Source organism: Pseudorasbora parva, chromosome 15 (assembly GCF_024679245.1).
Source record: "Pseudorasbora parva isolate DD20220531a chromosome 15, ASM2467924v1, whole genome shotgun sequence".
NCBI classification, from domain to species: Eukaryota; Metazoa; Chordata; class Actinopteri; order Cypriniformes; family Gobionidae; genus Pseudorasbora; species Pseudorasbora parva.
In genome coordinates, this window is record NC_090186.1 from 27,571,165 (window position 1) to 27,839,253 (window position 268,089).

Consider the following 268,089-nt stretch of genomic DNA (forward strand, 5'->3'; position numbering starts at 1 on the left):
ATTATCAAGTTATCTCTAAACTTTTAGAATTAAAATCTTTATTGTGTTCTGATTTACTTCTGTAGAGATTAGGTATCAGTCGCACTGAGACATCTACAATGATAACAAACACATATAATACTGTATTGTGAGGATTGACATTATAACAGAGATTTTGGGTGTATTTTCAGTGATCTCAGCATGAGAGAGCATAGGAATTGGGGGAGAGGGGGTCAACAGGGAAAGATGTAGATTAGCTGATACTGAAGTGAGACTTGCGTCTCCAATGGTGCGTGAGGGACAGTTCAGATGTTAATTTCCTTTGTTTTCTTGGGGAGTATATTCCTTGCTGTCTTACATTAAAATTAATATAACTACCCTATAAAGGTCATACAGATAAGCTTTAAAATCAATAAATAAAGCTATTTAAAAAAGCAGCTTTCTGAGCTGAAATGTTCAATTCTCTCTATATCAACTAAACTAACTTCATAACTTTTACTTGCATTGCAGTATAAACATTTTTTCTTTGTTGTCCTCTTTCATAGAGAGCTCTTTTCTTCTTGCTGTGTAAATTTGTTTAAATTTTTTATATTTTTCAATCATGTAATAATCTGCAGAAGAGAGAAATGAATCTCACTGTTTCTCTTGTGAGAAGTGAATCTCAGTTCCACTGATCCACAGCATTTGATTGGCTGCTCACTGATGTCACAACTAGACTCCTGAACTCAGGATCAGCCTGAGTTGCCTGAGTTGACAAAAAGCTGATGATCATCATGGGATAGATTGAATAGATGAAATCATTGGATGAATAGATTGGTTTGGTTTTGTCAACTCAAAACTATTCCTGTAACCCTGAGTTTGTTAAACTACTCTCATGGTACAGGGCCAACGTCCCGGGGCTATGTGTTTTCCAGACGGGCTACAAAACCGTAAGCAAGTCAGCAGGCTGGTGAATCTTAAATTGTGAAATAACATTCATTTCTTGATCTCCGTTGTTTGAAGAGCGCGCGTGCATGTGTGTGTGTGGTTCGCGCTTATATCCACCGATCTGACGGGCCAAGTAATAAAAATAAAATAAAGCAATCATAAGCAAGTGATATAAATCATTGTGTTTGTTTAATTAAAACATTGTGAGACTGAGCCCCGTCAGAGAATTATTCCAGCCACTTTCAAAACAATCCCTCCCTCCTGTGAACTGACAGTAAGCAAATCTTCTCCAATCCTAGCCGTGGGCGTTTACTTCTGTCTCCAACACGATCTCATGGTCATGCATATAAATAGTACGAGTTTGCAATCTCGTGGAATGTATACGCCAAAATGAGTTTTGGCGTGCGTATGGTACGCGGTTTTTCGCGTGCATATGATACGCACTTTATGGCGTGCATATGACACGCTCTTGGGTAGGTTTAGGGTGGTGGGGTGGTGGGTTCGTATGTATAATACGCCATAAAGTGCGTATCATATGCACGCGAAAAACCGCGTACCATACGCACGCCATAACTCATTTTGGTGTATACATTCCACGAGATTGCAAACTCTTACTATTTATACGCATTTTCGTGAGATCCGTCTCCTAAATCTTCAGTGTGGCACAGCCATCAAAACCAGCATTCAGGAGAGAGGCAAAACCAGTGTAGAAAATACTTATTAGTTATGATGTTTTTGAATGTAAAAACCACACGAACATCATAAGTTGACCTCAGACAAAAGTATATATATTTTTTTTAAATGCCAGTTCATGAGACCTTTAAACAGTCTGTTTAATGCTTTTTACCAAAACATCAATGGGCCGTAAGTAGACTGAACGTACAAAATGTACAAATTAGAATGTTTGAATTGATACAAATTATTTACCAATTTGCCAAAATTAAAATAGTTACAAACTGCATTGAGATTTTGTTGATTGTGTTGAATTACTGTCATGACAAAGACAATCTAAAGACAATTTCGATAAGCAAGTTAGCCTTTATTCAATATGTTTATATAGCTACACATTTGAAGGGAACTCTATCACCCTCTAAACTAGAGTACTGAGGTAATTGCTATAACAACACAATGGTTTCCAGTGTGTTGACTGAGCAAGTTTCTGTGTAGTGTTGGTTTAATTGTGCAAAACATTGTATTAAAGCATCCCCAATTATGTCATGCCTTATAAAGCCAAGTTCACTGCAACTTTGAAGTGTTATGGTGAAAACTGGCTGCCAGGTTTTACTAATATGTCCCTCGGGGAGGGTAATTTCATGCCTCATTCATAAAGCGTTGCTTCATTTATCTAATTGGATAGTGTTATCGGTATCTCTAACTGAGAAGATAAGAGCTATTACATTTCCTGCACACATGTGATTTGCAAACAATGATCAAACAGCACAGTGGGAAAAAAGCTTTGTCTAATGTGATCTCATCCAAGGTGAAATGGTTTAACGCCCCCCATTTGCACACCCCTTATTAGCTTCTGCAGATGCTGTAACTACAACATGCCATGTAACAAACATCGTTCTCTATAATGTAATTTATTCCTGTGATTGTGTAAAGCCAATACTCAAGCAGTCATGTTGGAACAGGAAGTGGCCTTCCCCAAACGGTTTCCTCAAAGTTGGGAGCATGAAATTGTCCAAAATGTCTTGGTATGTTGAAGCATTAAGAGTTCCTTTCACTAGAACCAAGGGGCCTAAACCCAATCCCTGAAAAATAACTCAACACCATAATCTTCCCTCCACCAAACTTTACACAATGCAGTCAGGCAAGTATACTGTTCTCCTGGCAACCGCCAAACCCAGACTTGTCACGTGATTTGTCACTCTAGAGAAAACATCTCTACTGCTATAGAGTCCAGTGGCGGCGTGCTTTACACCACTGCATCCGATTTTGTATTGCACTTGGTGATGTAAGGCTTGGATCCAGCTGCTTGGCCATGGAAAGTCATTTCATGAAACTCTCTACACACTGCTCTTGAGCTAATCTGAAGGCCACTCGAAGTTTTCCGCAGCTTTCACTTTGAAAACCAATGCTGCCTCTCTTTTTCCACTCAGTGGGCATAACCACATTCACTCGGTCCGATGGTGACAATCATACCCTCTATTTATTGATGCTTTGCTTTGCAATATCAATCAGCTGTTTTTGGAAATTGATTAAATTAAGTAGCATTTTTTTACTGTATTTTATAAATAAATTCAGTCTTGTTGAGCATAAGAAACTTACTTCAAAAACATAAAAAATCGTATACTAACCTCAAACTTTTGAATGCTATTAGGTAAATTAATAATTTAAAGCTGCAGTCCGTAGTTTTTCCTTTTTGTCACCATCTCTGTTCGAAAACTGCAATTGCAGTTTTTTGCGGAATTATCAACTTCGCGTGAGTTGAGCCTCGGCAAGGCACAGCGCGGAGGAATCCAATGTTTTAAGGAGAATATGCAGCTTTCAGTCACTGCACCGTTGTGGATACTATCATCCAGAATCACAGACTCTACATTTTGAAAGTATGACCGACATAAAAATGTCATCTGAACAAGTAGCTAACATCCACTTTTGTTCTAACCAACTAAGGGGGAAAAAGCATTGCACTAAGTTGCGATGATTAATTTAAAGATCGTTTATGATATCATGTCAAACCGTGGAAATGACACGTTTTCCAATTGTTAATGTTAACATCTGCATTGTGTACGTTACTACATTTAATGTGTATTAGGGCTATAGTTCAGTTTCCATTTCTGTGCAATCTATTTCTAAACGTCATATAGGCTAACCTTACCAACTAATGTGAAGAAGAGGTGAATTGCTTCCTCTCAGAGCTAGCACGAAATAATTGATGTTTACCATAATGCACATAGCAAAACAAGAAAAGCACAACAAAGAAAACTCCATATAACTGTATGAATTAAGTGAACAAGTGTGCTGTTACATGCCTAATTCAACCATTGAAATGTCTTACCTGTCCAGCAGAATTTTTTTTCAAGATTTCAAAAAGAGTTCACGCCACATTTAAAAGCCCTTTTTATCCTTGTTTACGCATTGAACCGGTTGGAGTCTCTTTTTTTCTGTAGCCACTCCGAAGTCCGAAGACTTTTATATTTTACAAAGGATGAATTGGAAGCGGAGCAATATACCTGGCTAACCGGGACTCCTTCTTTATGTATAAAGACACAATAACGCAAAGCTTGAATTTCCCGCGGAAATCCACCAGTACCACTGGAATTAAAAACATTATTAAAAGCTTGCCTTTGAAAATCGACCTGCGGTAAGCAGATAGTGAACACTGGCTGGTTATGTACTTGCTCAAAAATGTATTTTTGTGTCATTCATACAGGTGAGAAAACTTTACAGTACAGCGAGTACTACAATAACAAACGTAAACAAACATTTTTGCTCTGTCTTTACATGGTACATGAACGTGCTGATGACTGATGTCTGCGTGAACAGGCTACACAGTGGTACTGTATACTGATGGAAACATATCATTTAATTCAGATTTCATTCATTTTGTGGTCCCATGCCTTCCACAGATGTCCTTCTAAAAAAAATAGCATATTGTGATAAAGTTCATTATTTTCCATAATGTATTGATAAAAATTAAACTTTCATATATTTTAGATTAATTGCACACCAACTGAAATATTTCAGGTCTTTTATTGTTTTAATACTGATGATTTTGGCATACAGCTCATGAAAACCCAAAATTCCTATCTCAAAAAATTAGCATATCATGAAAAGGTTCTCTAAACGAGCTATTAACCTAATCATCTGAATCAACTAATTAACTCTAAACACCTGCAAAAGATTCCTGAGGCTTTTAAAAACTCCCAGCCTGGTTCATTACTCAAAACCGCAATCATGGGTAAGACTGCCGACCTGACTGCTATCCAGAAGGCCATCATTGACACCCTCAAGCGAGAGGGTAAGACACAGAAAGACATTTCTAAACAAATAGGCTGTTCCCAGAGTGCTGTATCAAGGCACCTCAGTGGGAAGTCTTTGGGAAGTGGCAAAAAACGCTGCACAACGAGAAAAGGTGACCGGACCCTGAGGAAGATTGTGGAGAAGGACCAATTCCAGACCTTGGGGAACCTGCGGAAGCAGTGGACTGAGTCTGGAGAAGAAACATCCAGAGCCACCGTGCACAGACATGTGCAGGAAATGGGCTACAGGTGCCGCATTCCCCAGGTCAAGCCACTTTGGGCTACAGAGAAGCAGCACTGGACTGTTGCTCAGTGGTCCAAAGTACTTTTTTCGGATGAAAGCAAATTTTGCATGTCCTTTGGAAATCAAGGTGCCAGAGTCTGGAGGAAGACTGGGGAGAAGGAAATGCCAAAATGCCTGAAGTCCAGTGTCAAGTACCCACAGTCAGTGATGGTCTGGGGTGCCATGTCAGCTGTTGGTCCACTGTGTTTTATCAAGGGCAGGATCAATGCAGCTAGCTATCAGGAGATTTTGGAGCACTTCATGCTTCCATCTGCTGAAAAGCTTTATGAAGATGAAGATTTAGTTTTTCAGCACGACCGGGCACCTGTACTCAATTGACCTGTATTCAATTGGCCTGCCAACTCTCCTGACCTGAAGCCCATAGAGAATCTGTGGGATATTGTGAAGAGAAAGTTGAGAGACGCAAGACCCAACACTGGATGAGCTTAAGGCCACTATCGAAGCATCCTGGGCCTCCATAACACCTCAGCAGCGCCACAGGCTGATCGCCTCCATGCCACGCCGCATTGAAGCAGTCATTTCTGCAAAAGGATTCCCGACCAAGTGTTGAGTGCATAACTGAACATAATTATTTGAAGGTTGACTTTTTTTGTATTAAAAACACTTTTCTTTTATTGGTCGGATGAAATATGCTAATTTTCTGAGATAGGAATTTGGGGTTTTCATGAGCTGTATGCCAAAATCATCAGTATTAAAACTATAAAAGACCTGAAATATTTCAGTTGCTGTGAAATGAATCTTAAATATATGAAAGTTTAATTTGTATCAGTACATTATGGAAATAATGAACTTTTATCACATGCTAATTTTTTGAGAAGGACCTGTTTTTTTACAAAAATACATTTAGAACGCTTTACATAGTGATTGCTATTAGGAAATGAGGAGACTTTCGACCAACATAAAAAAATGTTTCTGTAGAGAATCACCTCTTGCACCTTTAATTCTAGGTAGATTATTTTAATAAGCATGAAAGAAGCTTCTGGTGATTCAGCTGTGAGAAGGTGATTTATTTGTAGATTTTAAGTGTCAAGTGTTTGGTTACGTGCTTTACTCTTCTTCACAGAGGACTGTAATTATTGCCAAGGCTTTTGACCCATTTACTTGAATAGCACTTTTACACTTCAGAAAGATTATCAAGGCAAACATGTACCCGCACTTTCATTTGATAACCTCTGGAAAACACATAAATAGTATAGACTGCAAAATAACATTTCTGTTTCCATAGAGATATGGCTACATTATTTGTTTTAATATTTCTGCCACATATAGGTATTAGCATGATTAGCTAGAGTAAAGCACAATTATTTCATGATTACTCTGCTGGCATGTAGTCTTGTAGATTAATTGCATCAGTGGGTGAGGGTCAGAACAAAGGATCATTCAATCTTGTTTGTCATCATTGTTAAAGTAAAGTTTTGTGGCTTTTAGTCACTAGAATTCTCAGTCTTATCAGAATGCTGTGACACCTGCCCACACACATGAATTTTGCAGCCTTTTCCCCTTCATTAAACACATCTCACTCATCCCTTGTTAATTACAGAATGATTGTGTTTATATGTGTGAAAGTGTGTGTGATATTAGAGGTGGTGCGACAACTCGGTTTTGTAACCGCATTCAAGCATAATGCTGACATCATGTGTGCAATTTCCCTATTGTTATTTACTTCATTTTATTAATTGATCTTCATTTTCATTTTGCTGCTTTGTCAATGAAGATGCCATTATAGTAGCAACAACTGAGGATGTTTCCTGATAGGTTACTGGTGTACTGGTGGATTTTCATTGTTGTAGTTGATTGTCAAGTAAAGGAGCTGAAATGTGGTGTAGTATCTGAACTAGTAAAAAATGAAGAGTGTAGTAGTACTCAAATAAAGAGGCTTTTATTAAACAACAAGAACATGAAATACTACACACATTATTGACATTGATGACGTCATGAACTGTACAAACAGAGAGCTTAAATAGAGAGAGCTAATCAACGAAACAATGAAGTGTGTGTCTAATTGGAAACTACAAAAACGTTATGGTCTATAGGAAAACACCATGGGCACGTTTACAACTATGCACTATAAACAGAAACGTTTTTTTACTTCGCGTTTTTTGCCTACAGCCGACAACATTGTCAAAAACTATCCCCGTTCACATGGATCCCAGAAAAAGATAAAAAACGCTGTGTTATGCTGCCACGCCAGTAGTTGGCGTTATCACTTTGTGAGCAAAAACTATTCGTCTATAGACTGAACACGTAAAGGGGCGGTCACACTGCACTTTTCATTCCACCGACCTCATTCAAACACATGCGAAAGGTGTCAGACCAGAAACGCAAGCTCATGTGAAAAGTTTCGCATTTCGCTGCATTCCAAAGTTCAAGCTTAGTGAACTCTCAGCCGCAAATTCACATCACATGACGACGTGTGACCAGTAGAAGATTGATACACCGGAAACTATGTCAAAACTAAACCGAATATGACAATGAAACCAAACAAGATCATTATTATTATTATTTTTTTAATATTCAAAAATATTCATCCATTTGACCTCTAAACATTTTTTTTAAGTTGTTAGATCCTAAACTGATAGTATTTTATACATCAAGCACTTTTATCTAAAAAAATGGATTCTCATACAAATATTACATGTTTTGTAAAATGAAGAAAGTGAAGCAAGCCAAAAATGAAAATGATGTCATCATTTACTCACCCTCATGCCATCCTAGATGTACATATGACTTTCTTTCTTCAGATGAAGAAAAAACAAAAAAACAAATCTATGAATCCATATAATGCGAGTGGATGGTAACCTAAAAGTTGATGGATGCTAAACAAACACAGTGGTAACCCATATGACCCCAGTTGTATCAATGTCTTCCGAGGCGTGTGTGTGTGTGTGTGTGTGTGTGTGTGTGTGTGTGTGGGCATGTTTTTGTGACATATGAGGACACAAATGTAATGACATGGGTATGACATAGGTATTACAAGGAGAGGGTGACTTATGAGGACATTGGCCATGTCCTCACTTTTCAAAATGCTTATTAATCATACAGGATAAGTTTTTTTTAGAAAGTAAAAATGCAGAATGTTTCCTGTGATGGGTAGGTTTAGGGGCAGGGGCAGTGTAGAGGGATAGAAAATACGGTTTGTACAGTATAAAAACCAATACGCCTATGGAATGTCCCAACATGTCACAAAAACAAATGTGTGTGTGTGTGTGTGTGTGTGTGTGTGTGTGTGTGTGTGTGTGTGTGTGTGTGTGTGTGTGTGAAAAATACTAATATTTTACACTTTTTAAACTATGATCCATCACTTCCAAGTGTCACGTACGAGTTCATAAGAGCAGTGTGAAGTGTTACGTCATCATATTGTGCCAGGGACCCTCACTTCTCCTGCATGATTCATCACAATGTGCTGACATTTACGTCAAGCATGAATTAAAGAACATTCCTATAACAGCTGGCTGGAAGGGATGGTTTAAAAACAGTTTGAAATATAAAGCATTAGTATTAAAATATTCATTTAAAAATGTTATATGTTTGTTGTATTTTTTGTCATTGTGCATCAGACGCCATTATTGATTCATCCACTGGGGTCGGATGGGTTACTGTCGTGTTATCTTTGTGTGGTTTTTGAAGCGTCAACATTTGGGTTACTACATGCTTGTCACTTGCCTTTATTTTTTCTTAAAATGTTTCTGTGCTCATCTGAAGAAAGAAAGTAATAAACATCTGGGATGGAATGAGGGGGTGTAAATAATAAATAATAATGATTATTTTGGGCTATCCCATAAATAGAGACCAGTATAACTCCATCTTTCCATAAAGGGGCGGAGTCCAAACGATGAGGCAAAACCATGGTGGAGAATTCTCTGAGGAGAATGCCCTGCCAGCTCTCACACTTCATTATACAACATGCACAAACACTCACACACACACATACTGAGAGCACAGAAAAGCTCTTTGGGCTTTTGAGAGGATGTATTTTTAGAGTGATGAAATCTCATGACCATACTGAAGCTGCATGTCTCACTAGTTTCTTTGCTCTAGGCACTGTCCTTCCACCAACTCTAACTCGCTCCCTCATAGTTAGGATTCTTTAAGTGTCCTGTTTTGTTTTAAAACTCATCTGTTGGGTATAATGGGAGTTCGTTTTTGATTCATTTAAAGGACCCAGCTACCATTGTTTCATCTATTTTAATGCAGTAGGTAGCAGCACTATTGCCTCACAGCAAGAAGGTCCCTGGTTCAAGTCCCTGTTGTGGTCCTTTCTGTGTGGAGTTTGCTTTTTCTCCATGTGTCTGCATGGGTTTTCTTCGGGTGCTCCCACAATCCAAAAACATGCAGTATAGGTGAATCGGAGACGATACAATTGTTTGTAGGTATGAATGCGTGTGCATTTGTGTGAGTCCTTAGCCATGTAATGAGAACCTGGCAAGCTACCTGGAAAAAAATCATGGAAAGTCTCAAGTGGCACACTTCATGTGCACATTCGGTCTTGTGGACTTAATGTGGTACTGCCCGCGTGTGTCCGTTAAGTCCATGAAAAAGAAGGGTGTCCCATTTGTCAGTTTAGGTCTCAGAAGGGTGCTCTTTGAGGGCAATATGCACCCGCGATGCAAACTTCTGCCGAGCTTACCCTGTTGCGGGTTACACAGTGGACTTCTTTCCGGGAGTCAAAGTGGCATTACATCATGAAAGTGTGGATTTACAGGAAGAACGTGAGGGTTTAGGGTGCCATCTGGGACAGAGCCATAGAGTGGTAATAGATAGATGAGGGCTAGATTAGTTCCAGGTGTGTGTGGTTCGGGGCCAGGAAGGATGATGGGTAATGTAGTCTGTGTAATTGAGTTAGGGTACAGGGTACAACGGGGGTGAAGGCTCCATGGGGTAAAAGGCTCCTGTGATTTTATTTTCCTCTAAACCCCTAGATGGCACAAAAACTTGCCTCAGTACTTTCCAAAACATCCGCTTTTCAAGATGCACGTGGAAATTTGACTGAACTTTGACACGATCACGGGCATCAGCGCAAAGTGGATTTTGCGCTCATTTGAGCTATTTTATTTTTATTTTGTAGATTTAAGTAGCAAATAAGAATCGCTAAAATTATTAAATATGTTTTGAAACAAAGGTCTTGGTAAAGCTGCACTATGTAACTTTTTGTCTGCTAGAAGGTGTCTATTCAAAACAAAGTAGTTTGATGATGCCAAGTTTGAGCTCAGAATCTTGGGACATGTGGTCTTCACCGCACAGCTGGTGGAAAAGATTTGCGATAAGACTCATGAATCGTGTTCATGGATGCGGTTATTAACGTTACTGTAGTATGAAGCAGTGCAGGACCGAGTTTAGTGGAGCGGAGCACGGCCGCTGGAGCGATTGTTACTCAACACACAGCTCGCGAGCAACAGGACTTTTATTATGACGGGACACAGTCGGGGCACCGTTTCCATTTTTCCAGTCATGAGTATGAGGTAACGCTGCTCTGTTTATCATATTAGATACATTTAAGTGTATTTACAAGGATGTTATGATGTTGTGCGTTCGCTCAGCGGCTGCTGGGACACTTGTTGCACACTAAGAGTAAAGTGTTTCTGTCAAATAAAACTGTAAACTGAGGTTAACGCAGATATGACAATTTTTAAAAAGAGCAATTTTCTCACAACTTACAAATAGTTGGAAACATATGGGATATTGTAAACAGTTCTCAACTGAACAAAATATATAACACTGGCCCCACTGCTGTTGGGGCAAAAGGCACCATATTTAACATGATAATAAACAGCTGGCTGACTTTTCCAATTGTTGACATGGCATGTTTAGATTGTAAGTATCATATATTAAGTTGGGCCATATTTATAATGAAACCATATGATTTAAAAATGTTATATTAATCATATAATAAAATATTAATTGTTTTGTTACTACTGTCACGGGTACAGAGACTGCAGGAGACAAAGATGTTAGTTAGCAGAGTTTATTGAGCACCAGAGAGTGTAACTGTAGTGAAGGGCAGGTGGGCAGGTGAATGGTAGTCGTCGTGAGGGTAGAGGGTATCGTTGGTGAGATCGCTGGAGACACACACACACCGGACAGGGAAACACACGGAGATTAGAAGACAAGAGACGTAGAAGATCACAGGGATACTTCGAGGGAGTCCTGAGGTAAAGCAAGAGTGTTAGAATCATGAAAAGCTTACTGGGTAGGATGGGTTCGGTGTGCTCCTCTGAAGTGTACAGGCGTGAGAGAGCATCCGCCTTCACGTTCTTGGGGCCCGAACGGAAGGAGATGGTAAAGTTAAACCGGGTAAAGAAGAGAGCCCAACGGGCTTGCCGTGGGTTCAGTCGCTTGGCGTCTCTCAGAGCCTCTAGATTTTTGTGATCGGTGAGGACCAGGTTGGCGCCCTCCAACCAATGCCTCCACTCCTCTAGGGCGAGCTTGATGGCCAGTAACTCCCAATTTCCGATATCATAGTTGACCTCCGCCAGGCCGAACTTCCGGGAGAAGAAGGCGCATGGATGGAGCTTACTGGGCGTCCTCTGCTGCTGCGACAACACTGCTCCCGCTCCCTTCATCCACTTCCACAATGAAGGGCTTGCTGCGGTCGGGATGGACCAGGAGGGGAGCGGTGGTAAAGGCTTCGTTGAGGGTGTTGAAGGCCTCCGTGGCCGCTGGAGTCCAGGACAGAGACTTGGGCTTACTGCGCAGGAGGTCAGTGAGAGGGCTGGTGATGATGCTGTAGTTCTTGATGAATCGACGGTAGAAGTTAGCGAAACCAAGAAATCACTGGAGCTCCTTCATGGTGGAAGGCATACTCATGTACAGACATATTATTTTGTTTTAATTGATAGAGTTGCTCACCAACCGAAGAATCCCATGCTGGGCTTCCAAACACTTCCTTGAAGTGAGCCGTAAAACTGGAAAGGAATTGAGACTCATTTTCTTGAGCATACAAGGTTTCCGCCCATTGTAGTGCCTTGCTGCTCAGCTGGGAGACGATGAAAGCCACTCGTTATCACTCAGTGGGGAATAGGTGCGGTTGCATCTCCAGGACCAGCGAGCACTGCAGGAGAAAGCCGTTGCAGTCCTCCGCCGATCTAGAGAAGGGCGCTGGTTTGGCCATGGGACTGACGATCAGCGGTGCTGAGGCAGGTGTGCTGGCGGATGCGGAAGCGGGCGCCGGTGGAGGTGAGGGCAGCGAGTGGTGCACCGCATCCACCAGCTCCTAGAAGGGATCCGGGGAACTCATCTGGTGCTCATGGTGTCGGTCCGGTCTTCTGTCACGGGTACAGAGACTGCAGGAGACAAAGATGCTAGTTAGCAGAGTTTATTGAGCACCAGAGAGTGTAACTGTAGTGAAGGGCAGGTGGGCAGGTGAATGGGAGTCGTCGTGAGGGTATCGTTAGAGAGAGAGCGAGAGAGAGAGCGAGAGCGAGAGCGAGAGATCGCTGGAGAATATCAATGAAGATATCGCTGGAGAGTTCGCTGGAGAATTCGCTGGAGACACACACACCGGACAGGGAATCGAGGAGATTCTGACAAGAGACGTAGAAGATCACAGGGATACTTCGAGGGAGACCTGAGGGAAAGCAAGAGCGTTAGTACCTTCTCATAGACGAGACCGGACAGTGACTGATGGGGTGTGTGTGTCTTTGTGCTGTGGTAGATTGGGGTGGTGATGAGGATCAGGTGTGGGTGATTAGAATTCAGGAGAAGGTGTGCGTTGTGAGTGGGTGACGTTGAAGCCTGGCGTGTCTCTGACAACTACTGTAAATCTATGTTAAATTATTATGGGATCTTCTTCAATGCTTTCAAAATCTTTACTTTTTATATATTTTTTCAGATAATATATTTCTATAAAGAATATATAGATATTTTTATATTAAAATATTTAATGACAGCATATTTATTGATCAAAAATATGAATCAAAATAAACAGAAAATAAGTTTTAAACTTTGCTAATGTGATTGTTTTGGACAAGTAACTTAACTTAGACATTATTATAAACATTATTTTAGCAAAAGTATTTGTATCAAGACTGTGTGCCTTTTGCTCCATGCTGGTGAGCCTTTTACCCCCATGTGTGGGGTAAAAGGTCCCCCTCTAAACCCCATACATTTAATATTTTTAAATAAAATAAACCACCTTTATGATTTATTTTCACACAAAATTAGTTGCTCCATAAATATTCAATGCTAACTATTTCTCTGTATACCATACATTAGCTAGATTAAAGCAAACTGTTCTTAAAGGTCCCATTCTTTGCGTGTTTTCGAAGCTTTGATTATGTTTACAGTGTGCAATATAACATGAGTTCTTGTTTCGCGTGTAAAAAAACAGTATTTTTCACACAATTTACTTATCTGTACACCGCTGTTCCCCTGTCCTAAAAACAGCCTGATGATTTCCTTGTTCTATGAAGTCCCTCCTTCAGAAATACGTAACGAGTTCTGATTGGGCCAGCGCTTCCCGTGTTGAGATTGGACAGCAGCTTAGCGCACTTTGCCCAGAAAGGTCCCGCCTCTTACCATAACGGGGAGATGCAAGCGCTGAATGCTGATAAAAACATCATCAAAGCAGTCCATATGTGACATCAGTTACTTAATTAGAATCTCTTAAAGCATCGAAAATACATTTTGGTCCAAAAATAGCAAAAACTACTACTTTATTTTAGGTTTGAAAACAAACGCGGAAGAGTAGACAATGCTGAATAAAGATTCAAGCAGTCATGAACCAGCGGATTAATTCATGATTCGGAGCCCTTTGCGTTGCTAGCGCAATGCTCTACTGTTTGAGCTATAGGAAAGCTGCAGTTTGGCAGTTTGACATGCGATCCAAATCATAAATCATTACCATTTAAATCTTTATTTGAGGTTTGAAAACAAAACGCGGAAGAGAAGACAATGCTGAATAAAGTCGTAGTTTTTGCTATTTTTGGACAAAAATGTATTTTCAATGCTTCATGAGATTCTAACTAACTAACCGATGTCACAGATGAGGTTTTTTTCCCTTTCTGGACATAAACTTAGATACACTCTCAGACTAAATATAAAATATCTTAAAATGTGTTCCGAAGATGAACGGATGTCTTACGGGTGTGGAACAACATTAGGGTGAATCAATAATGACATAAATTTCATTTTTGGGTGAACTAACCCTTTATTTAATATCTAAGGGGAATCCCCTAGACAGGCTGCTGTATGTTTATTTAATGATCGCCAGATGAAAACTTGATTGAATTATGGCCAACATGATGAGTAGTCCCAAATCTATGCCACTTAAAAAATGGAGGAAACGTGCACTGTCTGTTGGAGCATGCACAATGAATATTTCATCACCCTGAGAGCTGAGGCACACTTTGAGGGTGAGTTGTTGACGGACTCCATATGTGGGCTTTCCCTTTCACTCTCTCTTGGACTGAGAGGCCCGTTGGTACTCTGCCAAACTAGAGCACCATGTGCTATCAGGTTCTGGATATAGAGAAGATTTTTTACACTGAATGGAATTGCTGCATATTCATGCTCGTATACCTAACAAAGCGAAGGAATGTTTGACTGTGTGTGTGTCAATGATGTAAATAGAAGGACGAGCAGTGTCTGAGAATGTTTCTTTGCGTATGTGCATGTATTTGTGTGCATCTGACAGGGACATCAGCAAAGTATAAGTCTTGCCTTTGGCTTTTGGCTCAAATGACCGGATGTAGGATGTGATAAAGCATTTGTCTGCTAATGTTATATTTTCTTGTGATCACAGATTGTACTTATATAACACAGTGTAGGCAACAAAAACATTAGCTAGAAGCACCATGGGCAGTCAGTTTCTCTTTAAACAAGAGAATGCCTATACCACCAGAAATGTGGTTTTAACACTGATCCATATTTTGTATTGTTGTAGAAGCTCCCTTAGGATTTGACATTTACAGCTAATTCAAGAAACCATCAAGCTATTCCCTCATTGCATTTGTGTCAGCAAATATACATATACACAAACCCGATTACAAAAAAGTTGAGACAATATACAAATTGTGAATAAAAACAGAATGCAATGATGTGTAAGTTTCAAATTTCAATATTTTATTTAGAATACAGCATAGATGACAGTTCAAATGTTTAAACTGGGAAAATGTTTATTTTAATATTATTTGATTTTAATTTCAAGGCATCAACACATCTCAAAAAAGTTGTGACAAGGCCATGTTTACCACTGTGTGGCATCCCCTCTTTTTATGACAGTCTGCAAACATCTGGGGACTGAGGAGACAAGTTGCTCAAGTTTAGGAATAAGAATGTTGTCCCATTCTTGTCTCATACAGGCTTCTAGTGGCTCAGCTGTCTTAGGTCTTCTTTGTCGCATCTTCCTCTTTATGATGCGGCAAATGTTTTCTATGAGTCAAAGATCTGTACTGTAGGCTGGCCATTTCAGTACCCAGATCCTTCTTCTATGCAGTCATGATGTTGTAATTGATGCAGTAGGCTATGTGGTCTGGCATGGTCATGTTGGAAATGCAAGGCCTTCTCTGAAAGAGACACAGTCTGGATGGGAGCATATGTTGTTCTAGAACTCAGATATACCCTTTAGCATTGATGATGCCATTCAAGATGTGTAAGCTGCCCATGCCATACGCACTCATGCAACACCATACCATCAGAGATGCAGGCTTCTGAACTGAGCGCTGATAACAACTTAGACTATTCTTGTCCTCTTTAGAATGGATGACATGACGAACAGTTTTCCACTTTGCCACAGTCCATTTTAAATGAGCCTTGGCCAAGAGAAAATGCCTGCACTTCTGGATCATGTTTAGATATGGCTTCTTTTTTGACCTAAAGAGTTTTAGCCGGCAACAGTGAATGGCTCGGTGGATTTGATTCACCGACAATGTTTTCTGGAAGTATTCCTGAGCCCATGTTGGGATGTCCATTACAGTAGTATTCCTGTATGTTATACAATGCCATCTAACAGCCGTGCCACTCCGTAAGCGTGAGCAGCGCATATTTTTGCCGCTGCCCATGTTAATTGTTGAGTGCATTCACACCAGGAGCAGCAGCAGTGTGTGAGCGTCAAGCAGGAGCGTTGCGTGAGCAGCAATGAAGCGGGGGTTTCGGCGGCGAGTCTATTTTTGCTGACGCTCAATTAAAGTGTATCATACTTATTTTGTCCATTAAAAGTGTACTTTTACTGTAAACGTACACTTTTAATGGACAAAAAGAGTATGAAACATCTGTAGAAGATTTACACATTTAAACTTTTTTTAATTATTCAGCTTGGGTGAAAGTATGGTTATGATTATAACAAATAAAGTAAACTAGGCAGAAAATATGATAAACTTACTTTTAGTTTAGTATTTAATACTCAGACAGGTATGCTTTAGCATTGTGGGAGCCACTGTACAAACGCTTCCAGTGTGAATACTGTCTTGCGTCTACAGCTGCATTGACAGTGTAGTTACGCTGAAGCGCTGCTAACGCGCTGCTCACGCGCTGCTCACGCTTACGCCGGCTTCACACTGCACGCGTAAGCAGGGCGTAAGCAGCGCGTATTTTTTTCGGCGCCCATGTTAATCAATGAGTGCATTCACACCGGCAGCAGAGGCAGCGCAGCGGCGAGTAGCAGGAGCAGAGCAGAAGCGGCAGTGCCGCGATCGTTTCGGCGCCAGGTCTATTTTTGACGCGCTGCTCACGATGAATTAAAGCCACAGTACATTGTTCTGATCAAAATTAACCTGGTTAACATGAAAAATAACACATTTAACCATGAAATAATTTAGTGAAGTGTTCCGTGTGTTTCTCAGTCACCATGACATCCGGCGCTGTGGAAGAAAAAAAAGTTCTACACAAAAAACGAAGTCACTGCCATAAGTTTTTGCTTGAACAACAAAACTAATTTTAAATAATGTATGCCAGTTTAGCTTAAATTAAATATGAATTAAATTATGTATATATTATAACTATATGCTGGCATAAAAACAGAAACGATAAACAAAAGCAGGTGGTGTCACAGGCAGTGTTCTTCAGAGTGCACTTGGAAAGACATGACACTCGTCTCATCGGGTTGAAAAGCACAGTTCTCTATGATCCACACAATTAGCTTTATAAAGACTTGCAAGTGAATGAAAGCATGGGAGGAAGTTGGTGAGCGTGAGCGGCTCTTGGTGCTGATGGTAAGTCATTTTAAAGTGTTTTTGACAATCTTTCGTTGTCTCACGAATGAACAACTAAATATGGATAGGTAAATAGAATGTACACACATTAATATAGCACACATACAGTATAGACATGTAGATAGACTATTATGTGCGTTATTTTGTCATTTAAAAAAAAAACGTTTTTAGATAATTTGCTCATTTAGCCTACAATATATCATTAAGAAGTTTCCTCTTAGTTATTACAGTCATTTATGAATTATCTTTAATAGGTTTATGATGGGTAATGCATGTAAATTTGATGCCTATCCAATATTTCAAGATAATTTCCTGAAGTTTCTCTTTTTAGCAGTGTCCTTTTCATGGACATATAGTGCGATGGCCTTTCTTCTATCAAAAGCTCGCACTAAACGAAATTAAAAAAAACATCAGAAACAAGTGAAACGATTTTTAAAAATAAAATTAGCTTCATGATAAATCTTTGCTTTATTACCATTTCAAATACATTAAAGAGAAATGCAAACTTATCCATTATAGAGTACTCTGTACACAACTGCGCGTGACAACTGCGCGCGACAAACGCTGCCTGTGTGAAAGGAAAAAGTGTGCGCGCTGCTACTGCTTTACCCACGCGCTGCTTCAGCGCTGCCTACGCCCTGCTTACGCGTGCAGTGTGAAGCCGGCGTTACTGTGTGAAACGGCCGTCTAAGGCCCGATCACAGGCATCCAGTATGGTTTACCTGCCTTGACCCTTACACAGAGATTGTTCCAGATTCTCTGAATCTTTGGATGATATTATGCACTGTAGATGATAAGTTTAAACTCTTTGCAATTTTTCCCTGAGAAACTCCTTTCTGATATTGCTCCACTATTTTCCGACGCAGCATTGGGGGAATCGGTGATCCTCTGCTCATCTTGACTTCTGAGAGACACTGCCATTGTGCGAGGCTCTTTTTATACCCAATCATGTTGCCAATTGACCTCATAAATGGCAAATTGGTCCTCCAGCTGTTCCTTATATGTACATTTAACTTTTCCAGCATCTTATTGCTACATGTCCCAACTTTTTTGGAATGTGTTGCTCTCATAAATCCAAAATGAGCCAATATTTGGCATGACATTTCAAAATGTCTAACTTTCAACATTTGATATGCTTTTGAAATATATATATAAACAGATATATTTTTTACTAGTGGGTGCAGGACACCATAGTTTATTTATGTAAGGGAGGATAGCAAAATAAAGTAAACTGTGACATATTATACCTAAATTGGTATTATCTAAAATGTTAACAGCTGACAGCTGATTGGTTGATTGTAATCCCCCTTTCTATCAATGTTATCTGACATTATCATGAATTAGTCTTGTCATATTTTATTACCATTATCTAAACTAACTGTGAGGATGTGAGAAAACATTAGAGGTGTCTGAATAAATTATGTTTTACGGTACATATATATAGACTTCATATTATGATTGGATTCAACTTGCCAACATCCTTTAACATTACTTTCCTGACATGTCACATTTTTCTGAGGATTTACAGAACCTCATGCAGATGTAAGAAGAACATTCACAGCAGCCATATTTAGCATCAGTGCTAAATACTTTAACAGCTTCTGTAAAGTGATAGATGAAATCTGACGGCCAGCAGCATACTGACAGAGCCAGAAATGAGGGCGATAACTTGTGCCCAAACGTTATACATCAAAGCACCCCAGAAATGATGTGACACCATCTGCCTCCTGTTTTTGGAAGGCCCCAGAAATGTAATGGGGTTATGCTGTTCTATTCAATAACATCAGAAACTGTTAAATCAAGGTTAAAGTCACCGTCGCTCTTTAATATTTAGCCTGTTCATATGAAGCCAAGCTGAAGAAGATATGAGTGTGAGAAGTGAGAGATTTAATGAATTGAGATGGTGCCAGTGGTGAAACTTATGTGGCCAAAAGCTTAGCCTGATCCTAGAAGGCAGCATTGGCAACAGCACTTTAAGAATTCACCCAAAATATTAATATCAAATAAATATAATGAAATAAATATTAGCCCATGATTTAGTCACCCTGAAGCAATCGTATAAGATCCACACCACTGCGAAAGGTGCGAACACTACACTTTTTCCGTAAGTTGAATACGGAAGGCGCTTTTACTTTATAAATGGATATTTTTCTTACACAAATGCACCAATTCACTTTAAAAGGCCTTTATTAATGGATAGATGCACTTTTATGGATTTAAAATATTTAAAACAGTGCAACAGTCAATGCCATTATAAAGCTTGGATTAGCCAGGACATTGTTAATAAAACTCTGATTGTATTTGTCTGAAAGAAGAATGTCGCATACACCTAGCATGACTTGAGGGTGAGTAAATTATGGGGTAATTTTCTGGGTAAACTATCCCCTTAATATATAGGTACGTATAATTTCTTTTGTGTGCTTGAAGTTTTAATAGGCCTATGCCGCAAATAATCTAAAATTCAATTATAGGTTTAATAAGTTTTAATATGCCAAAAATCATGTAAAATTCAATTAAAGGTTTAATAAAAATTATAAAAATTATATATATTATTATTGTTTGTTAAAAAATTACAGAACAAATTATACGGATACCAATGTACTACTTTTTAATTATTTTTTCTTTGGTTATGAATTGCTTATCTACATAACCACAAAACAAATTTGGCTCTGTAAATGTATACATATTATAAATTCAACTCACTACACAATTTGTGATGCGATCAGACAGCTTTGTGAATGCTAACATCAATATAATTAAAGGGTGAAACGAGATAGAGGAAAGCAGAAAGGAAATTTCAGCTGCTGCCTTGATAAAGTGCATGGAGAAAAGGAGGAATGAAAAGATAAATCCCCAGAGATGTGATTCCATCAAAGCCTCTGATTCAGCTGTGTTGGATCACAGGTTCTCAGAGGACATTCATGCACAGGCACATTTAAGACGAAATACCCCACTGAATCTTATTCCACATGCTTCTTCAGAAGGATTTTTCTGATGAGTCTTGTTTTTCTGGAACATGCCTGTTTTTGGATGCTGTAAAACTGGACTGCAGTGAGGGGTTAAGAAAATAGAAATTGTACTCAGCCATGATAACAGATCTGAGTAAGCTTTGTTTCCAGGCAGGTTTTCATGAGACGAGACAACGCCCTGAGACATTTTTCCCTCTTATTCACCGAAAAAGAAACCATTACGTAATAATGCTTGTCTGTGCAGACAGTGTGAGCCGACAGCCTGACTGATCCAGTTTGTGAACATGCATGACAGCAGACGGGCTGAGAGGAGGTGGAGGAAAGATTGGAGAGGGTGTGAGCATTGCAATATGCATTTCACTAAAAGGCTTTATCTTACTGTGTAGTCACTTTGAATCACAAAACATACAGTATGATGTACTACCTTACTCACTGTCAGATTTTCCTGAGCCAAAAGATTGGTTCAACATTTAACATTAAATATAAAAAAATGTTGTCTTTTTATGTAGTTAATGAGAATACCTATCTATACTTTGATATATGAGGTAGAAATATTTAGATAGGCCTATTATAATTCAGACAAAAAACTTGATAGCATTCCATTAACATTAATTCATTTAGCAGACGCTTATACAAAACAACTTACAAATGAGGAATAAGGAATCGAGGTATACAATTAAAATAGCACTAGGTAACTTTTCAACCTTCATAATATATTTTCAAGACTCTTGTGATGATAAATCGACTTACAATAGGTTGAATGACACGTCTGCCATAGCCTGATGGGGTCTGTATCGTTTTTAATCGTACTTTTAAACTTTGGGTTTCGGGTAGTAACCCGAGAACAAAAATAAATACAAAATTCGACTGCTTTACTGCATATACGTCACTTCCACCAACACCCACACTTCCTTACATTCGTGCGAGCCCAACTTTGTTCGTTGGATAATATAGTCATGTCCGAAGCAGCACAGACAAATAAGAAAGAAAAGGTTTTGTTGAAGGAAAGCAATAAGAGGAAACGAAAAAGTGATGGGATTAAAGGCAGGACAAGGATCAACATTGGACCAGCGTTTGCTCGTCGGCGTGAGCTGAAGGAGGCGTGCACGACCGATGCTGTCCTGCTTGTTATGGTGCATGCCTACCACTCAAACATTGAACTGAAGTATCATATAGATTCTGTAAAACGGTAACCAATAGACTACTATAATGACGCTGGCTTGTAAACGTGAGCATCGTGATTATTTGGCGTTTGAAAAAAATGAAACCCATGAAATTATATTCATATGACATGCTGAAACATATGCCACTGACTGTACCTGGGATGAAGACATTTCACACGCGACGCCAGAAGAACACCTGCATGTGAACTCCTCCTGCAGTGTCCAGGGGAACTGTTAGTGATGCACCAACCCGCAGGGCCGCTTTTATGAACATATTTGGCCCGCCCCGCACCACTGTATATATTTTTACAACCGCCCCGCACCCGTGACCATTAAATAGACATACGGGGTCCAGCCGGTTATGAGACGACCCGCGCATTACTAGCTCAGGGCTATCAGGGTTGTCATGTCAACAAATGCACGCGCGATGGCATCACCTGTTGTAGGATGACAGAGCTTACGACAGTAGTTGAGGAGATTATTTTTTCCCAACTGTAGGGGGACCCCGAGAGCAAAAGTTGCCAAGTGCTGCTTTAAGGAGGTAAAAACATGAGGAGTGATAGTAATACAATGTTTCAAACATTGTCTAGAATAGTACAAGCTAGGGATATGAAATAAGTAAAAACATAGAATAATTATTATATAAAATTAGAAATTAGGTGTTCATGGAAGATATTATTTTTGATTTTCTTGAAGGTAATCAAAACAGTGATTTTTTTTTCAGTAGCTGCCAAATAAAAAAGAAAAACTTGAAATTCTCAAATTTACTAATTTTGGGATATGCAAAGTGATTATGATCACAAAGTACTTGGAAGTTATTCAAGAAACATCTTATCAAAAACATTTTTATATGGTTTAAAGATTATTCTATATCACGTATGCTATACCAATCCGGCATAACATTATGACCATTCTTAATATTGTGTTGGTCCCTCTTTTGCTGCCAAAACAGCCCTGACCCATCGAGGCATGGATTCCACTAGACCCCTCTAGGTGTGCCATGGTATCTGGCATCAATATAACCTGTAAGTTACAAGGTGGGGCCTTCATGGTTCCGACTTCTTTGTTCAGCACATCCCAGAGATGCTTGATTGGATTGAGATCAGGGGAATTTTGAGGCCAAGTCAATACCTCAAACTTGTTGTGCTCCTCAAACCATTCTTTAACCATTTTTTCTTTGTGGCATTGTCCTGCTGAAAGAGGCCACTCCCACCAGAGAATACCGTTTCCATTTAAGGGTGTACATGGTCTGCAGCAATGCTTGGGTTGGTGGTACGTGTCTAATTAACATCCACATGGATGGCAGAACCCAAGGTTTCACAGCAGAACATTGGCTGAAGCATCACACTGCCTCGGCTGGCTTGCCTTCTTCTCATCCTGGTGCCATGTGTTCCCCAGGTAAGCAACGCACACACACCCGGCACGTGATGTAAAAGAAAATGTCATCCAGGCCAACTTTTTTCCATTGCTCTGTGGTCCAGTTCTGATGCTCACATGCCCACTGTTGGCGCTTTTGGCGGTGGACAGGGGTCATCCTGACTGGTATGGCTATGCAGCCCCATGTGCAAAAAACTGTGTATTCTGACACCTTTCTATCAGAACCAGCATTAACTTATAGCTCGTCTGTTTGATAACACTTCACAGGCCAGCTTTTGCTCCCCACTTGAATCAATGAGCCTTGGCCGCCCATGACCCTGACGCATGTCGCCGGTTCACCACTGTTACTTCCTTGGACCACTTTTGATAGATACTGACAACTGCAGTCTGGGAACACCCCACAAGAGCTGCAGTTTTGGAGATGCTCTGACCCTGTCGCTAGCCATCACAATCTGGTCCTTGTCAGACTTGCTCAAATCCTTGAGCTTGCTCAAATAACTTTGGGGACAAAATGTTGCTGCGCTTATATAGCCCATCCACTAACAGGTGCCGTGATGAAGAGATAATCGGTGTTATTCACTTCACCTGTCAGTGGTCATAATTTTATGCCTGATCCGTGAATATATAATGCTTTTCTTACTGCCTTTATATTTACTTGATTTTTAATAAAAACAATATTGTTTTACCATTTCCTGTTACACAAATTATCTTGTATTATCGATATTATAAAAATAAAATAAAAAAAATCATATACAATATGTTATTTATTTTAGGGCCATCAAATTATATAAACATGATAATAAACCCATATTTTCTTGAAAGGGTACCTTAAAATGCCTACCTCATTGGTTTCATTTATCTTAGGCTTTTCTAATCAGGGGACACTTTCCCTTTCCCTCTCCTTCCGCTCTTTATGAATGTTTTAGAGCCCTGAGGCAAGAGAGGGTGCAGTGCAGCAATATAAAAACTCAAATGCCCAGCACTCATCATATGCCGACTCTCACACATTCTCCACAGCTCTCAGGCTCCATGTGAGTGTTAGATAAGCCAAGTATAGGATAGATGAGTGCTGAGGAGGCTCAGTTATTGCTCTCTATCACTGTAATATCCCCATATCATTTTAAGCCTTATAGAAGAATATAAAGTAGACTAAGTGGAAGTACGAAGTGGAAGATTAAAAAAGATTGCACAGACGTAATGCTAATGTATTAGCATCTCTGTCACCTATTCCTGTGATTCAATAAAATATGATCTGGTTGAACGATCCAATGAAAGTGAAGTACTTAAACATTGCAACATGGAGTTGAGGAATGCCATGTCATGAATCAGAAAGGCCCCATTCAGTGATAAAAACACCATACACCCATCCAGTCCATGGGGCATAACAAAAGGATGGGATTACAGGGCAAGAGATCATTCCCGGTAAGTGATCTGCAGTTTTTCCTGTTTTAGAGCAGGCCATGTGACCCATTGTGAAGTCAGACCGGAGCCGAGTGTGACCTGGAGCAAAAGGTCCTCTATTTTCAATTGTCCCCATTTTATTCCTTTTGCCAGGAATTCCTTTATTCCAGTTTTGGGCACTTCAATTTAAATTCAAGTTTGAGTACTCATTTTCTTTACTTAAAAGCTTTTATTCTTCAAAATCTTAAGTCAAAAATAATGAATATGGTTCATTGGCATGGACACAAAGTAAGTGGTAATTTTCAACCACTTTGCAGCCATTTTGAGACTTTGTTTGATTTAGGCACTGTACAGTTGCCTACATATTAAACAATGTTAACAATGTATGTCTGTTCTCTGTAAACTAGTACATCATTACTGAGACCATTTATAATGCATGATGATCCAACATCGATTAAATTAATGGACAGCTGGGCATTCTGTGTGGCATTTAAAAATTATGCACATCCTAAACTACCACTTCTTTTATATAAAAGAATATTAGATGCATATGGGTCCATAAACATTCAAATGGTATGCTACTGCAATCATTTAATATATTTCCTAAAGCGTTGATCCTGGTCCATATTTATAGTTATATGTAAATGTGTGTAACGTTACATATTTTTTTGCAAACACCTTATCAAAGCAATGCATTCCATGGGGTGTTGACAGTTAGAACACAAATGTGTCAATAAGAGAACTACACAAACTATTGCAGAGAGCGCTACATGCGAATGTAAAAGTGGATAGAACATAATTTTACAATGTTGTATATCAAACATTTTTATTCGTTTTCCGAATAAACGATCCTACTACCACGCCCGCTGAGTGCAACAAGAATCGGGGGGTCGTATCCATCGTGCTGATGACGTCCTCTCTCACTTGCTCTAATTGGCGTAAACTCCGTGGTCTCAGGCTGAACCTCCTATAGTCCCGCCTTTATTTCAATATGTTATGGACTATTGGTCAATTTATCTTGACCGACGTTAAAATGCAAGCTATATCTAAGACCTGATTGGACTTTCCTTCTAAAAGCCACGCTCCTTTTCATGTTTGGTTGAGGTGAAGGCGAATCTTTTCTCCCAAAGCGGATATAGCTTTCGCGGAGTAGCTGATTGGTACCGTTCTTCAAGGTGGGAAAATGCTCTTACTTTTTTTTGCCTTGTCGTATATTATTACTTACTCCAGTTATATAATGCATTTGGTATTGTTTGATCTTAGCGTTCGCTGCTAGGCGTTATGTTGTAAAATTCGTAAGACAAGAGTGCAGTCGTTAGCTGTCACAAGCTAACCAAATCAATTACACGCGCTCTCAGGTGAACTGGGCTTTACTTAAAGCCAATGCAAATATTTGATATTTATTGATATTATTTATCTTACACGATGCTTAAACCGTCTCACGAGCTGCGGGCAGGTTTGCTGGAAGTGACACGGAATCGTGGCGGTCGTCGTGGTTCATTAGTAGTATGTTAGCCATCGGCTGGTTAATGGGCAGTATTGGAAGAGACAGGCGTGAGTAACTCAAGCAGGAGAATGTATTTAATATTAAACATCTCTCTCTATGCTATTTGCAAAAGAGGTTAATGGGACTGTTAATACAATGACTGTATGCCTCTGAATCTCTTCATGTGGTTTTTAAATTGACAGGTTAAACAAAATGATTCTGTAGCATAACACTTTTTTTCTTAGTTAGGGTAAAAGCGGGGACATATTTTAAAATACGATATTCATAAATCTGAATAAATTGCTATGTACCGTCTGAACATGGTCTGATTTATTAAAACGTTCATAATTTACCCTCAGGTGCTCCTGGATCACTTCACCCTTACTGCTTCGGCCAGCCAGCTTGTCCTTTCCCCTGTACACACTGTTTTTCCTCTCCCTCCCCTCTTTGCTGGACTCGTCATTTCCCGGAGTTTAAACGGCCGCATCGTGCGATTAAATCATGGATAAGACGGAGCTGATTCAGAAAGCCAAGCTGGCGGAGCAGGCGGAGCGCTATGATGACATGGCCGCGTGCATGAAGCAGGTGACTGAGCAGGGAGCCGAACTCACCAACGAGGAGAGGAACCTGCTCTCCGTCGCCTACAAGAACGTCGTCGGGGCCCGGAGGTCGGCATGGAGGGTAATCTCCAGTATTGAACAGAAAACCGAGGGCAACGACAAGAAGCTTCAGATGGTGAAGGAGTACAGGGAGAAGGTGGAGAGCGAATTACGCGATATTTGCAACGAGGTTTTGGTAAGGCTGTACTCTACTCCCCCATATTGACTAGATAAATATCGTCTATAATCTTTACTCGCTATACTGTAGGGACTATACCCGAGCTAAACTACTCAATACTGTGCTGACCCTGTATTGACTAGATATCTATACTGGTTCAATATGTCTGTACCGGCCTCTATATTTGCTAAAATGCTGTAGCCTATACTCAATGCGGACTACTAACTATACAACATTTCAACACTAAATTACACGCTTAAAGTCACCAAGTCAATTCTCACATATGTATGTAATATTGCAGTATTTATTATAAATTATTTATCTGTGCACATCATTATGAAAAAAGAAATCGAAAAAATGTACACTCTTGTAATGACATCTCTTTCCTGATGATGTTTTTCGGTGAGAAGGCTGGACAACCTGTCACTTACATGAGACTGCAGCAAATAGCAAATAACAACAATTCAATCAATTCCCATATAACAATTAAGTCCTGCCCTACATATTTTATATATATATATATATATATATTTGAAAAGCTGTTTCACTCGGAAATCGCAATAAGGAAGAAATCACTATTGTACCTGCTTCCTGCCGATTTACAAGTTTGGTTTATAGCAGGTTTCTGGAAGAAAATGGTTAATGCCCTGCCCTCAGTCATCAGAGAAAAGATGCCATTGCAAGTTATTTTGATTAAAGGTTACAAAATCACGTGAGTTGCAGGGATACAACATGTGTAATAAATTTGGAAATATTAGATGTAAAATAAGAACTGTACATTGTTATTTCATGTTGTCATTTTATATGCTATTATTCATTACTATTTTAAATTATCTTATATTTTTTTATTTAACTTTTTTCCCCTTTGCCCACCTTATGCATCAGTATTACATTATGAACCATCATTATAATATATATGGAGCATTTAAGGTTTAGCGATGGCATAGTTACAGATCCCTGCTGGTGATCTACCAGTTCTGTTAGCAGTATCATTGCTAGCAGTACATGACAGATAAGCATTGAACCCAGTGGTTATGTATCCACCAACCTCATTGAATTAAGAAGAATTGTATTCATCTCAAAAGGAGGGCTGTGTTGAGCCATGGCACATTAAGAGGGGAAAACAGTCGCATACAGTGGTCCAGTGTATAGCTTGCCGTCTCATCATAGTGCTCTTGTTGTAAGAGGCTCTCATGGAACTATTAGAGAATTGATTCCTCCGAGCAGTGGTGCAGAGAGCAAGAACCAAGCCTTTAGCTTCTCACAATCGATATGTATTGCAGGCAGAAGTACAGCATCTTTCTCTTTTCCCACAGGCTGGGACCGTGAGGTTCTGTGTCATCACTATTGGATTCCCACTGTCACTCCCCTGGTAGCCCAGTCATCTTATCAAACTCGCTTAGATTCTGCTGCAGCACAGACAAGACTATTCATGTCCTGTGATGACATTGACAGACCGACAGCGAGATAGAGATAGCTTAAGTGAAAATAATAATTTTATATTCCGATCCTGTGGAGAACATGCACATATTTTTTTTTTAGTACTTACAATAAGGTTCATTAGTTAACATTATTGAACTACATTAGCTAACATGAACTGCACTTATAAATAATTTATTTATCTTTGTTAATGTAAATTTCAACATTTACTAAACTTTATTAAAATCTTGTTAACATTAGTTAAAGTGGTGATGAATTGAGAAATCAACTTTCTCTTGAGCTTTTGGTATATAAAAGGTCATGGTAATATAAGATTATCCTCTTAAGTTTCAGAGCTGAAAATGTCCTTTTTAGTCAAAGAAAAGCTTTTATAGACACCAGGTCCAGAAAATGATGGTGGGCTTCCTTACGTCATCGCACAAACAAACACACTTCTACAGCATTTGTAATTCAGTAGCCCTGCCCACCTACTCATGGAGCTGTTCAGATACTAGCCAGCAGCAATAATAATGTGGAAGAAGATAGCAAGATATTTTGGAAGAACACAGTTGCTTCCTTTGGATCATAATATTAGGAATGTGTGATACTTAATTTATTTTTAATGAAGTTCCAGCTCACGTGGGGAAGAATGTTTTTGTTCGCTTCATTTCACTGCGGAATCGTTTGTAAAAAAAGCAGTGTTGGGAAAACTACTCTGAAACTGTAGCTTTACAAGCTACTTGTAAATTAAAGTAGTTAAGTTACATTCAAGCTACCATTTTGAAAAGGTAGTTAGCTACACTACAAGTTACGATCAAAAAGTAGCTAGCTACATTAAAACTACTTGGGTTGATTTGGGACACTTTTCCCCAGTCATTTCAAAGGCAAAAACTGTCAGAATCATTTGAATAATTGATACAGTAAACACAATAATCTAATATAGCCTATATCTCAAACTGACTGTCAAAGTGCAACATGGCTACACATTTAACATCAGTGCAAGAACAAAATGTATGCAACTTAAATGAAATATTTAGGAGTCAGGATAAGGTTTACCACCATCAAACAAACCAAATGTGGGACAATGTGAGATGTTAGCAACACTAAAACATAACCTGAAACTATTATATAATACCTTAGTTAATAAAAACATTAAAATAATATTTTGTTCTTTAGTCCCAGAAAACACCATTATCATAACATGTCTTTATTCAAGGCAGCAGGCATCATGTAGATTAACTATTTTTGAAAGAGTTCTGACCAAGTCCAACTAAAAATCAACAAAATAAATAATGAACAAATATAAATCAACATTAAATTAGTTAATTGACAGTTTTTTTATATTTATTTATATTATATATTAACAATATAATCAATTTACTGAATTATCCAGTAGTTTTCTGAACACATGCATTTATTAATATGATAATTAAAAACTAACAGACTGATGGAAATGTGGGACATTTTCTCAATATGCGACGTGCGGGACAAGGGGTGAAAATGCTGTAGCCTACGGTACACGCAAAACGGGATGGGTAATCACTCTAAGGATTAGTCTAAAATGCAGGTTAAACTCACAGTACATGCAGTGATGGAGCGCAGCGTTACGGACAGAACCGCTGTGAGTATCATGAGCTGCTCGCGTGAACGGTGCAGACGCTTTGCTTGCTTATTTATTTATTTCGAATGGTTTCGTTTAAAAGTGTACATTTCGAGCTTTCTATAGCCTACATATGATATATCTCATGTCTGTGAGGCAAGTAGCCTGCTGAGTTTTGGTTTATTTACGATGTTGTTTTACCGCTGAGCAGCGCGTCTGCATACAGCGGATTATTGAGCGTCCGTCACACCGCTCAGTTCAGCTCCGCTCGTTCTCGTCGGTCGTCAGATTCAGAACCCAAAACTGAATGTAGCTTTTGGTCGCGCTACTCTGTATAATGTATAATGTAGTTAGCTACTGGAAAAGCTACACTGTTTTAAAAGTAACTGAGCTACTAAAAAATGTAGTTAAGCTAGTAGCGTCGCTACTTGTAGTTCGCTACTGCCCAACACTGAAAAAAAGTCTCAAGTGCTGGATTTGCAGACACAATGTTGTGGCTTCTATATTGGATCCGACAGGAATGGTGCAACAAACTTATGTGAGTAAAACGTCTTTTTTTTAAAATATGTAGACATAATAGTAGTCCCGGGGCTGTCTTTTCTAGACAGGCTACCAAAACGTCGCAGAAATTCTTTCTTGATCTGGACGTGTGTGTGTGTTCGCGCTTACCAATCGTGCGGGCCATCTAATAGAGAAATAATATTCCAATCAATTGAGGGTGGATGAGAAATAAATCGTGTTTGTTTGGTAAAGACATTTACGATATCTGTGGTCGAGAGAATCATTGCAGTTACCGCTTTAATAATCTCTGCCTCATGTGAACTGAACTGTGAACTGACAGTTCACATACTCATATTCATATACCGGTAATTTACACTCTTCTAATGACACTTCTTTTCTGATGATGTTTTTCGTTATTCATCCATGAAATTTATATTTGATAGAATATAGATTCATATTTTTATATTTTCAGATATTGAATATGAATTTTCACTTTCATATTCACATATGACAGCGGAGCTGAAGCCCATTAAATATGCAAATCTTCGCCAATCCTAGCCATGGGTGTTTACTTCCAAGTCTCCAGTGCATCATGCCCATCAAAACCCAGCGTTTAGGAGAGAGCCTCAAAACCACTGTAGAAAATAACCTATTACTTATTAGATATGATGTTTTTGAATGTAAAAACCACAGACGTCATTAGTTGACCTCAGACAACTGTATAAAAAAAGGAAAAAAGCCAGTTCATGACACTGTGAGGACAATGCACTGTGAACTAACATGAACAAGCCATGTTGTATGCTGTAGATGAACAAATACAGTCACAAATGTATTGCTCGTTGTTTGTTAACTAATGAAACCTTATTGTAAAGTTAGCGTTTTTTTCTTTTTAAATGCATTGTTTGCTGAAAGTCGATGTTGTTTCATATCACAATTTTTTTCCACAGAATAAAGCCAGTGTGTGTAGAATCCCCCTTTTGTCAGAGAAAATAATGAAAGAGATTCAGTTTTGTAGTGACAACCCTTTGAAATGCTTTGTCATTTTAAAGGCCCACTGAAGTGCCTTGGAACGCGCTGCATTATTCAATGTGTTGACGTAATTTCCCCTGAAACGGCTCCAGCTGTTAGCAGCTCCTCTCCTTTTTTGAAAAAGCCAATAGCGTTTCAGTTTGACTAGAGTCTTTCTGTTTGGTAAAACTAGTTTCCTCTAACCGTTTATCATCATAATCTCCTCCATATCGCTTTGAAATGCAGCATTCTGTGCAGAATTGGTCTGATGTTTTGTTGTCTGTGATCTGCGCTGCATCTAAATCTGTCTAACTGTTTAGACTAGAGCCGTGTGTGTGTGTGTGTGTGTGTGTGTGCGTGCTGCTGCGGTGCGTAAAACTAATGTGAAATTAGAAAGACTTCGCCTTAGGCATGTGCCGATATATATTTTTCATGTTGCGATTAATTGCTGACGTTTTATCACGATATACGATATTATCACGATATTGAAATAAGTTGCAAAAAAAAGGGTTGCCATAGCATAACTGCTTTAATTAAGGACTATTTTAGTAATAACTGAATGTTTAAATACAATAATGCACCAAAAATAATTTGCTCTGGAATTTTTTTTAAGAGAAATCAATGTTGAGTGGTCTCTTGATTTTTTTCAGACCTGTAAAAGTACAATTTTCAAACAGATTAAAGTGCAAAAGAATTAGGCTATAAAGAACAACAGGTAACAAATTACAAGGTCTCATTATTTAATGCATTAACTAAGATTGAGCAACAGCTACATTTGGTACAGAAAGTATGTGTTTGGTAATGTTAGATAAGAAATACTGATCATTGTTAGTTTTATCTTAGGTCCATTAAAAAATGTTACTTTGATTTTAATGTTATTAAACAGCAAGAAATTAACATTACTTAGAATAATTAATTCTTTTTAAGTATTTTTCATTGTCAGTTTGGTAATAATAAATTAACATGTTAACTAATGAAGTCGTATGTCTCAAAGTTTTACTGAACAATAACAAATAATTAGAACAGTTCTAATTATTAGGGCATGTTGTAGTCCAGATTAAAACATAAAAATGTTTAAGCTTGAAAATAAATAGGCTATTGAGTCTTTAAGTATTAAGTATTAGGTGCTGTGATGAACATTGAGATTACAAAAAACGAATGGCAGTTTTAAAAACTCCTTCACTAGCGCGGATGCTTTTGTTTGCGGGGTTTTTGGGGTAACCGTTGCATTCTGCCGTTCATCAGCGCCCTCTGCTGTCACTGAGAGGCACTTCAGCAGTGCGTCTCCTTCACCTGTTCAGTCATGTGCACGTAGGGCTTGTTTACATCTGAGCGCGTCCATTTGACGCAGAACAGCTGTGTTGAGCATTTATACGGTTGATGGGCAAAGTATTCTTCAGTGCATTATAAAAAAAAATATTAATTGTTAATAAATTATTTACGATATTTTAAAGTGCCCACGATAACAATATCGTGCATATTCATTATCGTGATAAATCACATTATCGAAAATCGGCACGTCTACTTCTCCTCAACTGAAAACATTTTTACACTGAATCGTTTCCTATCACAAATATAGTGTGCTATGTGCCTTTAACCATGTATAAATTAGTAAATGTGTGAACAACTGACCGATTTCAGCTGCAAATTCAGCAGTGTAGGGGGCGGGCTTTAGATTCTAAAGAGCATTTGATTGGACAGAAGAGTCGATGATGTCATCAAAATCTGTAACTAAGTTTTGAATGCGTATATCTCCTAAATACAAATTCTCATTTGTTTTGGAACACACCTGCATATTCATAACTTTAAGGGTAACATAGTCAAACTAAAAGCTTAAACACTTCGATTTTGATTTCAGTGGGCCTTTAAGAGAGAAAATATATCTGGTCTGTTGCATTTCACTACTCTGACGATTCCTGCAATAATTCATGAATTATTGTTCATTAAATCAGGTGACCAGATCACAAGAATGCAAAGTGTTTTCTTTTATATTGCAAGAGAAGAAAAATACAAAAAAGAGCTTGCAGCAGAGCATTTGCTGAGACTTAAAATTGAAATAGAAATAGTTGTTTATTAGAAATAACAAATGTTGGTCTAATTTACTGACAGATAAAAGGGATTGGGGTAGGGCATGGAAAATGTTTAACCCAGGCTGTCATGGTGGATAATGATACTTTAGTTGTGACTTTATAAAGGTTTGTCTTTTAAACCAGCTTGAAAGGAGCAAATAATTTGGCAGCAGTTCAGCTCGCTGATGGGTCTTCATCTTCCATTATCTGCATCTTTCTCAAGTCTAATAAAGACACTTTTAGAGTTGTCACATGCTGCAGATAGAAAATATTTGTGGTTGGAAACTAATTACATCAGCTACTAAAAGTAGTAGTTAAGACTGTTTCCGTTAAGGTGCTTTGCCTTGCATTTGACTGTTTTAGTGTGCATTTTATTTTAATAGCGCGGTTAGTTTCAGGATTGTGTCTTGCTAATCAGTCTGAGTGAAGGGGTATCCTTAACACGAGGGGCCCATTCTGTAATGGGAGTAATTGTGTGTATGCGTACTTTAGGCTACATGCCGCACAATCTGGCAGGAAATGGACATCCACATCATCATGTCAGCCACTGTTTTCTCTGCATCTCTTTATGCTGAAGAGAATGGGAGGAGAGGGCATTTAAAGAGCTGGTTTCCTGTCAGACAAAGAAAAGAGAGTTCATGAAGATTGGAAGGTCAGGGGCCACTGACACACAGGGAGGATATTCATTGGAGTGTAGTGTAAAGGGCATGACTCGATGAAGTCTCATTGTCTAAAGGGTGAATATCGTGGGGTCAAGGTTGTTGTTAGTTAATAACATGGCCCAGTTTGCCCCTGCTGGTAGATTCTGTGACTACAACATGTGACTGCAAATGGGTCTTTGTAGTACATTGATTGATATACAAAGCTACATTTGAATTGCAAACAGTGTTGTGTTAAATTTTTTAAATTATAATTGTATTTAAAAATTATTTTAAATTGAACTAAAGATAAAAATAAACTATTACTTATGTCCCCAGCCAAGTATTACAGTTACTAAAACGGAAATGTAAAAATGAGTTTTATATAGAAAATTAAAAATATAAAAATAATATTCTATATATATTTCTATCGAGGGATATGCAGTGCCATCACTTCCCACCAGAGCCCATCTTCCTCCTGGAGAACAGGGGTAAAACAAATTCTCTTCTGAAATTAAAAGCAGTTGGACTCAAACATGTTCATTTAAACTGATTCTATTAAAGAACTCTTATCATTTTTATTTTTTATTTAAATATCTAAACTTGCTTTGTAAGGTAACTGGATTTGTCTAACATTATCTAACATCCCCTTTGTAGAACACATTTAAAAAAAGATTTGCCACACATTATGTAACTGTAATTTTAAGAACTGAACATTTATAAATGATAGCTATAATCAATTCAAATTATAAGTTTTATAATAGTATACAAATAATACTAAAATAACGCTGAATATAATCTGTCTCGCAAACAACTTAATTTAAAACAGGGGCAAATGTCTATTTCAGTGTGTTTCAATGTGAATGGTGTAGTGTAGCAGCTACAACGCTGAACGCTGCTGCTTCAAGCAACATAACAAGTATAACAAATAACCTTTCACCATTTTGCCCTTGAAGAAGGCACTTAACCTCCGGTTCCTTCGGGGGAAATGACTACCTATTTGTTTTGAGTCATGCTAGTTTCATCATTAGACTTCCACAGATTGCTTTCTCATAAAGACACATCAAAATCCATTTATTTAAAATGTCTCTAACTGTGGCTACACTTTGCAGAAGATTCGGTATCAGTTCCTTTTTTTTTTTCTTCAGCTGGACTTAAGTGTACATGGCTGCATAAATTCATGGCTCTCATAAAATCCTGTTCCAGTTTTTTTTAAGGTGGTTCCAGCTGTATTACTGGTTAGTAAACAGGAATGTGATCCCTAGCTTCATTGACATTAGAGCTGTGCTGATCATCTGTTAGACTGATTAATGTGTAGAGTGGGGTTAAATGTCACGCTTGCTTTATTGACATTTGGCATTTTAATTTTAGTTGCCGTTAACAGCAGGCAGTAAACACTGTTTAAACAATGTTCATTAGGAAATTGAACGTGAAAGTTTTGGTTTTTATCCTTCCTAATATTACACAGTTTTTCGGGGGCCTGTAGGATTGTTCCATTGGTGCCTGATTGTTGGAATGAACTAACTGATGGCATGATATCTGAATGTGGCATAAAACAGACTACTGTTCAAAAGTGTTTAAACTTTTATTCAACAAGGACATTGCAATTTATCAAATTAAGATGATACGATTAATGCTGTTCTTTTGAACTTTGTTCTTCAAAGAATCCTGGAAACAACGCATCACTGTTTCTACAAATCCGAACAACATTGTTTTCAACATTGACAATAATAAGAAATGTTTCTCGAGCAGAAAATCTGCATATTAGAATGATTTCTGAAGGATCATGTGACACTGATGACTGGAGTAATGATGCTGAAAAATCAGCTTTGTCATTAGAGGTATTCATTTATATATTAAAATCTAAGCTTTATCTAATTCAATTTAAAGTAGCTGTTTCTGAGTGTTCAGAAACAGTTACTTTTCATGTCAGATATTTAAATGTTTTATGGCTGGAAAAAGTCCAGAAAGCATAATGATTTCTTCACTAAGATAACTTGTTTCTTTTTTTTTCTTTTTTTTATTGCCCCTGACATCCGGATCTGCGTTGTCATGAGGGGTGTGTTGCAGTGCTCAGGCGTGCTGTTAAATCAGGCATTAGGAAGCACATGTGATGTGGCTTCTGCTCTGGCCCCACATGACCCTGTGGTCGCACAGTCAGAGTACCATGACTGCCCTCTTTAGAATAAATGCACTGATGTCAGTCTTCTACTTTTTCGTTTCTCCATTTGTTCTTTTTCATTATTTTCCTTTGAATTATTTTCTTTTGTTCTTAGTTCCCCCTTTCTTTCACATTAGGGAAATGTACACCATTGGCTCTGCAGATCTAAAATGACAGACTAAGCAGTGAAAGGGCTAGGTTGTCACACAGGAAGTCTGCACCATTCTTTGCTTTTCAGTTGTTTTTATGGTTGTTTGCATGGTTTGCCTACCAGCGCCACTGAGCCACCAACGCCCAGAATGTGGTAAACTGGGGAAGATGCTGAATGTCTGTGTACTTGACTCAAACTGGAGTGAATTACAGTATAAAAGACAACTGACTTTGTGCATACTTTTGTAATGGATATTTCATGTTTAAAAAAATGCTGCCATTTCCATCTTAATTAGTTGATCGCATCAGTTGTAGCGGGTTTGTTTAAAGTAGATAAACATGCTCTCTCTGTGTCTTTCCTTACACTTTCTTTCTTTCCCCACCCTCAGGGACTGCTGGGCAAATATTTGATCGAGAACTCAACAAATCCCGAGAGCAAAGTCTTCTATTTAAAGATGAAGGGTGACTACTTCAGATATCTTGCAGAGGTTGCTTCTGGAGATGACAGGAAGGGTAAGAGTCTAACTTCATTTCTGCTATAAAGGAATAGTGTATATGCCTTTTGTTTTCTCAGTGCATTTAGAACCTGGTGGCGCTGCACAATTCTGGATAAATTCTTTAAAATAAAGATAGGTTTTAAGTCATCACTGGTTTCATTACTGGATGAATTGCCTTTTTTGATCAAATCCCTTTAATTAAGGATTCAATGACATCGATTTTTAAGAGTATTGCACCTACTGGTGCAGATGTAATAGATAATGATGATAGTGTTTCATACCTATACATGATAGCTGCTTTCACTGGGTCTGTGGCAGAGCCAATGCAGATTTGATCACTGTGATTGTACTTGTCAAAGGTTTAATAGACAGCTCTAGGACCTGGAATGCCTCCTATTTAAGCACAAATGTTTCTATCTCAGATGTGAATTAAAAAAATAAAATCTGTATTTGGGAGACCATGTCAATGCTGCATCTTGTGCTTTGCTCTAGGCTAAATTGGGTCTGTGGGCTTCAAATTCTGGATGAATGAGTTTGGGTTCTATGCAGAGTATTTAGCTGCCTTAGGCCATTTTCTGCACCCTCCTTGAGTCAGCTGCTTGTCCTTCTGGGAGACAGTCTTCTGGGGCTTTTTATTCCCCTTCTGGCAGGCTACAGAACGGGAGCAGTCATGGAGAACCAGTTTAGAATATGCCTCCACTAATGTTTCCCAGCATCTTATTCTGGAGAAGTACATTTCACCATCTTGACCTTTTAATCAACTTACGGTCTCTGATTTAAAACGAATGCCTGTTTTTGTATGTTTTGTATTTTAGATGTCTTCAGATTTTACCAGGGTATAATTGATAATGTGTGTTGTTACTTATGCTATCAGTCTGTTAGCTTAAAGGAATAATTCACTCAATTTACATTTTGCCAGTCAATTTTTAAAATAAAATAAATTTAAGCCTAAATTAAATCCGTTCATCATATCAAGCGATTGTGTCTTTTCAGAAGACTAAATCATTCAATTCATATGGGTTGGTTTTATAGATTGTCAATGAAGGGATGGAAATCTCTCAAAGTACATTACAAATGTTATTTGTGTTCTGAATATGAATATTAAAGCAGTGATTCTCAAATAGTGGGCCAAGGAACATTGTGGGGTCTCTGCAATCTTCCAGGGGTGCCCAATAAGTCTTAAAATTATGTTTACAAAAACTAAGATGTACCACATTAAACTGACATATTTTGGAGTTTATTTTATTCTTGCATGGGTCATTATCAAAATGGTCCAGATTCCTAGAGCTTTGTATTTGAGAAGGCTATCACTAATATTTTGTCATAACTTTTTATTTTTTTTACTTTTGTCCCTACAGAGACGATAACCAACTCTCAAGGCGCCTACCAGGATGCGTTTGACATCAGTAAGAAGGAGATGCAGCCCACACACCCCATCCGTCTGGGACTGGCTCTCAACTTCTCTGTCTTCTACTATGAGATCCTTAACTCTCCTGAGCAGGCCTGCGCTCTGGCCAAACAAGTATGTTTATAGATTAAATTGATTTGTTGAATCGGTTTGTGTATTTGTTTATATAAAAATTCTGTAATTTACTCATGTTGTTCCAAACCCCTAAAGGTTAATTTTAAAATTAAGATATTATTAATGGAACCTGAAAAGTTTCTGCCGCATCATTGAAAGTCCAGATAGTCAACATTGTGACACAATTTTATAGAGCCCCCATAAATTGAATCCATTTGGATTGAGGGCATTATTCCAAGTCTTGCAAAGAGATACAATCACTTAATATATTCTTTAAAATAAAGATTACAATTCTAAACAGACTTTAAAAAATATATATTTTTTTAAATTGGTTTGAATGAATGATTCAATGAATCAATCATAAATACTTCACTAGTTTCAATACTGCATAAATCACCTTTTTTTTAAACAAATTTCTTAAATGATTCAATGACGAATAGATTTTTTTAATAGTCACTTTTCGCCACCTACTGGTGTAATGATATAATTGTTGCTCTCCCTGGGTCTGCGGCAGAGCCAATGCAGTCTTGTGAAAAGATACAATCTTTTTTTGATGAAGGATTTAATGTAGTCTTTTAATTACATTTAAACAATGATGGACGCATACATCTGGCTCATCGCATTTGGTAAACACAGAAGCTTAAATGTGAGTGTATGATGTGTTAGAACTAATTGTATGCTTTTGTGTGACGTATGTGTGCTTGTATGTAAATAATATCCTAAATTTAAATCTCTTCATCATATAAAGCGATCATATCTCTTCAAGCGACAGAAGCATCTCAGGCTTCAATAAAAATATTTTGGGTTTTGGAATGACATGAGGGGTGAGTAAATGATGATAAATTATTTATTTGTGGACGAGCACTCCCTTCAATGGTCACCCCCCGACGTATCAGCTTCTATCTGAGTTTGGGGTGGGACTACCTGTAATAGGCTTTTTAGCAGGGAATTTTCCCAAAATGATGCCAGAAGGGATTTTTGACATTCTTTTAGGTGGTGGTAGTTGCTACACCTTTAATTAAACCTTTAACTCAGTGAAGGGGAAATTTCTATAGAAAAGTGACTTGCTTGTCCTTCTGGATTTGAACTTTTCTTTGAACTTCATCAGGCATGCGGTTCACATACCAGGGGTTTGACTGTTTGTTCACATACCTTAACTTAATGTGGCCTTGTGCTTGCAGGCCTTTGATGAAGCCATTGCAGAGCTGGATACACTGAACGAAGACTCGTACAAAGACAGCACACTTATCATGCAGCTGCTCAGAGACAACCTCACAGTAAGCTTCAAATAAAACCTACACAAATTGTCTTCTCTGAGACTCTGGAATGCAGATTTGATTAGTTAAATTACAATCATTTTCATTTATTATTCAAACTATAGATGCTCAGAATTCAATAACACACATTTGTCCTTTTTTGTTATCAGTTATGGACCTCTGACAATGCTGCAGATGAAGGGGAAGGAGGAGAAGGAGGAGAGAACTAAACGCCCACATCTCTCCACAGATTAAAGAAAAAGACAAATTTTTACACTTCTTCATTCCTTATCATTTCACTTATAATTATTCTAGCCATGTTAAAGCCCATGACCATTATCAGTAAGCTGTGAGTGTGGGATTTCCAATCAGTCTGTTTTTGTTTCTTTTTTTCTCTCTCCATTTTTCCACCACCTGGCTCGTGGTTGTAATGAAAGTAAATATTAAGTTAAAGTAACATCTCCATTCCTCAGTTGTGTGTTTGTGTCCTTTGGCCTTCTTTATGTGCAGTGACTGCTGTAGAAAAGTATTAGCCTCACATAAAATCAATTGTCCTTTGTGACAGCAACTAGTGTGTATATTCTGGTAAACTGAAATATTGGAAGTGTTGGTCACAAAATGCAGAGCGTTTTGCCTCAAGCATGGCTAGTTCCTGTCCTGCTATATCACTTTCCATTATACGTCTCTCTAGGGAAATCAACATACACTTGAATGAGATAAATGTATTGTTGACTGTCATAGTGTTGGCTTACAATGGGCCTGTGCTTTAGTATTGATAGCAAGAAGGCTGTTTTCTGATGTACCAAGTCAGCTAGCATTGCTCAGCCAAGTATGCACTTTTCATTGACCATTTGAATCATGTCTTCATCTTGAAGGTCACGAAACACTCCTGTCTGGTTATGGTTTTCACTTGAATGTGTTACCTTGCAATGGCTTGTGATTTGAAAAAAAGAAAGAAAAAAAAATCATGCATGCCCATTTTTCAATATACACTGGAATGGGAACCAATACTGCATACATGTTCCACCATTTGGTTAAGTACTTTTCATTGCAGGTTTATGCACATGTTGAGAGGATGTTTGATTTGTCAAGTGATGTCAATAGTTATTTGGACCACTGTTGTGTTTTTGCTAATCATTGACTGTAGTCCCCCAAAGCCTTGTGAAAATGTACAAGCCCTACATTACAGCTATGTAACCTGAATTAAAATGACCATTTTATAAACCATACAGTTTTGTCTTGAATATTTTGCTTTATCTCAGTTTGTCCTGGTGACTGATAATGTGATGCATTTTAAATGGGTTTCTTTAATAGTGGCTATATAATTTTTACGGAATTCGTGATACTGCTTTAAATATAGTTCCTATTGAAATAGGAAGCTAATGTTTTCCCCTTTGGCCAGTAGTATTTTAAAATAATGATTAAGTGCAGGATGAATTTTTATTTAATTTATTTTTTTATTTTTTGTGCTAAATTTTCCAGAAGCGCAAACGATACATGATGGGGGTTAACTATAAATATTACAGCACAATTCGGCTGTTTTCGCCTTAATTCTTTATACATAGTTTAACACTTTGAAAATAATTAGTACTTATACAAATAGTGAATTCTTTTAGCTTATGATAATAGCTACCTAGTTACAGTTACTTGTATAGTGACCTCCAAATGAGTCTATAGACGCTAGGCTGAATTTCATAGGGTTTGAGGTAAGAATTTAAAAATAGAGTCTGGACGAGACCGCGAGGTTGTTCTCAAAGCCTAGGGAGCTGTCTACATAGACACATGTTCACGCGCCTGTGACGTCCATTAAATGCGGTCTAGATAGACAGCTCACTAGTTTTTGAGCACAGCCCGAGAGTTTATCCCCTTACGTAACTCATACCGCGGATATATCTCTCTAAAAATCATTGAAAATACTCTGCGTAATTTAAAATATAGCGCCCTCCAAAACAGTGTTTTGATAACGCCTTTAACACGATCTGTTGATAAAGTTAATAGTTATTTCCTGGCGGGGTGAATCTGATCCATCCATCCTACATTAAATACTTCCGGGTATTTCACTACACTCAGATGTTGGCATGATTTGGTTTTGAGTGAATCTTTTTTCTTTATATCATCAAGCGACATGGACGAGAGCGTCTTTAAGTGAGCGTGTGTTTGTTCTTCTCTGGTACTTCATTGATACTTTGTGGCTTTGTTTTATCCAGCCAGATGTGACACATTTGTTTGGCCATGTCCAGATGTTGTTCTCGGGCAGATTGGTAATCCATGGGATTAAATGCCGCTGCTGTGTGAAGTACTGTATGCTGCATTAACGTCCTCGCCATGAAACGCATCGTGTTCTTTCTGGCGTCTTTATTCCTGACGGAGTGTTCAAGGAGACCCATTAGGGATGTCCTGGGCGACGAGTACGGTGAGTTCAAATTCGAATAGGAATTATTTGAAAACATTACGGATACATTGGAAATCGAAAGAGTGTGTATCGGTGACGTCATCAGAATAATACTGTGCTTTTTCATATACCTTATGTATTGTCAGATCTCAGGTCTACTTTCTGTCATTGAATTGAATGACTTTCAGCAAACAGTTTGCGAAGAAACTAAACTGCAAAGAATTGTTCTTGCAAGAGCTAGTTTACTTTGGCAACCAGACTTCACCAAATGCCATAGGCTCTCTTTGAGAGGTTTTAAAACCACTTTTAGTGGTTTTAAAAACAAAGTAATAAACAATAATATAAACAATAAGTAAATATCTTATGTATCTTAGGCTATTCTGCATACAAAAACATTCCATTTCATTTGTCTGAATTTAAATGAATGGAAGGGATGGCAATTCAGATTTTTCTGTCATAATTCAGAGAAAAAAGTCAGAATTCAGATGAGGAAAAAAAATAATCATGAGATTTAAACGTCCAATTCTAAGATAATTGTGAGAAATGAAGTCTGTCAGAAATGTGATCTTGAGACACATCCAGAGTCTTAATTGTGAGATGTGAACTTATATTGGTGATATATAAACTCTGAATTGCGAGAAATAAAGAATTGTATGTTATAAATTTGCAATTCTGAGAAAATAAAAATGTGAGAGAAGATCAGATCTAAATTGTGAGAAATAAAAGCAGAATTGTCAGATACATCTGAGGGCTCCACAAACGACTGATGCTTTTAAAACGGGACTAAAAACATTCCTTTTTGAATGTTTAAATTGCTTTGTGTTTACATTTTTGTGTTGATTTTAACTAAATTCTTAATTGCTCTAACTGAACAATTAGAAACCAGTTTTAATTAGAAACTGAAACCAGTTTTTCACGATTACAGAGTTAGAAAAAACACAGATGCCCCAAGACCTACTTTAAAAAACTGTTCCTTGAAACGGTTACTTTCACTTTAAAATGAATTGCTCCTCATTCAGTAATATGTATATAATTGTCCACTGTGACTCTTTCAGACCAGCTCAGCTCATTGCTGTCAGACTTTGACGTTCTACAGCTGTCCAGTTTTCAACAGCATTCGGTTCGCAAGAGAGAGGTCCAGTCACAAACACACGCAGAGAGGCTTCTCGGTTTCACTGCGTTACAGAGGTGAATACTCATCACTCATGTACCATGACACACTGTCACCGCCAAGATTAGAGCTCAGTCATTTAATAAACTCTCCTTTAAAATTTCCCAGGCATTTCAAATTGTACCTGACAACCAACACGGAGCTCTTCACTCATGACTTCAAGGCTGTGGTAGTAGAAGATGGCACTCAAAATATGTACGAGGTCGAGAGAGAAAACTTCTTCACTGGTCATGTCATTGGTAACTGCAAATCTATGTAATGTCTAAAATACTTAAGTTCTAGCTAATTTAATTTGCAGCTCACATTGCCCCCCCCCCCCCCCCCCCCCATTTCTAGGAGAGGAGAATTCCCGTGTGCAAGCGCATATCAGTGACAATGACTTCACTGCTCATATTCTTACTGATGAAGCCGAATACAATATTGAGGTATTATAACACCACAAATCTAATGATTATGCATTTCACCAATGAGAATACATTAATTGTTAACCCGTTCATCTGGTTTCTGCAGCCACTGTGGAGGTTTTTAGAAGACTCTCGTGATAATCGGCTGCTTGTATATCGCTCCGAAGACATCAGGAACGTGAGCCGGTTGGCGGCTCCAAAAGTATGCGGCTATATCAGCGCAAATGCCAACGAGATGCTGCCAGAGAGTGTGAGGGCAGCCAGAGCAGCAGATGAAAGTGAAGAGGAGGAGGATGGTAAGCCTTTGAGTTAATTTGTAGAAGTTTACTATGTCAAAACTGGTTATTAAATCCTGAAAACTCATTTTCTTGCTCTCTGTAACAACACATCTGATTTAAATGAGACTTTTCCTGCTCAACTAGACAGTGTAATGTGAGTTGCCACTTTATATAGTTACTTTGTCACCCATGTTTAATGTCTCTCGCCTTCTCCCCCCTTTGTCTATTTTTGCCATTTTTTTCACTCCATTGCATCTGTTCCACAGGGCACTTGAGAGAGAGAAGGCATGCCCCGGACCACAGTAAAAACACTTGCCCTCTGCTGCTTGTGGCCGACTATCGTTTTTTCAGACACATGGGCCGTAGGGAGGAGAGCACCACCCTCAACTACTTGGTAAAAAACGCTTCAGTTTTAATACTGTCATTTGGCCTTTTCATGAAACATACATATGCATATTTCTGCATAAATTGAGCATAAAATCATTTTGATGCAAATTGTCAAATTCATTTCAATAGAACAGTTCTTATTAGACCAGTGGTTCTCAACCTATAAAATATTGCTGTGTTTGACATATACTGTCATTTAAAAGTTTGGGGGTTATATGATTTTTTTTTTAAAAAGGTGTCATGAACTGGCTTTAAAAAAATTATACTGTTGTCTGAGGTCAACTTATCACGTTTTGCGATGTTTTTCAATGTTTTTTTACATTCAAAAACATCATAATAAATAAGTAATGGACTATTTTCTACCCTGGTTTTGAGGCTCTCTCATGGAACGCTCGGTTTTTATGGTGAGTTGCCACTTTATATGGTTACTTTGTCACCCATGCCATGTTTAATGTCTCTCGCCGAGTCGGTGGGCGGGGTTACAGAATCAGGCATTTTTTCTTCTGTTGAGGCGGTGTTTCACCACACAATGACGTCAAGGGCTGGCATATTCTGAGATTGAGCGTTTGCTGGGCCTGGTGTCAATAAAGGGTTTTCTTTGACTAACAAGGAAGTTTTCAGCTTCGAAATTTACAGGATATTCTTAAATTACCATGACCTTTTATATATCAAAAGTTGATTTCTCAGTTCATGACCCCTTTAAATACTTTTATTCAGCAAGGATGCATTCAATGGATCAAAAGTGACAGTAAAGATGTTACTGCGAATTTTTCTTATTCAAATAAACTGTTCTTTTTAAACTTTCTATTAATCTAAGAGTTTAAGAAGGTTTCCACAAAAATATTAAGTAGTACATCTGTTTTAAACATTGATAATAATAATAATTAATGTTTATTGAGCACCAAATCAGCATATTAGAATGATTTATGAAGGATCATGTGATACTGAAGACTGTAGTAATAGCTAGTGTAAATTCACAGCTTTGCCATTACAGGAATAAATTAAATTTTAATATATATTCAAATAGAAACGGCAATTTTAAATTGTAATAATTGTTCACAATATAACTGTTTTTACTACATACTACTGTTTTTACAAACATCAAATAAATGCAGCCTCGTTGAGACTTCTTTAAAAAACAAAAAACACCACAAACTTTTGAACAGTATTGTAATACATAATTCTTTTTTTGTTTTAATAATTTTGTTGTCCTCTTGGATGTTTGCTGAGGTACCCTGGTTAAGAACCACCTTATATGTCCATTTCAAATTTGTCATCTGAGTAAAAGGCTATGTAAAGTTGTTATCAAATATCTTATACCTTTTTCTTGGATGTGTTTAGATTGAGCTGATTGATCGTGTGGATGACATTTACCGCAATACATCTTGGGATGAGGAGTATAAGGGTTATGGAGTTCAGATTCAGCAGGTAAGCATGGTTCTTTGATTAAAACACGGTGAATAACTCCAATGAAATGCTATTTTGGAGTCGGCAACAAACATTTGTTTCTTTCAGATCATAATTAACAAGACACCCACACCAGTAGTGCTGGGAGGTGCCCATTTCAACATGAAAGGGACTCCTGTGAAGAACAAAGACGTCTGGGACGTCAAGAAGCTCCTGGAGGTGAGCGAGCTGGAACTGTGGGAGCGTCGCAAATGACTGAATTAATGAGAGCGTCCTCTGTGTATTCTGAGCTGTGTATATCCTCGCTTCTACTTGAGAGTAAAGGATATTATTGAGGACTTGTTTCATTACCCATCTCTACCTGTTTGGCAGAGAACCAGCAAAGAGAAAGAACATGCTATGGAAACATTATTAGTGCAGTTCAATTTGTAGTTCTAAAACTACAGAGGAGAATTAGCATCTTCCAGCCATTTTGTGTAATTTTTTGTTTTCTTACTTTTGAGTAGTATTTTTTAATTAAAGGGGTGCTTCAGCTGTGAGAAGATGAATCTGTATTTAAACTGAGTCATTAATGTAGTAGAAATGTGAAATTATTTTTGAATTTGGTGCCTCATAGACTGAGAAAAGACAAAAATGTATTTTTGTCTCATGTCATGGGGATGAAAGACAACAATTCCCAGAATGCTTCGCTGCTCTACGAGGCCACTCCCAAAGCCACCACTACTGAATCACTGTGACTGGATCACTTTCCCCACCACGTTCATTTTCATAAAATCAGTTCAGTTAGAGAACAGACACTACAATTTAAAACTAAACGTGTCTGTTCAATATAATGAGTGAGTCGCCGTGTGAGTGTCACGGTACAATCACAGCAGGAGTCAGATTACATTCACCGTGATAATGAGCTGAATCAGCTTTCGTGATGAGAGCTGAGGTAAACGCGACCGTGCTCGCGGCATATATTCTCAGCACGTGTTCAGTCTGGTGTGTTTTCAGTTCATGCCTTTGGAAGCTTAACTTTCATAGGAATTAATTTGAGAAGTTGAAACACTTACTTTCCTCCGTACAGCTCCGTTTACATGAATGCCTGCAGCTGTGTGCTGAGCTTTGAGTGCGATCCCAAGAAAGGTTGAAAACATGCGGAAATAGCTCCCTTTGCTGGCTGTAGTCTTTAGACTTTGGCCAAAAATGTCTCAGATGACTCATTTGAATATCTCCAGGGTTTCTACTGATACAAAGCCATATGCTAATCGCTGAAGTAACCCTTTAAGTAAAATATCTGTGGTTACAATTAATTAAAGAGACTTTCATGCTTAGTTCTAAAGAGTAAATTAGCCATAGTCATACTGCTAATGTGAATTTTAAAACCGTTGAGTGGTTTTAAAAAATACACTACTGTTCACAAATTTGTGGTTGGTAAGATTTTATGTTTTTGAAAGAAGTCTCTTTTGCTCATCAAGGCTGCTTTTATTTAATCACAAATACAGAAAACAGTGAAATTCTATAATATTATTACAATTTAAAATGACTTTTATGTTTTAATATATAATTTATTTAAATAAAATGTAATTTATTCCTTTAAAGGCAAAGCTGAATTTTTGGCTTTAGTGTCACATGATCCTTCAGAAATCATTCTAATATGCTGATTTGGTGCCTTAGAAACATTTCTTATTATTATCAATAGGGGTGTAACAATATATTGTGTCACAATATATCGTAATACAAAACTTCAACAATATGTATTGTCAATAGTGACATCTGTATAAATGAAAATTACTTTGTGAGAAAGAATTCAAGTTTACAGAGTCTTAGTGTCAGTACTACATTTAATAATGTTGAATATAATGCTATGGGGGAATACTTGTGGGTTCTGATACAAAATGTCTTATTTTACCAGTAAAAAGGGGCTTGCATTATTTTAAATGTATGTAGTCAGTAACCGAGAGCAAGCATATTCGTCTAAAATGATTCTGTGTTTTCAGTTTCAGAATCATTAATATTTTTATTCTGGCATTACCATTGCACTGTGCATTAGGTTATCAGCACCAAGTGCAAGCCTAATCGTTTCCATACCCAATGTAATACGAACTTTAGCATTTTAATCAACAGTACATTTTTTGTCAACCATCCGTGTATGTCTTAAAGTATCACAATAATATTGTATTGTGATATGTATCGAATAGTGACATTAGGGTATTGTGCTGCTTAATATTTTTGTGGAAACCATGATACTTTTTTAGGATGCCTTAATGAATATAAAGTTCAAAAGAAAAAAATATTTATTTAAAACAAAAACATTTTGTTACATTATTAACATCTTTACTGTAACGTTTGATCATTTTAATGTATACTTGCCGATTAAAAGTATTAAAGAATGTAATTTAAAAAGTCATACCAACCCCAAACCTTTGAATGGTAGTGTAAGTTGTTACAGTGATATTCTGTTTCTTCAAGCATGTAAAATCACATCCTTGTAGTCGTAGTCCTTATGTCTTTGAGACATTATTTTGCTTGTAAATAGAAAACCAAGCCAAAGAAACAAACGCTTTAGAAATTCATATGCTATAATTGTAGTAAAATTTTTAATTTTGTCTCTCCCTGCAGCAATTTAGCATTGACATTGCAAATAATGCATCCAAAGTGTGCTTGGCTCATCTGTTCACATATCAGGATTTTGATGAAGGCACGCTCGGCTTGGCTTACGTGGCCCCCTCCAAACCAGGCTTTCCTGGAGGTCTTTGCTCTGAGAGTGAGTGTAAATACCACATTATGGATGAATCAATTCGGTCTTACACATTTTGTTTTATGTTGTTATCTGTCTTTCTTAAGAGTGTCCTTCTTCAGGAAATGACAATCAAGCTATATACCTCAACACTGGACTAACCAGCACCAAAAATTATGGAAAAACCATTCTTACCAAGGCAAGTGGAGTCCAAACAGATGTTCTTGTCGATTTTATTTAGTAAGCTGATTTTCTGACCATATACCAACAGGAAGCGGACTTGGTTACGACCCATGAGCTTGGCCACAACTTTGGTGCTGTTCATGATCCAGACGATGTGTCGTACTGCGCGCCCAGAGAGGATCAGGGGGGCAAATACGTAATGTACCCGATTGCGGTGAGCGGGGACCACTCTAACAATAAAGTACGTCCTTCGTTGATGTGAATTCAGCTTGGTGTCATTGTTTAGAATGTCACATGATCGATAAGTGTTTTGTTTTTGTGCTCCCCTGTAGTTGTTTTCAAATTGCAGTAAGCTCTCCATAGCAAAGAGGCTGAGGGCCAAGGCCTCCACCTGCTTCAGAGAGAGGAACAGCAATGTGTGCGGAAACTCACGGGTGGAGGAAGGTGAGGAGTGCGATCCCGGACTGCTCCACCTCAACAGCGACCGCTGCTGCACGGCTGATTGCAAACTTCGACCCAATGTGCAGTGCAGGTACAGCTCCTCCGTGTGGCCTCGTGAAAAAAATGCTGATGCAGATGTGCTTAACCAAAATGTTTTATAATTTATTCACCTTTATAAATCTTGTTAAATGTTCCTCAATTGTTAGTTCAAAACAGTATCTCCGGTGTATATGTCAGTTTCTGTCTTTAACTTTTCTCTCTTTTTTTTCTTGACACTAGTGACAGAAACAGTGCATGCTGCAAAGACTGCATGTTTGAGAAGAAGGGCAAGGTGTGTCAGGAGCCAATGAATGCCACTTGCAAGGGAAGGTCTTACTGTACAGGTGAGGCACCAATTAACAAGCTCCATGTTTCAACTACTGAATGTACTAATTTGATTATATATGTCCCATCAACATGTTAACGAGTTCAGATTGAGAACCGGTTTAGTATTATTTATATACTTTTAGAATATTTATTAATTCCTATATAGATTTTACATTTTCTTTTATTTTTAGTTTAAGTAATTTTAGTACTTTAGCTAAAACTTGTTTTAGTTCGTTGCCAAGGCAAAAGCCTTATGCTTTTATTTATTCTTTGAAATGTGATTTAAAGGTCCCATGGCATGGATTGTTTTATTATTTTATAATGTTTCCTGGGGTGTACTTATATTGTTAGTATGGTTTTTACATCAAAAAAGTCATAATTTAGAAACAAAAGGCATTTTTTCTATACTGATATTAGCCCTCTGTTTAGAATGCTCTGTTTCAAGAGGCGTGTCTGCTGTGAGTCTTCAGAGAAAACACCAACTGCTGTGATTGGCTGACATCTTTGCATTTGAAATGAGATTACGTGCGGAGGGGGCGTGGTTTAATCAGGCGCGAGCTTGAGCAGCTGCTGCTGCCAGTCGAGAGGGCGATGGAGCTGGGGAAAGATTGCTGAGAAAGTGTTATTGTACCGAGTTTGTGAGAGTTCGAGTTTATTTAGTTTGTATCTGAGAGCTCTGAATAAACACGAGTGGACTTTGCAATATTATTTCTCTCACAAAATGCTTTCACCACAGCTAACAACAAACACGACATCGACATGAATACAGTAAGAGTTTCTGTTGAGCATAATGAGTAGCGTCATTCAAATGGCAGTTTGGGCAAGTGTGAACTGCAGATAAACGTGTGATTGACCGATCCGAACATTATAAAGAGTGTTCTTTGATCGCTCTCTGTAGTTTAATCATTTAAATAACAGATTTGTTTCATGCTGCTAACAGAAATGATGTGAAGTTGATGGTTTTAGTCACTGGCTTGATTCACTGATGCATCAAGAAGGCCAGCGGCCGGGACTGACAGTTTTAAACGATTTAGAAAGAAAGTCTGTGTGAACTTGAATGATTAGCTACACATCAGAACTCACTGATCCCAGATCAGGCATTAATGAACACTGTTACTCACTGTTTGTTGAATCCGTATGGTAAAGCCTGTGCTGACATCGCGACTGATAAACTGAATCCATTCTCTACTAATTCTCTGGGAAAAGGAGAGAAAGGGGAAGTAACCTTTCCTGGTATGACGTCATAACAAGAGAATTCAAGATCAGCTCCTCGGGGCTCTCATTTACTCAAAGGTAGAGAAAGAAAGCCACACTGTAAAAAATAATACCCTATATCTACTCAATAAAATTGTGGCAACAGATTACAAGCAATGTTATTAATTAAATTCAACACACTTAAAAATTGAGTTAGAATTAATCAAATTAGCACATTAAAAATCAACTATTCAAAATGAGTAACTGCAAACATAACACAAAATAATTAAGTAAAATTTAAACAAAAATATTGGTTTCCTTGGACAAAAACCTGACTATGGTAATTAATACTACTTAATGGAATTGATTTGATTTAACACAAAATTAAGTTGGTATTATTATTTTTAATGAGTGGATTAATTAAAATCATTTAATTAAATCTGATTGCAGGTATGAATAACAGACAGACATCAAAGATGAATTACAAACTCATTTTATTGCCAACAAGTCACAAATTTTGTATTCTCAGTGTGAACATTGACTATTCTTTACCATCAGAACTGCAACTTCAAGGCCTGTGAGAACTTCCAAGCATTCGATAACAATTCCAGTGTCATTTGGACTGTCACTTTTAGCTCCTGTCCTGGTCACAATTGCTGCCATCACAAGCTGTTCAATTCCTGACTGTTCTTCATTTTCCTTCAATCATAAACAGCAGTGAGACTCATAACCTAAGAAATATTGATTAAAAGAGAAAATCTAAACTCTGTTTGTATCTTACAATACTGATCAAACAAGTTAAGTCCAGTCAACAATATTATGGTTAAGTAACCAACAATAATTTATTTAAATTCACACATTTGGTATATTGAAATTAAGTTTGCATACGTTGAATTCTTTGATGAGATCTCCTGTACGTTCCCCAAGGAATTCTGTCATGCAGCGGATGTCCACCTCTCGTTATATCAACAGGACAATGTTCATCCTAAAAGACAGAAATTAATTAATGATATCTCCTCTAAGGGCCGTGACATTTACCAAACATGCTCTAAACAGTGCCAATAGCATAGCAACACCCTGGATAAGCAATCAAAATCAACAGCACATTTTAGATAAGTTAAATAAGTGAAAAATAATGCTTTTTCCTTTAAAATTTACTGAAGAAAACCAGATTAAAGGGTTAGTTCACACAAAATAAAATTTCATGTACTCACCCACGTCATCCGAGACCCATTTTTTGATTAAATCTGATCCACACATAGGCAGCAACGACAATGCACCTTTAAGGTCCAATAGGCCCTATATATTAAAAATTACATTCATATTACATCAAGTAGACAACTTGTACAATTTACAACAGCTTTTTCAAATATAAATTACATAATAGTCCTTACCTTTGTCAGAAATGAGTCTGCATCGAGGAACTCCAGTGCATGTGTGCCTCGTGCTGTGAGCTGCATTAAGCATGCGCTTTAACAGGAAATGCTTCTAAATTGAAAACAGCTTATTTGTATCATGTTGGATTAATTCAATATTCTCTCGAGTTGAAATTATTCAAAAATAATAGCTAAATCCTTAACAACCACATTTAGTAGATTTTATTCCAGTAATTTTAAAATAATTTCAATGCAAAAAACTGTCAAAAAAACAAGAAATTAATTTTGTTAAATAAAGTTTACATATTAAATTCAATGAAATCTACAAACCCACAGATTTAATTTTTACAGTGCAGAGCTTGTTTTACACCAATCAAAATTTCTAGCCACTTGGGGACAATATTCAGTCTAGGGGAACTCATATTTATGGAAGCCCGTTTCCGCCATAGTTGAGTAAAAAAAAATATGATTCTTTAAGTCAAAATAATGAGAAACTTTCTCGAAATATTGACTTAGCATCTCGAAATAATGAGAAACTTTCTCGAAATATTGACTTAGCATCTCGAAATAATGAGAAACTTTCTCGAAATATTGACTTAGCATCTTGAAATAATGAGAAACTTTCTCGAAATATTGACTTAGCATCTTGAAATACTGAGAAACTTTCTCGAAATATTGACTTAACATCTCGAAATAATGAGAAACTGTCATTATTGCAAACGAAATAAGGATTTACTAAATCAAAACTATAACATGCTGCTCAATGATCTGCCGCAACCTGAAAAAGGGTGAATTGTAGTATTTTAACTGTGGTTTTAGCTACTAATGATTCAATTATTTCCTTATTATCTTATTATCTGATTTGCATTGAATAGCCTATCTCTGAGCAAAGACGCTCTTGAGAGGATTTTAAACAAGAACGAGCTTTGGTGCAGAAAGAACAGAACAGAGGTGGCTGCGAGGTGGCAACATCCATTGAACAACTTCAAACCTCTGGAGACACACACACACACACACACACACACACACACACACTGTTTTTCGTGTGCATATGATACGCACTTTATGGCGTATTATATGGACGAACCACCCACCCCATCAGCCTAATCCTACCCAAGAGCGCATCATATACACGCCATAAAGTGTGCATTATATGCATGCAAAAAACAGCGTAGGCCTATAGCATATGCACGCCAAAATGAGTTTGGTGTATACATTCCACGACATTGCACACTCGTATTTACGCATTTAGATGTGATCGGGTTGCTAAACGACAGGGACAGGGTTCTGCTGCCGAAAAGTTGCAACAGAAATATGAGGTTGTGATCGGGCAGCAGTTTTCATCCAACAGTAAGCTAATAGAACAAAAATAAATTAATAATATAGCACAGCCTATGCTGCCCGCCTCGCTTGATGGGAGTTGCTGCGCCAAACTGTGCCAATGTGCAAATTGCCCATGCGTTGATTAAGTCATAATTACGAGAAAATATGTCATTATTATGAGAAAGGTTCTCAATATTTCGAGATGATAAGTCCATTTTTCGAGAAAACATCTCGAAATAATGAGAAACTTTCTCGAAATATTGACTTAGCATCTCGAAATAATGAGAAACTTTCTCGAAATATTGACTTACCATCTCGAAATAATGAGAAACTAAGTCAATATTTCGAGAAAGTTTCTCATTATTTTGACTTAAAGAATCATATTTTTTTTTACTCAACTATGGCGGAAACGGGCTTCCATACATATTAATGTTGAAAAACATAAAATAAAAATGTAATGCCATGGGACCTTTAAAGGTGCACTATGTTGTATTTTTGCAGTAAAATATCCAAAAACCACTAGGCCAGTGTTATATATTTTGTTCAGTTGAGTACTTACAATATCCCAAATGTTTCCAACTATTTGTAAATTGTAAGAAAATTGCTATTTTAACTAAGAACTGGGACGTTTCAGCATAGCGTCTGAGGAAGTCGCCTGTCAATTGCATCATATCTGCGCTACCTTCGGTTTCAGGTTTTATTTGGCAGAAGCGCTTTACTCTTAGCAGTGTGAACAAGTGAACGCACAGAGTAACATCATAACATAATTTTCAACACACTTAAATGTATCTAATATGATAAACAGAGCTACGTTACCTCATAATCATAACTGGAATAGCGGATCTGTGCAGGCGCCCGGCGAATGTGTCCCATCCCGTCATGATAAAAGTCCCAGTGCTTGGGAGGCGGGTATCTGTGTAACAATCGCTCCAGCAGCTGTGCTCAGCTCCACAACACTCTGTCCTGCTCTTCTTTACACTACAGTAACGTAATAACCGCATGCATGAACGTAATTTCTGCCCGAGTCCTATTTTCCACCAGCTGTGAGGTGAAAACCACATGTTCCAAGATGCTGCGCTCAAACTTTGCATCATCAAACTACGCATTTGTTTTGGAAAGGCAACCTCTAGTGGACGGAAAGTTGCATAGTGCACCTTTAAAATAGTTTTTTGATTCTGATTTGGCTTTAGTTGACAATAACACTGCTTGATAAGAAGTTTAAAATTATATTATAATAATATTTCTGAGTGAACTTAATTTTATAATATGTCTATTTAATTGTAATATAATAATATTGATAATAATAATAATTGTAGCTTATGTTTTAGTATCATGACTATAATTAACATTATAGGATTGAAAGAAATTGTATTTGATTAAAAAATTATTTGATTTTTATGGTACCGTACTTTTTTATTTATTTTTTATTTTTATGTTAAACTATTTTGCATTGTGGCGTCAATACCCAAATGCAAAAATGTATCAAATTCTCTACTGAAATAGAAAGAAATTATACTGTATTATTTAAATTCTGAAATATTTTTACATTATGGTTGTCATTTGAGATTGTATGATGACATAATGAGAATCACTACTGAGGTAAATTAGAAATTACTAAATTTTTTGGAAGTAAAATAGCCAGATGCCTTATAGTAATAAGAACTTTGGAAGACAGTGTGCTTAAATAGCAAAACAATGATGAAATGCTGAAAATAAATTCAAAATTCCTTACTGATGAGATTAAATTGTGTCTAGCCCTTTGTCCTCACTGAAAATCTCTTCTTCTTTGCTTCTTCCAGGACTCAGCAGTGCGTGCCCTCCTCCAGAGAATGTCCCTAATAAGACCATCTGTGTGGACAACGGGCGGTGTCTGAACGGAGAGTGCATCCCCTTCTGTGAAGCTGTGAAGAACCTGAAGTCGTGTGCTTGCAATGGTAAACTGACCTGCTGATAAAGTTAATGCTGTTTGTATTTGCAATTACAGTTTTTAAAGTCTGTTTTTTTTTTTTTTTTTTTTACTAATCTTGAATGTAATTTCTCAGAGACAAACAACTCTTGTAAGGTGTGCTGCAGGGATAAGGACGCTGTGTGCACTCCTTATATTGATGATGATAAGGGCACCCCCCTCTTTCTGCGGAAAGGCAAACCCTGCACTGTGGGCTTTTGTGATGGAGCGGTGAGTGGCAGTGTTCATAACATACAGTTACTTACTTTTCTACTCATGCAAGACAGATGTTCTTTATTCATAGATCAAGTGCAGTAGTTCACTAGACAATTGCAAATGGTTTGCGTTCAATTATTCAAAAATGCGTTCTCATTCCTTCCAGGGTAAGTGCATGAAACAGGTCCAGGATGTTATTGAGAGGTTGTGGGATTTCATTGAGAAGTTGGACATAAATACTTTTGGTAAGTTATCTGGGAATACAGTGATTTCATTTTACTTGAAATCCATAGAGAAATGAGATCTGTGTATGTGATCTCAGGGAAGTTCCTGGCAGACAACATTGTTGGCTCAGTGGTGGTCTTCTCACTTCTTTTCTGGATCCCACTCAGCATTCTGGTCCATTGTGTGGTGAGTCATCTCCACTAACATCTTACAGTTGGTTGTGGCTCTGAGGAAATGACTGCTACTATAATAGACTGACCTTGAGTTGTATGATGGTCTAAACGACTCTTTACACAGAGAGCAAAACAAAAAGTGAAATGAGTTACAGACAAAAAGTCTTTTAAAGGTGCACTATGTAGTATTTTTGCAGTAAAATATCCAAAAACCACTAGGCCAGTGTTAAATATTTTGTTCAGTTGAGTTCTTACAATATCCCAAATGTGTCCAACTATTTGTAAATTGTGAGCAAATTGCTATTTTAAATAAGGAACCGGGACGTCTGAAGGTGTCGCCTGTCAATTGCGTCATATCTGCGTTACCCTCGGTTTCCGGTTTCATTTCCGTTTCCAGAAACGCTTTACTCTTAGCAGTGTGCAACAACTGTCACAGCAGCCGCTGAGCGAACGCACAGAGTAACGTCATAACATCCTTTTCTACACACTTTAATGTATCTAATTTGATAAAAAGAGCTGCGTTACCTGATATGCGTGACTGGAAAAGCGGAAATGGCGCCTACAGCTGTATTCATAATAAAATTTTGCAACTTTATTCATAATAAAAGTCCCGCTGCTCGCGAGCCGTGTGTTTGTGTAACAATCGCTCCAGCGGCCTTGCTCAGTTTCACAACACTCAGTCCTGCTTTGCTTTACGTGATTAGTAATGTTAATAATCGCATCCATGATCGTGATTTCTGCCCGAGTCTTAACCTGATTCTTTTCCACCGGCTGTGGTGAACACCACATGTCCCAAGATTCTGAACTCACACTTGGCGTCATCAAACTACGCCTTTGTTTTGAATATAGCGGACGGAAAAGTTGCAAATGTAGCTATAACACCAAGAGTAAAATAAAAAATGTAAATTAATTAGAGGAAAGATCTTCCAAAGGACCAAAATGAACAATTAAATAAATCACAATTTATTTACATCAAGAGCAAAACAAAAAAATTAAATGAATCAAATGAAATGCCTATTTAGACAAATATCAAAACAAAAAAATTCAATGAATCACAGATGAAAGGTCTTTTTGGACCAAGAGCAACAAAAAAAAGTTAAATGAATCGCAGACGAAACTTCTTTCCATACTGAGAGAAAAACAAAAAAGTTAAATGAATCAGATGAAATGCCTATTTAGACAAAGAGCAAAAAAAAAAGTTTAAAGTCCTCATGAAAACAAAATTGAATCAATTTACTTTGTTAGCACATATTACAGGTCTTAGGGTGAACAATTAATCCATGTAAGTTAATATACAGAAAAAAATAGTTTGTTGTATTAATCTTTAATCAAAATCTGAAAAGTTACTTCCAAAACGGCATTCCTTCTCAGAGGAGTCTGGAAAAAGCTTAACCATTAACGCTGAAGTAAAAACCTGCCATCTATTCAATGTTTTGTTTCACTTGGAAATACATTACAACACTGAAGAAAACTGTCTTGCTATTTCCGGTTCACTGTAACTTGAATAAAGCGCAGATGAAACGTCTATTTACACCGAGAGCAAAAAGAAAAAATATATAAATTGGACGAAATAACTATTTACACCAAGAGCAAAACAAAAAAGTTTAATGAATCAGATGAAATACCTATTTAGACAGAGCAAACAAAAAAGTTAAATGAGTCTCAGACAAAACATCTATTTACACAAAGAGCTAAACTAATTTTTTTATAAATGGGACTAAACAACTATATGCACTGAGCAAAACAAAAAAGTTAAATGAATCACAGATGAAACGTCTTTCCATACTTGAGAGCAAAACAAATAAGTTAAATGAATCAGATGAAATGCCTATTTAGACAAAAGCAAAACTGAAAAAATAATTACAGGCGAAAGGTGTACTCGCACTTAGATCGAAACTAAACAGTCTTCGAAGACTTACTACGAAGAGGTAATTCAGGTTCTTAGAGGAAAACCGATTTCATGATTCAAAATTCAATAATGACCCCCAAGACAAGAACTGATTTTTGTTTTGTTTTACAAAGTTCCTGTATCTTTTTTGTCTTTAGGATAAGAAACTTGACCAGCAATATGAATTTAACACAAAGTCCCTCTTCTACCCCAGTGTAAGTACAAATCAGAACACAGAATTTTTTTTATTTTTTTTGGTAATAGGAATCTTAACAAATGCCTGATTGTGTTTATGTGCTCTCCCAGAATGCAGAGCTGCTGAGCAGTCTAGAATCAGCCTCGGTGCGAATCTTTAAACCACCATCATCCTCAGGCTCCTCTGCGGTGCCACGCTTTCAGGCATCTGGACCCCTGCAGACCAGCACGCCACCTGTCTCCATCTCCCAGGTGGCTCCAGCCCCAACCTTAACCCCTGGTCCTCACCCCACCATGGAGCCCCAACGCATGGCCACCATCCAAGAAGATCCCAGCTATGATTCCCACCTGGATGAACAAGCCCTGGGAGAGGACTTCCCTACCTCTGGCTCAGTGTCGCGCTCCTTCGATGATCTGACGGAGAACCGAGAGAACGCCATGTCCTTCAGGGTAAAGAGACACGCACAAAATAACAGCAAGGAGACTGAATGTTAAGAGTGGGATTGTATAAAATGTTAAAGAGCCCAAAAAAATGTAAGGGGATGTGATTGGGAATGCTCAAAGCTGAGCAGAACAAGCATTACATACGCACTGAAATGCAACGTTTACTTGCAGCTCAAGTATTTAAAATAACCAGCATGCAGTATGTTTTAGAAGGGATATAATGACAATTCATTTCCTTCCAAACCTGTATGACTTTCTGTAGCTCAGAGGGAGAAAATCTTGAATGTTTTAGTACTGTCAAAATTAGCGCATTATCGCATGCGCTAAATTTTTTTCAGTTTAATGCGTTAAAATATTGAATGCAATTAGCGTAGCATCTGTTTTGGCTAGCGTAACATTTATATGATCAAGCTGTCATTTATGCTAATGCTTTTAAACCATTCAAGCATGACAAAAAAAGAGTGCGCTATCTGTGAATGTCCTGTCTATGTGACACACGCGATGCTTAACTTAAAAAGATTGAATTATGTTCCTCCACAAAGCTATTGTATAACACTTGCAATTAAGCATGCACATTGGGTCGACCACTAATATGCTTTTAAGGTGCAGATCCAGAAGAAAGATAGTCATACATGTTTGGAAAGACATGAGTGTGTCTTTCACAGAATTTTCATTTCTGGGTGAACTATCCCTTTAAGAGCACTGGTCTTTTATAAAGCAGCAGAAGGCACAAATTATTCAGTGTCTAGGCATTACATGGGAATTCAATGTTGTTAATCCTGTTAGGATTATGCATATATATTTACACACACAGGATCTCAACAGAGTTATCTAAACGTGACCAGCTTCACTACCCAATACCACGATGTTTACAGGTCTGTTTTCGTCTAAGGGACTGAGCTGATTCTAACAGATCTTGATAATACATTTTATTATGAATATAGCTGATATATTTTAGTTAGAGGTTTTACGTGTAGTATTCTGACACACCAGCAAATCATGTTTTGTAACCTTTATAGAACACAATCTTGTGACTGTCATCTTGATTTTTATTTTTTGCCAAAGACAATCTGACTTTTTAGAGGCATTTGTTATTTTGAACATTGTTTTTGATTTTTATTGCTTTAATTTGTATTATTTTTGAGTGTAACAAGTTACAATAGTTTAAAAAGGTGTATCAGCAGTCATTATCCCATGGGTTAGCAGACAAGTCTCAGACTAAAATGTTTATTTGAGCTGTTTTAACTAAAAGCAACTTGCACTGACATATCTTAAAATATATATATATATTGTAGGGTAAATACAAACGTTTTTAGCTCATTGGCTTTTTATGAAATAACAAAGTGACTAAATGAAAAGACAGACAATCATTATACTTTTCTGCAACACAATGTTCATGACTGTAACCATATGCAAGAATATGTATCTTGCAGCTGCTCCCATAAGAATGTACTGCTCTGAGATCAGCATCCAAAGTGCCTTTTTTTTATGTCTTGTGAAAAAGTATTTTACTCCATGTTTTGCAATATAATCTACAGGAAACTGAAAAAAAGGGAGTGTGACAATGTCATTTATTGTTGGCTAAACAGTCATCATCTTCTGAATTTTACTCATCGTTGTTACTGTCTATTGGGAATGTATTTGTGTTGATCTTGTAGAATACCAAGCATACTAGTGTCATTTCTAAGTAGTAGGTCTTATAAGGTGACCTAAGCCTGAGAATGTGGTTTATTTGTTATCATTGGGTGTCAAATCCTGTGAAATCTTTTTTCATGTTAAGAAATGCGGCCATAATTCTGACTGCACGGCTCCTCGCAACATTGTGATGGGTCAAGAGAGAAAGTATTGAATGTTAAGGCAGTGTTTTGTATCAGTGTGTTAGATTTGTACAACTTCTTGACTAGGTATGTTTCGCAAGCTTTCATTTTAAAATAAAACATAACCTTTAATGTGAGTTGTGTACTGAAATTCAACCTCGACTTCACTCAAAAACTGCTTTTATTAAATCAACACATTGATCTTAAACAAATCATAGCTTTTCTTGAAAATAAAAATATCAGATGAAAAAGACAGACCTTACTTTAAATGATCACTACACTACCATAATCTATATTTGACTAGTGGAACTGAAGAACAGTGACTACTGACATATGCACATATGTATCAACATCTATTTTTAACTGGCATCCGTTTGATTTTAATAGCAATTCAATCCTTTGAAGTGCTTTGGCCAGTCCAACATCTGGTGTTTTCAGTCTGGTTTAAGTAGTTCAAGTTATTATGGATTGTAATAATAAAAGTTCTTGAGGGAAATGAAGAGCCTGACAGTAGGCAGATGGGATTTGCCGATCTCAGATGACAGGGTTCATGGCTTCATACAGCCTCTGCACAGCGAGCTCCACCATTTCTCTGAGAGAGTCATCTTCAGAATTGGCTTCGTCATACTCCACAGTCTGAACACAAACATAAACCCAGCCATAAGGACAAGAATACTTCCATAAAACTTAGGTATGTACACTTCAGAGGGTGTTATACTTACTCGTGTTTCCAGGTTGATGTAGGCAGTCTTCTCATCTACACTTACAGTGAGACAGTTCTTATCTTTAAAGTCTACACACTCCTCTCCAAACATGTCTCTGCAGATCGTGGCAGAAAAAGAATTTAGTTCATCATAAATAATACTGACGTTTAGTTGTGTGAGGATGAACTTACTGGAACATTTTCAGTAATCTGCTCTGGAAAACATCCACATCCATCTTCTTTTCTTGGGGCTGAACAACTAAAATAAAGAAATTAAGAGGAAATCAAAAATATAAGCATAAATAAGACATGCTTATTAACAATTTTCAAGCAAAAAGTGAGAAAGAGAAAGAATATAAGATGGAAGAAAGAAAAAGAAAGAAAGCAAGTAATAACGAGTAATACATAGAAAAAAGAAAGGGGGAGGGAATAAAGATAATGTGGACAATACTGGAAGCAAGAAAAAAATGAGAAAGGAAACAAGCAAAGAAAGAAAGAACAAGGAATAAAAGAAATAAATAAAGTAAAGACAGCAATAAAGAGAACGAAAGAATAGACAGAAGGAATGAATAAATGGGAAAAAGTAAAATGAAATATATAAAAGGAAGCAAGCAAGAAAGAAAGGAATTGAAAAACAAGAATGAAGAAAGGAATGAGGGAAAGAAAGGAAGAAAGCAAGAAAGGAATTGAAAAACAAGAATTAAGGAAGGAAGGAAGGAAGAAATGAAGGGAAAGGAAGCAAGAAAGAAGAAGGAAGCAAAGTAAAGACAGTAATAAAGAAAGGAAGGATAGACAGAAGGAAAGAATGAAGATAAAAAAAAAGTAAGACATTAAAAAAAGTAAAGAAAAAGTAAAGGAAGAAAGCAAGAAAGAAATTGAGAAATAAAGGACGCAAGCAAGAAAGAAAGAAACTAATTTTATTTATTTATCTGCTTAAGTCATATTCATATGGCTTACTCATATGTTTCATATCTGCTGTTAAAGCCTCTCGCGTTTAAAGATAACTTATGGACTGAACAAAAAAAGATTTTTTTATTCTTTCTCTATTAATGCTGGAGTATGTAATTTATGTAATAAAAAAAAAAAATTAAGCCAAGGGGAGGGGGAATGTGGGAAGAATTGTAATGGTTAAAGGGTTACTTCAGCGATTAGCATATGGCTTTGTATCAGTAGAAACCCTGGAGTATATTCAAATGATCATGCGTGTTTTAACTTCTCAAATTAATTCCTATTAAAAGTTAAGCTTCCAAAGGCATGAACTGAAAACGTGCCAGACTGAACACGCGTTGAGAACTACTGCCGCGAGCACGGTCGCGTTTACCTCAGCTCTCATCACAAGAGCTCTTACCTCAGCTCATTCACGGTGAGTGTAATCTTACTCCTGCTGCGTTTTGACACTCTCTCCACGTCTAAATCCCAATATATTGAACAGCCACGTTCAGTTTTTATTAATTGTAGTGTCTGTTCTCTAACTGGACTGATATTATGAAGATGAACGCGGTGGTGAGAAAGTGATCCAGTGTTTCAGTAGTGGTGGCTTTGGGAGTGGCCTCGTGGGGCAGCGAAGCATTCTGGGAATTCTTGTCTTTCATCCCCAATGAGACAGAAATACAATTTCTGTCTTTTCTCAGTCTAGAAAGCACCAAATTCAAAAATAATTTCACATTTTTACTACATTAATGACCCAGTTTAAATACAGATTCACCCCTACAAACTCAATAAAGAAAATGTAAAAAAAGAAAAAAAAGAAGAAACAGGGAGGGAGGGAGGAAGGAAAAATAAAGAGAAAGAAAGAAAGAAAAATAAAGAAAGAAAAAACGAAAGAAGGAAACAATAAAAGTCAAAAATAAAGTTAAAAAAAGTAAAGACAGAAAAAAAGAAAGAAAGAAAGTCTTTTTGCTGTTGAACTGATGAAAGGCACCTTTCTGAGCTTTAGGGTTTGACTGCACCTCCAGCACCACAGTGGTGACAGCATCAGCGTACATGTCATTCAGAGGGTTGGCGAACCACTGGTGGAAGAAGAACACCACAGACACACAAATAACAGTGAGTCAAGTCTGTTGCCATAGTTACACTAATGCGTCAATGACTGGTGCGCCGCCTCACCTCCAACACGACCAGGTTTTGATCATGAACCACTGTGATACTGTTAAAGACTCTTATTGTACTCTTCTCTGACGTCTCAATCTCCTCCACATCACCTGGAACACACACAAACACAGAATGAGCACCACATTTAAGAACAAAACACATACACACATACACACACACACATACATACAGGTATATACACACCTGTCAGGTGGCGAAGCTGATTCAAAAGCAGGGGAAAAGGGCCAGTGAAGGGAATCGCTTGAGTCTGTTTAACTGTGCTCATGGCCAGCTCAGTGTAATCTGTATCCAGAACAAAGAAGTGTGAGAGGCCAACAAACACACCAAACACCTGAACCGATCACAAACATCAACTCACTGGAGAGGTCAGAGGGGGAGAGGATGTGATAACTGAAGTTCTTTTTCACCAGGATGCCAGAGACCCTCTGACCTTGAGCACACTTCTTATCCGCAAGAGAGCCCATCACCTTAAAATACCACAGATGAAAAAGAAAAAAAAAAAATCAGTAAAAAAATTACAACAAAGGACAGTTTCCATTGAGGATCAGTTACAGAGAATGAAAGAATCATAATAAGACTCAACTGTGCAGTGTTTGTAAAATGATTTATTTTATAACAGAGATAGCTAGACAGACAGACAGATATAGAGAGATAGTCAGACAGATAGATCCAGGCAGACAGGAGAAGAAAGAAAGAAAGAAAAAGAAAGAAAGAAAGAAAGAAAGGTAAACAAAAAGAAAAACGAAGAATATGAAAGACAGAATAACAGAAATAAATAAATCAAGACAATTTTTGGCATGAGATGTTTGAGATGTTCAAATACTGATTCATTAAAGGGGTGATGAATTGAGAAATCAACTTTCTCTTGAGCTTTTGATATATATATATAAGGTCATGGTAATATAAGATTATCCTCTAAGTTTCAGAGCTGAAAACTTCCTTTGTTAGTCAAAGAAAAGCGTTTATAGACACCAGGCTCAGCAAACGATCGCGTTCGCATCATGACGTCATCGACTGACAAAACACGCCTCTGCAGAATAATAAGCATGTGTAATTCAGTAGCCCCGCCCACTGACTCATCGGATCACGCTAACCAGCAGCAATAAACATGCTCAAGAATATAGCAAGATATTGCGCTATTCCTGGTTGTGGAAGAACACAGTCGCTGCATAAGCTTCCTTCTGATCCTAATATTAGGAATGAGTGGTTGAACTTTATTTTTAATGAAGTTCCAGCTCACGTGGGGACAAATCTCACAATGCTATTCTTCAATATTGGATCCGACAGGAGGAATGGTGCAACACACTTATGTGAGTAAAACAGGTTTTTTATTTGTAATAGTATTGCATTGTTATAGATTGTTTTGCTTATGTGTACGTGTCTAACAGAACATACCTTAGCTTTAGCACGCTGGACTCAGACATGTATGGACTCCAGGACTCGCAAAGCTACCAAAATAGGAGCCTGTCCGCAGGCCGATGAATCTGGTAATATTCCTTTCTTTTTCTGCTATTCTCTATCTCTTGACTTGACATTTGACACGTGTTTGTGTGTGCGCACGGTTCGCACTAAAATCGAACGATCGTGCGGGCTATGTAATACAAAAATAATGGTCCAACCAATCGCTGGATGAGAAATAAATCATTGTGTTTGTTTGATAAAGACGTACTTGCATCATTCCGGTTGCTGCTTTCAAAACAACCCCTCCCTCGTGTGAACTGAACTGACAGGGGCATAGATATGACAGAGGAGCTGAAGCTCATTAAATATTAGGGCTGTCCTCGACTAAGGATTTAGACATTCGAATCAGAATTGTCGAATCTCTCTATGGTCGACCGATAGTCGAATGTGTGTGTGAATGGGTTGGGAGGGGCATGACACTAGTCAGCAGAAGGGTAAACATATTTTTATTTTCCTTTACACACAGCAACAACTTTTAATAAAGCGACCAAAACTGCCTGCCAACTGACAGACGAACTGACAATGGCTTTCTTATTTAGGTTTTAATAGCCTAAAAGGTAATGTGGTGGATAAACATTCATAAACCGTTTTCTCATAACATGTTAAAGCCGCGATCGAAATACAGAACATCACACAAATATATAAAAGAACATTTTGATAAATAAACCTAAAAAAAATACCTGCCTAGAGAGGAAAAGAACACTGAGTGCGTTTACATGCACGTTCTTAAGCCGATTGTGCCTAAAGGGGGTAAAGGACGCTCAGCTCAGCTCAGCGCCTCAGGATCTCACTGCCACCTGACGCACATTATATACACGCGAGCTCAACTTTAAATTGACTGACAGATGAGCTGCACGAAAGTGCTCTGTGGTGCGGCAGGATAGAAGCTAGCGCCCTTAAAGGGGTCGCACACTGATGCTCAGCTCAACTCAGTGCCGCGACACGTCTTTAAAATATTGAGCACCCCCATATTGCCAAAATGGTATGATCCTTGTTTCATAACACCCGTGAAGATTCGACAGTGAGATCGGTGGTCGAATCGGGCTCCGCATATCGATGCATCGAATCTTCGACTATTCGGGGTCACCCCTATTAAATATGCAAATCTTATCCAATCCTAGCTGTGGGCGTTCACTTCCAAGTCTCCAGTGCGTCACGCCCATCAAAACCCAGCATTCTGGAGAGAGCCTCAGAACCAGTGTAGAAAATAGCCTACTACTTATTGTCATTAGTTGACCTCAGACAACAGTATACATATTTTTTTAAAGTCAGTTCATGACACCTTTAAATTAAATTATTCTCGTTGTGGTCTGAATGGACCTGATGAAGCACTTTACTTGGCAGAAGAAATATTATTTATTAATTATTTTAATTAATTATTTGAACTATTTATTGACCATTGGTTAGACTGGGTAAACCCAACCTAATCTGCCCGCAATTTGAAACCTGTACATGTTTCTATCCTGCTTCTGTTATACTTTTGCAGAAACCAATCACAGACTGACTTATCTACCTGGCGTGCTATTGGTGGGTTTAACACGATGACAGAAAAAGAAGCGACGAGTCGTTGCCTGTTGATCACGCCTCTTGTGGTCTGATTGGTTGAAGGACTGCCAGATTGCGTACAGAGTCATTTGAATAATGCTTGTTGATCACACCTCTTGAGCAGTAGAAAATACAGAGCAGACTCCCCAGACCAATGTTCAATGTTAAATTGAGCTTGGTCTGGTGATAGCCAGACAAACCATTAGTGAGAAAGTTCATATGAAAGCCTAAAGACAGGCAGCCATTAACCCTGGCAAAACAATTTAGTGTGTCTCTCTCTGACACACCACTACGGTAACTGTATCCAAAAAAGCCTTCAGATAAAGATGGAGAAGCTAATCCTGGAGAGACATAGATGAATGAGAGCTGCAGTCTCACCTTGGCCAGTTTCTCTCCTCTGAAGTTCAGTGTGACGGCCTCAGTGTTACGAGGGTTGTGCACCTCGATGTGAACCTCATCATTGTCCTCATACTCTCTAATCAGGGCGGCTTTCAATCGAGCCATCTCATTCTGCTCTCCATGAACCAGGATCTGAAAACCACAATAATAACATGACACCTGATCTAGAACCTGATGACCATCTCATGACATAATCACTTACCACGTGAGGAGGTTTCAGAGCTCGGATGAACTCGCTGGTCTGCTGGTAGTCCGTGTGAGCAGAGAAGGAGATGTAGTCCACGGACATTTTCAGAGGAAGCTTCTGTCCTGACATGGTGGTGATCTCCTCTGGCTCAGACATGATATGCTGCACGGAAAACAGGGTGAGGAGAGTTCAGTCATGAATTAAAAATCGCCGATCGGTGGTGAAATTGTCGCTGAAGATCAGAGATTCACCTTGGCGAGAGTTCCTTCCACGCAATAACCTGCGATGATGACGCCGTTTCTCTTGTCAGTGCACCAACTCTCGAAAAGCTCTCTGGAAAGACCGCTCTGCATCATACCTGGAGATGCCATCACCACACTAGGGCCGATGTCATCGAAGTGGTCCATGCTCTGGTGGACAAGTTATGCAAATTATGAAACTTAAAAACTTTAACTAAAACTATTGTTTTTGGTAATTTAAATAAATCTGCGAACAAAAGAAAATGAAATACTTTAGTGAACAGTTTGCTTTAGCAAATAACTGGATTTTTTTTTTTTTTAAATTAAGAACATATTAACATATTAACATTACTATTTTTGATGTTTTTGAAAGAAGTTCCATATGCTCATCAAGCCTGCATTTATTTTCTGATATGCAGAAAATAAACAGTAATATTGTGAAATATTATCACAGTTTAAAATAATGGATTTCTATTTTAAAGGGTTAGTTCACCCAAAAATGACAATTCGATGTTTATCTGCTTACCCCCAGCGCATCCAACATATAGATGTGTCTGTTTCTTCAGTAGAACACAAATGAAGATTTTTTTAACTCAAACCGTTGCTGTGTGTCAGTCATATAATGGGGTGAATAGGTAACAAGTCTATGAGAGCAAAACATACAAACAAAAAAAACATGCTCAGGCAAAGTGCACAAAACTCTGCTGCTCCTCACGACACATTGATTTGTTAAGACACGAACCGATCGGTTTCTGTGAGCAACACAACAGTATTTATGTTATTTTTTTTACCTTATATCCCGAAGAGTCTCATCAAGTTTTCCCATCGGCAGTAACTTCCGTTAGGTGAGGTCAAAAACCGGCCCGATCATAGACATACATTATGTAGAGGTCAAAAACCGGCGTGATCAAATATATATTATATATATATATAAAAAAAAATATATATATATTTTATATATATATATTATATATATATATAAATATGATCACACCGGTTTTTGACCTCACCTAACAGAAGTCACAGCCTATGGGAAAACTTGAAGAGACTGTTCGGGATATGACACCTATATCGATGGGAAAACGATAAGACTCATCGGGATATGAGGTAAAAAAATAACATAAATACTGTTGTGTTTCTCACAGAAACCGATCAGTTCGTGTCTTAACAAATCAATGTGTCGTGAGGAGCAGCAGAGTTTTGTGCACTTTGCCTAAGCATGTTTTTTTTGTTTGTATGTTTTGCTCTCATAGACTTGTTACCAATTCACCCCATTATATGACTGGCACACAGCAACGGTTTGGGTTAAAAAATCTTCATTTGTGTTCTACTGAAGAAACAGACACACCTACACGTTGGATGCACTGGGGGTAAGCAGATAAACATCTAATTTTCATTTTTGGGTGAACTTACCCTTTAATATATTTTATTTTTGTGATGCAAAACTGTATTTTCATCATCTTCAGTATTCAGTGTCACATGATCCTTCAGAAATTATTCTAATATGCTGATTTATTATCAATGTTGGATTTTTTTGGGAATCTGTGATACTTTTATCAGTATTTATTAAAAAATAAATAAAAATAAAATAAATACTGAACCAAAACTTTTGAACGGTGGTGTATATTGTCACAAAATATTTCTATTTTGAATAAATGCTCACAGGTATCAAATAATAATATCACGGGTTATAAAAAAATATTAAGCAGCACAACTGTTTCCAACATTGATAATAATTCCAGTTCTGAAGCTCATGCGCGCAGAACTCTGCGTTGGCGCTTTCGGTGTTGGACAGGAGTCAGCATGAGCACCCTGACTGGTCTGCGGCTATGTAGCCCCATAAGCAACAAACTGCGATGCACTGTGTTTTCTGACACCTTTCTATCAGAACCAGCATTAACATCTTGAATAATTTGAGCTACAGTAGCAGCTTGTCTGTTTGATCGGACCACACAGGCCAGCCTTCACTCCCCACATGAATCATTGAGCCTTGGGTGCCCAGGACCGGGTCGCCGGTTCACCACTGTTCCTTCCATAGACCAATTTTGATAGATACTGACCACTGCAGTCTGGGAACACCCCACAAGAGCTGCAGTTTTGGAGATGCTCTAACCCAGTCATCTAGCCTTCACAATTTAGCCCTTGTCAAACTTGCTCCAATCCTTACACTTGCCCATTTTTCCTGGTTCTAACACGTCAACTTTGAGGACAAAATGTTTACTTGCTGCCTAATATATCCCACCCAATAACGTGATAAAAGAGATAATCAGTGTAATTCACTTAACTTGTTATAATGTTATGCCTGGTCAGTATGTGTGTGTGTGTGTGTGTGTGTGTGTGTGTGTCTCTCTCTCTCTCTCTCTCTCTCTCTCTCTCTCTCTCTCTCTATATATATATGTGTGTATATATGTATATATATATATATGTGTATATATGTATATATATATTACACACACACACACACACACACACACACACACACACACACACACACACACACACACACACACACACATATATATATACACACATACACCCACACACACAAAAATTGTCAAAAGCAACAGACATAACTACTGATATATACCACTGTTATACTTCATGTCTGGATGTCTACTCATAGATTTTAAAGATCCTCACCTTGAGATTGCTGATATGTTTGAAGACAAAAGGGTTATTAATGTTGATGGCCTTGCGAATCTTGTCGTTCATGGCGTTCACGTAGGTTTGATACACAGCCATGCACTTCTTAGCCAGGGATGAGGCATAGTATATAGGAATGTCATGGAGTTCAGGGTGATTCTGCCAGTATTCATCTAAAATATAGGACATGCAGAACTTCAGTGAGGCATTGTTGATGGTGCGGCTGAGAGTCTAAACTGCTGAGGTTTACCTAGAATGAGCAGCAGCTCCTGGGCCCGACCCAAAGCAAACACAGGGATGAGACAGCGGCCTTCACGGTTCACTATGTCATGGACTGTGTTACAGAAGCGAGCTTCTCTCTCCTCTCTCTTCTCATGGATGTGTGTGCCATATGTAGACTCCTAGCACAAGAAAGATAGATGTGTAAAAAATGGGAAAATAATTGGTTAGTGCTGTAGACTTTTGTTTGACGATGATATACATCTGTGTATTAAATGCATTGAACATCTATTATTTTAATGTCCAAAAAGTAATGTTATTGTCCAATTTGTGAGAACTATATGGTATAGTCTTGGAAGCAACAGTGAGAATTCATTGAAAATTATTGCTAAACAAAAATGTAACATGTTATGTGAAATGTTACATACCGTATACACACACACACACACACAAACATATATATACATATTTCCTGTAGTACATACTGTGATGAGAATGTCTGGTTTGACGCTGGGAATCTCAGCTGCCATGAGATGTCTGTCTTCTTGACGTGAGAAATCTCCTGTGTACAGTAGCTGAAGAGAATGACTGTGATCACTATCAGAAAGTGTGTGAAGGTAAGTGAGCAGGTTTCAACGAATAAACTACACCTACCTTCACTCCTGCAATCTCAATCATGAACATGGCTGCTCCCAAAACATGACCTGCATGGTAACACCAAAACTTGATGCCAGCCACCTCTTTCACTTCATGGAAGTTGATGGTCTCGATCTTGTCCATGCTTTCTTCTAAATCGGTCTCTGTGTACAGCATGTCATCCGCTGAGATGTTGCTGCACACACACAAGTAAACAAAAGGATGTGTTAGAGAGCTGGCTTTTTATACAACTTTCAGTGTGCAAAGGGCTTTACTGTACCTGACTTTCACATAGTCGGAAAGGAGCCAGCGGTAGATGGCTTTGGTGGCATGAGTCATGAAAGTCCTCCCTTTGAAACTTGTCTTCTGTAAAAACCATGGCAAGGCTCCACAATGATCCAAGTGAAAACTGGCAGAGAAAAAGAGGAGGTCAACAGATTGTTGAACGTCACTGACTACTAGGCCTATGCCTTTCGTTCAAAGAATGGGACTCACTGGCTGATGAGGAGCAGGTCAATCTCAGCTGGGTCTATCAAATCAATATAAGGCAAAGCATCCATGCCCTCCAACCCAGGGTGGATGCCACAGTCCAGCTGCAAAAACACGGCATGTCAGAAAACATCTGTCAAATTCACCAGAATTAGGATAGGTCGCAAAACTGTGCTTACCATGATTTTACGGCCCTTGAACTCTAGGATGATACAAGACCTGCCCACCTCTTGACCAGCTCCTCTGTTTATCACAGCAAGAAAGAATAATAGTTACAGTAATCAGGAAAAGGAGTAAAACATGTGAAAATCAATCTCACATTTTGGTCCTGTAAGGCATGATGTTTGTAATTTGAAAACTGTAACGTTATAGCCAAAGTCACCAAAACACTTGGCGCGGAATGAAACTACAAATAGAATAGTATGAATGAACTGAACTCACAGTGGTCTTATGAGAAGCTGGTCGCTCTCTTCTGCGGGCACTGGTACATCCGCTTTACGTTTTGCAGCCATGTTTGTGATTGTTTTTTTATACGCAACTAAGAAATACTTATTCCATAATCATCGGCAATACAAGACAACTATCATTAGCAGCGCTGAGAACCTGTGGACATGAGACAAGTATTTCCGGTGTAGTCACGAGTCAAAATAAAAGTCTGAAGTGGAAGCTAAAGAAGCATAATAAAGGTTATAAAGAGCAGATAGTTAAATAATTTATCAAATTATACTGATCAGCATACTAAAATTCGATAGCAAAAATTAACACAAAAAAGAAAGAAAAAGAACAATTAGAAGAAATCTTTTCAAATTTTAACACACAAACACATCCACCCCCTATTATTAAAATATAAAGGCAGCTAAATACTTATATTATTTCTTAAATTCAGTTATTCAGTTATATATACTGTCACTGCACTGTAAAAGTACATCTGGAAAAAAATATAAGTTAATTTTTTTTTATATATATATTTTTTAAACTTAATTTAAGTTAAGTTAAAAGCATATCCCCCTCCCACACCCACCCTAACTTGCTCTTTAGGTTACGTCCCTCAACTCTTATTGGACAGCAAAGTTCGGGAGGGTCTCTCTCATTGGCGGATTGGATATGATTGACGGGCGATGTGATTCCGCCTACAAATCATGTAACTTAAACTTCTACTGTACAGGTACGATGGGTGAAATCCAGTAGTGTTGATTTGGTCAGCTGCGCATGTGATGGGGAGGTTTAACTCTCCTGTTCAAAAACAAAAGATCTTTTCATTGTCTCTTTTTCTTTTTAGTCTGTGTGGACTCCATGCGGAACTTTTTAAACTAAGTTAAATACTATAAGGAATGACTGAAAAGGACTTGAATCTGGAGTTTGAATCTGGTTTTGTGCGGTCTTTTAGTAAAGTACAGCTTTAAACAAACTTTATGTTTCTTGTGCTGGACCCATTATTGATTTAAAAGGAATAATCATGCCTGATCAACTGACAGTTCCGGAGTTTATGGACATAACCAATGAGGACTATAAAGCACCAACAACATCAGTGTTCTTTTCACGCATGGCCCACTGTAGGAATACAGTTGCCACTTTGGAAGAGGTAAGACACCTTTACAGTTGTCAATAATGTACCGTACAACCATTATAGACCAACGCGAATTGCACAATACACAATTCAAAACAGTATCTAGAAAGTCTGCGGTCTACCCTCATATTTGGTTTCCTTTAATGTGTACTATAAAATATTCCATTTGTCAAAATGAGCTTGGAAAAGGACTTCCTTGTAGCACTAAAGCTCATCGTATCCCATGTTGGAAATGAACCTCGCCCATGTTCAGCTTTCTCACGGGTTCATGTAGCTTGTTATCGCACTGTTATGAAATAAAGACTTATGTTGACACCAAAGTTGTAGTCTCAAATTAGTATTAAAGTAGTCTCATAATGGTCTTGATATCACACATTTATTTAGCTACCATAACAGTGATGATGTGTTATTAATGAATTCATATGGCAGATTTTATGCACCCATTTAAAAAGGCCTGTGTCTGTCTGAGACAACAAAGCTGATATTTACATAAATTATGTTACAGAAATAAGACAAACATAAAAAGATAATGGAATATTTTATAAGGCTATAATAAACATTTAACACTATTTACAAAATCCCACTAATACAAATGAAAAAACTGTAAAGGCATTGGGTATGGACACATATCCAAAACAGTTCCCTGGAGTACTATGAAAGAACCATGATTACTTTACCATTACTTTACCATGGTACTGCCACAATACACTGTAAAAACAACAACAACAACCTGAAGTTGAGAACACTCCACAACTTAGTTAACTAGGAGCATTTTCATTGTACTACTCACTTAATGGAAAACTTATTGCACCAACTAAACAATTAAAGGTCGTCTGACTGGACTTTTATCAAACATAATACGTTTTAAAAACGTAATATTTTTTTACTTGTGGACCCAAGTTCACTAAGCTTGCATTTTACGTCAAGCTGACCATTCACTTTACAGATAGTAATAGTGATACAACTTTCTTTCTTTGTTTAACTTGTGTATTGGTTTGTTGAGCGAACTGAAGAATTATGCAGAGTTACTTATTCACCAAAACAATGCTTGAAATGGACGGAACTTAACTGAAGAAAATATTAATCACTCAAGTGCAATACAAATAAAATGTATTATTATTATAATTAAACAGTGACCTGAAACAACATACAACAAAATAAAAACAAGACATAAAGCTAAAACTTCTATTAATTCTGAATAACAAACATTTGACTAATCCTTTGACTAAAAACTCTAATAATTCTAATAATCATTGATCAAACTGATCATGCTCCACCATTTAAAAAAAATTTTTTATTGGACCCTCACCACCAAAAACTTGACATTGAAAGTTATTGCTGTTATAAAACATTTTAAGTTGTAAATCGGCTAAAATGGACTTTTAATGTCAACTTTTTCGTCATTTGATAGTTCAGTGTATCTTTTAAATTGATTTGGATTTTTTGTAGTGTGTAAGGGTTGAGCTGCATGAGACAATTCATTTCAGATGTCAGTGCCACCTTGTTGACTATTAGTCCACATGATGGGTATACTGCAAATCATGTTTGGTAACACTTTATTTTACAGTGTCCTTGTTACTTAAGTTACATGTACTGTAAGTTACAGTACTTAAGTTACATAGTAATAACAAGTAAATTATGCATAATTACATGCAACTAAAACCAAATCCTAAATCTAACCCTATAGTAACATTGTTAATTATTATTAATTAGTAATTAAATATATAATTACACTGTATCAATGAAATAAAGTTTAAAAAAAAGTGTAACCTCATATTTTCTATAACTAAAATGTAAAAATAGAAATGTTGAACTTACACTGTAATAATATTATGTCAGATAACCTAATAGTGTGTTTTATGTGGTAACATCAGTAACTGGTTTACATATATTTTAATGTTATCAGGTAGAACTAGAATAATGTGTATTCACCTTTTATAGTACAAGGCTTATTTCTAGGAATAGAAACAACTGTGTTCTGTATTTACTAAAACAGTTCTTGTAAAGTTTTGCATTAGTTTCAAAATTGCAGTGGCTTCCTCAATGGAAATATAAAAGCGCTTAGTTTGTGAGAATCATTCTGAACTCATTCTGAAGTTTTAGTGGTTAAAAAGACCAGGCTGAGCTTTAATGATGTCTTAAGATTGTGCAGTTATTCTAAAGAAGCCCCACAGCTCTTCCTCTTTTATTGAGACTGCATTCTGACTCCAAACTTGAACTTAGGATATTGACCTCTGATGAAGGGGGAAAGTATTAGTCATTACTGATGACCAAGAATCAGCATGCTGATTTTGACCCCTCTTAAATAAATCTCATCAGAAAGGAGATTCTTCGTTTCAAGGTGACTTTTTGAAAGCAGGCTGGAGTAAAATTCACTGCCCAGGGCCCTTAGAGGAACTGGTGCCTTGATGTGACTTTGATACATAGAGGGAGACTCTCTTTATGAGTTGCCCTTTGGCACTACCCCATTTGCGTTTAGCCTCAGTGGAGGAAGTAACTGAGGTAAACAGATGTTTATGGTTTATGGACCTGACTCTTGTAAAATTGTGAAATTTCTTTATGCATAAGTTTACTCATCTATACAAAGCAGCCACCAAATATATGTTGAGACACACAGTGATGTCACATCATGATAGAGTTATATTCAAACCCTTTAAATATTTGGATATGGTTGTCCTGTGTACACTGAAAAAAACAATAAGTAGAATTTACTCAATTTTTATTTCGCAAGTTTTTGCACAAATTTTTTCCAAGTAAATTGAACACCTAAGGAAATTAAGGAAATTTACTTAACTAAGCTGAATAAAATTTACAAAGTGCACAAGTACATATAACTTGGCCTGTTCAATTTTATTGAGTAATTTTTACTTACAAATTGGATGTAGTTCATATAATTAAGTAAATCTATTGACCCTTTTTAATGCATTTTACTTGTTTTATACAGTGCTGGTTATTACTATATTTTATATAAATTTAAATCACTGATCCTTTTAATACAGTTTACTTGTTTTATGCAGTGCTAGTTATTTTAAATTAAATTAAATGTTGCTTTTATAATGTGACAAAATAATACTGTGACAATGTGCAGTTAAGGGTAATTTATTGACTAGAAGTAAAAATAAGCACATACAGAAACATGTAGCTAATGCTTCACTCAGGTTTAAATGTTTAAGATAGCATCTTAATCTCTATCAAAACATTCTGAAAGCATTTCAAACTAAACACTGAAACAAAACATGAAATACAAATGCAGACATGTATAAATGTAAAAACATTTTTTCAAAACATTTTTTAACAATTTTAGATTTAAACCCTCATTATCAACTCAGATGTTGTAATACAACATACGAAATTTGCATGCAACTAATACAAGTGTAAATGTAAAGGTTACACACAACATTATGGATGTCACAGGGTACAGGTTTTCTCAAGGGTACAATTCTCCACAAAAAAACAAAACAAAACAAAACAAGACAGAAAATTGCTTTTGGATGGAAACATGTAAAGTCAGTCAAGTTACTTATTAGTATCAAAACATTAACAGACTAGTGTTACAATTAAAGCCAATAAAGGGAGAGTTCACCCAAAAATATACATTTGATGTTTATCTGCTTTCCCCCAGGGGATCCAAGATATAGGTGACTTTGTTTCTCCAGGAGAACACAAATTAAGATTTTTAACTCCAACTGCTGCAGTTTGTCAGTCGTATAATATGTGTGAATGGAAACAATATCTATAAGAGCAAAAAAACATGCACAGACAAATCCATATTAAACCCTGCGGCTCGTGACGACGCTAAGATGTCCTAAGACACGAAGCACCGCAAGTGATCTCTCACGCATATCTCTACGCTAGATTGTGTACATTGACCTCAAGTGATCGTGCGCTGAAGGCTATTGGACGTCACATTCGACGTAATAAATTATATAAATATTGTTGGGTTTCTCTAGCCTGACAAGCCAGACCCATATCAAGATGTTTGGTCTGGAAACTCACCATAGACAGGGCTCAATCCGAGGGGCGGGATAAACGGTTGTCTTTCAAACTCCCTCTGCACCCGATAGGATAGCGCTACCACAAACCAGAGCAACGAAGGTGAAACAGAGCTTGTTGATAGATTAAACATTCGCCGTATCTGGTCAGCAAAACCCCGAACACATCTTCCCTTTTTAAGAATGACTTCAGTGCCGTTCTTTGTTCTTTTTTCACAGAAAAGCTTAACTCCAAGTCTTCCAGAATCGCAGTCAAAGCTGATTCGAAAGACCGCCGCCGTTCGCCAGTTTCTGTGTTTACTAGAAGCACGCAAACGCAACTCGGCCGTCGTCATTATGGCCCCGCCCGCCGACTCTATACACAATGTGATTGGTCCGGCAAGAGTTAGGGGAATACAGCTCAGAAGCGTATTGAGAGTTCCTAGACCACACTTGCGGGCAGATTAAATTTGCTGCCGCTAGGTTGCGCCTAGATTTCTAGGCTAGGGTTTCTCACACAAACCGATTGTTTTGTGTCTTAGAACATCAATGTGTCGTCACAAGCCGGTTTGATATGGATTTCTCCGTGCATATTTTATTTACTCTTATGGATTTTGTTTCCATTCACATGCATTATATGACTGACAGACTGCAACGGTTGGAGCTAAACATATTATTTTGTGTCCAACTGAAGAAACAAAGTCACCTATATCTTGGATGCCCTAGGGGTATGCAGAAAAACATCACATTTTCATTTTTGGGTGAACTATATGTAACAAAGTTCTTAATGTGAGGAAGGAAGAGGACACGGGGGTCGGCTGGACGGGTTGATGCTCTTTTATTTATCAACTCAATATTCAAAAGCACACTTAGTAGTGTGGAGATTCTTTCCCACTCCAAACACTCGCGATCACTTCCGGGTCGGTACTTCCGGCTTCCGGTTTCTCAGTCTGTGTTTCAACATCAACCGTCCGTCTCTCTCTCTCCCTGGTCTCTGGTTCCGCCGAGGTTTTATACCCTCTCCGCGCTCATTACTGGAACAAGAGACTGTTATTAATCTGCGTCCAACCCACTCACTTACCGCTCGTCCCGCGGCTCTCTCTCCCGCTGCAGACCTCGCTGAACCACGCCCCCCTTGCCACATACCCCCACCGCCCGACTCAGGCCGGGGAGCCGTCCGGCCTGCAGCCCCCCCCCCCCCCATTTCTGGAGAGGAAATCGGCCACAGCCATCTGAGCACCCGGCCTGTGGACCACCTTGAATTTAAACGGCTGAAGAGCTAGATACCAACGGGTGATCCGCGCGTTGGTATCCTTCATGCGGTGGAGCCATTGGAGAGGAGCGTGGTCCGAACAGAGGGTGAACTCTCGCCCCAGGAGGTAGTAGCGGAGGGTGAGAACGGCCCACCTGATGGCCAGACACTCCTTCTCTATGGTGCTGTACTTAGCTTCCCTCTTGGAGAGCTTACGGCTAATGTACAGCACCGGCCGCTCTCCCCCCTCCACCTCCTGGGCCAGGACTGCGCCCAGCCCCCTGTCCGACGCGTCAGTCTGCAACAAGAAAGGGAGAGAAAAGTCAGGGGAGTGTAAGAGCGGCCCGCCACATAGAGCAGCCTTCACTCGGGTAAAAGCCTGTTGACACGGCTCCGTCCACTGGACCGTATCTGGTAGCCCCTTTCTAGTAAGGTCAGTCAAAGGGCTGGTGAGGTCCGAATAATTTGGTATGAACCGTCTATAATATCCCGCCAGCCCCAAGAACTGCCTAACCTCCTTTTTGGTCTTGGGTCTCGGACAGGTTGCAATTGCTGCGGTCTTATCAATTTGGGGACGCACTTGTCCATGACCCAAGTGGAAGCCCAGATACCTTACTTCCACCCGCCCAATCGCACACTTCTTTGGGTTGGCCGTGAGCCCCGCTCCCCTCAGCGACCTCAAGACCGCCCTGACATGCTGCATATGCCGCTGCCAATCGTGACTGTAAATCACGATATCATCCAGATAGGCAGCAGCATATGCGGCATGGGGACGCAAAATCCTGTCCATGAGGCGCTGAAAGGTAGCGGGCGCCCCGAACAACCCGAAAGGAAGCGTGACAAATTGGTGTAATCCAAACGGCGTTGTGAAAGCTGTCTTTTCTTTGGACAATGGAGACAAGGGGATCTGCCAATAGCCCTTTGTTAAGTCCAGCGTCGAATAAAATCGAGCCGTGCCCAACCGATCAAGCAACTCGTCAACCCGCGGCATTGGATACGCGTCGAATTTCGACACAGCATTCACCTTGCGGTAGTCCACACAGAACCTGACCGAGCCGTCTGTTTTGGGGACCAAAACTATCGGGCTCGCCCAGTCACTGTTGGACTCCTCGATTACTCCCATGTCGAGCATTGCGCCTAATTCTTCCTGAACTACCTTTTTCTTGTGTTCAGGCAAGCGATACGGCCGGCTGCGAACTACCACGCCCGGCTCGGTCTCGATATGGTGCTGAATCAAGTCGGTACGTAAATCAGTGAGTTGTAACGGTGAGAGGTGATCTCCCCCAGGGGCCAGCGCGACTGATTGCGCTTTAATGCTCGCCTCTGGCCCGAGATCATCCTCTCCCCCGATCACCGTTGCCAACAACACTGATTCCACCTCATTCCATTTTTTTAGCAGGTTGAGGTGGTATATTTGACGTGCCCCGTTCCTATCGGATCGTATCACTTCATAATCGAGCTCTCCTACCTGTCGTGCGACCTCAAACGGCCCCTGCCACTTTGACATTAATTTTGAGCTCGACGTAGGGAGTAGAACGAGCACTTTCTCTCCCGGTGTGAATTTGCGTAGTTTTGTACCCCTGTTATATGACCGGCTCTGGCGGTCCTGGGCTTGCAACAAATTCTCCCTCGATAGCCGCCCCAAGGTGTGGAGTTTTGTTCGCAAGTCCAGCACATACTGAATTTCGTTCTTGGCCAAAGAAGGCCCCTCCTCCCAAGTTTCTCGTAGGACGTCCAGCACCCCCCGGGGCTGCCGTCCGTAGAGAAGCTCGAAGGGGGAAAACCCCGTGGAGGCTTGCGGGACCTCCCGCACGGCAAATAAGAGGGGTTCTAACCACCGATCCCAATTTTTGGCGTCTTCCTGTACGAATTTACGGATCATGGATTTAAGAGTGCGATTAAATCGTTCGACCAAGCCGTCTGTTTGTGGGTGATAGACGCTTGTTCGAATGGATTTAATGCCCAATAATCCATACAATTCGCTTAACGTGCGTGACATAAACGCCGTGCCTTGATCAGTGAGGATTTCCTTCGGAATCCCCACTCGGGAGATTAAACAAAACAGTGCGTCCGCAACACTCTTCGCAGAGATGTTGCGGAGAGCCACTGCTTCCGGATATCGTGTTGCGTAGTCCACGATAACTAGCGCAAAACGATGTCCGCGTGCGGATCGCTCTAATGGCCCGATGAGGTCCATCGCAATTCTCTCGAAGGGGACCTGCATTAATGGAAGGGGGCGCAATGGCGCTTTTGGGGCGGCCAGTGGATTCACCAACTGACATTCAGGACAAGACGCGCACCACCTGCGCACATTGTCATGAATGCCTGGCCAAAAAAATTGGGTCATTAAACGATTCAGCGTGGCCGCCTGTCCCAGGCAAGGCAGGTTGGAGAGACTGTCCGTCGATCGATCGGACCTGCTGGAAAGCGTTCTTAAGGGTGTCGTCCTGGGACTGCTCCAGAGGAAAGTCATCGCGGTCCGAGAGAATTAGTCTCTCAATCCCGCTCGGTTCCTCTGGAGTTGTCTCCGAGGGTCCCGGTTCAGTCTCCCCAAGCTGTACTCGCACCGCCCCCTTCCTTGCCTTTTTCCCCCAAGCGGCATCCGCACACAACGATCCCAATAAAGCCGTAAAGGCGGGCCAATTCGTCCCCAGAATTAGCGGATGCCGGAGGTGTGGACTAACCGCCACCTCTATACTATGCTTTTGCCCCCGAAATTGTATCGTGACTGGGACAACCGGATATTCCACCACATCCCCGTGCACACACCGCACCTTAACCATGCGGCTTGTATCCAATGCCCCAGGCTGCATCAGGCTTTGATGGATCGAGGTTTGGTTACATCCTGAATCCACCAAGGCCTGATATGTACCCCCCTTGATACTTACAGGAATTTGGTACTCTCCTGCTTGATCGGGGGTGGTCCGCTGGACGTCCGGGATCCGGATCATTGTCCCGATGTCCATCATCGGACATCGGTCCACAAAATGATCCGGATCACCGCACCGCCAGCAGGCCAGCCCAGGCCTACCCGCCGCCCCTGCGGCGGGGAGTGGGTTGGACAATGAGCGCGGGGAGGGCGCGGAACCAGAGCCACTATCACCCCCCATCCCCAGCAGCCCCGCCCCCCTGGGCGGAGCCCGCGAACTCCCGAGCGGTCCAGGGCCCATCCCACCCCGGCCTCTGGGGGGAATCCGAGGAGGGCCCGGAGGGCGGGACCTAGGGAGAGGGATAGGAGGAGAGGGAGACACAGAGGGGGGAGAGAGAGAGCGAGAGGTTAAAAGGGGTGCGCCGACCCCCGGGCACGCCACCAGGTGGTCCTCCGCCAGGTGGATGGCCGTCTCCAGCGACGTGGGCCGGTGGCACTGGACCCACTCGGCAGTTTTCCTTGGGAGCCGAGCGATGAACTGCTCCAGTACCACCAGATTGACGATGTGGTCCACGTCGCTTCCGCCGGCCAGGAGCCATCTGCGGCATGAGTCCCGGAGCTGTTGGGCCATCGCGAAGGGTCGGCCGGCCTCCCCCCACTCCAGGGAGCGGAACCTCTGTCGGTGTTGCTCCGGGGAGCGGCCGACCCGCTGGAGGATGGCCTTCTTTAGGTCATCATAGTCCAGGAGGTTCGCCACCGGTAGCTGTTGTGCAGCCGCCTGGGCCTCGCCTGTCAGCAGTGGTATCAGGCGCACCGGCCACTGTGCCCGGGGCCACCCGCAGGCCTCCGCGGCCTTTTGAAAGAGGTCAATGAACGCCTCTGGGTCATCCTGTGGCCCCATTTTGTGCAGGGGCACGTGGACCGGTGCGCTGGCGAGCCCGGCGGGCTTCGGTGCGAGCCTCCCGGTCGATCCAGCTCCGGAACTTCTCGCGGTCCTCTTGCTGGCCTCGGACAATGGCCTCGAAGCGGCGCTCCTGGTCTGCCCGAAGGTCCAGCATGGCTTGGTGTTGGTCCTGATGGAGGACCGCGAGGGATGTAATAATGTCCGCAAATGGCGAGGCGGAGGGCGTCTGCATGGCGGCGGCGCTGTCCTACTTCCTCCCGGGTTTCGGCACCAATGTAACAAAGTTCTTAATGTGAGGAAGGAAGAGGACACGGGAGTCGGCTGGACGGTTGATGCTCTTTTATTTATCAACTCAATATTCAAAAGCACACTTAGTAGTGTGGAGATTCTTTCCCACTCCAAACACTCGCGATCACTTCCGGGTCGGTACTTCCGGCTTCCGGTTTCTCAGTCTGTGTTTCAACATCAACCGTCCGTCTCTCTCTCTCCCTGGTCTCTGGTTCCGCCGAGGTTTTATACCCTCTCCGCGCTCATTACTGGAACAAGAGACAGGTGTTATTAATCTGCGTCCAACCCACTCACTTACCGCTCGTCCCGCGGCTCTCTCTCCCGCTGCAGACCTCGTTGAACCACGCCCCCCTTGCCACACTATATCTTTAACCAAGCCACCAAATCAACTGTACCACGGAGTAGACTTCAGGACAACCAGCTGGTCTCTCTCTTCTGTCCCTTGCAACCAGTTTACATCACATGCACAAAGGACTGGATGCACATGCTAAATATTCTGAAATTAAGAAAAAAGACACAAATAAACAATAATCAGTAAACAGCAAATATTTTAATATTAATATTTGCATTCACATCATTACTTTCACTAATTTGATGATGAAAAATTATTTTGAAACAGCTGAAACATCACTAACATAAAAACAAGCCCATGAAGAGCGTCTGTGAGTTTTACATTTGTTTGCTGTTTAGTCTGTCGACCAGAATGTCATAACGAAAAGTGTGTTTAAAAAAATGATCAAAAGAACTCGAACGTCAACGAAACGTCATCGTAACTATCTAATGTACCAAATCAGATAAGACACATTAAAACTTCTTGCATTAATGTAATACGAGGTTCTCGTCGCCATTTCCTCACAATAATGCTAGCATGTGATGCACAACATGAGAAATATACCCTGACCACGAATTAAGGATTTGTTCTCTTGGTTTACTCAGTCGTGTCTACATTGTAACTATACTAATTTAATTTGTTCAATTTATCAAAAGCTAACGTTAAACTGCTAACGTTCTAGGAAGTTAGCTCATCATTAAAACACTCAAACTGTTGAAATATACAGAATTAGGTGATGACAGCACAACCATTGCATGAAATTACATTTAAAGGGTCATGAAACCCCCTCTTTCAGCTCAAATCCACCTCGTAATCTTTTTGAAAAATGCTACTTAAATGGGCGTGCATGCCCGTGAAAAGAGGGGAGGGGGTGGGTGTGGCAGAGCGAGGCAGGGGAAGAAAGAGGAGTGGCCCATGCCAAATCTCAACAAAAATATGGGGTTAAACGTAACGAAATGCAGGATTTTTAAAGCTGGCAAAATTAAAGTCCAATAAAATACACTGACAACCGTCTGTTTGACCATTTAAAGTAACCGAATGCCTTGCTACATATATTAGATTAATCGGAATTGTTTAAAATATAGAAATGCATACACAATTATTATTGTCATTTATAAATATAGAATTATGTTTGTATACACAGTATAAATGCATATTTTTTTAAAGAAAAAGAAAAAATGATCGAAAAAAACAACAACCGTTATGTACATATAGCCGAGATCTAACTTACGCGCGTCCCAGAACACCCATAATAAAGATAGACAGCGACAGTGAAGACTACAGTAAAAGCAGTACAGAGGGCTCTGCTGAGGTGGAGGACTTTTCTCCTCCTGAAACCCCAGGGGAAGATGGTTCAGATAGCGGTGCAGTTCCTCAGCCCAATCAAACCGGACTTGGTACAGCATTGCCGGCAAGACGCAAACTGCGTTGCTGAGCAAAACCGAAGTCCACCTGTCTCCAGTTCTCGTAACTTTCATTCGAAAAATGTTTGTTACACACATAAAGCTTTGAGGTGTCGCTAGTTGATGGCCAACCAACCGCCCGCAGCCAGAGACTAGCCCTGGCAGCATCGCGGGGAAAGCCATGCAACACACCCGAATCTTTACACCAGGGAAACAAACACTTACGACCCATCATAAACTCCTCTCATCTACTCCGTGAACACGCAGACTGTCACTTCTGCCATTTGAAAGAACCACGTGCTGTCATGAATAATTAAGAGACGGTGTCTTCTCATAGGATAAGAAAACTCAGTCTCATTAATAATAATGAGACACCGATGCGTCACGTACAAGCGGCAACCTCCCGCGATCTCTCTTGAAGCCAATACGGAAGTAATGTAAACTGCAATTCGTTAACTGGCCACTAGGGACAGGCTCCAGAAGGGAGCAGAATCTCATTGAGCCCCATGTTAAAATTCTCAACTTTAAAGCAGAAAAAAACATGTTTACAGCCTGGTACAAATTGTGGTTTTGGCTTATAAGGCTAATTTTGATCTTCATGACAACTCTGAGGGGGGTGAATTTTTTTATAACTCATTCGTTTACGTAATATAAAGCCTTAAGGTTCTGCATAATTAAGGGCGTGGTTACAAGTGGATAGCCATTTATCTGCCGTCTATAGTTATTGCGTCACCTCAGCTCCGCGCACATCCCGCCTTTTTGCCCATTTTCTGTTATCCGGGAATGACACGCGATGACTCGCTCACAAGATGGCAACGCCCAGCTCGGCCATACTTTAAGCTTCAGAACGGCTTATCGGAATCCTATGGGTGACGTCACGGACACTACGTCCATATTTTTTTACAGTCTATGGTCACGTAGCACTATTAGAGCGATGGTACGTCACAAGCTGTGACGTGGACGCAATGTAGTTTTTAAACCCGGAAGACGAAAATAGGGTGAAAAACATAAAAATTGACCAGATTCCCCTTTTAATTAAATCTAACAGATGCTAACATTATGTTCAATGATGTGCAACACACATACCTCTGTTAAAATCTCAAAAATTTAGCTGTAGGGTTTCATGACCCTTTAAAATAAAAATCGATTTATAATGCTGTTTATTGCTTACCTGTCGAGACCATGGACGAGACTTGCGTGCAGTGCAGATTGGAGAAGCCTTCATCGGTCACGGTTCTTTCCGCGCATGCGCAGCTTCCTTGCTCCAAGACGACGTAAATTTTACTTGATTTTTTTAAAATAGCTTCATGTACTTTATTAATTTGTGTAAATATGCCAGAAAGTCACAAGTGAAATTTACTTGTCTGTTGGATGTCTTATATTTACAAGTAAAAATTGAGTACATGTTTAGATTTTACTTAAAACTCTAGAGTTTTCACTTTTACAAGATTATTCTTAGCAAAATATTCATCATTTTTCCTGTTTTATTTACTTTGCCATTAAATCATTTTTTACAATGTAGCACGAGAGCTGCATACACCCACAGATGTGGTAAAAATGGCAGTTAGTATACTTTTTCTGGTTATTTCCGGTTCTTCCATCTCTGTGCGTGGTGTCCTGCTGAGACTTGCCTTTGATGAAAACCCCAGTGCAGTTAATATCTCTCATCTCTTTCTCGCCCTTTCTGCTCTCTCTTACTTACCCTTCATCTTTTCTCATTCCTTAAGGCTAAGGCTGTCCCACTTCTTGTCCCAGCTTGTCCAGTCTAGTCTTTTTCTCGCACACACGTGTACTCACTGTTTTTCCATATCTTTTTTTTATGTGTATGCAGTCCTGATGGTCGTTCTCTATATTTTGTAAACCGGTGAGCTCAGAGTGCACTTTCTGACATACAAGACCAATTTCTGCAAAGTGTCACACATGAACAACTATCAGAACCTATGTATGTATAGCAGGGGTGTATATTGTATAGAGGGGTGTATAGTATACTATTGTCATTTTTATACTTTATTATTATACTTCAGTATTGTATAGGAGTATTTTGTAGTATTACTGAGTTACTTTCCCAAGAAAAATAAATACGTTTTACTATTTTATGTAACTTTAAAAGTACCAAATGCATTTTTTTTTGCAGGTCATCTTGACAATCTTTTCTATTTCTGGCCATTTTACTGAGCTTACAAGTGGATCAAAATAAAGTCCAGGTTGAACTTGTATAGACAATGATAATTTCTTTAAAAAAATGATATAATTTCATTATATAAAAATAGCCTTCAGTTTTAATTTATTGAATGGGCACCATGATTTTTCCAATGAAGTCATGTTCCTGTATCAACATATTTTGTTGACCCTGGAACATTTCTGCCCGCAAAACATAACATAATCGAACTTATCATATAAATAAAATCAGAGGGAAACACGCACCTAACCCTGGTTATAAGCCTAAACTTGACATAAACTCCATACTTGCCCCTGATTGGTTGATTGGAATGTCGATATGTTGTACTTGGTGAAATCACATTCCCCATATGGTCCCTAACTACAATCATTCTTCTTGTGAAAATCTCCACATTGATAAAAACTTTGGTTAAACAGTTTACTTAATAGGTTGTGTGTGAATGTTAGCTTATTTCTTCAGTCCATTTCTAAAACTAAGAAATTTTACTTTAAAAAAATACTACAATTAAGTTTGGCGTTTGAAAAAAATAAAACCCATGAAATGATATTCATATGACATGCTGAAACATATGGCCCTGTACCTGGGATGAAGACATTTCACACGCGATGCAAGCAGAACTCCTGCATGTGAACAGTGTTCAGGGTAACTGTTAGTGATGCACGAGTCTGCTTTTTTTCCAACCCGCGGGTCCCGCTTTTATGAAATTATTTGGCCCGCCCCACACCACTGTATGTATATTTTTTTTACATCCCACATACGGGGTCCGCGGGTTATGAGACGACCCGCTCATCACTAGTTCAGGGCTATCTGTTTCAGGGCTACATGGTTGTCATGTCAACAAATGCACACGCTCATCCCCTGATATGGAGTTTACGACAGTAGTTGAGGACAATATTTTTTCCCAACTGTAGGGGGATTCCGAGAGCAAAAGTTACCAAGTGCTGCTTTAAAATACCTATTTTCTGTTTTAATATATTATCAAATGTAATTTATTCCTTTGATAGCAAAGCTCAATTTTTTGCATCATTACCCCAGTCTTCAGTGTCACATTACCCTTCAGAAATTATTCTATGCTAATCTGGTGTTTAAGAAAGTTTTCTTCTTATTCTCAACATTAAAAACAGTTGTGCTATTTAATGTTTGTTGAAACCAAATTTTGATGATAATTTCTTTGAAATATAAATCTTTTGTTGTATTATAATTGTCCTTACTGTGATCAATCTGATTAATTTGATGTGTCTTTGCTGAATAAATGTATTAATTTATATTTTAAAAATCTCACTTATCCCAAATTTCTGAATGGTTGTATATGTCATTGATGATGAAATGCTCTTTATGCTCAATTTCAGACTGTGAAATTCAGTAATGTATGATTGTTGTCAGCTTTGGCAGGCACCAGTTTTATCCCTTGTCAAAAGGTTTTGTCTTGTCGTACCAGACATAACTTCAGCATAAACACAGATTTTACGCCATGAGTCTGTCTACTTCCCTCGGCTCTTTTTAAATATGTGTGATTCACCGTGAGTGAAGGGTGGCTAAATTACAGGCTAAGTATGTCTGGACTTGAAACATTGTGTTGTTTGTGTGTGTGTATGTGTGTGTTTGTGTGTATGTGTGTGTGCGTGTGAGTGAGTGAGAGAGGGAAGTATAAACCACGCTATACAAAACCGGGTTACAAATAGTTTTACCTTTGTTATTATAGTTTGACCTACTTTATGCAGAGCAAGCTATTGGTTATGCGTATTAGGTTATAGAATTTGCACCATTTGTTTTAGGGCCTTTAAGTAAAGATGAAACTCCTATTAGTGCAGTTTATGGAAACAAACCAATTTGTCTAACCATTTTATTAAAAAATGATTCCCCACATAATTATCGAGTGTATATATAATGTCCATTCAGCCTGAAAAAAAATCCCTTTTAGAACATGTTTCATGTTGTTTTGCAGGCACTGGATCTGGATCGCAGTGTGCTGCACAAAATGAAGAAGTCAGTCAAAGCCATAAACAACTCCGGTCTGAGTAAGTATTACAAACAAAACCACAGGGTGTTAATGGAGGAGAGGCTTCACTACACTGAATAAACTGCTTTTGTGGGAAAACAGCTTATCATTTAATGAATGACCCATTGGCTAATACTGACTGCACTTAAACATTTTTTTGGGGGGGATTTATCTATTTTTAGAGTTTATACGAAAAAAAGTTTCTGAACAAAATTAAATGACTTAAAGGCTGTAGGCTGTAATGTGAATGGTAATAAACTCACATGTGATCCAGGTTAGCCATTATGCTTTCTCCAATGGTAGATTCACGGACTCTCGCATCTCCTAATAATAAAACCATCTCTGATTTAAAAAAAGACCATTTGCCTCTCAGCTTTAATCAATAACCAATACATTGAACTAATAAGCTCACCAGTTCATTTTTGAAAAAAAGATTTTGAACATATAAATTAGTGGGTGGGCAATTGTTCTGGTAATCCTATACTAAACAATATCATATTGATAGATAACAATAGCTTGGACAAAGCTTTTAGTTTCATATACAGTGTGATTCAAGTCATTGTTATTCTAGTAGTGAGCAGGTTTTGTACTCTATCTCGCACATTCCTCTCATTCTTAACAGAACACCGATACCTGTTCTAGCAGGAACATGCTTATTTCCTCTCTCTCTTTCTTTTATCTTAATCCTGTGTTCCATGTACAAGTTTACAGCCAGATGATCACATAGTGTTTATTTAAACCTACAAATAAATAAATAAATAAATAAATAAAGTATAATAATAATAATAATAATCTCAGAGCTGGTGAGTTATCATAGACATGAACTAATATACATGGTTTGTATACATACTGTGTGAAATAAAAATGGCTCCTATTTACTTTTTTAGCACATTGTAACACTTGTTTTGTTGTGAACAATTAATCTGCACAAGTTAATCTATAACATATTTTTTATTGGTTTGTCATCCTAATATCTTGTCAAATGTGTTTGACATTTCCCTCCAACCATCAGAAAAACTAAAATGATCAAAAATGGCTTTTTGTTCATTTCAAATAAAGCTAAAATAAATAAAAATAAAAATATTGGATGAAAAACTTCAAATTTAAACAATGTCATTTGTTTTTGTACAATGTTTCCTTTTTTCTCATTGTAGATAGTGCAAGTTACGTTTAGCTCACTTACAAAGAAATTAAGGGTATATATTGTTTATGGTAGGTTTATTGACAGATAGAGACAGAATATCATAAAAAACGAATTATTTATACAGTTTATACATTTATTTGGATTTCAGTACATGTAATAAGTATTCGATTCCCTACCATCCAGCAATAATTTTGCCTCCCACAGATTGGTAATGTGCCCATGTGGAACACAGATTAGTCTTGTCAGGTACTCCTAATGTCGGCTCATTATGTGTATAAAAAATAACTGTCCACAGAATCTGTATCTCCCATTCCTACCTCTCCACCACAATGGGCAAGACCAAAGAGCTATCAAAAGACATCAGGGGCAAGACTGTAGAGCTGCACAAGGCTAAGATGGGCTACAAGACCATCAGAAAGAAGCTTGGTGAGAAGGAGACAACTATTGGTGCGATTATTCGAAAATGGAATAAATACAAAGTACACTGAAAAAATAAAACCCTTGGATCAACTTAAAAAAATTGAAGTAATCGATCACACGAAATATTTTACATTGACTCAGGTAAATAATTTAATTTAGTTTAATTTGAAAAGTTTAAATCCATGCAACCACTTTTTAAAGGTTGATCAAACTAATTATTTTAGATTGGAACAAACTAATTATTTTAAATTGGATCAAACTAACAAATCATTATTTTATGTTGGAATAAACTAATTATTTAAATTAAAACAAAGTAATATTTACAGGCCAAAGTAAATTAATTATTTTAGATTGGAACAAACTAATTATTTTAAATTGGATCAAACTAACAAATCATTATTTTATGTTGGGATAAACTAATTATTTAAATTAAAACAAAGTAATATTTATAGGCCAAAGTAAATTAATTATTTTAGGTTGTCTCAAATTAAGATGTCATTATTTAAAATGTATAATCAAAACAAAAAAAAGCTTTTAAAACATTTTGATCAATGACTATCATAACACTTTCCTTTAGAACACATTTATATTTATTGTTCAATGAACATGTTCACATGTATGAAGAAAAGTCTGCTTCACACAAAAATACAAATTTGTTACAAATAATCAAATCACCACTTGATGACATCACATTAGTAGTAATATTAAATTAGGAATGTTTGTCCTGACAACATAGTTCACCATAAAACATCCTAAAATACAATTAAAATATTAAGATACAAATGTATTTCATGTCCATAAATGTATATGATGATGAACAGTCTCTTTCAGCTGAACACCAGAGACAAATCCTGGAACTGCTCCTCAGACAGTGAACAGTGATCACTGCATCAGTTTCTGATACAGAGCTGTAAGCTCTACATTTAAAGGGTTAGTTTACCCAAAAATAAAAATTCTGTCATTAATCACTTATCCTCATGTTGTTCGACACTCGTGAGACCTCTGTTCATCTTCGGAACACAATTGAAGATATTTTAGTTGAAATCCGATGGCTCAGACAGGCCTTTAATGACACCAATGTCATTTCTCTCTCTTAAGACCCATAAAGAGTTCTGATTGGGCCAGCGCTTCCCGTGATGTGATTGGACAGCAGCTTAGCGCACTTTGCCCGGAAAGGTCCCGCCTCTTACCATAACGGGGAGATGCAAGCGCTGAATGCGCGCTCTTCTCCACAGCAACGAGACCACGCCCCCTATTTTGTGTGTTCTTGTGGGCGGAGGGTTAGTCAACAAACGGTTCTAGTAACGTCATTACAGCAGGAAGTGCAGGGGTGTAGTCCAAACCGGCTGTTCGCTGTAGGCTTTGAAAGGGAACTTCTGTTAAATAAAATATCTCGCTTGGCATTGAACTTTGAGCTTTATAATTTTACAGGTATTATTTATGCTCTAACAGCAACATTTCACACTAACTAAAGTTTGAAAGATAGAATTGCGAAGAACGGGACCTTTAATGACAGAATATTCGTTTTTGGGCGAACTAAACCTTTAAATATAACCTATTTGTATGCAATATAGCAAGCAGGTTCCGGACCTCTGATCCTTCAATGACAATTTTAATGTCTTTTGGTGGATGAAGAGGATCCTCTTTCCCAGTGATAAAGATCGCCATGGTTGTTTGCTCCAGTTCTTCAATCTCATTTTCCTGCATAAAAAAGAAAGAGAAAATAAGTACATTATAGTTTCAGAACTCTCCCATTTTCAGCTCTTACACACTCTAAACTGAACTTGAATAGGCGCGTGACGAGTGAGAGCAAAGCGAGGCCGGTAAGTAATTGGATGATCAGTGCCAACTGCACGTCACACTGGTCTCAGAGCTTTCACAGAGGAGTGAAGGGAGAATAAAAGGAGGAGCAACGACAGTGAAGGAAGAGAGAGGACCAGGCATGGATTTTACATAGCATAAAGGTGTTAAGTCATTTGCAAATGGATTCCTTTGGACACACTTATTTTGACAGTGTTCCAGGGAAGACAAGGAAAAAAAAGATGTCTGGGCATGGTCTAAGTGTTCACAGCTCAAAATTCAGCATCAAAGATTTCTCATAAATAGTGTTAAAATCTCATCTTGTGAGCTGAGTTTCTCATCACACCCCTATTTATTAAAAGTGGCTAGGAAAACCTAGACTATGACCATGTTAGTCTGTAGGTGTTATTTGTGTGAGCAAGTGAGAGAGATGCCCTTACCTGGTATTCTTTGAAAAGGTGCGCAAAAGGTTCGCCGAGGTAGATCAGAGATTTGAGGATGCATTCTCTTCTGATGGTGATGTCTGCAGTCTGAGTAAGAACAATAACTATGAATTAAAATTAAACAATTACAAAAACAAAAACAAAAAAAACACTATTCAGCCATGGATCCCACTGATTATCAAATTCATAGATACCTCATCTAAAACCTGCAATGTCCTGGTGGACTCCTCCCTTGCTCCTGATGACCTCCAACAGTTTGGTGGAGTGCTTGTCCAACTGCACCAAGAACTTGTAATCCAACTTGTCACCAAAGGAACTGTTGTAATTCGCATGAACTTAAATTGATCTTAAAAGTAGAGCATACAGAAATAAGTTTAGAAGATGGTGAACACAAAACAGAATCCCCAGCACAACCGTACTAAATTACAACAACAACAACTCATTAGTGAATCAACAGTTAGGTCTAAAAATGTGGAATGCCAGGGTATGGCAAATGCCATACGTAAACGAGTAGTCGTGTGCCCAGTCTATTCTCTGCTATATGCCGACCTAAAACATTCACTTTCATAAAATCATCATCAAAGCAGTCCATATGTGACATCAGTTAGTTAATTCGAATCTCGAAGCATCGAAAATACATTTTGGTCCAAGTATCACAAAAACTATGACTTTCAATCTACGACGTGTTCCTCAAAAAAAGATTAAAATGGTTCATGAATCAGTGAATTAATCAATGATTCGGATCGCCAATGTCACGTGATTTCAGCAGTTCGGATCGCGTGTCGAACTCCCAAACTGCTGAAATCACGTGACATTGGCGATCCGAATCATTGATCAATTCACTGATTCACGAACCGTTTTAATCTTTTTTTAGGAACACGAAAGAGAAGACAATGCTGAATAAAGTCTTTTTGATATTTTTGGACCAAAATGTATTTTCGATGTTTTATTAGCTTTCTGGAAATGGACAGTAAAGTGGGCATTGACTGCATATGCTCTGGGACTAAAATATAAAATATCTTAAACTGTGTGTGAAGATGGAGGTCTTAAAAAGTAAGGAACAACATTAGGGTGAGGAGTTAATGACATTCATTTCATTTTTGGGTGAACTAACCCTTTAAGAGCTGGAATAGAGTGTGGCCCCTTTAAGAGCTGCGAGTTTCACTATTGAACTGCCGGTATTTTGTGTGTGTGTGGAACTGTGCCGCGATTCACGCAAACTGTGAGAAACACAGACTCGGGAGCACTCTTTTTCAGAAAAGTAACCTGCTTATTCGTTTTAGCCGATTGTAATGTATTTAGTTCAATACTGTAAGCAGTGATGGTGGTAATGATTTACCTCAGATAAGTTATATGAGCAAGCTTCAGCGCGCTCGGACTGCAGAGAATGTGCTCAGCGAAAAAACACACTTTTCTTTTGAACTGGAATCTAATAAAAGTTAAGCAGAAAATATTGTAGCTTATATAGGCTATAACTGCACTTGTTTCGAGAAATGTTATTGTTAACTCTTTCCCTTGACACGGTCAATGCCCCCACAAAATGAATTTAGATAGTTTGCATCATGGTTTGCATGCATTTAGGTTATTAACGTTACTCACCCGCCCAATAAGGGGCTAAAATAACCGAACGTTATAGTTTGAATGAAGATTACGAACATTTCGAGTGCTATCTTAAAAGTTAATTTACACGCTATCAAGCGTTAGCGCTGAAATTACGGCCAGACTCAAGTCCCGTCAGATATACTTGAGGTAAAAACGTTAACGGTAGACAAAGTTTCTCTTACCTTATCAATGTTCCTCGTAGTTCTGTCTCGGAGCCTGGCTGGATGGGTCTGACGTCCGTTGAAATGTAACGTTATGGTCACGGCCACCGCTCAAGTTCGTGCTGTGTTCTTCTCAGACAGTTCTCAGACTTTTTTTTTTTTTTTTGAACCACAGAGAGCGGGATCTGCAAGTCAACAATGCGCATGTGCAAATCCTGCTTAATCTAAAAAAAATGCTCTGATCAAATTAATAAATTCAGTTTAATGTCCCGCTGCCCATTTAGATTCTATCAATGTAAAAAAATGGATTGAACCATAAATCTAAGCTAAAATGTTTACTTGACATGAAAAAATTAAAAAAAATAAGCTATTTCAATGAGAAAATACACATTAAACGAACAACACTAAAGTTATACTTTTTTCAGTGTAACCATCAGTCACCCTTGGTCTGGAGCTCCATGCAAAATCTCGTCTCGTGGGGTAAGGATGATCATGAGAAAGTTGAGGAATCAGCCCAGAACTACATGGGAGGAGCTTGTTAATGATCTCAAGGCAGTTGAGACCACAGTCACCAAGCAAATCATTGGTAACATAAACTTTTCAATGGATTGAAATCCTGCAATGACCGCAAGGTTCCCCTGCTCAAGAAGGCACATGTCCAGGACCGTCTGAAGTTTGCCAATGAACATGTAAATGATTCAGAGAAGGCTTGGGAGAAAGTGCTATGGTCAGATGCAACCAAAATTGAGCTCTTTGGCGTCAACTCAACCTGCCTGTTTGGAGGGTGAGAAACACTGACTCTGACCCCAAGAACACCATCCCTACAGTCAGGCACAGAGGTGGAAACATTAAGCTTTTGGGGCATAATGGGAAGACTTTACGGCATTGAGGGGCCAATGGACTGGGTTATGTACCGTCATTTCTTGGACTAGAACCTCCTTCTCTCACCCAGAACCCTGAAGATGAGTTGTAGAGGGGTCTTCCAGCAAGACAATGACCCAAAACATTCAAACATTCATCCAAAGCAACAAAGGAGTGGCTGAAGAAGAAGCACATTAAGGTCATGGAGTGTACTAGCCAGTCTCCAGACCTTAACCAATTCAACTCTGCGGCCCATCCGTGGGTCCAATATTGCATCATCATTCAATCATTCAAATTATGCTGCAGAGCTAATGCTATAGAAAATCTGTAAAGGGATCTGAAACTTTGAGTTGCCAAACGACGGCCAAGAAACCATAATGATTTAGAGAGGATCTGTAAAGAGGAGTGGACCCACTTGGCGATCAACTACAAGAAATGTCTTACCTCTGTGCTTTCCAGCAAGGGTCTCTCCACCAAGTACTAAGTCCTGTTTTGCTTGGGGATCAAATACTTATTTCACACACTGAAATGCAAATAAATGTATAACCTTAATATAATGTGTTTTTTTCTGTATTGTTTGGTTGATATTCGGTCTCTCTCTGTTTAAATAAACCTTCCATAAAACATATATTTCTTTGTATGTGGGCAAACTTACAAAATCAGCAGGGGATCAAGTTATTGTTTTCTCTACTGTATACATTTTTGTAGACAGTGGCATTTCAAAGTGCGTTACATAGCCATGATAAAGAGAAAGAAATAAAAGATGCACAACACTCATTTATAAAATCATTTAAGAAAATAAACATTAAACGAGCAGCAATTCCTTCTTAGTGAAATGCCTCTAGTGAAGAAAGAAGACTTTAGCACACTGTTCCTTTTTTACAGTAATCCAGATCTTAAATAGCCTTTTGGCCTTTTGTTGTACTGCACAGTACCTGGGAGTGGTTACTAAGCTATTTCCTACAGCACTCTGGTCATAAACTAGGAAGTATGTTCTTTTGCAAGCGGCAGGAATGGAAACAGCCCACATGACAAGAGTTTGCTTATGCTTACATGAAACACTGATGATTAGGTCAAGCAAACTGTAGTCAAAACACATGAGCTTTAAAAGGCAACATTTGGAAATTTGATGAAGTATCATTGATCAGAGTAGAACTGTTTCTGTGTGTTTTCAGCCCACGTAGAGAATGAGGAGCAGTACATCCAGGCACTGGAGAGGTTTACAGATAACTCTGTGTACAAAGACGATCCTGAGATGTCAAATTACTTCCTCACATTTGCTGGTTTCACCAAGGAGCTCACTGGTCTCTTTAAGAACTTGGTGAGCTAGTATCTGACACCCATGTACTGTAGATCATTATATGAGACAAATGGGTTTACATGTAGAGTGTTTTCTCATAATTATATGTAATCTTATATGTAATCTCCTCATATCTCATTTTGTACCCACAGCTGCAGAACATGAATAACATCATCACTTTCCCACTAGACAGCCTCCTCAAGGGAGACCTCAAAGGAGTAAAAGGGGTATGCAATTATTTATGTGGGACTACATACATACAGTGGTGGCCATAATTATTAGAACACTAGGCATCTGGGAGTTGTCTTTTTGAGCCTGGATTTATTTTCCAAGTGGACAATGACCCGTAAAATTATTCTAACTATTGCTGAAACTACCTGCGGTGGAAGGAATCTGCTGGAAGATTGAAAATGATGGGCTGGCCCCCTCAAATCTGGACCTCAACCCCATCGAGCACATTTGGGGCAAGTTGGAAAATAAATTGGACAGATCTATTGTACCGTCAAAGGAAAGTCTTTGGCTTCAGTTGCAGAGTTTACAGAGGAATATAACACTATGCCAGAGAGATGTGCTGCTGTAATTGCTGCAAAAGGTGGACATACAAAATATTAAAGTTAGAAGTGGATAAAAACAGTATGACTCACTTAATCTGATATTTGATGGTCAGAGCAACCATCTGCATGTTTAATGAACATTATGAAATTAAATCATCTCTTGGAGGCAAAAAAGTCAATATTTTCAGATCTTTCAGGTGTTCTAATAATTTTGACAACCACTGTACATACATACATACATACATACATACATATATACATACATATAGTATATACATACATGCAGTACATACACACATGCATACATACATACATACATACATACATACATACATACAAGTACATACATGCATGCATAAATACATACATACAGTACATACATGCATGCATAAATACAAACATACATACATACATACATACATACATACATACATACATACATACATACATACATTACATACATACAGTATATACATGCATACAGTGGGGCAAAAAAAGTATTTAGACAGCCACCAATTGTGCAAGTTCTCCCACTTAAAAAGATGAGAGAGGACTGTAATTTTCATCATAGGTACACTTCAACTATCTTTGCAAATTATGGTGAAAAAAAAGAAGTTATATTTTGATTTCATCTGACCGTATGACATTCTCCCAATCCTGTTCTGGATAATCTAGCACACTTCAGACGGGCCCAGACATGTACTGGCTTAAGCAGGGGGACGTCTGGCACTGCGGGATTTGAGTCCCTGGCAGCGTAGTGTGTTACTGTTGGTAGCCTTTGTTACTTTAATCTCTCTGCAGGTCATTCACTAGGTCACCCCGAGTGGTTCTGGGACTTTTGCTCACCGTTCTTGTGATCATTTTGACCCCACGGGGTGAGATCTTGCATGAAGCCTCAGATCGAGGGAGATTATCTGTGGTCTTGTATGTCTTCCATTTTATTATAATTGCTCCCACAGTTGATTTCTTCACACCAAGCTGCTTACTTATTGCAGATTCAGTCTTCCCAGCCTGGCACAGATCTACAATTTTGTTTCTGGTGTCTTTTGACAGCTCTTTGGTCTTGGCCATAGTGGAGTTTGGAGTCTGACTGTTTGAGGTTGTGGACAGGGGTCTTTTATACTGATAACGAGTTCAAACAGGTGTCATTAATACAAGGTAATGAGTGAAGGACAGAGGAGCCTCTGAAAAAAAAGAAGTTACAGGTCTGTGAGAGCCAGAAAGCTTGCTTTTTTTGTAGGTGATCAAATACTTATTTTCCACCATAATTTGCAAATACAAAAATTTGATTTTCTGTTTTTTTCTCTCATTCTGTTTTTTTCTCTCTCATAGTTGAAGTGTACCTATTATGAAAATTACAGGCCTTCTCATCATTTTAAGTGGGAGAACTTGCACAATTGGTGGCTGACTAAATACTTTTTTACCCCACTGTACATACATACATACATACATAGATTCATAAATACAGCACATACATGCATGCACACATACAATACATACAATACATACAATACATGAATACATACATACATACATACATACATACATACATACATACTGCACATGCATACATACAGTACATAAGTACATACATACAGTACATACATCCATACTAACTGTACATACATGCAGTACAGTGATCATGGTGGTTAGTTTAAGTGTGTATTGAATTATTTGACCTTTAACTCTCTTGATATGTTAACTGTGTTCTCATTTTTTTGTTGCTGCAGGATTTAAAAAAGCCTTTTGATAAAGCATGGAAGGATTATGAAACTAAACTGTAAGCATCTATTACCCTCTTAATATCTGAGAAAAATATAAACGTAATAAAAAAGTAATATTTACAAATCTGTGACATTTGAACTTAAACCTCAGACTTTGTGGGGTGTGATGTGCTTTTAGATATTTCAGTACCTTACAGTATAATGCATGAAAGGATTCACATTCCTGCAGAGTTTTAATTGTAGATCAGTTTATTTGGATCCAGTATACAGTGGAAGGGGAGGTTTATAAATTTCAGATGTTTGAGCATAACTCATGAGCCTCTAGCATAGCTCAAGAGCTTATCACAATGTGGTGCCTTACCTTAAGTAAACATCAGCACCAGCATTTATGGTTATCTCTCATCAATGCCTCATAATGCTCAGAATATACAAACGACTAATGTTGTGCTTGGCCAAGGATACTGTATACGCTGTAATTTCTCATGGCAATGCACTAAACTTCTTCACAGGAACAAGATTGAGAAAGAAAAACGGGAACATGCCAAACAGCATGGTCTGATCAGAACAGAGATCAGCGGAGGAGAGATTGCGGAAGAGATGGAGAAAGAGAGACGCCTCTTCCAGCTTCAGATGTGTGAAGTAAGGAATGTGGTTCACATACATCCAACATCAGCAGGGACATTCCTTTATTTATTTTTTTAATTATTGGAATATGTATAGTATATCAGTGCATGATTCGTTTTCATCAGTGGTGAGCGGTGACTTTTTTAATTGGGTATGCTGGGTGGTGTGTCGTGTCAAAAAATGTTATGGCAAAGTAGCAGCACAGTTAAAAGTATTTCTGATGTTTTTGACCTGTTATTGAAAGTTACTTTTACCTGTTGGGACATGCCTTCATAATTTAGCACCTGTAAGAGCTGTAATTGTGACGTTTAAGTTGATGTGTCATACTTACCATGTAGATGTCTTCAGGCCAACAATATTATCAAACAGAATGCATGTGAAGTTTAAAGGTGGGGTAAGTCTTATTTCAAAACCGTTTTAGAAAAAGGACACGGGCCGAGTGGAATAACAAACTTGTAGCCAATCAGCTGGTAAGGGGCGTGTCTACTATTGATGGTGAGAAGAGTGCTCGCTCTCGCTCTGTGCACGTCATTATTCAAAACACACCAGTCACACATGACGGATATTAGCCGAGAACTAGTCTAATATATGCTGCTTGACTATGCTCGTGTGTCATGTTCGCTTGTTAGTCCATTTGCGATCGTATTGTGTCTACTTCAGCGATGATAAAGACCCGTTCATTTCCACACCGTATGAAGCATCTAAATCTCCTCACCGTGTGCTTCAAGCATCAGCTCACACAATGTCTCCGACAAGTAAGATACTATACTCCTAATATATGTTTGTTTATTCTTTTCATGATCTATATAACCCTTATCCAGTCATAATTGTAATATGTCGTTAGTTGGACTGTCGTGCTTGTGTTCTATAGAGTTGTTCATGAGAACAGTTTGTGATTTTTGTGATCACTATGACTCTAATCTGATCATGATTGTAATATGTCGTTAGCTGGACTGTGCTTGTGTACTATCGAGTTGTTCATGAGAACGGTTTGTGTGTGTTTTTGTGATTGCTGTAACTCTAATATTGTCATAATTGTAATATGTTCGTTAGTTGGACTGTCTTGCTCGTGTACTATCGAGTTGTTCATGAGAACGGTTTGTGTTTTTGTGATAGAAGGGATGACATTTTCATGGAATGTTCAACCTGGATTGAAGATTCAATGAAAGATGCCTCTGGGTTAGGTATGTGTGGGGCGGCGCTATCAAAATAGGGGCGAGACCCTTTTGGGGGTAGGGGCGTGTTTGTTTTGGTGATTTGAAATACCAACAACGGTTACCAGATAGCACTTACCCCACCTTTAAGGCAGATTGGTCATTGTATGCCTGAGTTACAACTACTTCCTGTTTCATGGCATACTTCGCATACATTAGCACTTAGCCAAGTGTTGCATGATTTAATATGTTTAGGACATGATGGCATATATAAAGGGGTACTTCAGCGCTGGTAAGATGAATCTGTATTTAAACTGGGTCATTAATGTAGTAGAAATGTGAAATATTTTTTTTATTTGGTGCTTTCTAGACTGAGAAAAGACAGAAAATTTATTTTTGTCTCATGGGGATGAAAGACAACAATTCCCAGAATGCTTCGCTGTCCTACGAGGCCACTCCCAAAGCCACCGCTACTGAAACACTGGATCACTTTCACTTTCCCACCGTGACTGCGTTCATTTTCATAAAATCAGTTCAGTTAGAAAACAGACACTACAATTAAAAACTGAACGTGTCTGTTCAATATGTGATTTAGCCACTGAGTTATATAGTGCTGGTCAGCACAAACTCTGCAGGAGTCAAATTACATACATTCATGATGTGCTGAAAGAGCTCGTTTTTAGTTCATGCCTTTGGAAGCTTAACATTCATAGGAATTAATTTTAAGAGTGCTGGGAGTGTGATCTCCATCCCCCATGTGCGAGTTAAAAACATGCAGAAATGGCTCCCTCTGCTGGCTGTAGTCTTTAGACTCTGGCCAAAAATTCCTCCGATGACGCAAATTGACGACATGCACGATCATTCGAATATACTCCAGGGTTACCACTGATACAAAGCCAATGTTAATCGCTGAAGTAACCCTTTAAATTAGTTTCTGGGAGTGAATTACAGTGTAAAGAATGCCATTTCCAGACTGCAGAACAGACATTGTATGCCCACATTGTATGCCCATTTACAACAGCTTCCTGTTTAATGGTGAAACATCGGGCCGCCACATACACACACACCCTTCAGCGAAAACTCAATATCTTTGTAATTTAACTTCGCTAAGGCCTTTAGATTAGACTGTGCAAATATGATGTTGATCTGATTAAATCTCTGGGAGGAGTTTGTTAAAGTACAATGTCTGGAAATGGCAAAAACTTCAAAGATTTTGCAGAGAAAAATCTAAATATCTCACTTCCTATTGGGTTTTCAGATTTTGCTCCCAGGGACTTTTTTTTGTGGGTATTGGGCTGTTATATGTGTCTACCGAATTTCATACTTGTATGTGAAAAGTAACATAGCAAATGGCATTTAATTGAAATTTTATAGGTGGTGCTATCGAGCCATTTTGCCACACCTAATTCTGAATCCCATATCAGACGTAAATTTTCGCCACTTCTGACACGTGTGCAAAGTTTCATGAGTTTTCGAGTATGTTTAGGCCTTCAAAAATATGATTCATTTTAGAGAAGAAGAATGATAGCAATTACAATAGGGTCCTCACACCATCGGTGCTCTGGCCCTCATAATGACTTAAAAGGATGAGTTAAACACATAAACTATTGATTAACAATCCTAGATAGTTACAGTAGGTCAACTTACACCAGATCTTGTAAAAAAGGAGCTAATGAAATAATATAAAGATAGTTTAGTTAGTTTTGTACCAAATAAAATTTGAATATAGCTAATGGTCTGATAGAAAGCAGTTGAAATGATTGTTTTGTGCTGAAGTGTTTGACATGCTTTGTTTTGCAGTATCTCATTAAAGTGAATGAAATTAAAGTCAAGAAGGGGGTTGACCTGCTTCAAAACCTCATCAAATACTTTCATGCCCAGTGCAAGTATGTTTATTTATAAATTATATAATATTATTGACCGGTTTCACAGACAAGGCTTAAGCCTAGTCCCAGACTAAAATGCCTGTTTGAGCTGTCTTAACTGAAAGCGACTTGCACCAATATATCTTAAACTTTGTCAGTGCCATTTTGTTTTAAGTATAAACCAGCAATGTTTTTTCTAATGCAGGTTTATAAAAGCTACTTAAATGTCTCAATTGAACCAAGGCCTAATACTGGCTTAATCGAAGTCCTGTCTGTGAAACCAGGCCTATATATCCCATTTTTTTAACATAATTTTTCCCATTTATCCACAGTTTCTTTCAGGACGGGTTAAAAGTTGTGGAAAATCTAAAACCTTTCATGGAAAAACTTGCCACGGACTTGACCGCAGTGCGTTTTTTTATATTACTGTCTGCTCATTTGAAGGTGTATATTTTTGTTTCAGCCAAAATAGTTTATTTCTTATTTTTGTTATTGTTTGTGTGTGAATTGCAGAACAAACAGACACAAGATGCAGAACGGAAACAGCTGATGCAGCTGAGAGATATTCTTAAATCTGCCCTGCAGTCAGAGTGTAAGGAGGTGAGCCAGTTCCAAATTATTGGAAACTATGATTGATAGGAAGATTGCTTAATTTCTGTGGTCACTCTTGTTGTTTTGTTTGTGTGTGTGTGTGTGTGTGTGTGTGTGTGTGTGTGTGTGTGTGTGTGTGTGTGTGTGTGTGTGTGTGTGTGTGTGTGTGTGTGTGTGTGTGTGTGTGTGTGTGGTGAAAGGATCTTCAGTCAAAGCAGAATGCTGGCTACAGTCTTCACCAACTGCAGGGCAATAAAGCTCACGGCACCGAGCGCTCTGGGATACTTCTCAAACGCAGTGAGGGGTGAGTTCGTCTGCTGCTTTAATGATATTCACATGCATTATAAGTTCTGCACAACTTTTTTTAGGGCTTTGAATGTTCTGTAAAATTTGTGTGATAAATTATTTTCTATTTACAGACTGAGGAAGGTTTGGCAGAAAAGGAAATGCTCTGTAAAAAATGGATTATTGACTATTTCTCATGGCACGGTAGGGGAACAAAACAGGCACAGATGAGTTTTAGAACAAGAATGTGTTGGAAAAGAACAATTTCAAGTTATACCACTAAATTGTAAATACAGTTGTATTAAAATAACTAGATGCAGATCAGAATCTATCTATCTTTCTATCTATCTATCTATCTATCTATCTATCTATCTATCTATCTATCTATCTATCTATCTATCTATCTATCTATCTATCTATCTATCTATCTATCTATCTATCTATCTATCTATCTATCTATCTATCTATCTATCTGTCTGTCTGTCTGTCTGTCTGTCTGTCTGTCTGTCTGTCTATCTATCTATCTATCTATCTATCTATCTATCTATCTATCTATCTATCTATCTATCTATCTATCTATCTATCTATCTATCTATCTATCTATCTATCTATCTATCTGTAAATATATTTAATATTAAAATGTATATAATTTTTATAAATATTAAATATAATTATGTAATATATATATATATATATATATATATATATATATATATATATATACATATATATATATATATATATATATATATATATAAATAGCAAAACACCGTGGATAACCTGCAAAAGCCACTCTCTCACTCAAAATCCTTAGTTCATCTCTCAAAAGTAAATATCTGTGTCAATGAACATGTCAGTGCCATCAGAATGACAAGTCCTTGTGTCATTGTGTACGGATGAGACAGTCAAATTGTTTAGTCATGTTGTCAGTATAACAGTTTACTTTGGAGGGATGTTCTGATGGAAACTATGGCTAAAGTTTTGATGACAATTATTTTAAATTGTAGGTTACATCTTAGTACATGTTGGAGTTTGATTGCAAGAAACTGGAATTTTCGCTTTTACTGTTTGTTCTGTCATTTGTTGACAGACCATGTCATCGTGATACCAGAAAGAAAAAAAGACTACACTGCATAGCACAAAGAAAAAAAACTAAACCAGAAATGTGAATGTCTAATGGAAATGTATAAATATTCTTGACATATTATGATAACTTGTTCAACCATTTTGCTATGAACTAATGCCTTAATGTTGTGGGGGGTGAGACTATTCAACAGAGACCCAATATAATACATTTTGATCAACATGACAGAAGCAACTGATAATTTAGGAAACAACAGAGAATTGTACATAATCATTTGCATGGATGTACCAAAGCATTTACAACTTGTTCAAAGAAATGAGAAACTGCTTTTTGATGTGCACAAGTGGCACAATGATGTGAGAATTGAACAAGTAGTTTTGAGAATTTCAATTCTGATCTAAGAAATGTACCAAAGCGACTGAGAAAAACTGTAACGCGATTAACACAGCGCACATTTTCTGTTTGATCCGTGGCCTGTATTTGGCCAGTAATGAGTAATGTGGCCAGTACATTACTCTGAAACAAGTGCAGTTATAGCCTATATAAGCTACCATATTTTCTGCTGAACTTTTATTAGACTCCAGGTCGAAAGAAAAGTGTGTTTTTACACTGAGCACATTCTCTGCAGTCCGCGTGCGATGCACGAATAAAGCTCACTCTCGCTAATATCAGAGGTAAATCATTAGCACTAATTAAGATATACAGTACGTGTTTTATTGAACTAAATACATTACAATCGGCTAAAATGAATACACAGACAGGTTACTTTTCTGAACAAGAGCACTCCCATGTTTCTCTCACTGTTCAGCGCGCACACACACAAAATAACCTACCAGCATTTCAATAGGGAAGGGAACGCATCTCTTAAAGGGGCCATACTATATTCCTACTCGTGGAATATGGACCTCCTCCAGGTATGGTGTGCTACTGGTGCGCTCCCAGGTCCGCATGACAGCTTTCACATGACCAAAGTTTCATACGAGCTGTGCCCTGTTATGAACTAAACTGCAAGTGTAAAAACTCCCTTTATTTATATTCTTAAAATAAGAGAAATCACAGCTTATTCTGAATTTTTAAGCTTAGGCTTAAGAGACATGAACTAGTTCTTTGAAAAACATCTATGACCTTTGATACATGTCTAGTCTTCATGCTCTGATTATGGTTTCACTAATAATAAATGTACAATTGCATAAATCATGCATATTTGTCCATACCTATGTTGATTAGACTTTTAAAAACTTGAAACATATTAATTTAAGGTATATTTAGAACTGATAAAAATATGCAATTAAATTGCGATTAATCTTTAGTTTACTCACGACAATATGAGATTAATCGTGATTAAATTTTTAATCGATTGACAGCCCTAATATATATAAATAAGTATTTGAATACCCTGCTAAGGAAAATAAGTATTTGAATACCCTGCTATTTTGCAAGTTCTCCCACTTGGAAATCATGGAGGGGTCTGAAATTGTCATCGTAGGTGCATGTCCAACGTGAGACATAATCTAAAAAACAAAATCCAAAAATCACAATATATGATTTTTTTAAACTATTTATTTGTATGATACAGCTGCAAATAAGTATTTGAACACCTGTCTATCAGCTAGAATTCTGACCCTCAAAGAGCTGTTAGTCTGCCTTTAAAATGTCCACCTCCACTCCATTTATTATCCTAAATTCACAAGTTCACACTTACATCAATTAAATCGAGTAAAGATTATACGTATTTAGCGTGCTGTCCGGGGAGGGCTCCGGGCTCGGAAATTTTAGCCCGAACAAGGAGTGGCTCTGTAAGAAGCATATCAAGGTTCTGCCGTGGCCTAGCCAGTCTCCAGACCTAAACCCAATAGAGAATCTTTGAAGGGAGCTGAAACTCTGTTTCTCTCAGCGACAGGCCAGAAACCTGACTGATCTAGAGAAGATCTGTGTGAAGGAGTGGACCAAAATCCGTCCTGCAGTGTGTGCAAACCTGGTGAAAAACTACAGGAAACGTTTGACCTCTGTAATTGCAAACAAAGGCTACTGTACCAAATATTAACATTGATTTTCTCAGGTGTTCAAATACTTATTTGCAGCTGTATCATAGATTGTGATTTCTGGATTTTTAAAATTTAGATTATGTCTCTCACAGTGGACATGCACCTACGATGACAATTTCAGATCCCTCCATGATTTCTAAATGGGAGAACTTGCAAAATAGCAGGGTGTTCAAATACTTATTTTCCCCACTGTATATATTTTCTATTTCTCTCGTTTTCTTGCAGGCCAACACACCGCCAGCAAACCTGAACCTCTTAACCTGCCAAGTCAAGCGTAACCCAGAGGAGAAAAAATGCTTTGATCTTATATCACGTAATATACTTTTACAACAAGCACAGTTCACAGCACAGGACAGTCATAAATCCAGAGCCTGTATTCTCAGAGTCTGTCATGGCTCATATGGTTGGTAGGTCATCTTTATTTGCTTTCTGTGCTCTTCATCTTCTAGATGACAGAACGTATCACTTCCAGGCAGAGGACGAGGCAGAGTGTCAAATGTGAGTGTGTGTGCTCATATTATGATTTTAAATGACAGAGATTTTGTACAAACACACACACACACACACACACACACACACACACACACACACACACACACACACACACACACACACACACACACACACACACACACACACACACACACACACACACTCTTACATGATATGTGAATATCATGTGAGAATGTAAATATTATGTCCATCACCTCTATCTTTTCATCTGACTGTATCCCTCTATTTCAGATGGGTGTCTGTGCTCCAGAATAGTAAAGAGGAGGCCCTGAACAACGCCTTTAAGGATGATCAGAACGAGTGTGAGAACAACATCGTACGGGAGCTGACTAAGGCCATTGTAGGAGAAGTGAAGAAGATGAGTGGCAATGATGTGTGCTGTGACTGTGGAGCTTCCGGTAAGCAATATAGGAGTGATGTAACCTAGTGGTTAAAGTTTTGAACGGCAGCGTATATAACTATTATATAATATAGATCGGTAATATAGTTGAAAATGTGTAGTATAGTTGAAAATAGTGTCCCTAACTGAGCAAGCCAAAAGCCAAAGGCGACAGACCAAAACTCCTTCAGGGGTCAGAATAGAGGAGAAACCTGGCTCAATTAGGATTTCACAAACTAAAAGACACATTTTACAAGGCTGGGATTACTGCATCAGCTCGTACAGCTTTTTTAAATGAAAATCACACCCTGTGCTTCCTGTTTTCCATCTGGCCTTTCAACTTCTCTTTGTACATTGTATAAACATTAGTCATCCCAGTAGAACTTGTTTTATTGTTATTTAGATCAACGTTTTGATGATACCTCAAATTTTCACTTGTTGTCACTGCAGATCCAACATGGCTCTCCACAAACCTGGGTGTGTTGATTTGCATAGAATGCTCTGGAATCCATCGGGAAATGGGGGTCCACTACTCCAGAATACAGTCTCTGACACTGGATGTCTTGGGCACATCTGAACTCTTGGTACATTCTTGTGACATCTTGGTAGCTTGTTTGGCAGAAATTGCAAACATGCAGGTTGTGATATAGTATTAAATGTGTTGCAGCTTGCTAACAGCATAGGCAATGCTGGATTCAATGAAATCATGGAGGCAAACCTGTCAGCAGAGATACCCAAACCCAACCCTTCTAGTGACATGTGAGCAACAGATTTGTTTCATTGACAGCTATTTTGTATACATGTTTTACTGTAATAACATATCATTATTTTGATATTCAAAAATGTTCTTTTTATTTTAAGTTTTAAATTATATTGTGAATCCCACATTTCTGCAAAAAGCACTGCGCATTTAAAAAAAGGTCACTACAGTTCACATTTTATACACATCACATGTTTTCTCTCTCAATTGTCCTTCAGGCAAGTGCGAAAAGACTTCATCACAGCCAAATACACAGAGAAACGTTTTGCTCAGCGGAAGTATGCAGATAACGCAGCCCGACTGAATGCTCTGTGTGACGCTGTAAAGTCCCGGGACATCTTCTCTTTGATCCAGGTATACGCTGAAGGATTGGACCTGATGGAGACCATTCAGCAGACTAACCAACATGTGAGTTGCAGGTTGGAGTCGTTGTGCTTTGTGTTTCTCTTGAGTTCCCCTGACAGGCTGCACACAAAAACAGCATCCAATACCACATGTGTATTCCAATTCATGAACAAATGAATATAAGCCGGTTCTTTTTATGTATAATTCTGCCTCTTACTTACAGGAACCAGGTGAGACAGCGCTACATCTAGCGGTACGAATGGTGGACCGGAACTCACTCCATATTGTGGACTTCCTTGTACAGAACAGGTGCTCTGCTGATGCTCTGTGCTACAGCTAAAAGTATTAATACTAATAACACATGGTTTTTACATTTTTTGAAGACATTTTACATGTCCAATATGTGTGTGCATGTGTTTGTGTATGCAGTGGGAATTTAGACAAGCAGACTGCCAAAGGAAGCACAGTACTGCACTACTGCTGCTTGACTGACAACAGTGAATGTATGAAGCTGCTACTGCGGGGAAAAGCATCTGTCACCATTAGTAAGAGTTCATATACACAAAAAATGCATTTAAAAAAAACAAAATATTTTTATAGAATTTGTTTTAAAGGGGTCATGATTTGAGAAATCAACTTTTCCTTGAGCTTTTGATATATAAAATTGGTTGAAGGGCTATCCAATTGCGTAAAGAGTTTTTTGAATAATGCCAGTTGATCATGCCTCTTGTGCAGTAGAAAATACAGAGCAGACTCCCCAGACCAGTGTTAAATTTTAAATTGAGCTTGGTCTGGTGATAGCCAGACAACATATTAGTAATTTGTAATATAATAATATCCTGTACTGAATCGTTTCAGAGCTGAAAACGTCCTTGTTGTTAGTCAAAGAATAGCTTTTATTAACAGCTGGCTATACAAATTAGGGATCTGCGAATTTGCCTCCTTGTGACGTCGCCTCAACAGAAGAAGACCAACTACTAATTCTTTAGCCCCGCCCACCGATTCACACATGACATGTAACATAGATAACATAGGCCTACGTTGAGCGAAACCGGCTCGAGCTACCAAGCAATAAACACACCATTGAAGATTACAAACTAGCGTGCAGTGCCTGGTTGTGGAAGAACACAGTTGCTGCATAAGCTTCCTTCGGTTTCCAATATTAGGAATTTCACGGTTCAATTTTTTAGTTTTAGCTCAAGTGGGTAAAACATTGCGCTTTTGTTCGCTTCATTTCACCGCAGATTCTTTTGAAAACAAGACCAATCAAGATTTGGACCAATCAAGACCAATCAGGATTTCCAGACAGAATGAGATTAAAATTGTTGTGCCTCCTATATTGAATCTGACAGGAATGGTGCAACACTTATGTTAGTAAAAAAAGTATTTATATGTGATTGCATTGTTAAAGATAATTTGATATCTACTGATTTTGTACGTGTCCAACTAAACATAATGAACGATACTTTACCACACTGTCACAGGCTGGATTATCCGGTGTATTTAAGGTGTTGTTGGTTCATTGTCCTGCGATTTGGGATCGGACTCTGGATCCAACATGCATGGGCGAATCATTCCGGTTGCGGACATTGCACGTTTTTTTAAAACAATTCCCCACAGGCCTGTTGCATGAAGCTAGCTGAACAAACTCTTAGTTTCAGAGTAGGTTAAGCCACTTGAACTCTGTGGACCCTGTACAGGGTCCGTAATGACATGTCATGTATATACTTTAAAAGTCTGTGGAGGAGCTATGACGTCATATGTGGTACCATTTGAAAGCTTCTCTACCTTCTGGAGATATGCATCACTTTGGAATTTGTTTTAGACAAAGTAATGTATTTACCATAGACTGTAAAAAATATGGACGTAGTGTCTGTGACGTCACCCATAGGATTCCGATAAGCCGTTCTGAAGCTTAAAGTAGAGACGAGCTGGGCGTTGCCATCTTGCGAGCGAGTCATCGCGTGTCACGCCCAGTTAACAGAAAAGGGGCAAAAAGGCGGGATGTGGGCGGAGCTTAGATGACACAATTAACCACGTAACCATTCAAAGTAATTATGCAGAATTTTAAGGCTTTATATGATGTAAACGAATGACTTATACATTTTTTTACCCCCCTCATAGTTGTCATGAAGGTCAAAATAAGCCCTATAGGCCAAAAGCACAATTTGTACCAGGCTGTAAACATGTTTTTTTCTGCTTTAAATTTGGGCATTTTAACATGGGGCTCAATAAGATTTTGCTTCCTTCTTGAGCCTGTCCCTAGTGGCCAGTCGAGGAATTGCAGTTTAAATTACTTCCGAGAGGCCTTAAGAGAGATCGCGGGAAGTTGCCGCTTGGTATTTACATGTAATTACTCTGCTACGCTACCATTTTCGCCTGGATTTTGCCTAACCAAATTGAAAAGCCTCCCATATACACATACAGTGGTTTAAGTTAAAAAAGTTGGTGTCATTTAACAGGAAACCCTTTAAAGTCACATTAAACACTGCTAACAGGTAGAATGTCTAAACTGTAATAATCCCCCCCCAAAATTAGGCGGTATTTGATTATTTTTTTTATAAATTAATTTTTGAAAGTGTGTAACTCATATGCTCTAGCACCCTGCAGACAGTTTGGGCAGTTTCCAGCATATTAAATTATTTTATTGATACTGGGATGTTGCATTTATACCACTGTATATGGTGTAGCCAAGGGGGTAATCTAGCACTCGGAAAGCGTACCAACCATAGGGACGGCCATTGCTAACCAAGCCATCACCTGCTGTTAGCATCCCATTGACTCCCATTCATTTTTGAGTCACTTTGACAGTGAATAACTTTACATCTGAGGCGTTTAAAGACTCCATTTGTCCATTTTTTATTTATAAAGAAACACAACAATGTATAAAAGGCTCCATTACCTTGTATCTTACACTATCGCCCCGTAGAAGCTGTTTTTGTAAAAATAGGCTAAGGATTGCGTCATAACCAACGCGACTCTGTCGCACAGTTGAGAAATTACCGTTTTAGACAGGAGGAGATGCTCAGAAGCAATCTTTTACTGTCTTTTACTATCAGACAGTCGGGGGCACGTGGAGACATAAAGTCTGATAAAGTCAAGGGAGAAGAATGGGGAAAAGCCGATAGTGAGCCAAAAGCAACGGGACAAAACATTTAAACAACGTGATTCAGATTTCACTTTCCTCAACTACTAGAAGACCTACGACTGTCCGACAGTTTGCTTACGTCACATCTACGTCGTCAAGCTCAGTCTGAGCCTGCGCAGTTCGCTCAGCCATCAGGAAGTGAGTGCTTCTAATTGACTTAATTTGCTGTTGAAGTCTATGGGGTCGCTGTGTCCATTTCTTTTACTGTCTATGGGTGTAGCAGGGTAGGGGAAGGGGGGAAAAGGGAGGTCCTCCCTTCAGACCCAATTGAATAAATCTTGCATCCAACATGACACAGACAAACTTTTTTTCCCCCAATATTTTCTCAAACAGCCAATCACTGTGTTAATTTTTTATTAACTTCTCACAAGAGAGAGACGGCATAATTCACTTCTCTTCTGAAGAGAGAGATCATTATAAAAATATTCTTGAAATGAAATGAAATGCATTTACAAAGCAGGAATAAATGCTGCTGCAGCAAAAGTTTGAGAAGGCAGCTGAAAGAATACCTGACTATATCAATGCATGAAATATGCCTAATAATTAAAGACTTACAAAGAGCTCAAATGAATACACGTTGTTTTAAAGAATTATGAATTATATTTATATTAATATTAGGCTACTTGTCAATTAATATAATTATTATATGAATAAAAAGTAATTATTAATTGCCTAATATAAATATAATAAATAATAAGGACCAAAAGACAAGCAAATATGTCTCTAAAGTTTTTTTACTATACACTTTGGAACGAGAGATACAGGGGTTTGGGTTTTACTTGCAGCTGATTGGTCCAGTTTGGGTTTGCGATCTCTAACCCAGAAATAAAACCTGCTCCAGAGCAGGTTAGTCTAAGTTACTATGGTGCTGAACACTGATAAAAAACAATCCACCTTCTTCAGCCTGAAAAAACAGAGTTTGCTCAAACTAATCTCGAACTTACCTGGGTATCAACTGAAACCAGCTTTGTGCAACAGGCCAGATGTGTACTAACGGGTCGAAACTCATTATAATATGCAAAACCATTCACAGCAGTTGGCGTTTACTTCCAAGTGTTTAGTGCAGCATGGCCATAAAAACTGAGCATTCAGGAGAGAGGCTTAAAACCAGGGTAGAAACTAGCCTATTACTTATTCATTATGATGAATTTGAATAGTAAAACCACGCAAACGTCATAAGTTGACCTCAAACAACAGTATAAAAAAGCCAGTTAATGGCCCCTTTAATGCAGAGAAATTCTGTATTTTTATTCTTATATATGTTTAATGTTGCAAGTTAAAGTTTAAATAAACTAAGAAGTAGTTAAAATATATATTTCTGAAAATGAAAAAAAAGTTGATGTGTTTTTCTTGCAGCTAATGATGCAGGAGAGACTCCACTGGATCTAGCGCAGCGTCTCAGACACTCAAAATGCGAGGAGCTGGTGGGTATATTTGTTATCGTGTGTGCAGTTTGTATTGCTGGCAGAAATTCTGAAGTGCTGCATTTTTTATCTTGAGTTCCTGGCCTTGCCTGAGATTCTGTTCAAGCCAAGCTAATTCCTCTCCAATGTGTTCTTCTCTGTTGTGTGATTTACAGCTGACTCAGGCGCAGACGGGGAAGTTCAATGTCCATGTGCATGTGGAGTATGACTGGCGTCTGCATAATGATGACCTAGACGAGAGCGAGGATGAGATGGAAGATAAGGTTAACATGCTTTTTGATTGTGTACATAAACGATCACATTCAGTTCATTTAGCATTCGTTTTATACATTTATAAATACACTCTCAGGAATAGTTCACCCCAAAATGGAAATTCTGTCATCATTTACTTACCCATAAGTTTATACCAGACCATTATGAATATCTTTCTTCACAAAAGAAGATATTTGGGAGAAAATGGGTAACAAAACATTTGATGAGCCCCATTGACTTCCATAGTATAGAAAAAAAATACTATGAGAGTCAATGGGGCCCATCAACTATTATTGACATTCTTCAAAATATTTTCTTTTGTAGCAGAAGAAATATTTTTTTGTTTGGGGTCCAATTCTCACTATTAACTGGGATATTGGCTGTTTATTAGTCCTTATAAAGCACATAATAATGCCGTTTTCAGCATGACATATTCTACATCCCCTAATCCTTAAAAAAACTACCTTACTAACTATTAATAAGCAGCAAAAGGTGTAGTTAATAGTGAGAATTGGACCCTAATTTAAAGTGTGATCAGAAATTCATACAAGTTTTGAACATGTTAAGGGGTGAGTAAATTATTACATTTTTTTTCCCCTAAATATAATACACTATATTGCCAAAAGTATTGTGACACCCCTCCAAATCATTGAATTCAGTTCTTTCAACACTTCCATGGGCACAGGCATATAAAATCAAGCACCTAGGCATGCAGACTGCTTCTAAAAACATTTGTGAAAGAATGGGTCGCTCTCAGGAGTTTAGTGAATTCAAGCGTGGTACTGTGATAAGTTGCCATCTATGCGATCCATTTGTGAAATTTCCTCACTACAAAATATTCCACGGTCAACTGTTAATGGTATTATAACAAAGTGGAAGCAATTGGGAACAACAGCAACTTAGCCACGAAGTGGTGAGCCACATAAAATTACAAAGCGGGTGCGTAGAGAGCTTCATGGAATGGGTTTTCATTGACGAACAGCTGCATCTATCCAAGTGTCGAATGCAGTGGTGTAAAAGCATGCCGCCACTGGACTCTAGAGCAGTGGAAACGTGTCCTCTGGAGTGTCGAATCAGGCTTCTCTGTCTGGCAATAAGATGGACAAGTCTGGGTTTGGCAGTTGTCAAGAGAACGGTACCGCATTCTGACTGCATTGTGCCGGGTGTAAAGTTTTGTGGAGGGGGGATTATTATGTTTTTTATGGTTTTAGTTCCAGTGAAAGGAACTTTTAATACTTAAGCATACCAAGACATTTTTGACAATTTCATGCTCTCGACTTTGTGGGAATAGTTTGGGAATTGCCCATTCCTGTTCCAACATAAGTGGACACCAATGCACAAAGCAAGGCCCATACATGGATGTGGCAATATAGACGACAATAAACCTTTGGCAATATAGTGTATATTTTACAAGGATGATATTAAATTGATCGAAAGTGACAGTAAAGACATTTATAATGTTACTAAAGAGTTCTATTTAAAATAAATGCTGTTCTTTTGAACTTTTTTATTAATCGAATAATTGAAAAAAGTGTGTGTGTGTTGGGGGTTGGGGGGTGTCAAGGTTTCCACAAAAATATTAAGCAGCACAACTGTTTTCAGCATTGTTAATTTTTAGAAATGTTTCTTGAGCACAATCAAAAATCTTACCAAACCAAACAATAGTGTACATTGGGTGGAATGATCAAATAAAAACACCTCATTAGCTCAAAGTCAATCATAGAATCTCTTACAATCATCACTAATTAGATGAAAATTTACAGTTAACTTTAACATATGTGATAGAAGTATTTTACACATTCATGCATATACAGTGTCTGAAACTACAGACTCATTTACTGTTCACTACATAGTGAATGTAACATAGTTCACTATATAAAGATCAAAATGTGTATTTGGACACAGGGATTATTGAGCACTGTGTGACTTTTTTTGACATCTTGATTCCAAATGACAAAATAATAAACCCTTAAATTTTTATTTGACAAAAGTGAGACAGACAAATCATAGTTGAATCATACTTCAATCCACAGATGTGGTTTAGATGTTAATGTGAATATTGGTACAGTCTGGCTCATCCTTATGCCATTGATTTTGGGTTTCAGCCTATTCCCATCAGGCGTGAGGAGCGTCCAGTAAGCTGTATTGTTCCAGGAAGTGGCCCAATGATGCCCAACATGAGCGCTCTGGCACGGGACGTGGCTAACGTGGTTAATAACAAGCAGAGGGCTTTTATTCCTAGCATGATCTGTAATGAGACTTATGGCACAATGCTTGATGTTAGCCCACCGCCATTGGGTTTACCTGGTATTCCTCTTCTACCCCCTCGTACATTAGGGAGAGGTAAGCAGAATTCAGGCCTAATGATTTGTGGATTTACTGGTAGTAAATTCTGATAGGTTTAATTCTTGTAGTTTTTTTGAAGTCTTGTAGCCTATAAATGTAGATATAGATGCATTGCATATATTATGTGTTTTGTGATGTCAGGCTGGAGTCCTCCCATTGAGATAGTGGGAAGGCAGAGATCATGTTCAGACCCTTCAAACCCTCAGACTCCAGAAAGGAACAACTCAGTATATGGTGAGTTGGATTTCACTAGAGCCTGACACCCATTTTTATATAAAATATACGAAAATCTTTTGCTCACCAAGGCTACATTTATTTGACTGAAAATACAATAGTAACATTGTGAGATATTATTACAATTTAAAATAACGGTTTTCTATGTTATATTTTAAAATGTAATGTATTCCTGTGATGGCAAAGCTGCATTTTCTGCCTCATTATTCCTTTCTTCAGTGTCACGTGATCCTGCAGAAATCATTCTAATAATGCAGATTCTGTTTAATATTTTTGTTATAACCCTAATAAATTAACTAATGTTAATTACCTAATTACCGTTTAAACATGGTAGCTAGTTTGTTGCTCCATAATGCTCTACCAGATCTACTATGGAGGATGAAACCTGCAAAAACAATAAATACATGAATGCACAAATAAATAAACAATACTCAACATAAATAAATAAATAAATGTGCAAATAAATACATAAATTCACATATTCCTGCATAAATAAATGAATAAATAATTTATTTTTGGTTATTCTGACTTTTTTCTCACAATTACGAGTTATAAAGTCACAATTCTGAAATATTAACTCAACTGCCTGATTTGAAATCGCAATTACTCTTTTTTAAATTTATTTAGTGCCAAAAACGGGCTTCCATATTTGGTGGCATAAAAAGCGCCATCTGATGTTTGATTGACTCCCCCTCATTAGGATGTTGCACCAAGGAAAAATAAATATAGAGCTATTGAATACACAATTAAAAGGAAAAATGGTCAGCTTTCAGTTTAGCATTTCATTCAACATTTTCTTTTAATTTTCCCCAACATTCCCTTAATTATTTAATTAAAATGTAATTATTAATGTATTTATTTATGCAACAATATGTGGATTTATTTTCACATTTATATATATGTAGAATTCTGTGGATTTCTTTGTTTGTTTATTTGCATATTTATTGATTGATTTTGCAGGTTTCTTCTTTCCTAATTTACCAGCTGGTCAGCCAATTAAAACCACCTTAGACCAACTAGAAACCAGCTACAATGATCCAAAAACCAAACAGTTTTTGTTGTTGTTGACAGGAGCATTAATCATTAGCATAACAGGTCTTGTCTCTCCTGTAGTTCTCCCCCCTGCTCCACCACCTCCTCCTGCTGCCAAGAGGCCGCCGCCTCCAGATCCAAAAACTCTTCAAGTGCCTCCAGTTCCTGCACCCTCCGCACCCCCAGTTATACCACCCGCCCCAGTTAGACCAGCGCCGTTAGTGCCACCTGCTCCAATGTTGCCTGCTTCATTTTCAAATAAACCCCCACCCCCACCTCCACCTGTACCCACACAGCCAAAAGCCCCTGCACCCAAACCAGTGAAATCCCCTGCTAGGTAAGATGTCTCCTCCCAGCTCCATTAAATAACATTGATCAGATGCTGTGTTTCTTTAAAGAGATTTCATCTGTCGGTTTTGTAGAATTGTTAGCATTAGCCCCGTTTCCACCAAAATTACCCGGAACAATTTGTACCAGGAACTTTTTTACAGGAACTTTTCTCCCCCCAGACCTGCAACTGTCTGCGTTTCCACCGCGATAAATTTCCGTGAAGATTAGGCAAATTAGTCCGGTGACGTAGGACTGTGTGCGACTGCTCCTCCAAGTCAGTGACGGACAGTAATAATTTTTGTGTGTACCGATTGAAAGATTTAGTGGACTGTTTACATGAGACATTATCTAAACCGATCTGGTGTTTATATGTGAGGACTTTCAATCACAATCATTTTGTCACATGCAGTTTGTCTGCCGCATCAAAAATGTCAACGCTGTTTTCTCCAGCAGCTGTAATGTGTTAACTGTGGCCATAGCAACTCTTAACGGCCACTAGGACTAATACAGCATTATATAAGCTATTTATTTGTTGTAAAGTGTAATAATCATCTCAGAAAAAAAAAAATTCTTCTGTCAGGCGCAGTTAAAGTAAAAACTGCCTGGGGCAATATACGCTGTGTCATTACTCCAACATTATCTTGATAACTTACAAAATAAAAAGTTTACCCCTCAGAAAAATTAACTTTCCTCTCTTGTCAACATGAGCGCGGCACGCGATGTCACGTCATGTAAGGACGGACAATTAAAAGTAATCGGTCAGGTCATTTACATGGTGAAAAATAGACTGTAAAAAAATTAATAACGAGTATGGAAGAGATTCAAGCCGTGCTGCTTTTACTGGTTATGTATAGGTTTACTATAGAGGTAATTAGCAACGACAGAAAAGAGCACTAATATGCAGATTCAGCAGCATATTCAGAAAGCTTGTAAAGCTAGATTTAAAAAGACAATGTATATTATTATCAGCTATTACGGACATTGCACGTGAGATGGCTGAGACGAACGCGCGCCATCAGACAGAGAGCAAGATTGATATTTACTGAACGTAGACCAAACCTCGCAAAAGACTTTTAAAAATGCCGGTTGAAATAAAATGCTGCGTGAGCTAAACCAATCAGCATGTTCAGCGTCCAAGTCCCGCCCTCGAAAGTTCCTGAACTTTGAAAAAGTACTACCTCGCGAGCAGGGCCGTTTGGAGGGGGAAATATTTACCCGGAACTTCATTTAGACCCTGGTTCCTGCGGTCTAAACATACCGAGTACCACCCAAAGTTCCTGGTTCCTGGGTAAAGTTCCTGTGGTGGAAACGGGGCTATTGTCTACATTATGTCAGCTGCACTGTTCTGTGTATTTCTCAGGGATCCTGTTGGTCCAATTAGTAAAGATGTAAATGTAAATAAACCTCCACCCAGTGTCCCCCGACCAAGTGACAAAACAGGTTAATATTTATATATATATATATAATAAATATACCACTAAATCCATATGCTATGTTAGGTTGAAATAAGTATTCAGATGATTTTTCTAATAGAACACTTTCCTCCAGACTCTGGGCCGCCATCTGCCCCAGCACCAGCTCCTGTTCCTGCTCCTGCCCCCAAACCCAGATTGGCCCCACCTGTAAGTGACCGTTTAAGACAGTATTTAGACAGAAATTACAGTCACATGTCTGATCTTCAGTCACATGATCCTTTGTTAATCATTCAAATATTCTGATTTGGTGCTTAAGTAACACGCCAACTTTTTGGGACTTTAGCTTATTCACCGTATCCCTCAGTTAGATAAGTCCCTAAATACCATTTTTATCTCTGTGCGTGCCGTAACTCTGTCTGACGCACACACCGCTAGCCTAGCTTAGCACAAAGACTGGAGGTAAATGGCTCCATCTAACCTCCTGCTCTATAAGTGACAAAATAATGCCAACATTTTCCAGTTTACATGTTGTGATGTGTATAGTTACATCGTGTACTAAGACCGACGGAAAATGAAAAGTTGCCAATATGGCTAGGAACTATACTCTCACTCCTGCGTAATAATCTAGGAACTTTGCTGCCATATATTGGATGCAGTGGTGCAGCGATATTACGCAGCGCCTGTAATTAGCCCCCAGCACGCTCTCTGTGCAAGCAGGTTGTCACGTTGGTTATGTTGACAGAAGTTAGCCTATTTTCAGGCGCTGCGTAGCATCATTGTGCTGCTGTACCCATGGTACGGCAGCAAAGTTCCTTGATTATTTCGCAGGAATGAGAGTGTAGTTCCTAGCCATATCAGTCTAAAAAATTGCAACTTTTCATTTTCCGTCGGTCTTGGTACACAATGTAAATATACAGTCCCTGACAAAAGTCTTGTCGCTTGTGTACAAATTGACCTAAAGTGCCACTGAAATATATTTCTAATCAAGATTTTTTACAAGAAATTACTCATTTTAATCCCACCAGCTTTTGTGATAATGTTTCAGTGAAAAACTAAACTTTCAAAAAGTATTCTAATATTCAAAGCTTGGTAAAGCCCATTGAGTCAATTTTTGCAAAGACATAAGTGTTGTCGCCTTGTCATATGAGCTTCACCTTTGACTAATAATGGATCAATTAGGTCTCAAGTGTGTATAAAAAGAACCCCAGTACGCTAGACCTTCACATCAACTGCAACTAGACCTCTGCAAACATGCCTAAGATTCACCCAGAGACTAAAGTTTTGATTATCAAGAGGCTGAAGACCAGATCCACTGCTGATGTGGCAAACACCTTCAATGTACAGAGTACAGAGGATAAAAAAAAGATTTGAAGAGACTGGAGACGTTTTTGACAAGCCCAGGTCAGGCGGACCCCACAAGACAACTGCCCAAGAGGACCGTTTGTTGGCTCGAAAATCCAAGGCCAGCCCATTTTCCACTGCAGCAGAGCTCCACGAGACCTGGTCATCTGAAGTCCCTGTGTCAACCAGAACAGTTTGTCGGATTCTGTCTCGAAATGGCCTCCATGGTCAAATCAGTGCCCAGAAGCCAGCACTAAACAAAAGACAATTGATAAACCGTGTGGCATTTGCCAAGGCCCACAGCCTGCTAAAAGGATGGGTGCTGGAAAAGTGGCAGAAGGTGGATTTTTCAGATGAATCTTCTGTTGAATTACACCACAGTCGCCGCAAATATTGCAGGAGACCTACTGGAGCCAGAATGGAGTTTGGTGGCGGAAAAATCATGGTCTGGGGTTATATCCAGTATGGGGGTGTGCGAGAGATCTGCAGGGTGGAAGGCAACATCAATAGTCTAAAATAACAAGAAATCTTAGCTACCTCTTATATTCCCAACCATAAAAGAGGCCCAATTCTGCAGCAGGACGGTGCTCCATCGCATACTTCCATCTCCACATCAAAGTTCCTCAAGGCGAAGAAGATCAAGATGCTCCAGGATTGGCCAGCCCAGTCACCAGACATGAACATCATTGAGCATATGTGGGGTAGGATGAAAGAGGACGCATGGAAGACGAAACCAAAGAATATTGATGAACTCTGGGAGGCATGCAAGACTGCTTTCTTAGCTATTCCTGATGACTTCATCAATAAATTGTATGAATCCTTGCCAAACCGCATGGATGCAGTCCTTCAAGTTCATGGAAGTCATACAAGATATTAAATTTGGATCTCACAGCACCACAACTTAATTTGCTGACATATGTTTGTATTTGCTGTAAATTTGTTCAATTTCTGTATAGGCGACAAAACTTTTGTCTTGCCAAAATTTGACCTTTCCGTCTTGATTAAATGATAAATATTTTTTCTGTGAATATTATTTATTTCAGTGCATTAAACATCATTTGGGAGGGTTTTAGCTTTTCATATGAGCTATTTCTAACACCAATTAATTAATTAAAAGTCAGGTTAATATCAGGTATTTCTAGAAAATAGATAAGCGACAAGACTTTTGTCAGGGACTGTACACATTACAACATGTAAATAGGAAAATGTTGGCATTTTTTGGCACTTATTGAGCAATAGGCTCAATTTCATTGCATTATGCAATATCAAACCAAGTGGCATCTGCAAACATAAAAATCGTTTGTGCTATCTTTCTTTAAGATAAATGTCACTTGATATTTTGTGACAACATCAAAACTAAAAGATTTGCTTTGTATTTGTTTCAGAAACAGAGACCTAAGAGGGTAAAGGCCCTATATAACTGCCAGGCTGATAATGTAGATGAACTGACCTTCTCAGAAGGAGAGGTGATAATAGTAGATGGAGAGGAGGACAAGGAGTGGTGGGTGAGTATAAAGTCATACTTACACAGTACATGCACAAATTAGCTGATTGAATCATGTAATCTTGATTGTCTATTATGTGTCCTGCAGGTGGGCCACATTGACGGGGAGCCAACCAGGAAGGGCGTTTTTCCAGTCTCGTTTGTTCACTTCATCACTGACTGATGTCAAACACTGCTGTCTAACTGAGATCACATGCTCAGACTTTTTGTAACAGAAGCCTGCAACCACTGATTATTTAACAATGGATTCACCAGTTGGCCATCTTTCTGGCTGAACGGTAACATAAGGGACATTTACAAACCTCAGGAAAAGGTTCTTTTTTTTTATCAGTTATTCTCATTTAATGTGCAATTACCTCTTAACTTTAATGCAGAAATCTTGTATGAACGGTGATGAGTGCTATGCATAATACGGGAACCGTTTGTTTTTACAAAGCGTAATATGTTTGGCTCCTTAATCTCATCTTTATAGAGCTTTTTGTCTATATCAGATATCAGTTGCAGAGCAACTCTTATTTTGCATAGTTAAGTGACATGTTAAACCATGTAGCTTGTATAGCTTGTTATGTTCCTTAAGTTCTGTTACCGAACAAGTAATTAAACATTTTACTCTGTACATTTAAAAGACTGGTTTTATTTTCGGCACATTTGAGATACACTATATTGACAAAAGTTTTGGGACATCTGCCTATATTTACATGCACACATGAATAACATCTCATTCTTAATCCGTAGGGTTTAATATGGAGTTGGAGCAGCTACAATAGCTTCAACTCTTCTGGGAAGGCTTTCCACAAGGTTTAGGAGAGTGTTTATTGGAATTTTTGATCGTTCTTCTAGAAGTGCATTTGTGAGGTCAAGCACTGATGTTGGACTGGTAGTCCTGGCTCACAGTCTCCACTCTAATTGATCCCAAACGTGTTCTCTCGGATTGATGTCAGGATTCTGTGCAGGCCAGTCAAGTTCCTCCACACCAAACTCACTCATCCATGTCTTTATGGACCTTGCTTTGTGCACTTGTGCGCAGTCATGTTGGAACTGAAAGGGGCCATCCCCAAACTATTCCCACAAAGTTGGGAGCATGAAATTGTCCAAAATGTCTTGGTATGCTGAAGCATTAAGAGTTCCTTTTTACTGGAACTAAGGGGCCAAGCCCAACCCCTGAAAAACAACCCCATACCATTATCCCCATTTAATGAAGCTCTCTACACACTGTTCTTGAGCTATTCTGAGGGCCACACAGAGTTTGGCGGTCTGTAGCTATTGACTCTCCAGAAAGCGACTTCTGCTCCTCAGCATGCGCTGACCCATCTTAGTGACTTTATGCGGCCCACCACTTCGTGGCTGAGTTGATATTGTTCCCAATTGCTTTTACTTTGTCATAATACCACTAAGAGGGGACCGTGGCATATTTAGTAGTAAGGAAATTTCACAAATGTCAACCTATCACAGTACCAAACTTGAATTTACTAATCTCCTGAGAGCGACCCATTCTTTCCCAAATGTTTGTAGAAGCAGTCTGCATGCCTAGGTGCTTGATTTTATACATCTTTGGCCATGGAAGTGATTGAAACGCCTCAATTAATTGATTTGGAGGGGTGTCCCAGTATATACATTTTAAAACACTAATTTCAAAGACTGAAAATCAAAGTGAAAAAATTATGCATTAGGCTTGTCCATTTTTCTGAAATGTCACTGCAGCAATTCAAAATGGTACTCCGTAGTTGGGCACGCTCCTAGTCCTAATGAGACAAAGGGTGGTGTTCTGGGGTATTTCTACCCAGATCTGGACCAGGGCATCCCTGAGCTCCTAGTCAGTCTGAGGTGCAACCTGGTGACAACAGATGGACTGAAACAAAGTCCCAGAGGTGTTCAATTGGATTGAGGTCAGGTGAGCGTGGGGGCCATTCAATGGTATCAATTCCTTCATCCTCCAGAAACCGCCTGCATACTCTTGCCACATGAGGGCCGGACATTGTCATGCACCAGGAGGAACCCAGGACCCACTGCACCAGCGTAGGGTCTGACAATGGGTCCAAGTTAAGCCCAGTTTCCACCAAAATTACCCGGAACAATTTGTACCAGGAACTTTTTTACAGGAACTTTTCTCCCCCCCCCAGACCTGCAACTGTCTGCGTTTCGACCGCGATAAAGTTCAGAGAAGATTAGGCAAATTAGTCCGGTGATGTAGGACTGCGCGCGACTGCTCCTCCAAATCAGTGAAGGATAGTAATCATTTTTAAGTGTACCGATTGAAAGATTTAGTGAACTGTTTACATGAGACGTTATCTAAACCGATCTGGTGTTTACATGTGATGACTTTCAATCGCAATCATTTTGTCACATGTAGTTTGTCTGCCGCACCAAAAATGTCAACGCTGTTTTCTCCAGCAGCTGTAATGTGTTAACTGTGGCCATAGCAACTCTTAACGGCCACCAGGACTAATACAGTATTATTTATAGCTATTTGTTGTAAAGTGTAATAATCATCTCAGAAAAAAAATTCTTCTGTCAGGCGCAGTTAAAGTAAAAACTGTCTGGGGCAATATACGCTGTGTCATTACTCCAACATTATCTTCATAACTTACGAAATAAAAAGTTTACCCCTCAGAAAAATGTACTTTCCTCTCTTGTCAACATGAGCGCGGCGCACGCCGTCACGTCATGTAAGGACGGACACTTAAAAGTAATCGGTCAGGTCGTTTACATGGTGAAAAAAAATAACGAGTATGGAAGAGATTCAAGCCGTGCTGCTTTTGCTGGTTATGTATAGGTTTACTAAAGAGGTAATTAACAACGACAGAAAAGAGCACTAATATGCAGATTCAGCAGCATGCAGCATATTCAGAAAGCTTGTAAAGCTAGATTTAAAATGACAATGTATATTATTATCAGCTATTATGGACATTGAACGTGAGATGGCTGAGACGACCGCGCGCCACCAGACAGAGAGCAAGACTGATATTTACTGAACGCAGAACGAACCTCGCAAAAGACTTTTAAAAATGCCGGTTGAACTAAAATGCTGCCTGAGCTCAACCAATCAGCATGTTCAGCGCCCAAGTCCCGCCCTCGAAAGTTCCTGAACTTTGAAAAAGTACTACCTCGCGAGCAGGGCCGTTTGGAGGGGGAAATATTTACCCGGAACTTCATTTATACCCTGGTTCCTGCGGTCTAAACACACGAAGTACCACCCAAAGTTCCTAGTTCCTGGGTAAAGTTCCTGTGGTGGAAACGGGGCTTTAGTGTGCCATTGTCTAGCCTATAGAGGTTTGTGCGTCCCTCCATGGATATGCTTCCTCAGACCATCACTTACCCACCACCAAACTGGTCATGCTGAATGATGTTACATGCAGCACAACATTCTCTATGGTATACCCAGACCCTTTCACATCTGTCACGTGCTCAGGCTGAACCTTCTCTCATTTGTGAAAAGCACAGGCCGCCAATGGCAAACCTGCCAATTCTGGTGCTCAATGGCAAATGGCAATCAAGCTCCACGGTGCTGGGCAGTTAGCACAGGGCCCACTGAGGATGTCGGGCCCTCAGGCCATACTCATTAAGTCTGTTTCTGATTGTTTGGTCAGAAACATTCACACTAGTGGCCTGGAGGAGTTGGACTGCCTGTGCAACCTCTGTAGAGTCCAGGTATCGCTTCATGCTATCAGTAGTGACACAGACCCTAGCCAAATGCAAAACTATTGAAAAACAGTCAGAAAAGTAGTTTGGTGTTCAATATGTTTGGTCTGGAAACTCACCATTGACAGGGCTCAATCTGAGGGGCGGGATAAACGGTTGTCTTTCAAACTCCCTCTGCACGGCGTGCACGCAATTGGATATCACTACACCAACCAGAGCAACGAAGATGAAGCAGAGCTAGTTGACAGATTAAACTTTTGCCATATCCGGTCGGCAAAACTCAGAACACATCTTCCCTTCTTAAGAATGACTTCCGTGCCGTTCTTTGTTCTTTTCTCAGAGAAAAGCTCAACTCCAAGTCTTCCAAAGTCAACGCTCGTGGCAGATTAGATTTGCTGCTGCTAGGGTGCGTCTAGATTTGTAGACTATCAGAAAAGATGAGTAGGGAAAGAAAATGTCAGTGGCCTCCACCTGTAAAACCATTCCTGTTGTGGGGTCTTCTCATTGTTGCCCATTTAGTGAACCTGTTGTTAATTTCATTAACACCAAGTTAGCTTAAACTGATTAACAACCCCCTATGCTACTTAACTGACCAGGGGTTTCATTCATAAAGCGTTCGTATGCACAAAGCGGGGCTGGAAACGTACGTACGGCAGTTCCCACGCAAAGGTTGTGATCTATAAAAAAACTAACTTGACGGGAGAATGTGCACACCTTTAAGCAAACTTTGAGCTGTGCGTATGCACATTCTGGAGACAAAGGGAATTGGCAACACAGATGGTGTGGTTGTGAACTGAAGTTAGAACTATAGAAAATAAATGTGAGAAGAAGGAGTGAAAATTAAATGTCATTAATTCTTATAGTCAATTTCATACGTTATAACTAAATTATCATGAAGATAATCCAACAGTGTTATTTTTGCCGATTATGTTAGGCTAAATACATCTAGTAAAATCCAAACGGAATTCAAAATGTATTTAAAAAAATATATATAATAATAATAATCAGCACTCCCTTACAGTCACATCGTCCACAACGGGAGCGCAGGAGGAGATGGCGCGACAGAATAGCACAAAATACCCTTTTATTAGAGAACTGCACAACACAGTGAAAAAACGAAATATTTAACTTAATGTACATATATCATAAAATGTCAAAGTCTGCAAATACAGTCATGAATCGCTCAAACTATTACGGTGTTCATTACAAAACCGTATTACGGTGTTCATTACAAAACCGCAAAGAAGCATGTGTTCACTATAACATTTTTGTCTTAAATTTTCACCTACAAATGAATTCTGTGACTTTGTCGAGGTGTTAACGATCAGTCTATTTGTTAGAAACATATAAATCCTCCGGTGACCCGGGTATGCTTCATGATGGCACTGCTGGCACTGAGGATTACTGCAATGGCAGAATAAGAAGAGAACGAGTATTCATTCAGGGACATTATCAGCAAAACTGCATGAATTTTATTTTATTTGAAGTGTTTAAAATTAACTAAATATTTTTAATTAAAATAACACTTTAATGAGAAGTATTTTATACAATTTTGTTTATATGGATATTTTGATATATTTATGCTACAACATAAGGATATTGATAGATTTTCAGCAATGCAATGTGTAAGGCACAAATGGCATTTATAGTCTGTATTTAATATTTTTCAATGTCTTTTACCTTTGACAGTGTTAAACATGGTGTCACGTGGATGGGAATATGTATGCATATATGCAGATGAGGTCATGCATAGTAAAACTATCCGTTGTAAGCTTCATATATGGTGATTTCGGGGAGGAGACAGGGTGGAGATGCGCGTACGCACAACCTGCTGCTGGCTGTGATTTATAAAGGGATTGTTCTGGCGTAAGCATGGTTTTATAAATCAGAACTTTTTTGTGCGTACGCAAAATCTAGCTTTTGTACGTACATACACTTTTAGGATTAAATACGTGCAAAGTTTTATAAATGAGACCCCTGATCAATATCCCAGGAGTTTAACTGACTTGATGCTATTCTCTGATTAAAAAGTGTTCTTTTAATTGTTTTGAGCAGTGTATATATAATGTATTATTATTTTTAAATAACTGACAAAAATGTCAAAGTATTGGCTTTGAAAAAAAAAAAACACTAATGTTAGACATTTTAGTAGTTACACTACCATCGAAACCACTTTCTATTTTCATCTACACTCCTAAAGGATTATTAGGAACACCATACTAATACTGTTCTTGACCCCCTTTCGCCTTCAGAACTACCTTAATTCTACATGGCATTGATTCAAAAAGGTGCTGAAAGCGTTCTTTGGAAATGTTGGCCCATATTGATAGGATAGCATCTAGTTGATGGAGATTTGTAGGATGCACATCCAGGGCATGAAGCTCCTGTTCCACCACATCCTAAAGATGCTCTATTGGGTTCAGATCTGGTGACTGTGGGAGACGTTTTAGTACAGTGAACTCATTGTCATGTTCAAGAAACCAATTTGAAATGATCCGAGCTTTGTGACATGGTGCATCATCCTGCTGGAAGTAGCCATCAGAGGATGGGTACATGGTGCTCATAAAGAGATGGACATGGTCACACAATGCTCAGGTAGGCCGTGGCATTTAAACGATGCCCAATTGGCACTAAGGGGCCTAAAGTGTGCCAAGAAAACCTCCCCCACACCATTACACCACCACCATTTTGGTGAGCTTCTGCAAATTGTAGTCTATTTTTCCTATTTGTAGTGGAGATGAGTGGTACCCGTTGGGGTTTTCTGCTGTTGTAGCCCATCCGCCTAAAAAGGTGTGCATTTTATGTCTTCACAAATGCTTTGCTGCATACCTCAGTTGTAATGAGTGGTTATTTCAGTCAAAGTTGCTCTTCTATCAGTTTGAATAAGTCGGCCCATTCTCCTCTGACCTCTATCATCAACAAAGGCATTTTCGCCCACAGGACTAGGGGTGTCCATGGTTAACCGATTAACCGTTAAAAATTGCATAACCGAGTGAAACATTTTGCTTGGTTAAGTGGCATCAATGGCATGCTTTGAATTTAGTTGTAATATATTTTTTCACCAATAGAGACCACCAGAGCGCTCCCAGACATTTGTAATATCCACAAGAAGGAGTCATGACCAGTTTTCTAACATGAAGCGGGCAAAGAAAAGTACAGCGTCGGAGCACTTTAAAATTGAGAGTGACGAGGCAAAATGCAAGTATTGCAATACTGTATTTTTCGGACTATAAGTCGCATCAGTCAAAAAATGTGTCATGAAGAGGAAAAAAAACATCTAAGTCGCATTAGGGCAGAAGGAGAGCGGGAGCCGCGCGCGCAGGCGTGCATCCGCTCGCGCGCTCGCTGTGCATAACGGAGCAGAACAAAGAAAGTTTGAAGTGAGAAACTTGAGGGACTAGCGAAAAGCAGAGGTTACTTTAACTGTAATGAAGAAAACAAAAAAAGCTAATCGCGGACTGTAAGCAAGATGGCCAGAGCTGAAGGAACGAGTCCACAGATGCTTGAACTCTCTTCTGGGAGAGGCTCAGCCATACGAGACGAATGCTGTGTGAATCGTTCTCGGCTGCATATTTTACTACATGCAGTTTGTAATTTGCAGAATAGGTCGTGAACTGGAGCGCATCTCATCCTAATTTAACGAAACTCAGCGTAGAGGCCACAGACATGAAATATATCTTAAGAAAGCTTGAAATGTCTTTTAACAATTTAAAATGAAAAGAAATAGGCTACTCTCTGATTATGTAATCCATGATGTGCATTTCTCTCTATAGGCGCGTTCACTACGGAGATGGCAGTCGTCAACTTAATAAACTAAAAATAATAACCCTGACGCACACTATGGTTAACCGAGTATTAACCGCTAAGGGCCTCGGTTAACGGTTAATGAAAAACTTGAAAACGTGCAGCCCTACACAGGACTGCCGCATACTGGTTGTTTTTCCCTTTTCACACCATTCTTTGTAAACCCTATAAATGGTTGTGCGTGAAAATCCCAGTAACTGAGCAGATTGTGAAATACTCAGACCGGCCCGTCTGGCACCAACAACCATGCCACGCTAAAAAAAAATGCTTAAATCACCTTTCTTTCCCATTCTGGCATTCAGTTTGGAGTTCAGGAGATTTGACTTGACCAGGACCACACCGCTAAATGCATTGAAGCAACTGCCATGTGATTGGTTGATTAGATAATTGCATTAATGAGAAATTGAATAGGTATTCCTAATTATCCTTTAGGTGAGTGTAGTGTATTTTAAAATAATAGTAATAATAAAATATATATTATAATATAATATTTAAAATAAAATAATAGTAAAATAGTATTTTATAATAATTTATTCCTGTAATGGCAAAGCCATTGAAGCCATTAATTTTCAGCATCAATACAGACGCAAAGGGCAAGTCTTGTCTTATGATCAGTGTCACATGAAATCATTTTTATATGTTAATCTGCTGCACTGTGAGCAGGTGCCAGGTCGTGCTGAAAAACGAAATCTTAATCTCCATAAAGCTTTTCAGCAGATGGAAACATGAAGTGCTCCAAAATCTCCCGATAGCTAGCTGCATTGACCCTGCCCTTGATAAAACACAGTGGACCAACACCAGCAGCTGACATGGCACCCCAGACCATCACTGACTGTGGGTACTTGACACTGGACTTCAGGCATTTCCTTCTCCCCAGTGTTCCTCCAGACTCTGGCACCTTGATTTCTGAATGACATGCAAAATTAGCTTTCATCCAAAAAAAGTACTTTGGACCACTGAGCAACAGTCCAGTGCTGCTTCTCTGTAGCCCAAAAGGGGCTTGACCTGGGGAATGCAGCACCTGTAGCCCATTTCCTGCACACGCCTGTGCACGGTGGCTCTGGATGTTTCTAATCCAGACTCAGTCCACTGCTTCCGCAGGTCCCCCAAGCTCTGGAATCAGTCCTTCTCCACAATCTTCCTCAGGGTCCGGTCACCTCTTCTTGTTGTGCAGCGTTTTTAGCCACACTTTTTCCTTCCCACAGACTTCCCACTGAGGTGCCTTGATACAGCACTCTGGGAACAGCCTATTTGTTCAGAAATTTCTTTCTGTGTCTTACCCTCTCGCTTGATGGCCTTCTGGACAGCAGTCAGGTCGGCAGTCTTACCCATGATTGCGGTTTTGAGTAATGAACCAGGCTGGGAGTTTTTAAAAGCCTCAGGAATCTTTTGCAGGTGTTTAGAGTTAATTAGTTGATTCAGATGATTAGGTTAATAGCTCATTTAGAGAACCATTTCATGATATGCTAATTTTTTTTTAGATAGGAATTTTGGGTTTTCATGAGCTGTATGCCAAAATCATCAGTATTAAAACAATTAAAGACCTGAAATATTTCAGTCGGTGTGCAATGAATCTAAAATATATGAAAGTTTAATTTTTATCATTACATTATGGAAAATAATGAACTTTTATCACAATATGCTAATTTTTTGAAAAGGACCTGTATATATATATTATATATATATATATATATATATATATATATATATATATATATATATATAGCACCATTGTAAATGTCTTTACTGTCACTTGATCAATTTATTTTTTTTTAAAGACAATTTATGTCTTTTAAAAAAAATCCTTGACCTCAATCTTTTGAACCACAGTGTACATTTACAAACCACTCTCTCTCTATAAATGGGTCCAAGGTCCATCAAAGATTTTATTATTTTACAGAATTATCAGATGGTCCAAGAAAAAAATGACCATTTTCAAAAGACAACCTTCAAGTTTCCTCTTAATGCTTATAGAAAAAAAATACTTTCAAATGTTCAAAATACTCATCCATATATTTACAAACCAAAATTCTTGACAATAGAGGTCTTAAACCCCAGGAGAGTGAATATGTGCACAGTGGTATCTCCAAAAAGGCCAACAAAGTCTGTTATAATGGGGTAGAAGCAAAGGCTCTTCTTTTTCGGTCCTTATGCACTCTGTACAGCTGCTCCAGTTCTTGAAACATCTGTAAAAAAACAAAACAAAAACAAAGACAAATAGTTTTCAGTCAATTAGTCTGCAGCCTGATTCAATGCAATAGCAACTGCTGCAGGTTCAGGAACTGAACAATGTTCCAAAAGGTCCACATGTGCAGGATCTTCATCCACTGGAGTGGAAACCTTTCTCTTCTGCAGTGGTTCTGAAGCGGAGTAGTTGTTCCACTGGAATAAGGTGGGTACAGCATCTTTCTTCAGCATACGCCGTCCTCTAGGAGTCGATGGCTCTTTCACATCATCGCTCTTGAAATGCCGACTGCAGACCCTCGTATGGGAAGTGAAGCTAAGTATCTCGCGCCGAATGTTGTGTATCCACTTTTTCCGTCTTTCTTCATCCACTGGGAAAGTGTGAAAGCTCAGCACAGAGTTGAACTTTGAGGAAGCCGAACACAATGGTACACAACAATGTTCGGCCACATGACTGTCTTCCCGCCGTTGAAATTTAAACTTTCTGGATGCCTTTACTACAATGAGATATACATGCATATATATTAGTGCTGTCAATTATAATAATTTGCACATTTCTTCTTTAATTAATCATGATTTATTAAACCTAAAATTGAAGTTTTTAATATAGTTTTATGTTGTAATAATTTTGCGTTTAATCTCCAAATTAACATAGAAACAAAGACAGTAGCTTATATTTTAAATATTTGTTTAATGGCACCTTTTTATGAATGAAGGCCAGTATCACTGATACTAATGCTGTTACTGATGCCTCTACTGAAGCTGCATTATTTAACATTTTTGCAGTAAAATATCCAAAAACCACTAGTTACACATTTTGTTCAGTTGAGTACTTACAACATCCCAAATGTTTCCAACTATTTGTAAATAGTGAGAAAATTGCTATTTTAACCAATGAACCAGGACGTGTGAGGGAGTTGCCTGTCAATTGTTTTACCTTCGGTTTTATTTTGCCGAAACACTTTACACTTACTGCAATGCAAACAAGTGTTACAGCAGCTGCCAAGCGAACACACAGAGTAACGTCCTAACATAATTTTCAACACACTCAAATGTATCTAATATGATAAACAAAGCTGTTACCTCATGACCAAAAAAGCGGAAATAGCGCCAGCGAGTGTGGCATAATAAAAGTCAGGCTGCTCACGAGGCGTGTGTGTATCTTATTAACAATCGCTCCAGTGGCCTTGCTCAGCTCCCACACCGGTCCTGCTCTGCTTCATACTACAGTAACTTTAATAACCGTATCCATGAACATGATTTCTACCCGAGTCCTATCCCGATTCTTTTCCACCAGTAGTGAGGTGAAGCCCATGTCCCAAGATTTTGCGCTTAAACTTGGCATCATCAAACTATGCCTTTGTTTTGAATAAGTGACTTCTAGCGGACAAAAAGTTACACAGTGCACCTTTAAATTGATATTTTGCATTAATTTTAACCACAAATTATAGCCATTCAACATTACAATATAATTGAAAGCTATCAATTAGAACATTTATTAGGCTTTAAATAATATAACAATTTTTTATTTAAGTTCTGAAATCTGTCTGACCCTAGCAATCCATTAACACATCAATAGAAGGGCAACAATGTTAAATAAGTAAAATAACTTTACAAGGTGGCAGTGCCAGAGACAAACTTTTGGAATACAAAATTGTCAAATACTAAAATTTAACCAATTACATCAGAATACTATATAGACTGTTATTAATAAAATGTTATTAACAAAAGCCACCTTTACACTGCAAAGGTGGAACAGAAGCTGCATCTGAAATAGCGTGAATGTTTATTTACTTAAATTATAAAATTAATTAACTCTTTACAGAGTCATTATTGTCAGATAATACTCTTGATATTGTAATAATGATTATTAATGTCGTTGATTAATAGATAGATAAAATGTTTTCGTGTTTATGGAAACTACACATCATATATTCTGACTACACAGATAAAGAAATCTTACAACCATTTACGAATTATATTAATGCTTTTTATGCATTAGAAAATTCATATGATCTTAATATCATGATGAATAAATTATATTAACTGGAATAAACTATCGTTAAACAGAAAGGGAGCAAAAAATGTGACCGATTATGAGTCTATCTATAACTTGGATCAAGTATGAGTTTAAACGCTTTCACAAACACTCCCGCTAAAAATCAAAGAAGCTGACAATACTGCGACAATCTCTTACATCCAATCTGCACTTTGTTGTTTATGATGACGGGAGAATTTGCGAGGGTCAGTCAGAATCATAGGGTCAGAATTCAGACAGAGAGTGCGTGCGTGCACTGAACACAGCACTTCTGATTGGCCATCATGCGCGACAGAAACGCGTGTGATTGGATATAATGCTCAAAGCTGCAAAAGGAAATCTTACGGAATGCAGCAGTCAAAGGAATAAAGTACGTTCATAAAGTTTGTTTAACCAATATTATCACTTACATATCTTCTATTACATAAATATTTTGAAATAAATGTCCATCACTTTCCAAAACTTTCTGGTTTATTTGTTTTCCAAAACTTTTCCAGGCCTGGAAATTGCTATTTTAAAACCTTTTCCAGGTTTTTCATGACCGTACGAACCCTGCCCATGTAACCTTGTAATAAGATTTTTAAGTAGGTCTACAGGTAGAATATATGCAGAAATTGAATACAATTATCAAACACTTCACAGCATAAATTATAAATTAAATGCAGATGAACCCTTCTTAAAGCTACAAACGTTATTCAGTCAAGAGCAGTGAGTGCGTTTCTCTGTATTTTGTTTTTTGATTAACATTAATGACTGACATCACAGCAGCAGGTTTAATAAGCTGCTGTCACTTTAAGACCTGACGCACATGCGGATCTGATGCATTTTCCACAACTCTGTACTTAAATTTAAGATTTAATTTAACTGACCTTGCGAGGATACTCAACAAAACTTACATTTTAGCATAATTCTGTGTTTTTGTCCAACCACTTTCTGTCCGCAAGAGTTGTGCGTGTGTGTGTCACACAGACAGAAGATTCAGATGTGCTCCAGTACTGCCCTGCCTTCTCTTATTTTCTTAATGGCACGTCAATGATTTAAAAGAATTTGCGTAAATAAGAGCATGATCATATAATATAACTAGCCAAAGGATGACGAAAAAACAGGTACTGCATTAATTATGTTTAATTTTTTTAATGCATCAAACTGAAAAAAGATGCTTGCGTTAACGTGTTAATTTTGACAGCACTAACATACATGTATGATATATCTGCAATAATATATGCTAACAATATATACTGCAATAATGAATTGCATGGAGTATACAATGCAGGTCTCAAATGTCAATCTTTATATTAAAAATGTATTTATGTTTGTAGACTGCACTTATAAAATCTAATAAAATGAGATCCAGACAATTTTAATCATTAACATCTATACTAGCGCTTAAAAGTTTAGGGTTGTAATATGTTTTTTTGTGTGTTTTAGAAAGAAGTCTCTTAAGTTAACCAAGACTGCATTAATTTGATTAAAAATACAGTAAGACAGTAATTTTTTTTTTTTTATCTTACTGACCCCAAACTTTTAATTGGTAGTGTAAGTAGTATGCAAAACAAGGCCATATAGCTAACCTGATACAAGTGGTTTTGTGTGTATCCGGCTCTCCTCTAGCGTTAGAAAGTAGGCTGGTTTGACAAGCTGTGATTCTGTGTTAGCTGGATCCACAGCATCACTCTGGCCCTCAGTCTCACAGGTGAGTATGTGGATGGGGCCCCGGGTGCCCTTCAAGTGGATCTGGATAGATTCCTAGAGCAGGACACAAGCATAAGTTCATATAATCATCAAATTAGGGGTGGGCAATATGACCAAAATCTTATTTTACAATACAAGCTATTATATACATATATACACATACTCACCTAAAGGATTATTAGGATCACCATACTAATACGGTGTTTGACCCACTTTCGCCTTCAGAACTGCCTTAATTCTACATGACATTGATTCAACAAGGTGCTGAATGCATTCTTTAGAAATTTTGGCCCATATTGATAGGATAGCATCTTGCAGTTGATGGAGATTTGTGGGATTTCGTGAAAATCCCAGTAACTGAGCAGGTTGTGAAATACTCAGACTGGCCCGTCTGGCACCAACAAGCATGCCATGCTCGAAATTGCTTAATTCACCCTTCTTTCCCATTCTGACATTAAGTTCACGTGATTGGTTGATTAGATAATTCCTAATAATCCTTAAGGTGAGTTATATGTTATATATATATATATATATATATATATATATATATATATATATATATATATATATATATATATATATATATATATATATATATGCACACACAGATCATAACAGTATGACCACTGACAGGAGAAGGGAACACTGACTAGCTGTTCATTACAGTACCTGTTAGTGGGTGAAATATATTAGGCAGCAAGTGAACATTTTGTCCTCAAAGTTGATGTGTTTGAGGCAGGAAAAATGGGCAAGCATAAGGGTTTGATCAAGTTTGACAAGGGCCAAATTCTGATGGCTAGACAACTGGTCAGAGCATCTCCAAAAATGCAGTTCTTGTGGGGTTTTCCTGGTCTGCATCGGTCAGTATCTATCAAAAGTGGTCTAAGGAAGGAACAGTGGTGAACCGGCAACAGGGTCATGGGCGGCCAAGGCTCAATGATGCACGTGGGGAGCGAAGGCTGGCCTTTGTTGGCATGATCAAACAGACAAGTTACTGTAGCTTAATGCTGGTTCTGATAGAAATGTGTCAGAATACATAGTGCATCGCAATTTGTTGCATAGCTGCAGATCAGTCAGGGTGCCCATGCTGACCCCAATCCACCGCCAAAAGCGCCAACAGTGGGCACCACGGAGCAATGGAAGAAGGTGGCCTGGTCTGATGTATCACGTTTTCTTTACATCAGGTGGATGGCCGGGTACGTCGGTGTCGCTTGCTTAGGGAACACATGGCACCAGAATGCACTATGGGAAGAAGGCAAGACGGTGGAGGCCAATGTTCTGCTAGGAAACCTTGGGTCCTGCCATCCATGTGGATGTTACTTTGTCATGTACCACCTACCTAAGCATTGTTGCAGACCATGTACACCCTTTCATGATAACGGTAGGCCCTGGTGGCTGTGACCTCTTTCAGCAGGATAATGCACCCTGCTACAAAAATGGTTCAGGAATGGTTTGAGGTGTTGACTTGGCCTCTAAATTCTCCAGATCTCAATCCAATCGAGCATCTGTGGGATGTGCTGAACAAACAAATCCGATCCATGGAAGCCCCACCTCACAACTTACAAGACTTAAAGAATCAGCTGCTAACATCTTACTAAAGCACACCTTCAGGGGTCTAGTGAGTCCAAGCCTTGACAGGTTAGGGCTGTTTTGGCTGCAAAAGGGGGACCAACACAATATTAGGAAGGTGGTCATAAAGTTGTGCCTGGTCGGTGCATACATATACACAGAATATATATACACACATATATGCCTACATAAACACAAAACAATAGTTATGTTATAATGGCAGCTCTTATCAGTTGGGTGGCGACCTCTAACAAAATTTAGTCACACCAGCAGGAATAAAGGTCGCAAAATGTGAATTTTATATGTATTATATTATATTATATATATATATATATATATATATATATATATATATATATATATATAAAAGATTCCTAAAAGGCTCAAAGCCTTTTAACTTACTTCAGTGGGAGTGGGCACCTCTAGCTTGGTCTCTTCAGGGGCTCTGATGGCTATTATAGTCTGGTCCTTGAAAACGTCAATCTTACAGATGTCTTCGTATGTCACATAAGCTAAGGTACAACTGTAGTTAAGACCAAAGACCAAAACAACTGAAAGAAGTACTAAAAGGATTTAGAGGCATATAATATCACAGATTGCCAGAAATATGAAAGGATATTCAGCATTGTCTTTGAGGTCGGTCAGAGCAAAGAGCTGTTGGGCGCAGTCTTTGATGAGCCAGTCAAGAGCCTCCTCAGTTGACTTCAGATTAAGAAGGTCAGCTTTGGTCTTGGGGTTTAACTGGTTCCCTAAACTGCTGCCTGCTGCTGAACCCCTAGGATGTAGAGACAGATGTGTGAATCGTATTCTGATGGATTAAGACGGTCAGACCTCTAGACCTGGTTTTAAGTGAAGCATTTCATCAGACAGATTTTGTGTGTGTAAACTATAAAGCTTTGTTTATCTAATCCCAAAATGTGGAAATAAATGTGGAATTGTGGAAATAATGTTCAGCCTAAACTTACATCCACTGGATCTTGTTTTTGGACGTCTTTTTGATTAACTTGATACCATTTAGCACACTGGTGATGTCATACACCCGCCTCTTTCGTGTGCCCAGTTTTCGTGTAACCTCATTGATATCAAGGACTCCATTCGGAGCTGTGTAAAGCAGCTGCATGAAGCGTTTGGTCAGAGGTCCAAGAGCGACGTCAGCGCGATTCTGGACTGGAATGAAAAATGTGACACTTTTTCAACTTTAGTCAAAGTATATTCAAAATCTGTGCAGCATCAGAAAATGAATGAATTAAACATATCAGAACATACCTTGTCCTTTGGATACATGTTTTGCTTGATTTATGTTGTAAATGTTGGGATTGCTAATTAAACTAAAAGAAAGCACATGATATTAAAAAAATGAGCAAAATAATAAATACTTCCAGTCCTTTTTGTGGTTATTTAATTTAGTCTTACCTTTCAATGAGACACTGTCCTTGGGGTTTAGTATTCATGTTAAATGTACCATCACATGCAAGACTGTGGTTGTCGTCATCATCACCTTCCTCATCATCATCGTCCTCAAACTCTTCATCATAAAAATCATCCTCTGCAGCAACTTCACTCTTTAAAGACAAAATTAAGATCCAATAACACTGAGTAATGCAGTGCTACTCAACTTATTTACAAAATTGTTCCAGCTAAGTGAGCACATGCATTTTACTCAATAACTCAGCGACAAGCAGCATGAAAATTATTATTTTTTCTTTTTCTTTTTTTTTACAGAATGTAACCTGTGGAAAACATAGAATCCATATGGAGCTCAGATTATTATGAATAATAAAAGTTAATAAGCCCCAACTAAAAGCTTTAAACAAACAAATATATTAAGGGATAATCCATGAGTAAATGCGGATTTTAATCTTAATGTTACAACACTTTGTAATGTGTATATTTTGCTATTGTTCAGAATGAACCTGTTTTTGTTCAGAATGAGCTGTTCATAGATATGATGATCGCTGACATATTTACGTGTATTGTGACTGTGACCATGATTTATGAGACAGCATCTTATTATTAATACATTAATAATTGACCATTTACTTATTTAGGCCAAAATGTGTTAGTTGTGTCATAGTTAGTAGTAGTATGACATGTTTTATGCAGCTTTGGCCAATAGATCATCTTTCAGAGAAGGGAGCTGTATATGTATTATGATGGGATAAATCAATAAAGGGATAGTTCAGCCAAAAATGAAATTTAAAAAAAAATTTACTCAGACTCAGGTCATCCTAAGTGTATATGTCTTTCTTTTTTCAGATGAATACAATCAGTTATATATATATATATATATATATATATATATATATATATATATATATATATATAAAAATGTCCTGGCTCCTTAATGATGGCAGTGCATGGCTGTTTCTGCTTTGAAGTCCATAAAAGTGCATCTGTCCATAATTAAAGTGCTCCTCCGACATAGGATTTTTTTCATTTGACGTAGGATGCTTTGGTGAGAATATGCAAGTTTTCATGAGAACCTAGTTTTGTTTTGCGCTATCCTCTGCGTTCCGCTTTTGTCACCAGAACTTACAAGCTACGCTTGTGTCCTACATCATGCGCTGAAATGCCAGTCTCTCGTGAACGCTCGTACAATGGTTAGCGGAAAAGAGAGATTACAGTTTGTAAGGTTTTAAATATGGATATTATTCTTACACAAACCCATCGCTTGCCTTCAGAAGGTCTTTATTAACCCCCCGGGGCCGTGTGGAGCACTTTAATGATGGATAGATGCACTTTTATGGACTCAAAACAGAAACAGCCATTCACTGACATTATAAAACTGGGAAAAGCCAGGACATTGTTAATATAACTCTGATTGTATTCGACTGAAATAAGAATGTCATATACGCCTAGGATGACTTGAGGGTGAGTAAATCATGGGCTAATTTTCATTTTTTTGTGAACTATCACTTTAATTATTGGCCCATCAAACTCAAAAGCAATTTACCATTAAAATGAACCAAATTCCATTAGTTAAATGTTCTAATATTTAAACTAAACCCCTTCCATCTTGAAGTCAAGCTATATATCAAAAATGCTGAATGACTTTTGTATAAATAAACAGCTGGTTGTCAGAAGATGCATTGCACCCTTCTCACCTCCTCAACTGGGTCCGTGTGCTCGTCCTGCTCATCACACGAGCTCCACCCGGAGACCGGTCCTTCTAATTGCGGCATAATAGGAATCGCGTCCGGGCTGATGCCGTTCGGCGTGATGTGATGGCTCAGGAAATGATCCTCGCATATCTGATGATGATCTGTGATTTCGCGCTCAGTCTCCCGTAAAGCGGCCAGCCACACTTTCACTCGGGCCTTGTCTTTCGGGAACCTGAAAAATCTCTTGCGCGGACGGCTCGATTGTTCTCCCGGTCTGAGATCACTGTGGTTTATGCATCCTTGGACCGCACACTTCACCATCGTCACAACGTCAGATTATATCGCTACATTAAATCAGATCAACATGCAATGTTTACACACATCACGACAGGAAAAGGAAACGCGGTCACTTGATCACGTTAGACCAATCAAATGATTTGTTTTCTGCCTCAGGTTCTCCCTCTATAGGCTAATTGCTCCTAGTGACATCTAGTGGAATGGAGAAGTAATATAGGCTAGAAGTCTACACTGTAGGTATCCTTTTTTATTAAGGCCCAAGCCCTGACAGGGCGAAGAGCCCTATTGTTCTTCTAAGGACAATTTTGTTTTTTCAACTATTCGGGCACTTTCGGGGCCCTTATCATGCTCGAAAACTCTTGAAACTTTGCACACACATCGGAATCTGCGGCCATCAGGGCCGGACCAAAGCTGGTACCCGGGCGTGGCAGGGGGGCTCGACAGCGCCCCCTAAATTGGGGTCTGAAAACTTGGTCCATAAATCAAACATACTTGCACGTAGATGTATGAAACTCGGTACACATATAGAGCTCATCGGGCCAAACAACTTTCGTGCTCTAAGTGTGTGTCTCAATCAGCTCCCTAGTTCAGAAGTCAGGGCACTGATCAGGACATGGGCTGACTCCCTGATCAGTGCATTGACTACTGAACTAGGGATGTAAAGGGACATAACTTCAGTTATTTATCAGCCCAACAGGAAGTGAGCTATTATTAGTTGTTCAGAAAATGCATGCTCTGAAATTTAACATACTCCTCCTAGGCGTTTGACCCGGTCAGTACCAAACTTGGTCAGCATGAAGTCAAGACACTGAGGATGCTAAATTGCGAGCGGATTTTTGATATGTCAAACGGCTTGGCCGTGGCGAGGAGACAAATTTATGGCGAGAAATGGGAAACAGGAAGTGTGTTATAAATTCTGCAAACATTGACTGATTTGGATGAAACTTCAGCTGTGTGTTGGTTGTAAGAGGCCGATCACATGGCTGTGACTATTGTGAGTCAAAGTTATAGCGCCACCAACTGGCAGCCGGAAGTGTGTCACTTTCAAAATGCTTTGAAATCACCATCTTATTTTTACCCGATTTACTTCAAACTTCATCAGTATAATGTCAAAACATTGCAGATATAAAGCTGGTAAGCACTTCTTGATATTGTAAAAACTGTTGCTGCGGCAACACATCAAACTATAACATTGTAGGTATCCTTTTTTATTAGGGCCCAAGCCCTGAAAGGCCGAAGAGCCCTATTGTTCTTTTGTTCTTCTAAAAGCATTACTTTTCGCTGCTTTTGCGACTCTTAAAATGCTTCAAATTACATGAAACTCGACACACACATCAGACATGCTAGATATGGGCAAAGACTTAAAAACGGGCGTGGGAGCTCAGTAGCGCCATCTTTTGACAAAAGTAATGCAATCTTTTGTCAAAAGTTGGGGGGTTAGTTTTATCTTCAGTCACCAAACTCTGTATATATATATTGTTCTCTTTGAGCCGGACAACTTTCGAATTTACAGTCATTATCTCAGACCAACAGGAAGTCAGATATTAGGGGGTTTAAGGTGTGAGGACCTTATTGTAATTGCTCAGTCCATCATTCTTCTTCTTCCAAATGAATTACATTTTTGAGGGCCTTAACACCCATGAAAATATACATCTGATATGGGTTTCAGAATTAGGTGAGGCAAAATGGTTGAGTTTTCCCTGAAGGGTGTCTCCGTGGCAGCCTCACAAATGTTGATGTTTCGCCATGACACAGGAAGTTGTTGTAACTCAGGCATACAATGTCCGATCTGCCTCAAACTTCACATGTTTGACAAGAGTCCTGGCCTGAAGACATCTACATGCCAATATTCAGTCAGAGTTATAGCGCCACCAACTGGCTGCAAGTGTGTCACTTTTTGAAAATGTTTTGAATCTCTGTCTTACTTTTAACTGATTTACTTCAAACTTCATCAGTATAATGTGAAAACATGACAGATATAGACATACAAATGGATTCCTGATATTTTATATACTGTTGCCATGGCAAAGTGTCAAAGTTTAATTATCTTTTTGGGTGTTTTTGAGACTTAGCATGCTTGAAATTGTATGTGTATGTGTGTGTGTGTGTGTGTGTGTGTGTGTGTGTGTGTGTGTGTGTGTGTGTGTTCTATACATGGGTTTTACAGAAGATCATTTGCTGTGTTTAAAAAGACACATATGTCTTTAAATTAATTATTTACTGATATAAATCAAATTAATTTAAAAAGTCAATTTCACATGATTTTCTAGTTTATAAGTTGTCTGGCTATCACCAGACCAAGCTCAATTTAAGATTGAACATTGGTCTGGGGAGTCTGCTCTGTATTTTCTACTGCACAAGAGGGATGATCAACAAGCATAATTCAAACTCTGAAAATTTGATTATTCGACTCTGTATGCAATTGCATAGTCAACTAAACAGACAACAAGAGCCATGATCAATCAGCAACGATCCATCGTTTCTCTATCCGTCATCGTGTTAAACCCACCAATAGCGTGCCAGGTGGATAAGTTAGTCTGTGATTGGCTCCCGCAAAAGTGTAACAGAAGCAGTAGAAAAGAATGTACAAGTTTTCAGACTGTGTTGCAGGACGAAGTCAAATCACCAGCAGATCAGGCTGTGTGTGTGTGAATGGTTTACCCAGTCTAGTTAATAAGTAAATTTTATAATAAAGTTTATAATAAACTTCCATAAAATTTAGACATGCATCTACTCTTACCTGACACTACTATTAAAATCATTGCTGAAGTTTCTGGGATTTGGCTCCATTTGTTAATTTTGTAATTTTATTTTATTTTATTGGATGCCACAAATATTGAAATGAAAGCATGCTTAATTGCATAAGATTGGGGAACAAACAGTAGCTAAGGTAGGTCAAAAACACATGAAGAGAAGTGTTAGGATAATACAATATCACCATTTGGACGGTATTCTGCGCTCATTTGAAATTGACGTGACATCATCTGACATGAAATTGACTCATTAAATTTAATTGCTGCAGTTAATGTGGTGAATTCAACTTAATTTGTAGGGCACTAACAATAGTTTTATATAATTAGTTTAATAATTGTGTTAATAAAATATAAAAAGACCTTGAATTAAATACTGGCCTTCTGGACTTTTGAGCTGCAAAATATAACATTTCACATATTTGAAAATTACCTATTATATCAAGTTACATTAGAATTCATCTATATTTAAATTACATCATGGGTGTGGCTTGTGGTCATAGCAGCACCAGCTGCTGTGGTAAATGTGGCATATTTGAGCGATTTTTAAAATACTCTCCTGTTAAAATGCATATTGCCTGTCGTGCACAATTTGTCTGAAGCCACCGGGGTGGTGGTGCCACCGGCTGGGGCCCGTCATCGCTGCTCGCAGATTTAATTCTTTTATTTATTTTTATTTATTTTTTTATTACAAAGTTTACATAGCTGTTCGGTTATTTCATATAGGAGTGTGAGTGCTACTTTTTCATTCATGTATGTGCATAATGCATTCAATGCGGATTCGTGGAAGAATCAAACTGAATCGGTTCTTGTCTTACTGACTCATTGAACTGTTTACATTCTAACCAAAAAATAGTAGAAATGTTGCAAACACGATATCAATATCGACAAAAGTGATAATATTTACCTCTTTCGTTTTGCATCACCTTTGTTTATTTCACACTGAGGCACAATGTCAGGACTATCGAAGTCCATAGATACAAAAAAAGTGACAGTGACTGACGATAGAGTGTATAAAAGCTAACCTGAGTTTGCTAAAACGTTACTAGCCAAGCTTACGAGACAAGCTTGCTGTCGTTAAAGGGTTAATTCACCCAAAAATGAAATTTATGTTATTAATGACTCACCCTAATTTTGTTCCACACCCGTAAGACCTCCGTTCATCTTCGGGAAGACAGTTTAAGATATTTTATATTTAGTCCGAGAGCTTTTCTGTTCCTTCATTAAGTGTATGCTATGCACACTTTACTGTCCATCTCCAGAAAGGTAATAAAAACATCATCAAAGTAGTCCATATGTGACATAGTTAATTATAATCTCTTAAAGCAAATACATTTTGGTCCAAAAATAACAAAAACTATGACTTTATTCAGCATTGTCTTCTCTTCCTGCCTCAATTAAAGATTCAAATGGTTATGAATCAGTGAATTGATTCATGATTCGGATGATTCATAACCATTTGAATCTTTATCTGAAGATTGAAAATAAGCCAGGAAGAGAAGACAATGCTGAATAAAGTCACAGTTTTTGTGATTTTTGGACCAAAATGTATTTTCGGTGCTTCAAGAGATTCTAATTAACCAACTGATGTCACACTACCTTGAGTATGTTTTTATTACCTTTCTGGACATGGACAGTATAGTGTGCATACACTTTCATAAAGGACCTATAAGTCGCATCAGTCAAAAAATGCGTCATGAAGAGGAAAAAAAACATATATAAGTCTCACTGGACTATAAGTCGCATTAGGGCAGAAGCAGAGCGGGAGCCGCGCGCGCATGCATGCACCCGCTCGCGCCCGCTCACTGTGCATAACCAAGCAGAAGAAAGAAAGTTTGAAGTGAGTGAGAAACTTATGAGGGACTGGCGAAAAGCAGACATTACTTTAACTGTAATGAAGAAAACAAAGAAAGCTAATCCCGGACTGTAAGCAAGATGGCCAGAGCTGAAGGAACGAGTCCACTGCCGGGAGAGGCTCAGCCGCGCGAGACAAACGCTGTGTGAATCGTTCTCGGCTGCATATTTTACTACATGCAGTTTGTAATTTGCAGAATAAGATTTTCTTTATTGGGGAATTTTGTTTGTGGTCAGTCTTTCTAAGTTGTTGTCTTTAAGTTTTTTTCTGTTTTCAGTCATTTTTTTCAGGCTACCTAATAGTGAAATTCACTAAATGAAATAAGTTCATTAATGTTACCAAAAAAGTAAATTCAACATAACAAATATGTGTGATGTTAACTCAAAAACGTATTATTGTAAGCAAACCTCAATCTAAATAAGTTACTAAAACTTTTAATGGTTTAAGTTACAGATATTTATTTAATCTAGTATTTTACATCTATGGCTAATTAAATAACTAAAAGCTGATAAAATAAATAAATAAACAATAGTATATACATTAATCTACTTCATATTAAGCCTACAGTCTTAATCGGTTAACCGGTTTCAACCGGCCAATGAGGCTCGGTGGTAGGTCAAGAAAATGTTTAGTTTTCGCCATCCCTACTTTGGATCCCTACTAATTCAGGTGTCTTTATGGAGCTAACGACCTTAAACAGGTGCATAAAGGTGCATCTAATTTAAAGGCAGACTAACAGGTCTTTGAGAGTCAGAATTCTAGCTGACAAGGGTTCAAATACTTATTTGCAGTTGTATCATACAAATAAATAGTTAAAAAGTCATATATTGTGATTTCTGGATTTTTATTTTAGATTATGAGAGAGAGAGAGAGAGAGAGAGAGAGAGAGAGAGAGAGAGAGAGAGAGAGAGAGAGAGAGAGAGAATACTTAAATAAATAATAAATAATAGAAAAATAAAACACAATAGATTTTATAGAACGTTTTGCTGGATATTTATGAAACGTTCATAAAACAATAATAATAATAATAATAAAAGTTTATTAAAAGGAACTGTCCGAAAGTTCCACATCTAAAGAGAAAAGGGAAAAATATGAGGTGAGGAAAAGTTATTATTGCGTTCTTTTGCGTTCTCTCGCAAATATTTTGGGTTCCACCGAGACACGCTTTCCATTGCAAAAACGAGAAAATGTGCGAGGGAACGTGTTGCTCGGGTTAACGGACCCATTCACCTATTATTTTTCCTCCCATCTCATATTTCTTTCCACCACCATGTCCCTTTAAGGGCTCCGTAGACTTCCCAAGTTCCCAACACTAAAGTGAAAACGTCTGCTAAAAAAGAAAAGAAAAAGAAAACGTCTAGCTTCTCATCCAATCAGTTCGGCCGAACGTCACGTTGCGTAATTAATATTCATGAGCCAAGCCTTGGCAGTAGTAGGATTTGTAACCCGTTTGGTGGACTAGGGTGTTGTACTGCCGTTTTTTACCAGCAGTGGACAGCAGCAAGCAGCAACAGTCTCTCCAGAGGTGGATGTGGATGTGTGGGATTGAATCAGGGCGAATTGGGCAGCCACTGTCATAGAGAACCGCACAGAACTAATACAATAGCGAAACATGGCTACTGAGACGATATCAGCCTGCACAGGATCCAGCTTACTACAGCCAATAAGCGAGATAACCAACCTTCCGTTAGATCAGGTACATTTCTGTTATTTCTATTTTCTGAAATGAGTACTGGAGGTACAAAACCCTCCATACAGCTTTCATTGGCATCCAGGTCCATCTACAAATCGTTTACAGGCTGTGCACGAAAACATTGGGTAAGAACAATGAAAACGTTGCATTTGTAATGTTTCTACTCGAAATTCATGACGTCTGCCTCAGCAATCGCATATTTCCGTCGGATAGATTTGACGGTGTGCTCAGAAAATGTGTCATTTGCGTGATGAAATGGATGATGAGCTACTCGAGGATTTGCAAATGTGGAATGTAATTCATAATACAACCTAGATTCATGTAGGCATATATCACATAATTTACAGGGGAGAAAAAACAGTAGTCTGTGTTAGGCAATTTTTGGATGCGTGATGTTGTGCTACTACCCAAGGTAGTCTTTTTAAAGATATTTTTTGTGGTTATCATCTCTGTTTGCACAGGGCCATATATATATTATGGGCCAAGCCCAAAATGTCTAAACACTAAGCTTTTAATTTTCTTAACCACTAATTATTTGTCAGGAAATCAGCCATTGCTGTGTCAGGAAAACATCAAAAATAGTTTTTGGCAGAATATGGGAAGTTTTGTGTGGAGTGATGAATCACAATCACAAGTGATGCTCCAGAGCGATGTCTTTAAAAAGCTGCGGAGAAATAAAATACATGCATCTCTACCACAGTGAAGTATGGAGGAAGAGGTGTCATTGTGTGGTGAGGCTTTTTAGCTGCTGGTATTGTGTGAGCTGCTTCACTGTGAAAATACATTTTATATTGAATATTGCAGAATGGCTAGCTTCCCACAAAAGAAAACTTGTTATCTAAAGAGGAATGAGCAGATGTTATTTTTCAACAAGATAAGGCTCCTGCCCAAATTGCAAATACAACCAAGATGTGGCTTGAGAACAAGATCCTCAGGGTCATGTTTTGGCCTGGTCAGAGTCTAGATTTGAACCCTATAGTGAATATTTGGTCTCACATTAAACTCAAACAAACTGTTTGAAGAACAACACTGACTCTTCCTTCTGTAAAAAGCTGTCTGCATGTTGGGGAAGGCTATTCAATGGCAAGTTTCTTTATGCAATTCTTGCTATTTTCCTGACCAATGATTTGTGATTACAATATGTAAACATTTTCGGCATGGCTTTTTTGTGCCCAGGAGTGTGTATTTATGGGACTGCATGTCCCAAAGAAAATGGTAAATGCTGTGTTCTCTAAAAGACATGTATGCCAAACAAACTAGAATTACATTAGTGAATCACATTGAAGGGTCATGTCTTTTTCTTCCAAGAAATATTGGAGAGATTTTAATATGATGCTTTGAGTGTCAGACATTCGGTGCATTGATAAATATATCAGCTTACATTCAAGTGAATTAAAGATTTGTTATCATGATAGACTGGAAAATCTATTTGGCATCCGGTACAAGCATTTACACCTAAATTGTCTTCCTTTATGGTTTTGCAAATTAGCCTGTAGCGGTAGATGCCAAAAACCATGACCTAAGGTCAAGGACTTGTTATGGAGGGTATGTCATATTATGAAGATGGATGCTGATGGTGCTGATTACTTTTCTCACTTAAATATATGACAATGTTATTGATAGATGTTAAATGGGGATTTTCGCTTAAAAGCATTTCAGTAAATAATTTTCACATAATTGAAATCAAATCTCATTGATTTTATTCAGTGATTGACACAGGCCAAGAGTCCATATTTTTATGTATTATCTACTTTGTAAAAAAAAAAAAAGTCCACATTTTTAAAGTGCTGATTTGTGTGGATTGTTCAGACACTGATTTTGTGAAACCATGAAACCAAACCCCTAAAATGGACAAGAGTAGAGATTTATTATTTATTATTGTTTATTTGATTTCTGTATGCAAACTGCTATATTGATTTAGTAAAGACAGTTGGACTTTAGTAAAGATGGTGTTTCTTTTCTGTGCTTATATTTTTATTGCAACCAAAAGGCATACACTATACCGTTCCAAAGTTTGGGGTTGGTGAGATTCTTAAAATGTTTTAAATGTTTCTTATGCTCACTAAGGCTGCATTTATTTGATCGATGCATAAAAAAACAGCAATATTGTGATGTATTAGTGCAATGTAAAGTAACTTATATATTTAAATAAATCTTAAAATGTAATTTATTCCTGTGATGCTAAAGCTGAATTTTCAGCATCATTACTCCAGCCTTTAATTCATTCTAATATGCTGATTTGGTACTAAATAAACATTTATTTTATTATCAATGTAGTAAACAGTTGTGTTTTTTTAATATTTTTGTGGAAACCACGATATATTGTTTTCTTAGAATTATTTGATTAATAGAAAATTCAAAAGAGCAGCAGTTGAAATAGAAATATTTCATATTTGTAACATTCCTAAATATTGTTAGTGTCACTTTTTTGATCAATATCATTCATCTTATGGAATAAAAATAATTTCTTTTAAAAACACCCTGACCCCAAACTCTTTGAACTGTATGTTGTCTATACAGACACTTTAGATGTAGGATTTGTTGAAAAGTTAACTCCTAAGGTATCCTGTTGATGGAGAATAGCTGTGAAGTGAGAACAGACTGTAATGTGAGCAGTAATCGGCTAGCATTGCTCTACCCCTGCCAGACACTGGACTCCTGTTACACTTGGGCCTAAAAGAGAGAAAGTCTCTAATGCCTTTTGCCTCTCGTGCAGTTTGTGGTTGGTTTGGATTAGACTATTTCCCTCTGCAACAGGATGTCTTGTTCATTCTGTTCTAGTTGTACACATTAGCTGCATTCATCAAATGACAGTGCATTTCTTCATTGTTGTCAGATAACCAGCATCAGTGCTTTTAATGTTAGCAAGAAGAACATGCCATTTCACAGCCATGGATTGTTGTGTCAAAAGGTCAAAGCTTAAATCTAAAAACAGCTCCTTAGAATTTTGTGATCTTTGGCTTCAGAATTACCCATTTTATGTCTTATTATTATTATTATTATTATTATTATTATTATTATTGACTCGACTAAGGACTGTATCTTTGTTTTACCAGTTCCAGAGAAAGTCTTTAGGAAACCTATTTTTTATGTATTAATAATAAGTGCATTATACACTGTAAAAAATTATTTACCAAAAAAGTTACCTGGTTGCCTTAAAATTGAGTTCATTGAAATTAAAATTTTGAGTTAATACAATTTGAGATTCGACAACCTTTATTTAAATATTATTAAAATATTTTGTACGCATATTGGGTAATTTTGTGTGTTTTATTTCTGATGACGCAGTGAAACATACCAAATATGATTTATCTTTTTTTTAATGTGGTTTAGATACAAAAATATTTTGAGTTTCTATTTATGAAACAAATTTCCTTCATTGTATCAACTCAATTTTTTTATTTCAATAAACTCAAAATTTTAAGGCAACCAGGTTACTTACTTTTTTAAGTTAAACCAACAAAAACAACACTTTTTTTTTTTATAGCGTCTGATAAATGTGACTTGTTAAGGATTGTTAGGTATAAGTTTGATAAGTAAAAAATATTTAAAGCCATGAAGATTTTTGGCTTTTATAATGAAAATGTTAGCCTATTAGCTAGTGTGCTCCAAAACAATGACAATTTACATAGAAGATTTTCAAAAAGTCTCTCACTTCTGCCAATATGATCAATGATTTTGATGACATCACACTGCACTTCAGCTTCTCGTCCATTTTTCTGTCCAATCAAATGCTCTCTAGAATCTGAAGCCTCTCACCCCCTGCATTATAGACACTGAAGCTGTGGCTAAAATCAGTCTCTGGTTCACACATTTACTATTTTCTGTATGGTGAATGGCACATAGTGTGCTATATAGGGGATATGGAACAATTTAGACAGTGTAAATATGCTTTCCATTGGGGTGAACTAGTTCTGGTTTCGTGTTAATGTAATGAGAACCTCTGCAGCGCGCACACAGTCTGATCTGGTCCAGAGGTGTAAAAAGTACTCAAAAATGTTACTCAAGTGAAAGTACTTGAGTGAAAATTTTACTCAATTAAAAGTATGTAGGGCTAGAATCATACTTCAGTAAAAGTAAAAAAGTACCACATTAAAATTGTACTTGAGTATTAAAAAAGTAAAAGTAGGAGCAAGAATGAAAACATAAGATTCTTCTTTAAGCTTTTCATCTCTAAAAACATGAAGTGAATGAACCACATACAAGGCTGCATCCTGTTTTAGAACTGTTTGTGTTTAATTGTATTTAATTATGAAGCTATTAGACTACTAATGCCAGTATGCAACATGCTACTCAAAGTTGTAAAACCTCAGATTTAAATGGTTAAATAACCCAAAAATGAAAATGTGATGTTTATCTGCTGAGATGTATAGGTGACTTTGACAAATATGATTTATTACCTCGAATGCGATCTATCTCCGACACCCATTCAACGCTCCATCACTTCCGGTAAGTGAGGTCAGTGTACATGATCTGCCGTAGAGATACGTGCGAGAGATCGCTTCCGGCGCTCTGTCAGATCACGTACACTGACCTCACTTTCTGGAAGTGATGGAGCGCTGAACAGGTGTTGGACATAGATAGGCATGTGCCGATATCAATTTTTCATGTTGCAATTAATTGCTGAAGCTTTTATCACGGTATACGATATTATCACGATATTGAAATAAGTTGCAAAAAAAGTGTTGCCATAGCATAACAGCTTTAAGAACTATTTTGTAATAACAAAAATAACTGAATATTTAAATAGCTACAATAGTACAATGCACCAAAAATATATACAGCTCTGGAAAAAATTAAGAGGCCGCTCTTAACATTGAGAAACATAAACTAAACCCTATTGGCTATTTTTTTAAAAGGGGAGGAGCTGTTCAATATGTCCCACCCTGTCTTCCTGTTTCAGTGGAAATTACGTCAATACATTGAATAGAGCTGCGTGTTTAAAGGGGTCATATAATGCATTTTTGTACAAGTTAACATGATTCTTTAGTGTCTAAATGAAAAGTTTGTAATATACTTAAAAAAATTTCCTTAGTATTGTAAGAAAACACCAATTTTACCTGGACAAAGCAGCTCTGTTTTCACCAAGCCATTTCAGTGCATATGACTTTACATGATAATGAGCTTTGCTCATCCTGCCCCTCTGTTCTGTGGGGCGCTTTGACACACACACACACACACGTGAAGTGTTGCACTCATAGACCGTAAAAAAATATGGACGACTCGACATCATCCGTTTCCGCTTGCCATATTTGAAGCTTTCAGGCGGCCTTGCACGGCGCGGACATCTTGGGACCGAGTCTGCGCGATAGCGATTTCGGGACTGGAGTTGCGCAGTAGAGCGCAGGAAGTAGAGCAGGAAGTACAGTCGCGATATCAAAAGCCCGCCCACACTCTCCCAGATGCAGAACAATTAATTATGTTGGTGTGAAATAAACAGTTATGGAAATGTAGAAATTAAAGCTAAAGCTCTAATCTGCTCCCAAAAATTTAGAAAAAAGTCCGTTAGTGCCTCAGTGACAACTTCACTCAGAGAAGCCGTCAGTCTCCGCTGTCAATCATGACGTCACACCCCCCGTTTTTATAGCATCAAATAACTAACTAAAACTAAACTTATTTTTAAAACGAACACCTGAAATGAAATCATCGTGATGATAACTGCCTTCAGTGACATAAACTAACTTTGGGGAAAAAATGTTGAAGTGTAATTTTATTATTTAGTTTGCCTCGCGTCCATTAGAAATCACAGAGGGGCGGCTATACTGGGACCGGTCACCGGGGGGCGATCGAGGCATGAAAGCTTCAGTAAATGAGAGTGAGACTGCAGGCTTGGTTGCACTTGATAACAGTTGCGGTATATTTTGGAGAAAGAATGGCAGCTGGAGTCTCTGAGGACACATCGTATCAATTTGAACCCGGAACAAGATGACAGCCCGGCGAGCTTGACATTTTTGAATGGCTGGTTTTAATGGCTTTGAATGGCTTTGTTTTGGCAGGGTAACGTTAGAGTAGTGAGATACAAATGCTATGCGTTTACTGCTGTATACATTAGTTCAGTGACAGATTGATGTTACAGCTAATGGTCATGAAAAAGGTTTTTTTTTTTTTTTTTTTTGTAAATGTAGGCTTGTCAGTGATGCGTAACGTTACAACTGTCAGGGCTGAAGCACTGACATTAGGTCACCACAGGAATGTTTTAACAGATACCATTATAAACCATCTACAAAAGTAAGCTCAGTGTAGTGTTACCATGCTAAATTTATCACCAGTGTACACATTGTTCATTATAAATGTGGGATTATGAATTATATTGAGAACGTCATACATAGAAAGCATGCCATAATTTAACTTGCCCTGTAAACTTTAGCCACATTCATCGTGAAGCGAGCAAGCGTATTGAACTACACTCACTTCTTCTGGAGATGCAGCAGGAACACGAATAGCTGGTACTGATCCATATTTCAGGAGCAGCTTATCAAAACCTGCTTTTACTGACCATTGTTTATAAAGCAGCCTGGTGAGAAATGATTTGCGCGGCGCAAACATGAAAGCATTGACGTTGATCAGGGGGAATATTCCCTTCGAAAACAAAACTCAGCCCCTGCGTCTTCAGTGGCTCGGATTTAGGAACATCAAAATGACTGCTGTGTTGGTTATTACACCCATGAACAGAAAGAACACCACAATCGCTTAAACACCATTTTGCTCTAGCGTATCAACAGTGGTGGACTGTGATGAGCTCGCTCAGGGCGGGTCTGAAGTGAAACATTGCTATCAATCAACATTCGTGGGAGGGGTGTCCAACCGTGTGGCGTCACACGGTGGAATGGCTTGATTTGAGACAGGGGAAACCATATAAGGAGATTTAAAAAAAAAAAAAAAAACTTTTATCATTATAGGATGGTTGTTTTCATTTGTTTTCTGCCAACACATATTTCCATACATTCAACTTGTAAAAGAGCATGTACCATTATATGACCCCTTTATGGCACTTCAGTGGGCTGTTAAGCTAATTTATTTCAACAAGAATTATCATAGGACCCACATTATTTAATTCATCCCATCTTTTGTTTAAATTTGAAGCCTGTAGACATATTTTTGGTCAGTTGTTTGTTACCTTTTTGAAAGTACTAAAATCATTTTTTATTAAAGAAAGTTGGCCTACATCTGCTAAAATCTGTTTTAAAATGCAGTTTTCTACTTTTTCACTTGATGTTTGGTGTAATTTGAAGCGTGCAGAAATCTGGACCATTAAGATCATTATTTGCTGTTTTGTTTTGTAATGAGTCTAAAAAAATGTAGATTGCTAATATATTGGTTATCAGCTTCATAATATTATATTGGTGTTGTATCTAACATTTCCATATTGGTGCATCCCTGGTGTTTTTCAGTGTTCATTTCAAGTATAACTTTTATTTTTAATGTTTGATAAAAATAAAAAAAATCATGCAAAATGATTATCAATTATAATATCAAAATGAGTGGTATCATCCTGATGTATTTAATTATCAATTCAATTGTATCATTTTAAACTATTGATTGGATTTTTTTTGTGTGATTCATTTTAACCACAGCTGTATTGATTATCTGCCAAGGAGGCATTTAACAAATGATTGGTATTAGCCAAAATGTCCATATTTGTGCCCTGTGTATTCAGTGATCAAGGATCACAATGCATGTTAACATTTTATGCTCTGCTTAATCTTGACTGTGAGAGGTTTTGGTTTCTTGGGCTGAATGAACAGGTGAAATGGAAGGCGGTATTCTTATCCAACAATGCCACAATCCCTGACTTTTACTTAACAAAGTCCCCTATATGCCTCATTAATGCAAATGATACCTGTGTGTATTATTGTGTGGGCCTCTAAATTCATTAGTCAGCTATTGTGCACTACCTGATCTGTGCGGTGCCTTTGCTTGTTTGATTGAGTTCAGGGCTTACGGCAATAAATCATATGAAGTGCTGATCCCAGAGCGTTTGCTCTACACATGTGGACCAATAACTTAAAGGGATAGTTCACCCAAAAATGAAAGTTTGCTTGTCTTTTTTTCAATGGCTACCATCACCTTGAGAGTCAAAAAAGAATACATTTGTATAAAAAAAAAAAAAAAAAAATGTACAGGCAAAACAAATGTAATACCTGTTGCTCATGATGATAAATTGAGGTCTTATGAAAACTGTTAGTCTTGAGTTGTATTTGATTTTGAACTTCTAAATTGTTGAACTCTGACAAGACCCTTAACAATACTGCGTGTGTGGGAGAAGCGGCAGTCTTCTGGTCTCCCATGGAGGAGGAAGCCTTAGTGCTCTTTGCTAATTACTCAAGGAGAGAACATTATTCCCATGGGTGTCCTGATGGAGTCCAATAATTGATTTAAATCAGTGAGTTGATTTAGAGGCAGATTTGATTTAACATTTGCATGTTGTTGAGGAAACAATAATTTACACTCAAATAATCAGACTCATTCAGGATGTTTTGGCTGGTCAGTGAGTCATGTGTTTCTTTGGATGCTAATTGTCATGGTGCTCACTTGATTTGTAAAGGCTTGATCATTTTTCTTTATTAAATAATGTGGAGCAGTGGGCTCTCTGTAGACTGAGTCTCTCACGAGAAGATGCATATTAATTAAGCAGGTCTCCCGGGCATAAGAATCCTTGTGTGAGAGTGTTTTTTTTAAAGACTGCGGTTTACCTTGTTACTCAGCATTTTCACTCATGTTCTGGAGGAAAGCAAATCCTCACATTGCCACATTCCTATTTTCTGGATTACATAACAAACAAGGGTCATCCAAGAATTATGTGTGCAACCAAAGGTTGGCCTGAGAAATGCAAGAGACACTAAAAACACTTCAAATACCTTTTAAAAAGTCAAAAACATTTAATCCAAATAATATGTTTTTAGACATGCAAAGCTACATATTCTCAGTATCAAAAGGGTATATTTGATTCATTTTTGCATTTATAAACCACTAAATGGCATACAACAGAATGGATAAAAAAATAAATAATAGGGAATCACAATATATCAGTTATGAGTCTACAGATTTTTAATTTATTGTATCTGTATCAGTCAATTTTAAATATTTAAAGGGATAGTTTACCCAAAATGTATCCTATAATTTACTCCCCCTCAAGTCATCCTATAGATGTATATTACGTTCTTCTTTCAGACGAATACAATCAAAGTTATATAAAAAGATGTCCTTGCTAATACAAGATTTATAATGGTAGTGAATGGCAGCCCAAAATTTGAAGCCCATAAAAGTGCATCCATCCATTATAAAAGTAATCCACATGGCTTTGGGGGGTTAATAAAGGCCTTCTCTAACTGAATCGACAGGTTTGTGTAAGAAAAATATCCATATTTAAAACTTTATAAAGGAAAATATATAGCGTCCAGCAGACACCCTCCCTTATTCAACTTACAAAGAAGATGTAATGTCTCTTTTAGTTCAAACACTTAAGGCTGATTTATATACTTCTGCGTCAGACCTGCGGCATAGTCTCTTCGATTTCCATTTCTATTTCTGTGTCCTTGTCCGCATCGATATGCAGGCCGTGTCCCTCTGCATGTGTACCCCTGAGGGAGGGGTTCTGGCAGACAAATCACAGCGCTTACGGTCTGTGTGGAATTGACGCGTTATTACATTTTTGGAGAGGTGCACGTCAGGGTGCAACACACAGCCTATGATGTAGCGGCGTTGGGCTATACACAACGTTTACGTCTTATGTTTATGCTTTTTCCGTAAGTTGAATATGGAAGGCGGTCTGCTGGAAACTAGATATTTTACTTTATAACGTGTTTACAAAAACGCATCGATTCTCTGCAGAAGGCCTTTATTACCCCTCCGGAGCCATGTGAATTAATTTTATAATGGGTGGATTACAACGCTTTTTTTGGCTTCAAATTTAGGGCAGCCATTTAATGCCATTATAATGCTTGGAAGAGCCAGGATATTTTTTTCTCCAATTGTGTTCGTCTGAAAGAAGAATGTCTTATATACACCTAGGATGGCCTGGAGGTGAGTAATTCATGGGCTAATTAAAATGTTTGGGTGAACTATCCCTTTAATTGTGCAAGATTAATAATCCTGCCTATTTATGCATTTAGATTATTGTTGCCATATTTAACAACTTTTATTTAAAATGATATCAGGGGTGGGGAACTCCGGTCCTGGAGAGCCTCAGTCCAGCAGAGTTCAGCTCCAACCCTGATAAAACTCACCAGCCTTCAGCTTTCTAGAAACCCTTCAGACCTTGATTAGCTTGCTCAGTTGTGTTTGATTAGGGTTGAAGCAAAACTGCAGGACTGAGGCTCTCCAGGACCGGAGTTTGCCACCACTGATAATGTATATTATTGATTTGTTGAATGACTAACCAATTTGACCCACCCATAATTGTTTAATCTTTTAGTCCTTTAATGTTTAAAGGTGCACATAAAAAAATGAATTTACCATGGCATAGTTGAATAACAAGAGTTCAGTACATGCATCACATAGAGTGAGTCTCAAACACCATTATTTCCTACTTCATATATAAATCTTGTTTGTGAAAACACCACAGAAAAACAAGTGATTCTCAACATAACACCAACTGTGATGCAATCACTGGGATCATTAATATGTATATGCCAGCACATGCGTCACGCGAGGATAGCGAAAATGGCACATCATGGAAATAGATGTTTTGTTCTAAGCTATGCAGGGAAGGAATTTTCATAATCTTACCACAGAACAAAACGGTCAACAGGAATGCTTATCTGAATCCGGATACCGCAACAATTTAATTAAGAGTTGTTAGTTTGCTTGACCCATTTCACCACAGACAGTTTTTCTAACCTGGACAATAGTAAGCGTCACTCAGCGTCTGATACTAAAGAAGCGACAATTCAAACTATATCCCTGCAAGTGGTAAGTAGTGATTTTATCCACTTATTGACTGTCTAAACAGTTTCTGATTAAATTTAAAGTTCCTTAGTGAGACAACATTAAAGATAATATCCCGTGTTGTCTAGATCGAACGCAAGATGCTAGTGCAGTAACAATAGGAAACTCCAAGTATACAACAGTATGACAAATGTCAAAGATTAATATTATTTCCTGCCAGTGTTGTCATACAAATCTACAAAATACAGCCGTAAATACACATGGCAATCCCTTTGGACGGATAGAATTATAATTTGGCCTATATTTCATGAACAACACATAACTCAGGATCTAAGTTAACTATGTTAGTTTAGTTGTTTACAGATCGCTCACTTGACCCTTCTAGCTAACACCACCTTCTCCTCCTCTTGAGTTGAAATGGTAGTAATTTGACAAGGCATCATAAATTTGTTAAAAGGAACTACTGTACAAACAACATATTTGTGTGCTAACATTACCCAGTTCGCTGTTTAGAGTTTGTGACTCAAAGTGAAGCTATCATTGTAGAATCATACGGTGACACATTACAGTGATTAAAATGTTTTAAAAATGTTTTTAAAATGCTAAAAACAAAGTTGTGACTGCTTACGATATGAGTTAACAGTTCACGTGTATATTTGATGTCATATGCTAGTTCACATGTAGGCTGAAGTTATAGTAGCCTACTGACGTTACGTTTTGCAGGTCTTACTGAAAATAAAGACTAAACTTACCACTCAAAAGCATCCACTTCCAATGTCAAAACAATAGGTTGTTCTTCAAAACCTTTATCTCCGACAGAAACAGGATCCAACATAAGGTTTGATGCATAATCTCTCCATGATGGACAGTATGGATGTGTTTCTGTCACTGAAATGAGCCACGCAGTGAAACAGCCAATCAGAGCAGAGCTCAACATTAATATGCTTGACCCTTCCAATTAAGGCAAAAACAGGCAATTTCATTCTAGGGACAATTTCTGGGGTTGTAAATGGACCTGTAAACCCTTATATGGACAATGTTAACCCTTAAATAAGTCACATACCCTATATGTAGATATCAGAGAACAATTTAAACTATTGTTTTAACTCAATCTTAGGCACCTTTAAGCACAATGTTTTGCAATTGTTAAAAATGGTTATAAAATGACATTTTATCTCAAAGCGAGAACAATTGAAGTATGTTTTTTCATGAAATATATTTCTCTGAAAGTTTTTGTGGTCGATCCTGTCATGGAGAGCCCTGTCAATCCCAGCTAAATGTAATAATAAGATCATCTGATCTATAACTGATGCTAAGTGCAAGCAAGCATAAGTGATATCAATTCCACTTCAAGTCCAGTCCATTTCTAAGATGAATTAACCAACTTTTGCCTTTGTATACTAAATACACAACCTCATTCGACATTCATATCTCTGATGCATTGTTTTGGAAGCACTTGGAATGGTCCATCTCCTCTAGATTTCACCGTAGCTTCAAGGACGTAGTATTATGTAATGGTTATCCTTACCTGCTCAGTTGACAGGAGCATGAGTGCACCATGTGCATTAGCAGCACCGATAAATAATTGAGTATCTAATGCACTGTTTGGAGGGAGCACTTAGTGCTCAAGAGCGATTTAATCATCGGCTAACTGCTCGCCATGTAATTCCAATGCTATAGCCAAGGTCAGGCGTTTGATTAGGGAGATTAATGGGTTAAGCGCTGTAGAGCTCACCCTGCCATAGATGGTTCTTGCTTAGATGTTATGATGGACTTTCATGAATATAGGAAGAAAATTCATGGGAAAAAAAAATATTATTAGGTTTAGTTGCATCTCGTTGCAAGAGATTTGTAAAAGGATACTTTGCTTTGATCTCTACAGAAGTGCTTGGAGTGGAAAGCAAATCAATCATCCCAAGAGTGTGGCTTTTGACAGCTGAAAAGACTGATGACTGAATCGGGCAGCTTTCATTCTGTACCTCAGTGTCCTCTTTTATTTTTAGGAGGACCGTGTCCTAGCAACAGGCTTCTCAAGGATTGCCACAAAAAGCCGATGCACTTAAAGCCGAAGTGTGTCATTTCTGCACCTCTAGTGACACTAAATGGAACTGCAAAATAGTGATTGTTTTGAACAGATTTCCCATAGACTTTCCTTGATTGTTATTGGTATGGATAGGCATAATTGGCCTTAAGGCTTAAAGGGTTAGTTCACCCAAAAATTAAATTTATGTAATTAATGATTCACCCTAATGTCGTTCCACACCCCTAAGACTTCCGTTCATCGTCAGAACACAGTTTAAGATTATATTTAGTCCGGCAGCGTATCTAAGTGTAGGCACACTATACTGTCCATGTCCAAAAAGGGAATAAAAACTTCATCAAAGTAGTCCATATGTGACATCAGTTAGTTAACTTGAATCTCTTGAAGCATCAAAAATAAATTTTGGTCCAAAAATAGCAAAAACTATGGCTTTATTCAGCATTGTCTTCTCTTTCGCGTTTATTTTCAAAATAAAGATTCAAACGGTCATGAATCAGCGGATTGTTTTATGATTCGGATCGCCAATGTCACCGGATTTCAGCAGTTTGACACGCGATCCAAATCATGAATCAATAAGATGATTCATGACCGTTTGAATCTTTATTTGAGGATTGAAAACAAATGCGGAAGAGAAGACAATGCTGAATAAAGTCGTAGTTTTTGTTATTTTTGGACCAAAATGTATTTTCAATGCTTCAAGAGATTCTAATTAACCAACTGATGTCACATATGGACTACTTTGATGATGTTTCTATTCCCTCTCTGGATAGGGGTGTTATAGGTGTGGAACGACATTAGGGTGAGTCATTAATGACATAAATTTAATTTTGGGTGAACTAACCCTTTAAGGCATAATTGGTCTTAAAGGGATACTTCACCGCTTTTACATATTAAGCTATGTTATTCCCTTATTCCCCCTTATGTTATACCCCTCTCTCGTCTCAGTGCGTGCACTTAATCGCTCTGATGCGTGGTGATCTGATAGCATTTAGCTCAGCCCACTAAGCCCAGTTCATTCATTATGGTACCAAACAGAGATCAAGTTAGAAGCGACCAAACACCTCCATGTTTTCCCTATTTAAATACAGTTACATAAATAGTTGAACGATCAAGTATGGTGACATAAAATAAAACGCAGCGTTTTTCTAAGCAGATTAAAAAGGAGAACTATAATGTATGGGGGATTAGCACTTCTGAGAGTACTTCGACTCGGCGCAGTAAAAGGTCCCGGCTGAAACATCCTCCCTCACATCTCCCCCTCCCCCTCTCATATCTGTCAATAGGGGGGAGGGGGGACTTTTTACTGCGCCGAGTTATCCTTACCATTATCATAATCGTTACCATTATCGTAATCAACACAGATTTCTTGACATATAAAATAGAACACATTGTAAGACCGAAAATTACATAATGCTGGCTATCTTGAGACGTCTAGCATTACGGGCTGACCTGTTTCAAGCCCTGAGCTCTTTACAACATTTCTTTAAATACATAGAACCAGATGCATACCCAGAACCATTTGAAGCTCTTTCAAATGTAAGTACGAGTTCACAATAGGAATTTGCATTAATCAAGTCCTGTAGACTTGTATGGATTAGAGGCCAAATGGCTGAAAGCCACACCCACCATACACCAAGACAAAATATTTTTAAACATTTATGATGTTCTAGTTTACTTCTGTGGAGTTGAGATATTTGTACCAGTCGCACAGAGACATTTCAAACGATATCAAACACATAATACTGTATCGTGTGGATTGACATTGTAATAGAGAGATTTTGGGTGTATTTTCAGTGATCTCAGCATGAGAGAGGGTAGGAGTTGGGGGAGAGGGGGTCATCAGGGAAAGATTAGCTGATCCTGAGGTGAGACTTGCATCTCCATTGGTGTGTGAGGGACAATTCAGATGTTAATTTCCTTTGTTTTCTCAGAGAGTACTTGTTCCTCAATGAGACATTTCAGCATCTGCTAGTTTTTTCAGCCTTACAACATAAATACACATAAAGTCATCATGGTATGTGAAGTTTGGCTGAATGTAGCATCCTGTGACCTACCGCGAAACTGATCCCAGCCAAGTTTACATGGAAACTTTTAGTTTTAATCGATGATTAATTGATGAATCCGAACACAGTGTTTACAATACATGAACGCTAAATAAAGTGGTCAGGTTTATGTGCGTTTATATGTCACAAGCTTAACATCAGATTTAATCTTTTGACAGTTTTCCAATGTTGGCGCATACTAGCCACCCGTCTGCTATCGCGTCCTTTCTTTGTTTAAAAAAGCACACTTAATGTTTATCTATTTTGGGTCCTGATTACAAGATGATGAGAACATAGAGCTTTGTGCCATGCTGCTTATATTTATCAAACAGTAAATGCGCCCCTTCCCACACCAAAATCAAGGCATCTGTGCCTTGTTTTTTTAAGTCTAAAGCAAGAATGAAATGGTCCTGCAGCACTTCACAGACAATAAGTGGAATGAGAATTTTAGAATGGTATGACAGTCATTTATGACACTATGGCCCGATTTCACAGTCAGGGTTTAGATTAAGCCAGGATTAGGCCATTGTTCAATTAGAGCAATGAAGTAGCTTTAATAAACGTGCCTTCAAAAAAAACATTACTGATGTGCATCTTGAGACAAAACAATGACATATTTTAAGAACACTTAAACACTAATTTAACTTTGCTGAGCCTGGTGTCTTTAAAAGCGTTTCTTTGACTAAAAAGGAATTTTTTCAGCTCTGAAACTTAGAGGATATTCTTATATTACCATGACCTTTTATATATCAAAAGCTCAAGGGAAAGTTGATTCCTCAACTCGTCACCCCTTTAAAATAGTCCATGTGACTTCAGTGGTTCAACCTTAATTTTATGAAATGACAATAATAATTGTGTCTCCTACGCAGTTTACATTGTAAATAGTGCAGCGCTTTCGAGTTCTACGGCAGCCGATGCTATTCACGTGAGCACCACGACACATGCGTGTGATTACGTAGAAGATGCACTGCGTAGGAGACTGACTCACAGATGAGGATAAATTGTTGAATAAAGTGGTTATGTTTTTTTGTTTTTGTGCGCAAAAAGTATTTTCGTCGCATCATAAAATTAAGATTGAACTACTAGAAAGTAGTCACGTAGACTACTTTAACAATGTCTTTACTACCTTTCTAGGCTTTTAAAGTATCAATTAAATTGTGTTTGGGGTCAGAGAGCTCTCGGATTTCATCAAAAATATCTTAATTTATGTTCCTAAAGATGAACAAAGGTCTTACAGGTTTGGAATGACATGAGGGTGAGAAATGAATGACAGAAATTAAAGGTGCCCTAGAATGAGTTGAAACAATATGTTAAATTATTCTCTATCTATATAGAGGGTATATGGCTTATTTAAGGGCAAAATTTGTCCAGATACAGTTTGACAGGTCCATTTACAGCCCTATAAATTGTCCCTAGGATGTAATGCTCTGTTTTTGCCTTATTAAGGAGCTCTCTCTCTCGCGCGTGGATGATCTGAAAACACCAATAAACAAGAAGGCTGCATTTCCGCCATCTCCATTTGAGACGTTCTGCCTAAAGTGTCATTTAGTCTACATTTTAGACTTGTCTTTTTTCGTCAACGATATTGCATGTTTATATAACGTTAGTCACAATGTAGGCTAACGTTACGCAGTGACTGTGATGTACTCTGAAATAAAAGCATGCAAAAACATTATAGGCCTACTTCAGTTCTCATATAAATATATAACTTATATTTTTACAAAATGAATAGCCTTGTCAAATGACTGTCTTTTTAACTTATATGGTGGAAAAGGTGACGTTTGCTAGAAGGATCGAGTGAACGATCTGTAAGCAATATGCAATACGGTTGTATTTTGTAATACAAAGTAATATTAACCTTTGTCATTAGACACACTATTTAGTTTTGTATGGTACTTGGAGTTTCCTGTTGTTACTGTATTAGCATCTTGCATTATCTAGACAATGCTGTCTCTCTAAGAAACTTTCAATTTTAATCAGAAATTGTTTAAACAGTCAATAAGTGGATAAATCACTACTTACTGCTTGCAGGAATATAGTTGTAATTGCCCCTTTCTTCATTTTAAGACGCTGAGCGAAGCTTGCTTGAAATGGGCCGAACAAACGAACGATCTTGAATTAAATTGTTGTGGTATCCGATTATAAATAACATCAAACATGACTGTTGACATAAAGAAAGTCCTCACGTCTCCTTCACAGCCTGGAACATGACGTGTGTCCATGATCTGCCGTTTTTGCTATCTTCCAGTGTCGCTTGTTTACCTGCAGTCCCGATGATTCGCCTGCGTAGTTCCGCCTGACAATGCACATGTTTGGACATATGCAAATGTTGGGGGCGTATATATTAATGATCCCAGCGATTGCGTCATGGTTGGCATTATGTTGAGAATCACTTATTTTTTCGTGGTGTTTTTCATGCACGAGATTTACATAAGAAGTAGGAGGCAATGGTGTTTGAGACTCACAGTATGTGATGTCCATGTACTGAACTCTTATTATTTCACTATGGTAAGGTTAATTCAATTTTTCATTCTAGGGCACCTTTAATTTCATATTTGGATGAACTTTTTACTTTTAACATTTTAAATCTAAAGTTTTTATATTTTCATTTACATTTTTTTTTTTACTAAACTATGCTTTGTAATATTACCTTGTAGGGCTGTACGATATTGAAGAAAAATGTGATATGCAATATCTTGTTAAAAAATGTTATATTCGAGATGTGTTATACGATATTGCTATTAGTGTGTAAAATATATTTAAATTATATATATATATATGCAGGTCCTTCTCAAAATATTAGCATATTGTGATAAAGTTCATTATTTTCCGTAATGTAATGATAAAAATTAAACTATCATATATTCTAGATTCATTGCACACCAACTGAAATATTTCAGGTCTTTTATTGTTTTAATACTGATGATTTTGGCATACAGCTCATGAAAACCCAAAATTCCTATTTCAAAAAATTAGCATATCATGAAAAGGTTCTCTAAACGAGCTATTAACCTAATCATCGGAATCAACTAATTAACTCTAAACACCTGCAAAAGATTCCTGAGGCTTTTAAAAACTCCCAGCCTGGTACATTACTCAAAACCGCAATCATGGGTAAGACTGCCGACCCGACCCTGTCCAGAAGGCCATCACTGACACCCTCAAGTGAGAGGGTAAGACACAGAAAGAAATTTCTGAACCAATAGGCTGTTCCCAGAGTGCTGCTCAAGGCACCTCAGTGGGAAGTCTGTGGGAAAGGCAAAAGTGTGGCAAAAAATGCTGCACAATGAGAAGAGGTGACCGGACCCTGAGGAAGATTGTGGAGAAGGATTAATTCCAGACCTTGTGGGACCTGCGGAAGCAGTGGACTGAGTCTGGAGAAGAAACATCCAGAGCCACAGTGCACAGGCGTGTGCAGGAAATGGGCTACAGGTGCCACATTCCCCAGGTCAAGCCACTTTTAAACCAGAGACAGCGCCTGACCTGGGCTACAGAGAAGCAGCACTGGACTGTTGCTCAAATTTTGCATGCCATTCGGAAATCAAGGTGCCAGAGTCTGGAGGAAGACTAGGGAGAAGGAAATGGCAAAATGCCTGAAGTCCAGTGTCAAGTACCCACAGTCAGTAATGGTCTGGGGTGCCATGTCAGCTGCTGGTGTTGGTCCACTGTGTTTTATCAAGGGCAGGGTAAATGCAGCTAGCTATCAGGAGATTTTGGAGCACTTCATGCTTCCATCTGCTGAAAAGCTTTATGAAGATGAAGATTTGGTTTTTCAGCACAACCTGGCACCTGCTCACAGTGCCAAAACCACTGGTAAATGGTTTACTGACCATGGTATTACTGTGCTCAATTGGCCTCCCAACTCTCCTGACCTGAACCCCATAGAGAATCTGTGGGATATTGTGAAGAGAAAGTTGAGAGACGCAAGACCCAACACTCTGGATGAGCTTAAGGCCGCTATCGAAGCATCCTGGGCCTCCATCACACCTCAGCAGTGCCACAGGCTGATCGCCTCCACGCCACGCCGCATTGAAGCAGTCATTTCTGCAAAAGGATTCCCGACCAAGTGTTGAGTGCATAACTGAACATAATTATTTGAAGGTTGACTTTTTTGTATTAAAAACACTTTTCTTTTATTGGTCGGATGAAATATGCTAATTTTTGGGTTTTCATGAGCTGTATGCCAAAATCATCAGCATTAAAACAATAAAAGACCTGAAATATTTCAGTTGGTGTGCAATGAATCCAAAATATATGGAAGTTTAATTTTTTTATAACATTATGGAAAATAATTCACAATATGCTAATTTTTTGAGAAGGACCTGTGTGTGTGTGTGTGTGTGTGTGTGTATATATATATATACTATAAACTGAGAATGATGCCATTTATGTGTTTCACATAATTACTGGGAAAAGAATGCATCGCTACAACTTCTGAAAGTGACCAGCAAAAATAAATGTCATATATGTGACAATACAATTTTAACATTATTGTAAACAAACAAAAAATGTAATGATATTTAATTACCTCTTTGCTTGACTTGGTAATATAGTTATATCAAATTAAAACTGAACATCAAGAACATCCAGATACACAAAGACACCTAAACTAGGGCAGGATGATTATTTTCGTTTTTTAAATTTATCTTTGTTATTAAAAATAAGAACTAAAAACAGTAGTCTTCACATGAATTAAATATACACTGATACATAATAAAGCTACAAAGGTTATTCAGTCAAGATCACAGTGATTTGCTCTTGTTTCTTCTGTTGTTTGACAGACAGCGGTAGGTTTACTGTATTAGCAGGCTGTTACTTTAAGACCTAATGCATGGATCCTATTGACACACATTCAGCTTCTTTCCCCGACTGATATCGTTCTCTAAACGCATAACCGACTGGGTTTACATGAATACTCATCAAGACAGCCATTTTGATGTAATTTTGTGTGGGTGTATATTCACAATGTTAAAGTAGCCTAATCATTCAGATATTGCGCGCCATTGCGATATGCGTTGTGCGACATGTACATTTGCGATATTTCGATAATTTTGATATATTGCAGAGCACTATTACTTGGAAAATTACAGAAAACTAGTAACTCTGCCGTGTGAGTGTTTCAAATACAGAAACGGGATTGACATGTTTCTCTCTTCTGACCATTGTAATCAATCATATTTTTTTCCCTCTTTCATAGAAACGCTATTGTGGATTTTTTTCTCTTGCTTTTGAGGCAAATGGAATTGCAAAAAAACGTGTAGTAGTTTCACTATAGAAGTTTACCCAGCGGTTAAACAGCTTCCACTTCTGAGAACAATGGAAATGTGAAAAGGGTCCTTGGGCGCATTTAGTATCTCAGCAGTGACATTCACCTGATGAAGTGAGAAGGCCTTTTTTTCCGCTTTCTCTGCATCAGCTGAACTTGATGAATCTTCAGGATATTTCCAGCCAAGCCCAAGAACAGATGCCTTGCCTCTGAGTCACACATACAGAAAAATAGGATGTATCTGCTGCATATCAAAATCTGTTGGTTTGGCAAATTCTCTGATGTAGCCAGCTTCAGCTCTAGGGTGATGGGGACCTCTGCTCAGGTTCGTCTGCACTGACACAGGAGACAAGGCACCAGGTAACCTGGACATAAAGGAGACTAGGATTGTAATGAGACACATCAAGGATCATTAATTAAAGAACATAGTGAGAGAAAGAAAGAAAGAAAGAGAGGTCCAACTTTTCTGGCCAGCTTGCCTCATAACAGCAACGCGAGCAACATGGAGCAGTACAGATCTGCTGAGTTATTGATGGAGGTGAGCAGGTTCAAGGCTGTTATTTGAGTTCTTCATGTAATTTGCATATGGGGAATATGCTCTTCTGCCATATTGCACCATCATTTCAAGCCTAGAGCAACTATATTAAAGAGGTCAAATGAGGCTGCACAATATGTAGGTTATGAAACAATTCTTTCTTTTTTCTTCAACATTTCTTTCTTTTTTGTGGAATAGTTATCCATATGTCATACATATTATTGTGTTATACCTAAAGTCAGACAGCACAGACTGCACAGACAATAACTCCTTAACGTTTATGATTAAATTAAATCAGACCCAATTTAACAGCTTAATAGTTTCACTAAAAATGATTTTATCTGCCAAAATGATAAAGCAATAATTATACATAAATGGGCTTATGAGTAGGCTTTGTTAAGCTGAATTGTCAAACATTCTGAAGTTTATAGATTCATCTACTTTCATAGATGCAAACTCCTCACCTTTAGGTGAGAATTCACAATTTTGAGATCAAAATAGGTCGCCTACGAGATTTACGTAGATCCTATGAAAAAGTGTTGTGGGCTGATCTTTTTTTTCCACGTTTTGTGAAGAATGACATTACAAAGTAATATAGAAATAGGGTTTAACTTACAGGCGGTGTACAAAGTATCCCATATTGATGCATTTGTAAGCAGTGGGATCTTCAGTTTCTAGTGTTAATGAAGCTAAGCAAATTTCCAACATACACTTTGTCTTGTTTTTGTTTATGTATTTAGCTCTCACATTTATTAAATCCTTTTTTTTGTGTGTTTTATGAGTGTTTTTAGGGTTGTTTTGCCCTGCATAAAACACAAAAAAAACGTTTTACCTCTTACCTGTTAGAATTAGTTATCAGGGACAGGCAGATAACTATATAATTATATATATATATAATTTTTAATGATCATTTTGTCAATACTTACTCACCCTCAAGTTGTTCCAAACCTGTATGAGTTTCTGTTTAACACAAAAGAAGATATTTTAAAGAATGTTGGTAACCAGTTGATGGCACTCATTGACTTCTATAGTAGGAAAAAAATTGCATGAAAGTCAATGGTTACCAACATTCTTTAAAATATCTTCTTTTGTGTTCAACAGAAGAAATAAACCCATACAGGTTTGGCACAACATGAGGGTGAGTAAATGATCCCTTAAAACTATCCCTTTAAAAGGCCTGCGAGTTCAGTTCGTTTTTCCTTGTTTTTCTCTTTCTGCTGCTTTAATTTACAACTGGCTGTTAAGGGAGAGCTTGTGAATGAGCCTTTTTAATGCTCTCCTATAAAAATGTTTGCTCAATCCTCTCTCATCTTCCCTTGTCTGCCCTTAACATCAAGCTCTTATGAGAGCATGCTTTATAATCTGTATTGATATATTGAGTTGGTGTCATCTTTCATGGCACCTTTTCTCTAAGTCTGAATCAAAGTAGGATGTGCCATCTGTTTACTTGGTGCTGAGAAACTGAACACTATGGTAAAAGAGTACATCTCTAATTGGAGCATCTCACAATCTTTCACAAAAGTTAAATGCTAAGCTTTCTTTTGGAATTGCGTTATGTTTGTGATTTATATAATACATTTGTTTTTTTGGTTTTTTTAAAAGTCACATATGCTCAGTTTGCTCACCAAGGCTGAATTTATTTAATAAAAATTACTGTACAATTATATTGTGAAATATAAAGTGTAATTTATTCAGAGTGTTATTTATTCGTGTCATGGCAAAACTGAATTGTTAGCACTATTATTCCAGTCTTCAATCTCACATAATTATTCAGAAATCATTTTAATATGCTGATTCGCTGCTCAAGAATTTTTTTTTTAGGGCTGTCATAATTAACACAGCGCACATTTTCTGTTTGAGCCATAGCTTAACCCGCAGTTGGAGAAAGTGAGATAAGTCATAGACGTAAAGGATGCAGCAGCAAAAATTAATAGGGAAAGAAAAGGGTTAACATTATCATCACTAACTTAACTTTTATTAGACTCCAGGTCGAAAGAAAAGTGCGTTTTTACACTGAGCACATTCTCTGCAGTGTGAGCGCTCTTGCTTATATCCAAGGTAAATAATTAACGCCATCACCACTTACTAGGGCTGTCAAAATTGCTCAAAAATGACGTTTGAATATTCCCTCTAAAACAAACACGAATATTCAAACTATTTGAACATCTGGGTGCGCATTTTGTCAATGACGTGCATTTCGTCAATAACAGGACAAATTAATACAAAGAGCCATTAACTACTTGTATAGGTAGTCTATTTAAGTTTATACATATTTGACAACGTAAGTAAGTAAAGCTGTCAATACTATTTTTTTAGTAGAAACAACTCAGTAGAATCAACTTTAAGTTCATGTAGTTACATGAGTTTTTTAAGTAATGTGAACATGGATGATTTGAGTGCAACTTACAACAGTGAAAGTTTTTTGAGTGTGTTTTTATAGCACATTTGTTGCACATTTTAACTATTTAGCTGTGTGATTTACTGCAGGTTTTGTGTGTGCTTCATGTTTGTTGCAAGTATGGCAGATGGACCTGTGTGAGAGAGCAACAGGAAGCCTGCAAAGAAAGCAACAGAAGCTGGCACACGAGTCTCTTGTCAAAATTGATGGTCCTTCATCTGTCATGGATTATGTATGTTGTGTCTAAAACATTATGTGAGTCTTCAAAATGATGTGTAACAGCATGCAAAGATTGGTGGTTCATAATGGAGTTCTTTGACTCGAAAGTAGTAAAACTTATTCAGAGAGGCATATTCTTTCAAATCAGATTTCGTAATATCCAAGCTCAGGTAATTTCGAAGACATTTTTTCTGCATTCAAGCATGATAATATAGATTATTTGGAGCTTTATATATATTTTTGACATGTTTATAATTACAGCATTGCTAGTGCTGTGTACAAGTTAGAGCATGCTGCCAAGAATCTCCCATAATCCCCTTTGGTCTGGTCTGCAGACCACAATGTGTCGCCTGACATGTATTGGATGTTGCAAAAACAAGTTGTGTCCTTGTTGTGGTAGATTTATTAAGTGCTGCTCCACAGCCGTTGAATGCAGATGTGGATGATTAGGACAGCAATATAATTTATTTTCGTAGCAAGCATCCTTACATGTCGTGTGCATTCTTGAATTACTTGACAGCTAGCAAGACTGTAATATATATTCAGCTATTCTGCAGACTTGATGAATTTTATTTGCATAAAGCGTAGGAATAAAGGTATTTGCAGACGTTTGGTTGAAGATACTGTATATATCTGTCTTCAACAAATGACTTGCAGCTGAAATTTCACAGCTGTGTCCATTCAAGAAATAACTCCCAGACTCATGCTGTTGATGTCTTTGGCTTTCACGAGAAGCATGTCAGTGTGAAGCTCAAAGCATTATCTTTTAAGTAGGTCACAAGGCTTGCAGTGTCCTGGAATACTGCAGGAACCTGGGTGAGAGTCCTGCCAACCTTCTGATGTTCTTCTGGAACACTGTTAAGTCATTGTTCTCTGACCCTGTTTGTTTTTATTTAGCCATGATATTTATCCTGCTTATTGTTTCTTCTAAATTCCATTGTCTACACTATAATCTTCACTTCACACCTGGGGCAAGTGACATGTTTCCAGCATCATATATTTTAGTTTTTCTATACACACTGTAATCACAGCCTATTAGAATATATTTGATGTGGAATGTACAACAATGTGGAGCAGTATTTGGACCAATGGGGTTTCACTGTGAGAGGGGCTACCAAGCATGACAAAATGGATATGGAAAACAAATGACCACAAAATGTCTTGACGCTCGTCACTTTGTGATGTACTAGGAAAGGGAATGTACTGTAAGACTAATTCTACTATAAATATGTACTGTCATGTACTAAAAGATTTGTAGTTGAACAATTTTAAACAAGTATGTTATGATTGTAAATTATGAAATTGTATTTTAGTTTGAAATTGTATTGCAAATAATGATTTTAAATGAGATAATTTCAGCATGTTTTTATTGTGAAGAAGTTTATTATAAAACAAAATTATTATATAATATATTTTATATTTAAATTAGTGCTGGGCAATTGATTAATCGCAATTAACTTCATTCAAAATAAAAGTGTTTACATCATATATACTGTGTATAATTATTATGTGTATATATAAATAAATACACACACATATGTATGTATGTATGTATGTGTATATATTTAAGAATATATATATATATATATATATATATATATATATATATATATATATATATATATATATATATATATATATATATATATATATATATATACAGTACATGCAAATATTTCTTAAATATATAATTATGCACAATACACACATATTATGTAAACAAGGACTTTTATTTTGTATGCAATTAATCAATTGCCCAGCACTAATTTAAATAAAATAAAAGAAACTACTAAATAAATAAAAAGAAAGATTATATTTTCTAATCAGAAAATATCTCAATGAAATAATAATATAATAATAATTACAATTAGAATTTGATTAAATAATTCTTTTGACCATGATGGATTAAGTTTAGTTGAGAAGTAATTTTTCTCTATTTTTTTCAGGTGAACTTCGTAGTATGTCAGCTCTGTGCCTTGCTCACGGCTGTGTGGTTCAGGCTCTATCTGCATCCCAGCAAGACGAGCCCTTTTGTGCGGCATGTGGTGGCCACACTGCTGGGCATCTACTTTGCCCTCTTCTGCTTTGGCTGGTGAGTATTTCCATACTGCCCCATCCCTCTGTGTCCACAAGGAAACTGAAACCAGCTTTTGCTTGTACTCCCAGCTGCTGTACTGCAGGATTTGTGCTGATGTGATGTTCCAGAAAGATACAACAAATGGCAATCAATAGGAAATGTTGCGGTCTGTGAAACGACAGACATTTGATACAGAATAAACAAACAGCTTAAAGGACAATAAAGGAAGCTGAAGCTGAAGTCTGTAGTACACTGTCAAGTATCAAATTTCATGAATTTTTCAGTTGTAAATACACCTGTATGACTTGAGCACAACAGTGACAGGACATTTAAAAAAATATGGAAGTCTTGCTTATGGAAGTCGTCTGCAAAATGAATCGCAACATTAAACTATTTGATTTAAGTCGAAGATACACTGTAAACCCTGACATTCATAATAATTAACTGGTTTGAGTAGGACCAACTTAAATTAAACAAATTAGTTCAGTCAAATATGTGTATTTAGCACTTTCTTTATTCACATAACTGATATATTTTGTTTTTATTTAGACAAACTTAAGTTGAACTTTCTATTTCCCAGCATGCTTTGCCCATGGCTCACACAAGGGGGAGTAAATGCTGAAATTATGACTAATATACAGACTAATATGACTTTTTTGTGTGCAAGATTAATGTTAAGTGGGAGATTTAGTAGTGATTAATGTTTTGTTATGTTAACGTAGAAGAGTTTTTGGGTTTTGGAGAGTTACCATCTTGGTGACAAGTGGTGTATGCTAGCCTGACAAGCCAGACCCACATCGAGATGTTTGGTCTGGAAACTTACCATTGACAGAGCTCAATCCGAGGGGCGGGATAAACGGTTGTCTTTCACACTCCCTCTGCATGCAGTAGGATAGCGCTACCACCAACCAGAGCAATGTGAAGCGGAGCTCATTGATAGAATAAACTTTTGCCGTATCTGGTCGGGAAAACTCAGTACACATCTTCCCTTTTTAAGAATGACTTTAGTGCCGTTCTTTTCTCAGAGAAAAGCTTAACTCCAAGTTTTCCAGAGTCGCGGTCAAAGCTGATTCGAAAGACCGCTGTTCACCAGCTTCTGTGTTTACTAGTAGCACGCAAACAAACTCTGCCGTCATTATGTTAAGCCCCGCCCACCGACTCTATACACAATGTGATTGGCCTGACCAGAGTTTGGTTTTTACAGCTCAGAACTGTATTGAGAGTTGCTAGACGATACTTGCGGCAGATTTGATTTGCTGCCGCTAGGGTGTGTCTAGATTTCTAGGCTAGGTGTATGCGGCTTGGTTTAATGACAGGTGGTGCAAGTATATTAAATGCTTTATATTGTTGCACTCATTCAGCAAGTTCTATACCATGCTATTGTTAACATGTTATCAGATTAGCAAGTTAGCCTATTCTGAATTAGCTTGTTAGCTAAGCTTATACTAATAAAATGTTCACATTGAGGTTACATAAACATTTAAAGGGTTACTTCAACGATTAGCATATGGCTTTGTATCAGTAGAAACCCTGGAGTATATTTCAATGTGTAAGATTAGAAACGTCCTCTATCATGAGTTGATTTAGTTTTATTTGCTATTTTTAGAGCTTGGTCTTGTTCTTTCATAAGTTGTATAATGTCTTGGTTTATCCAGGGTAGAGTGTTTTTGTGTTGTTTGAGCTTGATTTTTTTGAGTGAATTCTTTAATAGTTCTTTCAAGTGTTTTCAGAAATATTTTGCTGTCCTTTTCATAATCAGCCAAAGGTAAAATGTCATCCCAATGTATTTGGTTAGCTTCAGCTATAAAGTTTTGATATTTATTTTTTGGAATTGTGATCATTTCTTTTTTTCCTCTCGCACAAGGATGAAAACGTTTTTTGTTAAGCTTTCTAGTGACAAGAGTTTAATTGTGATCTGATAAACCTTAACATATTAAAGGATTTTGCAATTCTTTCTGGCCTATTTGTAAATATGAGATCAATTTGTGTCCTGGAAGAGTTTGTTATTCGTGTTGGCCCACGGAGAACTTGTGTCAAATCAAACCTGTCTGTGATTTGTTTGAGTTTTTTTCTAGAGGCTTTGTTCTCCCAATTGATGTTAAAATCCCCCATAATAATAAATTCTTTATCAAGATTGCTTTCTTTTAACCCTTAAAGACCTAGAACATTTTTGAGGCGCCTGATGTGCCTCTACTTTTCTTTGTTTTTCTCCCCCAGTCTAGCAGTTAGCATCAAGTGCTATATATCATTTTAAACAGGAGAACCTGAAGTTTCCATCTAGCTCATTTGATGTCCCAATTTTACATTTATTTATTCTGAGAATGGATTCAATTAATATAATTTCAATTAAAATGGCAGCAAAAATGTGATGTTTTTACTGTGAACTCGAACAGAACTTCTTGAAGTTTGGATTTTTTCCTTTAGAAAGTTAGACTTGGTTGTTTTACACTTCCAGATTAAATTTTGTCTACATGTAACAATCCCTCAGCAAGTTATAGCCATTTATTATAACAATATTCAAGGCGTTTCTAGGTTTTTGAGTGAAAACAGGTGTATTTTATTTACTGATAATGTGTCCTAAAAAGTTCAAGTAATAAAGTAAATAGAAAGATTGTTATATTATAACAACACTGAAACAAACATTTTTCTTCAGAGAAATATATTATAATTTGTGCATGAAAAACAAACGCAAACAATACATCAAGTTGTGACAACAAACCGTGAAATAAAATATACTGAGGCTACTTTTACATGTGGGCGGCTATTTTCATAAACGGGCATTTTAACTTCTCTGCACATAATCTTCTCAAACACAAATTGAGGAAAATATAATAGTGAAAATGTGTAAAAACACAAACTACATACAAATAGAGGAATATACTGGCTGTGCTCTAACAGAGAGCGCTTTGCACGCGTTTATTTCTGTTTGGTTTCATGATGCATGCAAATTCACACCCACGTTCATTTTTCAGAGAAACGTGATTCGTGGTTCAAAAGACCAAACACTGTGTTTATTGGTTGAGTTGATGAAAGTTTCAACGAATCTGGACACAGGGGATGGGACTAATAAAAAAAAAAAAATTCTGTTTGGCTCAGGGGAACAACCCACTTGTGTTTCCTGGACAAATCAATGATGCATATTTTGATGACGCATCCACGCCGACTACGGAGCCTCTGAATGATCAATCGCGAGACATAATATACCTATGGAAAGCGGAGATTCTCCTCTTTACTGTGCAGTTTACAGCATGCAGATTGGATTTGCGGTTTAAAAGTTATTAAACATTTTAGAACGATAGTTATTTTTAGCCGCGGGCGGCTGTCTCGGTCTTTAAGGGTTAAAAGCTTTTCAAAATTGTCATAAGAGCTGTTATCTGTAGATGGAGGCCTGTAAATTACAACTAGGGCAAAGGACATTTGTGGAGAAAGGCTGACATTGAGACCTAAACATTCTAATAGGTTACAATTTGACCACTGAATTTCGAGACACTGTAATGTACTTTTTATATAAATCATCACTCCTCCTCCCTTTTTTGATCCCTGCCTGTCTTTCCTGTAGATGTTATAACTTGGAATATTCAGAGCTGCTGATGGAGCATGTTCATTAAGCCAGGTTTCAGATAAACATAAGTCCAGGTTTGAATCCTTTCCCCCCACATATCCCCCTGAGACAAGAGATTTAAGCATTTTATTTCTGGAAAAAAATCCTCCAATGATGCAAATATTGTCAATTTGCGTCATCGGAGGAATTTTTGGCCATGGGCCAAAAAACAATTTTGCCACTAGATGGTGGGCCAGAATATAGTCAAGGGATAACTTAATAAATAAATTAATTAAAAATAGAACTACAATTGCCTGACATATTCTAACAGTGTCTTTTATAACTGGTAGTGAGCTTATCATTTTTTTTTATAAATGAATAAAGCATTCGCCTAGTGACATGTAACCTGGCAAGTATCTTCATTCACCAAATTGCAACACAGACCCCGTGCTAGAACACACATGTGGAAGATGCAGAATGGATAAATAATAACTCAAAGAATAAAAGAGGATTTGTATAAGCCCATTAATGGCATGTTTGAGTCATGCTCTTAATGAACTATGTTTTATTATTTCCACTTTCCATATTGTGAATAATAAATGTATTTTAATTTGTTTGTTACACATGGAACCTATTTACTGTAATAATTATTTGATTTCACGGAGCAATCTTTTACGCTCAGATTCCTTGGCATCCTCACGTACTAAACTGCATTTTTTTTATCGTTTGCGTGCTGGAGGTACAATTATTATTACATCGAGTGCAGATGTCGTATTGTTTTGAAAAGCAAAATCACTAAGGACAAACTTGATTGTAAGTGACTGTTAATACACCTTAGATTTGCACTGCGGGGTTCAAACTCGTTCAAACTTTTTTTCTACACAGGAGTCTGACGCTTTAACAATCAGGCTAAATGCTGCGTATTTTTCAGCTGGCCACAAGACGAGTGTCTCTTGAAATGACGGGAGTTTACGTGCACAGTTCTCATTAGTTCGCCTCCGTTACACTGACAGATGTGTTTCAAAACCAGCCGCTATCAAAACAATCTGCTGGATTCGGCAGATGCGGGCACGGGCCAGCGGAGCAAAGTGAGTGTTTCAACTTCTCAAATTAATTCCTATGAAAGTTAAGCTTCTAAAAGGCATGATCTGAAAACGTGGCAGACTGAACACACGCTGTGAAAGTATGCAGCGAGCGCGGACGCGTTTACCTCAGCTCTCATCACGAGAGCTGATTCAGCTCATTATCACGATGAATGTAATCTGACTCCTGCTGTGATTTTACCGTGACACTCATTTGGCCTACTGGAATTTAGAGGAAACAGTAAGCAGGGTAAATATCATGGCTAAATTACAACAAACAAGAATAGGGAACATTGATTTAGCAGTGTTCCAGAAGAACATCAAAAAGTTGTGCTGGACTCTCAGTGAGGTTCCTACAGTATTTCAGGACCCTGCAAGCCTTGTGACCTTACATTTTTGTGTCCAATCATAAAGTTTCCTGTGGTTAAATGTAATGACATTTAATAAAAAATGATCTATCCAGCTCACATTTTCAAGAACATTTTTAATTTCCAGTATGTTTTACGAAAACCTTAGGAAAAACTGCTCAAAACAGCTGGTGTTTTAAGACAAAATGCTGCTGATACTAACATAGTTTTAGATACATTAGTGTCTGTGTTGTGAGATCACTATCTATCAGCATACTCAAGCTTGTATTGATGAGACGGTGGCGACTCAGATCTGGAACTCATTAACATCCCATTTAATAAGACAAACAGATCAATAGGCCACACTGAAAGATAGAGAGACCTCTGCTTGCTAATTAGTGGCATCTTTTCAAACCTTTATTAAAGTGTCTCTTCTTGTGTTTGTGTGTGTTTAAGTGGGTCTGACTTGCAGATAAGCTTCCATAAAATCTCTTTAAGGCAGTTCTCTTTGGTGAGTCTGGGTAATGGGCATACAAATTTGGCTCATTTCTTCTTCAGTGAAGACAGATTAAAATCTCTAACCGTTTGCCAAGATTTTTTCAACAACATGTCAAATCAGCAAAAAAATTAATAAATAACTGTTTAAAAAACAGGCCATGTATGTACAAAAAGGTCAATGGCTCATCATAACATAGAATTCTATTCCTACTGCTTCCATATTAAGCATCATACTGCGATCAGGCTTAACATTATGACTAATATTGTGTTGATCCCCCTTGCTGCCAAAACAGCCCAGGGCATAGGCTCCACTAGACCCCTGAAGGTGTGTTGTGGTATCTGGCAGATGTTAGCAACAGATCCTTTAAATCTTGTAAGTGGCAAGGGGTGGCCTCCATGAATCGGACTTGTTTGTTCAGCACATCCCACAGATGCTCAGTTGGATTGAAATCTGGGGAATTTGAAGGCCAAGTCAACACCTTAAACTCGTTGTGCTCCTCAAACCATTACTGCATTATTTTTTCTTTGTGGTAGGGTGCATTATCCTGCTGAAAGAGATCACAGCCACCAGGGAATACCGTTTCCATGAAAAGGGTGTATATGGTCTGCAGCAATAGGTAGGTAGGTGGTATGTGTTAAGCTAACATCCACATGGATGGCCCCAGCAGAACATTGCCCAAATCAGACCAGGCCACCTTCTTTGTTTGCTCAGTGATCCAGTTCTGATGCTCTCATGCCCATTGCTGGCGCTATTGGTGGTGGATAGGGTTCGGTCAGCATGGGTACCCTGACTGGTCTGCGTTTATGCAGCCCCATACACAAAAAACTTTGATGCATGGTGTATTCTGACATCTTTCTATCAGAATCAGCATTAACTTCTTGAGCAATTTGAGCTACAGTAGCTCGTCTGTTTGATCGGACCACATGGGCCTGCCTTCACTCTCCGTGTACATCAATGAGCCTTGGCTGCCCATGACCCTGTCACTGGTTCACCACTGTTCCTTCCTTGGACCATTTTTGGATGCAGCCCACAAGAGTCGTCTAGCCATCACAATTTGACCCTTGTCAAACTTGCTCAAATCTATTTTTTCCTGCTTCTAACCAAGCGACAACCTCCCCCAGTTTCTGTTGAAGGCAATATGGAAGTGACTTGAGGCTGATTTATACATCTGGTTTAGACTTGCGCCGTATCCTCTATGCCGCAAGTTACGCGTTGGCATGTTGATGGTTGAACCCCCAGTCTCAAGGCAAAAGCCGTAGAAGTGGCTTGTTTACACTGTCATTGAATGCACCTGAAATATCAGCAGTGATGGTTGCAGATAGCGGCTTTTCTTGCACCTTGAATTGTTGTATGTAATACAAATTAAGCATCTCTAGTTGATTAGTAGAGTAGCATAAGAGGCAATCTGGCACTGGAGTGCATTTGTGAAATGCAGAGTTCTCATGGCTGTTTTCAGATTGCTTGTGCACTGACTAGCGCTTCAATTGATTGTTGCGGAGACTATTCATTCAGTTGAAATCACAAAACGAAATGCACCCATTGTGTTGTGTCCTCAATCACTGATTAACAAGGTTCATGGTTTTTCATAGGTCTTTGGGTTTAATGAGAAAATAAATAAACTATACACAGCGGATCTATGTATTTATTCACTAACATAAATTATCTATGCACTACAAAATATTGTGTTATATAGCAGATATAGGATGAAACTATAATTTCTGAACACACACTCCTATCACAGATGTATTTATTCATAGACCTGAGGGCAGGGTTCTGGCAGACCAATCATGGCGCTTGCGGTCCGCGTAGAATTGATGCATAGTTACCTTTTTGAAGAGGTGCGCATCAGGTACAGCGAAGGGTACGGCGTATGTAACGTGCCATGCACTTGAAGTATAAATTGGGCTTTAGACTGCAATTCCTCGACTGGCCAATAGGGACAGGCTCTAGAAGGGCCTAGAATCTCATTGAGCCCCATGTTAAAATTCCTATAATTTACAGCAAAAAAAAACTAAACGTTTACAAATTGTGTTTTTGGGCTATACAGCCAATTTTGCCCTTCATGACAACTGTGAGGGGGTGACCATGTCTGAATTTTTTTTAGATGCTTTTATCAAATAAGTTTGTTGGCCTTTTGCAGTCTTTTGTCTGATGTCTGGCTAGGAGAACAGCTCAATTAATGCTTCAATGTGCTCACTTGACGATCATTTCACAATTTTGAATGTATGAGACGTAATCCTCATTTTTAGTTATGAAACTTTTGTTTTTTAACAGCCATTATTCAAACCCATTATAACATGTATGCCCGCCTAAATGGCCCATTAACAGTGCAGTGTTTCATTTAGTAGTCATCATTAACTAGTCTTTCTAAAAGAAAAATAAAATAGATAAAGCTCCTGGCTCAACAGGTGCATTTGAGCTTCAGTTAGAATCAAGCTACACAACACAATTTAAAAGATTAAAATTACACCTTCATTCTTTATGTCACTTTAGACCAACATTGAGTGTTTTTATTAGTTTCTTGTCGTGATATAATGGAGATTTCATTCATATCGTGATGTTAAAACATGTTATATTTATCATTTTATATGGAGCTAATCGCTACACCTCTTAGCAGTCATAATGTAAACATCCATTATTGATATAAAATAGCCGAAATCACATGGAAAAATCACACAAAAACCTTATTCCATAGTTGTCGTGTGTTTATTAGCTTCTTAGTTCTCGCGTAGAAATGTAGAATAGGCTCGTTCTTTACAGAGCCAGAATGAGGAAGTGTCCACACAGGAGGAGTTTAAGATGAGGAGATGAATATCTGATGTATATCATTAAGAGGAGACCCAGAGAGAGCTGTGCATGTTTTAGCTCTTTTAGATCGAATAATTCAGTGAGAAATGTAAGAAATGGTATTCTGTATGACGCAATGTATCAAACATTAACGTATAAAATGTATAATATCCAAATAAGAGCACTTTTGAACTAAGAGCTTAACTGAAAGCTGTTCTTTGCAATCTGTGTGAACACAGCTGAGCTGCTGCAGACGAGAGAGAATTAATGTGCGTGTGATATTCCATTCAAAATATTGTTCATAATGGAGCGATTATAATGCACTCCTGACATAAATTAAGAAGTTAAAGTCACTGCAACCCAGTTTTTATCATAAACAGTGTTCAAATATCAAAGCTGGAGTCTTTAATCTGTCTGATGATACTGAGTTTGTCCAGATAAAGTAAGAGTGGGATGTTTTAACGAGCAGTGAATGTTGAACTATAGTAATCTGAGGCCGTCTACGATCTTTGAAAGGCATGGGGTTAATATGATTCTTTAGTGTCTAAATGAAAACTTTGTAATATACTTAAATTAAAAATTCTCATTAGTATTGTAAGAAAACACTTATTTTACCTGGTCAAAAAACGCTGTTTTCACCAAGCCATTTCAGTGCATACGGCTTTAAATGGACCCCGCCCCTCTGTTCTGAGGGCCGGCATGAGGAGTGTTGCCCTAGACAACAGTAGAGGTGAAAGAATGGCTACACGAGTCTCTGAGGACATATGTCTGAGGATGCATCTATCAATTTGAACCGGAGTCGGACCCGGGACAAGATGACAGCTCCAACGAAATGTGACATTAAGGGCTAAACAAGACGTTTCTGAATGGTTGGTTAACGTAATGTCACCTTGATCTATCTTTATGTACTGGTAGGGTAATGTTAGCGCGAATGCTATGTGTTTACTGATGTATAACTTAGTTCATTGACAGACTGATGTTACAGCTAATGCCAATAAAAACTTTTTTTTCTGTTATGTCGGTTTGTCAGTGATGTGTAATGTAATTTATGCATTGTAATAACTGTTACAACACATTTTTTTTTTGGACAGTAACAGACACCATTATAAACCATCTACATAATTAAGCTTAGTGTTACCACATCCACGTTAACTTTAAAACCAGTGTACACAGTTTGTAATAACACAATAACCATAACGCGTTGTTCATTATAAATGTGGGATTATGTATTATATTGAGAACGTCATACATAGAAAGCATGCCGTAATTTAACTTACCCTGTAAACTTTAGCTGCAGTTCATCACAAAGCGTGCAAGCGTTTCAAACTACACTCACTTCTTCTGGAGATGCTTGTACAGATCTTTATTCAGGAGCAGCTTCTTAGCAAAACCTGCTTTATTCTGACCCTCGGTTATAAAGCAGTCTGGTGATTTGCGGTAGTGGGACATAAAAGCATTGCCGAAAACAAAATTAAGTCACTGCGTCCTCAGCGGTTCGGATTTCGGAATGCTGTGCTTTACAGAACGAATGCTGTGTTCATTATTGTACCCAAGAACAGAACACAGAACATCACAATGGCTTTTGACGTCATTCTGACAGCCCTTTGCTGTCTGTTAGACATCGCGTCACCTCAGCTCCGCCCACGTCCCGCCGCTTTGCATATTTTCTGTTATCCAGGCGTGACGTGCAATGACATGAATCCTATGGGTGACTTCACAGACATTTCATCCATATTTTGGATTAATTTACAGTCTATGCTTCTAACACATCAAATTTGAGGACACAATTTTCACTTGCTGCCTAATATGTCCCACCGACGAACAGGTGCCATGATGATGAAATGTCAGTGTTCAAAAAGTTATGCCTGATCGGTGTATAATTAATTGTCTCATTTGAAAGTTTCCAATGAATAAGACCCACTGAGTACAGTGGCAGCTCCATCCTGTCATTGTATAGTTTACCTGAAGTAAAAATGTACTTCTTTAATAGAAACAGAATATTTTCTCTTTTTCTACAGGTATGCACTTCATTTCCTTCTACAGAGCGGCATTACTTACGGCATAATGATTTTGACCGGAGTTGAGCACATGCACAAGTAAGTCCATATTTTCATATGTTTAGAATTTTTTTTTTTTTTTTTATAAAAAATTTTGTTCATAGCATTTAAGGCAACTAAAACAATTAAAATAATGTTATTTACTTATTAAATATCCTATATCATGGTTTCCCAAATGGGTGTTCGGGAACCGCTCAGGGTTTGCTAAGGAATTTCAGGGGGTGACTTAAAATAATTAATGACAAGCAATTAATTAAATCGCATTTAAATCATTAAAATTGAATAAATTGGCTAAATAATATTAAAATAAAAAAATCTAAATAAAACATACTTTCTAAATAATAAATGTTTTTGAAGTAAATATGCAAGTGTGCCATTAAATTATTGAAATATATATACTTAAAATCTCAGGGGATACTGTACAAACCCGATTGCAAAAAAGTTGGAACACTGTACAAACTGTGAATAAAAACAGAATGCAATGTTGAGGAAGTTTCAAATTTCAATATTTTATTCAGAATACAACATAGATGACATATCAAGTGATTAAACTGAGAAAATAATTGTTATAATTTTTTCTATTTATAATTTTAAGGGCAAAAGTTGTTTACCACAGTCTTTACCACTGTGTGCCATCCCCTCTTCTTTTTATGACAGTCCGTCATAAAAGTCATAAAAGTCTGTCATGGCAGTCTGTCTGCCTTGGGCCAGAGAAAACGCCCGCACTTCTGGATCATGTTTAGATACGGCGTCTTTTTTGATGGCAACAACGAATGACACGGTGAATTGTGTTCACCGAAAATGTTTTCTGGAAGTATTCCTGAGCCCATGTTGGGATTTTCACTACAGTAGTATTCCTGTATGTGATGCAGTGCCGTCTAAGGGCCGGAAGATCACAGGCATCCAGTATGCCTTGAACTTATGCACAGAGATTGTTCCAGATTTTCTGAATCTTTGGATGATATTAGGCATTGTAGATGACAATAACTTTAAACTCTTTGCAATTTTTCTATGAGAAACTTCTTTCTGATATTGCTCCACTATTTTACGTCGCAGCATTGGGGGAATTAGTTAACTTTTCCAGCCTCTTATTGATACCTGTCCCAACTTTTTTGGAATGTGTAGCTCTCATGAAATCCAAAAATAGCCAATGTTTGGCATGACATTTCAAAGTGTCTTACTTTCAACATTTGATATGTTATCTATATTCTATTGTGAATAAAATACCAGTTTATGAGATTTGTAAATTATTGCATTCCTTTTTATTCACAATTTGTACAGTGTCTCGTCTTTTTTGGAATCGGGTTTGTAAATAATTTTGGTCAAAGGGCTGACAATTTTTTTTTAAAACCCCTGCCCTTTATGAAATAGTTGGGCAAGTGCAGCATTTCCTGTATTGACATTTTACGAAAAAACGGCCCCAAGCTAATAAACTGACTAAAAGTCACAAAATTCAAATTGTGAATTTATTTCTTTAATTTATTAGATTTATTTCTTTGATACATATTTCTGTCTCTTAATTTTTAACAATTTAGTGTTGTTATTCCAAAGGAAAAAAGTTTGTCTCCATATCATCTAAATGTACACTACTGTGTTTGTGGTTAAGATTTTTCTTTTGTTGTTGTTGTTGTAACAGAACAGAAATCTGTTGTAACATTATAAATATCTTTACTGACGTTTAAAAAATCTATTTAAAGCATCCTTGCTGAGGCAAAGTATTAATTTCTTTAAAAAAATAAAACATTTTTTTTAAATGGGAGTGTAAACTTATTGTAAAACTGATTTTACTTTTGTGTTGACATCACCAAGAGTTTAATTTTTTCAATTTAATCAATTCCTGTTGAGTAAAATAAAGTACAGTCCAACTTTGTTTTTTGTTGTATGTCCTGTTTCATCAGGAAATATGTCACATTACAGAAGTAAAACTGGTTCTGAACACATTAACACATTGCGTTACATTAAAAATGTTTTACTTCAAATTCAGTAGAAACCATTGAGTAGATGTGCATGAATCCTTTATTGCCTCCTTTTTATTCGAAAGGTGAACTAAGGACCATGCTGATAGATGTCGTGTTCTCTCTTCTGATAGAAGAGTTGAAAACTGACCCAAAGATAATTATAATGAGAAAGACATCATTCCTTTCAGTCGCTGACCATCAGTCACTGTCCTCCTCATGGGTGTAATAAAATCTTCCATTATTTCCCTGCTGCCGTCTCCTGCCAGCTGCCAGAAACTTCTTACTAGGTGGTAAATATAAAACTGCCTCAATGTCAGACTCTTGCTGAATGGCCCTTTAGGGACATTTTGTTTTTAAATGAGGTGATATTACTGTCTTAGGAAGATTCAGGGGCCGTTGTTAAGGTAGACAGTTCTTCCTCCTCCTTTTTCTGTCTTCTATTGGTGGGTTGTGTAGAAAGACGACTGACGTGAGTGGTTGTGTCATTTTGGGAAACATACAGCGGTTGAGACCTTTCTATTTTTGGCCTTTAGGAGGGCAAACAGTTTTGCAGACCTGCAAAACACACTCTCATTGTTGAATGGAAAGCACATGCACAGCACACACACCTCGTCTATCTTTATACTCACACCTGCAGTGTCTGGGGACCTGAGCTGAATGTGTCATCACTAAAGCTCGAGTGTGTATATAAGAAATAATGAGAGAGACTGAGAATGAGAATAGCTTTTGTTGTGCTACTCTCTGATTTTAACTTTGTCTGTGAGGTAAAACCTATATACACACATTATATATATATATATATATATATATATATATATATATATATATATATATATATATATATATATATATATATAATATAATATATTTTACCTTTTTTTTTTAAACCACATGATTAATTGACTAATGACCTTCTGTTGTCATGTAACACAATAGAAGCAAAAGAAACTTTAAAAACAGATTTTTCTTTAAAAAAAACAGCTGTGAATGAAGGAGGCATTTATATAGCGCTTTCATATGTACTACTGTACACCCAAAGCACTTTACACACATCAGGGGTCTCTCCTCAACCACCACCAGTGGGCAGCTCCACTTGGCAGCTCCACTTGATGCGATGGCAGCCACAGAACAACTGCGCCAGTGCGCTTCACACACCAGTGATAGGTGAAGAGGACAGAGGGTGGTAGAGCCAATTCAGTGGATGGGGATTATTAAGGCCAATCAAAGGAATTTGGCCAGGATACCGGGGTTATACCCCTACTCTTTATGAGATGTGCCATGGGATTTTTAATGACCACAGAGAGTCAGGAACTTGGTTTAACGTCTCATCCGAAGGACAGTGCTCTTTGACAGTATAGTGTCTCCATCACTATACTGGGGTGTTAGGACCCACTCAGACCACAGGGTGAGCACCCCCTGCTGGCCTCACTAACAGCAGTAACCTAGTTTTCTCAGTTGGTCTCCCATCCAGGTACTGACCAGGCTCAGCCCTGCTTAGCTTCAGTGGGAAACCAATAAACTCAAAATCAGTGCGTATGCATGCACGTTTGCATGACTGAGGAAACAAAGCAGGATTTAAAGTTAAACTTGTAGAGAACTTACTAGTTAACTTGCTAATAAATGCATCAAACAAAACCACTAACATGGCAAGCAGCAGGATCAAAAAAGGTAGAGGAGTTTTGTGACATTTTTTAGCATGTAAGTAACAATTAAGTAGCATACATAAAGTGCATAAATAAATGGACATGAAATTATATTTTAAATTCAAATTATTTTATAATATGAGAAGAAACAATATTTAAAGGTCCCATAACTTTTCCAGTAGTTTTTTTATTTATTATGATAAAATTATTATTTATGTATATTTATATAATTTTTTTGCTTTTTTTGCTATTATATGCTATAAAACAATACAAGAGATGTAAAACTAGCACAGCTTCGTAGAAAATGTATTGCATGAGTCAGTGGTCAGTAATGCAGTTTGCAAAAATTGCATATAGTGAGCCAATCATAATCCATCATTCCAGAGCACCATGGAAAAATACCAAACAGATTGAGCAAATACATACAGTCTATCGGACAGAGATGCATTTTATTATCACTGACATTCTCAATGACACTAACAGTTTCACCTGTGTGTGTGTGTGTGTGTGTGTTTGTGTATGAGAGAGAGAGAGAGAGAGAGAGAGAGAGAGAGAGAGAGAGAGAGAGAGACTATATGTGTGCCTTTTCTCATCATCTACCTCCATTTTAATTTCCACATCATGTTTTCTGCATTGTACAGAAATAGTGAGCAATAATGTAATTTATTTGTGTGGAGAATAATGGTCTATCTACACACACGCACACACGCACACACCGACCACCTGCTGTTGAGGACAGGCTCTGCAGATCAAAAGACCTCATCGCCATTGAGAGTTAATTTCTGGAAACATCACTGAGCTCTTTGTTAGCTTTTTAAAAATGCTGTTTGTACTTGTTTCTGGGTTTTTATGGCTCTCAGTCTCAGTATGGCATCCTTCAGGCCTTTATAATATTAAAGCTCTTCTAAAACTATAATGTATGTGTGTTAAAAGTAAAATGGTTGTACATTAATGCATCTGAAATGGCTTGGATGTGAAACATTCTCTTTGGTTCACATTGCAGATACTGTTTGGTGGTCGCCCTGGGTTATCTTAGCTTCTGCCAAATCACCCGGGTTTACGTCTTTGATTACGGCATGTACTCGGCCGATTTCACAGGGTAAGAAGATGCCTTTCTATGTGAAGTTTCTCAGATTCATTGTCACTGTTGTGTACCCAAATGTTTCTTTCTCTCCCTGACAGACCGATGATGGTCATCACACAGAAGATAACCAGTGTGGCTTTTGAGATCCATGATGGTGAGTGTGTGTGTGTGTGTGTGTGTGTGTGTGTGTGTGTATATGTGTGTGTTTGGTTAAAGTTTAGAATACACACAGGAAGGATGCATTGGGATTCTGTTCTGGATGCTGTTCCAGGCGGCTGCTGTTGTGATTGTCAAATGTGCTGCCAAAGGGCCCGAGAAACTAATTAAAGAAATGGAAGGCAGTGTAGATGAAATGAAAGCAAATGAAAACAAGCCTCCCTCCTTCCCCTCACCCCTCTATTGTCCCACAGGGTGACATATCACCCTTATGATGAGTGCTCTCCATCTTGCGCTTCTTAATATTACCGTTATCACTAATACATTTCTTTGTCCTCTGCTAAGTTCATCTGCTGGCCTGCAAACCTTTGTCATGGAGAAGCTTTTGAACAGGGCAGACTCCCATTAGATTCGCTTTTGTCCTCTCTGCTGTAACCTCACTGGATGTCGCATGCAAGAGCAGGACTGGCTGATACTTGCCATGTAACAGTAATATTGTTACATTTTGTCTATACTATTTATTACTTGAATGACTCGTATACAAATGAACATAAAATAATAATGTCCACAAATTCATTTTAATTTTAGTTCTAGATAGATGGGATATCATTTTAAAAAAATCGGACCCACTTTATATTAAATAAAGTGTAGGAGTATTATCTCCTCAACCATTGGTGGTGGTTGAGGAGATTCCCCCCTTCTATATGTAAAGCGCTTTGAGTACCCAGAAAAGCGCTATATAAATGTAACTAATTATTATTATTATATTAGGTGGCCTTAACTACTATGTACTTACATTTTATGATCCAAGTTATCCAACTAAATATACAAATTAAATGTATCAATTAGGTCATATTATGTACTTACATTTATGATCCAAGTTATTCAACTAAATATACAAATTAAATTCATTAATTAGGTCATATTTAGTTCTATAAACTGTCCAAATCAAACTAGCCAAATCAAATTTTGTTGCAATATTGTCCTGTTTAACACTGTGAAGCTGCTTTGAAACAATCGGCATTGTAAAAGCGCTATATAAATAAAGTTGATTGATTGATTGATTAAATAAGTACTTTTGTTGATATCGAGGTGGGATATGGATAAAGTTACGGTGGTATGGGTAAGTTTAAGGGTAGGGTTAGGTGTAAGGGAAGGGTCAGCAGTGTAATTACAGATGTAAATGCATGCAGGTCATTTTTAAACTGTAAGTACAATGTAAAAACATATATGAACACAATAAGTGCATTGTGTCAATTATTAAGTCAATTATTATTTAGTACATAGTAGTTAAAGGTGGGGTAAGTGATATCTGGTAACTGTTGTTGATATTTCAAATCACCAAAACAAACACGCCCCTACCCCCAAAAAGTGTCTCGGCCCTATTGTGATAGCTCCGCCCCACACATACATAACCCAGGCAACGACTATGGCAGAATCTGTGTGTTACTAATCCAGGTTGAATATTCAATGAAAAAGTCACCCCTTCCATCACAAAAACACAAACCGTTCTCATGAACAACTTGATAGAACACGGAGCCGGCGGTCCAGCTAATGAACATATTACAATTATGACAAGATTAGAGAGTTAAAGCGATCACAAAAACACAAAACGTTCTCATGAACAACTTGATAGAACACGAGCCGACGGTCAAGCTAACGACATATTACAATTATGACAAGATTAGAGTTATAGCGATCACAAAACACAAACCGTTCTCATGAACAACTCGATAACGTTAGTATACAAGCTCGATAGTCCAGCTAACAACATATTACAATTATGACCGGCTGGGTTATATAGATGAAAAGAGGTAACAAACATATATTAGTAGTATCTTACCTGTTGGACACGTAAGATACTTTGTGAGCTGACGCTTGAAACTTTGAAACACTGAGAGGGTTTTAGATGCTCCATACTAGGGCTGTGCGATATGGACAAAAAAAAAAATCATGTTTTTTATATTTTTTTCCCGATTTTTATTTTAATCACGATTTTGACACAAACAAGCATGTTTTTTTTATAAACATGCTTTACAGTTATAAATGCATTCTGTGTGAATTTGAAACATATTTCCAAAGGAAACAAATTAGAGTTTTATCGAAAAGTTAACACGTCTCTATATAAATAGCCTATATTTATTAATGAGACTAAATGATCTTACCAGTGCTTAGGTCGCTCTCTCATATTGTGGTCTTTGAATTTGAAATGAGCTGCTGAATAAAATGTATCATGAAACTTTTGCTTTCGTTTATGTGAACTCCGTTAAATGAGGAGATTTTTATTTTTATTTTTATTTGTTTAGCTCGTTTAGTTTGCAAGCGCCATTCCGAAGAGCATCAGACTGCCTCAGCTGGTCAAATATGCCTTTTACTGTGGTGGTAATAGTAGGCTAAATGAACTAACATTGTGATGCTTGAAGTGTTTTATATCTATGGACTTTATATAGGCAAGCCCAGTCAAGAGTTGATTTTAGAGGCTAAATTGATTAAACATGCGGTTAACACTGTCGGTTGCAGGCCGTCACTTAAAAACATGTAAACTTTAATTTAACAAACAAAAAATTGCACTAAACATTTTTCTAAATTAACTTAATAAAGAAACAACACAAAATATAACTACTTTGACATTAAACACAAAACTGAACTATTTTAATGGCTGCAACAATGTAAAAAAAAAAAAAAACACTGCTCCAGTTGGCCTAAAACAGAAGATTAGCCTACTCGCGCTGTGTAGAAATAATATTGAATCGACCGTCCCTGGGTTGAGCCGGTTTAATTCTCGCCTCTATGACTCGACCTGCAGAGCTGAATGCGCTCACTCGCTGCACTGATGCTGGAACGCAGAGGATCCTCCTTATCAATGGATTTCATAGTAAATTGTGTCTAGTAGGCTACTATATAAATAACAAACGTTTAATTGGCATCTTTATTTCAAACGACCTGACCGACTGCGACCCGAATATCATAAAAAATATTTTTGGATGACTCGTCCGCGAGTGATGACCGCACTCGCTCATTTTGGATCAACCCATGTTTGGATCATCACTGATTAATGTGGGTAATCAAAACAACAAAAACAAAAAACAACCTAGACTAAAGTCTACAAAATTGGTAAGTTTTTACTAGCGCCGCAATATACATTATTTTTAATGGAAGGATATAGGCTAGGCCTGTTATCCTAATTAAAATTTGAAGAATGAAATGTTTGATTTTGCTTTGGGGTAACTCAAAGGTTTTTTTTTTCTTTTTTGTTATTTTGGCTTTGAATTTCGTTAGATTTCGGCCTTTGTGAGTGAAAGCTACACAGATAAAAGTAGACAGTTTATAGTTTATAATTATGTCTTGCACATATCTGGCTAAAAATGTCCTGTACTGTTATATCCGCTGCCATAGGCTAAAGGACAATGTCCATCAGAATGTCCATCAGAGCTTATTTAATTAGGGTTTGTTTAAATATTAGGCCTAGCCTATAATATTTTTTATTTATTTCATATGTTGATGTGTTATGCCCGGTCTGTTCCGGTCTCACACTCAATTTAGGCACGCTGCATTCTGATTGGTTCGGATAGCATAGGCTACTGGGAGGTTGGGGCCAGGAGCGGAAAAAATCGTGCTTTGAAGCGATTTAGAAATCGCACATGCTCAAATCGCGATTTTATTACGATTCCGATTAATCGCACAGCCCTACTCCATACAGTGTGGAAATGAACGGGTCTTTATCATCGCTGAAGTGAGCCACAATACGATGGACAAACAAGCAAACATGACACACGAGCATAGTCAAGCAAAAGCAGCATATATTAGTTATTTCTTGGCTAATGTCCGACCTGTGTGACTCGTGTGTTTTGAATAATGTAGTGCACTGAGCCCCTCTTCTCACCATAGACACGCCCCTTACCTGCTGATTGGCTACAAGTTTGTTATTCCACTCGGCCCGAGTCCTTTTCTAAAACGGTTTTGAAAGAACACTTACCCCACCTTTAAGGCCTCCTAATATAAATTGGGTCTGATTTAAAAAAATAAAATTACCATCTATCTAGATGTTCATTTGTGTTGGAGTCATAAGTAACATATAATGTATAATATAGCTTATTTGTGTGTGTGTGTGTGTGTGTGTGTGTGTGTGTGTGTGTGTGTGTGTGTGTGTGTGTGTGTGTGTATAGTTTAAATTTTTCCCAGTTATGTTTGTTATTTTTATGTTAATTAACAGAAATGTTTTTCTTTGAGTTTATTTTTTATTTTTTTAAATAACTCCACTGTAGGTGTTAGCAGTATTTTGCATTAATGTAGAGTTAAGAACTTAAGATGTGGTGTCACAGATGTGCCAGCTATCAGTTTTAAAAGTACTTTTAGAGTCTGCATTTAACTTGTTACATAACATAAAGCTATTTTTGCATTGATGACATGCATGTCATTTTGTTCTTTTCTTATGAATAACCTTATATCTGTCATATTCCAGATAAAAAGTAAATAATCGAATAAGATGACCTTTAATTGGGAAAGTATTTAATTCACTGGATAATCATCGATTTCCAGAACAAATACCCATATTGTGATATATTCTGCTAGCGTGATATCAAACAATTCATTGCGTGGTATAAAATTATTAAAATTACAATTGTATGTAAGCTGTCCACCAGGACTCTTATGGGTTTCACTTGCCTGTTACCCTGAATAACCTGTCATTGATATTCCCTATGGTCCGTAGGACACTAATAGGACAAAGTCCCCCATAGAAGACCTCCATTACTAGTTCTGGGACATGTTGGGGCCTATTGTGAGTGAATCTGTGTCTCTGCACTGGTGCTGCTCGCTGGGTCGGTCATAAACCTTGATTAAAACTTTTTTAAGTGGCTCGTTTTATGCGCATAAGGCTGGTAATAAAACAAGAAATTATTCAAGCCACTTTCGCTGGGTCGCCTTGCTTTGTCTTATCATGCAGTAAGACAAACAACTGAGGCAGAGGAGACCCTTGAGTCAACCACATGAACTCTAAGCCAAGTCAATTTACAGCACATTTCTTCCCTCTCTAATTACCTCTGTAAATCAGGGAGAGGCCGGGGAGTGTTAGACGAAACCACTTCTCACAAGCTCAGAAGCTGAGCAGGTACGATACTTCCTCTGTGCTCCGATGCAAACGTCAAGATTTCCAGCTAAATTTTGCTTAAAGAAATTTTAAGTTATGTCATTTATTTACCCATGTGACATTTCAAACTCTTATGACTTTTATGATTTCTTCTGTGAAAAAAAGAAAATGGAGGCATTTTAAATAATGTTCAGGTCCATCTTTTCCATGCAGTTGCAATGAATGAAAGCTTTCAATGCATGAGGACTGAATCACAGATCCTCAGTGACAAAAATAAAGATATCTGTTATCTGGAACTTTTTTTATTATGGATTGAAGGTGTTGGTATTAATGTATATCTGTTTTTATGTTAACAGGAATGGCGAGGAAGGAAGATCAGCTCAACAAGAGTCAAAAACTGTTGGCCATAAGGTATGCAGATTTAAAAGAAGCTTAAAATTAAACGGTTTACGGCACTACACAAAGACAAAATTAAACAAAGGAATAAGTATATATGGTTGTGGTCTAGAAAAATAGTTGCTTTGCAATTCATATTTATCACTACAAGCTATTTCTTTACTAGATATGATGTAATGCAGTTCTAAAATCATCCTTTTTTGTTTGTGTTTGTGTTTGTGTTTGATCCAGACGGATGCCCAGCTTATTGGAGTACTTCAGTTATAACTGTAATTTCATGGGCATATTGGCTGGTCCCACCTGCTCATATAACGATTACATTGCCTTCATTGAGGGCACCCCCTATCGGCACAGAGAACTTGAGACCAAGGGAAAAGTCAATGGGAAGAGCAGACTGAATGACCCATCACCAAATGTTCGTTTTATTTAGTTGTTTGTATTTTTTTAAATAACTTTTATTATGTACTTTATTTTGTGCACCAAGTCACATCACAAGTACCATAAAGGCTAAACAAATGTTCAAAAATGTGGGGTTGGTAAGATTTTATGTGGGGTTGGTAAGATTTTAAGATGTTATGCTCACCAAGGATGCATTTAAAACTAAAAATTTAAAATAGCTGTTTTCTATTTGAATATATTTAAAAATGTCAAGTCACCTTTATTTACATAGCTCTTTTAACAATGCTGATTGTTTCCAAGCAGCTTCACGATGTTAACAGGAAAATAATGCAACAGAATTTGATTCGGCTGTACAGCCGCTCCGGAGAAAACAGTAATGTTATCCAGTTCATTTCAATTATCATATAGTGACAATGCGAGCAGATCGGTAAATTGGTTGAAAATGTATTTAATATTTAGTTGAAAGTGTAGTGCGCTCACCTGAGCAAGCCAAGCCAAAGGCGGCATTGGCAAGGAATCAAAACCTTATCAGGTGCATAATGGAGAAAAATAAACCATGGGAGAAACCAGGTTTGGTAGAAAACAGTTGTGCCGCTTAATATTGATGAACAGAAAGTTCAAAAGAACAGCATTTTATGAAATAGAAATCTTTTATAAGTCTTTACCCTTCTTTTTGACCAATTTAATGCATCCTTCTTAAATAAAAGTATTAATAAAAAAAAAAAAAACTGCTGACCCCAAACTTTTGAATGGTAGTTTATCAATGTTATATAATTGCTATTCTTAAATTTTATATGATTATGGCTTATTTCAAGCATAGCAAACATATAATTTTGTGCACTTCTGTTTCTTAACAGACAGAGGTCATCCGAAAACTGGCCACCTGCTTCATCTCGCTTCTAGTTTTCCTCTCCGTCTGCAAAGTCTGTCCTGTGGAGCGTAACGTTGATGATGATTTTATTGCCACCACGCCCTTCTATGCTCAGGTGGTCTACCTGTATTTGTCCATGCTGACCACCCGGCCTAAATACTACTTTGTTTGGACACTGGGTGCGTGGACTTCCTGCCTCTCCTTCTCTTCCCGTCTGGCTAGCTTTCTCTCTCCTTTTCTTGATCTTTTTTGAAAGATAATAATTTGTCTAAACCAATCTACTCTTTGTTTCTGTTCTGATGTGGGAAATTATGTGTTGATTATTAGCAGGAGCCTCATGCATCTAGTATTCTGAGGGGGAACAATATATTAATAATCTGCAAAAAGACACTTTAGCCAGTGTTTATATATATAACATACATACATACGTATGTATGTATGTGTATATGTATGTGTATATGTATGTGTATATGTATGTGTATATGTATGTATACATACATACATACATACATACATACATACATACATACATACATGCATAGACACACATATACACAGACACCGGTCACTTTATTAGGTACAGCTTGCTAGTACCGGGTTTGGAACCCCTTTGCCTTCAGATCTGATGTAATTTTTGGCAATTCTTTTTGCCAGGTTCTGAAAAACATTCTTCAGAAATGTTGGTCCAAATTGAAATGATAGCAGATTTGTCAACTGCGCACATTCATGATGCAAATCTCTCATTCCGCCACACCCCGAAGGTGCTCTATATTGGATTGAGATCTAGTGATGGTGGAGGCCATTTGAGTATAGTTAACTCATTGTCATGCTCAAAAAACAGTTTGAGATGATTTGAGCTTTGTTACATGGCACGTTATTCCTGTTTGAAGTAGTCATCTGAAGATGGGTTCACTGTGGTTATAAAGGGATGGACATGGTCAGCGACAATACTCAGCTAGGCTATGGCATTTAAAAGATGCTCAATTGGTACTAAGGGGCCCAAAGGGTGCCAAGAAGATATCCACTACAACATTACACCACCAGCAGCGACCTGAATCGTTCATACAAGGCAGGATGGATCCATGCTTTCATATTATTTACACCAAATCTGAACGTTGCAGCAGAAATCGAGACTCATCAGACCAGACAATCTTCTATTGTCCAAATTTGGGGAGCCTATGCAAACTGTAGCCTCAGTTTCCTGTTATTAGCTGACAGGACTGGCACCTGGTGTGGTCTTCCGCTGCTGTAGCCCATCTGCTTCAAGGTTTATGGGCGTTCAGAAATGCTCTTCTGCATACCTTGGTTGGTATTTGAGTTACTGTGTAATAGATAATGCACCCTGCCACGCTGCCATGTTTTATTTTGAGGAACATGACAAAGACTTCAAGTGTAGCCGTGGCCTCCAAATTCCCCATTTCTAAATGTGATTGAGCATCTGTCAGATGTGCTGGACCACCTCGAAACTTGCAGGACTTAAAGGGTATGCTGCTAATGTCTTGGTGCCAGATATCTAGATGTTCAGAGGTCTTGTGGACCTCAACTCATCAGAGCTGTTTTGACAGCTATGCAATATTAGGCAGGTTTTTTTTAATGTTATGGCCGATCAGTGTATGTATGTATTGGAATCCATTTGATATATTAACCTTAAGCACATTACCCCTCATTTTGAATGGGCATGAGACTTGTCTGTCTGTTTTCTTATTTCCAAGTTGTCCTTTCTATACTCCTAATGTGTTATACATATTTGTTGAACCATACTGGAAAGAATAATTTAATCAAACACAAGCATTAGTTTGTCTTTCACGTCCCATCATTGTCATTTATGCTATACCTCGGGCATGATTAATTACACATTAGGGTGCTTCATCCATCATCTGTTCTGAGGAGTGGTTGTGTGACCCATTTGAATTGGGATCAACATCTTACACAACACAGACTTGGACCTAATGGATTATGTTTTACTGCCCTCTTTAGACAAAAGATGGAACTGAAACTCATATTCCTGTGCAACAATTTATGTAGTAAATTATGACATAGTAAGAACAAGATTTTACCATTATTTATAGTATTTACATTACACGCATTGAAATATGAAACACTACATCAAGCGTATCCAGAATTAACTGAATGCCTAATTTGACAATTATATACTTGTTCAATTTTAACACTTTATGTAAAGGGAAAAACTAAACAATTTGGGGTTTCATAATGTTTATTATGTCTGATATGAAAGTATTTTGACACTCATGCTGTATTTCTAAATAGCTGATGCCATCAACAACGCAGCAGGATTCGGCTTTAATGGTTACGACAGTGATGGTTCGCCTCGATGGGATCTCATTTCCAACCTCAGGATCATGAATATAGAGGTCAGTTGAACTGCTATGTGTTTCCCCCACCCTGAATGAATCGGAAGTGTCATAATCAGTCAACTCTTATATTTTTCAGCTTGCCACCAGCTTTAAGGTATTCCTGGATAACTGGAACATCCAAACAGCGCATTGGCTTAAAAGGTAAGAACAGGAAGAGCACATTGTGCTAGTGTACACTAGTGTTAAAGGTTAGTTCATCCAAAAATGAATTCTGTCATTAATCACTCACCCTCATGTCGTTCCAAACCCGTAAGACTTCCGCTCATCTTCGGAGCACAAATTAAGATATTTTTGATGAAATCCAAGAGCTCTCTGACCAGCTCAGGAAGGAAGTAAAAACATCATTAAAGGGGGGGGGTGAAATGCTGTTTCATGCATACTGATCTTTTTACACTGTTAAAGACTTGGAATCCCATACTAAACATAGACAAAGTTTCAAAAGTTAAGGTGGACGTTTGATGGGAGTATTTCTTTGTCAAAAATACTACTTCCGGTTAGTCATAAGTTTCGGCAAGTTTTTTGAGATCATGCGTCCCCTTTGACGTTAATGGGGGCGGAATTTCCTTGTATGGGCCTTACGGACAATTCTACCGGAAGCGCGTGAGAGAGAGAGAGGGAGAGAGCGAAAGTAACAGGCTACGCCCATCAAAGCGCTGGCTTGTAGGATGCTGGGACAGGTGATGTGCACATAACAATGTCACCAAAAAAGTGCGTTTTTGGTTGCCAGACCAAGACAGTCCTGCACAGATTCGCCAAAAACCCTGCGTTAAGGCAACAGTGGATGTAATTTGCTTTTCCGGATCAGCAACTGAGTTGCGCGAATGTTTATATCTGTTCGCTGCATTTCGGTGCCGACTGTTTCATAAACAAGGCCCAGCTCGACGCCGGATTTTCCCAATCGCCTAATGCTGAATGATGGAGCAGTCCCAACGTTAGGGGTGAGTGAGACTGCTTCAAATGTCTGTTTTTTTTTAGTCCGCTTACTGTCTACACAAACCACGCGTAAACACACACACACAAACGTGCACAACTGCACTTCCCACATGTACACCTTCAAAGACAAAAATACGACGATATAATTCAAGTATAAATATGTAAATAACACAAGCCGCTAAGCATATTATATAGTTAGTGTATAACTTGTACCACATAGAGACGTCCTGCTCTAGTCGTTTTTGCTGCTGCTCCTGTTCAACTGCAGCCTCTGGGTCTGATTCCGGATCATAGATGTATGGCTGTATCTGATTAAAAGCCATATTTTTATTTTGAATAAAGTTTTTTTCCCGCTGTTAGGGATGCACTCGACTCAACACACAGCGCGCTGCTGCACACGTCATTATTTAGCTCCGCTCACACGATACGCCCCCACCCGCTCGGCTTTTTTCGGAAAGACTCGGAACAGCGCATCTTTCTTATGTAATTATTAAAAAAATAAAGACTTTTCGGAGATATGCAGGATGCAATGCTACTCTATAGGTACTCAAGATTGACATGACACTGACTGAAACTGAGTGTTACACCCCCCCTTTAAAATAGTCCATGTGACTCCAGTGGTTCAGCCTTAATTTTATGAAGCATTGGGAATACGCAAACAAAATAACGACTTTATTAAACAATTTCTTATAATGACAGATTTTTCATTTTTGGGTGAACTAACCCTTTAAAATGTTTTGGGGCTGATAAGATTTTACTTTTTTTTTTTTAAGAAATCTCTTGTGTTTCAAAAGGCTGCATTTATTTGGTCAAAAACACTGTAAAACAACATTTAAGTGAAATATTACTGCAATATACTTTTTTTTTTTTTTTTGTTCCAGTATTATTTTATAATATTAATATTTACTTTACTGTCACTTTTGATTCATTTAATACATCCTGGCTGAATAAAAGTAATAATTTCCTTTAAAAAATATTACTGGACCCTGACTTTTGAATGACAGTGTAATTGCCTGTCACATAAATGCTGTGCTTGTTTGAAATAAACTGTTATTTTACTATGCTTTAATGCATGACCAAGATTGTATGTGGAATATAACCACAGATCCATCTACTGGGGCTATTTCATAAAAAAAAAACAGTTATTATCAATAATTAACAATCACAAGCAAACAGAAACTACACTAAGATTCAGAATATAAGATCAAAAGAAGAAGAATTTCCTTCTTCCTGTCATTTACATGCTAAAATGATTATTGCACACTGTTTTATTTAGTGTGGCACTGTGTTGTCTTGCAGGGTGTGTTATGAACGTTGTCCTTACAATCCCACTGCTGCCACTTTCCTACTGTCAGCCATGTGGCACGGAGCTTACCCAGGCTACTACCTCACCTTCCTCACTGGCATCGTCATCACTCTTGCGGCCAGAGCTGTGAGTGACATCACACTCTACCAAACACGAAACATTCCTCTCTCTTTATCAGATGTTGCCAGTTGTTTTGCCATGAGGAGCACCGGGACTTTTCCCAGCTCTTCGCAGCACAGAAAAAATTAGTAGCGCAGACGATTACATGAAATACACTTTATACTCTATGTATAACAAAGTAATTAAATAATACCTAATTTTTTTTACTAAATGTGGGTAAAATCAAAACAAAACTTCTGGTGTGATTTTGTTTTTTGTTTTTTGTTGCATTTTAATCATTTTAATTCATAAGCCTTTGGAATAAATGTATCTACTTACAAATTAAGTATGTGCAATCTGTGCATGCTTTGATATAAAAAAAATATTTATTAATATTTTAAATGGTCAAAATGTGAAATTTGGTAACTTTTCATGTCCTTATAAGACTTAACTTGTGCTCCGATTAATAATTTGCCTAAACAAAAAGTTTTTATCATTAATTTCATAATCAATCAATCAATCAGTCAATTTATCAATCTTTATTTGTATAGCACCTTCCAACAACCAAAAGGAGGACCAAGGTGCTTTACATTTAAAACAGGAGAACATCTACAATATAAAATATGTAAATACTTTAAGCAATAACCAAAGGAAAAATTACACAAAATACACTAAGCAAGGCAAAAAATCTGAAACTGACTTTATTGTCATTGAGCAGAGTACAAGTACAGAGCCAATGAAATGCAGTTAGCATCCAACCAGAAGTGCAAATACAGTTTATATAAAAATAAATATACATGCAAAATGTACACACACACACACACACACACACACACACACACACACACACACACACACACACACACACACACACACACACACACACACACACACACACACACACACACACACACACACACACACACACACACACACACACACACACATACACACACACACATATATATATACACATACATATACATATACATATACACACCATTATTCAAGTGCAAGTGTGAGATATAAAAACAGAGACCAGCTTCCAATAGAGACATAGCGACATGTGTCATAATCTGAAAGCCACGCCCACCGGGAGGGAAACAAACCAACCGTATCCATTGACTTTCTATTGCAGGAAGTGGCCTCCATGTTATTTCTGACTTATAACAAAAACACTAACAATATCTAAAAGCTAATATGTGACGAGGTGTACAGAAAACAAGCTAAAAAACCCAGATGTGTTTAGAAGCTGCTGACCCAAAAAACGAGTGTTTAAAGACATAAAAGTGAATGAGACCGAGTATGACATGTGAGATTACACTGAGAACTACGCCCACTGGAGGGGAAAGTAGTCAGTGACAGGAAATATAACATGCATGACAAAATGTTTACTGCACATACTGAGGCATACTGAGACATACTGAGTGTCAGGATCCCAAAATTGACCCTTGAGAATTGATTCTGCTAAAGCTTATTGCATGTATCCACTTTTGTGACTTTTGCTTTAATCATTGAGATACCTATCTATATATCCATATACACATACATATACACATATATGCACATGCATACACACATGTACGATATATATGCTTGAGGCCATAACAGTGCAAATGGCGAAGTGTTTTGAGGTAAAAATCCATCTAGGTGCCAAATATCAGTGCCTGGGTCTCTAAAGGGTTAAAGTTGTTATTCCTCCTGTGTTCCCTTTTCTCCTTCAGGTGAGGCACAATGTAAGACCGCACTTCTTGGGTTCGCCAACTCACAAGTTTGTGTATGATGTCATCACATGGGCGGCTACACAGATTGCCATTTGTTACACGGTGGTTCCCTTTGTGCTGCTTTCTGTGGGCCCCTCGCTCAAGTTCTATAGGTGGGCAGGACAAACAAGAACAGATACTAAAAATGCAGAACTTTTTTTTCTTCTTCATTCATGACATTCTGCTGTCTCCATCACTTTGTAGGTCATGGTACTTCTGCATCCACATAGGCTGTATACTGCTAGCCATTGCTCTGCCTGTGAAACCACGCCACCTGAGGCTGAAAGAGCAACAGTCTGCTGTACAACCGAGCCTGGAGAGCACAGACAGCAACAGCAACCAGAAACCAAAAGCCACATGAGTCCTGGAAAACCTCACCAAACTTCTCTACACACACAGACTGGGCAAATGTACCTATTCTCCAGCCACACATGAAGAGAGTCAGATAAACTAAAGCTCACAAATAAACCAACAAACCAGCCTTTGTCTGGACTGATAGAGTAAGTCATCTCTTGGCTCAGTATAGTGGTACTGGGATTCAACAGTGATTTGAGATGATGGAATCAAATCTTACTGCTATAAGAAGAGTTTTATTGCCAAGAAAACACTGTTGTATAGAATCATGTGACCTTGCCTTTATAATCCCTCGTCACAGCAAGTATTAGTGTCCTAACCTGGTGGTCTTGTATCAGGCTGTAAATAGGATTTTCTTGCAAGGGACAAGGCCGATATCACTTGCAGAAAGCAGGCAATATTATATTTGAAAACAGAGTTTTCATGTGGCAGGGGTAAAAATAACTATGACTAACTAAACTAACAGGAAAAATAATCATGGATTTGTTGGAAAAAGGAAGTTTAATGCAGGATGTCTGTGCAAAAAAAAAAAAAAAAAGCCCTCAAATTTTAAGACAATTTGGTTATTTGTCCAAGTCAGAAAGTCTGAATTCAGATTTAATTCCATTGCTTTACCATTCAAATCTGGGCTCTTTGCTCTTTGTCAATGTTATGTTTGTTATGGTCTGTTGTAACGTCTTGTCCATTTAGTCTTCACATAAAACTCTGAAAGTTACACATAATACATTCCACTCTAAAGACCAGAGATTCTTTTTTCATAAATGAAAGTATTTCTCAGTAATCTGGGAGTTTTGGAATGTTAGAGTAACGTCCAGCCAAAAAAAAAAAAAAAAGGAAAAAAAGATAGAACTGTTAATTGCATGACTTTTTCGAGTCAGGCAGGCAGTGATTATGTATGCACAGTAATGCACATTTTGTATGGCATCAGTCAGCTTCAAAGTTTGGCCTGCTTAAGGTTGGACATGGAGCCGATGTTTGTGTTACAGTTTAATGAAATAATAGAGGATGTCCACTGGATTTGTTTGAACCGTATTATGTTCTCTGTGTGGATCTGGTACATTTTTTTTTTTTTTTTTTTTTTTGCAAATTATGTGATTAAAAGAGGTCTTTTTACTACTCCTTTGTGGCGTATTTGTCTTCTGATGAACCATTTTGTAAAGATAATGTGCACACTATAGTTATATATTCATTAATCTGCAGTCAAATGTTTAAAACATGAATTATTTAGCCCACATTCTCAAATGCATCAACCCGAGTAGACTGCTCTTTGCTCTGAAGACATAAACCATGCACTTTGTGCCACTACAGATAACAATAAGTTACTTGATCTTGCTGACATTATGATTATTACTTATTTCAGCTTTTCTTTTTGTTGTTTCAGTCTTGGCTAGATTTTTTTCTTGTTGTTGCTACATTTGCTACATCTATTTCAATTAGAATAGATTTGCTTTACCCTTTTCCTAGATTTTCATTCATACAATATGAAAAAATCATCATAAATATTTAAAACTATTAAAAGTCTAATAAAGTTTTAGAACTTCATATTTATTTATTTATTTTTATTTTACTTTGGAGATGAGCATATCTGGCAAAAGCTTGAGATGTAATGAAGTCATCCTTAGCATGAAGTAAAGGGAAAAACTGGTTAAAAATGACTGAGCAGAATCTGTACAATCAACATCTAATTTTGTCAAATAATGTCAAAAGTTATTTTTCTCAAAATATGTGGTATTGGGGTAGTAATGATTACATTAATACCCCAATAAATGGGGTATTAGTGATTACATATACAACTACTTTGTAATGTAACATTATATGTAATAGTATAATGTGTGTATATAAGCTAGTCTACACTAAACTATCACATATTTTTACTATCACATGCGTTCATGTGCTGACGTCACGCAGTATGTTGTCAGGGACTCGCCCGGGAAGAAGCTTAAACAGCACAACGCAGCGCTTCGCTTCTTCAAAATGGCTGTTGTTGAAGATGGTGAATAGGAAGAAACAAGCGCCGTAAACCGAAAGAACTAGAGAGAAATACGCCTCTCTAAACGGACCTTTTGACAGTAGAGCATTTCAACGTTTCTTTTCTGTGAGGTAAGTTACGTCTCGTAGCAGAAGGCAGATGTAAGGTTTAAATCGCATTTATGCGTTGATGCCGCGTATGATTGACAGTTCATAGGCTGGACAATAACGAGCATCAAGCTGTAGAATTGAGCGGATTTGAACATTCACAGCGAATAATATGTAGTTTGTAATGTGAATGTGCTAAAATACTGATAAGGTTAATCTGTTTAGTGTTATTTTGATAGTGATTCATTAGCTGGTCTGTCATAGGGAGTCAGTAACGAACATCACCATGCAGACATGTCGACAAGACATGTCCTATTTATTTCTAGAAATAGGTTCTGAAATATCAAATTCCAATAATATTTGAATAAATATTAGTGAAATATACCAGAATAATTAGCCATTTTACTGTTTATGGATTCTTATTTACACAGGTCCCATTTATCTCATGTCTGTCTGTCTGTTACAGTATAACGTTAGTGTGCCATTAACGTTATAACTGCTGGGCTGTCAGTCATCTCAGCATCTTGGTGTGTAGACTAGGTGTGAACCACTCTTGGTTGCCATAAATAATGCATGATGCCATTCCTGAGCAGACAGACGGAAATCACAGCCAGCAATCTACAGGCATTCAGACAAAAGCAGAGGACAGTGTGACGCTGTGTGCTGGGTGTATGGTATCACATAGGGGTTTATAAGAATAACTTTGGTGTCATGTTTGCGAGCTGCTTGGATTCCTGACTGAGCTGCCATATTTTCTTTGTTGTTGTCGATTTGTTTGTTGCTGCCCCTCTTTTATACTGCCTGTATTGAAGGTTAAATTGAGGGTCACATACCGGCACATATCAAATAAAGGTCAAAAGTTAAAATATCTACATTAATATAGTAATTTTTGCGCTCTATTGATCAATAGTTCAGAGTATGCTGTCTGTTCGCTAGAAAATTATTTGCACTAGCCCTCATATTTAAGCTTGTCAAAGACCCTCACAAAGAAAAGATTTGAGAACCAGACACAAACAGGCAGAGGCTAGTTACGCCAAGTACTAATAGCAATACATACTTTTCATACAAGAAAGGTACATATAATTGATATCACGGTAATTCTTAGTTGTAGTTCGTTCACACACCTCAGTGTGCAAATAATCACTACAAGTATAATTTCTCTTTATTTATCTTAAGTCTCTGACAAGCTGCAATAGAGGATTTCTGTTTTTACTTGGATCTTTATTTATTTTTTCTTCATAGTGTTGATTTTTTTTTGTGAATTGCATAGACACCAATTAAAGGTAATTTGATCTGCAACACAAAAGATGTTCCTAATTTTCAACACGAGTCTGGGAAATGAGAGAAACCTATTAGAAAGTGCCTGTGAAGATGTTTGGAATTATGCTTATCTGTGCCAGCCTCCTTTCTCATGACATTTAAAGTCCATTGCCTCCATATGTTCTTGGCATACACTGAGAACAAATGCTCCGGTATCTCCTGTCTGTCTCTTAAACTCAGCAATTTGACATTTCTAGCACTTAATCTAAAAAAATTCAGAGTTTTATAAGAGTAACTTATTTTTTTTAATTCAATAACCTATTGGGGTATGCAAATTAGGTCTCTGTTCTCAATTTATGCACTGAAAGGGACTAAACTCTAGTTTCTACTTAGGTTGTCCTAGGTACTGGCAATCATGGACACCACAACCTCCATCAAGATGACCACTCTGGCCATCCAGAACCTCTTCAGCTATGTGGAGGAAGAAAATCTGGCTGCTGTAAAAGCCCATCTAGATAAGTTCAAAGAGGTGGATGGTCGAAGTGATGTAAGTTACCTCTAAAAAAGTCACACATGATTTAATATGTTTGGGTAAATTAAGATATCAAATATCTATCTTTCTCATTGTGTCTTTGACAGAATGGACAGACCCCTCTGATGTTGGCCTCAGAACAGGGCAGCATTGAGATTGTTCAAGAGCTCATCCGAAGGGGAGCAAACGTCAACTTGGATGATGTGGTGAGAAAATGTCTACATAAGCCTTACAATAAGAGTTACTCTTATTTCAATTGAAACACTTCAGATTTTAACATTTCCTAATTAGAAGTCAAAAATGTATTTTCAATTTTCATTTTGTGGATGGCCATTAGGGGTGTTATGTATGCGTACCGAGCCGTTTCGGTAAAGGGCTTTCAGTTCAGTGCATTTGTGTACCGGTTCTTTAACAGTTAAATAGTCGGCTTGTTTTAAGCACGGAACAGACTTCAATCTGAGTTTCCACACAAACATATTAAGTATGTAGTCCATTTTATCATAAAATTCAAACGTTAAGTGCCGTTTTGACACTCTATGTGACGTGACTGATCAGTGTATAGGCTCGTCAGTTCAAGTGGCAGCACGGCACACGAGTGAATGTGATCATTTCTTCCTAAAGAATAAACATGAACTACATTACATTACACAACTTACTGTAATGTATCATATGTAGTGTAATCGCTCCGTCGGTGTTTCAACGGTGGAAAGACGATAAAACAGCTTATAAACAAAGTCACATATCATCGCATTTACCTCAGAAGTCATTCAGTGTCCACAGCTGTTAGTTCACTAGAGAAATCAACTCTTTCGAAAAATATATACACTTTACTAACCAGTTAGTGAAGTCTTTTATTTTAATGTATATTTAAATAAATCTGTCATGAAAATTAGACCACTGTGTTGAAATGATTATATTTCAACAACGAATTGGAGAAAAAAAAAAAGATTTAGAAGTGAATGCAAAAACTGTCTTATGTGTAGCTTATGAGTGTTGATTAGCCTATATTTATCATAATTTTTTCAGTAAACCACTGTTGAATAAAAATTAATACATTTTGCAAAAATAAAAAATTGCACATTTTTACAAAAGCAATTTTGTAAAACTGCTGTACAGAACCCGTACCGTACTGTGACTTCAAAACCGAGGTATGTACCGAAATGTCAGTTTTGTGTACTGTTACACCCCTAATGGCCATATATCAGCAGAGATATATTGTTATATATAACAATACTATATATTTATATAATATATAAAATATATAGTATTGTTGATATATTTATTATAGCGTTTGATTCTAGTGTAATATAAGTTGCAAAACACAGATGAATTTCTAATTTTCTTAATATTTACTATTTATTCTATAACCTGTTTATTTTAAGTAGACTTTGAGTCCCAATGTGAATCCCTTTGTATTCCTGTGCAATATTTTTTTTAAAATATATTTATAATCTATAGTCTATAAGGTGTAGTGCCCGTTATAACAGTGCTGTAGGGCTTTTCTTTGTTGTACAGCTCCATCACTGTTCCCATGGCGACATTGCCAGTGGTTCAATAGTTTCCATAGCGACCTGTCTCTTTGCCTTTCCCTGATAGGACTGCTGGTCCGCTCTGATCTGTGCAGCTAAAGAGGGGCATGAGGAGGTGGTGAAAGAGCTGCTGGAAAACAGTGCTTATATTGAGCACAGAGACATGGTGAGAAAATCAAAAACATACTCACATACAGTAGTACCTTAATCACATTTTTAAAATAAACACATCCTTACGTTATCATCAAACCCTAATGAGGTGGCTTTTTTTTGCACAGGGGGGTTGGACTGCCCTTACTTGGGCGTCATATAAAAATAGAGTTGAGGTGGCCAAGATCCTGCTGGAGACTGGGGCAAACCCAAACACCACTGGACAGGTAATGATGAAAAAACGTATCAATCGCCACACGTACATACGAATCATGTAAAACCAATAATGCAACCATTGATTAAAACTGTCATACATTTCATGTGGTTGCCTTTAGCAATACAGCGTATACCCCATTATCTGGGCGGCCGGTAGAGGTCATGCAGAGATTGTGAAACTCTTGCTGGAGCATGGAGCTAAAGTCAACTGCTCTGATAAGGTGAGCTAAACCAGTCCTGCCTAACTGTGATTAAATGAATATTCCATGTTGTTCCAAGTGCATTATGTTTTTACAAACCCAAGTCAACATTACTTTCTGTTTTATCTACAGAATGCAACAATGCCATTGATATAGTTATACTGGAGATATTCCTTTACAAATTTTACTTGAAAAAATATATTTAAGGTAAAGATCAGCATAATTAAATTTAAACCTGCATATATAACCTTTTTTACTTTTAGTATGGCACCACCCCACTGATCTGGGCTGCTAGAAAGGGTCACTACGACTGTGTGATGCACCTATTGGAGAACGGAGCTGATGTTGACCAGGAAGGCGCGGTATGTGCTCATCATTAATCACAGTAGTTCTCACTTTTTTGTTTCTAAAGCCGAGGTCCCCCCATTGTTCACAAACATTTCCGAAGGCCTTATGACTTTTCCAATTTGTGATTTTACTGGATAAGGATTTATAAATATTTTTACCCACAATTTATACACAATAAAGTATTTTAGAGCTTTTGTTCTAATTAGAAAAAAACTGATGTGATGTTAATTTAGAAGCATTATATCCGTAGTCAAATGGACTCAAATGGACTTATTTTATGAATCTTTCCCATTCAGAACTCCATGACGGCACTGATTGTAGCTGTGAAGGGAGGATATACAGAGGTGGTTAAAGAGCTTCTGAAGAGGAATCCTAATGTAAACATGACTGATAAGGACGGAAACACAGCTCTCATGATCGCAGCTAAAGAGGGATACACTGAGATTGTGCAGGACCTGCTTGATGCTGGCACATACGTCAACATCCCAGACAGGGTGGGTTGAACCTCACGGTAAACCTTACAAACAGAAAATTGTAAAAGTGACATACTGGATGAGAAACCTAGTGAATGATGTATTTTTATTGTGTGTTGTGTTTTAAACCTTTAGAGTGGAGACACTGTGCTGATTGGAGCTGTGAGAGGTGGGCATGTCGAGATTGTGAGAGCGCTACTGCATAAGTATGCAGACATCGACATTAGAGGCCAGGTAACATGCCTGTTACATCATAAAATATACGTTAACATACTTTAAACTAGGGCTGCATGATAATAGATGATCACAATTATTTTGCTCAAAAATTATAAATTGTGATTATTGATCATGATTGTTCTCATTTGCGAAATGTCTTTGTACTTTCACTTACACATGAGCACAAATCAAGAGAACATCAATTCATACACTGTTTTTTTCTTCTTCTTTAAGCAAATTTATTTGTTTATCTTGCCAAACTGTACATTTAAAAAAAACATTGAGGCAACCACTGCATTTAAATCACAATCCAAACAAACATTTTAATACAAGCACTGTATACAATACTGTACATCCATGTAAACCCCCTTCCTCAATTCAGTATTTATATTTTTTCTCTTCCAATAACCTTTTCAAGCATCGCAAACAGCATTTTCTCTGCTGGTGCGTCTGTTCTCTTCTCTCCTCTTTAGTTCCATCTTCAGTGTGTCCCATCTCTGGCCTGTGTTGATTTTTTTTTTTTACAAACTTAGTAACATTTACACACAAATTAAATAGATATTGGCCAAGATAAAACAAAATACGTCCAGTTGCCGATTGTGTTTTTGGATCAAAAACTGGCCAATTCTGATTGATGGCTGGTTGACCGGTGCATATATATATTTTATTTAGTTTCCTGTAATATAGTCATCATATACACTGATGCACCTCTTGATGGAAATAACATCACACAGCATTAATTTTCATCAAGAAATGCATTCATTTTTGGTCCAGATCATTTATTGACAATACAGGAGTAGCACACTAAAGTTTGCTCCAGAAAACTCCAAAGACTTTCAATTAATGGACTCAGGTGCCAATTCAAGTGTGAAAATGATTATTCATGCTCCCTCCCATCCATTCTTTCACAGTCTGAACCTGATGAATCTTGACATTGTCATCCTGGAATACGGCCATAATGTGTCTTCCTACATGGTTGTTTAAGAAATGAAAAACTACACACTTCAATTAGGGTTGGAAGAACTGTTGGCAAACAGTTAACATACTAGAAACATAAAAATCACTCCAATAATTATTCAATCATAGACTCTTAAGCATTTGCCAATTTAAATCCAAACAGCGACCTTTTATTTGGCTGGGCAGTGCACATGCTCTACAAACTCTCTACATTTGTTTCTTTATTCATTCCAAAAATGACAGATTATATTAATGTTTTTCAGTGCATTAGCGCATTTATTCAGTAACCACATTTGCAAACTATGTAGTCAAGGCTTTGTGAAGGAACACTGACTGGCTATATTAAACTTTTATTTGAGCAGAATATTTCTGGGGAGATCAGTTAACTCAACATAAATGTTTGTTGTTGTTTAAGATCGTCAAAAGACTGTTTGGAAAATGTGTCCATTTTCTCAAAAGTGTACAGACTCTTGATATCTGGCGACCCCAAGTTTATAAGCTTGTGGAGTCTTGTTACCAGTGCATGATAATGGAAATGTTCAAAAAAAGAGATACATTTTAGCAAAATCGCAAATGATTATGCTTAATTAATCGAGAGAAGCGGATATTGTGATCATGATCAAAATACGATTTAATCGAGCAGCCCTACTTTAAACAGCAAATTATAGATGTATAAAGGTTATGAGAAATTCAGTTGACTACTGTTTTTTTGTTACAGGAAAATAAGACTGCTCTCTATTGGGCAGTAGAGAAAGGCAATGCAACCATGGTTAGAGACATACTGCAGTGCAACCCAGACACAGAGACCACCACTAAAGTAAAGTACAGCAAGACTTATGTTAAAGTTTCATGTTTTACTGTTATGTGCCAGTCTTGAGTCTGTATTTTTGTGTATGTAGGATTCTGAGACTCCACTAATCAAAGCCACCAAAATGAGGAACATAGACATAGTAGAGCTGCTGCTGGATAAAGGGGCCAAAGTGTCTGCAGTGGACAAGGTAATACATCACTTACAATTTCACGCACATGATTCACATTCATAATGTCACATGATGTGATTATATTGCACTTTTTAAGCCCAAACTCTCTTTGACTACAGAGAGGGGACACCCCTCTTCATATCGCCATACGTGGACGGAGCCGCAGGCTGGCTGAACTCCTCCTCCGTAACCCTAAAGATGGCCGCCTCCTCTACCGGCCCAACAAGGCTGGAGAGACACCCTACAACATCGACTGCAGTCACCAAAAGAGCATCCTTACCCAGATTTTTGGAGCCCGTAAGTCTGGGACTAGATCTCCATCATGAGCTCAGTTATTGATTAATACTCATCATTAGGAATGGGTTTCAATACAGATTTCCAGATTTAATTACATTCTGATTCACAAGATCTTGATTCAGTTGTGAATTTGATTCTGTTTGATTAAAATCTGAATAATTTGGATTTGTCTCAGTTATAATGTCTATTTTGCTTGCATATAAATACTGCAAATACAGACAGATTTTTTAAGACTGATTCAATATTAACTTGTTTTTTTTAAAACTGTTCATTAAAGTAACTGACTTTCAAGTTCAACAAGTCATTTATATTGGCAATGGAGTTGCACTTGGTTGCATTTTAACCTTTAGTTCACTTTAATAAAAAGAATCGCTGTACAAATCATTTGTCCATGAATCTGACCAAACAGGTTGCATTGCATGTTTGTTTCTTTATTGTCCACTTTGTGGTCCACAGTCATATTGATCTACAATATTCAAAGACTTGTTCCCTGCAGTTCTGTATCTTAAGTACACGTTTTGAATTTCTGTAGTTGCATTCAGCATTATATGATACTACATGAACATTCACTGTGCATGTTATGAATGACCTGTGTGTATTTTTGCCCCTCTCTATGTTGTCCCCTTTAGGACATCTGTCCCCCACAGAGTCAGATGGGGACATGCTGGGCTATGACCTGTACAGCAGTGCTTTGGCAGACATCCTCAGTGAGCCCACCATGCAGCCGCCCATCTGTGTGGGTCTGTATGCCCAGTGGGGAAGCGGCAAGTCCTTCCTGCTCAAGAAACTAGAGGGTGAGCTTTATTTAAAATCTCTTGGCTTTAACAAGGAAAGTGACCTGGAAAGGATATTTTAAAGCAAAGTTTACTCATGTACAGTGTGTACCTTCTTAGCTTTTTAGCTATTTCTGAGCTTGAAATGTTTAATAGAGCTCAGTTGGCTGCATCTGGTGTATATTTATTGGTGGATAAATCTTCATATTTCTTTCTCAGATGAGATGAAGACATTTGCAGGTCAGCAGGTGGAGCCGTTGTTCCAGTTTTCCTGGCTGGTTGTGTTATTATCGCTCCTGCTGTGCGGCTCTGTAGCGCTAGTGCTCGGCTTTACTGTGGATCCCAAGTTGGCTATTGCCATCTCTCTCAGCATCCTAGCACTACTTTATGTGTTCTTTGGTAAGAAAAACAGGTTCATTATTCAGTGTCTCAACATAAATTCTTTGTGTTAAAGAGCTTTGCTTTTGGACTTAAATAATTATATTAAATGAAACAAAATTCAATCAATAACATTTAAAAGGTATAGTGAATGTATATGAGTGAATGTGTGTTTATATATCTATGCAGTGGTTGTGTACTTTGGGAGCAGGCGTGAGGGTGAGAGTTGGAACTGGGCGTGGGTCATTAGTACCCGTCTGGCCCGACACATTGGATACCTGGAGCTTTTGCTCAAGCTCATGTTTGTCAACCCACCAGAGCTTCCGGAACAGACCACCCGTGCACTGCCTGTCAGGTAATTATCTACACACTGCATAAAGCCATTAAAATGAAGTCCTGTGACCTGTCCTAAAGGGTAGGTGTATACTTTTATGTGTTCTACAAGACTTTAGAGCAGGGTTACAAAACTCAGTTCCTGGAGGGCCACAGTTCACATTTACAAGGCTCTTTCTTTGCTTGTCGATTGAGCCTTGTAAAGTGTTGCTTAAATTAACTTAAGTTTTTGACTGTACTTAAAAATAAATAAATACCATAATATATTTGCAGATATTTAGGAAACATTCTGAGTTTAAAAAAAAAAGTGTTACAGCCAGGTATTTTACTTTGAAATGTGCGTTCCGTGTCGGAATGTCTTTTTAACACAAGTTGCCAGTTTACCCTATTTCGACACCACATGTTGCCAGTAAACACTTTGTATTGCTGCCATGGAAGCCAGCAAACAAACTGGGTCAGAGATCGCAGATTCTACGCGACCTAAAAAGCTCTATAAACGGAAGCACAGTAAAAACCAGATAAATCAAGTCATCAACTTGCAGTGTATAAGTCTCATTGCCTTCTATTGTCAGTTGCGCTCGTTCCTGTTGTCTACTTACTGGCAATCTGCATGACCATTGACCATTGAATGTGGACTGCAGTACCTATTTTGACCACTTACTGTTATTCTTACATACAGCAACTTTAAATTAATTTTAAAGGTCCCATTCTTCACGTGTTTTCGAAGCTTTGATTATGTTTACAGTGTGCAATATAACATCAGTTCATGTTTCGCGTGAAAAAAAAACAGTATTTTTCACACAATTTACTTATCTGTACAGCGCTGTTTCCTCTGTCCTAAAAACGCCCTGATGATTTCCTTGTTCTATCAAGTCTCTCCTTCAGAAATACGTAATGAGTTCTGATTGGGCCAGCGCTTCCCATGTTGTGATTGGACAGCAGCTTAGCGCACTTTGAGCAACAAGACCACGCCCCCTTTTTTAGGTGTTCTTGTGGGCGGAGGGTTAGTCAACAAACGGTTCTAGTGATGTACATCCCAGGGATTACATCCCTGCACTTCCTGCTGTAGTCCAAACCGGTCGTTCGCTGTAGGCTTTAAAAGGGAACTTCTGTTAAATAAAATATCTCGCTTGCCATTGAACTTTGAGCTTTATAATTCTAACAGCAACATTACACACAAACTAAAGTTTGAAAGATAGAATCGCGAAGAACGGGACCTTTAAAACCTTGTTTCATTCATTAATTAATTTTTGTTTTTAAGTTTATTAGTTGATTGATTGACGATTTTGTAATTTTGGTCAAATGCAGGCAAACGATATTTGATATATACCAAATAATATTCATATAAGTAAATATGCACTACATTATTGACACGACAATCAAGCTGTTAAGGGAAAAACCTAATTAAACATAAAACTACTACTTTGTCAGGTTTTATTTAAGTTTATGGCACGCCCATCTCGGAATTTAGGTATCAAAATTGTTTCCAAACTTCCTAGTGGTAAACACGACATCAGAGGGCGTTCATGTGCAATATTTACCTAGGAAACTCATATTTACGATAATTTCCTATCTATCTATATAAATATAGATAGATAGATAGATAGATAGATAGATAGATAGATAGATAGATAGATAGATAGATAGATAGATAGATATAATTAACTCTGTTTTTTGTGTCAGGTTTCTGTTCACAGACTATAACAGGTTATCCAGTGTGGGTGGTGAGACGTCCATGGCTGAAATGATCGCTACTCTCTCGGATGCCTGTGAAAGAGAGTTTGGCTTCTTGGCCACCAGACTTTTCAGAGTCTTCAAAACTGAAGACACTCAAGGTAAAGGCCACTTAATCATTCACGACTATACTGAATCTAAAGGGTTATTAATATCTATATTGACATAATTTATTGTGGTGTCTACTTTTAGGTAAAAAGAAGTGGAAGAAGACATGTTGCATCCCATCCTTTGTCATCTTCCTCTTCATCCTGGGCTGCTTGATCGTGGGAATGACCCTGCTGGCAGTCTTCAAGGTGGATGGGCAAAACCAGACAGCGAATGCAGTGCTGGTTTCAATGGCAAGCGTTGTTGGGTTGGCGCTGTTGCTTAACTGTCGCACCTGGTGGCAGGTGACAGATTCAGTGTTGAACTCTCAGAGGAAGAGGCTGCACAGTGCCGCCAACAAGATGCACAAGCTGAAAAGTGAGGGCTTTATGAAGGTTAGTTGACTGGCTTAGTTACATACTGGTATTCATACACAGTGTCATAGATGTGTTACAGTGCATCCGGAAAGTATTCACAGCTCTTCACTTTTTCCACATTTTGTTGTGTTACAGCCTTATTCCAAAATGGATTAAATTGTTTATTTTTTTTCTTCAATTGTACAAACAATACCCCATAATGACAATGTAAAATATGTTTGTTTGAAATCTTTGCAAATGTATTAATCACATGTACAAAAAAAATCACATAAATACATAAAGTATTCACAGCCTTTGCCATAACACTTAAAATTTAGCTCATGTGCATCCTGCTTCCACACATTCTTGAGCTGTTTCTACAACTTGATTGGAGTTTCTACAACTTGCTCCAGTGTTTCTCTCCAGGAGAGAGGAGAACCTTCCAGAAGAACAACCATCTCTGCAGCACTCCACCAACCATGCCTGTATGCTAGACTGGCCAGACAGAAGCCACTCCTCAGTGAAAGACTGCCTAGAGTTTGCCAAAAGGCACCTGAAGGACTCTCAGAACACGAGAAATAAAATTATCTGGTCGGATGAAACAAAGATTGAACTCTTTGGCCTGAATGTTTCTCTGGCCAGAGGAGAACTGGCACCCTAATCATGCCCTGATGGAGTTTTAGTTCCTTGCCACTGTCGCCTTTGGCTTGGCTTGCTCAGTTGGAGACACTAAAATTTCGATCTAAATTTTCAACTAAACATCTAAATAAAATTAATTACTAAATTAACTATATCAACTATATCACTGATCTGCCCACATTGTCGCTATGATAAATTGAAATCAGTTGATAACATCGCCGTTTTCTCCAGAGCGACTGTACAGTAATCAAATTTTGTAATCACATTTTGTTGCAATATTTTCCTGTTTAACACTGTGAAGCTGCTTTGAAACAATCGTCATTGTAAAAGCGCTATATAAATAAAAGTTGAATGGCAAACATCATGTCTGGAGTAAACCAGGCACCTCCCATCACCTGGCCAATACCATCCATACAGTGAAGCATGGTGGTGGCAGTATTATGTTGTGGGGATGTTTTTCAGCAGCAGGAACTGGTAGACTAGTCAGGATCGAGGGAAAGATAAATGCAGCAATGTACAGAGACGTCCTTGATGTAAACTTGCTCCAGGAGCACTCTGGAAGCGCTCTGGACCTCAGACTGGGGCGAAGGTACAACTTCTAACAGGACAATGACCCTAAACCTACAGTCAAGAAAACAAAGGAGTGGCTACGGGACAACTGAGTGTCCTTGAGTGGCCCAGCCAAAGCCCAGACCCGATTGTACATCTCTGGAGAGATCTGAAAAATAGCTTTGCACCGACGCTTCCCATCCAGCCAGATGGAGATTGAGAGGTTCTGCAAAAAAAGAACAGGAGAAACTGTCCAAAAATAGGTGTGCCAAGCTTATAGCATCATACTCACAAAGATTTGAGGCTGTAATTGGTGCCAAAGGTGCTTCAGCCAAGTATTGAGCAAAAGGATGTGAATACTTATTATGTGCATGTGATGTGATATATATACGATGCTATCCAGATTTGTGACTATTTGTGATGCTTGCTGACAATTCTGTAATTTTGGTCAAATGCAGTCAAATGATATTTGACACATATTAAATGATTATTCATATATGTAAATATGCATTACATTAATGACGAGAATCAAGCTATTGAGGGTAAAACCTAATTAAACGTAGAACTACTGCTCTGTCGGGTATATTTAAGTTTATTTAAGTTTAAGTCTCTGGAATTCGTGTATCAAAATTGTTTATATATATATGTATATATATATATATATATATATATATATATATATATATATATATATATATATATATATATATATATATATATATATATATATATATATATATGAGACATTCAGGTAGAGTCAGAATTTGGCGTAAACAGAATGAGAACATGGATCCATCATGCCTTGTTACCACTGTGCAGGTTGGTGGTGGTGGTGTAATGGTGTGGAGGATGTTTTCTTTGCACCCTTTAGGCCACTTAGTGGCAATTGGGCATCGTTTAAATGCCACGGCCTACCTGAGCATTGTTTCTGACCATGTCCATCTCTTTATGACCACCATGTACCCATCCTCTGATGGCTACTTCCAGTAGGATAATGCACCATGTCACAAAGCTCACATCATTTCAAATTGGTTTCTTGAACATGACAATGAGTTTACTGTACTAAAATGGCCCCCACAGTCACCAGATCTCAACCCAATAGAGCATCTTTGGGATGTGCTGGAACAGGAGCTTCGTGCCTTGGATGTGCATCCCATAAATCTCTATTAACTGCAAGATGCTACCCTATCAAGGGGCCAACATTTCTAAAGAATGCTTTCAGCACCTTGTTGAATCAATGCCACGTAGAATTAGGGAAGTTCTGAAGGGGAAAGGGGGTCAAACACAGTATTAGGATGGTGTTCCTAGTAATCCTTAAGGTAAGTGTGTGTGTATATATATATATATATATATATATATATATATACTTTCACACTGTCATTATGGGGTATTGTTTGAAGAATTGAGGAATATTTTTTGAAATTTAATCAATTTTGGAATTAGGCTGTAACAACAAAATGTGGAAAAAGTGAAGCGCTGTGAATACTTTCCGAATGTATTGTATGTCAGCTTTAACGCAATGACCCATTTCTGCCGTTTTTGGTACTTTTTTTCTTAGGTCTTGAAGAATGAAGTGGAGCTCATGGCTAAGATGGCCAAGACTATAGACGGCTTTACCCAGAACCAGACACGTCTAGTTGTCATCATTGATGGTCTGGACTCTTGTGAACAGGACAAAGTGCTACAAATGCTTGACACAGTAAGCACCAGCAGTTGTGTGCTCAAAACATGTTGTTAATGTAAACTAAGGGGGTCCTTGACTAAGAATTCACACATTCAAAACAGAATTGTCGAATCTTTCTATGGTCGCCCGATAGTCGAATCATCTATGTGTGTGTGAATGGGTTGGGAGGAGCATGACACTAGTCAGCTGAAGTGTAAAACTATTTTTATTTCCTTTACACACTGCACACAACAACAACTTTTAATAAAGCGACCAAAACTGCCTGCAAACTGACAGACGAACTGACAATGGCTTTCTTATTTAGGTTTAAATAAAAGGTAATGTGGTGGATAAACATTCGTTAAACGTTTTCTCATAACATGTTAAAGCCGCGATCGAAATACAGAACATAACAAATAAATAAAAGAACATTTTGATAAATAAACTAGGGATGTCCCGATCAGGTTTTTTTGCCCTCGAGTCTGAGTCCGAGTCATTTGATTTTGAGTATCTGCCGATACCGAGTCCCGATCCGATACTTCTATAATACATAAAAAAAGAATAAAGAAGAGCGAAAAAACAAACCAGGATGTTCCTTATTTTTTATTTTATTCACCTTATTTTAACATTCAACAACTCTAACAAACAGAGCACTTCTGTGAGGTAGCCTGAACAATCAAGTAATGAATAACAAATTCTTCACTTTTGGATTTTAGTGCTACAGTAAATATAAAAAAGTCCGGGACCGGAGTTGCACAGAGCAGGAAGTACAACGGCGATATCAAAAGCACACCCATACTCTCACAGATGCAGAACAATTAATTATGTTGGTGTGAAATAAACAGTTATGGAAATTAAATTAAATTAAATAATCTGCTCCCAAAAATCCTGAAAAAATCTGTTAGTGCCTCAGTGACAACTTCACTCAGAGAAGACGTCGATCTCAGCTGTCAATCATGACATCACACAGCCGTTTTTATAGCTTCAGATAACTAACTAAAACTAAACTTATTTAAAAAAACAAACACTTTAAATGAAATCATTGAGATGATAACTGCCTACAATGACATAAATCAACTTTGGGGAAAAAATATTTGAGGTGTAATTTGACTGAAGTGTAATTAACAATGCTTTTCAGGGTTTTATAGGTCTAACATTAGTTTTTAGGTAGATCAATTTAATAAAGTAGGCTAATGAAATGTAAAATAGCTGCATATTTAACTGTTTAAATTAAAGAATAATCCTTACAAAAGCTATTTAATCAAGAGCAGTGAGTGATTCCTTATCTTTTGTTTGACATTAAACAGAGAGCAGTAAAGGTTACTGCCCCTTTAAGACCTAATGGAAGGCTCTGCGTCGTCTTTCTCGACTGTATAAAGTCCTCTTAAGGCATATTCAGACTATGTCTGCTTGGATACTCATCAAGATGGACATGCTGACATACTTCTTGTGTGAGTTGGTCCGTTTAAGCGCAAGTCTTGAAAGAGAACTCAATATTTGCGCGCTGTGAGACGAGTGCGTGCTTTCGGATGATGCACAGAGACAGATCAGCGCGCGCGTTCTCATTCGCGTCTTCTGGCGAATATGGACGGGTGATATTAGCGCTGTTGTAATGTATCACCGAGGAGCCAGCACGTGTATCCATCTACAGAAACATACATAAAGCATTATTTTCAAGTTACAACCCATATTATTGATGCGTCATCATGCTCAGCTCACCCCAGAATATACATTATATCCGAGTCCTGATCGGGATGTAACGTCCGATTCCGATCGAGTCTGAAATCACGTGATCGGGCCCGATTTCCGATCATGTGATCGGATCGGGACATCCCTAAAATAAACCTAAAAAAAATACCTGCCTAGATAGGAAAATAACTCTTTGAGTGCATTAACATGCACGTTCTGAAGCTTGGAACATACTCTGCAAGAACAAAGTTCATTTCCATACCTCATGAGAAAAGCAGGTGCAGATCATCTGTGTTTCTCTGCATTAACCACGCCCACATTAAATGTATGACCAATCACACAATAGTTCTCAGACGCCCGCAAGAAAAATGTTCTGCTCAGGCGATGTGTCGAAAACAAGCTGCGAGAACTCCCAAACCCAAATGATTTGGGTTTGGGAGAACCCAAACTCCCAAAATAATGTAATTTTGTTCTCGCAGCCCTGGGAGCGAGAACTTTTTTCTCTGTTCTTGCGGAGTATATTGCATCCTTTAAGCCGCACAACCGACGCGAAGCTCAGCGCCGCGTGTCCGGTATCTCGCACCGCCACCAGACGCGCACATGATCCTCGTTTCATAATATCAGCACCGCATATCGATGCATCGAATCTTCGACTATTCGGGGTCACCCCTAATGTTAACTAAAGCTATTAGATATTTTGTTTTGTTCATTTAATTAAAGCTAAAATAAAATATACATTTTAGATGAAATGTGAAACAAAAATGAGAAATTTTGACTTGGCAACTAACTGAAATAATTATATGTACTGGTAGTAGTAATAAAGTAATATAAAAATGACTCAAATAAAAATATAGTAATAGTAAATAATAAAACATCAAGATGTTGGGTCTGCAAAACTCACCATTGTCAGAGCTCAATCCAAGGGGTAGGAGAAGCAGTTGTCTTTCAAACTCCCTCTGCACACAATTGGATAGCGCTACAGCCAACCAGAGCAATGTGAAGAGGAGCTAGTTGACAGATCCCGTTCTTTGTTCTTTTAGTCTTGTTTTTAGTTCTTTTGTAAATTAGATTTGCTGCCACTAGGGTGCTTCTAGATTTCTAGGCTAATGCTAAATAGTAAAAAAAAATAAAACAAGTAATAAACATGACAAAAGCACATAACAAAATGACAACTAAAAATATAAAAGTGAATTTAAAATATTAATATATACAATAATAGTATATAAATAAAACTAGTGCATTCTAGCTTTGTTTGTTTTGAACATTATCCATCTTTTTCTCACTGAATTATCGTCAGCCATGAAATCTCTCACAAAAGTTGAAATTAGCTATCATGCAGTGATGCTTTCAAGCTGATGAAGTTATTTAAAAAGAAATTGGTCTCCTAGATCTGGCTTCTTTACTAGTCTTACAAAGATTGAACAGAACCTTTTTTGTTGTTGTTGTGGGAACCAACCTGCAGCATCCCTTATCCATTTAGTCAAATGCATCAAGACCTATTTTAAATAGGATGCGATCATACATGTAAAGAAATACTTGGATACTGACTTCTGATGTTCTGATTGAGGATCTTGTACATGTGAAGTAACTTAAGAAAATTCTTAAGAGGGAATCTGTAAATTCTATAATATCTTAGTGTTGAGCAAATCACCACTTTTGAGGCCTATGTCAAAAACCTGTCAAAATTGTCCTTCTCATCAGGTGAGAGTGCTGTTCTCCAAGGGCCCTTTCATCTCTGTCTTCGCCAGTGATCCTCACATCATCATCAAAGCCATTAACCAAAATCTGAACAGCGTGCTGCGCGACTCCAACATCAACGGCCATGATTACATGCGCAACATTGTCCACCTGCCTGTCTTCCTCAACAGTCGCGGCCTCAGCAGTGCAAAGAAGATGTGTGCACCCACTCCTGCTAATGGAGAGACTGGGAACTCTGAGGGTTTGTATTACCTTTGGATAAGGGGGGCAAATAAAATGTCTTCCATTCAAAAATAGTGTCTGACTAAGTAGTCTTTCTGGTGTTTTTGATATACACTCTTCAAAAGTTTGGGGTCTTTTATGCTCATTAAGGCTGCATATATTTAATTTAAAAAAAAGTTAAACATCAATATTGTGAAATATTACTCTATTTAAAATAATTGTTTTCTATTTTAATATATTTTATAATGTAAGGTATTCCTGTGATGGCAAAGCTGATTTTTTTGTTGTTGTTTTTTTTGTAACCATTACTGCAGTCTTCAGTGTCCCATGAACCTTTAGAAATTATAACTTTCTGCTTAAGAAACATTTATTAGTATTATCAATGTTGAAAACAGCTGTGATGCTTAATGTTTGTGGTAATCATGATATATTTTCAGTATTCTTCCATGAAAAGAAAGTTTAAAAGAACAGTATTTGTTTAAAATGACAATCTTTTGTAACATTATAAATGTATTAAAGTGTACAATGTACGCTTGATCAATGATTGAAAATGATCAATGTAATTCATCCTTGCTAAACCATATTTATTTATTTTTGAATTACTGGTCCCAAACTTTTGAACAGTAGTGTACAAAATGTAGTCAAACATATATTGTGTTTTATGCTAAAATATTGTCCCAGCCAGGTTGCTCTAACCCTGTTCTGACTAACATCCTTGTTGAATGTAAAATACTGCGTGACAAATCAAAACCAATAAGAGCATTACATTGTGATTCTTGCAAAGCCATTTTCTTAAAATGTTCTTATGATGTAGGTTGGCATGAGGAGTTGGACAGAAAGTTGTCCCAGAACAGCCTGGGTGACCAGACCAAGTTTGGCAGTAAAACGGCTCTTAACCGCAGGGTAAGCTGATAAATATGCTGTTTTGTTATGTCAGAGGGCTTCTTGATAATAATTAGGGATTATGAATATGATTAATAGCTATATGTTAATGATTTTATCTGATGTTTGTAATAATATGATGATTTTAACTCCAACAACAAATTGAATTGTCATCCTATCTGGCAAACCCATGGTTAGTGTTTGTGCAGTTTTTCTGACTATAATCCAATGAGTGTAATGTTCCACCACATGATGTGGTCACATAACAAAACGTTTCCAAATTTTTTCACTTGACATTTCCTTCCCTGTATTCCTTTTATGCAATTGATTTAAATCTAGCTGATCTCTCCTTAGGATACTTATCGCCGTCGTCAGATGCAGAGGTCAGTCACGCGTCAGATGTCCTTTGACCTCACAAAACTGCTCGTCACTGAGGACTGGTTCAGTGACATCAGCCCTCAGACCATGAGGAGACTGCTCAACATTGTGTCAGTCACAGGTCAGCATTCACGCTTTATTTATCATTGCATGTTATTCCAAAGAGAAAAAAAATCTCTGCGTAATCTTTAATAAAAACGTACCAACTTGCTCTTGCTCTGAAATAACTTTCCTTTTCCACTGACATCACTTGAGCTATTAGGTAATGTGAAACAATAGCCAAACGGCGCTTTAGGTCTTGTTTTAGTATGGTTAGTTATGGCCACCTTTCTCAATCCAAATAAAAAAAAAAATGTTTTCTTATTGACCCTATTTTTTCTTTTAGAATCTGTTTTACTCTGAAATATTGTCACTTTAATAGGCAAAACAGGTTATAAATGCCTTGGCGTTACACTAACGTTCAAAAGATTATTTAATAAAAATAATAATTTTATTCAGCAAAGATGCATTAAATTGATCAAAAGTGACAGTAAAGGTACAAAATATTTATTTTTCAAATGAAGGCTGTTATTTTGAATTGTCTATTCACCATAAACACACTGTTTCCACAAAAATGCAGTCTTGGTTAGAAAAAGAGACATTTAAAAAAATCTTACTGACCCCAAACTTTTGAACAGTAGTGTGTACAGTCACTAAAATGGAATATGAACCTTTAGTTATGAAATCATCAAATCTGAACATTCAGTACTCATGAAATGGTCTTCTCTTGTTTAGGCCGCTTGCTGAGGGCCAATCAGATAAGTTTTAGCTGGGACCGGCTTGCGTCCTGGATCAACCTGACAGAGCAGTGGCCATATCGCACATCCTGGCTCATACTGTACCTAGAAGAGACAGACGGCATCCCAGATCAGAACACTCTGAAAACCATCTATGAAAGGTAGGGGCTTTTAAAGAAATATTTTAATTATCACATGATGCTATGCTAATTTTCACCGCAAGATTTATCAGAGTAGTGTTGTAGCCCTTTCAAAATGCCATCAAATTGCCAGAAACATACTCGCTTTCTTTTTAAAGCTTGAGATCAAAAACTCAGATCATTGCTAATCTGTACAAAAATCTTATGTAATGCTTGTTTTGTCATGTATGATTTTTTTTTTGTTGTTGTTGTTGCATGTAGTTTGCTCGTTAGCCCATTAGGGTCCTAGAGAAAAATGTCTCCTTTGGGAAGCTTCCTGGAAACTAATAATGGGAGGCCACAGAATGTCAGATGAAGCCAAGGAAAGCAGGACCAGATCATTAGATAGGCTTCCCTATGGTGAATAGTCAGATGATGCTATTCATGTAAGACTTTGTAAGATATCGCCATGTTGTCGTATATGAAATGATTATGGAATGTACAAACTGCACTAATGTTGTTTACTTCACACACAGCGTACCATCACAATGTTCTAGTCGTGCCCAAATATAAAGAGAGAAGTAATGCATTCACAGCATGGGTGTATTCTGACATTCTGACAGGGGTTTATAGAGCATTTTTGAAAACCCTTAGGTCTGTTTAAATGAAAACATATGAAGTTTGTGGTTTTATGAAGAGGTTCGGCGTCCAAACCATCAGTAACATTGCCGTATTGTGTTGATACTGGCTGTCTGCACACTTCTTCCACTCTTAAAGCAGTCCATGCCCCAGAAACACAAAATGAAATGAAGATATTGTGCTGCTAATGCTGAGTTATATCAGCATCATTTTCATTTTCAGTAAAACCATCATGTCTTTGTTTTATCTGGCAAGGCTCAGTGTAATTTATGCCAGTGTATGTTAAAACCAGTCATTCTCACAAGACCTGCATTGTTTTAGTAAAAACGTGATGGATGCTCCACACATGCTAAAGTAACTTTAGCAAACCATAAAATATTAGCATTGTCTCATGTTTCTCAAGTAGTATCTTTTATGTACTGCCTTACAGGATCTCCAAGAATATTCCAACCACTAAAGACGTGGAGCCATTGTTGGAGATAGATGGGGATGTCCGTAGCTTCGAGGTGTTCCTTTCTTCCCGTACTCCAGTGCTTGCAGTTCGAGACATCCGCACGTTTCTCCCCTGCACCGTTAATTTAGATCCCAAACTCAGAGAGATTATTGCAGGTAAATATCTGTCTTTAGCTGACCACTATTGATACTATTGCTATCTTAAATGAGGTTAAACCATGTACTCATTCAGTATTTTATTTTATTAAAATAAGTAATATAATTTTTGGCTACATTTGCAAACTATTTGCATTCAGGCTTGATTTTAATAAATTTAATTTAATATAATATGTTTTAAAAAGAGTAATTTTAGTTTATTTAATATTTATTGCTAGATAAAACATCACATAAACATTTTAAAACTTTCTTTAAATTATCACGTCCCAAATTTTGGCCACAGGGTTTGTGAAAATGGCAATTCTCTTAGAAAATGAATAAATGATCATATAATATTTATAGTTACCACAGTTGTTCCATGTTGTAAAGCATGCATTTCACAGTTTTTATTCCCATATTCTCTTGTCAGATGTACGTGCTGCACGGGAGCAGGTGAACATGGGTGCTGTCACCTATCCCACGCTGCCTTTGCAAGAGGGCCGTCCAATATCAGTCTACAGCCAGCAGTCCTCGGCCTGCTCCCCTACTGCCTCCTACAATGGCCCGTATAACCCACCGGGTGTGTCTCCTCAGCCTCACAGCGCCTATTTCAGTGGCATGGCTGGGCCGCAACACCCGTTCTACAACAGGGTGAGTGTAATTGCACAAATAACGTACAAAAGATACCGTAACTTGCAAAATTCCGATGAGTTAAACTGAATCAGAAACTGTGTTTTTTTTTTAAATATATCATTAGATTATTGTCATCTCTTTGGGGGACATTTGTGGTGAATTAGGTCCAGTTAAAATGGATAAATAGTGTCATGTGTAGATTGATGACTCAGCTGTGTTTTAGACTTAACTTTCCTCAGGGAGCTCTACCAGGCACATCGGCTCATTTAATAGATGAGGGAAGTCCCTTGGATGAGCACACACCTCTCAAACTATTCCAGCCTCAGTGCCAAACATTTCCACATGCCCACCCAGACAATTTTTCAATCATCTCCCTGTGCTCGTGTTTCAGTTATTGTTTTCCTTCATTTTAGCATCATTATATTTTTTGTTTTAGCCTTGTTTTCTTAAGTTCAGCCCCTGATGTAAAAAAAATAACTGTTTATGAGGCTACATGTTTATGCACATTTCCACCTAAAGCATTTGTGCATGTAGAGAGAATGTATGTGTTTGTTAGTGAGAGAGAGATTGTGTGTTAGACACCACATTATTTTTCATGTTTGCATTTAAAGGAATCTTTCAGGTTCAATACAAGTTAAGCTCAATTGACAGCATTCGTGGCATAGTTAAAAATAATACCATAGATATATTTTCTTAAAGAAAAGGGAAAAAATTGTGGCTACAATAAAGTTCTTACCTTGTATTGAACTTTAAACATTCCTGCAAGTATTTATTTATGAATTTCTGTTTTATTTTCATACCCTAATTTTTGTTTCCTCCACATTTGGTCTCTCAGCCATATTTCCCCCAACATCTTTACCAGCTGCCACGGCAATACGCTGGCAGCTACTTCCCTCCTCATGTTCTTCCACGTCCATTCATTAAAACTGGCTATCCCAAGGACCCTAGCAGTGGACTTGTAAGTACTAGTAATGGAACAAAAGCTGCTAGACTTTGTTTTTAGATAACAGCATAGCACTAGTGTTCGATATTCTTGCTAGGGTTTCACATGCTGACATACTTTTCTATCTCATCCAATGTTTCATTTTTGCTCAGCGGGTGTTTCCTTTGGTAAAAGTGAACTTAACGTTTCTTCTTCCCTCGTCTTGTCATTATCATATTTTTACTGTTTTCACGTTGCTCCAGATATACTTGATGCTTTTTCTTAGAGTGTGGTGTGTGATATGAAAGGTTAATATTCTTTGTGGCACTTATACAAATAGAGTACAATTTAATGTGCTGCTACTTGTTTAGTGTTAGAGGCACAAATGGCCCAAATCCCATGGTTTTCTTTTGTGAGAACTTTTAGAAATTAAAGAACAAAATTATTTTGTGTAATAAAAAACATTTTTCAAATGGATCAAATGTTTGTCTGCCCACTTAAATGCCCATTTGGCCTGTCCCAAACAAAAGTCCTATTTTTGACAATCTAATGACGAATTGCTAGTCAATCAATTGAAATATGAAGTTTTTGAATACTTTTTTAAAATAAAATGTATATTTAATGTGCATTTACCTTTGTGTGTGCAACCCTGTTCCCATTGGTCAGTTTTCACAAATTGTTGACTGCAGGTTCAACTCTGTTAACAAGTAAATTGTTAAAGATTTTTTTTTAACTGTTAACAAGTAATTGTTAAAGATTTTTTATTTAATTTGTGGGGATTTATAAATAAATAAATAAATATTGGAGCCTACTAGCTAGTCCTCACAGAATGATATCTTTTATTTTTTTGTCTATTAAATTCTGATGTTCTCTAGAAAATAAAATTTCAACTGTATAACAGGATAAACCTCAAGACATTTAAATCAAGTTTTATGCCATATTTTGTACCCTGTTCGAGGAAAGTGCTTTATACCTAGTGTTTGGCATTTAGTACATTTTTATGCTTTATTTGTGTGAGAACAGAAGCAACGTGCCAGTGTTTAAATATACTCTTCACTAGTGACGTCAAGCACCAGCTGCCTTAATGTTCACCGGAGGCTTTCACAGTCCACCAGTTCCCACATGCTGTAGAAAAAAGAGAGAGACTCATTTGCTCCCTGTTGAAACGCTCTCCATCTTTCTTTCATCAACATGAATGTGGTTCCCTCACTATTTCCACCTCCTTTGTCTCTTTCCTCCTCTCCTCTCTCTCCTCAAGCAGGGTAAGGTACCGTCTTTGAAAAAGAAGCAGGTACTGAATCCTTTTAGACTCGGCTTAAGTTCTGCTGCTCTGCTAATGCTGCCCCTCCTCACACGCCATCGCAAACACGCACTAACGCTCTCCAGAGCTCTAAACACTCGCACCCCGGCATGCACTATGGGACAAAGAAATTCTTTTCACACTCACAGTGGGGAAGGAGCAGTTAAGTTGAGGTTAGATGCCTAATATAAAGTCAGAGAAAAAGCAAGTATGTCAATTAACTGTAGAAAAAAATACTGGCATTACATAGTGATCATGTACTCATGTGACATGCTAACACGGACAGTTTAGTTGGTCACATTAAACTTGAGTTCTACTCCTTCCCCAGAATACTTTTCCCCCTGGGCTTTCCAAGCTTCTGTCCTTATAAAAAAATTAAAGTAATCCTGTCTGTCTCTTTACTCTTTCAGTTGTGATGATACAGTTTCAATGATGCCAATTTACGCAAAAGCCATTGAAATTATCATCTCACACAGCGTGGCCTGGATGCTAAACTTTTTGAGTATTCTGACAAAAAACTTTAAAAGTATAGAACCCAGGTGCCACTCTGACTTTCCCTTAACAGAGGTCTGTATTTATAGTTCATGTAGTGTAGGTCATGTTTGGTTTTGTTATAATTAGATGTAGCTATTTGAAAGCTACATAACACTTAATACTAAGTGTGGTGTTAGATGTGACACTTCAGCACTAACAAACTCTTTGTATCCCTAACTTTTTCTTACCATCTTATCACTCTAGATTTGCACTAGCCTCTTTGAAATCCTGCTGGCAGCAATACATAAAAAAATCATTGCACACTTCCCCTGCAGTACTTTTTTTGGATCCCTTTCTTCTTTGAATTTTAATTCCAGACCTTTTGCAAGCCCTTTCAACTGTTTTCTAAAAATCTGCATGGTTTATCTCTTGTGGTAGCAGTCTGAAGGCTTCAGAGATCTTTCATATGCACACTGTTGTGATGTAGCTGAGTGCCACTAATAGTTCTGTTGTGTGTACCAGGGCTCTGCCTCGGTGGTCTCTGGCACCCCATCGATGCTGCTCAGCTCAATGAGCACAGATGTTGTCTGTGAGCGTGTCAGACTTATCGACGGCATTGACCAGAACCTGCTTTCTCAGTATACAGCAACTATTAAGAAGGTGTGTATTTGTCAAGAAGAAAAAAGTGTACATTGAGAAGAAAATATCACGCTGTGTTGTTTTGCACTACATTCTGATTTTGTGGTTTCTCAGGCTAACATAAATGGCAGAGTTCTGTCTCAATGTAACATTGATGAGCTGAAGAAAGAGATGAACATGAAATTTGGAGATTGGCAGCTTTTCAGGACAACAGTGAGTAGTTTTCTTTGATTTCTATAACTAATACTTCAGATTTCTATATGCCTTGGCAACATTTTCATTGGCCCTGTCATAAAAAGTATAAATTAATTATTTAAATGAACATTTATACTTATTATAAATGCAAAATTTATCATAAAAAGAACTGTACATATTATACATTTAAATATATATATATATATATATATATATATATATATATATATATATATATATATATATATATATATATATATATATATTTTTTTTTTTTTATTATTATTATTATTATTATTTTTATTTTTTTTGTAACACATTTAATTTTTTCACCAAGTGTTTTCTTCTGCAAAAAAATTACAATAGCTTGAAACGGGATAAGTTCATAAACCATTTTACTGGGAAAAAAATGGCATGCAATTACAGACCATTACAGAGCGGCTTGTAATTTTGAAACTTAAAATTAAAAGTTCTTAATCATGCTCCTAAGACAATCACACATCATTCTTGCAAATTCAACCAAGCCAAATCTATGTTATCCAGTTAAATTATTTTACCTAGTAGAATTCACAACTAAATCTCAAGACGTTTAAGATGTTTAAGCTTGCAAGGCATAAATATCATGATCAAAGAATTGAAGCTATTGTGCAGTACAGTTAACTCGCCTGATACTCTTTCACACTGGCCCGAGATACCAGTGTAATGAAGTTGATGTTTTGAAGGTGTTGGATCTCCGTCTTGTGGAGAGCCAGATCCTGCATGAGGAGGCTCCAAGTGAGCAAGGCAGCAGCACTGCTGGCCAAGTGGAGCCTTGCAGGCATGCTGGAGCATCCGCTCATGGAGGAACTGGTAATACGGACACCTCACCCGTGTACAACTTTAACCTCAGCTTTGAGGAGCTCAGTAACGTGGGTTTGGAGGAGCCTCCTAGACATGCCCACCCTCCATGGATGGTAAGCTTTTCTTCTCGTGTTCTTGCGATCCTTTATTTTAAGCCATTCCATTTTAGACATTTGTTTCAACATATCTTGTCCTCTCTAGGCCACAACTCACCGTACACCTAGCATGTCCAGCCTCAACTCACAGGAATCCTCCAATGAAATTTGCAAGCTAACAGACAAGCAGCAGGCAGAGTATCGCAATGCCTACGAGGAATACATCGCCTCCATGGCTCAGATTGAGGTAGGAATGGAGAAGCCAGTGCCACCTTTTGTTGGCCAGCTAATGCTCTCCAGCTCTGAGGACAAGAAGAAGGAGGGATGTGACCAGGATTTGCGTAAATCCATTGCAAAACGAGGGAGCAGCAAGTCCGCAACTGATACTACCGACTTCGCATCGCCAGACACAGCCACTTTAGATCCCATAACAGAAGAGGATGAAAAGGTTGACCATGGGTCATCAAAGTCCCTTCTGGGACGCAAGACATCTGGAGAGAAGGTGAGCCTCTTTCAGGGTGCTGATCTGAAGCTGAAGGCTGGCGGCGGTTCACGCTACCAGAAACTTACCAGTGATGATGAAGAGTCTGAAGAGTCGGACAATGCCCCACTGCTCAAGGATGGAAAGAAACCTGAGCCTAGTGCCTCTGATGGTGGAGATCGATCTCTAGCCAAAGGTAAGGATTACCTTTCAGATAAGAAGGATTCTTCTGACTCAGGGGTCCGTTCCAACGAAAGCTCGCCCAACCATTCCCTGCAAGACGAAGAGGCTGACCTGTCACAGTCTGAGAGGGCTAATCTGATTGAGCTAGACGACGAGAACTCAGCCCGAAAGCGAGGGCTGCCGAATAGTCTGAGTGGACTCCAAGACCCAGCTATCGCCCGCATGTCCATCTGCTCAGAGGACCAATGCAGTCTTCTGGCCAGCAGCCCTGAAGAGAGCTGGCCTTCCTCCAAGAGTTATAACCTCAACCGTACACCCAGCAACACCACCCTCAATAACAACACAAATGCCCAACAAGGAAATGCTCGCCAACCCACAGATAGCTCCAACACCACCTCAACTGGAAGTGATGTCATCATAACTCCTGGATCCAGCACCACCTCCACCACTGCCCAAAATGAGAACATCCGTGTGGTGCATCTGAAGAGGGGGCTCAACCCTGGAGATCCTCCTGAGATCCTTAAAGTGTCCTCTGACACGGTCACCTTCGGAGAAGAGCGAGAAAGTATCCTGTAGATGACCTCTGGATCTATTGCAGTCTGGTCTTAGCTGGTTAATGTTTTGTGGTGTCAACGCATGTTTGGTGTAATGCTTAAGTGTAATGGTGGTTATTGTGACTGGTATAAGTGTAGTTGAAGTGGTTTTCATTCACATCAGTCCATCACCCACTCAGCCACCTTATAGTTCTGTATTGTTTATATAGTATTGTTTCCAAACAGTATTAGAAGCTTAATCAAGTATTAATGTCACCAGTTGAATGGATTCACTTTTGTAGGAAGAGAATTAGTAGTCTCTCCCCTAAAAAAAAAAAAATACTGTAGTAACTTGTCATGGTAAAGCAACCCAAACTTAGTGTAAAACCCATTAAAAAGTATGAATATGAGCTTTCATTCTGGCTTGAACTGTGTTGTATGGAGTTGTCCTGCATGCTGTCATGTGCTGTAGTTACAGACAGAAGTATTTAAGCAGTGACAAGCATGTGTCAAGACTGCAGTAATAAATTAGCCAGTAGAAACTGCATGCCATGTGATGTTAGTCTTAGCAGTTAACTGTACTATTGGCAGCCGTCTTGAAAACTAAAACGTGTTTTGTGATGCTTGTCTTCAACATGGAATTAAATAAACCTGCATTGACAGTAACCATGTTTCTTGAGCCTTTGTTTGAAAGTACTGAAATAAACATTTTGCTGTTCTGTACACATTGCAGAAATGTGTTCCCACGAGATGATTTGCTAAGAGCAAACTTATTTTAGTACTGTGAATTACAGATGGGTGGCACCAGTAGCTCATGCATTACAATTACATCCCACATCCTGAACACTTGAGTGGCCTTTCAGTGTGTGAATTATTTAATGGCTTAGATGTTGACTTTAAAAAAAATTGCATTATATTTCGCGGTAAGATTCGTGTTCTGCTTCCTTAGTGTCGTTAGACAAACATTTTAAATAAAAAAGAGTGTTGTACATTGACTCATGACAGTATTAGTACTTATTTATTTCTTGATGAACCACCCACCCTTCCCAAACCCTTATAATTTGAACCATGTCGTCTTTACATAACAAACTTAATGGCAAGAGTAATGTCACAGCCAGTGAACTGTAATAAGTTAATACGGTTTATGCATTTGCAAAAATGAAAACTGCAACAAAAACAATGCATCTGTAAACTATAGCTGAGACAAGGACACTGACTTCATACTTCGCATTTAATTATATACAGTATAAAAGTGCCATTTACCGTACGTTATAATTATATAAAAATTCTGTAATATTATAAACATCACATTTTCAGCAGAAAGAGAAAACAAAAGTACATTTTTACAGAGTCCGCGGCTTTTGACGAACTAGATTAGAGCTGTTAAAATAAGCGCTCCATCTTGATAACATAAAAGCAACAACAACAAAAACCTGCTTTTTTGAGATTGCTTGCTTAATTACGGGACTCCTTTAAAATCTCTCCAGTCTTTTTTGAATCTTCCTTTGGAAGAAAGAATATTAAAGTCCGTAACTAACTCAGAAACTTTTTATGTCCGTTTGAGGGAAGTCCTTTGTCATTCAAGACGAAGTCCAGGCGAATGACACTGGACAAAGAACACAAAAAGCCCCTGTTTTTGCTCCATGCCCGAGACACCTGCAAAAGATTGTGTGAGAGAGAGGGAGGGAGAGAGAGAGGCGTGTTTAGAGAAGGCAAAAGGACAGAGATCCGGACAGACTGGCGCCAGGGAGGAAACCACAGGACGTGTTTTTTTCGGACTTTAACCAAACACTAGAGAAATACCGGGCAATCCCATACAGCTCCAGAGTCTACCAGCATGATATACACATTAAAATACTGTGGTTATTAGCAAATATTGCGTTATTAAAGAAAGAATTCGCTCAAAATTGAGATTCCCAAAGCTCATGTAGTTCGAAACTTCTGTGCATAAGCGTAACATATTTTTGTGCGAATAGAGAATAAATGCCAATACACTTTTGAGCGAACTGTCACTTTAACAAATTAGCTATTCTTTAACATTCTAGTATGTATGGCCATAAAAGTTGAATTATATTTCTAACTATTTTAGCGAGTTCTAAGCATTATATCACGTTAAATAAATTATTAAATATGTAAAATAGTTAGTGCATAATGCATACATATGTGCAGGTGCGCCGCAGGACTGGCAAACAGCCCAACTGCTCCACGTGCAAAAGTTTAACTTTGTTAACGATCCTAATGGGGAACCATTAAGCACAGTGTAGTAGAGCATCCAACTTACCATTTCAACGGGACAGGGTTATGAGGTCATCTGAGTTGATCTCTCTTTGAGGGTTACTGGGCTGTTAATTAACAGAGGTAAACAATGACTTTTCAGTTCAACTGCCAGCACGTTACATTATAGCTACATAATGGGCAACATTAATGCGGAAATTATATTGCATATTACATTGTTGCCGTTCAAATGTTTTATTTTTATTTTTTATTCCTTCGCCATGTAACGTTTTTCATTACCAATATAAATCACTTAAGATTCACTAAGAAACGTTTTATACAAACTTGCTTTACCTGGAAGGCGATGATGCTGATATCAGCTCCGAGTGATCTGACAGTCTTTTTTGGAGGGCTCTGTCCGTGGACCTGCTGTTGCGGGTTTTGGTCCAGTGCGATCTGAAGATCCAGAATGTAGTCTATGACATGCTGCAAGATCTCCATCTTACTCACGCTCTTGTTCTGCGGTAAGCTCGGCACGAGCTCCTTTAACCTGCTGTAGCAGTCATTCATGTTGTACAGTAGACTGAGCGGGTCGTCCGACGAGCTCTTGCTCCGTGAAATTCCGGGATTATGCTCCGAGAAATACAAGGCGGGTTTCCTTATGGACCTCACCGGACTGACTGCCTTCATAATGGATATACCGATGTTGTGATTAATTTCAGGGCATGCGATTCTTCCACTGATCTGTGCTGGATGCTTGTTGTCAATGTGTTTATATAGCAACCGAACTGGGTTTGTTATAAGACATAAAGAATTAAGCGGATTGGTCGACGAGACGACGTCACTCTGTGAACCGCGGCATCAACATTGGCCAAATGTGCAGCACGTGAGCACCTCCTATCTTCTGCATTCTTTACTCGTGCTGGAGAGTATCTGAGCAACTGCGTGCGCAGACACAATAACATAACATTACGTTTTCATTTGGAACGTAATTTTGCAAGGGATTACATTAAAGCCTCACAGTTAAATTAAAACTGTAGCCTATTAATAACCAGATGTTTATTTGTCTCAAGTCAGTTTGTTGCCAGCCGGACCAGTCGTTTAAAATGAGTTAGTATGCAGGATGTTTAACTGTTACAACAAGCCAGTGTAAATAGCTGGCCAGAAATAGGCTAGGCTACTTTCGATTCACCGAGTCAAATCTAATTGACCGATTGAACCGTTTTGCATTGACCGAGCCGAATCAGCGCTGTTTTCCGAGTAGCAGTAGCCTGCCAGATTTAGGATAGGTTGCCTATGCCTAATAAACGCAAAACCGATTTATTGATTTGTTGCAAAACTCATCTCGCTCAGCTCTAATCTGCTAAACAACTAAATGCATTTTAAAAGATTAGGCTATAGCCTAAATATTAACAATTATTTTCTGTGGGCTAGATTTACCCTATTGTGAAAAGTCCTGTCAATCTTGTCACAGTTAAAATCCTCCACATTCAATTTAATTTAACTCTACCATAGCCTATTAGAGAAATGTACGTTGATCTGTCCGTCGGCTCGTGGGTCTATCATGCAATGCAATTTAAATATGATGCATTTGTTAATGGCCAAACTTATCATTACAAAAGTTCACAATGCTGTTGCAGATTAGGCAAAATATAATGTCAATAACACTGAATAAATATATTTTCGTCAAGTTAGTGATTATTAATCACTCATAACCCCCTTTATCTAATGCTGCGTTCCTGGCAGGTTTTTGAGCCTGTAAGTTACAACTTCAAAACGACTCACGACTTTGCAGCGTTCCAGGAAAAGTCACGCCAAATTGCCTAAGCAAGGAATTGTGGTAATTAGATGTAAAGCATGGGGACCCTTGTGCTGCGTTCCAGGCAGGTTTTTGAGTCCGTAAATTACGACTTCAAACCACGACTCACGACTTTGTAGTTCCAGGCAAAGTCATCCCAAACTGCCTAAGCGCAAAAAAATCGCCTTAAGGAGATGTAAACAAAGCATGGCAGGCCGTGGCTTATGCTCATTTACAATAATTTCTATCGACAAAGGTGCTTACTCCTCCTTGCTTATTTGAGGGAAACTGTAGGGAAAAAAACAGCGTATAAGGCAAGAGAAGCTGTTGTACCTTTTATTAAATATTATTTGTATATTTTGACATGTATTTGGAATTGTATTCTTGCATTCAATAGACTGAACTAGCTAACGTTAGAAAAGCTGCTTATAATGCATAGCCTAACATTTTCTGATAAATAATGCTAGAGCAATAGCCTACCTTATTTTAATAAACAATTTGGTTTTTAATGCATGACTTCCATAAAACCGCATCCCTAGGGGCTGACGTTGTTTCGCTGGCTATGTGACATCAGAACTCGTAACTGGGAGTACACCGATTTAGTACAAGTTCACGGGTGGGAAGTCACGGTTTAACGGCCGTTCCAGTGTACTTTCAAGCGTAGAAGGTTGGAAAAATACAGGTTACGGGTTGCCCATTCCATGCGTCCTTTGTGGATAGCCAAAGGTGCTTATGCCACAAACCTGTGACTTCCAAGCCGTGAACTCGTACTAGATTGATGTAGCTTCATATAGCCCGTGAAACAACAATGACAGACCTGACTGATGCAGTGTTTATGAAAGTCAACAAAAAATAAAAGGTATAACAACTTTTTTTTTGCCTTATGTGCTGTTTTTTCTCTGTTTCCCTCAAATAAGGAATTGTGGTAGCTTGGCGGACCAGGGCTTATGCTCATTTACAATCATTTATGTCGCCAAAGGTGCATAAGCTTCTCAAGTTTATGCACCTTTGGTGACAGAAATGATTGTAAATGAGCATAAGCCCTGTTTGGTCCGCCAAGCTACCACAATTCCTTGCACGGAATTGGCGAGGCAAGGGATGCTGTTATAACTTTTAGTTTACATTATTTGTATATTTGGAAATGTATTTGGTGTACGATTTTTATAAACACCACATCCGTTATTCCACATCTGTTCCAGTGCATTTTCACGGGTAGAGGTTTGGAAAAAAACGGGGTAGCCTGGAACGCTCTACTTCAACATTGGACTCGCACATCCATCATGTTTGTAGTTTTTTAGTTCTAATCAAAGTTTGTAGTTAAAATCCTCGTCGAACTCGCAATGGGTTATGGGCAACATCCGCTTAGAGTGTGTGTCGATTTGCACTTCGAATTCTGACCAGAAATAGTAGATCATCTAGGAATCTTTGGAATACTCATTTCAACATGCTACGATTTAATTTGAATACTATATAAGGCGGTTGGTATGCGAATTGGCACGCACCAATAGCCTACAATTAAATTGACTAATTAGCCTGAAAACCAATCAGTGAATTGATGGCCATATGGGTTATAGTTAACTTGAAACTTGTTTCCGCCACTAAATAAAAAACTTGATTGCGACTTTTTATCTCATAATTCTGACTTGCAATCTTGCAGTGAGAATTGTGAGATAAAAAGTCACAATTATCTTCTAAATTGTTTTATTCCACGGCAGAAACAAGTTCCCATAGTTAGAGGAATGAAGAGGCAAAATGTTTACCAATAAAACGAGTGAATTACAATAACCAACACATAGGCCTACCATACAAAGCATAGTTTTCAAGAGATGAATAAACTGAACAACAAACTGAAAGATACTGCAATAAACACCCTCATTAATAAAATGTATTAATTAACTGGACTGGATGTCAGGGAACACTTGATGACGCAAGTACCTGTGACGTAAGGTCGGAACTGCTCCATTTTTTTAATGAACCACTTTTTTAAGAAACGACCTGCTCGAAAGATTCAAAGTCACGAAGATGAGTAGATGAGTGCCCGAAGGTGCCCGTCGCTTGTGAAAGCGCTCCCTTGAGCTCGTAACTATCTGGCGCCAAGCTTGTACTCTCTGTGGCCTCTTTGACTTTCAAACTGGCGTCAGAGCTGTGTGAACGCGTGTACTCATCACTCTCGAGCTGTGCGGTCACTCAGCCTATGTCCACCTGCAGGACATTGCAACCATTTGTTTCATTTTTTTTGCTCATCTTTGCCTCAGTCTTTTTAAGGCATTGATAATTGTCATCTAATGCACAATCAAATAAATATTGTTTACTTGGCCTTTTCACCCACACAGCAGTACACTAGTCAAGTGCACTGCTTAGGGACACAATACTAATAATGCATCATCATAATTCAGGCCCACTGTCACCCCTACCCAAGACTGAACCTGTAAACACTGTTTCAGCATCACACACTTCATTAGTCTTCTATATCTGATGATTCTGAATACTGTTCTTATAAAACCACTGTGACTTGCTACATTTGAAATGTAATTCATATGATAGAATGTTTCCCATTTATGTCACAGTGAGCTAACTGGCTAAAGTTTAAAAATGTAAAATATTCCCGTACTATAGTGGAGTGGGAAATGTTTACTGGTTTTATTATGCAAAGGAAGAGTCTGCAAGCCATCATGATGTTACTAGTATCTTAAAAAATACACAGCGGTGAGTGTTTTTTGACCTTTTCCTCCTGAGACTATCAGTGGTGCAAACACAAAGGAATGTGTCTAACTTTACATGAATGAATGGCATCCCTTGGAGCATCACACAGAACTAAGAGCTAGCCTTTCTGGCTCTCCCTGTGCCCATTACCGATGTACACAAGCCAAAAAGAATAGAGTTTCAGGATAATGTTCTTTTCTCAGCTGTTTCAGGGAAATATGAGCAGAAGAACATGTTTTCTCAATCCAGAGTGCTCCTGAAGTCATGCCAGTTTTCAGAGTGTGTATTCATTTCCCGTATCAACTTGTGGCCCCACATTTTGGCTCTGTACCCTCTGTGTGTGTTTGTATGAGGTTGAGTGTCAATAATAAGTGATCACTGTACAAAATGCTGCAGCATTGAACCGTTTTCATGCAGTGGGAAATAGTATTGCAAGGGCTGTTTAGTATTTGAAGTAGATAGACTCAGTAGGTGACTATACATTGGAAAAAAGTGTAAAAAGCTGTCAATTAACTGTAATACAAGTGATTTTCTGGCAACTGCATAGCTAAACTTAAAATGAACAGGATGGGTTACTTTGAATTGTGCCTCTACCCCTATCAACATATATTTGCTGGTTTATTAAGTGTTTCAGAAGAGACCTAGAAGCGACAGTTGCCTGTTTCCACATCACATCAGATCCAGCCAATGGTGATGCCCTCAGGTGCAGTCATTTACATGCTCTTTTAGTTTGAGCATGAGAGATGCCTCAGGCATGACTTCACAGGACAGGTGCTGTTTGCCCTGGTGCCCCAGAACTGTGCCGGAACATCAAAGGTGGGAATCAGAAGGATCGTTGAAGGAGAGGTTTAGATACTACATCTGAATTGACCTCAGACCTGTTTCAGGTAGCCATGTGTTTAAATCAAATAGATGCCATGTAAAGAAAGACTCATGTGGAAATATACTCACTTTCACACTTTAGGGGAGAGGTTACACCTGACTGTTAGTAAAGAATGCAAGAGGAAACTAATGTGGTTGTGGCTTTCATCACAGATGATGGATCGAGCTGTGGCTACAGTCTCTTTCTATACCAAGACCTATAGTTCTGACCTCTAAATGACAGCAAATAAATACATTTATACAATGTTCAACTAATATTGAACTTACTTAAGGGCAATGGTTTTTATTTATTTATAATTAACTATAATTCGTTTTTATAATTAAAGATAACCATGCATTGATATCATGTATACAATTTACTCAGGGCCATAGTTTTGTTGGCATAAAAACATTAGCAATGTCATTACCACTTTCAAGGCGCAGAAAGGTAGGAAAGACATTGTTCAAATAGTTTATACTACAGTGGTTCAACCTTAACGTTATGAAGTGATGAGAATTCTTTGTGCTCAAAAAAAATTCTTCTCTTGAAGAGCACAATCTCCAGATTGTGCGTTACATTACATTTTTACATTTAATCATTTAGCAGACGCTTTTATCCAAAGCGACTTACAAAAAAGGGGAGAGTAATAGAAGCAACGAAACAAACAAGGCCAACAACCTGTAAGAGCTGTAAGAAGTCTCAATTAATTAGCACAGTACACAATTTTTTTTTTTAGCCATCTACAACAAAAACTCACGTACGCAAATACAGAACACTAGATTTTGATAGCGAAGATAAGATAACCCGTTAACTAGTAGCACGCAAGCGCAACTCTGCCATCACTTTGTTAAGCCACGCCCACCAACCATATACACGATGTGATTGGCCTGACCAGAGTTTGCCATTTACAGCTCAGAAGTGTATTGAGAGTTGCTAGATGACACTCGCGGCAGATTAGATTTACTGCCGCTAGGGTGTGTCTATTTCTAGGCTAGAACTTCGCAGGAAGGTAGATCTCCAGGAACAGGATTGAGCACCCCTGGTTTAGGGCCGATTCTGGAATGTACAATGCTACATGTGTAAGAGGAGATCATTTTAATACAAAACAACGCACTAGAATGAATCAAACTTTCCATAGATAGATAAGAGAGAGACTGCGAGAGAAAGAGAGAGAGAGAGAGAGAGAGAGAGAGAGAGAGAGAGAGAGAGAGAGAGAGAGAATCCATTAAGGTGAGCACTTATGATTCTTAACTCAAACATTAAAAAATAGCAATGCAGCGACATGACTCATTAAAAAATTAGGTAATTGCTGAAAAACCACAATATTTTGAAAATAGCTACTGTTAAGAAGAACAGCCACTACTGTTGAACTACAGAAGGGGAAAAAATCTAGTTATAGTAGAGTCGCTACCTTTAGTTAGCTACTCCCAGCACACAAACAAACTCTGCAGGTGTTTCAAATGTGTGCCAGTTGCACCTAAGGCTCTTTGGGCTTCCCCACTTATGTCATCAACAACAACATCCCCAAACCAACTGGACCAACTTCTAACTACAAATACTCCATGATTATAACAAAACTTTTGGAAACTAGCTCATAATATGTCATCATTCCAAATGCCTCCACTTATATCATCACTGACTTTCAACACAACCCCTCATACACGTCTTTTTCTAGGTGCGCTTTCCTCAGTTGTGAAGCTCAGCTGAGTGTGGTAGGTTGAGTGTCCAGGTGGGGAGCCCATATGTGGGTGTCATGGGGAGTGTGCCTAGCTGGGGGGCTGCTGGTGGTTGTTGAGGATGGGAAGGGCGTTGCCCACAGGGAGAACACCTGCTTACCCTGCACCGCTCTCGCCCCCCTCCCCCACCTGCCCCAGCTGCATGCTGCGGGCATCTGCCCACCTCTGGGTAATGGAGCTGTCACTCTTGCTGGCTGCTCACCGCAAAGGCTTGACCTAATTTATCTGTCCTGTCTTCAGCTCACCAGTATGTCCACTGTGAGTCCATGTCTTTCATCAGTCTTAAGTTCTGCATGCTGTATCGCCTGCTTTGTCCTTTGTCGAGTTGAGGTGAAGTTAAGAACATTACTAAACAGTTTAATGGAAGAACTTACATTAAATCCACACATGCTTTAGCAGGGTTTTTGCAAAATTTTTAGCCTGACGTGGTCATACTCAATTCTAGTCAGAATATGAGTCTGAAACTGCTCCATTGGGCTGTGATTATGGGGCGTGTGTCAACCGAACCAGGAAAGACATTAATTGGACAGACCTACAACCAATCAGAGCAACGAAGCAACGCATTGTCAAATGTCAACATAGTTCAACTGCACTGTGTTGCCAAGTCCGCGTCCCCCCCCCCCCCCCCACGGGTTGTTTTCTATGTCCGCGGGTTGAAGCGACTATATATAGACCCATGAGTGCGAATTTTATCAGGCAACCTTGCCAAAATAACACACATTTTACCCCCCAAACGCCATTTTTATTGCAGAGAACCCCCCGAGAAGCTATTGTTTAGGGCTAGTAGTTGAGGGGTTTTATTTTAAAAACTTGGCAAACCTGTGTTCACGCGCACTGGTATCAGGCTGGAATACACGATCTTTGCCGGTGTTGTAAAAAATTAAAATAATTTATTGATACACAGAGGACTTACCCAACATGATCATCATTCTGAGAGAAATTGTAAAGGTGAATGCATATACAAGCAAGCTCTCCGTTCAGGATTAGAAAAAAATATAATCCAAGCCCCTTTGATGACGCGCATGATTACGTTACTGTTGATGATCTGTCCGTCATCGTCTAAAGCCCGCCCTGATGATTTCATTGGTCCGAACAGTTTCTGTTCGTGGATAATTACTCCTCTATGGAGCAAGGCCAGTCCGAACTGCCCGACCTAAAAATGTAGTGGGCAGGGCTGAGTTCGGCTGGCATCCAGGCTACAAAATTTTTAAAACCTACTCTTTAAATGTATTAGTTAGCATTTGAAATAATGTCACAGCCTCTAAAAAAGTTGAATTCCAAGCGCAAGGGTGCCTTTCTACTGTTTCAGTGGTCTTGGTTCCAGGAGTATTTTTCCTAATCATTTCCCCATAGCGAAATAGCCTTTAAAAAGCAAAACAGGTACAGGGATAACATTACAAACTTTGACAAAAAGTACATGACTGTGTACTTTCTATGGCTTTAATGAGGGAAAATTAATTAAATCCCATGAAGCAAGTACTTCAGGAAATTAACTTTTGCACTATTTCTTAGAATGCATTACGTTGAGGTTTCTGAATAGAGTGCAACATTTCTAAAAGTACTCCTTCCAAAAGTACTACGTTCATCAGGAAGCCTTTTTAAAAAAAAAAAAAAATTAAACTATTTGTGTGTCACTGAGCAATGTCTGCTGGTTTTGAAGATGATGGCTTCTGTGGAATTGAGCTGGCAGATAGAAGGTCACCTACCTTTATTGCTGTCCTCACACCTGATAACAGTACAGGGTCAGCTGCAGGCTGAACATATGACATTAGAGCCTGCAATGACTGTTATGATTCTTTACACCATAACAATCCTCCTCCCCTAACTCTCTCACACACACCTTTGTTCTCCTCCAGCATCTACAGTAGAGGTCATCTAACAGATGGGCACCAACCTTGAATTGTAACTCTTGCGGTTTTGAAGTCTGTTCTCCGCAGTGTGCATGATTCTTAAGGTTCTCACTAATGTCAGTGTCACATTATTCCAGGACCAGCTCCATTTACACACCAGCACTCAATAATCACAGTATTAGTTCCACATTCCAGATTTCACATCTAAAGTTGAGTAATAATAAGAAGGCATGAAAGGCAGCGACGTCACTCTACAGCAGCAGGACCAGGGCTCTTCAGCTGGGTGTGAACGAAATGTAATAAAAATGGCAGGAGGGGCTGTATGGCCTGCTGGAATAAGAAGAGATGATTGCTGAGAGATGACGTTAATGTCAAACTCTCCCAGATATCAGATATGTGGTATCTCTCTGTCATGCAGTCATCATTTAGGCAGCTGAAAAAAATAAAACACAATATTGCTCACAGTCCAGCCTCCAATTTGGCTCGCTGAATGCATCTGTGAGCTACAAACTGACAAGTTTTCAACAGTTTATTTCCTACTCACGGTTCATCTGATGGAAAACAGCACAACAATGATTTCTACAGATGTTTAATCCATTGAAGCAACCTTACATGTAACATTCTGCATAACATTTTCTTAGTATATTTATCCTTTTTCCCTCAATAAAAAATCATAGTCTCCATGAATCAAGTTAATCTAAGAACCTAAATAGCTAATAAGATATTTCAGACTATATTTCTTGAATGAAAAAATTTCTACAGCATAAATTAACAAAATTTCAAATATAATTTCAAGTACAATACACATACAGGTCCTTCTCAAAAAAATAGCATATTGTGATAAAAGTTCATTATTTTCCATAATGTACTAATGACAAAATTAAACTTTCATATATTTAAGATTAATTGCACACCAACTGAAATATTTTAGGTCTTTTATTGTTTTAATACTGATGATTTTGGCATACAGCTCATGAAAACCCAAAATTCCTATCTCAAAAAATTAGCATATCATGAACAGGTTCTCTAAACGAGCTATTAACCTAATCATCTGAATCAACTAATTAACTCTAAACACCTGCAAAAGATTCCTGAGGCTTTTAAAAACTCCCAGCCTGGTTCATTACTCAAAACCGCAATCATGGGTAAGACTGCCGACCTAACTGCTGTCCAGAAGGCCATCATTGACACCCTCAAGCGAGAGGGTAAGACACAGAAAGAAATTTCTGAACGAATAGGCTGTTCCCAGAGTGCTGTATCAAGGCACCTCAGTGGGAAGTCTGTGGGAAGTAAAAAGTGGCAAAAAACGCTGTACAACGAAAAGAGGTGACCGGACCCTGAGGAAGATTGTGGAGAAGGACCGATTCCAGACCTAGGGGGACCTGCGGAAGCAGTGGACTGAGTCTGGAGAAGAAACATCCAGAGCCACCGTCACAGGCGTGTGCAGGAAATGGGCTACAGGTGCTGCATTCCCCAGGTCAAGCCACTTTTGGGCTTCAGAGAAGCAGCACTGGACTGTTGCTCAGTGGTCCAAAGTACTTTTTTCGGATGAAAGCTAATTTGCATGTCATTCGGAAATCAAGGTGCCAGATTCTGGAGGAAGACTGGGGAGAAGGAAATCCCAAAATGCCTGAAGTCCAGTGTCAAGTACCCACAGTCAGTAATGGTCTGGGGTGCCATGTCAGCTGCTGGTGTTGGTCCACTGTGTTTTATCAAGGGCAGGGTCAATGCAGTTAGCTATCAGGAGATTTTGGAGCACTTCATGCTTCCATCTGCTGAAAAGCTTTATGGAGAAGAAGATTTTGTTTTTCAGCACGACCTGGCACCTGCTCACAGTGCCAAAATCACTGGTAAATGGTTTACTGACCATGGTATTACTGTGCCCAATTGGCCTGCCAACTCTCCTGACCTGAACCCCATAGAGAATCTGTGGGATATTGTGAAGAGAAAGTTGAGAGACGCAAGACCCAACACTCTGGATGAGCTTAAGGCCGCTATCGAAGCATCCTGGGCCTCCATAACACCTCAGCAGTGCCACAGGCTGATCGCCTCCATGCCACGCCGCATTGAAGCAGTCATTTCTGCAAAAGGATTCCCGACCAAGTATTGAGTGCATAACTGAACATAATTATTTGAAGGTTGACTTTTTTTGTATTAAAAACACTTTTCTTTTATTGGTCGGATGAAATATGCGAATTTTTTGAGATAGGAATTTTGGGTTTTCATGAGCTGTATGCCAAAATCATCATTATTAAAACAATAAAAGTTTAATATTTCAGTTGGTGTGCAATGAATCTAAAATATATGAAAGTTTAATTTTTATCATTACATTATGGAAAATAATAAACTTTTATCTTTTATCACAATATGCTATTTTCTTTAAAAGGACCTATATATAAATAATGTACACCAATGAGGCATAACATTTTGACCTATGATTATGATTCCTAATAATGTATTGGTCCCCCTTTTGCTGCCAAAACAGCCCTGATCTGTCAAGGCATGAACTCAACTAGACCCCCGAAGGTGTGCTGTGGTATCTGGCACCTAGATATTAGCAGCAGATCTTTTAAGTCCTGTAAGTTGTGAGGTGGATCTGGGGAATTTGGAGGCCTAGTCAAACCATTTCTGAAACATTTTTACTTTGTGGCAGGGCGCATTATCCTGCAGAAAGAGGCCACAGCCACCAGATAATATTGATTCCAGATTCCATGAAAGGGTGTTCATGGTCTTTAACAATGCTTAAGTAGGTGGTACATGTCAAAGTAACATTCAAATGGATGGCAGAATCCAAGGTTTCCCAGCAGAAAATTTCCCAAAACATCACACTGCCTCCATTAGCTTGCCTTCTTCCCATATACCCTTAAAAATAAAGGAGCCAGGAAGAACCAAAAATGGGTTTTCACAGTGATGACATAGAAGAACCATTTTTTGTTCCCAAAATAACCGTTTTGTGAAAGGTTCTTTAAAGAACCACTTTTTTCTCTAACCATTTTAAAGTCTAAAGAACCTTTCTACACTACAAATAACCTTTTGTGCAATGGAAAGGTTATTTTGATATTAAAGGTTCTTCAAAGAACCATACACCCTGCCAAAAAAAAACATTTAAGAACCTTTATTTTTAAGAGTGTAGTGCATCCTGGTGCCATCCATGTGATGTAAAAGAAAACATGATTCATCAGACCAGGCCCCCTTCTTCCATTGCTCCTTGGTCCAGCTTTGATGATCAAATGCCCACTGTTAAAACTTTCGGCGGTGGGCAGGGGTCAGCATGGGCACCTTGACTGGTCTGCGGCTATGCAGCCCCATACACAACAAACTGTGATGCACTGTGTATTCTGACACCTATTTATCGGAACCAGCATTAACTTCTTGAACAATTTGAGCTACAGTGGCTTGTCTGTTTGATCGGACCACACAGGCCAGCCTCGCACCCCACGTGCATCAATGGGCCTTGGGCCTATGACCCTGTCGCCGGTTCACCACTGTTCCTACCTTGGACCACTTTTGATAGATACTGACCACTGCAGACCAGGAACATCTCACAAGAGCTGCAGTTTTTGAGATGATATATATTTTAGATATTTTTACTTTTTTGCTGTATCACATCATTCTTTAATATTCATAGGATTTTAATCTTGCAGTCAACAGCCTCATCCCTAAACAGTAACCTTTGTTTTTAGCATTATTACAACGCTTCATACAGCCATTATATTTTCTATTATTTGCCACCATTTTTGGTTGGTATAGTGTCATTTTAGAGATTTACACTGACAAGGGGTCATATTCTGCACCTGTGATTCACCATTGTCATAATTTGTTAATGGCTTTGCAATGATGGTGGAAGCAGAAGCTTCTCGCTTCCTGAGTAAGTGCCATTAGAAGCCATCTGTGAGGTTCCTCTGTCCTTATGCCATAGAGCGTCTGTCATTGCTCTCCAAAAATCATAGCACTGTCTGAAATGCACTTCTACTGCATTCTCACTGCCAGATGATATCAAAGGCAATGTGCTATGCCTACACAGAATAAAAATTTAAGTGCCACATATAAACTACAAAAAAGCCATTGTATTGCTTATGGCTGAAAAGTGGTAGTTATAGACATCTATAAATTTAAAGGTGCAGGGGGATTTCATTGGGTTTTAACTCAAATTATTGCTTTTTTTATGTTTACACATCACATTAAGTATCTGGAATAAAACTAAACTTATGGATCTAAAGTTCAAATTATAATATTATATAAGTCTAGATTAGAAGTATATGTATAATTATAGCTCAAGGCTTCAGGTTCTGCTCTCTGGCATCTTAGGTTCATGCAACAATGTCCCCTCAGAAGTTGTGTGAACAGTTCTCTAGGCAGAACTACTTGCACATAATCAGAGAAAATAATGAAATAAAAGTCTAACAAATTAAACATGCTCGTTGTAAGATATATCCAGGGTAGAAAGCGGAGGCTGCTTTAAAAACCGGACATTTAGGAGTGAGTATTGTGGGTGAGACCTTGCAAAGGAGACACGGGAGACACTGAATCATGAGACAATAGCTCCGATTTCAACGTAGGCCTCACTGTTAGGTCAGGAAAGAGCAGTAATCATCTCTATGTACTTGAGATAGTCATTTTGAGGCATCATAGATTTCTATAAGGATATCTTAGGCCCTGATGAAAGTCACTTCTAATTAACTGTCTTTAGGGTGAGGTAATTTTAAAATGCAGCTTAGCATCTTCATACTGTAATAGAGTCCAGCTGACTCAAAAGATTGACAGTCTGCTTATCTCAAATCTGTTTTTATTTCCAGGATGATTTGGTCTCCACCCTGGAATGGTGCGTTCATTTCCCTGGGCAAGGACATCCGCAAATGTGTGTGCAGAAGGCATTGAGACAGATAATCTAATCTGCCACTGAGTGCAAGGAGGGAGGTCCCCGTCATGGGTGTTGTTCAAGTTCTGCCATACTCTTTTACAGTGTTTAAATTTGTATGGATGTTGTAAGCGACACCCAAAAATGACAATTCTGTCATCATTTACTCACCATCAAGTTGCCCCGAATTTATTTCTTCTACTAAATATGGGTTACAGTTACAGTTGATGGACCCCATTGACTTTCATATGGAAAAAAACTATGGAAGTCAATGGGGCCAATCAACTTTATATCTTCTTTGGTGTTCAGCAGAAGAGAGACATTAATAAAGGTTTGGGACAACTTGATGGTGAGTAAATGATGACAGAATTTTCATTTTTGGGTGAATTATCTCTTTAACAGAAAACAATAACACCTTTTCACTTCTCTGGTTGCATAGGGGTCTTGAAAACAAACTCTCTCTTTTCCTCCCTCAGACCTCGTAATCATTTGTCTGCTTATCATCCACAGACTGTCTCTCACATTCCCAAGATTTAGAACAACTATAGTGGATGTCAAAGAACTGCACGTTTGAGCGTGCATGTGGCTCTTATCTGCGGCTGAAGGGAAGTGAACAAAGTAAGGAAATGGCTGGTTAGGATTAGCCTTCCTGCAATGCTAAGGATACGGGGTGCTTCAAATTTGTCTTTTTCAAATTGTTGAGGCTATAGTTTTTGAACTACTTTTGGGACAAGTGGCCCTGTATACATCTGGTCTAAACAGCCGTCTAAGGTAATGCGATCATGTTAAATGGTCATGAATGGCTTCCCTCAGATCTAATTCACAGCATCGAAGTTTGAACAAATTTAAGTTTCCCATTAAAGGGATAGTTCACCCAAAAATGAAAATTTGATGTTTATCTGCTTACCCCCAGGCCATCCAAGATGTATATATATATACACTCACCTAAAGAATTATTAGGAACACAATACTAATACTATGTTTGACCCCTTTTGCCTTTAGAACTGCCTTCATTTTACGTGGCACTGATTCAGGGCCGGCGTTTGCTATAGGCGAGCTAGGCGGTTGCCTAGGGCGACAATTGTGTTAGGGGCGCGAGCGCGCTCTAGTGCCGCCCATACTTCCCATTAAGCATAGAATCGGAACAAGCGAAATACAACATAATGTTCATGAAACATGATCATCATAGGGCGCCCCCTCAGCCACACGTTTAATTACTTATCAACCTGATTATTAGATTTAATTGATGGTGATTATTGATTATTAGTTCAGGCGTTAGGTCAGGCAAGTGCTCATCTTGCGCGTTTATCAAAAGTGAGGCGTCTAAACCCGCGGGATGCACAGGGATGGAAAAAGAGAAAAAGAGAAAGGAAGAAAATCGAAAGAAAGCCCAGTACAGAGGTTAGTCTTCTTATCTCAGCCAATAAGTTGTCAAACAAAATAAAATTACTTAGTATCAATCTTATCAACTAATATTTATTTTATAAATATTATTAATATTGTCACTAAGCTATCACTTGCTAGTTTTCTACATAATTACTATACGTATTGCAAACATAACTTCACTGACAATAATCTACAATAACCTAAATGGATGTCATTAAATATCAAAAGTCCAGTTCGTTATGAATATGGATAACGTACGCATGTTATTTATGAAAAGTACAAACACTCTCTACGTGGGCGTCGGAAGGAAATAAATACGGCCTCTCGTTTTTTTTTTTTTTTGTTTTTTTTACTGGAGCAGTCTAACGATAGATGCCATATTATTTACATTAAACACAAATATGCTGTGTTCACCAAATTCTTTACAGTGGCTGTAGTGTAGTGGTAAGACGCATGGCAGCAAGATTTGATGCAGATCGATCAGAGGTTCGATCCCGCCTTTTGCCAACCCGCTCTATTCCCTTTTCCCATCACATACCAGATCGGAAACGCATTTATTTTCAATAAAAAGTGAGAAAATGTTTGAAAAGTAGAAATAAAGCATCAAACGTGTTCAATAATAAGTGCTTCTCGGTTAGGGGTAGGCCTAGGAAAACAGACGTGCTGAATTAGAATAGAGACGATAAAAGTGAGTGGGGTGGGGAGGGGTGGGGGGCGCAAAACTCCATCTCGCCTAGGGCAACCAAAGAGCTAGAGCCGGCCCTGCACTGATTCAACAAGGTGCTGAAAGCATTCTTTAGAAATGTTGGCCCATATTGATAGGATAGCATCTTGCAGTTGATGGAGATTTGGATGGGAGATCCAGCTCCCATTCCACCACATCCCGAAGATGATCTATTGGGTTGAGATCTGGTGACTGTGGGGGACATTTTAGTACTGTGAACTCATTTTCATGTTCAAGAAACCAATTTGAAATGATTCAAGCTTTGTGACGGTGCATTATCCTGCTGGAAGTAGCCATCAGAGGATGGGTACATGGTGGTCATAAAGGGATGGACATGGTCAGAAACAATGCTCAGGTAGGCCGTGGCATTTAAACGGATCCCAATTGGCACTAAGGGGCCTAAAGTGTGCCAAGAAAACATCCCCCACACCATTACACCACCACCACCAGCCTGCACAGTGGTAACAAGGCATGACGGATCCATGTTCTCATTCTGTTCACGCCAAATTCTGACTCTACCATCTGAATGTCTCAACAGAAATCGAGGATCATCAGACCAGGCAACATTTTTCCAGTCTTCAACTGTCCAATTTTGGTGAGCTTGTGCAAATTGTTGCCTCTTTTTCCTATTTGTAGTGGAGATGAGTAGTACCCAATGGAGATGAGGTCTTCTGCTGTTGTAGCCCATCTGCCTCAATATTGTGGCTTCACAAATGCTTTTCTGCATACCTCGGTTGTAACGAGTGGTTATTTCAGTCAAAGTTACTCTTCTATCAACTTGAATCAGTCGGCCCATTCTCCTCTGACCTCTAGCATCAACAAGGCATTTTCACCCACAGAACTGCCGCATACTGGATGTTTTTCCCCTTTTCACACCATTCTTTGTAAACCCTAGAAATGGTTGTGCGTGGAAATCCCAGTAACTGAGCAAATTGTGAAATACTCAGATGGGCCCGTCTGGCACCAACAACCATGCCACGCTCAAAATTGCTTAAATCACCTTTCTTTCCCATTCTGACATTCAGTTTGGAGTTCAGGAAATTTTCTTGACCAGGACCACACCGCTAAATGCATTGAAGCAACTGCCATGTGATTGGTTGATTAGATAATTGCATTAATAAGAAATTGAACAGCTGTTCCTAATAATCCCTTAGGTGAGTGTATAGAGTCCTTATTAGTGCCTGAACTGATCAGTTGAATGAGGCATCTATGTACACATATTTATGATCTCGCTGTCATTTTGACCTTCTCTGGCGGAAGTAATGGCGTTGGGAATACTAGATGAGATTCATCTGCTATATATGAGGTAAAAAAAATAACAAATACTGTTTGTTTTCTCGGAGAAACCAATCGTTTCGTGTCTTAAGACAGCAATGTGATGCCACGAGCCACAGGGTTTAATATGGATTTGTATGTGTATGTATTTTTTCTTTCTTTATAGTGAGTTGGAGTTAAAAAATCTTAATTTGTGTTCTAATGAAGAAACAAAGACACCTACATCTTGGATGTCCTGGGGGTAAGCAGATAAACATCACATTTAAATTTTTGGGTGAACTATCTCTTTAAACAAAGTTCAATTTAAGAAAGACTTATTTTAATGGCATTTAATAGGCTGCAGATCCAATAAAATCAGTAAGTCATGGATTTTATTTAGTGTTTTATTTCATTAAACATTTTTCATGTTAAATGTTTTGCATTTTGTTTCTTCTGTCAGTTCCAAGAGTGCTTAAGCTAGAAAATAAATTGTGTTACCAATTGGAATTGCACAACTAATGACAGTATTCAATCAGGTTTTCCAGCCATCAGTGTTATTGGTACTTAAAATAAAGTATAAATATCAGACAATCATTTTAAACTTTAAACTCACACCATTGGTTTGGCCAGTGTTACAGTCTCAGCATGGTTGGGATGCAACAAACAGAACAACCAAACAGAATAATGTTTTGATAGCATAGCCACAGTGTTTACACATGGTTTTTATACTTCTTCATGAAAATGTAATTTTATCTCATTGGAATTTTAAATAATTTGTAAAACAGACACAGATCTACCACATATTGCAGTATTATTGAATCGCATTATGCTGCTAAGCATTTTGTGGCTTCAGTTTTCTAATCGGATACCTGGCACATCAAGTGCTGCCATCAGCAGATTCATCCCGAGCAGAAGAGGTGCTTCAGCTCTGTATTTCAGAGAAGAGTAATGGACCTCCTCCAGCACCAGTGCAGTCAGGTCACCTAACGGTCTCTGATCCATTAGAATGAAAATTGCCTTTTCACTTCACATTCTACACGTTCTAAGGTAACAAAAGCAATACATACATAGGTTTTCATTGGCATCAATATCAAATACACAATGAACAATGTCCTGAAAAATATATAATTACGAGTCCATTGATTTTACTGCCAGAAAAATAATTTTTATGTTCGCTGATCAATGTTCAGCGTGCCTCTTCAGAATGTTTGGACCATTTTTTATGATCTCTTTATGAACTTTTTGAAGCGTCAAAGCGGTAGTTGCATATACTGTCAATGGAGAGACAGAAATCTCACAGATTTTATTAAAAGTATCTTCATTTGTGTTTCGAAGATGAATGAAAGTCTAATGAGCTTAATGACATGAAGGTGAGTAAATGAATGGCGTCTCTTGCAAGATGCACAAAACAGACTGACCACATTTTTGTTAGCATGTTGAACTGCTTTTAGTTATTTCTACATCAGCCACTTCTCATGGTGATCCATGCAATACAAATTATCATTAGCAGAATCAATTTACCAGTGTACCATGTGTGACATTTTAGAAAAAAGTCAGCATACTTTGCTAATTATCTTAAGTTATTGGATGCAAGCCTGCAGAAAATATGCTAAACCAATCGACAACAGCAGCAACACCACACCCAGAGAACACTGAAAGGATTCAGGCTCACTGTCTGCTGAATGCCAGTGTATTGTGATTCGGAAGCCCTCGGGAAAAAGCATCTTGCTGTCCCTCAGGGATTCTGGTTATCCATTTCTGAAAGTTTAACAGCTCATTGTGGCGTACACCACAGGAACCAGCCTCTCATTTCCATCAGTGTCAAAGTGAGGCCTGACAGTGAAGCTCTGTTTAAATTCACAAAAAATGTATGAATCAAAATCATTTTTTTTAATTAAACAAAACAATTCACTGATTTCAACTGCATGACTTCAGTAGAATTTGATAGTAATAATTCTTAAAATTCCGTCATAAGGTACACATCATATACATAACTACTGTAAAATACCAAATTTCATTTTGGGGGGAACTATCTCTTTAAAAACTTTAAATAGCCAATCTTCTTTCATACTGTATCATGAAGTTGATGCCCATAGAGTTTGTCATGTAATTTGCAAGACAAACAGTTATGCACAAACCTGTTATTGAGCAGGGGTGTGTGGTGTCTGTTGAGTCTGCAACATAAGAATAACTCTTTGTAGCACTTAACAGTAATGCACTGTGCCACAGACAACGCGCCCCTCCCAGCATTTGAATATTTCACAGCATGCGTGTTTCTGCGTATGCATATGTGTACACGGGTGCCCAGAGCAGTACAGATGCACGATGACCCCCAATAGTATTTTGCATGTGTGCGTGCAATCTGCCGATAGAGTGAGCCTGGCAGGCAGGCTCAAAGGGCAGATAGAGGATAACATGCAAACCGCACAGTATTAGTGAGCTTCTATTGTTGAGCAACACGTTTACTAGGTAAATGTTTGAGCTCCTTTGCCTATAGGTGCATGGTGTGGTCCCGAGCTATCCAGGTGGTGTATGATAAATGAGGAAACAGAAAGATAGAATTTTGGGAATGTACTCATCATATAGGCTTATATAATACACATTAGTTAGTATATGAAAAAAATAATCAGCTCTTTCTGTATTTTTGCAGCACCTCGGACGAGGTGATATTGTCACTAAATAAATTAAAGGAAGTAAGACTGTGGCCAAAACTGGTACTGCAGGTGTAGCCCCTCTCCCCCTCCCTCCTGATTTGAGGTTGCCAGATATGCTGCAGGATCCAGCAGGAAAGTTTGTAGCTGCAGCTGTCGTAACTAGAGCAGATCTGGCAACTCGGATGCCGTAACACTACTGACTTTGTGATTGGTAGATAGGTGGAGGGCGGAGCTTCAGGCCAAAACACAACATGACAACATCAACATCAATTGAGGCTGCAAGAACAACTTTTAAATGACAATATCCTGGCCGGACTACTGTTGTCAGTGATATAAGTATTTAAAATTAACATGATTTCAGGGCCATTTTATGATTAATTGAAATACATTTCTTACATACAGTTCCTTTAACAGACTAAAGGGTAAGTCAGACTGCAACTTTTGTTCCGTTGACTTCCATTGAAAGCATGCGAATGTGTTAGACCGGAAACGCAAGCTCGTGTGAAAAGTTTAGCATTTCGCTGCGTTCCAAAGTTCAAGCTTGGTGAACTCTGAGCCGCGAATTCGCATCACGAACATTCGTTGACATGTGACCAGTAGAAGGTCGATACGTCACGGCGTGACCTCTTGGCTGAATTACAACAATATTTTTGCAGTAAAGTCGAGTAGATTGTATATTTTTTACATTTTGAATGTATTACTATTTGTTATATGTTGAATTCCTGTTCATAAAAAATATGCTTCAGAGAGTGACGTCATATCACGACTGCTGCCGTATCCAACAAAATTTTGCATGCTCAAAGTCTAGTGTGACCACGGCTTAAAGGCTTAGTTCACCCAAAAATGAAAATTCTGACATTAATTAATCAGCCTCATGCCATTCCAGACCCGTAAGACCTCCATTCATCTTCGGAACACGAATTAAGATATTTTTTGTTAAAGGGGGGGGTGAAACACTCAGTTTCAGTCAATCTCATGTCAATCTTGAGTACCTATAGAGTAGTATTGCATCCTTCATATCTCCGAAAAGTCTTTAGTTTTATTATATTTATAAAAGAAATATGGGCCGTACCGAGTTTTTCCAGAAAAAACAGCGTGGAGAAACTCATGGCTATCGATCGCAGCTAATACAGATAATGATCCAGAATCATTCGGAGGCTGAAATAAATTGAACAGGAGAAACAGCAACAGCAGGACCTGGCCTGTCAACAATTGTGTCTTTACTCGCAGTTTATGAGGACATGATTCGGTTTATGGACTATTGTATGCGACTAAACTTAGCAGTAGCAAGCAAAACGGTTTTGCAGGTCAGACTAGTGTAACGTTATACATAGAACAACACTGGAGTAACGTTAGCGCATTTGAATGACGAAGCATGCGATCGTGTCGTTTACTGATGTTTACTCACACGACGAGCCAACAGCACAGACATTTGAAGCAGTTTTACTCACCGGCTGCTTCCAAAGCAGGACCGAACCTTTATCGCTGGGACCGCTCTGTCAAAAACACACTTCTTTGGTATGATTTGGTGAAGTCCTGTGACAGCAGTGAACGGTGGAGATCCACTTTTGCAATGCGACTGAAGCGATGTTGTGAAGCTTCCCGTCATTTCTGCGTTCAAATCGGTTCAAATGCAGCGCTGCCTTCCCGGAATGCTGTGCTGAAAGTGGAGCGCGGTGCCTGGATCGACTGGATCTGCACCTGAGAGAGTGTTTACGGGTGTGCATTTCCTCTCTCGCTCTAGTCACGCGCACGCGCATCCTACCGGGAGAAGAGCCCGTACGGCCCATACAAAGACCTTCCGCTCTATTAACGTCAAGCCGAGCCATACTCGAAAAAAACTCTCCGAAACTTGTGAGAAACCGGAAGGAGTATTTTTAACACAGAATTACTTCATCAAACGTCCAACATTAGTTTTTGAAACATTGTCTATGTTTAGGATGGGAATCCAAGTCTTTAACAGTGTAAAAAGCTCAGTATGCATGAAACAGCATTTCACCCCCCCTTTAAAATCCGATGACTCAGAAAGGCCTCCATTTTCTCTCTCAAGACCCATAATAGGCAAAGACATCATTAAGAAGCCCATCTCACTACAGTGCATCTATAATCATTTTATGAAGTGACAAGAATAGTTTTTGTGCACAAAAATAAATAAATAACAACTTATATAGTGACCGATTTCAAAACACTGCTTCGTGTAGCTTCAGAGCTTAATGAATTAACGTATGATTCATTCGCGTGTCAAAGCGTCAAACCTCAGAAATCATATGACTTTGGCGATCCGAATCATGAATCAATACGCTGATTTATAATACTCCGAAGCTTCACAAAGCAGTTATTTTGTTTGTTTTTTGCACACAAAAAATCTATTCTCATCGCTTCCATTGTAGAACCACTGTAGTGAGATGGGCTTTGTAATGATGTCTTTAGTGCCTTTTATGGGTCTTGAGAGAGGAAATGACATTGGTGTCAATGAAGGCCTTTATGAGCCATCAGATTTCAACAAAAATATCTTAATTTGTCTTCCGAATATGAATGGTCTTAGGGGTCTGAAACGGGTCTGAGGGTGAGTAATTAATGACAGAATTTTTGGGCAAACTAACCCTGTAATAGTACCTCATGTTGTTCCAAACTTGTATGATTTTAAAACAAAAGGTGTAAATGTATCGATATCCATTTGAGTATCATGTCTAATTTTAATGCTTAGTTTAAAAACATACATGATTATCTTGGATGACTGGATGAAAAGTGTTTCTATTAGTTTTGGTGAAAAACAAATTTCTATTTAGCCATTTAAAAAAAGTAAGAGAGACATTCTGTGCGCAATCACACACAACACTTCACACTCCAGTCCATGTGGTGGAAATCTGCATCACTGTATTGAATTTACCCAACAGAAAATTCATTCAATTATTTCCTTTTGCAAGAGAATGTTATGTTTAGTTCTGAACACACTATGCAGACGTTATGAAATATTATACACATTTAAAGTAACCCTTTATAGATTTGTCGAGGCGTTTGAGAATCATTGAACATTGTGGTGACATGCAATGATAGTATGAGAAAATGTAAGTGTTTGTGACCTTTGATACATGTAAACCTGTTGTCAGAGACCTCCAAAACTAAATTTGGACACTTTAAAATAGCATAATAGGGACTTTAATGTACATTCATTGTTGCTATCTTTTAGGCCAATTTTTATGTACCTGCAATCAGCATTTCTTTTATAACATGTTATAGACCGCGGTTGCTGTATCTCAAGATAAAAGATTTTGGACCATTTAAACTTAATTTCAGTTCTTTTTTCCCCCACTTTTCTTAGAAGTAACTTTAAGGAGAAACAAAATGCATACATAAACGTCCCTCCCTGCCTCCACCTTTAAATGTGCTTCCATTAGTGTAAGTACTGCATAAATATGTCCTCCACTCTCATAAAAGTGCTTGGCTAAGTGCCTGCTCTTCATAGGCTGTGGATTTGCCTTGCGTTGTGACAGTGTTATATTTTGTTATTCTGAGCCAAGCACACTTTTTCCTTGAGAGATGACATGAGGAAATCCATTGCTTGCCAAACTGCCCCATCGCTTTCACAGAGAAGTGATTGTCTCTTAGTGAAGGGCAGGACCAAATTCTCTTAAGAAAATGAATAAATGGCCTGGTAAAAAAAAGGAAATCATTAACCCAAGGAAAAGACATCCGAACAGCTCCATTAGGAAATTTGCTGATAACTTACACAGTCAACAAAGTGGAAGAGGAAGGTTTCTGAAGAGCTTAGAGCAGATGCGCTTGAATATTTATCTGAAAATGGTGACAAAATAGGATTGGCTAATGAGTAGAAATGCAAATGCTAGAAATAAATCCTGGATTCGAAATTCTTTGATAGTTTGAAATAGTTTTGGTAATAATTTAAAAGTCATAACGGATTGTTTGCTGTTTTAAAATGCTTTAGTTCTAAAATGCTCACGATGTTAAATATGCTCATAACCATTATGATGACTTGTTAAATTGCCAGCTATGATTTACTCAACAATTACTAACATTCTTTGAACTTCTATATACATTTGCTGTATATGCTGTTTAAAAAAATGACGTACAATACAATAACAAACACACTGCCATCCTTCTCAGAATACATTTGCCTTTTTTCCATGTAGAAATTTTGCAGAATACATAAGTAACTAGAACTGTAACCCACACTGTCCAGGCGCTCACTGTGGCAAACCAGAGACTTCGCCTCAACATGTGGCTTTGATAAGTCAAAACCCAAGCTCCTGTAGTTTTGCAATCTAAACTGGGTTTTGGGATCTGTGAGGAAAATCTGCATGGCCAATATTTTCCGTGAGAAACTGAGAATCAATGGACTGAGGTGAACAAATCGCAACCATTTTCCCATTTAAAACTGGGCTTTATTATTCTCTTTAAAGCCATTAAATATTCTCATGAAACCAAGACCAGCTGGGTTTGAAAGAACACCTTTACAGGAACTAGACAGGAACAAGATATGCTGCTCTTTCCTGTAACCAGCAACTTCAGCATTGACTTAAACAGATAGCTCAAACATAGTGTATTTTATTTTTTACTGTTTTTGACCATAAAGTTAATGTAAGTGGGGCCCAAAACAACATTGGACAAAAACATTTTTCAAAACTTTTACTTCTGTGTACCAAAGAAGGTCATACAATTTTGTAATGAAATGAGAGTGAGTAAATGACAGAAATTCAATCTTTGTGTGAAATATCTTTTTAAGTCTTGTTTTTCATGTGCCTCAACCAATTAAGGAAACAACATTCTGGCTTGTCAAGCTAATTTAAAATAGTTCAGTCAAAAGGTAATTATCTAAACTACAAGCTAACAATTCATCAAAGAATCCTGGAAAAGTAGCAGTTCCACAAAAATATTAAGTGTCACAACTGTTTTCAAAATTGATAAGAAATGTTCATTGAGCATGACATGAGCAGAATTATTTCTGAATTCTGGATCATGTGACACTAAAGACTGAAGGAGGCTAACGAATGCTGACAATTCAGCTTTGCCCTCACAGGAATAAACTATATCTTAAAATATATTAAAATAGAAACCAGTTATTTTAAACTGTAATAATATTTCACAATATTATTGACTTTTACTGTATTATTTATCAAATAAATGCAGTTTTGGGGAGCATGAGACTTGAGAAAACAAAAAATCTTACGGACTCTGAACTTTTAAATGGTAGTGTGTCATATATAGTAAGAAACTGTGTGAAAACAATGTTAAGTGGCCTCTTAATTTTTCCCAGAGCTGTATATGTAATAATGATGTGGCAAAACATCGTAGGTCACCTGACAGTCGAGAACTTAAGAGTCGGAGTAAGAGTCAACAGTTCTCTGTGTGAGTAAAGCACAGACGTACGGAGGCAGTAATCCTAACACAGCCTTGTAAATAAAAGTGTACCAATGTCCCGTCTTCTAGTGGCCAGAAAAGGCCATTACACGTGTACAAATCACAGTGATGCATCATGGCTCTACAGTTAGTAAAGAACCTCAGAGAAGCATGATAAACTAAATCCACCATTTGAAGACATGAAGATGAAGCATTCATTTAAAAAAGATCACTATAATCTGGCACAGATAAAAAAGTAGCAGTGACAAGGGGCTTTTTCACTTAAAAAGAAAAACTATTTATTACGGAAGAAAAACCCCAGTTTAAGTTTTAATTTCTTCACAAGTTTTTCTGTGTGTGGTTTAAAAGTGAGGGAGTCGTCAATCAAGACACCGAGGTACTTATAGTCACGAACCAATTCTATGACATTCCCTTCAAGAGTGGACACTACTGGGACAGTTTGAGGCACCTTCTTAAGGTTTGTAAAGAATTTTAGCTTTGTTTTGTCAGCATTTAGAATTTGTTTTAACTGAAGAAGTGATTGCTGGATGGTAACAAAAGCCTTCTGCAGGCTTTCAATTGCCCGAGAAAGAGATGCTCCAAAGCAAATAAATAACTTTGTCATCAGCATAAAAATGCATGTTAGCATTAGCACTTTATGCAGTGCAGTACTCTAAAAGCAAAGGATTTCAGACACAGATAAAGTCATAATTACTAATAATTACTAAAAATAATGATTTGCTTCTTTTGATATGGGTTAGGTCTGAATTCTCCGAAATGAATTCAGGGATAGAACAACCTCTCTACAATGCTACTTGTTGGAAAAAGTATGGAACCAATTGTTTTGAGCCACTGCCATCCATGCTATTGAAAATACAGTGCCATTACTATAAAGAAAAGCATGCTCTGTACAAATATAGCTCCCTCAAGACCAAAAACCTCTAATTCTAGCAAGAACAGCTCAGAGGTGTGAAGCCAGCATGATCTTTTCTCTGAGGGCTGGAGGTGACTGGTGTGTGTATAGAGGGACTGCAGGCGGAGGATCAAACAGGGCCAGGGGAAGGGTAGACACTGCAGCTGGGTGCCTGGGCTTTAGGCCCCAGGCAACAGGAGCCCAGCTGGGAGAGGCTTTGGCTGGCTGGAGTAGAGAGTGCTGGCTGTCTCTGGGGCCTGTGCCCTGTTGCAGGTAGTTCAGCCATCTTGCCTGAGGAGCAGAGGGGGATGAAAGGCAGGCACACAGATGTCGCCCCTGCTGGGGACCGAAGGCCCAGCCAGGAAATGTCATGTTTAGCAGCTGGTATGAAGCCTCCCCTCCCTTTTGGCTCTTTCTCCCAACCCCCGTTCACCCACACGTTCATTCACTCATCATCGCCAAACACATACACACACAGATGTCAATACACAGTCTGTCATAAACATGCTTATTTGAGCTTCTGGTTACATTCCTAAAGATGTTCCTGCCTGAATTGGTGTGGTCCTTGCAAAAGTGAAGTTTAGTGTGTAGGTCATCGAGGAGAAGCAGGCAGAAGAGGCTCCTGATGGTGCGGGTGGCAGCTGCACGGGCCAGACTGCACTCGGTCTCACCCACAGGGCGGAAAAGAGAGAGAGTGAGAGAAACAGCATCTGTCTGACTTTCCCCACGGACACATCCCTTCTACCGCACTGGCCTGGACAGGCTAAAATGGTACAGTAAGAAGGTCACCTCTACCTCTCTTCCCCCCTCCGTTTTCTTCTTCAAACTGACCTGACCTGCTGCAGCGCCCATTAGCCATGGCCATCTCAGCACTGTTGCCTCACCGAGCAGCAAGTGTGACATACAGGATGGATGGGAAAACTCCCTCAGGGTCAATGTGGAAATGTCTTTCCACAGTTTTTGTTTTGATTTGGTCATAGTTTCTGTCTTTTTATGAAAATATTATGTCAATATGTTTCATATTCATTAATTTAGGTCATTTTTTACTCTCACGTGAAAGTGCGAAATTAAGTCAACAGTTTAAAATTTGGTTTTAAAATCTATAAAATTGTCATTGAAAAAAACATTAAGTATATGATTTTAATATATTCTTGTGAATGTTATTAATTTATTAGTTATTAATTCCGTGTTTTAGTGTGTTAACAGGAAAACCGTATTCATCACACATTTCGACTAAATAACTTATGTTGCTCTTAAAGGGTTAGTTCACCCAAAAATGAAAATGATTTCATTAATTACTCACCCTCATGTCGTTGGACGCCCGTAAGCCCTTCGCTCATCTTCGGAACACAAATGAAGATATTTTTGTTGAAAGCTGATGGCTGAGAAAGGCTTCAGATAGGAAGCCACTCACAGGACCCATAAAAGGCACTAAAAACTTTGTTACAAAGTCCATCTCACTACAGTGGCTGTACAATAATTTTACAATGCAACGAAAAAAGTTATTGTGCGCACAAAATCAAAATAACCACTTTATCCACTAAATTATTGACGTGAACTCGGGGCATGCGCGAGATTATGATGCAGATCCGCCATTCAGATACATGACCTGGAAGAGGAGGAGCGCCGCTATCGCGTGAGTTCAGGTCCGAGACCTACACGGAAGAGAATAACTTGGCGGATAAAATCATTATTTTGATTTTTTTTGCGCACAAAAACTATTCTCGTCGCGCCGTAAGATTATTGTACAGCCACTGTAGTGAGATGTATCGATGTTTTTAGTGCCTTTATGGGTCTTGTGAGTGGAAATGTACTGAATGCCAATGGAGGCCTATCTGAAGACTTTCTCAGCCATCGGCTTTCAACAAAAATATCTTCATTTGTGTTCCAAAGATGAACGAAGGTGTTACGGGTGTCCAATGAAATAAGGGTAAGAAATTAATGAAATAATTTTCATTTTTGGGTGAACTAACCCTTTAAGTGCACGTGAAAAACTTGAGTTGCCCATTCGGTTTTATGACATCATACATTCAAGTCGGTTTCAAAACAATTGAAAGTGTGGGGGAGAGTCTCATTATGAAATAAATGTTTTTCTAAGTTGTCCACAATTATTGGCACCCAATTATTGCAATGTCCTTTTGTCAAGATAACAGCTCAGAGTCTGTTCCTATAATGCCTCATGAGTTTGGAGAACACCTGACTCAGAGATCAGAGAACATTTCTCCATACAGAATCTGTCCAGATTCCAGATCCATGTTGGTGCTTCTTCTCTTCAGTTCATGCCACTCATTCTCTATAGCAGGTTTGTGCATGTAATAAGGTTTGTAGATGGGAAGGAAGGAGGCGGGAACCGGCGAACGTTTCAAAACTTTAATTCAAAATAAATTAACAAAATGAAAGTAAAACCGCGGGCAGCCCCTCACGGACGACTGCCCACACAAACATAATAAAACATAAACAAAACATAACGTAAAGTCCAGGCGTGGTCCTCTCTTGTCTTCCGGAGCCCTTGCTCCTCCTTTTATGCTCCCGTCACATGGCCGCAAGACGAGACCGGTGTGCCATGCAGCTGGCACTCATCAACACTCATCACCGGCCCGCTCTCGCGGCCCCTCGCCCCGCTTATTAGAAATAAATAATAACTGCATTAATAACAACTTTGTTTTATTTTATTACTTTGAAATAAAATTAACATTGGAACATAACTAATTAAGGTTGTTTTAAAAACTAAACAAGATTGAGGGGGTAATTTATTTCAATTGATCATTATATATTTTAGAACAACATGTATGCAGGGTTGAGGAGTGACACTGTAAAAATTAATTATGGGCCTTGCAAATTTCACACACAAAAATTAAGGTGATAATTAAAAATAGTGTGTATTTTTTCTTAAGAAAATTGTGGTTCAGTGTTGTAAAGAAATAAAACCAAGAGATACACTTTCCTAATTTTTTTTTAAGGAAATGTAAGCAATTTTGAGGCTTGAATTGAGGAGCCGATCATTTTGAGCCATTGCCATCCATGCAATTGAAAATACAGTTAAGCTGATAAAAATAAGGAAAATAAGCTTACTTGTTTATTTTAAGAAAATAAGCTAAATTATGCAGTTTAATTTAGAGACACCATTGTTAGTTCCCTTTCAGTCGGTCACGTTCGACGTACATCGGACTTAGACCGACAAATTGGGATCTAATCTCAGAGACCTATCTACTTCGAGTATGTAAAAACGAGCCAATCGGAGATTGCCATGTGACCCAACTTGCACATTCCACGCTCCGCCCCGCAGCACGGGTATAAATAGGAAGTGGAATGGCAGATCAATGCTTTCTACTTCGGAGCCGAACAGTACTACTGTTTCTACGAAGAGTGTGTCTAAAAACTGAGTCTCGTGAGAGAAGAGGAACTGCGTGCAGTGTTGGACCTCGCCCTAGGGGCGACGAAAGTCACCGCATGCTCCCTGGGTCAGGCGATGTCCACACTAGTGGTCCAGGAACAGGGGGCTAACATAGCAGATATGAGTAAGAAAAAGCCTGTCTGTTGGGCTGGCCTCCTCGGCGACGCCATCGAGAACTTTGCCCAGCAGTTATTGGTTGCCCAGAAGCAGACGGAGGCATTGCACCAAGGTGCCGACGACCAGCTGCTGCTTTCTCTCAGTCATCGGTCGCAGCGCCTCTGCCAGCTTGTCGCCGAGGGCATCCCCTCCTGCGTCCGCCTCCACCCTGCTAGAGCTGAGCAGCAGCCTCCACTGGAGGAGTAGGGTGCCGGACGCGAGGGAGGCGCCCAACCCGTCCAGGGTCCAGCTAACCGGCAGGCAAGCGCAAGGGGACGCTGAGACGGGTAGGCTAGGGAGAACAGGAGCTGCTCGGGGGGAGGTGATGTTCGCATCCCTCCCCCACCGGGGGGCCCTGGGGGCCCTGACTGGTTTAACGTTTCTGCCACTGGCTCTCTGGAGTCCAGCGGTACCCACATTTTCAAGAGCAGTTTCCTCTCTCTCTGGGCTCCAAGAGGGCCAGGTTGGAAGTGTGCGACGCCCCCGGGCCTTGCTGCTTCTTTCCTCCCCTCCCATCGCCAGGGGCAGTAGTGTGGGCATCGAGACCGCCCCCGGGCCTTCTCACCCGCACTCTGCCCCAACCTGGGATACTCAGACAACACTCCGGGCCGCCTTCGGGCCTCCCGAGTAGGTTCTGAGTGCTCCACCTCCCTGCCTCCAGGCAGCAGGCAGCAGAGTGGGCTTCGAGGACGCCTCCGGGCCTTCTCACCCACACTCTGCCCCAACCGGGAATACTCAGATAAAGCTACAGGCTGCTTTCAGGCCTCCCGAGCAGGGTCTGAGTGCTCCACCTCCCTGCCTCCGGGCAGTGGGCACCAGACTGGGCTTCGAGGATGACTCCAGGCCTTCTCACCCACACTCTGCCCAAAACAGGAGTGCTCACGCATCACTCAGGGCCGCCTCCGGGCCTCCCGAGTCGGGCCAGAACACTCCATCTCGCTGGCCCACCCCGGGAACGTCTATGGTGCCGTTGATCCTGCTTTTCGGTCTCTGGGAGCATGGTTCAGCTTCCCGGACCATCGCGCAGGCTCTTCCGTGCCATCAGACTCAGCTATGCGATTCAGTTCGCCCACCGGCTGCCCAAGTACAAGGGCATCCTCTTTATCTCAGTGCGAAGCAGCGATGCTCAGATCTTGTGGTCAGGGAACGAGACCCTACTGGCGAAGGACGCGATCGAGCCGATTCCTCCGGCCGAGATGATGTCAGGGTTTTTACTGCATTGGCCTCCATTAAGAGGGTAGGGGACCTGCATGCACTTTCGGTCAACGAATCGTGCCTAGAATTCGGGCCTGGTAACTCTCACATTATCCTGAGACCCCGCCCCGGAGACGTGCCCAAAGTTCCCACCACTCCTTTTCGGGATCAGGTGGTGAACCTGCAAGCGCTGCCTTTGAGTGAAGGGAAACATTCTTTTTGTTTACCTTCATTGATTCATTCCATTTATTGAAACATTGATTTTGATATATATCTTTATATATATATATATATATATATATATATATATATATAAATAAGAGTAAATGGAAAATATCTTATATTTGACTTTCAGTTGTTATTCAATTAATAGTCTATTTGATGCTGGCACAAGTAGAAACAAACTTATTTCACTAGCATTAGCAAAGTTATTGCTCATTGAACAAAGCAACATTCTTCTTCATATTAATAATCATTATACTTGCAGTTATTCACATCACAACCTAACCATAAGCTCTACTCTTCTGCACAATGGTAACGGTCAAAACTTCAGCAGCATTCAACAGATCATCTGTTGATCATCATGTTTATTTATGTTTGAGATTTGAAAGACTTTCTGTTATGTTGAAGTTTTGACATTTATCAGTGTGCAGTCAAAATTCAAATTCAACTTCCTGTGGGACAGAGTCAATTCAATTCATATTCAAATTCATGAATTGAATCGAGGCCAATTCTGAAATTCTGAATTTTGCACAAGCCTGTTCTCTAGGGTTCATGTCAGGGGCCTGGGATGATCATGGCATGAGCTTCATTTTGTGCTCAGTGACACATTATTGTATTGATTTTGATGATTGTTTTGGATCGTTGTCTTGATCGAAGATTAAATCATGGCCCATTCTAAGAATTCTAGCAGAAGAGGTCAGGTTTTAAAACCCACATGATGGGTCTGCTGCAAAAAAGCTTTTTTGTTAGTTTCATCTGACCACAGAATCAGGGGCCTGCTTTATAACTGTTGCTTGAAAGATGAAGGAAAACCACTTAAACTCCTCATTATAAGTCCTTATCATAAATATAGTGCATGTTCACAAATTAAATAAATAAAAGAATGACAAACTCTGTTTTACATCTATGCACATTTAGATTAAATATGTCACTCTCACTCATGGAGTTTAATTACATAATTACAGTTAAACATTTTTTACATTCTAATTAAATATTTGTAGTGGATGCAATGCTTTTGAACACCTTTTCTGTGGCATGCTGTGTTTAATGTTTTAACTACAGCGAGGATTTCCTGGCATATGATAAAAGCAGAACTCATGATCTGATTTTTTTTCATGCAAATGATCAATAATGTGTAATAAGGCGTATCTGTTTCCATTAAAAATATAAAGCAATTAAAATACTATTTGGACAGTGGATAAGATTGAGAACATTTTTCTCTGAAATGTATTTTATACTATTTGGATTTCAAAAACAAAACAACGATAGGATACTGAATGAGTTCTAGTACTGTAATATAATGTGACGTATCACGTATCTCATATTTTCCAAACGTCTTGTGGATGAATATGCATATGATATGCAGATGACATTATGCATAATAAAACTAGGCGTTGTGAGCTCTGTATATGATTAGTTTAGGGTGGAGACAGGGAGGAGATACATGTACGCACAACCTTCTGCTGACTGGGTTTTATAAAGGGAATTTTGCGCAGGTTCCTGGCATACGTTTGTGGATGCATGGTTTTATAAATCTTATAAACTTTTGCAGCCTAAAAATCTAGATGCACCCTAGCGGCAGCAAATCTAATCTGCCGCGAGTGTCTTCTAGCAACTCTCAATACACTTCTGAGCTGTAAACGCCAAACTCTGGTCGGGCCAATCACATCGTGTATAGAGTCGGTGGGCGGGGCTTAACATAATGAGGGCAGAGTTGCGCTTGCTTGTTTCTAGTAAACACAGAAGCTGGCAATCGGAGGTCTTTCGAATCAGCTTTGACCGCGACTCTGGAAGACTTGGAGTTGAGCTTTTCTCTGAGAAAAGAACAAAGAACTGCACTGAAGTCATTCTTAAGAAGGGAAGATGTGTTCTGAGTTTTGCCGACCGGATACGGCGAAAGTTTAATCTTTCAACTAGCTCTGCTTCACCTTCGTTGCTCTGGTTGTAGCTCTATCCTATTGCGTGCACGCCGTGCAGAGGGAGTGTGAAAGACAACCGTTTATCCCGCCCCTCAGATTGAGCTCTGTCAATGGTGAGTTTCCAAACCAAACATCTTGATGTGGGCCTGACTTGTCAGGCTAAAACTTTTGTGCATACGCACACTTTTAAATGGGTCATGAACTGGCTTTTTTAAAATTTGTATACTGTTGTCGGAGGTCAACTTATGACGTCGGCATAGTTTTTACATTCAAAAACATTACCGAATAAGAAATAGGCTATTTTCTACCCTGGTTTTGAGCCTACCTTCTAAAACGCTCCGTTTTTATGGGCATGCCACATGGAAGACTTGGAAGTAAACGCACACTGCTATGAATGTATAGCAGTTTTGCATATTATAATGAAAATTGGAATGATTCGTCCACAGTGTTCGCAAAATGTCTTTTATCAAACAAACACAATGATTTCTCTCTCATCCGCCCGCGTTTAATTGGAAATTATATATTTTTTTATTACTTGGCCCACCCGATCGGTGGATATAACTGCAAAAAATGCATCACTAACACACACACAAACACACACGCGCACAAGCACGCACATGTTCAAAACTTCCGCGATTGGATTGAAAGTGTTCTTCCACAAAGTGGCACTGCACACTATTTCGTAATCTTCAATGGTATGTTTATTGCTTGAAAGTTTGATCTGGTTTAGCTCCACTTATATAGGGCGTATATAGGTATATAGTATGTTTTTTATCTATAACATCATGTGAATCGGTGGCCAGGGCTCCTATGTTGGGGCGGCGTTTCACTAATGCCACAAATTCACAAACTTGCAGTTTGATCGTTTGCTGAGCCAGCTGTCAATGAAAGATTTATTTGACCAACAAGGAAGTTTTCAGCTCTGAAACTTACTTTTATATATCAAAAGCTCATGGGAAAATTGAGAAATCAACTTATGACCCATTTAAGACGAAATCTACAGAAAGTTTCATAAATGAGAACTTGGGTTTTTTGAACGTTCCAGTCATTTTTGACAACTGAATATGCTGGAGTGTGTTTTTGGATGATCGAGGAGGATTTTTCTTAAAACCCTCCCAAACTACTTGTTATAGGTGCTGATTGATGAAAAACAAACAAACAAACAAACTAAACTTTGTCGCATCTTCCTCTTTATGATGCGCCAAATGTTTTCTATGTTTGAAAGATCTGGACTGCAGGCTGGTCATTTCAGTACCCGGATCCTTCTTCTACACAGCCATGATGTTGTAATTGATGTAGTATGTGGTCTGGCATTGTCATGTTGGAAAATCCAAGGTCTTCCCTGAAAGAGACGACATCTGGATGGGAGAATTTGTTGTTCTAGAACTTGGATACACCTTTCAGCATTGATGGTGCCTTTCAAGATGTGTAAGCTGCCCATGCCATACACATTCATGCAACCCCATACCATCAGAGATGCAGGCTTCTAAACTGAGCGCTGAAAACAACTTGGGTTGTCCTTGTTCTCTTTAGTCCGGATGACATGGTGTCACAGTTTTCCAAAAAGAACTTTAAATTTTGATTCATCTGACCACAGAACAGTTTTCCACTTTTCCACAGTCCATTTTAAATGAGCCTTGGCCCAAAGAAAACGCCTGCACTTCTGAATCATCTTTAGATATGGCTTCTTTTTTGATCGATAGAGTTTTAGCTGGCAACAGCGAATGACACAGTGGATTTTTTTCACCGAAAATGTTTTCTGGAAGAAGTCCTGAGCCCATGTTGTGATTTCTATTACAGTAGCATTCCTGTATGTGATGCAGTGCCGTCTAAGGGCCCGAAGATCACAGGCATCCAGTATGGTTTTCTGGCCTTGACCCTTACACACAGAGATTGTTCCAGATTCTCTGAATCTTTGGATGATATTCTGCACTGTAAATGATGGAAACTGCAAACTCTTTACAATTTTTCTCTGAGGAACTCCTTTCAGATATTGCTCCACTATTTTTCACCGCAGCATTGGGGGAATTGGTGATCCTCTGCCCATCTTGACTTCTGAGAGACACTGCCACTGTGAGAGGCTCTTTTTATACCTAATCATGTTGCCAATTGACCTAAAAATTTGTCCCCCAGCTTCTCCTTATATGTACATTTAACTTTTCCTGCCTCTTATTGCTACCTGTCCCAACTTTTTTGGAATGTGTAGCTCTCATGAAATCCTAAATGAGCCAATATTTGGCATGACAATTCAAAATGTCTAACTTTGAACATTTGATGTCATCTATTTTCTATTGTACATAAAATACAAGTTCATAAGATTTGTAAGTTATTGCATTGCTTTTTTTATTCACAATTTGTACAGTGTCCCAACTTTTTTGAAATTAGGTTTGTATTTATATTAAATAGAGCAAACTGTGAAAGTTAAGTGCTTAACCTGTCAATAACCAGTTTTGTGTATCATGCTTTTAAACATTTTGAAACATGTAAAATTAATAATTCATCACAATTCACTACAATACGTTTCAAATAAACATGCCCCTTCAAACTTCATATAACTTGCAACTCATATCGTCTAGAATTCGGTTTCCCCACTCATATAATTTAGTCAATGACTTCATATATAAGATACAACTTTGTATATACAGTAATGTTAGAAATTGTGTGACTCAAAACCATAGAAAAACAGTCACACCAAGGACAATAACTATAATGAAGGACACATTAGTTGCAAGTTCACTTGTAAATTTGTGCAGATACAAGTTGTGATATGTTATGTTGTGATTATTTATGTCTGATGTCTGTATAGGATGCGCTTGGGTTAATTAACCTGCTAGTGCTTCAGTTTACTGGTGCTCATTCACTGTTTTACTTCAGCTTGTGAAGCTTAAAGGGGGGGTGAAATGCTGTTTCATGCATACTGATCTTTTTACACTGTTAAAGACTTGGAATCCCATACTAAACATAGACAAAGTTTCAAAAGTTAAGGTGGACGTTTGATGGGAGTATTTCTTTGTCAAAAATACTACTTCCGGTTAGTCATAAGTTTCGGCAAGTTGTTTGCGATCATGCGTCCCCTTTGACGTTAATGGGGGCGGAATTTCCTTGTATGGGCCTTACGGACAATTCTACCGGAAGCGCGTGAGAGAGAGCGAGGGAGAGAGCGAAAGTAACAGGCTACGCCCATCAAAGCGCTGGCTTGTAGGATGCTGGACAGGTGATGTGCACATAACAATGTCACCAAAAAAGTGCGTTTTTGGTTGCCAGACCAAGACAGTCCTGCACAGATTCCCCCAAAACCCCGCGTTAAGGCAACAGTGGATGGAATTTGCTTTTCCGGATCAGCAACTGAGTTGCGCGAATGTTTATATCTGTTCGCTGCATTTCGGTGCCGACTGTTTCATAAACAAGGCCCAGCTCGACGCCGGATTTTCCCAATCGCCTAATGCTGAAGGATGGAGCAGTCCCAACGTTAGAAGGGTGAGTGAGACTGCTTCAAATGTCTGTGTTTTTTTTAGTCCGCTTACTGTCTACACAAACCACGCGTAAACACACAAACACACGTGCACAACTGCACTTCCCACATGTACACCTTCAAAGACAAAAATACGACGATATAATTCAAGAATAAATATGTAAATAACACAAGCAGCTAAGCATATTATATAGTTAGTGTATAACTTGTACCACATACAGACGTCCTGCTCTAGTCGTTTTTGCTGCTGCTCCTGTTCAACTGCAGCCTCTGGGTCTGATTCCGGATCATAGATGTATGGCTGTATCTGATTAAAAGCCATATTTTTATTTTGAATAAAGTTTTTTTTCCCGCTGTTGACACAGCTTTACGACGCACTCGACTCAACACAATAGCAGCAGCGAGCACACGCCATTATTTAGCTCCGCTCACACGACACGCCCCCACCCGCTCGGCTTTTTTCGGAAAGACTCGGAACAGTGCATCTTTCTTATATAATTATTAAAAAAATAAAGACTTTTCGGAGATATGCAGGATGCAATGCTACTCTATAGGTACTCAAGATTGACATGACACTGACTGAAACTGAGTGTTTCACCCCCCCTTTAATCAGTATGACTGGTTTAAAATGAATTCCTTTTAAAACACAAAAATGTTAGTGCTGCATCTCATTACGTCATTTTCATCAACAATGTTTTAATTAAAATTGTCATTTTTTCCCCCAACTGTAATTACATCTTTCCATGTCATTATGATTGATGAAATATAAAAAAACCTTAGTTAGCGAACATTACCATAAGTAATTCTGTTGGTGAGATTAACACTGCTCGGGGACTTTGTTTGTGGATACACAATCACATACAGCAGCCCAAACGAACAGTCACTCCCACTGCAATCTCCCCAAGGTGCTGACACAACACTCCAGTTTGTTATGTCATATTTAATATATTAAAAGAGTTAATGGATTAATGGTGAATGGTGGTTTCCCACAAGGACTGAGGGGCAATCTTGAGAGTAGTGTGGATCTAGAGCAGAGAGTGTCTGATATGTGAGGCTTGTTTCTCTCTAAGTCTCCCCAGAGTACCCATCTGTTACTGCAGAGCCATGTCTGATTCAGAGAAGAGCCAGCTGGGCATGAGAACTAACCCAACTCCCGCTAGTCTAGGCACACTTTAAAACACGTTCACATACACGCAGATGCATCGCGGATAGGTTTTACTAACATAACTACCTTAAGAAAGATTGAGAATTTTACAGCACAATATTTAAAATAAAATACTTAGCCATTGCCGGAAATAATCAGAAGAGACCTCCACATTTGGTAATTAGCATCATTACTAACAGTCTTTCACTTGGAGGAATGAAAACACTGCTCTTACCAGAATTAGTTGATCGCTGTTGCCCAGCTGGGCTGTGTGGTTGGTACATGGCTTGTAGATAACTGTGGGCGCCTTTTCATTGACTCCATTGCAGACCAGAAACAAGATCTTAAATGAGGAAGCTCATGGTGAGACCCAAGAAAAAGCATGTGTCCAATTCACATATGCATCCTAAATTGTACTTAACATTAGAATTAGTATTACCCAAAACATTGAAAACAGTTTGACAACTGGATTAAGTTAAGGT

General features: G+C 38.3%; 8 protein-coding genes and 1 long non-coding RNA gene across 17 annotated transcripts; 5 read left to right on the plus strand and 4 right to left on the minus strand.

Annotated features, from left to right (window-relative positions):
* Positions 1 to 25,258: 25,258 nt before the first annotated feature.
* Positions 25,259 to 40,544, plus strand: ywhaqa (tyrosine 3-monooxygenase/tryptophan 5-monooxygenase activation protein, theta polypeptide a). The gene is made up of 6 exons (XM_067417542.1): positions 25,259 to 25,406; positions 26,077 to 26,512; positions 36,430 to 36,553; positions 37,896 to 38,059; positions 39,241 to 39,336; positions 39,486 to 40,544. The coding sequence occupies exons 2-6, from the start codon at positions 26,219 to 26,221 to the stop codon at positions 39,543 to 39,545; spliced, it is 738 nt and encodes a 245-aa protein (XP_067273643.1). The 5' UTR covers positions 25,259 to 25,406; positions 26,077 to 26,218; the 3' UTR covers positions 39,546 to 40,544.
* Positions 40,545 to 41,181: 637 nt separating this feature from the next.
* On the plus strand, positions 41,182 to 59,956 carry adam17b (ADAM metallopeptidase domain 17b). 2 transcript variants are annotated; one of them, XM_067417543.1, is made up of 20 exons: positions 41,183 to 41,460; positions 41,556 to 41,728; positions 42,763 to 42,895; positions 42,987 to 43,117; positions 43,215 to 43,303; positions 43,389 to 43,578; positions 43,827 to 43,954; positions 45,289 to 45,375; positions 45,463 to 45,573; positions 47,959 to 48,103; positions 48,184 to 48,279; positions 48,352 to 48,500; positions 48,592 to 48,791; positions 48,980 to 49,083; positions 54,759 to 54,893; positions 55,002 to 55,135; positions 55,287 to 55,365; positions 55,443 to 55,531; positions 57,565 to 57,621; positions 57,713 to 59,956. In XM_067417543.1, the coding sequence occupies exons 2-20, from the start codon at positions 41,641 to 41,643 to the stop codon at positions 58,094 to 58,096; spliced, it is 2,529 nt and encodes an 842-aa protein (XP_067273644.1). In that variant the 5' UTR covers positions 41,183 to 41,460; positions 41,556 to 41,640; the 3' UTR covers positions 58,097 to 59,956. The 2 variants fall into 2 exon arrangements, with proteins under 2 accessions (XP_067273645.1, XP_067273644.1); XM_067417544.1 differs by having other exon boundaries at positions 41,182 to 41,728; positions 48,352 to 48,473.
* A 69-nt stretch (positions 59,957 to 60,025) lies between these two features.
* On the minus strand, positions 60,026 to 71,136 carry cpsf3 (cleavage and polyadenylation specific factor 3). The gene is made up of 18 exons (XM_067417545.1): positions 70,937 to 71,136; positions 70,675 to 70,738; positions 70,502 to 70,599; positions 70,287 to 70,415; positions 70,025 to 70,202; positions 69,856 to 69,945; positions 69,402 to 69,552; positions 69,149 to 69,324; positions 66,521 to 66,679; positions 66,285 to 66,431; positions 66,062 to 66,214; positions 63,036 to 63,144; positions 62,861 to 62,959; positions 62,672 to 62,766; positions 62,487 to 62,574; positions 60,758 to 60,824; positions 60,585 to 60,681; positions 60,026 to 60,498 (listed from the first exon to the last, which is right to left on the minus strand). The coding sequence occupies exons 1-18, from the start codon at positions 71,005 to 71,007 to the stop codon at positions 60,397 to 60,399; spliced, it is 2,073 nt and encodes a 690-aa protein (XP_067273646.1). The 5' UTR covers positions 71,008 to 71,136; the 3' UTR covers positions 60,026 to 60,396.
* Positions 71,137 to 71,653: 517 nt separating this feature from the next.
* On the plus strand, positions 71,654 to 120,554 carry asap2b (ArfGAP with SH3 domain, ankyrin repeat and PH domain 2b). The gene is made up of 28 exons (XM_067417546.1): positions 71,654 to 72,077; positions 87,205 to 87,277; positions 94,865 to 95,010; positions 95,142 to 95,216; positions 97,274 to 97,323; positions 97,777 to 97,906; positions 100,846 to 100,931; positions 101,243 to 101,318; positions 101,424 to 101,510; positions 101,702 to 101,805; positions 101,921 to 101,990; positions 105,141 to 105,228; positions 105,365 to 105,413; positions 105,660 to 105,826; positions 106,258 to 106,391; positions 106,475 to 106,566; positions 106,786 to 106,975; positions 107,136 to 107,221; positions 107,342 to 107,457; positions 111,417 to 111,484; positions 111,640 to 111,747; positions 113,842 to 114,079; positions 114,224 to 114,316; positions 115,430 to 115,685; positions 117,039 to 117,118; positions 117,227 to 117,300; positions 119,820 to 119,939; positions 120,027 to 120,554. The coding sequence occupies exons 1-28, from the start codon at positions 71,952 to 71,954 to the stop codon at positions 120,099 to 120,101; spliced, it is 3,057 nt and encodes a 1,018-aa protein (XP_067273647.1). The 5' UTR covers positions 71,654 to 71,951; the 3' UTR covers positions 120,102 to 120,554.
* LOC137041922 (uncharacterized) lies at positions 89,492 to 93,241 on the minus strand. Its single transcript, XR_010898181.1, has 4 exons — positions 92,850 to 93,241; positions 91,260 to 91,411; positions 91,063 to 91,152; positions 89,492 to 90,523 (listed from the first exon to the last, which is right to left on the minus strand). It is a non-coding gene; the product is annotated as an uncharacterized lncRNA (long non-coding RNA).
* Positions 120,555 to 129,247: 8,693 nt separating the features above from the next.
* e2f6 (E2F transcription factor 6) lies at positions 129,248 to 138,406 on the minus strand. Of its 2 annotated transcripts, none has more exons than XM_067417548.1 (8): positions 137,969 to 138,405; positions 136,278 to 136,426; positions 136,131 to 136,192; positions 135,830 to 136,031; positions 135,484 to 135,639; positions 135,267 to 135,381; positions 133,175 to 133,349; positions 129,248 to 129,567 (listed from the first exon to the last, which is right to left on the minus strand). In XM_067417548.1, the coding sequence occupies exons 1-8, from the start codon at positions 138,284 to 138,286 to the stop codon at positions 129,530 to 129,532; spliced, it is 1,215 nt and encodes a 404-aa protein (XP_067273649.1). In that variant the 5' UTR covers positions 138,287 to 138,405; the 3' UTR covers positions 129,248 to 129,529. The 2 variants fall into 2 exon arrangements, with proteins under 2 accessions (XP_067273649.1, XP_067273648.1); XM_067417547.1 differs by lacking the exon at positions 129,248 to 129,567 and adding an exon at positions 129,578 to 130,062 and having other exon boundaries at positions 137,969 to 138,406.
* Positions 138,407 to 144,312: 5,906 nt separating this feature from the next.
* Positions 144,313 to 199,837, plus strand: mboat2b (membrane bound O-acyltransferase domain containing 2b). Of its 3 annotated transcripts, none has more exons than XM_067417550.1 (13): positions 144,313 to 144,563; positions 169,895 to 170,040; positions 180,300 to 180,377; positions 184,943 to 185,038; positions 185,122 to 185,177; positions 190,625 to 190,679; positions 190,896 to 191,079; positions 191,921 to 192,113; positions 194,203 to 194,306; positions 194,386 to 194,450; positions 196,542 to 196,674; positions 198,372 to 198,523; positions 198,615 to 199,837. In XM_067417550.1, the coding sequence occupies exons 1-13, from the start codon at positions 144,480 to 144,482 to the stop codon at positions 198,769 to 198,771; spliced, it is 1,503 nt and encodes a 500-aa protein (XP_067273651.1). In that variant the 5' UTR covers positions 144,313 to 144,479; the 3' UTR covers positions 198,772 to 199,837. The 3 variants fall into 3 exon arrangements, with proteins under 3 accessions (XP_067273651.1, XP_067273650.1, XP_067273652.1); XM_067417549.1 differs by lacking the exon at positions 144,313 to 144,563 and adding an exon at positions 144,663 to 144,685 and having other exon boundaries at positions 198,615 to 199,836; XM_067417551.1 differs by lacking the exon at positions 144,313 to 144,563 and adding an exon at positions 164,728 to 165,334 and having other exon boundaries at positions 198,615 to 199,836.
* An 853-nt stretch (positions 199,838 to 200,690) lies between these two features.
* On the plus strand, positions 200,691 to 228,462 carry kidins220b (kinase D-interacting substrate 220b). Of its 5 annotated transcripts, none has more exons than XM_067417552.1 (30): positions 200,691 to 200,864; positions 202,494 to 202,647; positions 202,740 to 202,838; positions 204,229 to 204,327; positions 204,440 to 204,538; positions 204,647 to 204,748; positions 204,991 to 205,089; positions 205,372 to 205,569; positions 205,684 to 205,782; positions 207,440 to 207,538; positions 207,621 to 207,719; positions 207,821 to 207,998; positions 208,628 to 208,792; positions 208,991 to 209,170; positions 209,339 to 209,504; positions 211,166 to 211,317; positions 211,409 to 211,698; positions 214,406 to 214,546; positions 217,901 to 218,138; positions 218,934 to 219,022; positions 219,356 to 219,500; positions 220,154 to 220,316; positions 221,344 to 221,522; positions 221,932 to 222,152; positions 222,970 to 223,092; positions 224,315 to 224,347; positions 225,353 to 225,490; positions 225,584 to 225,682; positions 226,387 to 226,617; positions 226,706 to 228,462. In XM_067417552.1, the coding sequence occupies exons 2-30, from the start codon at positions 202,516 to 202,518 to the stop codon at positions 227,837 to 227,839; spliced, it is 5,190 nt and encodes a 1,729-aa protein (XP_067273653.1). In that variant the 5' UTR covers positions 200,691 to 200,864; positions 202,494 to 202,515; the 3' UTR covers positions 227,840 to 228,462. The 5 variants fall into 5 exon arrangements, with proteins under 5 accessions (XP_067273653.1, XP_067273654.1, XP_067273655.1 ...); XM_067417553.1 differs by having other exon boundaries at positions 224,318 to 224,347; XM_067417554.1 differs by lacking the exon at positions 224,315 to 224,347.
* A 462-nt stretch (positions 228,463 to 228,924) lies between these two features.
* On the minus strand, positions 228,925 to 230,821 carry id2b (inhibitor of DNA binding 2b). The gene is made up of 3 exons (XM_067417557.1): positions 230,365 to 230,821; positions 230,078 to 230,138; positions 228,925 to 229,452 (listed from the first exon to the last, which is right to left on the minus strand). The coding sequence occupies exons 1-2, from the start codon at positions 230,698 to 230,700 to the stop codon at positions 230,082 to 230,084; spliced, it is 393 nt and encodes a 130-aa protein (XP_067273658.1). The 5' UTR covers positions 230,701 to 230,821; the 3' UTR covers positions 228,925 to 229,452; positions 230,078 to 230,081.
* Positions 230,822 to 268,089: the final 37,268 nt, after the last annotated feature.

Bases quoted from the DNA above. Each gene is read 5' to 3' on its own strand.
- ywhaqa (XM_067417542.1), top strand. From the start codon at position 26,219: ATGGATAAGACGGAGCTGATTCAGAAAGCCAAGCTGGCGGAGCAGGCG. The intron at 38,060-39,240 runs GTATGTTTATAG...TTGTGCTTGCAG, and splicing joins CCTGCGCTCTGGCCAAACAA to GCCTTTGATGAAGCCATTGC. The intron at 39,337-39,485 runs GTAAGCTTCAAA...TTTTGTTATCAG, and splicing joins TGCTCAGAGACAACCTCACA to TTATGGACCTCTGACAATGC.
- id2b (XM_067417557.1), bottom strand. From the start codon at position 230,700: ATGAAGGCAGTCAGTCCGGTGAGGTCCATAAGGAAACCCGCCTTGTAT. The intron at 230,139-230,364 runs GTAAAGCAAGTT...GTTAATTAACAG, and splicing joins TCAGCATCATCGCCTTCCAG to CCCAGTAACCCTCAAAGAGA.
- e2f6 (XM_067417547.1), bottom strand. From the start codon at position 138,286: ATGGTGAAGTGTGCGGTCCAAGGATGCATAAACCACAGTGATCTCAGA. The intron at 135,640-135,829 runs GTAAGTTTAGGC...TCTACATCCTAG, and splicing joins AAAAACAAGATCCAGTGGAT to GGGTTCAGCAGCAGGCAGCA. The intron at 130,063-133,174 runs GTTAGCTATATG...ATCTCATTGTAG, and splicing joins CACAAAACCACTTGTATCAG to TAAAGGCATCCAGAAAGTTT.
- cpsf3 (XM_067417545.1), bottom strand. From the start codon at position 71,007: ATGGCTGCAAAACGTAAAGCGGATGTACCAGTGCCCGCAGAAGAGAGC. The intron at 69,553-69,855 runs GTATGTACTACA...TTCTTGTGCTAG, and splicing joins AACCAGACATTCTCATCACA to GAGTCTACATATGGCACACA. The intron at 62,575-62,671 runs GTGAGGCGGCGC...TTCTTCCACCAG, and splicing joins AAAACCTGGTCGTGTTGGAG to TGGTTCGCCAACCCTCTGAA.
- kidins220b (XM_067417552.1), top strand. From the start codon at position 202,516: ATGGACACCACAACCTCCATCAAGATGACCACTCTGGCCATCCAGAAC. The intron at 211,699-214,405 runs GTTAGTTGACTG...TTTTTTTCTTAG, and splicing joins AAAGTGAGGGCTTTATGAAG to GTCTTGAAGAATGAAGTGGA. The intron at 219,501-220,153 runs GTCAGCATTCAC...TCTCTTGTTTAG, and splicing joins CAACATTGTGTCAGTCACAG to GCCGCTTGCTGAGGGCCAAT.
- adam17b (XM_067417543.1), top strand. From the start codon at position 41,641: ATGAAACGCATCGTGTTCTTTCTGGCGTCTTTATTCCTGACGGAGTGT. The intron at 41,729-42,762 runs GTGAGTTCAAAT...TGACTCTTTCAG, and splicing joins TGTCCTGGGCGACGAGTACG to ACCAGCTCAGCTCATTGCTG. The intron at 43,955-45,288 runs GTAAAAAACGCT...GGATGTGTTTAG, and splicing joins GCACCACCCTCAACTACTTG to ATTGAGCTGATTGATCGTGT.
- mboat2b (XM_067417550.1), top strand. From the start codon at position 144,480: ATGGCTACTGAGACGATATCAGCCTGCACAGGATCCAGCTTACTACAG. The intron at 180,378-184,942 runs GTAAGTCCATAT...TTCACATTGCAG, and splicing joins GGAGTTGAGCACATGCACAA to ATACTGTTTGGTGGTCGCCC. The intron at 191,080-191,920 runs GTTCGTTTTATT...GTTTCTTAACAG, and splicing joins TGAATGACCCATCACCAAAT to ACAGAGGTCATCCGAAAACT.
- asap2b (XM_067417546.1), top strand. From the start codon at position 71,952: ATGCCTGATCAACTGACAGTTCCGGAGTTTATGGACATAACCAATGAG. The intron at 105,827-106,257 runs GTAAGCAATATA...TTGTCACTGCAG, and splicing joins CTGTGACTGTGGAGCTTCCG to ATCCAACATGGCTCTCCACA. The intron at 106,392-106,474 runs GTACATTCTTGT...AATGTGTTGCAG, and splicing joins TGGGCACATCTGAACTCTTG to CTTGCTAACAGCATAGGCAA.